Source organism: Curcuma longa, unplaced genomic scaffold (genome assembly GCF_044706935.1).
Source record: "Curcuma longa cultivar G26 ecotype Majalengka, Jawa Barat unplaced genomic scaffold, ITB_CL_G26_1.1 utg18532_np1212_1030455_RagTag, whole genome shotgun sequence".
NCBI classification, from domain to species: Eukaryota; Viridiplantae; Streptophyta; class Magnoliopsida; order Zingiberales; family Zingiberaceae; genus Curcuma; species Curcuma longa.
In genome coordinates, this window is record NW_027435598.1 from 607,833 (window position 1) to 892,402 (window position 284,570).

The 284,570-nt window shown below is 36.0% G+C and overlaps 31 protein-coding genes, 1 non-coding gene and 2 pseudogenes across 41 annotated transcripts in view; 13 read left to right on the forward strand and 21 right to left on the reverse strand.

The window, feature by feature from the left end:
- The window catches only part of LOC141819827 (callose synthase 3-like), a 68,593-nt gene extending 60,951 nt beyond the window's left edge, over positions 1-7,642 (reverse strand). Inside the window, exons 1-5 of the mRNA XM_074707085.1 lie at positions 7,555-7,642; positions 7,276-7,402; positions 3,236-3,373; positions 3,085-3,161; positions 2,913-3,006 (exon numbers count right to left, since the gene is read on the reverse strand). Of these exons, the coding sequence (XP_074563186.1) occupies positions 2,913-3,006; positions 3,085-3,161; positions 3,236-3,373; positions 7,276-7,402; positions 7,555-7,619 (501 nt within the window). The 5' untranslated portion in view covers positions 7,620-7,642. The remainder of the gene's footprint in view (positions 1-2,912; positions 3,007-3,084; positions 3,162-3,235; positions 3,374-7,275; positions 7,403-7,554) is intronic.
- A 14,795-nt stretch (positions 7,643-22,437) lies between these two features.
- LOC141819832 (ribosome production factor 2 homolog) lies at positions 22,438-24,928 on the forward strand. Its single transcript, XM_074707089.1, has 7 exons — positions 22,438-22,519; positions 22,691-22,770; positions 22,850-23,053; positions 23,608-23,853; positions 23,936-24,178; positions 24,390-24,455; positions 24,541-24,928. Exons 2-7 carry the CDS (start codon positions 22,696-22,698, stop codon positions 24,658-24,660), a joined length of 954 nt encoding a protein of 317 aa, XP_074563190.1. The 5' UTR covers positions 22,438-22,519; positions 22,691-22,695; the 3' UTR covers positions 24,661-24,928.
- A 692-nt stretch (positions 24,929-25,620) lies between these two features.
- Positions 25,621-29,205, forward strand: LOC141819829 (Golgi apparatus membrane protein TVP38-like). Its single transcript, XM_074707087.1, has 4 exons — positions 25,621-26,097; positions 27,780-28,016; positions 28,102-28,319; positions 28,813-29,205. The coding sequence occupies exons 1-4, from the start codon at positions 25,870-25,872 to the stop codon at positions 28,982-28,984; spliced, it is 855 nt and encodes a 284-aa protein (XP_074563188.1). The 5' UTR covers positions 25,621-25,869; the 3' UTR covers positions 28,985-29,205.
- An 882-nt stretch (positions 29,206-30,087) lies between these two features.
- LOC141819830 (growth-regulating factor 12-like) lies at positions 30,088-30,945 on the reverse strand. The gene is made up of 3 exons (XM_074707088.1): positions 30,837-30,945; positions 30,506-30,769; positions 30,088-30,365 (listed from the first exon to the last, which is right to left on the reverse strand). Exons 1-3 carry the CDS (start codon positions 30,943-30,945, stop codon positions 30,088-30,090), a joined length of 651 nt encoding a protein of 216 aa, XP_074563189.1.
- A 3,815-nt stretch (positions 30,946-34,760) lies between these two features.
- Positions 34,761-36,437, forward strand: LOC141819828 (protein IQ-DOMAIN 22-like). The gene is made up of 3 exons (XM_074707086.1): positions 34,761-35,123; positions 35,461-35,748; positions 35,817-36,437. The coding sequence occupies exons 1-3, from the start codon at positions 34,761-34,763 to the stop codon at positions 36,435-36,437; spliced, it is 1,272 nt and encodes a 423-aa protein (XP_074563187.1).
- Positions 36,438-38,055: 1,618 nt separating this feature from the next.
- On the reverse strand, positions 38,056-47,098 carry LOC141819717 (callose synthase 3-like). Its single transcript, XM_074706966.1, has 7 exons — positions 46,985-47,098; positions 46,671-46,890; positions 41,596-41,696; positions 38,700-38,824; positions 38,529-38,622; positions 38,324-38,434; positions 38,056-38,229 (listed from the first exon to the last, which is right to left on the reverse strand). The coding sequence occupies exons 2-7, from the start codon at positions 46,858-46,860 to the stop codon at positions 38,056-38,058; spliced, it is 795 nt and encodes a 264-aa protein (XP_074563067.1). The 5' UTR covers positions 46,861-46,890; positions 46,985-47,098.
- A 335-nt stretch (positions 47,099-47,433) lies between these two features.
- LOC141819780 (peroxidase 64-like) lies at positions 47,434-48,810 on the reverse strand. Its single transcript, XM_074707032.1, has 4 exons — positions 48,592-48,810; positions 48,326-48,514; positions 48,072-48,234; positions 47,434-47,976 (listed from the first exon to the last, which is right to left on the reverse strand). Exons 1-4 carry the CDS (start codon positions 48,808-48,810, stop codon positions 47,582-47,584), a joined length of 966 nt encoding a protein of 321 aa, XP_074563133.1. The 3' UTR covers positions 47,434-47,581.
- Positions 48,811-53,004: 4,194 nt separating this feature from the next.
- Positions 53,005-54,328, forward strand: LOC141819781 (GATA transcription factor 15-like). Of its 2 annotated transcripts, none has more exons than XM_074707033.1 (4): positions 53,005-53,191; positions 53,352-53,481; positions 53,588-53,695; positions 53,775-54,328. In XM_074707033.1, the coding sequence occupies exons 2-4, from the start codon at positions 53,446-53,448 to the stop codon at positions 54,006-54,008; spliced, it is 378 nt and encodes a 125-aa protein (XP_074563134.1). In that variant the 5' UTR covers positions 53,005-53,191; positions 53,352-53,445; the 3' UTR covers positions 54,009-54,328. The 2 variants fall into 2 exon arrangements, with proteins under 2 accessions (XP_074563134.1, XP_074563135.1); XM_074707034.1 differs by having other exon boundaries at positions 53,366-53,481.
- Positions 54,329-57,066: 2,738 nt separating this feature from the next.
- LOC141819810 (large ribosomal subunit protein eL19y-like) lies at positions 57,067-61,110 on the forward strand (annotated as a pseudogene).
- Positions 61,111-62,381: 1,271 nt separating this feature from the next.
- LOC141819790 (translationally-controlled tumor protein homolog) lies at positions 62,382-65,981 on the forward strand. Its single transcript, XM_074707045.1, has 5 exons — positions 62,382-62,489; positions 64,751-64,824; positions 65,086-65,211; positions 65,312-65,469; positions 65,659-65,981. Exons 1-5 carry the CDS (start codon positions 62,462-62,464, stop codon positions 65,774-65,776), a joined length of 504 nt encoding a protein of 167 aa, XP_074563146.1. The 5' UTR covers positions 62,382-62,461; the 3' UTR covers positions 65,777-65,981.
- A 1,679-nt stretch (positions 65,982-67,660) lies between these two features.
- LOC141819822 (uncharacterized) lies at positions 67,661-73,578 on the reverse strand. Its single transcript, XM_074707080.1, has 3 exons — positions 73,278-73,578; positions 71,804-71,931; positions 67,661-68,282 (listed from the first exon to the last, which is right to left on the reverse strand). The coding sequence occupies exons 1-3, from the start codon at positions 73,441-73,443 to the stop codon at positions 67,998-68,000; spliced, it is 579 nt and encodes a 192-aa protein (XP_074563181.1). The 5' UTR covers positions 73,444-73,578; the 3' UTR covers positions 67,661-67,997.
- A 10,602-nt stretch (positions 73,579-84,180) lies between these two features.
- On the reverse strand, positions 84,181-141,648 carry LOC141819766 (piezo-type mechanosensitive ion channel homolog). Of its 3 annotated transcripts, XM_074707018.1 has the most exons (21): positions 141,356-141,648; positions 137,049-137,129; positions 133,664-133,823; positions 125,335-125,480; positions 122,431-122,587; positions 122,114-122,300; positions 120,019-120,134; positions 116,424-116,508; positions 115,379-115,594; positions 115,126-115,303; positions 114,426-114,554; positions 111,556-111,729; positions 104,301-104,534; positions 102,191-103,714; positions 99,485-102,033; positions 98,958-99,353; positions 95,886-96,044; positions 90,158-90,661; positions 89,925-90,063; positions 88,595-88,739; positions 84,181-85,580 (listed from the first exon to the last, which is right to left on the reverse strand). In XM_074707018.1, the coding sequence occupies exons 1-21, from the start codon at positions 141,450-141,452 to the stop codon at positions 85,445-85,447; spliced, it is 7,512 nt and encodes a 2,503-aa protein (XP_074563119.1). In that variant the 5' UTR covers positions 141,453-141,648; the 3' UTR covers positions 84,181-85,444. The 3 variants fall into 3 exon arrangements, 2 of the variants coding, with proteins under 2 accessions (XP_074563119.1, XP_074563118.1); XR_012601101.1 differs by lacking the exons at positions 133,664-133,823; positions 137,049-137,129; positions 141,356-141,648 and having other exon boundaries at positions 84,181-84,520; positions 84,719-85,580; positions 115,117-115,303; positions 125,335-125,438; XM_074707017.1 differs by lacking the exons at positions 133,664-133,823; positions 137,049-137,129; positions 141,356-141,648 and having other exon boundaries at positions 115,117-115,303; positions 125,335-125,438.
- A 693-nt stretch (positions 141,649-142,341) lies between these two features.
- LOC141819794 (uncharacterized) lies at positions 142,342-145,762 on the reverse strand. The gene is made up of 4 exons (XM_074707048.1): positions 145,509-145,762; positions 143,636-144,010; positions 143,031-143,237; positions 142,342-142,931 (listed from the first exon to the last, which is right to left on the reverse strand). The coding sequence occupies exons 2-4, from the start codon at positions 143,891-143,893 to the stop codon at positions 142,620-142,622; spliced, it is 777 nt and encodes a 258-aa protein (XP_074563149.1). The 5' UTR covers positions 143,894-144,010; positions 145,509-145,762; the 3' UTR covers positions 142,342-142,619.
- A 1,539-nt stretch (positions 145,763-147,301) lies between these two features.
- LOC141819758 (8-hydroxygeraniol dehydrogenase-like) lies at positions 147,302-149,708 on the reverse strand. The gene is made up of 4 exons (XM_074707004.1): positions 149,556-149,708; positions 148,471-148,584; positions 147,713-148,380; positions 147,302-147,569 (listed from the first exon to the last, which is right to left on the reverse strand). The coding sequence occupies exons 1-4, from the start codon at positions 149,669-149,671 to the stop codon at positions 147,367-147,369; spliced, it is 1,101 nt and encodes a 366-aa protein (XP_074563105.1). The 5' UTR covers positions 149,672-149,708; the 3' UTR covers positions 147,302-147,366.
- Positions 149,709-153,041: 3,333 nt separating this feature from the next.
- On the reverse strand, positions 153,042-154,569 carry LOC141819730 (8-hydroxygeraniol dehydrogenase-like). Its single transcript, XM_074706976.1, has 4 exons — positions 154,436-154,569; positions 154,236-154,349; positions 153,482-154,149; positions 153,042-153,377 (listed from the first exon to the last, which is right to left on the reverse strand). The coding sequence occupies exons 1-4, from the start codon at positions 154,549-154,551 to the stop codon at positions 153,175-153,177; spliced, it is 1,101 nt and encodes a 366-aa protein (XP_074563077.1). The 5' UTR covers positions 154,552-154,569; the 3' UTR covers positions 153,042-153,174.
- Positions 154,570-156,106: 1,537 nt separating this feature from the next.
- LOC141819731 (8-hydroxygeraniol dehydrogenase-like) lies at positions 156,107-157,659 on the reverse strand. The gene is made up of 4 exons (XM_074706977.1): positions 157,514-157,659; positions 157,315-157,428; positions 156,546-157,213; positions 156,107-156,454 (listed from the first exon to the last, which is right to left on the reverse strand). The coding sequence occupies exons 1-4, from the start codon at positions 157,627-157,629 to the stop codon at positions 156,252-156,254; spliced, it is 1,101 nt and encodes a 366-aa protein (XP_074563078.1). The 5' UTR covers positions 157,630-157,659; the 3' UTR covers positions 156,107-156,251.
- Positions 157,660-162,080: 4,421 nt separating this feature from the next.
- On the forward strand, positions 162,081-163,911 carry LOC141819739 (putative mannitol dehydrogenase). The gene is made up of 5 exons (XM_074706985.1): positions 162,081-162,307; positions 162,393-162,506; positions 162,594-163,107; positions 163,273-163,426; positions 163,542-163,911. The coding sequence occupies exons 1-5, from the start codon at positions 162,192-162,194 to the stop codon at positions 163,742-163,744; spliced, it is 1,101 nt and encodes a 366-aa protein (XP_074563086.1). The 5' UTR covers positions 162,081-162,191; the 3' UTR covers positions 163,745-163,911.
- Positions 163,912-164,104: 193 nt separating this feature from the next.
- Positions 164,105-165,584, reverse strand: LOC141819718 (protein RGF1 INDUCIBLE TRANSCRIPTION FACTOR 1-like). Its single transcript, XM_074706967.1, has 3 exons — positions 165,381-165,584; positions 164,589-164,663; positions 164,105-164,509 (listed from the first exon to the last, which is right to left on the reverse strand). Exons 1-3 carry the CDS (start codon positions 165,582-165,584, stop codon positions 164,105-164,107), a joined length of 684 nt encoding a protein of 227 aa, XP_074563068.1.
- Positions 165,585-166,986: 1,402 nt separating this feature from the next.
- Positions 166,987-170,590, reverse strand: LOC141819728 (uncharacterized). The gene is made up of 5 exons (XM_074706974.1): positions 170,414-170,590; positions 168,177-168,406; positions 167,261-168,074; positions 167,115-167,197; positions 166,987-167,041 (listed from the first exon to the last, which is right to left on the reverse strand). The coding sequence occupies exons 1-5, from the start codon at positions 170,561-170,563 to the stop codon at positions 166,987-166,989; spliced, it is 1,332 nt and encodes a 443-aa protein (XP_074563075.1). The 5' UTR covers positions 170,564-170,590.
- Positions 170,591-172,070: 1,480 nt separating this feature from the next.
- Positions 172,071-172,814, reverse strand: LOC141819732 (uncharacterized; annotated as a pseudogene).
- A 1,366-nt stretch (positions 172,815-174,180) lies between these two features.
- LOC141819795 (peroxisome biogenesis protein 22-like) lies at positions 174,181-189,221 on the forward strand. 3 transcript variants are annotated; one of them, XM_074707052.1, is made up of 9 exons: positions 174,181-174,395; positions 177,132-177,368; positions 177,448-177,495; positions 182,642-182,698; positions 182,780-182,881; positions 183,550-183,615; positions 185,588-185,689; positions 188,087-188,235; positions 188,976-189,221. In XM_074707052.1, the coding sequence occupies exons 1-8, from the start codon at positions 174,219-174,221 to the stop codon at positions 188,198-188,200; spliced, it is 903 nt and encodes a 300-aa protein (XP_074563153.1). In that variant the 5' UTR covers positions 174,181-174,218; the 3' UTR covers positions 188,201-188,235; positions 188,976-189,221. The 3 variants fall into 3 exon arrangements, with proteins under 3 accessions (XP_074563153.1, XP_074563152.1, XP_074563151.1); XM_074707051.1 differs by having other exon boundaries at positions 188,979-189,220; XM_074707050.1 differs by lacking the exon at positions 188,976-189,221 and having other exon boundaries at positions 188,087-188,427.
- Positions 189,222-191,829: 2,608 nt separating this feature from the next.
- LOC141819839 (SKP1-interacting partner 15-like) lies at positions 191,830-194,890 on the reverse strand. 3 transcript variants are annotated; one of them, XM_074707098.1, is made up of 2 exons: positions 193,573-194,890; positions 191,830-192,026 (listed from the first exon to the last, which is right to left on the reverse strand). In XM_074707098.1, exon 1 carries the CDS (start codon positions 194,811-194,813, stop codon positions 193,593-193,595), a length of 1,221 nt encoding a protein of 406 aa, XP_074563199.1. In that variant the 5' UTR covers positions 194,814-194,890; the 3' UTR covers positions 191,830-192,026; positions 193,573-193,592. The 3 variants fall into 3 exon arrangements, with proteins under 3 accessions (XP_074563199.1, XP_074563198.1, XP_074563197.1); XM_074707097.1 differs by having other exon boundaries at positions 191,830-192,031; XM_074707096.1 differs by having other exon boundaries at positions 191,830-192,040.
- Positions 194,891-196,796: 1,906 nt separating this feature from the next.
- Positions 196,797-203,411, reverse strand: LOC141819754 (soluble inorganic pyrophosphatase-like). The gene is made up of 9 exons (XM_074706999.1): positions 203,319-203,411; positions 198,376-198,504; positions 198,266-198,294; positions 197,985-198,050; positions 197,756-197,863; positions 197,526-197,591; positions 197,330-197,450; positions 197,131-197,212; positions 196,797-197,047 (listed from the first exon to the last, which is right to left on the reverse strand). The coding sequence occupies exons 2-9, from the start codon at positions 198,497-198,499 to the stop codon at positions 197,005-197,007; spliced, it is 639 nt and encodes a 212-aa protein (XP_074563100.1). The 5' UTR covers positions 198,500-198,504; positions 203,319-203,411; the 3' UTR covers positions 196,797-197,004.
- A 3,865-nt stretch (positions 203,412-207,276) lies between these two features.
- LOC141819757 (sterol 3-beta-glucosyltransferase UGT80B1-like) lies at positions 207,277-229,177 on the forward strand. Of its 2 annotated transcripts, XM_074707001.1 has the most exons (15): positions 207,277-207,450; positions 207,529-207,719; positions 208,973-209,124; positions 210,530-210,772; positions 212,351-212,462; positions 213,964-214,131; positions 219,286-219,349; positions 219,834-219,891; positions 220,028-220,205; positions 222,032-222,162; positions 225,043-225,145; positions 227,093-227,169; positions 227,789-227,836; positions 228,504-228,653; positions 228,839-229,177. In XM_074707001.1, the coding sequence occupies exons 2-15, from the start codon at positions 207,590-207,592 to the stop codon at positions 229,034-229,036; spliced, it is 1,812 nt and encodes a 603-aa protein (XP_074563102.1). In that variant the 5' UTR covers positions 207,277-207,450; positions 207,529-207,589; the 3' UTR covers positions 229,037-229,177. The 2 variants fall into 2 exon arrangements, with proteins under 2 accessions (XP_074563102.1, XP_074563103.1); XM_074707002.1 differs by lacking the exon at positions 207,277-207,450 and having other exon boundaries at positions 207,506-207,719.
- Positions 229,178-233,176: 3,999 nt separating this feature from the next.
- On the forward strand, positions 233,177-236,510 carry LOC141819767 (uncharacterized). Its single transcript, XM_074707019.1, has 5 exons — positions 233,177-233,933; positions 234,575-234,611; positions 234,906-235,142; positions 235,229-235,276; positions 235,688-236,510. The coding sequence occupies exons 1-5, from the start codon at positions 233,620-233,622 to the stop codon at positions 235,940-235,942; spliced, it is 891 nt and encodes a 296-aa protein (XP_074563120.1). The 5' UTR covers positions 233,177-233,619; the 3' UTR covers positions 235,943-236,510.
- Positions 236,511-237,508: 998 nt separating this feature from the next.
- Positions 237,509-240,649, forward strand: LOC141819768 (ras-related protein Rab11D). The gene is made up of 2 exons (XM_074707020.1): positions 237,509-237,842; positions 240,007-240,649. The coding sequence occupies exons 1-2, from the start codon at positions 237,622-237,624 to the stop codon at positions 240,437-240,439; spliced, it is 654 nt and encodes a 217-aa protein (XP_074563121.1). The 5' UTR covers positions 237,509-237,621; the 3' UTR covers positions 240,440-240,649.
- A 1,986-nt stretch (positions 240,650-242,635) lies between these two features.
- Positions 242,636-242,708, reverse strand: TRNAR-UCU (transfer RNA arginine (anticodon UCU)). The gene has a single exon. It is a non-coding gene; the product is annotated as a tRNA-Arg (tRNA).
- A 9,509-nt stretch (positions 242,709-252,217) lies between these two features.
- LOC141819833 (uncharacterized) lies at positions 252,218-254,694 on the forward strand. Its single transcript, XM_074707090.1, has 5 exons — positions 252,218-252,569; positions 252,925-253,007; positions 253,671-253,782; positions 254,109-254,183; positions 254,264-254,694. The coding sequence occupies exons 1-5, from the start codon at positions 252,342-252,344 to the stop codon at positions 254,447-254,449; spliced, it is 684 nt and encodes a 227-aa protein (XP_074563191.1). The 5' UTR covers positions 252,218-252,341; the 3' UTR covers positions 254,450-254,694.
- A 432-nt stretch (positions 254,695-255,126) lies between these two features.
- LOC141819838 (embryogenesis-like protein) lies at positions 255,127-255,935 on the forward strand. Of its 2 annotated transcripts, none has more exons than XM_074707094.1 (2): positions 255,127-255,596; positions 255,666-255,935. In XM_074707094.1, exon 1 carries the CDS (start codon positions 255,151-255,153, stop codon positions 255,586-255,588), a length of 438 nt encoding a protein of 145 aa, XP_074563195.1. In that variant the 5' UTR covers positions 255,127-255,150; the 3' UTR covers positions 255,589-255,596; positions 255,666-255,935. The 2 variants fall into 2 exon arrangements, with proteins under 2 accessions (XP_074563195.1, XP_074563196.1); XM_074707095.1 differs by having other exon boundaries at positions 255,753-255,935.
- Positions 255,936-257,962: 2,027 nt separating this feature from the next.
- On the reverse strand, positions 257,963-259,788 carry LOC141819716 (acyl transferase 9-like). Its single transcript, XM_074706965.1, has 2 exons — positions 259,315-259,788; positions 257,963-259,055 (listed from the first exon to the last, which is right to left on the reverse strand). Exons 1-2 carry the CDS (start codon positions 259,720-259,722, stop codon positions 258,228-258,230), a joined length of 1,236 nt encoding a protein of 411 aa, XP_074563066.1. The 5' UTR covers positions 259,723-259,788; the 3' UTR covers positions 257,963-258,227.
- A 3,957-nt stretch (positions 259,789-263,745) lies between these two features.
- Positions 263,746-264,252, reverse strand: LOC141819719 (umecyanin-like). Its single transcript, XM_074706968.1, has 2 exons — positions 264,072-264,252; positions 263,746-263,996 (listed from the first exon to the last, which is right to left on the reverse strand). The coding sequence occupies exons 1-2, from the start codon at positions 264,250-264,252 to the stop codon at positions 263,746-263,748; spliced, it is 432 nt and encodes a 143-aa protein (XP_074563069.1).
- Positions 264,253-268,127: 3,875 nt separating this feature from the next.
- Positions 268,128-268,808, reverse strand: LOC141819720 (uncharacterized). The gene has a single exon (XM_074706969.1). It carries the CDS (start codon positions 268,806-268,808, stop codon positions 268,287-268,289), a length of 522 nt encoding a protein of 173 aa, XP_074563070.1. The 3' UTR covers positions 268,128-268,286.
- Positions 268,809-269,448: 640 nt separating this feature from the next.
- LOC141819721 (umecyanin-like) lies at positions 269,449-269,959 on the reverse strand. Its single transcript, XM_074706970.1, has 2 exons — positions 269,791-269,959; positions 269,449-269,693 (listed from the first exon to the last, which is right to left on the reverse strand). The coding sequence occupies exons 1-2, from the start codon at positions 269,957-269,959 to the stop codon at positions 269,449-269,451; spliced, it is 414 nt and encodes a 137-aa protein (XP_074563071.1).
- Positions 269,960-270,068: 109 nt separating this feature from the next.
- LOC141819825 (tRNA nucleotidyltransferase cca2) overlaps positions 270,069-284,570 on the reverse strand; it is a 16,862-nt gene continuing 2,360 nt past the window's right edge. Inside the window, exons 4-18 of the mRNA XM_074707083.1 lie at positions 284,158-284,288; positions 282,927-283,044; positions 281,728-281,780; positions 281,333-281,382; positions 281,140-281,238; positions 278,463-278,572; positions 278,006-278,133; positions 277,308-277,374; positions 274,357-274,440; positions 272,688-272,750; positions 272,420-272,561; positions 270,889-271,053; positions 270,672-270,769; positions 270,397-270,586; positions 270,069-270,332 (exon numbers count right to left, since the gene is read on the reverse strand). Coding sequence (XP_074563184.1) covers positions 270,458-270,586; positions 270,672-270,769; positions 270,889-271,053; positions 272,420-272,561; positions 272,688-272,750; positions 274,357-274,440; positions 277,308-277,374; positions 278,006-278,133; positions 278,463-278,572; positions 281,140-281,238; positions 281,333-281,382; positions 281,728-281,780; positions 282,927-283,044; positions 284,158-284,288 — 1,437 coding nt within the window. The 3' untranslated portion in view covers positions 270,069-270,332; positions 270,397-270,457. The remainder of the gene's footprint in view (positions 270,333-270,396; positions 270,587-270,671; positions 270,770-270,888; positions 271,054-272,419; positions 272,562-272,687; positions 272,751-274,356; positions 274,441-277,307; positions 277,375-278,005; positions 278,134-278,462; positions 278,573-281,139; positions 281,239-281,332; positions 281,383-281,727; positions 281,781-282,926; positions 283,045-284,157; positions 284,289-284,570) is intronic.

The following is a 284,570-nucleotide window of genomic DNA, read 5'->3' on the forward strand; positions in this document are numbered from 1 at the left end:
TTACCTCAGCTCATTCACAGGCGACTTCATCATGTGGTTCCCCGGCAAGCATTTCACGATGATAGAGGTGGTGGTGTCTGCAAGATCTCCTTCACAGCCTTAGCTCATTCAGGTGTCTATAGTCAGAGTGGGCCTCCAATCGAGAGAGGAAAGATCATGGAGCTGTGTAATGAATTACTAGGAGAGCAGGTGCCAGGGCAGAGGAGATAGGCAATGTGCAAAGGGATAAGGCTGTGAAGGATCAGATTGGGGTGAGCAGAGACATGATGAAAAATGCCATCCCTTTGCCACCTCAATGTCCTATTTTTTCATCCTTCTGTTCACACATGTTTCTGATTTTGACGGAGCAGATCAACGTAGCAGACAATACAATGTAAGCAACCAATGAAATGCAGCCCATAGAAAGCTCCTTCTGGCAGCACATCCCAATTCACCAAAACATGCCCTTCAATATATAGATATAATTCTGCACTCTCATTTAAAAGTGCATAGGATGATTTAGAATTTGATTTGTTTTTACAAAGTTACTTTAACTTGAACCCCAGATAACTAGATAGAAGTTTCTTCTAACATACAATTCAGATAACAAGGTAGATGGTGTCCAGGTTCAATAGCAAAGCTTAATTGTTCCGATAAGACAAATTAGTGGATAAATTGTCATGGTTTGAATTCATGGACAGAAAGCAAGAGACATGAAAAAAGCAGGTAGACAAAAGATTGTCACTTTGACCCTACCAATATGCAGCACAAGGTCCTATTTGTTTTCTAACAAAAAGCACACCAAATAGAAACCAGTTATCAATCAATAAAAGAATTAACGAGCCACACATATATAACCAACATAAATTTCATGAGCATGACCTGAAAGGAAACCATTACACAATTATCAGTTTACCATATAAACCAAATAGCAATTCCCAACTAAAGTTATTTCTCCATAATGATGATGCAATTAAAAAAAGCTGGTAGAATTTTTTTTGACAAATCATACCAATAATTAAAGATCATCTAGCATCCTACAATACAGCTCCCAATTAAAATTATTTCATCATAATGATAATGCAATTAAAAGAAGCTGGAAGAATTATTGATAAATGAACCATACCAATAATTAAACATCTAGATGCACCAAGCACCCAACAATGCATCATCTTATAATAAATTGTATATCTATTCTGTTAAATATTGGTCCCAGGAAGCAAAATATAGTATTTTTCAACCAATTGGAGGAGATCACAAAATATCAAATAGCAAAAAATCAGAGAGATCAAACTAGGCCATAGTATGTGAGTGGTCTATTAATCTCGAATGACATAGGATTAATACCACCAAACTGATGCCCATTGACTCGTTTACTGTTAACAAAAGTCATTTACTAAATCAAACTTTCTGATGCTGTGAAATCATATTTCAGAATACAGAGCTCAAAGCCATTGTTAGCACAAGCCTGTTAACTCTGTAAACTTTTTACAGACTCCCTGGTTACTGATTCAGTTGGGCATACAATAGAAGGAAATTGTTTCCACATTCTCAATGTTGTCAAATATGTAGGATCATTAGAGCAACAATTTACTTAAATAATCTTAAGTTCAGCTTGCAGTCTTCCACACAATTATCTAATAGAGAAAAATAAGCAATAGGGCTCAATGCATGTGCCCGAGAACATCATCCTTGTTGTTTGTTAAAATTTCTGGACAGTAATTTCACAATAAATGTTTGCTGAGATTTCAATCATCCTCAAGCGGAGGTTACTGTCTGAACAAAGAATATTGAATGGATAAAACCACCTCATAAACAATCCATAAGTAATAAATTGGAGTGAAAACAATCTTAGTTTAGGTCACCACTCTGTTTTGTATGACACACCAAACAAAGGAATACTAAAGCATCCCTTGTTTTGTATGTCAAGATAACAATAACTCGGTAGCTCTGCAAACCTTTTATAGGCAATCACTGATTATTATTTCAACTGAGCATACCAGAGGTAAACTGTTTCACATTCTCAATATCACTTAATAAGTAGGAACTTTAGAGCAACAATTAAATAATATTTAGTTGAGTCTGCAGTCTTCCTTTATTCAACAGCTAGGGCTATACGCATGTGCCCAAGTACATCATTTTGTTGTATGTTAACATTTTTTTCAGTAATTTAGATGCTCACAAACACTTAAATCACCCTCCAAGGTAGGGTACTGTCTCAACAAAGAATATTGAATGGATAGAGATAGAACTACCTCATAGATTATCTGTATGCAATAAATTGTAACCAATGTAATCTTAGTGTCAGTCACCACTTATGCTGTATGGCATACTAAACAAGTGAATACTAAACCTCCCTTCATTAAATCATATATACCAAAACATCACCAGGGCACCATCATTCATAAGATAGTTTGCTATGAAACTATTCAAGTTGTGACACTAAAAATCAAAATTTCTATAGGGAATCAAATAGTTTGATCCTCTTATTGTAGCTATACATTCATCTCATCCACACAAAAATGCATTAGTCATAGAATAAAGAGGAAAGGGAATACAATTCTCAAAAACACAAATTAACAATTAGCAACAATATTACAATACCAAAGTATGTTTTAGTGATTCAACGTGTTCTCAATGTCATATCTAACTATGTTGCAGTACTCTAATACCTGGCAAGCCACCCAAACACAATCATATCTAACTCTGACTAAATCAGATTATAGATATCTAAAAATATTTCCCAGTAGCAAAAGATTAAAAGTTATGAAATAAGCGTATAGAAATTGTTCAAGTAAATTAAACTAAAAATGACAAAAATAAAACATAATAGACAAATGACAACCAACAAAGTCTTCCAAAAAGAAAAAGGTAAAAAGTTGTATACACATCTAACAAGATTTACTAACTGCAAAAGACACTTTAGGATTTACTTCATCCTTTTTGTACACGGAAGGTTGTGGCGGCTGACAAAAAAAATCAGCTTCAGCTTTCATAGGCCATCCTAATCGAAAACAGTCTATAGACCTACAATATAAATTATAAAAAATTAAAAATGTTAATAAAGTGTATATTACATTTCCTGCATTTGCATTTTAGAATTACCAAAAATATTCATTTAAATCATCATAATTCCGCCAGTGTGAATGTTTCGATTTGTCTCTCTTGCTTTTCTCAGCCTCCTGTACTATAACAATCAAAAATCAAGATCAACCAAATAGGAAAGAGATTTAACTGATGAAGCTGAAATTAGTACCTTTGCTATTGTTTGATAAATTGGAGTTACAACTTTTTTCAAAAATGCTTCTTTATCACCACCATATGCTGGCTTTTCATTTTCACCAGTCACTGGGCTTGCATTCCGAAGTAACATGCCATATAGCTCAAAGGCCATCTGACAAAAACCATAAAAAAGAAAGATTTAAAGTTGCAGCTCATAAAGTACAGGGATACCATGCTAAGATATAAACTAGAGTCCAAAGTTCAAACCCTACTGTCTACTGATAGTCCTTTCTCATTCTACCCAAGGCAATGCTGTTGTCGCCCTTTTCAGGCAATACAAGCACATGTATTTGTAAGATCATTAAGGGGAACTGAATAGCATTTTAAAAAAATTATACAATTTGAAAATAACTTGCTAATTCAAATTTGCAGCGAAAGCTTAATTGTTGATTTTAATTAATCTAATTTATAAAAATGAGTTTGAACATGAAGAATAATAGCAAAAATGAAAAAACTAAATGACACAGTGAATTTTATGTAGTTCAGTAACTACCAGATTCCTACTCAATGGCCTAATGATTCATTTGGTGAATCAACCTTCGTCAAAACACTATATTTTCTCCTTTTTGAAAAATATTTCAAAGGAGGAGAACCCTTTTTACAAAAGACAATCTGGCTAACAAATAATTAAGAAGCAATTTGCACAAGTCAAAAAAAGGCAGGCTAATAATGATATGAGCAGCTTATGGAAATAATAAACAATACTGAAATACGGAGTTGTCACCGCATTGTGCTACCAGTAGAGATCTTCTAAACGAATGAAGAGAGCTTTAGCAAGGCTTAGAGGATATTGAAAGCCGCGTTGAGTTGCCTATACAAACCTTCTAGAAGAACAAAGAGAGCTTTAGCATAGCTTGGAGAGTATTGAATCATTATTGTTGTTGTTTTAGATGTCTCCGTCAAAGCCCTTCATATAGGTGTTTTTCAGATGACCCAACTGATCGAAATACCTATTTGATCGCCTAAATGAATTGTTATGCGAACAACCGTTATTCATCTATTATCCATTATCCAGTGGCCCGTATCATACTTCGATGGCCTGTATCATACTTCTAGTTGTGCTAAAGCATTCTGGTCACCTAAAATGACTTCTTCATCCAAATAAGAGGTGTTTTCCATGCTATGTCTATCAAGTTGCCTAGATATTCTTCGCAGTCACTTAGATATTCTTTGCGGTCAAACATCTATTGGACCGAAATCTATGCTAACTAAATTATTCAGTCACTCAGGATCTATATTGTGGTCACCCGAAACTGCGATCGATCGAAAACTCTTCTAGTCGCCCAAAAAATGAAAGTTTCATGAATTAAGCCAAAAAAGCATAAAAAATATTGTGAGGGATCTGAATAAACGCATCCTCAAGGAATCCTATGGAACAACAGTACCTTTTGAAATTACTATTGGTTTCTAGGTTAAGTCAGGACCTAGTTCCACAAGAGCTACTCTCATCCCAATGTTATAGTCATTGCCTTACAACTGTCAACTTCTATTCAAAAAAAAAACCTTGTTCTGGATTTTATTTAAGTTCTGCTGAGTATCCAATTTGTTTGACCTATCGGTACTTCTTATCTGCCAAATGTCTAGTCATGTTTACTCGTTTGGACTTCGCTTGCCAAATGTGTGGTATTATTAATCCATCTGAACTTCTCCTACCAAATGTCTATCCCACTAACCCATCTGCACTTGTCTATCAAATGTCTAGCCGCATTGACCAATCTAGATTTCGTCTACCAAATGTTTGGTCCTACTAACCCATCTGAACTTCGTCTACCAAATGTTTGGCCCCATTGACCCATCTGAACTTCATCTGTCAAATGTCTAGTCCCACTAATCCATTTGGCTTTGTTTGCCTTGTCAAGCCTTCCTACACCTACAAACTTGAAATGCACATTAGATTACATAATAACTAACTTTAAACTCTTTGTCATACATCAAAACCTTAAGTCAATTAATTAGGGCCGGTTTGCACTAACAATATTTTTCTATATCAATTACGAGTTACAATAGTTACAAGTTGTCACTATTTTTTCCCTTTCTCCATTAAATCACATTAGCCCTTTCCAACTCCGAAGCACTATTTACTTCTCATTATTGATCTTTAATTCACTTAATTTTATAAATTATCTATAACTCTATTACACTTTCAACAAAAATATCGAATCATATAGAGTTCCATCATACATCCGTATAAACCTACAAGATAGAAAACTTGATATTTTTTATTACGTTCTAAAATGGAATATTGAATCATATAGAATTCCATCTTCTACATCAGTATAAATCTATAAGAAAGAAAACTTGATAAATTTTATTATTTTCTAAATGGGATAATAATCCATCTATTTATAAACTCAAACAATAACAAACCAGAAGATGAGGAAACTAAACTCAAATATAAGAGTAGGCTATTTGTATGTATTCTTTCTTTGGGAAGCATAGCATGCTAATATTCTTAGACATGTTCACATCATGATTAAAGTGATATTCCAATCCAATATGTTTTGTGCATTTGTGGAACAATAGACTGTTTGCAAAGTAGACTGTTGAGATTATCATAATACATCTCCACTAGTCTTTAATGTTAATGTTAAGGATGCCAAGAAAGAATTTTATATACATCATCTCACAAATGGTGTCAGTTATAACCTTATGTTTTGCCTAGTTTTTGGTTTTCCATATAATAAGGTTGATATAAATAGAAACATGTGGTGGATCTTTTATCGACATACGAAGGATAAGACTCTGAGGGTGTGTTTACTATGATGGAATCCATAACGAAGGAAAGGAGAGTTTTTATTTTTGAGAGGCTCTCCCTTGTTTACTAATAACACAATGAAAGGCCTTGACGGAGCTCCCTACAGAGTGATTTCCCACCTGAAACTCATCCACCCAAAAGTAGAGCAAACGAACTACAATATCAATTAATCAAGACGTAAACACGGTTCAAAATTTCAAGTCATGCTAAAGTTTAAGCCTTCAATTGGAATGATATTATTTCAATATCATGCCGCGGTTCTAAAATGCAATACCTATGGCGAATTAGAAGTGGAAGGAGGAAAAAAATTAAGACTACAGAGAAACTTTGTTTTCCATCCAAAATGATACAATTTTAATATTGCATTGTATAGACACAAGCTATAAAAAAATAACAACATTAACTCAATTTATCTTAACCAACATTGTAGCTTGCTAAGGAGTGTCAAATGTTGGCATGACAGAATATTCATTGACATAAAAGGCATTGTCTATGCGAAATAGTATCGAGTTTGAATAATTTGTCAAAATAAAACATTTTGACATTGCTCGGCGTGGTATGAAATTTTAAACCGTATAGATAAATATATGATCTACTCCTGTCGATGCAATGTAAGAAGTACAAACATCAAGTGAGGGCACACAATGCAAGTCAAAAGGTCATGTGGCACGAGCAAGCTTCTAGGGAGGGTGTTCGGCTTCAGCGAGAGTCCAAAGATGTACAAATCACTCCGATAGAAGCACCAAATAAACAAAACAATGTGTCCTCTTCCACAGGTTCCTAATGATATTCTAACTCTTCTCCACACTAGACATAGTGCCTTAAAAGCATAGCAGAGGTGGGATTAGAATAGATACGCGAAGGAAATCCTTGGCAGCTACAGACAACCAGCAGTAGGTGACAGCCACGGACACAGCAGTCGACAGCCATCCTTTGTGACAGAGTCAGGAAATAGATATCGGGCAGAGGGCACAGCTGCAGATTTGCAGCAGCAAATTGGAGAGGATGGCAGGCAGATGTTGCTGGAGCTAAGTGACAGAAAGGCTGCTCCTATACCTACTTGGACAATAGGGTTTACGATCAAGATTCTCCTTTTTTTCTCTTCTCGCTAAACTTTTATTAGAGTGATGTATGTTTGTCAGATTACAAATTAACCCGACTTGCGTGGTTTGTTGTGCAAGAGAATCCATTTTGCAGTGAACAGAAAAGTGAAACAAACAGCTGGCATTAGACAAAAATAATGATTTTGGACAGCGTACATGATGATAGATGTAGCAAAGACATTCTGGCATAAATCTCAAGTTTGCAGCTTCACCCCATATAAGGAGATACAAGCCCATATATAATAGCTTCCGTTGTTGCACTTCCTGTTGTATAGTTGGCAACCTGCAATATTTACCATTTAAAAATATTATATAGATAAGGAATAGTCAAATGGTATTGGAGTGAAAAAGTTTATATTAATGAGTTCTATTCTGTATGCATACAGACTGGGAAAAGAAAATTGATCCAAAACACAATGGTTAAGATATCCTCACCATAGACTACTCTTACGATTCAAGAACTTGCACCACTTTTTATAGTTCTTAAACAATTTCTTCATGACTTCAGTTAAGGCACATTCATCCAACTAAACAAGCAACCCACAATAATAATGTGAGAAGAAAAATCAGAGACAAAATATAATTATATCACTATGTCTTGCTTCGAACTCTTTCAGCTCACAGTGCCACCATTCAAGCAAAATATATACCCTGACTGTGATCTGAATCATCCTTATCAGTTTGGAAGCTTGCATTACTGTAATCCTTTACAGTTAACTCCTCATCGCCTCCAAATATTAATAAATATTATTTTATTCTTTATAAGTAATTAAGAATATTCTTGACAGCTGTCAAGTAACTTTTACTTGGATTTGACTGGTATCTTCTTGTCATGCTCAATACATACGAGATATCAGGGCGAGTGCATAGTATGGCATACATGATAGACCCTATAGCAGATGCATAAGAGATCTGATCCATGTGGTCTCTCTCCTCCTTAGAAGAGGGACATTGAGTCTTCGAAAGAATCACACCATGTGACATCGATAGAAAACTTTTCTTGTAATTTTGCATGGCAAAATGATGTAATACCTTATCAATGTATGTACTCTGACTTAGGATAAGCAATCCTTGAGATTTATTTCTATAGATCTTGATGCCTAGAATTTAGGCTGCTTCATCTAAGTCCTTCATTGAGAAATAATTCTCCAACCATGTCTTCACAGACTGTAGTGAAGGGATATTATTTCCAATGATGAGTATGTCATCTACAAACAAGATCATGAAGATAACTATGCTCCCACTAACTTTCTTATAGATACAAGGTTCATCTTCATTCTTGATGAAATCCAATTCTTTGATCGCATCATCGAATCGAAGATTCCAACTTCAAAAAGCTTGCTTTAGCTCATAAATGGACCTTTGCAACTTACATACCTTTTCAACATTCTTTTGATCTACAAAAATCTCAGGTTGTGTAAACATCTTCGAGTAAGTTTCCATTAAAAAACGTGGTTTTGATATCCATCTGCCAGATTTCATAATCATGATAAGCTGTAATCGCAAACATGATCCGAATAGACATAAACATCGCAACTGGTGAAAATATTTCATCATAGTCAATACTATGAATTTGCTTGAAGCCTTTAGCTATTAGTCACCTTTTATAGGAATGCATAAGACCATCCATGTTAGTCTTTCTCTTAAAGACTCACTTACACCCTATGAGTTTGATCCACTCAGGTGGATCAACCAAAGTCCGTTAGTGTATATGGATTCTATTTTAGACCTCATTGCCTCTAGTTATTTCTCAGAATCTGAGCTTATCACTGAAGGGAGTCGTTTGAAAATCGTTCCGTTGATTTCCCTTGTACAAAAATTTTTGTACAAAGATGAAACTTTCCAAGTGGCCCCGCGGATCGCTGGCCACTTGTGTTTGTTTTCAGGTTCCATACGAAGCAAAAAAATCGACTTATAAATTAGCAGCGGAAAGACTAAGTCGTACCGTTCACCTTTGGATTCTGTGATGAGATCCTTTGCCTGAAGACCCCTTGATCTTCTGTCGTATTCCTCTTGCCTTCTTGGACGTCGTGTGGGCGACGATCTACTAAGATGTGCTTCACCCTTGCAAAGCTTCTTCTCTTCCTCTTGATATCCTTCTCTTCGTCTTCCTCTTCTTCCTTTTCTTCTTCTTCTTGTTCTCTTGGCCGCCGGCCCTAGCACCAAGGGGATGAGTTGGAGGGGCGCCGGCCCTAGGACTTGAGAGGAAGTAGAGGGGGGGCGCCGGCCCTAGAACTTGAGAGAAAAGAACAAGGTGGCGCCGGCCTTAGGAGAAGAATAAGAGAGGTGGTGGCGTTGGCTTTTGGAGAAGGAGGCTAGGGTTTTCCTATTTCAATAATGAATGCCTTCCTCTTTGCAAAAGCCCTCCTTTTATAGCCTAGCCACCTTAAGAAAATTGAGAAAGATTCCAATAATTTTTTCTTATCTAGATTTCCATAGAAAAAATCCAATAGAATCTGTAAGAAAATTTTATTATAAACAATTCAATAAACTTATCTTATCTAGATTTATAAGGAATAAATCTCTTGATAAGATTTTATTAGTTTCTTTATAAATGTTCTCTTTAAGAAAAATTTATTAGAAACTATCTAATAAACTTATCTTATCTAGATTTATAAGAAACAATCCTCTAATCAATCCATGTCTTGAACTCCAAGTGACTCACTCTAATCAAATGAGCTCAATATCTCATATTGACTCATTTGGGCATGACTATGCACTTAGTGGTCTCACTTTATCAAGAACTATGATATCACTCCCGTTATATAGGAGGGATAGATCCCATCTACATCACTCACATCCCTCCACATAATTTGTTACATATCCAGTAATCGCCTTTATAGTCCACCCAGTTATGGGTGACGTTTGACGAAGTCAAAGTATGCAACCTCTTATGTTGGGAACCATGGTGATTTCAGGTCCAAGGACTAATAGTTATACTAATAGTCACATGAGAAAGTATACGACACTCATATAACGATCCATGATACTTTCTCATGGCGGGTCATTCAGTATACATTCTCCAATGCATACCCATGTGTCAACTTGATATCTCTATATCCACGACTTGTGAGATCAAGTCATCGAGTTGACCTACATGCTAGTCTTATCGCTGTTGGTGCAAGAAGCACTGCATCTTGCCTTGGGTTTCGATGTTTGACAATACACCTAAAGGTCTGGTCAGTTTGACCAAGGGTTGACCCAAACAGGATCTGATGTTTGGGTGTGTGTGAGCAAGTCTAGTCAGTTGACTAGCGAGAAGTCCTAGTTGATCAAACTAAGCAGAGGGAAGTCCTAGTTGAGGCTAGGCAAGGGAAAGTCTTAGCAAGGTCGAGTGCACCAAGTGAAGTCTGGGCTGGTCGGGAAGGACCGAGTCGCAGCAAGAAGTCTGGGCTAGTCAGAGAGGACTGAGTCGCAGCAGAAGTCCGGGCAGGTCGGGAAGGATCGTGTCGCAGTAGAAATCTGGGCTGGTCGGGAAGGACCGAGTCGCAACAAAAAGTCCTAGGGGCCAGGGACCTTGGCTAAGCATGAAGTCCACAAGTCTAGGTGACTTGGTGGCAAAACGTCTCCCGAGGGGAGTGGGTTAGACTAACCCAGGATTTCGGTAGAAATCTGAAGTTAGACCCACATATAAGGTTTAGGCTGTCTTGTTTGTTTGTATACTTATCTTGCAGGAATCAGGGACTGAAAGCAAGAAAGAATAGCAAAGGAGAAACAAACAAAGTCAGCTGAACCGAGTTGAGTTGACTCAAATGGAACTTGAGTCGACCGAAGCCTTGAGTCGACTGGAGTTGTTATAAGTCGACAGGATACTGGAGTCGACCTGAAGAGGATCAGAGTCGACTCAGCCAGGGAAAAGGCAATCGCGGAGCAAAGAAGTCAAGAGATCTGCCACGTCGGACTGGAATCGACCCAAAGGGACTTGAGTCGACTTGAAGCGGCGCAGACTTGGCAAGAGACTGTGGATATGGAAGCTGACAGCGCATTGAGTTGACTCAATGAACAGTTGAATCGACTCAGACATCCTATATAAGCAGCCTTCGACCAGCAGCCAAATAACAATAATTCCACGCCTTCTATTCTACAAGTGCTGCTCCAGAACGCAAACGGGACCAGACGGTTGCGGCCGGGGGAGATCCAAGACACGCGGGGGAGATTCCAGATCGGCTTCGACTTGTGTGGTTATTTTTATTACTGTCTTATTTATTGCATTACCTTAATTGTGCTTGTTATTGACTGTAAGATGGGTTCCTCCACCTCCGAACGAAGTTCGGAAAGGAGACCACTATTGGACGGGCGCCTTCTCGTACTTAGGCCTTGGATGTACCAACCCTAGGGGGTTGGGAACCAAGTAAAATCTCGCGTGTCCTTTCTGATTGTTTTAATATTCCGCTGTCAAGTGTTTTTAGAAACGAACGAATTTCGAAGCGATTGCCAATGCACTATTCACCCCCCCTCTAGCGCAACTCGATCCTACAATTGGTATCAGAGCCGGTGCGCTCTCGATCGGACTAACCGCCAAGGGAGCAAGACGGCGAAGATGGAGGGGAAAAAGGTAAGTTTTTAAATAATAAATTTAAATTTCATATAATATGTTTTAAGTGCAGGGGGAGAGGATACTACAAAAATCAGTGTCCTACTCGTAAGATACGGATGGCACCACCAGTGGCAAAGAAGCAACCGATGCCAGGAGTTCGAAGAAATAAAGATCATATCCAATGTTTCAAGTGCCAAAAATTCGGTCATTACAAGAATCGATGCCCGGCGAAGAAGACGGCGAAAAAGCCTTCTGAATTGGGGAAGCGATTTTACCGGTAAGTTCGCATATTTATAAAAATACCCCTAGGATGCATGATCATGATAGTTTTAATCTTTATGCAAAATTAAATCTTTTAGATAATTTTTCTGATAATTTAGAAAAATTAGAAGAAAATAAGAAAATTCTAAAAAATTTAGAAAATTTAAAAAATTCTAATTCAAATCCTAAAAATAAGGAAATTCTAGAAAATTTAGGAAATTTAAAAAATTCTAATTCAAATCCTGTAAATAAGAAAAATTTAAATATTTTAGAAAATTTGAAAAATTTAAATCTTAAAATTAAGGAAAGATTATCTAACTTAGAAAATTTAAAAAATTTGACTAAATCAAATCCTAATTTAACTAAATTAAAAGATTCTAATCTTGATCTTAAAAATAAGGAAATTTTAAATAATTTAGAAAATTTGAAAGATTTTAATCTTGAAAATAAGGAAACCTTAAATCTAAAAATTAATAAAAATCTAAGCAAACAAGATAAAAATATTAAAAAAATAAGATAATCATCCTAATAATAAAAATTCAAAATTAACAAATCAAATTAATTATAATAATGTACCCTTTAATTATGAAAACTTGATTAATTCTAATAACTTAAATAATAAAAATTCGAAATTAAATAATAGAATTAATAATAGAATTAAAAACAACAATGTACCTTTTAATTATCAAACATTAAATAATTCAGGGAGAACACAGGAAACCCAAGCCCATCAGAAGGTCATAACTAATTCCTCCTCGTGGTTCCTGTTGTAGCCTCTAGATAAAGTCTCATATCCACCTATAAGAATTCTGTTAAGAATTCTGTCAAGAATTTTGTTAAAGAAAATTTTGAAATTCCTAAATAAATTTTATTATGATTTTTCGTGGGAAATAAAATTTTAATGTAGGAATTTTGTTAATAAAATTCGGTTAATTCTCTCCTAAATTTTAGAAAAATTTTATTAAGAAATTTTGTTAATAAAATTCGGTTAATTCTCTCCTAAATTTTAGGAAAATTTTATTGAGAAATTTTATTAATAGAATTCGGTTAATTCTCTCCTAGTTTTTAGGAGAGTTTTATTAAGAAATTTATTAACAAGATTTGGTTAAAATTTCTCCTAACTTCTAGGAAAGTTTTATTAAGAAATTTATTAACAAGATTTGGTTAAAACTTTTCCTAACTTTTAGAAAATTTTTATTAAGAAATTTATTAACAAGACTTGGTTAATTCTCTCTTATATTTTAGGGGCTCTTAAGGCTATAAAAGAAGAAGGAGAGGAGGTGTTAAATCATATCAAAAACAAAGAGATTAAGAGGTTGGCTTGCTCCTATTAGGGCCGGTGCCATACCCTCTTTATCTTAGGTTTTTGTTTCTTCTTTCCCACCTAGGGCCAGCGGCATCATCATTTCCTTTTCTCCCCTAGGGCCGGCGCCACCACCTAGTTTTCTCCTCTTGAGCCGGTGGCTAGAAAGAGAGGAAGGAGAAGGAGGAGGCGGCCTTTGAAGGAGAGGAAGAGGAAGGAAGAAGAGCCCTTGGTTCTTCTTAAGGGCGGCTTGGAAGGTGAAGGGAAGTAGGTGGATTCATCTTGGTAGATCGTCGCCCACACGACGTCCAAGAAGGCTAGAGGAATACAACGGAAGATCAAGAGGTCTTTGAGTATGTACAATCATCTACACAACTTACAAAGAAGAAAGGTACAACTACTTCATTCCGCTGCATAGTTGTTTATATTTTTCTTTGTATGGATCCTGAATACTAAACACAAGAGCTCAATGATCTTAATGCATCGATCAAGCACCTAGTTGAACGAATATGAGGGCTACTTAATTCCGTCTCCGGAAAAATTTTTGTCCTGCAACAATTCAACGGAACAGAATTCCAAGGTTCCCATCACTCCCTACTTCGACGACAATGATTTTGCCTATTGGAAAAGTAGAATAGAATGCTATTTAATGAACGATATTGAAAATTGATTTAGTGTTATAGATGGCTTCGAAAAATCGAAAGATGCTTTTAGAGCTCCTCTCTCTACCAAGGAATGGTCAAAGGGCATATGCAAGAAGGCACAAGCGAATGCAAAAGCTATAACCACCTTGCAGTGCAGACTCTCCAAAGAACAATTGAGCAAAGTTGGATCATTCGACTTAGCCAAAGAACTTTGGGAAAAGCTCATCGATCTAAACGAAGGTTCAAGTGAATCAAGACGAGCTAAAAGGGATCTCTTGGTAGGACAACTTCAAACCTTCACCATGAAGCCCAACGAGATGGTAAGTCAAATGCACAGGCGATTCAAGGAGATCGTGAATGGTCTTCATGTAATAGGGGAGAAAATCGATAATCGGGACTTGGTAAGGTACGTACTTCAAGCGTTTCCCAGAACTACTCTATGGGCATCGATTGTCGATGCGTATAAAGTGTCAAGGGATCTTTCCATTGTTAAGTTAGACGAACTATTTTATGAATTTGAGTTGCATGAACAAGCTAATGGGTCTTCTAAAGAGAAAGGTATATCTTTGGTTGCAGAAAAGAAGAAGAAGAAGAAGGATAAGAAAAAGAAGAAGAGCATGGTGGCCCAAGCCACATGGGATGCATCAAGCAGTGATTCATCGGATAATGATGAGTTATGCAACATCACTAAAAACATGGCACTTATGGCCCATGAAAGTGACCAAGAGATTTCAAGTGAGAAGGAGACATCAAGTAGCAATAAATCTTCATCAAGTGAAGATGAGGTAATGGATTCTACTAAAGGAAAATTTTTATATAAAGTTATTGCATATCTTAAAAATACTTTGGTTAAGTCAAAATCCATGGTTAAGGCATTAAAGAAGGAACTAAGGACCATTAGAAACAATGCATGTGAGTCTAATGACTCAAGTATAATTAATGAGGAAAATGCAAAGTTGAAGGATGAAGTCATTGACCTTAGGAAATGCCTAGAAAAATTTTCAAATGGATCTAAAACCCTTGACATGATCCTTAATAGTTAAAGAGTGATTTACAATAAGGCCAGAATAGGATATAAACCTAAAGAGGTTGCCTACATTTCTTTAGTAGGAAAACAAGGATCACCTAGCAAACAAGTTGTTGGTGCAAGGTGCACTCAATGATCGAACCTTGATTTTGATAATGGCACTAGATTCAAGTTAAGTGTATTGTTGGACTAATATTGCTAATCCAAGTGTGCAGGAAGCACAGGTTTGACCTAAGACCTAGTTAAGCTAGGCATTGAGTAGAAGTCTTGGCAGAGTCAGAGCTCCAGGTGAAATCTGGGCTAGTCAGGAGCACCGAGCCGCAGCAGAAGTCTGGACTGGTCAGGAGGACCAGGTTGCAGCAGAAGTCTGGGTCAGTCTGGAGGGCTGGACCGCAACAGAAGTCTGGGCTGGTCAAGAGGACCGAGCCGCAGCACAAATCCTGGAAGTCGAGGACAGAGCTGAGCAAAAGTCCAACGAGTCTAGAGGACTCGGTTGGCATCAGGTAAATTCTCCCGAGAGGAGTGGGTGAGGACGCGTTCCTAAGTGGAACAGTAGGCGTCGGTCTAACCCAGGGTTTCACTGGAAACCCGAAGTTAAGACCCAGAGTTAGTTTAACTCTGCACTTTTTACTTTACATATTATTGCCTAACTCCTTTACAGGACGGAAATTCTGATCATTAGCAGACTCCGGGCAAAAAGTTAAGTTTTTGCACTTGGAGTTGACTCGGGTGAAGCTTGAGTCGACTCAAGCTGAGTCAGTAAAATCCCGGAAGTCCGCTGGTCAGAATTCCAACACATCAGACTGGAGTCGACTAGAATGGCTTCTGAGTCGACCAGAGACTGGAGTCGACCCAAGATGATCAGAGTCGAATCAGCCAGGGAAAAGGCAACCGCGGAGAAAAGAAGTCAAGAAATCTGCCACGTCGGACTGGAGTCGACCAAGATGGACTTGAGTCGACTCGAAGCTGCGTAGACTTGGCAAGGAGCTGCGGATTTGGAATATGATAGAGGATCGGAGTCGACTCAATAAACAGTTGAGTCGACTCAAGCATGTTATATAAGCAGCATTCAACCAACAGTTCAAATCATCTCATACGCTCAATTCCCATCCACTTCTCTACTAATACGACGGCTCTGAAATCGTCCAACTTCATCCTTGAGTCGCCAAACCACCAAAATGCCGAGCCTGCAACTACCACGACATCAAAAAGCTCCGGCCTACCTCGATTTTGGTAACTGTACTTATTTCACATACATTTTGTTACCATTCATGTTGATCTTTGTACTCGCCAAACTTGAGTCAGGAAGGCTCAAGTTTTTTAGTGGATTGCCCAAAGTAAATGGTTGAGGACCGTGGGCCTTGGAGTAGCAGCTTCGCGCTGTGAACCAAGTAAATATTTGTGTACTTGTGTTATTACTTTTTTGTCTTTACTTTCCGCTGTGCACTCGAATTCGAAAATGGTCGAAAAGGCGAACGCACTATGCACCCCCCTCTAGCGCAACTCGATCCTACAATTGGTATCAGAGCGCGGGGATCTCGAATTTAGTGCAACCACTGATCGAGAAATTTTTCGACTAAATTTTCGAATTCTATTTCTTTTTCCGTTTCTTTTCTTCCCGCATTACTAAATCCAAGACCAAGTCTTGGAAACTTGTATTGCTTTTCTTTTTTGGTGTGCTAGACAAATGTCCCATCAGGAAGGATTCAGCACCGCAAGACCTCTCTTGTTTTCAGGTGAGGACTTTCCATACTGGAAAACCAGGATGGAATGCCACCTGAAAACACAGGTCGAGATGTGGATCATCATCTAGATGGGATTTTCAATCCCATCTGAAAGTGATAGTTCTCCACAATCTTGCGAGAACTGGGACACCTCCACACGCAAAAAGATCGAAGTCGATGCTAAGGCCACACAAACCCTCCAGTGCGGCCTAACCAAGGAAGGGTTCAACCGGGTGGGTCCATTCAGCAGCGCCAAGGAACTCTGGACCAAACTAATCGAACTTCACGAGGGAACTAACGACACAACAGTAAGTAAACGCGACCTACTTGTCAATAAGTTATATAACATAAAAATGCATGAAGGGGAGACTGCGAGTGGGCTACACGCAAGAATCCAGGACATCCTCAACGGTCTCTACGCAATCGGACACGAAATTGAAAACCGAGACATTATAAGGTATGCTCTTAAGGCATTCCCAAGAAATAATTTGTGGGCATCCATGGTGGATGTTTACAAAGTTTCTAGGGATCTTAGCAAAATTAAATTAGATGATCTTTTTTTTTGAATTTGAATTACATGAGCAATCTAATACGGAAGTGCAGTAGAAAGGTATAGCTTTGCTTGCAAGCACCAAGAAACGAGAACTGAAACCTGCAGAATCTTCCGACTCCGAAATCAACGACGAGTTAACGACGGAGTTAGTAAACCTCGTCCGAAAAATGTTCCGGAACAAAAGAGGAGTCCGACGATCGGAGATAAAAAAGGTAGTCAACCAATCAAATTCCGAGAAGTTTGAGTCCAAGTGCTACGGATGCAGAAGAAAGGGCTACTTCATCGCCGATTGTCCGAAGCAACGAAAAGGCGACTGAAAATTCAAGAAGAAGGCGTTGAAAGCGACCTGGGACGAATCATCCTTCGAGGAATCAGACGAGGAACCGAAGACGAGCTTCCTGACACTTCCGGCCCAAGACGAACCGAACGAAAACGACTACGACTCCGACTCCAACTCAAGCCACGGATCTGTATCCGATTCAAAAGGCCCGACCCCCAATGTAAGTTCCAAAAAATTATTTTCCATAATAATGAGTCTTAGTAAAAAATTAGCTAAGTTCGAGTCCCTGATTGAATCACTCTAAGAGGAGTTAGTACTCCTTAAGGAGAAAGTCAATACTGAGCCACCGACTCAGAATGAATCGGTTGAGGATTCAACTCGAGTCCAATTCGAGGAAGAAAATTCTCAACTGAAGACGCAAATCGGTGATCTCAAAAGATCGCTTGAAAAATTCACCGCTTGATCCAAGTATCTAGATATGATGCTCGGATCTCAGAAGGCTGGATACAATCGATCGGGAATCGGGTATGCGGCTAAAAATAGATCATTCATCGCACTCACACGTAGAACTAGACCTAGAGTCCAGGCTTGGGTACCCCAAGTCACAACTGGTTAAACCAGTTGGACCAAATCAAATTTGGGTCCCCAAGGATCAGGTTCATTTGACTCGACCAGTCAAGGGGCACGATCCCGGGGGAACTAAATCACATTGTTTGATTGCTTGTATAACGTAGCTTTTCCTGTAATAGAAAATTAAGATAGTTTAAGGATCAACTACTTAATTAACCCTTGCCAACCTAGTACCAGGGTGGGGCGAGATGATAGTACGTTGGGGAGTTTAGGTTAAGTGGTCAAGAAGGGTAAGGAGTACCTGACTTGATTCACTTAGTCTAACTGAACTGACCGAAGCTACCTCGCCACATCCTAGACTAGTTAGACCAAGGTTTAACAACTAAACTGGTTAAGTTTACAATTTCTTAAATTAGTTTTGTCTTAGAAAGTGATCGTTGTTCCGATAAGCAAGAAAGCTCCTGTGCCTCGTCACTGCCTGGAAACCAATCTTTGAAATATAAACTTAGTCAATTAACGGTTAAATCTGCATCTAACTCAAGATTAATTAAGTATAGATACCTTTTCACAATAAACAAAGCTAAAATTAGAAATCGTCTCACATATACCCATAGGATCACTGCTTGATCACTTAGAATTGAGTGAGATGAACTAGGTAATAAATTTATAAAGTTAACCCAACCAACCAAATTAATTTTACTTAATTAATCACTTTAATAAACTTAAAATAAATTTAAAATACTTATATCGTCTTCCCAATGTTTTAAAATTATTAAACCTTAAAACTTTAATGATCAATTTTAATCAAATCTGAAAACTTTAATTTAAATCTTAATTTTAAATTTTAAACCCTAACATTAAATAATTATTTGAAATTTTAATTGATCATTTTAAACTCGAAAATCTAATCATTTTCAAAACTTTTAATTAAATTAACTTAAACGTTAATTTGACCTTTAAAATTTAATCATTTTAAAACTTTAATTATTAACTTTGAAAATTTAACACTAATTATTTAATTAACATTAATCTAATTAAATTTAAATTTTAATCTTTAATTAAAATCGAAAATCTTAATTTTACATTTTAAATTCAAAAACCGTAATTAATCAATCTAACTTTAAACTTTAACTAAGTTAAGCTAATTAACCTTTAATAAAATGCAAAAACCTTAATAAAGTTAATCTAAACGATAATTAATATCAAACCTTAATTATTTCAAACTTTAATTATTTTCAAAAAAAACAAAAAAAATCTTAATTATTTCGAAAGTTTAATTACTTTAAAACATTAAATCCACTCTCAAAACCTAGGTTCTTTAATACTTAACCAACTTCAATTAAAACGCTAAAACCGTAAAACTGCATTCTCAAGTCGACTCAAATAAAACTGAGTCGACCTGAGCTAAAGTGAGTCGACTCCAACCGACATTTGAGTCGACCTTAAAAGAATTGAGTCGACTCCCACCACCACTCGAGTCAACTTGACTCCATTGGAGTCAACTCGAGCGAATCAATAAATAACCCGCGGACCCCACCGCGTGAACAAAATTTGAAATTCACCGTTTTATCCACGTTTTTCACTTTTCGCGCCGTAAAAGCCCTGTATTCGTTAGGAAGCTTCCCAAAAATGTCAACATGCCCAAGTAACCTTTTAAACTTATTTCTTTAATTTTCACTTTAATTTTTTATGTTTAATTAATCTCTTTATTAATACTTGCATTATAGACGACCTAGGAGAGCTAGAGAGGTTGCCCCCATTAGGACCCCCTCGACAGACCCTAGGTTTCCTATTGAGGAGCATAGGACTAGATTTGCTGACAGTACCTATGTGATACTATCTTGTAGTTTGATAGATAGAGAGTTTTTCTTACGTTCCTGTCCACTCACCATAGAGACCATTACCCACTACCATCTTGATAGGTTAGTCTATTGTACCACTCCTGTGAACACCACTCTCTGTTCAGAATTTTATAACAACCTGGAATATTTAGATAACAAGACTTTCACCGCCCGTGTTGGTCAGAGAGATCTGACCATCACACCAGCCATGATTAGTACATTTTTAGGCTTCCGTCCATCCCAATCGACCTTCCTTATATATCCACACACCAGTTTACCTTTTGTCGAGCCTTATGATCACATCACTCTTGATGTGATGCACACCTACTTTTTCCAGGAGGATCGAGATCCTACCGTTGAGAACTTGTCCTCCACCAGGCTTAGAGTACTGGATTATGTTCTGTATAGAGTGATAGTAAACTGCATTTTACCCCTCACCACCAGGAGTCTCACACTGACGAGACCCTATCACACCTTTCTGCTTTATGTCTTTATCCATAGATTAGATTTAGATTTAGGTCTTTTGATTTTCCACACTATAGTCTATGCCTCTTCCATAATGACTAGTAGGCGTGTACATATGCCCTACTGTCACATTTTGACTGGCCTACTTAGTTTCCTAGGAGTAGACACCACTGTTGGTGAGATTCTACCCCCGGGTGATTTTGACTGTATAGGTTATAGACAGATCTCCTTAGGTGGTATAGTTATAGATGTCGAGGGGAGAGTTTCCTGGAGGCAGCCTCAGCCTCAGCCACAGGAGCAGCCACCAGCTGATGATGCAGCTGATGCAGCTGATGACATAGGTATTGGGGCTGCTGATCTAGAGGAGCTTTTAGGACTTCCTCCAGCCCTGACTTCTAAGGAGAGACTCACTAGGATGGAGGCGCAGCTAGACACTCAGGGGGCGAGCATTGCTAGGTTAGAACAGGGGATGGCTGAGATACTGCAGATCCTTAGAGCCATGCAGCCACCACCTCAGCAGCCACCACCTCACCAGTCACCACCTCAGCAGCCACCGCCATCACCACCAGCACCTTAGTTATATTTTCAGTATCTCTTATGTATATCAAATCCATGTGATTAAAATTTTGATATATAAAATTAGATCTTATTTCTATATGTGTTTGGTAGAGTAGTGAAAATGTTTTCAAAAATTCACATATTTCACATTTCTTTCAATCTATTATAAAATAGTTTTCAAATGGATTTTCAAATTTTTTTTATAATTTTGAAAACCTATTTTCTTTTCAAACATGGCTTTTCAAATCTAACGAAAAGAATGTTTTAAGCCTTAGCCTAGATTTGAAATCCCTAGAAAGCATGATCCTATAGATCTAGGTGGACATCTCACAAAGCACCTAGTTACCTTGTTTGTATAGGGATGTATACTGTAAGCCTGAGCTTTTGTAAAAACATCTGTAATTTTATTCATTCTAATGAGAATCACATTTAGTCAAGTGTCTGTGTTTTAGTTAAATACAGCTGTCCATTTAATTTATACTGTAGATAACATGGTGTGTGGTGTCACACAGAAGATCATGTTATCAGTTCCTTATAAGTTATAAAAAGGTGCTCACAACCGTAATGGATAGGGACAAACCATTGAAACGATTGTAGTGTAATTTGGTATTAGTTTGTCTTAACTATAAAATTACACTAGTACACTTTGTGTGTATTGAGTAGGACCAATTGAGGCCGTTCGATTTATACTGACTATATAATCGAACTAGACCTCGGTTATCATGGAAGTGCAACCACTTAATCCAGATATAATAACAAGCACATATACTTAGCATATATTTCTTTGATTCATCAAAGGGTGAGATTTATCTCGTTAAATCAAAAGGCGAGCGATGAACTATTTATATGATTAAATTGCAGCGGTTGCCAAGACAGCTCACATTTAAATATAAATAATATCTAATATGTTTTTATATAAAAATATCTTTTATTTTAATATCATTATAATAAAATTAGACGCATTTGTTACAACATATTAATTATTACATATAAAATATTAATATATCAAAATATTATTTATTAATTTTATCAAAATTATTTAAATTTAATCAAAATAATAATAATATTATCATAGTAGTTATTATGATTTTAATTAAGTTAAAATAATTTTGATAAAATTTAATAATTTTTAATTAAAATAATAAATATAATATTATTTTATGCATTGTGATGAGAAAGTAAACAATTTTTTTTAAAAATAATCCATGGATGAATTTGTTTAATTGCGATTGTAATTCATCTTTTTAATTTTTGCTTATTAATCTTTTTATATATTGCCTCCCACAGAAAATTAGCAAAAATAGTGACGGGCTTCGAATAGAGATTCGGCTAATTAGGGTTTTGTAGTTCCTTGATCGAGGCCGTTCATTTTTATCGAAGAAGCAGTGTGAAGCGTTCGATAGATCGGATCAGATCATTAAAGACCTGTCCGGATCGGGCTTAAACGTCAAACTTGGTCAATCCGATCGCACCTTCTCTAATATCCACCGTCGGATCAGCATTTTCGGTGCTACGAAAACCCTTGGGTGCGGTCTCCCAATCGGGAATACCGAACCGGCCTTCCTCTTCCTCGATCCCTCCTCGCGCCGGCGCCGCCTCCGCCTCCTCCTCCTCCTCCGCCGCCTCTCGCCTCCTCGGTAAAACCCTCTCATGCTTTCCGTCTATCTGTCTCTCGATCGATGAGCAGCCTCCTCCTAACGATTTTAGGACTATAAATCACCTATTAACAAGGGAAAATCTTTGCTTTTCCTCCTAATGAGTTTGTGCCTTCTTCGATTTATTGGGGAAAATTTTGATCTCTGCCGCAGCTATAATGTTGAAGATAAAGACCCCCAAGACCCAACGAGCAAAACGTGCGCTCGATGATCGTGCTCTAAAATCTAAAATCGTAAGGCAATTTCTAATCCGATGTGAGACGAAAGTTGATGCTAGATTTGTAGAGTTTTTAACATGCTATGCTTTTGCAGGTCGAGAATGCTAAGAAGACACTCATACTTCATGGTACGAAAACAAGTGGCGTGGTGAACGCGGTCCAAATGCAAATTTATCATATGAAGAGAGATAATGCGGTGAAGTACACTAAAAAGAATGAAAATATTAGACCTTTTGAGAGTGGCGGAGAGACTTCTCTGGAATTTTTCTCTCTTAAAACTGATTGCAGTCTTTTTGTGGTTAGTGAAGGCTTCCGTCTATGTTGTTTCCGTTTACATTTTGTTAATTTTTGGACTCCAAATTAATTGGTCTTCTTATGCTTAAGATTCAGTAAGTTTGTTGGTTCTAGTTCTTATTTCCATTTTCTTCTCCTTTTTTGCATTGATTGTTGCATTAGTTAAATACACTATTAATTTCGTATCAATTTTGTTTGATGAAATTCTTCAAAAATGTTCTTGTTTTATGAATATTGGACTTGGTATCTAATCTAGCATTCATTTATCATCCTTTTACTACTAATTTCCTGACTAAAATCAAAAGATTTACTTCAAAAAATTAAGGAGCCTATAGGTACAATATTATACTGAGAGAAAATTCGTATGTCTGATGCTCCTTTATATCTAACATGTGCATCTTTTGTGTTGTTTAATGTGAAATAGTTTAAAGTTTAAAGTATCAAATTTTAGCCCTGGAAAGTGTATACAAAGCACTATGCGTTTGCATTCTCTTAGACTTTAGATGGTTGAAGTTTTATTACATTACTTTAATCAACTTTCATAATTCGGTTTTGCAGTTTGGTTCTCATTCTAAGAAAAGACCAAACAATCTAGTTTTGGGGCGAATGTTTGATCATCATATTTATGACCTTGTTGAAGTTGGAGTGGATAACTTCAAATCAACAGAAACCTTTGAGTATGACAAGAAATTAACTCCTCGAATCGGTTCAAAGCCATTCTTTGCTTTCATAGGGGAAGGATTCGAAAGTGTTGAAGAGTTGAAACACTTGAAGGAAGTCTTGCTTGACCTCTTCAGAGGCGAGGTTGTTTTCCTTATCACACTATTTTACATACATGTCATTGCATTTCTTCGGGATAAATAACCTTTCATACCGGATAGTGCAGGTTGTGGAAAACCTAAATCTTGCAGGCATAGATCATGTGTTTGTATGCACAGCTGTTTCTCCAACTACAGTTTTTTTCACCCACTGCGCTCTTCGGCTAAAAAAATCTGGCACTCTGGTTCCTAGGATGGAACTAGTTGAGGTTGGACCATCCATGGATTTGGTGATTCGGCGGCACCGACTTCCTAATGACAGCGTAAAGAAAGAGGCAATGAAGACCATTTCTGATCAGCCGAAAAAGAAGGTTAGTACTGCCTTGGTCCCAAGATTTTTATATGTTCTGATTGTATTTTTGCAGAATGTAATCTTTCTATCGTCTGAATGACACTTGATAGCTGTTGTTAAGTTTTTGAGAAGCACCTTTTCATGATCATAATAGTCTTCACCGTAGAGTGTGCTCCTGGATCATTGCTTTATATTAAATATCTGATTATTGCGGCTATTTCTTCTTGCAGATCAAAAATGTAAGTAGTGATATAGTCCAGGGTAAGATTGGCAGAATCTACATTCCAGACCAAAAGGTTGGTATCTTCGTTGTCTCTGTTCGTTCGGGCTTCAAGTTAGTGATTGTCATCAATAATGGATTGAATCTTTTTCGCGTTAAAGGCTGGTAGCATTCCACTATCAAATGACATTAAGGGCTTGAAGAGGGAACGACGTGAGGCTAAGAAATCAAAACGCGCTGGAGAAAATGAAGCAAAGAAACAAAAGACAAGTTCAGAATGATCAGAAGTTGACTGGCAACCATAGATGCTTGTTGAAGGATAACAACTATCTTTAGAATTGTGTTGAAAAAGTATTACTTCGGTCCAAATCATACTGGTATCTTTGATTGCTATATAGACGAATGGCATTTACAACCAAAGTCTGATCTCTGTGGAGCGATGTAGTGCGTAGAGATTTGAGCATTTTATCTATGATGAATTTTATGTTGTACGACAAGAACAATCCGCAAGTTTGAATTTTGGATAAATTGTTTTTGTTTGTGTTTTAATCATCTCTTTGGATCTTGTCACACCATTCCAAATTTGAAAGATTGAACTTTGATGAAATGGAAGGGAATGAGATCAATGGATTCAGAATAAGATAGTGCGAAACATAAAGTGTAAGGTATGATCCATTTTTCCAATATCAAAAGACCGACCACTATCTCTCTTTCATTAAAAACAAAATGAAAGGTTTGCTAATTTTGTAAAATAAATATTTGATTTTATTTTATTTTTTGAAATAGAATCGTTTTAAAAATGGTCATTTTAAATGATCTTGAAAATGAAAACACAACGGCAAGCAATATCCTTTGATATGAGCCCATGCCCAAAAGCTAATTCGGGTCCCACCTCTTCCCGTCGTCTCGCCGGTCCTCCTATCTGGTATCTATGAAACCGTAATTTTGCGGGCTCCAAGTTATCTCACCAATGATCTTGAGGGTAATTTTTTGGGTAGATTCGTCAGCCTCAGATACTACTTCCATATCAGCCAATCCAATGTCCAATACGGCACCTACGTGAACCCGATTTTCATACCCTGACATATCTTTAGCCGTACAGTTTGGGCGATACTGAATTTTAAGGCGGGGTATACTAATGGGTCATTATGTTCGTGCAGAATTATGTAATGGGAAAGGCACTAAATTGTGCTTCAAGGCAGCAGTTTAGTTTGATAGTCAGTGACTTCGTGCGCTGTTCCTCGCTTCCACCATCGTTGATAGTGTGTTCTCCTTCCTCGCCCAAATTGTTAGGGTTACGATCCGAAGTCGAAGCATTCACGCTTCCGTGAGTGGAATCCAGGGGCCGGCAGCCGTTTTCTCTGCCTTTCCAATCTGTCACCGTCGCCGCCTTCCTGTGCTTTCTTTGTTGGGAAATCTGCAGACTGATGCCGCTGGTTCATTGTTCCTTGCAGTCTTTGATGTTTTTTTGATCGGTTCGTTGTGGCTTGATGACCTATCAGGCGCAGGACGCTGAGGGCATCGTCGTCCTGGTGACGAGGCTGGGGACGGAGGATGCGAATAGGGATTACGTCGCATTGGGTGACGGTGAGGCCTATTGCCGTCGAAGGAAGTGGAGTTTAATATGGTGGTGGCTGATGGTGGTTCTCTTGTGTGTTTTTTTGTGTGCCGCCGCCGCGCCTCTCGTCATCTTCGTCGGCCCCTTGATCATCCGAAAGGTTTCCTCTTCTTCTTTTTGGGATGCTGATTATCCAATTTTCTGATTTTTAGAGCTTATCCTAGTGAATAAAAGAATACATGAATGTTTAAAAGGGGAAAATTTTACTACAGCATCTTCCCCATCTCATACGATTTCAAATTCTTTTATCTTTGCCTAAGCAATCTGTATGTGTTTTGATGAGATCGTTGTTGCTATATTCTGATTAAAGAAACTGAAGCGCAATGTTCGTTAGCTGGATTATTAAGGTAGTCATATTCAATCTTCAATTAGATTTCTGTCGACTGAAAATGATCATCACAGTTAATTTGTCTTCTCGTAGTTGAACAAATTCTTTTAGGATGCAATTATCTTCTGATTGGACATAATTCTTGACCAATATGTATCCATTTAACTATTGCAAGTTGTTAATTGTTTTTGATGTAATTTAGGTCACAGCTGACTTACATATTCTCTAATAGAATTTTCGTTCTTGTACCATTGATCCTGTTCAGCTCTTTCTTGACTGCCTGAGTACCAAACAATATTAACATCCCATCACTAGTTTTTCCCTCCTTTAGAGATTTAAAAATGCCATAATGAAATTAAAAATTTATGAGATTAACCTTGCATAGAGTTTATGCATAGCTAGGTAAGCATATGAAAGGCAGGACTAATAGATTAAATACGGTGCACTGTAACAAGCTTATTTTTCTCTGATGTTTGGCACAGTATTTATGGTGATTGTCCTGTCTATGCTAGCTTTTCTAGTCACATATGCTTCTCATCTGGTGTAATGTGGGCATGCTGATGGGTGCTGAATTGCCCCATGTTTGCTGAAAGATAGCCAACATCATCAGCTATCAATCAGGAGAGATTGCTAATGAATATTTAGTGACAATATTTGCACTCTGTAACTTTCAGGGATTCCTGTAAAACATTACTGACTCAAGAAGCTTGATTGGCTTCACTTTAGTTGAAGAAATTTTATATAAAATATATTTCATCTTCTAATTTGCCAAAAGCATCTTGTTCTTATGTCCTATGAGGAATGTTTTTGTTGGTCTGGGTTAGTTAGATACTTGGATGTGTAAAAAGGGAATCAAACGTATTAAGCTTGGTAGTCTTTTCTTTTGATTCATGCTTGTGTTGATTTGTTAGTAAGTTAATGATCAAGAGTTTTGGTAGTTCAAAATTGTTATTTAATTCGCATTAGCTACATGTGCTACTTTTGTGAGATGTACTTACATCCATCATTGGTATATATCTGCATTGTTTTTGGGAATTTAAAAATGTCTTCATTGTGATTGCTGTGTAACATTGTGAGAGAACTAGGGATCTATAGTTTTCACATCCATCATGGTATATTGAGATTTAATATTCAGTTTAATTGATTCTTTAGGATAATTTCTAAGCTAGCCATCAAACTGTTTACCCTCTAAGTGGGTGTCTGGTTTCTTGCCAAGGACAAACATAGCTGACAGGAGATGTCATCTTGCTTTTATTTGATCTCTAAATTACTGAGTGCACTTGTAGCTAACTGCAAAATCTATTCCATTTTAATACATGCTGAGAGTTGTTTTTTTTTTGCCCAACTACAGTAGAAGAAAATATCTCTGAGCTATTTTCTGTAAGCCTCTATTTTGAGCCCTTTTCCACCCAATTCTTCCTATCATAGAGTGGTAGATGGTTTTCATTTTGCAGGTAGTTGTACCTGTATTGAACTGGGAAACAAGAACATTCAGTAGACCTATCCTTGTGCTGTTACTTTTTGCTTCTATCGCCATGTTTCCAACCATCTTGTTGCCTTCATCACCTTGCATGTGGATAGCTGGGATGACTTTTGGCTATGGTTATGGCTTTCTGCTAATTATGGCTGGGAGCCTTATAGGCATGTCACTGCCTTTTTTTGTCGGATCATTTTTTCGCCGTGATCTACATGTTAGTCCCTATTTCTTCTCATTCCTTTTTCCCATGCTTAATTTTCAGACTATTTTTTTGGTAAATCTGATCCTTGATTCCGCAGAGATGGTTGGAGAAATGGCCCAAGAAATCAGCCATTGTAAGATTAGCCTGTGAAGGAGATTGGTTTCATCAATTTCGAGCTGTTGTTTTGCTCAGGATTTCACCGTTCCCATATCTTATATTTAATTATGCAGCTGTTGCTGCAAATATTAAGTATGGCCCATATATATCTGGTTCAGCTGTAGGAACTGTGCACGAGATCTTCATAACAATTTACAGGTTGTTAAACTCTTCATGCTTCGAAGTTCTGAATAAGTTGCTCTAGTTGAACTGCCTGTCTATCTGAGATATATCATCCATTTTACCCCCATTGCTGCTCTGTTCTTTCCAATGCATAATCATTTTCTGTTGGTATATTATGTGGTTTCATATTTACAAGAATCAGTTACCCTGCAACACATGCTTCATGATCTAGACTTGAATTCTTCATTCCACCATTCTTTATGTTTGCTAATGCCGTGCCACTACAAAATTATTATCATCGTATCACATCAGTTAGAATTCGGATTGTCCTTCATTAATATCTTGAAGAAAAATGTGTCCTTTATTATTCATTACAATGAAGGCTAACAGTCCTAAGTTATCCCCAGAACAATGTTTCAAACAAAATATCCTCGTGCACGATTCTTATACAGTAATGTTTTCATCAAAACATTCAAATGGACTACATTAACAGTTTTCTTTCTCATTGTTAAATGACATATGAGATCAGCGGTAGACTGATTGGAAGCTTAGCGGATGCTACAAGCACTGGAGTCTTCCTTTCAATGCAGCAGATCATCTATGATGTGATTGGGTTTTGTGTTGCAGCAGCGGCTACCACAGCTATTACTATCCATGCCAAGAGAACTCTTCAGACTCTTCAGGCTGAAGACGAACTCTGAAGACGAACTCGGTTAGTCAGTGAAACACAAACCTCTTCCTTCCGTGTTGCCGTTACATATTGTCTTCCAAGGGCATTGATTTCATTCATCTGAACAATGTCTCGTCCGGGCTAACTACAAAGAAATCAAATAGGGTCGTTTTACATTGCATTTCCATTACTACTGCTCAAACTATTGCAGAATTTACAGATCCATACTTGATTTGTTGTATCTCTTGAGAACCATTGCCATTTGCTAATTGTACACCTCTTTGTTAAGACGTATTCATTAATTGTAACTATGATTAATAGGATGTTTTGGAAAATGATGTTGCTAAGTGTGCGAAATATTTTTTCTTTTTAGAGAAAATATATTATTTTTTGTTATTTATTAAATATTGATTATGGGTGACCCGACATCATGGACACCTCAATTCATGTTAGGGAAGAAAGATTCCATTGTTTCTGGTGATCTGATATCGTTCGGATTCAGCAGTGCAGGAGTTGTCTCCACTCCCACATACATCCAACGCCCACCCCGCAATAACCCAACAATTTACAAGTCCGGGCATTCGATACCTCCATCCCGCAATGTAGTTTACAAGTGTAGTTCACAGTAATAATTTGATAACTTAAACCTTCTTCTCTCCACTGAGCGTATCCGTGTCCATGGTCTTTGATAACAAACCACCAGGAACACCAGCACATGAAACTTGACTTCCTTCTAAAACAACATCTCCTAATCTCTTCCATTAACTTCAACTTTTTTTTTTCTTCTAAAACAGAGAAACATGAAGAAGCACAGCGATGGGAGGGAGCTCAGTTCTCATGTCCAGTCTACACCCACAGACTACAAATAACGAAAGCAAACCAAAAAGCTGCCACCAGCAGCACCGTCCTCTGACGATGTCAGAGCCGCGAATTGATTTGCCATCGCAGAGACGCACAACTCTGAGCTGTCCCTCACTCCATCTTACTCACTCACTCACTCACTCACTCTCCATTGCAGCTACAGCAGCAGCGGTGGTGGTCCTGCACCTGGTCCAGTCCGTTTCCATCTCTCTCGTTACCTTGAGAGAAGCAAAAAAGATGACCTCTAACTGACCTCCCTGCTTCCAATGAAGTTCACAGACAGTTGCTAATGGTGGAGTTGGGGGATGAGAAAGTGGATGGAATGGAAATGGAAAGCTGCGTGGATGTGGCGGCGGCGGCGGCGGCACCGGCGGTTTCCACGGGCTTTCTTGAACGGTTGCGGCCGCGGTGCATGTGTCGTTCGCAGTACTTCTGGTCGGGGACGACGTCTCTGGAGCACCGCCACTTCTTGCCGTCCGTCCGCCTGCACCGCCCCGGCTCCGGCTCCATGTTGTTCCGGTAGTCCAAGAAGAAGCTCCCGTACCCCATCACTGCCACACAAGTCCACAACCGAACGAATTAATCCAAAACAATTTGATTTTTTTTCTTAACAAAAAAAAAAAACAAGTGATCGATCGAAACAGGGGGCATTGTTAATTGCATTATTCTTTTCTTAAACAAAGAACGAAACAGAGGATTGATGGGAACAAACGAGAGGGGTAATGGCAGTGGACGAAAGATGAGGCGGCGACGCTCTTCCAAATGGGTAGGACGAGATGGAGGGGGACAGGGAGGCCGGCGGCCATGTACTTGAAGATGAGTGCCTGGTGCTCCAGCTCTTGCAACTGCATGAAGGTGAAGGCCGGCGGCTTCGACGCGTCGGTGGGGCCTCCTCGACCGAGCTCGAGGCCTAAACCCAGCACCAAGGGCGACGGCGCCGCCATCGTCACCAGTCCTGAAGCAGACAGGAATACCAATTACGTCACCCAACTCCGGTCGAACACGTGGCGGGCGAGGAGTACCTGCTTCGTCGGAGGCGAAGCGGGGGAGCTTGCGCGGCGGCGAGAGGAGGCTCTGATTTTGATACGGCGGCCTCGCGGAGGAGTCAGCTTCGTCCCGCTCCGGCGCCATGATTGCCTCCGCTCGGTCTCGTCGACAGCGTTGGGGATTGAAAATGGAGGAGCGTGACGGCGTGCGGTGTTATTAAAGTGTGGCGCCGGCGAGGAGACAGAGGAGTCGTCTGACAAATGTCAGCGGGTGCGAAGGCCGATGCATGACATGTCACGCGTGTACGTTGCAGGGGAGAGGGCGGATGAGAACTACGCGTCGGCCGACGGGTGGGAGCATTGCCAATTTATTATTATTCCCTTCGAATTAGTTTGCGCGATCTAATTAGGATCCATTTTCGACCGTTTATTCGCACGTTTCGGATCCGGATTTGTTTTCGAACTGTTTGGCACAGTAGAAAATTATTAATTTATTTTACAGAATTTTAACGTTAAGCAACATGTTCAAATGTTCTTATTATACATGGACGCGGCCGCAGAGAAGGCGGCGCGGTGGCGCTCATCCCGAAACCGATCACTGACGTCGCCAGGTTCAATCCCGATCCTCACATCTACCACTTCTGCTTCTCCGCCACCAGCGGCGCAGGCCGAAATTCCTGTAACAACCGTTCTGGTTGTATGTCGTGTGGACGGTTAAATCATCGGTCAAAAATTTACCATCTCACGCGTGATCACTCTCGCTAATGAAGGGACCTAAAGAGGGAGTTGAATGAATGAATTAACAAGGTGTCAAAAATTTCCAGCAGACTACTCCAATATTCGAAGAACTGTGTATGAAGTAGTTGAGAATTCGAGAGAAAATTTTCATACATGCGAAAGAGATTATATACTTACAAAAAAAAAATCTCCATATTGGCATGAGGCAGATCCTTGTCGTGATAGAGGGGACAGATTTTGACAACCACTATCAAATGACCCAAATATATATGGTATCCAGGAGATCAATTCTGACAACCTTGTAATTGTCGTATGACTCGACAGTGCTAATTATTCTTACCTTCCGATTATAAGTGCGGACGCAAGGGGATCTAGGGGACTAGGACTGACAACCTCGTAACTGTCCTGATCCTTTGGCAGAGCTAACCCGTTTGAGAGTTTTTGTTGCCTTCTAAACTTGGAATGTCCGAGAAGGAATGAAACCAAGTCAAAGTCGGGGCGAGAACCAAGTGACCAAGCTTGTCACGGTTAGGAGGCCCGAGAGGTAGGCTGAATGATCAAATTTGTCGAGGTCGGAATGGCCGAGAGAGCGACCTAGCTTGGCGAGGTCAGATTGGCCGAGAGATGAGCCGAGTGATCAAGCTTGTCAAGATCGGGCTGACTTAGAGACGAATCGAGTGATCGATCTTGTCGAGGTTGCACTGGCTCAGAAAATGGACCGAGTGACCGAGTTTGTCGAGGTCGGACTGATCAAGAAATGGGCAGGGTGACTGACCTTATCGAGGTCGGACTAGCCAAGAAATGGACGGGGTGACCGAGTTTGTCGAGGTCAGATTGACCGAGAAATAGGCGGGGTGACTGACCTTGTCGAGGTCGGACTAGCCATGAAACGGACCAAGTGATCGAGTTTGTCGAGGTCAGACTGGCCGAGAGATAGACCGAGTGACCAAGATAGTGAGGAAGATCGAGACGTGGGTTAAGTGATCGAACTTATTAAGATCGGACTGATCGAGTAACCGAGATGGTGAAAATGGCCAAGATGTGGGTCGAGTGACCAAAATGATCTAAGCCAGAAGGGTTGAGATAAGAATATCAAGATGATCGAGATCGGTACAATCGAACTAATTCACTTAAGATTTATTATTGACTCTCTAATTTACCACGTCGATCGATTTTCTGAAATACAGAGACAGAAATACAGAAATACAAAGACAGTAGAGATAGGGACGCATTTACAATGGTCTCTGTATCGTGTTTGATTTTGGTAATACAGAGACAGTGGCTGAGGCGCGCAGGGCTCTGTTTTTGGTTGGATTCCGGTCGGATTTCCGCCACAATCCGGTCGGAATCCGGCACCGACCGGAGCGCCGGCGAACTGCGTGTCCAACGCGCCCGGCCCGACGGCCGGCGGTAACCGGACGGCGGCGTGACGGTGCCGGAAGCGGAGATGAGTAGAAATTCTGTCTCCGTCTCCATTTCAGTGTCCCCAGTTTGATAGTGGACAGAAATTCTATCTGAGACGGAGACAAAAATCCTATTTCTGTCTCTGTATCTCAAAATCAAACGGGGGCGGAGACAGAAATCCTATTTCTGTCTCTGTATTTGCATCCCTGTCTTTGAAACCAAACGCAGTCTTACTGTCACATAGGACTACTTAGGATCCACCCTATTACACCTTTCACGGCGTTAACTAACACGCTGGCTTTTCCTGCTGCTCTCCTCCTCCACCGCCGTCAAACCAAAAGACTGCTATTCTTGTAATTAAAGCCGAAAACGTCAACTGACAAACAGTTCGTCGGTCTCTTCGTCCGTCCGCCGTGTCTGCCGCCGCCGTGAGGGCTTGAGGTGCAATGGATTGTGGCGGCCAGAAAATTCAAACTTCCTGAAATACTCCATTCTTTTAACAAGTTATTTTTCTTCATTACAGGAACTCATTCTATGTCAACCCTTGTTTAGACAAAGTCAAGGATGATTCAAGGGGAATTGAAAGAGTCAAAAGATGATTACAAAATATCTGAATACCTTGACGAGATGTTACAAATATCCTTGTGTATTTTGACTTCAGTCGCGTATAGAAACTTGTCTGCAACTGCCTTAATCCAGGTTCTATCTATCCTTTCTGGAACACCAGCCACTCTCATTACTGGCTGCACTAGCATCGAAATAGCCCCTTCAGCCAGTAGAAGCCCCAACTCAGTTCCTGCATCCATCAGAAGATATGAAACTAAAACCTGTAAGTGAAAGAAAAGAGCAGACAGGGTCATTCCTGCAAGATGAAAAAGAAAGTTTTGGAGAAATAAGACCAAGCTCTTGGCAGCTAGAAATCTCCCATTTTATGGAAAGTCACAGAAACTGAATTATAGAAATCTATCCATCTTATACTGCATGATGAAGTTTGAATTGAACATAGACTGATCGACATTTATCATTTACCTTGGCTTTCAGAAAAGCATTAGCTATCTGTTTTGCTATATTTGTCAGCTCTTGGAGATTGAGCCTGGACTAGATAACAAGAATACTCAAAGTCATAGCACCACGAGAGGTTGCTGAATATGTTTTAGTCATCTGTTGCATTGAATCTTCCAAATCCATGGTTACTTCTTTGGACTTGAAATTTTCATAATTTCTTTTCTCGAAGTTTCAAAATAACAGCTTGTTTTGCATTTTTGGTGGCATGGAGTCAGCGAACCAGTTCTTATGGACACAAGACATCAGAGAGAGAGAGAGAAAAAGCTCAACAAGCGGTTCAGGCGAACGAACCACGGTTTGATCCATCCGGCCGGCCGGCTGGCCAGCCGACCCGAAGGTGAATCCAACAGCGCAGCTGCGCTCCATCTGCCATCTGCATCTGTCATCTGTCATCTGCCATCTCCATCTCCTACTCGACGACAAAACACGCACCGTCTGTGACGGCGCCGTTCTCTCCGTCAGCGGTGGGAGTCCATCGTAGGCCACGATTGCAGATCCAACGGTCCACAACCGCCTGTCACTGCCATCCCGCAGCAGCGTCAGCTTCATGCGTGGTAGTAGTACGGAGGACGCACCGAATGAAATTACGCAGACTCTTTAGGGGCATTTATGTACTTCCACATCTTCGCGCCGGCCCCCCACTTCGTGTCCTATGTACAATCACAACGCCACGGCTTAAGTCACGACCAAATCAGATGTGCTATATAAACTGCCACCGCTCCGGTGGATTGCGAAATCGTCGGAAGAATGGTGATGGGCCGCGCGGCGAGGTGGATCCGGGGGCTTCTGCTGGGTGGCAAGAAGGCGGGTGACCCACCGTCGGTGAAGAAGCTGTTGGGCTCCGGGAAGTCGTACCGGGAGAAGCACCACCACCAGCAACAGCTTCACCGCGACGAGCTCCGGCTTCCCCTGTCGTCAGAGGACGAGAAGGAGCGCAGCAAGCGTGCGATCGCCGTGGCGGCGGCTACTGCGGCGGCGGCGGAGGCCGCGGTCGCCGCTGCACAGGCGGCCGCGGTGGTGGTCAGGCTGACGGCGAGTGGCGGGAGGACTGAGCGGAACCTGGAGGAGGAATGGGCGGCGGCAGTGAAGATCCAGTCCACATTCCGGGGTTACTTGGTTAGCCTTCTGCCCTAATTCCCATAACAAGCTTCAATTTTGCACCTTCCATTGACTTCCTTCCGCCGGGGAAATTAGGGTAAAAGTTTTTGAAACAAAAATTGCATCTTTTCTCGATTCCCTTAATTGGATCTTGGATTTCGAAGCGACAGAGGACTCACTGGGAATGCAGAGCTTGCAGTAGAACCTGTCACTTCAAAGTTTCCATCTTTTCTCCGACCACAAAAAGACGTTTTCCCAGTTTCCACCTTGCCTTTAATTGCTTTCTTCCATGCACTACGTTCCATTGTCTCTCACTTTCAGTTCATTGATTCGTTGCTAGTTTTGTGAATTGCAGGCGAGGCGAGCTCTCAAGGCGTTGAGGGGACTGGTGAAGCTCCAGGCTTTGGTCCGCGGCAACTTCGTCAGGAAGCGGGCCGCGGAGACTCTCAGGTGCATGCAGGCGCTCTTGCGCGTCCAGGCGCGCGCCCGGGCGTGTCGAATTCTAAGCTCGGCGAGGAGCCGACTGCCGGCGAAAGCTTTCCTTCCTCGCGCCGCCCTCTGTTCTCCAAATCCTGCAACTAATGAAAATTATGAACGAGCTATTCGACCGATCGCCTCCTCCAATAGATATTTCACTCTCAAGGTGAGTAAATCTCGGCTATGATTCCTCAAAGATCAAATTTTTAGGTAAATTCACTCCGATCTCTGTAGATGAATTCGTCGAGAATGGAAGTGGACAGAGCATCTTGGTGGGACGACGACCACGCCGCCGCTAGAAAGGCCACAAATTTCTCTCCGGCCGACGACGACAAGGACTCCAAGATACTGGAAGTCGACCTAGGGAGCTTCGCCCGCAGCCGCGAGATGAGCAACCACCACCGCTACTATCACTCCTCCTCCTGCAATACCCGGAGCTTCCCCGCCGTCCTCGCCTCGCCGTCGAAGGACTCCTCGGGCGAGAGCTCGTTCTTGTATTACGGAGCGTCGTCTCTCTATGGGAGCGGCGGGAAGAAGGTCGATGACGAAGGCGACGCTCAGAGCTTGTGGAGCGGCTGCGTGGACTACCGCCCGAACTACATGGCGAAGACGGAGTCGTCAAGGGCGAAACTGCGGTCGCAGAGCGCGCCGAGGCAGAGGCTGGACGCCGAGAAGCAGGGGCTGGTGGGGAAGAGGTCGTCGGCTCATGTAGGAGGGCAGTTTCCGCCATTGTTGGTTCAGCAGCGAAGTGGTCCTCCTCCTCCTCCTCCTCCTTCGTTGCATGCTAAATTTACCAACAGGGCATATCCAGGATCAGGAAGATTGGATAGATTAGGGATGCCACTAAGAATTTGATGAAGCTGAAACTGAAACTAACATCGTATCGATGATCTCATAGATCACGATCGAGTTAGTGTAGTATCTGATAGATTATGATCCACCATTTCTATTTGGTTTCTCACAATTCACTTCCAATCATGGATTCATGCAAGCGTGGAATGCTAAAGAGATTTTCATATACTCGATAAATAAATTTAAAAAAAAACACGCATGATCAAATTTGCTCTCCAAATGGAATCCGCCATCCAACGGATTCATGAATCATAGCATAAATGTGGTGGGGGACTGAGTATATAGAAACAATTAATTGGGTGGCAAAGTAATGATTGAAATTTGGTGATGCATTTTACTAGATTTTGGCCCGTTGGTGCATTGCATTTTGATTTTGGAAGCTAGTTTATAATTTCTGTCTATAATAAATATATTAAATGATCACATACACCACTCTATCTAATTCATATTTATTTATTTATTTATTTAACTGATCGAAAAACTCTGAGTTCGTTCGATCTGTTAGAAAAAGACACGTCGTAGCCAAGGGAAGCGAGCCACCCTCATCTAGTGGGCTTTTATTGGGCGGCCCATGGGCCCAACAATTTATACCATATTTATAATTAACCACCTACATTTACTGTTCCTTTCGTTTCCTGTCAATTTGCTATTTTACCAGACCCACTTCCCATTTCCCCCCTTCCACTCAAACACAGTGAGAGAGTGAGTGAGATCTCACTGTAACCACTCACTCCAGGAGGGAGGGCGAAAGAGAAAGATCGGATCTTGGCCGGCGATCTTGACATGGGCCATCTCAGCCTCCCGCCGGGCAGGCGCTCGCCGATGTCGCGCCAGTGGACGCTTCTCGACCTCGCTGCCGCTGCCTTCTTCTCCGCTGTCCTCGTGTTTTTCCTCCTCCTTTTCACCTCCCTCGGCGACTCGCTCGCCGCCACCGGGCGCCGCGCCGTCGCCCAGTCCTCCAACTCCGATCCCCGCGAGCGCCAGCGCGTCCTCTCCATCCTTGACCCGCCTTCTTCTTCTTCGTCTTCTTCTTCCTCCTCTTCCTCCGCTGGCGGTCGAGTCGTCGTCATCGAAACCTGCTCGGCGGACGAGGTGGACAATATGCCCTGCGAGGACCCTCGTCTGAACAGCCAGCTGAGTCGGGAGATGAACTTCTACCGCGAGCGCCACTGCCCGCTGCCGGAGGATACGCCACTCTGCCTTGTCCCGCCGCCGAAAGGATACCGGACTCCGGTCCCCTGGCCTGAAAGCCTCCACAAAGTAAACTTTTTCCACCTGTATTTTTTTCCCCCTGAAACTACAGTGACTCCGGATCTGGGAACTCAGATTTCTGTAGAAAATTCGTGCTGTTGAACTCTTCTTGGCGTTTGTTAGTAGGTTGCAAGAAATAATGGGACCTATACTCATATCAACCTATACATGAACCGGTCGATCTATCCTTTGCATACAAAATGTAAATACATTCTGTGATTTTCCTTTTTCTGAAAGCTTCAAGATTTTTTAATAATGTTGTGGTAAACAGGGTTTGATGTTCATATGCTCCATTCTATACTTGTTATCAACAACTTGTTCACTTGCTTGCCTTTGCACTTACTGACAAATTTAGGTGAATATGGACTATCTAATTCTTTATGTTTGTTTCTGATAGAGAGAAAAGTAACCAAAGGTGCATCCTTACCTGAAATCCAAACATAATCTGAAGCCAATCTAATAGGTCTGCATTAGATTTCTTCTTGTAATCCTTCGGCCATGGAAGACCCCTTATGTTTCGAAGGGCAAATACAGCTGCTTGAATCTAAATTTAAAAAAGAACATGGATATGCCAAATCAGATTTACAAAACCGTACAGATAATCCATTTGAATAAAACTAAGAAAGTAAGGATAATACCTCTGGATAGCACATAATAGCTTCATTTGCACTATCTGGGTCAAAAGGAAGAATATTGTATGGGCCGAGAGTTTTGGTCTTTTCCTCTATTTTATTGTGAGTTTCCAATATCTGTATTGCTTGCAAACATTATTGGAGATGTCCACATCATATCAATTTTTAGGTTAGTAATATGACATGATAACCAAAATTTAGGCTTTTTTACCTCAGGTTCCACTTCAAGAGATTTCGTCTGATTAACAGCTTTTAAAACTTCAAATAATACAGCAGCAGTTTGATATGCTTTAGTAAGTTGAGCACTAATTAAAACAAACTAACACGTCAAAACAATTGCATAATAGACAGCAAAATAAAGCAAATTTTACATCTTATTTACCGATCAGCTTTATCCACTGCACTTTGGAGTGCTTGGATATACTTCTTATGGTAGTCTCGGTAAAAGCTTTGCATTTCTCGTGGATCACTTCTTTGGACTCTTCCCTTTAGTGTAGGATCATTTTCCTGATAATATGAGACAATAATCTAACAAATATTCTCAAACACATTATCGCAGTTAGGATTTAAAATCCTATTTTAAATTATTAAGTTGTTTAAATCATTATAATAATACTTCAGGATATTGTTTTAGAATGAAAATCTTTAAGAGATTGTTTATATTTTTTTTCTTAGAAAAGCGTGTGTGAGTTTTTTTCTTTGGGAATGAAAAGTTGCTATTTTACAAAGAATTGGTCTAGTTGTCAATCTATAAAACAGGTTAGGATCACATATTGAAATCGTCTAGTTTATAAAATTATCCTCTTTGGTGAGTTTGAGTTTTTTTCCGCAGTTTGATTTTTCAAGATGCATCAATTGGTATCACAGTTAAATTCCTGATTTGTTCTTGATGTTAATTCCCTAATCATGTTCATGTTTCAGTATCACAATCTGCACAACCCTTCCCACTTCACAAGAATCTCTTGACCAGATGAGACTCCATCCACACAGTGAAGCCTTACGTCCCATTTTGCAAACAGCTCTGCCTTCTAAAATCGTTAGCTCCACCATCAGCAGAGCTCTGCAAGCCCTTCACTGGGTTTTGTAGTCGCATCGCCCCACTAGCGACAACCCTAGTTCCTCCCTAGCTTTTCCAAATGATAAGACCAGGTCTTCTTCATCAACGCTAGCTCCTCTGGCTCCCCAAACACATAAGGAATATGCATGCAATTTAATTAGGCAATGCCAATATAACACCATTGAAACATCGTCATTCACATCATTTGTGCCTCACGCACAATTCTCTGTAAAGCCTTGCCGCTAGCCTATTTAGCCTCAAGGGATTCATCATCATCACCTCCACTATCGAGCATTGTCACCGGCCACCCGCTTCCACCATTCCCATGACATCCCCAACGAAGGAGGTGATATGAACAGATATCTACGTGATCAAAACTTTTCTTCTCAAAATATCTTTTATTGTACCATTTATTTATTTATTTATAAAAAATGATGTTACCCTACAGTAAGCAGACAAAAATTTTATTTGTAGTGACGGAATTTGTATATGCTTAAAGAATACATGATCCCACATCATTCAGACACTTGCACAACAAACTTCAATATCATCCTACATCATTAAAGCCAAAAATTTCTATGTAGACACTTGCACAACAAACTTTGACATCATCCCCAGATCATCAAAGTTGCAATTCTTCACATAATCTTTTACTTCGCACAATATCTCCCTGTACTATCTTATTTCCACCATTGAGCTCTTCATGGTTTCCACTCATGATAATTTCCTGGTTCGCGACACCTGACTCTCGTGTTCCATATTGCATCTCTTCTGCAGGCGCCACATACCAACTGCATCTGCTCCTGGTTTCAATTAGGACTCCCACACACAAGCTCAGGTCTCTTTCGTACGAGCTGCACATCAGCACGTCACTTCCAGGTTCGCAACATTGCTCACATATCTTCCGTAGGCTACCTAGTACTGGCCAGCATAGGTGAGTCACCGCAGGTGACACGCTAAAAACTCTCCCAGAGCCCTAGCTCAACATTTTGCTTATCCACTTGTCTCATCCCTTCTCACATTACAAATAAAAGAACTAAATTTTTTTCCTATCTCCACTTGGTCCATGCACAAAATTTCAAGTCTGGAACCCTACCTCAATATCAACAATGCATTGTCTCTGTCACATTAATCAGCACAAACTTCAAGGCAGCCCCCAATGTCAACCTCATTCTCATCCACATCCAATGCCTCTAGTTTTAGACTCCTCTGCCCTCTTAAGATCCATGATGATTACCATTGAGAAGTTGAATGGAAAGAGCCATCCTTCATAATTCGCAGAAGATTTATGGGTCTAGGGAAGTTGGATCATCTCAGTACACAAGCAACTAATACTCCAGAACCTACCTGAGTTATGTGGGGAAAAATTAATGAGCAGCTTCTTATCCTCTTGTAAGCCAACCCCACCTAGTGGGATAAGGCTTGGTTGTTGGTTGTTGATCGGTTCTTATCCTCTTCTAGTACAAGTTTGTATCAGATATGCTCAAGAAGGCTGGCATGTTAAGGATTTTGTCATATATCTTTATAACTTAATATCCTTCAGTGGCCCTTAGTCATAGTATAAGTTAAATATTACCATGGAATTCATGTTAAGATATGTGGCCCTTTTCCCATATGCAAACAGTGGAGAATGTCCCAATAAATCAATGCATAAAATAATGGCAAGCAATTCAAACAGGAATTATGCACTGAAATCAGAATATTATGATGAATTGGCAATTGTCATTGGTTTTGCCACTTTTACTGATTTCTAACATCATAGTTGTCATCAAACAATATTCTTTCCGACTACTAGGAGTTGCATAAATCTTATCCCACCCTTGAGCTTGCAAAGTTATATAAATAATAAATTCAAATTTATTTAACCATTTTTCATCACATTGACTTCAGTCGACATTTTTTTACCCACTCTCTATTCTTTCCATCTACCACTCTAATAAATTCAACTCTCAGCCAATTTTGACATATGTTTGATAAATTTAAAAACTATACTGTTTGATGGTTGATCCAGACATGAATCCAACAATCTGCCAAGTTAAACTTATATAAATAAACTATATTAAATTCAACTTTGCACAAATGAGTTAAACAAATAGACATAAATATTTGCAAGATTAAATATGTTCAACAGTAAGAACTTATGAAATGGAGAAAAAAAAACATAATTCATTAAGATACTCAAAATTTAGCTTAACATGAATGCTAGTATAGAAATACATACCCTTTCTAACCTCTGTAAAAGTGCAGTCTTAAATTGACGAACACCTCGTCCACTCGAAATCGGATCCAAACGATGAGCTTTCTCAAAAGCAAAAAAACGACCTAGTTCGGCAGAGAAAATATCAATCACGTATCTTATTACAGTTATCGGTATCGATAAGTATATTGACAAGGTGCACAAAGTAAAATAAACAACACTACATAACATTCAGAAATTTAAGAATCAATATATGTAAACTAAGTAAATAAGGAAAGGAATTGACAAGGGGAGAGTACTCCCTGCATGCATTGAGCATTGTTTAATTACAGTCCTGTGGATATGTTGCACCAACAGATTTTCTTCCAAACAACCATCTTACAAACTGAAGTAAAGTGCTTAGCTGTTTAGCGCATTCAACAAAGCAATTTTTCTTACTTGTTCCATGTTCAACATCTAATTGATAGCTTTCAACATGAGAACCACAAGTACAAAAATTTCAATCTAAGCTTCACTCATTGAACAATGAGTTTTAATGCAACCTATAGTGATAGATATGAAAATGCACTGCAATCTGGAAGGGAAGAATAATCACTACATGCAACAATAACAATCAAACCTTTATCCCATTAAGTGGGGTCAATTATATGGATCCTCATATGCTATTGGGCTTAATCCCTTATTACATCATCATTTATCTGTTATATTTGTCATAACCTTACATCGCCTAACTAGGACATTTATTGGATGCCTAAGTACATACTCATACCATCTTAAATGTGTCTCTTCAAGTTCCAAGTGCTCCACCCACAGCAAGATCCTACTACACTTCATTGAAGTTCTTTCATCTTTTGCGATGTTTTGATTTATTATTTTAGTTACTTTTCTTGTTCTGGTTTTGAGCTTAAAATTTTCATCTTCTTTCCTTTATATATTCATTCTGTTGTAATCGGTTTTTGCAAAAGGCTTTTTCATCTTCAAAAGATTTTTATTTGAAAAAAATAACAGATTTTCAAAGAGCGACTCACCTTCAGAGTCCATTGGCTATGTTGTACAAACCACATAAATGCTTATGTTTATTTTCATTTTCTTATTGCACTAGATTTTTATTCTTTGCACAAATCTTTTAATTTAGTACTTCCATTGTCTGAAATTTTGTTAATCATTTTGGCTATATATTCTTCTCAAACATATCCTTTACATTTTGAAATCATCTTATTTCCGTTGGGTTTATCAAACATCTTAAAAATTTATTTCTGTTGCATTTTTAAAAGTGCCCAAAAGCAAATTTCAACTTCACTGCATTTAGATACATCTAATAAAAATTTTGAAATAATTTTGATTGGGCTATCCCCCTCTAACATCTCTCTCAATCTAACAAGTTCCGCCTAAGATTTATATTTTAGCGACACTCATAACCTACAAGTATCCAAAAAATATACTTTTGCCTAAACATGTGGCTGATTTGATTGAAGAGTTAAATTTTAAATGGAAGGGTATGGTGCGAGAAAAAAATACAGGTATACATTTTTATTAAAAGTGAACTTATATAAGTACTTCAACACGTCAATTGAAACTACATGAGTATCTAACCAACATCCATAGCACTTCATGGCCTACTAATCTCAAAGAGTCTCGTTCCTAAAATCTATCAGTGGCCAAGGCATATATCAGATATCTTGTTGGCATCTTCAAATTTATTTTAAGCATAGAACAAGTTGTAAGTATTAGGAAACTAACCCATGAACTCCTATCTACTGACCTAACAGCCCATGGTATATTGTAGTGTGTAAAATTTAGATGTTTACTTGCATATAATTTCAATAATGGAAGAAATGGACAACTTTGAACAAAACATTTTTAGTTGAAGGAAGTGGAATATATTAAATTAAACTACAGTTAAATCCTTGTATATATAGACTCTTATTGGTATCAATGATGACAAGCAAATGAGTTATTTTTACAATGAACACAATCTCATGTGATTGTTGTAGACTAAGAGAACAAAATATATTCTAATCCTCCTCCCTCTCTTTACTGTCGTGCTTATTGTCATGCTGATTGCTTATGTCAAAACCATAAACTTCAAAATAAGAAACCTGTCTAGTTTATAATCGTAGCTAGTGCCAATATAAGTTGTTACTATCAGGTTGCATATTTGAAAATCATAAACTTTAAATAACAAACTTGTCTGGTTTACAATCATGAACAATGCCAATGTAAGCTGTTATTATCAGGTTTTTTATTTGAAAACCATAAATTTCAGATAACAAACCTATCTGATTTACAATGGCCAGTGCCAATCTAAGCTGTTATTATGAGGTTTCGTATTTGAAAACCATAAACTTCAAATAACAAACGTGTCTAATTTACGATCATGGCCAGTGCCAATTTAAGCTGTTATTATCAAGTTTCTTATTTGAAAACCATAAACTTCAAATAACAAACGTTTCTGGTTTACGATCATGACCAGTGACAATCTAAGTTGTTACTAACAACTTCAAATAACAAACATGTTTGGTTTAGGACCATGGTCAGTGCTTATCTAAGCTCTTACTATCACATTTTTTATTTGAAAACTATAAATTTCAAATAAAAAGCCTGTCTAGTTTACAATCATGGCACAGTGTAATCTAAGTTGTTACTATCAGGTTTCTTATTTGAAAACCATAAACTTCAAATAAAAAAACCTATCTGGTTTACGATCATGGCCACTGTCAATCTAAACAGATTTCTTATTTGAAAACCATAAACTTCAAATAAGAATCCAACAATCTGCAAAAGTTAAAATTCTTATATAAATAAACTAAATTAAATTCAACTACATACAAATGATTAAACAAATAAACATAAATATTTGCAAGGTTAAATATTTTCAAAAGTAATAATTTATGAAATGAAAAAAATCATACTTCATTAAGATGCTCAAAATTTAGCTTAAAATGAATTCTAATGTTGAAATGCACACCCTTTCTAACCTCGGTAAAAGTACAATCTTAAATTGACGAACACCTCGTCCATTCGAAGATGGATCCCAACAATGAGCTTTCTCAAAAGCAAAAAACCAACCTAGTTCGTAGAGAAAATATTATAGACCTTGCTCTATGTTCAACATCTATTTTCTTCCGTTATTGATATTTTCACTACTGAACTAAGTAATTTTTTGCTTTTAAAAAAGCTCACCGTTTAGATCCAACTTCAAGTGGACGAGATGTACGTCAATTTAAAATTGCACTTTTACAAAAGTTAGAAAGGGTATGTATTTTTACATTAGAATTTATTTTAAACTAAATTTTGAGCATCTTAATGAACTATGTTTTTTTTCATTTCATAAGTTATTACTTCTGAACATATTTAACCTTGCAAAATATTTATGTCTATTTGTTTGAGTTATTTGCGTGAAGTTGAATTTAATATGGTTTATTTATATAAGAATTTTAACTTTGCATATTGTTGGATTCTTATTTGAAGTTTATAGTTTTCAAATAAGAAACCTGATAGCAATAGCTTGGATTGGCACTTGCCATCATCGTAAACAAGACAGATTTCTTATTTGAAATTTATGGTTTTCAAATAAAAAAATCAATAGTAACAACTAACAACTTAGATTGGCACTAGCCATGATCGTAAACCAGACATGTTTCTTATTTGAAGTTTATAGTTGTCAAATAAAAAACCTGGCCATGATCATAACCCTATTTGCAATTTATAGTTTTCAAATAAGAAACCTGATAATAACATCTTAGATTGGAACTGGCCATGATGGTAAACCGGACAGGTTTCTTATATGAAGTTTATGGTTTTCAAATAAGAAACGTGCTAGTAACAGCTTAGATTGACACTAGCCATGAATGTAAACCAGATAGGTTTGTTATTTGAAATTTATGATTTTCAAATAAGAAACATGATGGTAACAACTTAGATTAGCACTGGCCATGATCATAAACTAGACAAGTTTCTTATTTTGAAGTTTATGGTTTTGACATAAGCAACAAGCACGACAAACAAGCACGATAGTAAAAAAGGGAGGATTGGAATATATTTTGATCTCTTAGCCTACAACAATTACATGAGATTGAATTCCTTGTAAAAATAGCACATTTGCCTATCATCAATGACACTAATAACAATTTATATATACAAGGATTTAACCGTATATATTGGTTTAATTTAATATATTCCACTTCCTCCAACTCAAAAATCTTTTATTCAAAGGAGTCCATTTCTTGCATTATTGAAATTACATGCAAGTAAATATCCAAATTTAACACACTACAATGTACCATGGGCCATTAGGTCAATAGATAAGAGCTCATGGGTTAATTTCCTATTACTTGCAACTTATACTATGTTAAAATAAATTTGAAGATGTCAACAAGATAACTAATATATGCCTTGGCTACTGATAGATTTTAGCAACAAAACTCTCTGAGATTAGTAGGACATAAAGCGCTACAGAATGCTGGTTAGATACTCATGTAGCTTCAATTGTCATGTTGAAATACTTATATAAATTCACTTTAAACAAAAAAATGTGTACTTATGTTTTTTCCTGCACCATAGTCTTCCATTTCAAATTTCCTTTCAATCAAGTCACATGTTTAGGCAAAAGTGTATTTTTTTGTCATACTTGTAGGTGATGAGTGTCCCTAAAATATAAATCTTAGGTGGAACTTGTTAGATTGAGAGAGATATTAGCGGGGGATAATCCAATCAAAATTATTTCAAAATTTTTATCAGAGTTATCTAAATGCAGTGGATCAGAAATTTGTTTTTAAGCACTTTGAAAAATGTAAGTAAAAAATAGCTTAGATTGGCACTGGCAGTGATCCTAAGATTGGTACTGGCCATGATCCTAACGAGACAATAGCAACTCAAGCAAAACAAAGAGATAGAAAAAGGCAAAGTTCAACCGCCCATAAAGGCAAACAAACATACAAATGATTAGCTGCGCTGCGAGAATCAACCCAATATCAAGACTCGGGGCCTAGCAGCCAAGAAGCGAGCAAGAAAACAACTCAGAGATTAAGAGATAAGCAACACGCGGGTTCTGTAACTCGAATTCGTTGAGCCAAGAGGCGAGCAAGAAAATAACTCACAGAGATAAGCAACACGCGGGTTCTGTAACTCGACTTCATTGGCGACTCGAAGAATGGGTGTAATCTCGGCAAGGGACGAAGGCACGGCCTCGCTGTCGAAGTTGGACTCCCCAAGACTACCCATCGTCTGCGCCCGAAGAATCCGTCTGGGCACCGGCTGATCCTCCATCGCCCTTTTCGACGAAGACATCTCCCCTCGGCGTCCTCCAAGCACACTCAGCTAACAGCAACCCAAAGACCAAAAAATGAGGAAACAAACAGCAACGAGAGCACAAAGCAAGCGAGCTGCGCTCCGAATGGGGCTAAGACTTTACCGGAGGCTGAAGCGGGAGCTCGGCATGGGAGGAGCGGCGAGATCTCGAGGGGAGTGGAGACGGGAGAGGAGTAGAATGGAACCCTAGGAGAAGAGAAGCGAAAGAAGGGTAAAGTCGTAGAGCACAGTGAGAGGGAGTGTCGTTGTCTATTTACTACGCGCGGTTTTATGGCATCAATCGGAAAGGGGAAAGGAAAAAAAGAGAGTGACGGAGTGCGACCGACACGTGGTGGACTATGAGAAGACGAGTGGGCTAGACAACTGGGCCCCGCGTTTTGTTGCTGGCTAAAAATGCTAGTATTAATTGTGTTGGATTAATTGTTTATATTTATGTTAAACAATCTTTACTGTAAGCTTACTTGCATTTTTAAGTTACATATCGTGGATGGGCTCTTACCATATACATTATTATATATGACAAACAAACTTTCAATAATCTTACATAATCAAAGTCCCGAGGAAAGATCAAAGATCAACAATTTTATCGTTGTGCTTTTCATTTCATTCGATTCTCCCACTCAAATATAAACAAACATATTATATAAATTAAAGTTCGAGTAGCAGTACTTCACCACAACCGAAATCCAATCACTTTCAATTAATTAATCACCCTGCAATTCTGCCTCACTTCCTCTCCACCTTCTAAACTTCCCATCCTGACGATAGACTTCACGAAGGCCTCAAAGAATTCTTCCTGTGAGCTTGCGAACTGGGACACAAACCCTGCGGTTTTAGGGTGGGTCAGAAGGGCCTCGTCCGAAGAGAACAAGCCCTGCCCTTGCAGCAGCAGCTTGTAGTAGGTGTTGTCGAACGCCGTGGAGGTGGTGTCCATGGCTGACCCCGCGCTCTTCACTCTGTTCTGGGCAGGGCAGATCTCCTGCAGACGCGCCGCGAAGCTCGGGTCCAGCGTGGGGTCCACGTCGCTGGCCGTGTCGAAGTCGTGGATCCTGTTCTGGAAGGAGGAGCAGTGAGCGAAGCCCAAGGTGTGCCCTCCTTCGACAAGGCAATGGAAAAGGCTTCAATGATTGACCTCTCTCATGTATATACTTTGCAGCTGACTAGGAAAGTTCACCAAAATTCTTCTTTACCTGAGAGCACTACTAAGTCTTTGGTGGAGAGTCCTCTCTGTGAGAAGCTCTGCTTCAGCTGTGTGAAGTTGAAGGTCGGAGCTGGGAGCTGATTTGTTTCGTTGGCTCTGGAAACCCTTCCATCTCTTCTTCCCTTTGGAACCTCCCACGTTGGTCCACCTGACTACACTCCAATTAAAGCATAAAGTATTGTGCATGGAGTGAACGATCGAACAAGAACAAGGTGACCAAACTGTTGGTTTGAGTTGACTTACCAATGCAACTGAATCTCTAGCAGCCAATGCTAAAATGTCAGCGCAAGAAACGACGCCAGGGCACATCTTCTCCACTGCCTTCTTGGCATGGTCTATGACGTAGAACGCGTGGAGTGATTCGTTAGGCGGGCCGTCTTTCTCTGCCTTGTCTCTTCCCCTCGATTTCAGTAACACAGAAGCATCGCAGCCCTGCGACAATAAGAACGAAAGCTTAACACCCTTCAGCCGACCCAATCGCACTGAGCGAGAGAGAAAGGAGAGGGCACCCTGATGAAGCAGTCATGGAAATGCAGGCGAAGTAAAGCTGCAGGAACTGTGTCGTCGTTGGCGATGGCCTCCTTCACGACCTCAGTCACTGCCAATTCGGCATCCGGGCAGGTCTCGGCATAGTAGTCTATGCTCAATGCACTGCCCGAGACAACGAGAGAGATGGTGAAGAAGATGAGAAGAGGAGCGACTAAGGAAGTACTCATTGCTGCTTTCATTTGATGAGAAAGGCCAAGGTGGAATGCAGCATATATATACTCAAGGTGGATTGAATTAAGGATATATGCTTGTCTTTTCTTCTTTAACAGTTTCAGGAACAACTAAGCGTAGATTATTTGTTTTGGATAATTAACTACTTGAAAGACTCATGATTGCACCTTCGCAAGCAGAGATTGTGACTCACTAACAAACTGTAAGCACTCACTCACTGATGAATGGTGATAAGGTTCTTCATTATGCATTCAACTACTAGTCGATCGAGTCTTGCAACGACAAAGGCTACTAGTACAATGATCTGATAATTAGTCAACCACTGGGTGTCCAAATGGTGGTTGGAGTTGAACTATCAACGAGGCATTAATTAGAACATATAATGCTTTATCGGCAAGCTTCATCTCCCAGCATATATAAAGCGATGATGTGATGCAGTAACAGGCATGGAGCTCCAAAGTGGGAGTAGGAAAGGCATACTGCATTATGTAAGTTGTCGTAGCCTGAGTCAGAAAGAATCGATGAAATTCGTGATAGTTAAAATATTGTTTTGTTTGATGAATGATTGCAGGTCCTGTTTTCTTTTCTTTTTTTGTCGTGGAATGTGTCGCCTTTGAGCATTTCTGCAGTGGAGTGGAGTACGTGCATGGTTTGCAAGGGGGAGAGGGTGGGAGTGGTCGGCTAGGACCACGATGACGATGCCTGACGACGACCACGATACTGAATAATTCATAATTTCTTTTAATGAATATTAATGAGTTTATGTATATATATTTAAATTTATTTAATTAATTTAATAAGTTGTATACTCACTAAATCGAACCTGTATATATTGTTGTAAAAAAATGATAAGGTCATCTGAAACAAAAATAAATCATTATATCAAACTGCCTCCTAAATAGCATAAATTAACTCCCCAAGGATACGCATTCCTCTATTATTATAAATTTATCATTCTAATATCAACTCGATAGTGTCTGTAAAAGTCGAGCTTACATATATTGAATGATATAAACAAATTCTTACTGAAGTATAAACACTCAATTTACTCGTAAATATTTGATTTGTTTACGAGAAAAAGAGGGGAAGGATTATAAAGTTAATTATATATTGACATGTACGTGATTGTTCTTGTTGATCAATGTTAGGTTAGGTTAGATTGGACATCGGACCGGCCGGGCTATGAGAATTTGGTGGCGTCGGAGTGGCATGTGCTTGCTTGTTTAGTAAGACAAGCCGCTATCAATGCACAGCATTAATTTAATGACTTATTTACTTTTCTTATTATGATCAGTGGGAAGATAATTGCCAAAGTTATGGATCAGTTAGAAAATGGAAAACATGGATATCACACAGAAAATATGCAAGGCAAACATTTCATAGAAGAAGATAATCGAGTTTCACAAAGTAATCTCAGATTCAAAAAGTATCGAGAGAGATCTTTTGATGAACCAACTCTGTGGTTTAAAGATGATACATGGTGCCGCAGGACTACTATCTTTTGATTACGAGATAGTTTTGTTGTTAATCAAATATTTATGGATCTATTCTTAATTATGATGTATTACGGATTATTTTTTTTTGTAGGAAGAATTTTATAATATTGATTGCGAAGTAACGCACCATTTATATTTTCTGATTTGTTACTATTGATCAATTAAAAACTTTTGTAGGTTGAATCAGTCATTTATAGAATTAGCCAGTTCAAAAGTTCAATACGAATCTAAAAACTCATAGACAATGGAACCAATTCCATCAACCTTTTTCCATTCACATATTTTTTTTCATCATATCACTAGTAAATGTAAAGTATTTTATAAAATTGGATAATTGGTTTAACTTCACTAACTATAGATTTCATCAAATATTTTTCAACACGTCCTTACTGTCTTTTTTTTTTTTATTTCATTTTGTGTCATCTATAGAAGCTCAGTGAGTACATAATAATTACTAAATCTTTGTATTTGTATTTTGTTATTTTCCTAGTGATTCGGTATGTTCATCTAACAATACTATCTTGTGCCATATATTTTGATATTTTCTCTATAGCTTTTTTGTAGGCTCTAGTTCCTGAAATATAGATAGATTATATTACAAAAACTTACAATGCAAATATTTAGGATATTTGTTGCATTTTTCTGAATATATACCTTTTCATGGACGTCCATCTTAAGAAAATAATCTAATTTCCTGTCTCTCACTTACCTCTTTCTTTGTTTAAAGATTGATTGGTTAGATAATTTTATAAATAATTAAATTTCAATTATATTTAATTTTTGTTTCTATGAATTCAGTACTCTTCAATTTTTCATTCTGAAAACACATCTCTCTCCGATTATTCCTGGAATGAAAGTTTACATGACAAAAGAGAGAGCTTATATATTACGAAGCCATCACTAAAAGGTCGATATTTTCTTCTTGGTATCGAAGAGGGGAAAAACAAGACCGAAAAGAAAGGACCAAATGTTGTTTACTTGAATAGAATATTTGGATGTAGGAGAAGAGGGTGAATGCCTTTCCTTGCGAATTACCTATTATATTTAAGATGTCCTTTGTGATACTTTTAGGATTATCTCGTATATTGGTATAAAGCATGATTATTGTAGGGTTATTGTGTTGTTAAATTGGTCCTCCTCCTTTCTTCGCTTGGTGATGCCTATCATTAGGAGACCCAATTAACTTTCGATTAATCTCTCCTTGGTGAACCAGATTAGCCTGTCCTCCTGCTCCTCCATCGCCATCAAATGTCTCCTCTTTCATCTTTATTTCCTTCTCAACAATTGTAGTTGTTGTAATCTCCACCATGCACCTCCTCATTTGCTATTTTAGTCCGGTGACAATCGACCTCCTCCGTCCTTACCGGATGTTGCTACTCATTGCTTGATACCCTTGTTTGCCCTCCACTCAATGCCTGAAAAATATTGTTTGCAAGTTGTTTGTCCTTAGTGTCCACTTCTAAACTCTTGGGATCCTACTAATTTTAAAGGTAGATAGTTCGATCTCACATACCGTCCGCCAAGCAAATTTGAAAGTAAATGCAGTTCCTCGTCTAATAATCAATGCCATGTATTTTTTATTCCACTGAAGGAAAATACCTTATAATGTGCTGTAACTGCGACACTTTATCCCTACATCATTGTCCGAGAGCATAGGACTACCATATTTGCAACATAAGTTTCTAAAATTTCGTGATACTCTCATTTGATCACACTTGATTGACTTGCTTATTTTATGATTTTATAATAGCAATACTTTGATGGTTCTTAGAGCATCTGCAACGTTACTATGTTATAACATATGTTTTTAAAATTTAGTGATACTCCCATTTGGTCACACTTGATTGCCACTTGCTTATTTTATGATTTTCAAAATATCAATACTTTGAAGGTTCTTGTCGGGTCAAAAAGAGAGAGAAGGACCACTAAACTAAGCAACATGATTGTGACATCTAACCCAAATTCTACCTCGTATAACTTATTTAGAAACTCTAAAATATTTGTAAAAATCATAATATTAAGGAATCATGCCCTTGACCTAGGAGATACATTGACAACCCAAGATGTATTATACAGTAGATTCATCAAATATCCCTACATCTAAAATAATATCTATCTATATTTTTTCTCGTTCATTTGATTTGTTTAGGATTATTAGTGTATTAAAAAAATAGATTGATGTTTTATATAAGTTGAATTAGGAAAATAAATCATCTGTGCTTTAGACTCAATTGATTTTAGAGATGGATGATTTTCTCTTTGATTCGATCATTGGATAAATTTAAAAATACAAGTAGCTTGTGGTCCAATTGACTTTATAGATGTACTTGATTAATCTGTTGTTGAATGCCCTAGCGTTTTATTATCCCGGGACCTCAATGTTATATTCATGCATCTATCTATCTTAATGGTTTCAGGCGTGTTAAATAATGAGAAACCATCGTATCACTTTCCACGTGAGATTCATACAACTAAAAATGGTGAATAATTAATTAAATTTAAACCTTTTTATTACAAAAAAGAGAATTAAATAACGAATTTAATAGAAAGAAGGTGCCGAAGCTTAATACCATATCTCACCATGCAATTTGGCATGTTCTCAGCAGCTCCTTCTCTGACCGTTCGATCTCGAACGAACGCCGAGCGATCTTAAGAATGAGAAGGTCAGTTTAGTCATTTCCTTTTTCTGTCTAGGTCGAAGCCGAATCCACCGCTAGGGTTATCGCAAGATTCCGCCGTCATCGCTGCTCTCGCTTCCCGCCACTTTCACGGGTCGACTGTCACAAAGAGGACAGCGGACACTTACTTCTCCGGCATGCCGTTTCTCGTGTGATGTGTCCAACTCGAGGTCGCAACCCTATCCCTTCAAAGAGCGACGCATGACGTAGGTCAGGTACGTCTCTGTTGGAGGAAGAACAGCGGATCCAGATCCACGCCAGCTCTAGTAGTTTTCAATTATTAATTCGCGCCGCAACGCCGATTAAAACCCGCATCCATCCCGCCATCTTTTTGTTTTATTACTCTTACCGAAATATAATTTATTCAAAAAAAAGTTGAATAAATGCAGTAAAGAGCGAGGAGGAGATCGAACTCTGTCGTCGTCGCAGGCTTGCAGCCACTCGCGGAGGAGGATTGTGCTCTGGTTTGATGGATCAGCGCGCAGTGGATTCGGATCGTAGAACGGTAAGTGAGCCTTCGAGATTCCGCTGCTTCTTCACCTTTTTCCATATGGATCTCGATTGCAATAGCGGTCGCATCGCCAATTTATTGTTGATTGTTCGATCTGCAGTCGCCGGAGTGTGGAAATCCCAGTAGCAGCGATTGCGATATCAAGAGCTGCGAGGCATGCCGCACCACCGAGACGCCCCTCTGGCGATCCGGCCCCGCCGGCCCCAAGGTAACACCTTTCCCCCAATTTGGCTTTCTTCGCGCTTGAAAGCTTCGATCTTTACGGTCTTTTGTTTTCTGCTCTTTAGACGCTCTGCAACGCGTGTGGGATCCGGTACCGGAAGAACAAAACGGAGCTGGGAACGAAGACGAGGAAGGAGAAGAAAGAATTGGTCCTCGAGGTTCAGATGACGGGATTGGGACTGAGAAAGAAGCGATCTGTGATTCAGAAGCATTGGAGGAGGTGGTGGAGGAGGAGCGTAATTGGGGAAGAGGAGCAGGCTGCTGTCCTCCTCATGACCCTCTCCTACGGCTTTCTTTAGGACTTGAGTTGAGTGCATCACCACCTTTTGTCATCTCTATTATCTATTTCCTTCAATCTTGTAGATTCATCCATGCAATATCCAACTTCATTGTTATTCTCCATGGAGATTATTTCTCAAGTGGAATCTGAATGAAAAAGACAACAATTTCGTCCTTGCAAAAAAGAATGCTGTGCACTATGCTTCAGATTGCCTCAAGCAGTCAATGCCTAAATGCTGCTATTAGGTTGCATTTGGCAGACACAAATGGAATGTACTAGAGTATGTAATGGAATCGAAGTTAGTTTAGAAATGGAGTGAAATAAAATGAGAAAGGGAATCATTCATTTTATTTTGCGTGTGGTTTTAGTGATACTAGTAGAATGTTTCAATCTATGTTTGATCTTTGTTTGACTATTTTTTTGTCAATATGACTTACATGGTGCTTTTGGTTTGTTTTGAAGTGTTCAATCTGCACTCCTACACATGCTCAGCTTAGTTGGTATAGAAACACATTCAACTTGTTTGATTTACTTGGTCTTTTGACATGATCAATACAATCATTTGATATGCCTGACTAATTGTGCACCTTGATCAATTTGATTAGGACAGTTAGTCCACTTGGCTTGCTCTACCTACTTAACAAAATTTGTCCGCTTAGCTCAACCACTTTAAATTGTCATTATTTTACTCCACTTGATTGGTCTTCTCGGGTTGCCTATCACGATCTATTGGAATGGCTCGATCCATCTAGCACGACCAACCAATTAACTTGATTGGCCTGTTTGGTCCATTCAGTTTATCCAAGTATTACAATAGAACCATAGAAAAAATAAACTTTCCTTTCTTTTCTATTCATGTGCACCAATTAAATGCCACTGTAACAAACAAAAATATGGGAAGAAGATTCAGAGCAAAGCAGGGTAAATCATGCACAGGTTCTAACTGTTTTACACTGTTTTAAAATCAAATTGAATTGGTTGGTTCAGCGGGTAAAATTTGGACTCAGAGGCCAACCAGTTAGCTTAAAAAAGTGAAACTTTCCTGGTTCCACTCAATGGTTTCATAAGGTATGGCACTTCAGTTTGGAAGAAGCAATGCTCTCTTGTGCCTTTTAAAAGGTCAGTTATCAAGCTAATAGTGACACTTTTGTGCCCCAGCATTAGTTTTACTGTTTTCAAATAATTCTTAATGCTCAAGTGTGGTAAACTTCCCTGGTTCAACTCATGGTTTCATAAGGTATGGCACTTCAGTTTGGCAGAAACAATGCTCTCTTTTCCCTTCCAAAAGGTCAGTTATCAAACTAATTGTGACAGTGTTGTACCCCAGAAGTATGATTGTTTCAGCTGAGCAAATAATTCATTATGCTCAAGTAGCAGTAATAAACTTCCCTGGTTCAACTAATGGTTTCATAAGGTATGGTACTTCAGTTTGGCAGAAGCAATGCTCTCTTTTCCCTTCCAAAAGGTCAGTTATCAAACTAATAGTGACAGTTTTGTGCCCCAGTAGTAGTTTGTCTCTTTCAGCTGATCAAATAATTCTTAATGCTCAAGTGATGATAGATGCTTGCTAAAAATGACTTATATCTTGCTTGCCTTGGTGCATTAAGCAGCTTATTAAAGGTATGAAATTTTGTATGTATCTGTCAAATTGCTTAAACATAGTCAAATCTCCTTGCCTGCTAAGCTCCCTCACTTGTCTTGTGCTATGGCATTTTCCCTGCTTCACTGTCCCTGCGTTCAGATTTGTCACCTAATGAGCAAGGCATCATTTTGCAGGCCTCATGAAACATTCCTTTTTTTTTTTTTTTTTTTACAGAAAGTACCATGTACACTGAAGAGTAGTAGTTAAGAATAAAACACAAATCATATGAAACATTAGAATTGTATCTTTTCCGTTTCTTTTATGAATTGCCCTCCAAGGCTTTTCTTTTAAAAATATGAGCATTTTAGGCCTCTAAAATCTAAAATATTCTTTAAATATGTATTTATTTTCTTAGTGATCAAGGGTTATTGGAGCACAGTGGAGCTCCATTAGTCGAATGGATAAAACATAAAAGTTGGTAGAATCACTTTGTTGGAGCACTTTTACTCTATATATATATATTTAATTTTAAAATTCTATTAATCTATATATTTAATTTAAAAATTTTAAAAATACCAAGATTGGGATTTTAATCCAGGACCCTTTAATTAACCAAATAATGAATAAACAAATCAACATATATAATCTAAAAAATAAAAATGGTTGAGTGCCCATCTATTTTGATTATTTTTTCATTATTATTATTTTTCAATCAAATGAATTTTTATCGTAAGTTTAATATGTAGATGAAACTATAAAAGTAAAAGTAAAAAAAAAAAAAATACAATCCTTCCTAAACTTTGAAAGCTAATATTTTTAACATATGAAGAAACATAAATAAACGATCTCTCTCCTTAGTTTTCAAAGATAAAGGTATATGAAGAACCATGTGATCTCATCAAAATCTGTATTGAAACTCTTACAAACTAATGGGTGCAAATAAAATAAATAGCCTTCCTTCTACTTAAAAAAAAAAATGATAAATCCCAGTCAGTCTCATGGATTCAATCCCTGGGGTGGTCGGTTCGGTTCACGGAAATTTTCCACTGGTCACCAGGGTAAATCGGAAAGCGCATACGATGGCCAATCCAGATGCCCAGCATCCTTTGATTGCATTCTCCATTTGGAAGAAAATTCTGGTAAATATGCCGTAGCTGGGGATCGAACTGCGCGTCCTGGGTCACAACTCGGATATCCTACCGTTGCACCATTACCCCCGGGACGCCTTCCTTCCACTAAAATCGATGGGTGGGTGCTATTCCGAAAAAAAGATTATTGATGATATTTTAAAAAAAATATATTTAAAATAATTATTCTCACAAATTTAATGATAATTTATGTTTTATTATTAATGAAATGATTCAGCAGGCCGCAGCCCAATCTTGTATGGCCCAACCTGGTAATGGAAGGATTATTACAATTTTGCCATTGAATGAAAACCCTAGATTGATTGAATGATAGGGAACGGACCAGCATTTCGTTTACAAATAGCCTCCGCCGCCGCCTTGTTCACGTCCTGACTCTGTGCGCGAGGAAAGCAAGGGGAGAGGATTCATGGTGTCGCTCAAGCTTCAGAAGCGGCTCTCCGCTAGTGTTCTCAAGTGCGGCAGGGGGAAGGTCTGGCTCGATCCCAATGAGGTCAACGAGATCTCCATGGCCAATTCCCGTAAGGACCACAACTCCTTTTCGCTTAGGTTCCATCTTCACCTTGAACTTGATCGATACGAGAGGAAGGTGCCGGCTTTTAGATTTTAATTCAGTTTGCTTGGCCTTGGCTGTAGTTATTGGTTTGCTTGTGGCTGATTCGTTCTTGGTTTTGTTTTCGCCTGAGATCGCCTCATTTCACTTCATTGGTTCATTTATTCGTCGTATACTTGAAACCTGAAGACCTTTTCTTGCGTTGGTTTAGCGGCATATGCCAATATCTTGACATTCTTCAAATATGTTTTAACTTTGTTAAAGATTATTGGTTTTTGGATGGTGAAAAAGTTTTGCGCCTAAATTTTTTGCCTTTAAAATCATGACTATCTGGTATGTTTCTTATATTGCTGTTTTTTTTTTGCTTTCCCGTGAACTTTGACTTGTTTCTAGATCTATGGCTAGTGTATTGTTGTATTTATTATTTTTTATCTGTAATTGAGGCTGGTCTCCATTCAAAAAAATGGAGAGAAAATGAAGGAGAAGAAATGAAGTGAGAGGAATGAGATTATATCACTTCAGAGGATCAAATTAAACGAATGGCAGGGAGCTTCTTCCCTGCCTAATGCAACGGAGGTCAATGCATTAGCACATTAGCCTTTTTGGTTGCTTAGTGACCAGAGCATTAATTATGGAGAATACAAGTGTTCTTTCTTTTAACCCCTTTTAATTCTATGAAATGTTATATGTTTCCCAGCCTTCGTTTTCACATTCTTTCACCCATGCATCGTTAGTTTATGTTAGACCTACATGGACACCAAGCAACATTGAGCAAATTTTCTTGTAATATTAATGATTAATTTCATGGGATATTCAAATGGATTGGTAGGTGGCTTGAATATGTGCGCTGGATTAATAATATTTTCTGGCATCTTACATGATCTCGTAACAATTTGGAAATGCAGGGGAGGAAAATATAGAAAACTTTAGTTATGAGCCAGAACTTTTCATTTTTCTGTAGGAGCGTTGGGACTTAAGTATTTCCTGATGAATTATCATCATAATAAATTTAAATGACAAGCCTTTCAAGGCTAGTTTCTTGTATATCCACTATCACCAAACCCCTTTTTTTCATGCTGCATTATCTATTACGGCAGCTGTAAAAATTGTTTCCAACTTCTATCCCATATCCTTTATCCAACTTTGTCAAATTCATGAGCCAACTTGTTACATGTCCGGGTTTATGAACTGGCACTTTGACCTAGTCAGAAAGGACCTAGACATGGAACTGACCCCTGGCTCTTGTAGACTCGTGATCCAATTCATGCCCTTGTGATTTGTGAATTCTAAGTGGTTTCATGAGTCCATTCAACTCTAGTTGACTTATGTGGCTGTTGAGCCTACTGAAGCTTGTTAAACATTATCTGTCTAGTTTTGTATATTCTGTCTGGCCATGTTGAATAGGCATAACCTCTCACTCAACTTTATTTTTCTTGTTTGCTGTCTTCATCTCACCTTGTTCTACAACAATCCTTTTCTTCTCTTGTTTCGTAATCCTTCAACTTTTCACCATGTTGGCATCTTCTCATCAGCTGCCTCTCTCCTAGTTTGTCCTGTTTTGTCAGTCGCCTAGTATAGTTTTAGCTTCTATTGTATTTCTAAATTTGAAATGGCAGATGCATTGCAGAAATTTTCTTTCTTGCACTATGGTAAGCCTGTGGCATCCGTCTTACTTTCTTCTATACTTAATTGTGATTAACTGCTTCCTCGTCTTTTAGTTGTTTATCACACTGTCTCTTAAGAGTTTTAATTGTTTCTCTGCCTAAATTTTTTAAGCTTACAGTATACATAGTCACATTAAACTCCAGCATGCATCTGTTTTGCACTTTGACTGAAATAATTCTATAAATTACTATGGTTCTATTACTTTTGCACTTTGTAATAATTCTGTAGACAATTATGATTCTATTACTCGAGTTTATCATCTGGTCAAAAAATATTTATACTAGTTTATGTGGGAAACGTGAGACTGACAACCTTGCCTTTATCCATGGCTTACATTTAATTCTTTTGATTTTACTATACCTGTTTGCTTTGACATCACATTCCTTATGGACTATCATCAATTTTCATGTTTAAAACAGTTGAAAATGATGATGGTCCATCAACATAAGGATTTACTTGAGTTTTCAAAGAACCTTTCTGAATTTTCTACATTGGCAAAATGACTTCTAGAGTTTGTCAGGTCGTCATTTAATCTCTACATACTAACACTGTTGAGAAATTTGAAGAGTAGGTAAAATTTTCAGGTGGAAATGAATTTTCCTGCGTGAACATGGTAGAGATTCTCTTATTTTTTATTTTGGTGCTACTAGGACCGGCCAATGCTGATTCAGTTTAGCCTTCATAGCAATTGTCTCTGTTATTTCCAACACATGCTTATTATGGCCACCATCACTATGAAAGAATTTCTGCAAGTAATCTGAAATATGGAAAATCTCAATGGGATTTAATATGAATCCCATCCCATGCGTGTATTGGTTGCACTATGAGAGTTATTGCCAATCAAAGATAATGAAGCTGTGCGAGTGAATACCCATTTGGAATGAGAGATACTCTTTGCATCATTATTTATTATCAAATCATATTATGTCCCAGCTTTTAGGGTCCTGTTTTAGGTCCTTTTTCACCTGGGTTTGGGATTGTCATTATGGTTTTGGAGTCGTTGTTTGCATTAGTGGACAGAATCTGGTTATTTATGATTGAAACATTCACTTTTGAAGTTGTTCAAAATTTATATATTCGCTAAACCAAAGATTTTCAACTGCAGGCCAAAATATTAGGAAGCTTGTGAAAGATGGTTTTATCATAAGGAAGCCAACCAAAATTCATTCACGTTCTCGTGCAAGGAGGGCCTTAGAGGCAAAGAGGAAAGGCCGACACTCTGGATACGGTAATTATCTATATTCTAAAAAATCTCTACTTAACATTCATTTAATGTTTTTTCCCATATTGCAGGTAAGCGCAGGGGTACAAGGGAAGCAAGGCTTCCCACAAAGGTACTTTGGATGCGCAGGATGCGAGTCTTGAGGCGTTTGTTGAAAAAGTACCGTGAATCCAAGAAGATCGACAAGCACATGTACCATGATATGTACATGAAAGTCAAGGGTAATGTATTTAAGAACAAGCGGGTCCTCATGGAAACTATCCACAAATCTAAAGCCGAAAAGGCCAGAGAAGACTTTGGCAGATCAATTTGAAGCTAAGCGGGCCAAGAGCAAGGCTAGCAGAGAAAGGAAGATTGCGAGGAGGGAGGAACGCCTTGCTCAGGTACAATATGATTTCTTTAGGTTTTCTTTCATTACAATTGGTCATGGTCTATTAATTCGTCCATCGTTAAGTTTGATTAAAAAAAAAAGAAGAATGATAAAACTTAACAATTTTTTACTATGTTCTCAGTCCCTTGTATGAAAAACTGCTCCATCTCCCTTGTTTTGCTTACATTTCTGTGTTGATTTTGCGGAAAATAGGGTCCTGCAGATCGCCTCACCGTTGCACCACCTGTTGCCCAAACAGAGTAAGGATACTGTTCTTTGCCTAATTACGTCGAAAACCTACATATTTTATTCATACACTGATGGTGGTTTGCTTTCCATGCAGAGCTCCCAAGAAAGCTAAGAAGTAGAGTATCAGTTTGCAGATTAGGTTCACGGGGACGCTGTAGTTCCTTACCTGCTCTTCAAGCAGTAACATGTCGGGAACAAATTGTTAGAACTTTTTTTTATTTGCTTCGAAAATCCATGTTTTGCTTCGGTGGACTTGAAAACCAATATCTGTTTTGTTTTCTAATGCTGGGATTGAATTTTGGTTGATTGACAGTTTCCTGTGGTTACAGCCTTAATATTTGTACTTCATTTAGAACAAATGCTCCACCTGTTTGTATGTGTGCTGCCTTTTCGATATTTGGAAGGTAAGGCTGGTAGATTTTTGCGGATTTTTTGGAAAATATATATGTATATTTTATTATTTTTAATATTTGGTATAATATAAAATTGTAGTTTAGTAATTTTTGCAGGATTTTAAGTCATTTATCTTAATTCTAGTGGGCTAGGGAGGCTTGGTGTGTTCGGTAGGTTAACTTGAGAAACCCTCTTTTCTTTTTATTGAATTATTAAATGAATATGTATTTTTTAAATTATCATTAAACAGGATATCCTCGCCGTTGTTGTTGATGATCTTACACAATCGTTAGACTATCATATTAATGATATGAATGATATAAAATTAATGTTCTTCCTCTCAACTGTTTATTTGGTAAAAAAAAAGATGATTTAGTTTCCTTTCTTTGTTTATCATGTCTTTTCCTTCGATGATTTTTTTTTTCGTTTTGTAAATTCTTTTTTCTTCCTGTTTTATCTTTCGGAGTAAACAAACTTAGAGTTCACAAAGATTTATCCACATATATTTTAATTTTTAATAATCTTAAATTATTTATAGACGATTACATTTTTTTGTATTTAACTTTTACGGTAAAAAAATAATGAATAATTATATTGGAGAATAATAAACACACTAAATATCATTGCATCTCTATAATCTCTATAGATGATTATAGAGATGCAATGATACACATTTAGGATCATTAAATATTTTTTAATAAAAAATAAATGACAATTTGGCTTTGTATTTTTAAATTACGCATTATACTCTGTATTTTATGATGTTTTTTTTAAAATGTTTTTTTTACCCATTGCAGTTCTAGATCAAAATAATAATAAAAGTTATTATTTTTATTTAAATCGAATCAAAGTGAGTAAAGAAAAAAAATAAAAATTTAATTATTTTATGAAGCACTTTTTGGATACGTTTTATGATATTAAAAATTTTAATTTACGTTAAATTAGCAGCGAGTTAAGTTAAAGCAGACACCGTTTTCAAAATTTTAACCGTTTTTAATTTATTTATTAAATAAAATAATAAATGAAACTTGGAATATATTCTACAAGACCACTTCCAGTTAGGGTTGCATATCCACGGGTGCTGAGATCACAATTAGAGCCGTTGGTTCAGCATCCTGCGGTCAAGATGAAAGAGTAGAGAAGAGACGTGACGACTGGGCACGCTGCGGCGTGAGCCCTAAACATCCACTATAAGTTCAGTTGGCCTCCCAAGATCGCCTTCTCTCTCTTCCTCACGCCGCCACTTCCCTCCTATTCTTTGCGTGAGGTCTCGATCGACTCATCTTTGGCATCATGTTGGTTTATCAGGATCTCCTTTCTGGTATGAGTAAAAATCCACTTTTATTGTCTTTTTTTCCTTTCTTTGGATGCTTCTTTTTCGTTTGATCGTGGTTTTCGTCGAATGGAAGTATGGATCTGGCATAAAAATTGGATCGTTGGGGTTATGCTTCCATAGCTGATGTTTCTTCATTTTTTCCCTTCTTTACCTGCCAATTTTATGTTGCTGCGCCTCTTTCTTATGCTCGTCGAACCATGAATAAGATATTTTTAAATTTCTTTTTTGAGATTAAGGTTCGTTCTGAAGAATTGTGCCTGAATAGCTAATTAGATTGTAAGCAGTGTGGCTGTGGTTGCCGCGTCTTGCAAAATGGTGTAATTCATTGTGACAATAAATTTCTGGAGATTTTTACACCGCTTTGTTTTTGAAACTTATGTTCTGATGCTAAAATCTTACAAAATTGTACTTGGCATAAGGGAATATCTCCATAGATTCTTATTTGACGCCGATCTTAGAGTTTTAACCATACTATAAAATACACTATTTCTTTAATTACAAAAATTTGTTTTTTTATCTTTAGAATGGCTTAAATTTTATTTAAGATTTATTGCAGAACTTGTATTTTTTTTTGTGCTTTATCATGCTTCAACTTGGGGTTGGAGTGACTTCTTTTGAGGAGTAGATCTCCTTCAATACCGCTGCCAATTTTTTTTAAACAATAAATTGCTCTTAGTGTGACAGAGGCTGTAGATAGGGCGTGTCTAATTTCGCCATCATCAATGAAATAACTAAGCTCTCTTGTGTTTTAGGATGTAGGGCAGAACTGAATACATGCATAAGTCCATGTCTTGTATGAGGGTTGATACCTGTGTGCAAAAAAGTTCTATTAATTAATAATGGTATGCAAAAATATGTTTTTTCTTTTTCTAACCTAGGTTTCTAAAGAATCTACTTATACTTGAATGACAAAATTGCAAATAAACATATTATTTTGCATACTTATAATTTCAATTTTCTAAATAGGCAGTTACAAATCAGGAAATCATGCATAGATCAATTGGATTTTTTAATTTTTTAAAAAATAGTAATAAAGTTTTTTTGATTGATAATGTTGCCCTTAACTTGTTATAAAGTTTTGTTAATTTGTTATATTATTTTTGACATTTTGTGATGATAAGAATGGCACTTGAATGTGAAAAAATAGTTAAAATTAGAAAATGTAAAGTGAAGGAGAAAAATTAAATTAAATAATTTTAAAATTACAATAAGACATTTTGGGTATTTAATTTTAACTAAACATCATTGATCTAAGTTTAGTTCAAACTAATGGTTTTTGATGGAATTTTGTAGGTTTAGGGACACGTGCAATATTAAATTTTTTAAAAGTAAATATTCTATTCATTGTTTTAAAAGGTTAAGTATGTATAATGCAACATTGATGTGGTACAGGATACACAAGAGTATAATGCAACATTTCCTTGAGATTTCTACTCCTTGACATCAATAGATATACAGCATTGATGTCGAAGTAGCTGTGGATAGACAATGGAGCATAAGTCAACTTTTCTTCTTTATTGAGGCCTCTTTATGTATATGGTCATCAAAAATGATTGTCATTAGTGCGTTTGTTATCAGAAATATAGGCAACTGCCAAAAGTGGTCATCTATAGGTGCATAATCAATTGCCTAAGTTTGAGCTTGGATAAACATTTTGAATGTGCTGCACGTTGAATGTTTCTTAAGTGTATTAGTCATTAGTTGCAATTTGAGCGGAAGATATAATGATTCTCTTTCCTCTCTATTCTTGTGCGACAATGAACGAACTCATGGGTATGCATGATGTATTCACTCTAAGATTACAAACAATTTATATATTTTCTCCATTGCTTAGCCTATTGAGAGTTCCCCTTGCAATATTCAATTGTTTTTTCATCCATGCACTGATTTCACTAAGAATTAATTTGTTTCTAATGCAGAATCTTATTTTGGGTAGTCAAACCTCTTTGTTTTAGTGTGAATAATTAAGAGAGACAAGTGTATTTATTATTCATCCTCTTGTGCACATCTTATTCTATTTCCTTAAATTGCTGTTTTGTCCCTCTTTCTCAATAATTCTTTGTAATTTTTAATGTTGTCCGATTTCATATCAATTTGCCCCATTTCTCTTTTCGTTGCCTTTAGATATCCTGATTAATTGTCTAAGGATGTTTTTGAATGCTGTTGGTGTCAAATAATGTCTTCTTCATGTTCTTTCACATATGTTTGATATTTGTATAATCAAATGTAATTGTCTTATTTTCTAGGTGATGAGCTTTTGTCTGACTCATTTCCATACAAGGAAATTGAAAATGGGATGCTCTGGGAGGTTGAAGGGAAGGTAATTTATTTCATTCTTATTTGATTTCAATTTTTCTATCATTTGATTTTAAATTAAGTTGATCAATATTTGCACTTAATTTCTATGTTTGTTTTAAATGTTTCCTGTTGTGAACTAGCTTTAATCTTCTACCAATAGTTATTTTACTTTATTTTGCTTGCAATACTGCAATTAGTCTTCTAGTGTTCTTGGAAGATAAGAGTGCAAATATTATTTTCACATGTGCTATTCAGTTTTGAAAATTTTGGATCTATTTGGCAGTGGGTAATCAAAGGAGCCGTTGATGTAGACATTGGTGCAAACCCTTCAGCCGAAGGGGGAGAAGATGAAGGCGTTGATGATAGTGCTGTTAAGGTTGTCGACATAGTCGACACTTTTAGACTTCAGGTCAATGTTTTTTCTCTTTTCCTTCTTAAATAAGCATAAACTATGATCCTTTCCTTTCAAGATTTCAACTATAAATTTCTGTTTCTATCACTTTAAACAGGAACAACCTGCATTTGATAAAAAACAGTTTGTGACCTTCATTAAGCGGTACATCAAGCTGTTAACGCCTAAGCTAGATGGGGAAAAGCAAGAACTGTTCAAGAAACATATTGAAGGAGCCACAAAGTTTCTACTTTCAAAGCTCAAAGATCTGCAATTGTAAGAATTAAATTTTCTTCTATACTCCATTTAGCTGGTAATATTAGTTTTTAATCAAACATATCATTTAGCATAAAGGGCAGTCCAGCACACTAAATTTTTTCAATATGGGATTCCGCAGAAGGATCGATCATATGATCACACTACAAAAAGTGTTTCTGACTACTTTTTTTTTATCCTTTTTGATAGTTTTGTTGGGGAGGGCATGCACGATGATGCGAGTGTTGTTCTTGCATACTACAAGGATGGCGCAGTGGATCCAACCTTCCTATATTTTGCTTATGGATTGAAAGAGATCAAGTGTTAGAAGATGATGCAAGCACCAATGAAATAAGTTTTACTTATTTTTGCTATGAAGAATATTTAAGGTTAAGTATTTGTACTTGTTTGGAGTGGTTCAAGTGCTGCTATGTAAGAGGGTTTTTGCCTAATTATCAAATTTATGAACAAACTGCTCATGTTTCTTTTCTCTGCTTCTTTTAATTGAAAAAACAATGTGACTTGTTATGTCAGCAGAGATTTGGACTCTTTTTTTTTTTTAATGAAACTTGCTCTTAATTTTACATAGCCACCCTCTATTTCTTTGGGAGGATGAAAAAAAAATTACAGCAAGACTTTCATTGTGGATTTTTTTTAAAATTATTTCATAAAAAAGATGAATTATATTTCTTTCTCTTATTTATTTTCCAATTAGTTGTAAATTATTTTAAAATATGTTTTTCATGGACGGAAGATAACTTTCCCTCTTCCTTTATTTTTCTCCTAACGTGCTCGTAATTGCGTCGCCTTGCGCGGGCTCTATGTGCAGCTGTTGTTGAGGTAATGTCTTTACTGTAATTTTTTATTGTAATTTTTTAATTTACCTCCTCGTATGATCGTAAGAGGGGCTGTTGAGGTAGTGAATTTCATCTTTTAACTGAAGTAATAAACTGAGCAAATAGTAAGTGGTTTGGGCTTGACTCTGTTGATTTTTTCTTAGGTTTCATATGGGTTGATGATAATGAAATTAAATAATTCTAAATGATTCAAATTGAGTTTGAAAATAGTTCATTTAAAGATTAAATGAGTTTAGTCTGAAATTCAACTTGTTAATATATAATTAGATAAATAAGTGAACATGATCGTGAGCCTTTAAATGAACATGTTCATGAACTCACTAATCAAATACTGTTAAGTTTGACTTTGATTTGATAATATTTTTGAGTTTGAAATCAAGATTGAGTTCGACTCGCTAAGTCCACGAGTTTATTAAAATATTCACTTTCGTTTTAAATTTTAGAAGGTAAAAAAACTTTTTAAATCTGCGGATCAATCCAAGTCCACTGCGAGTTGACTTACACAAGTCGCGGACTCAAACAAGTAAATTTATTTTAAAATGAGATGATAAAATATTAATTTAATTTATTTAAATTATTTGATGGGGCGAACTTATCTAACTGCCTAATCTAAATTGATTGCTGTAAAAGTGGAGGAAGAGGTGCACAACTAAAAAATAAAGTGTACGAATCTTTATTTTTAGTCGCTCATTGAGGAGGCAGGTGAAGCTTCTCAAGCTTCTGGAGAAACATAGAGAGGAAGATAGAGCTTCTCATAGACATCTTACCATGTTTAGAAGAAAAAAGACAAATCTTCCATTGCTATAACAAAGGATCGCGGTGATTCAAAGGAGTTACAATTTTATCATTTTTGCCAAATTTTATGAAGACATATCTATAGATTTTTTTTTTAATTAAAATGAATGAATTTGATCCATATATTAATTTCGAGTAAAACTACTAAGTGGGTATTTTTGGAGTTTATATATTCATAAAAAATTTGAGAAAATTGATTAGGGTATTTTGGAAATGAGGGATATGAAAAAAAAAGAAATATAAAATCCATGAAAAACTTTTGAGAATTTTATCCAAAAATCCACAACACAACTGACGAGATTTTCTCCAGTTACAACACAAGTATATCTATATCTTGCTTATTACATAAAACAAAGAAAGACTCTTAAATAAATAAATAAATATATATAAAAAGCAAAACAAAAAACATGATGAAGTTGAAAATACTTGTGATCGCACTCAATTGAAAGTTAATCATAGGTCAAATGAAAGTTTAATCATAGGTCAAATGCTTGATCTTTGGCAATTCTGATCCACATTCAAGTCCTAACTTGAACAACTAATTCTATTGCTGTTTAACATACTTATTCGATAACATTATCGATGCAAAATTAGTATTAGCCCGTAAGATCAAAACAAAGTTTCAGTCTGAGTGTCAAGGACAAAGTATACATTCGATCGATATCTTATTGCAGAAGGCTCATCTACTCACTGTAAATGCTGTCTGGAGCCTCAGCTTCTACTGGCACGAAAAAACACATACAGAAAATATGATAGGTCACACCGAGATAGCGAGGCATTGTTCTTCAAGACCATTGCAGCCAAAAGATAACTTGTTCATGAAGATCTGGGTCGAATTTATCGAATCTTATGTTAAGCATGCGAAGAGATTCAAAAAAAAGTTGGCAGTTCTAGCCGCTAACTATTGCTGTGGTTTTTCTTTCCGTCTTCTGGAGGCAGTGACATAAATTGTATAATTTGCTGAACATGTTCAACGTCAACTCCATATCGTTTGGCGATGTCCTGGACATCCATTTTACCTGGGTGGTCCTCAGATTTACCCTGATGCAAAAGGATCATTTGACGAACATGCTCGATAGAGAGTGTCCCAGGGGGTAATGGTTTCTGTTCACTGGCACCTGGCTCTGCTCTTGAACTCCGAAGCTTTGGCAATGATCTAGTATATCTTTCACGCACGATAGCCTACGATCAATGATTGAATTAGAGGAACAATTTAACCAAATCAAAGGATGCATACTAATTAGTATCGCATCACAATTATAGTCTCATGCAGAAATTTTGTTAGTGATTATGACATTGGTTAACACACCAATTTGTGGGGGTGGGGGTGGGGTGGGGAACTGATGGATGAGATGCTCAGTGAAATAAAACAGGAAATTGAACCGAAATGGTTACATTCTGCTCAAATGTTTACAGGAATTGGTCTTGGAACTACTACAGCTCAATTGTGAGATTGAACCTGTGACATGGCACAAGGGTTTGATTTCCTCCACTGGGGACGGGAAAAAACCGAGATACCTTAGTCCTAAAAGGGATCTTCCTCATGTAGCTGGATTAGAGATTTTGATATGGAAACTAAAAATCATAGTAATAAAATAAAATAAAAAACAAACAAACTGTGAGTAGAACTACTCACCATTAAACTGCCTTAATTATTAGATACAACGATCTTTTTAGGTGATAAACAGTAGAACTACTCACCAAAAATAGAACAACCCACTACATTCAGACTATCATGTATGATTATAGCAAAATTAACATGTTGTCTTAGGCTTATTATTTAGGATCCAACTATACTCTTAATCATTCTCTCTAAAGACTAAAATTCTCTTTAAACCTTCCCTATGTTCCTAAGATATTTTCTTAGTCATTCAAACATTAATCAATAATTTAATTAATGAAATTATATCTATATCAACTCTTTTAAAAAGCAATATCATCCAAACTAAAATTTTCCATGACATTTTCTTAAAAGCTTCTTTAACCTCTTTGTAATATTACTAAATCTAACATTAGGAAAAGTGTACATTGATTCTCAAACTTACCATATTTTCAATATTTAAACATAAATGAAAAATGATAGTGGTGAAATATCTCATAATGACTAGAGTTTACTTAGTTAATGATGAAGCCACTAGCTGCACCCTGATGTTGGCAGAGGTATGAAGAGAAAGATGTCACAGAATTGGCAAGGGATTACCAAGTAGGATGCAGTGGTTATGAAGAAGAAGAGGAATTGGGATAAAAGATGGAGTAAAAACTAAAAAGTAAGAGGATAAGAACAGGACACTTGGAGAATGGGATGTGATGTAAAAAGGGAGACTTGAATGATGGAGAGAGGAACAGATCACAAAAATGATAGGAGAGAAGAAGGATAAGAGAGCAGAGAAGATGAAGGGGAAAGAATACAAGTAGAAGTCTAAGTAGGAGACAAGGGAAAGAGATAGTTAAGTGAAACGGAGTGCAGAAGAATAATACGAGGGAGAGGGACAGGAGTAGGAATAGAAGAAGAGGGAGAAAAGTGAAGAAGCAAAAGTTTGATTCTAATACCAAACAGATGCAGGTATGAGAGAGGCAGAGTGGAAGGTCTTCAAATTATGACCACAATTAGTTAACTAAAAAATTAGATAGGAGGCTTCTTAAAGACAGTAAAAAATGGAAATTATCCACTAAAATGGGAACTAGCTTGAGTACAAAAATGCAAAAACATTCCTAAAATCCCCCCTGCATCATTTCCAAAAGGAAGGAATAAATCCACAATCAAACTGGAAGATGATGCTTGGCTTTGTTTCGAAAATGATAAAGAAATGATGATATATAATCCAGGAGAATAGGAGAGAAGGGCAAGGAGGTTTTCCTTATTCCTTCTTTCCCTTGAAAATGACTGCAACTAAAACGAGGTGCAAAATAGAGGAAACAAAAAATGGTCAACTCATAGTGGAGTTTATCAACTTTTGCTTCGTGATAAACAATGAAAAGTAAAGGGCGAACAGCCAATTCATCATTTTTCTTAACTTTTCCCCACCACATTTCTTATCCTTTCAACTTCCAAGTAAATAGTATTACGAACAGTCTACTATTGCTAAGCCTTTTCCATGATATAGAAGATTTTGGATTATAGAATACTAAAATTAGCTGTAGAACCATGCCAGACTAATAAAATACTCCAAGAGCCCAATGAAAACGTTCCACAGAATTTTGTATGAAGAAAATGACAAGGAGTTTACAAGAGTTCATACCTTTGAATAAGTTCATACAATCTCAACCAATTTTATCTTAATTGATCATCAAATAACTGCACCTAACTACCCTTAGACACCAATATTTTTTATTTTTTCCGTTATAGTAATGCTACACGTCCAACAATTATAGGGAAATTATTTGTTACTTCCCTAAAGATTATCATAAACTTTTTTAAGTCAATAAAAATCTTATAAAATCCTTTACCTCAATAATTTCCATTAATTGTCAACACTTTTGGTACTTCACAATTCAAAAATTCATTGAACATTGCCTGAAAGTCCACGATGGCTGGCAACCAACGTGCAACCCTCGCCTTTTTCAATCCGACTTGGGACCAGCTTTGATGGGTTTTTACTTCACAATTCAAAAATAACAATTAAAAACTACACATGCTAAAATGGACGTTGACTATAAATTTATAACTATGATTTAGCATATATGATGGAATTAAAAAGGTAGGCATAGTAATGCAAAAAAGCATGCATAGGAGTCTTGAAAGCGAGCCAATCCATGTACTGGTAAATTAAAACTTAATAAAAGAAAACTCATATCAACCAGTACTAGAGAAATGATCAGGCATTGATCAACAAATAAATGTTGAAAAAAAAATGAAAACCTTTGTTAATGAAGAAACAGATATACTAAAATTCTTTAGAAAATTTCCTTAACAAATCAGTTAGATGCATCAGAAACAAAATGGAGTATAGTTGTTATTAGTAACTCAAAACACATTGTTCTTTCCTTCAATCAAAGTGACAGTTAAATGCAATAAGTAATATATTCTTGAAGATTCATAAGTATCTATGCCTCAGGGATTAGACAAGAATATAAAATTTTCTCACTGCAATATGACAGCATGGAATACTACATAATTGACAAATAAGAAACTAATATTTGGGAAATATCATAAGCTACATGTCATATAATATTTACCAAAAGTACATCGTGTAGAAAGAACTCCTATTCCTAAACAATTGAAGATACTAATTATTGTCAGTGAGGTGCTCATGACTGGAATTTTCTCTCAACAAGGAATACAAAAAAGACAACTATATATCATTCTATATAGTTACAACTTTTTGTACACACCAAAATGTAACATTTTTTTTTTAAAAATCATGCATTGAATATTACATTACTAACAGATAGATCCTAAATATTTTGATTTGATGTTCATTGTTGCAATATTATGAGGTGTAGATTTAAGTTTTATTCAGATGCACACCACAGTTACAACGATCAAACATTTCAACAATCATGCATTATGGTTCCATCTAAGCACTAAGAACACTGCATATGGCTATGAGAAGGTCCTGATTTGTGGGCACAACACAAAATGAGAGCAACATGACAAAAGCAACGTTAGATAGCCATATTCAATTGGTACAAGCCCCAGGTATGCATGCATATACAACAGAAATATATATATTTAAAACACATGAACATATTTAATTTCTCACCTCGCCCATTACCAGTTTCCCTACTGGCCTAGACCTTATCCTTCCCGCCATTTGTTTAAGCATATCATCATAATTTGGATCCCTTTCTTCGAGGACATTACTCTCATGTTTCACTGTGGCAGTGAACTCTGTGAAAACAAAGGTACATGGCAATTAAAATGGTTTGATTGCATATATTAATTTAGCAAACAAGAAAATTGGTTTTAGAAACAATAGTAATTCACAAGACAACTCTACATAGTACTAGGAACATTCAACACGGGATAATATAACACCTCTGAGTTCCAAAAGAATCATAAAGTTAAGTTTTCAGTACAAGGATAAAGTTCAAGTAAATCAAACAAGCACAAATACAATGTCAAAGGAATTTAAACAGACAAGACTAGTGTTCCTATACTTGCAATAACGACATGATTGATAAGACTCCAATTCTCAAGCATGCTTCATAACTGCCATGGCAGGGTTTCAGTGAAATCAGAAGTGAGCATCAGGGAATCAAAGTTCTTTGTCAGTACTGAAAACAAAATATAAGAGAGAAAATTTAAAAGTAAAGCATGGAATGACAATTAGGCATCTATAATGCATCCTCTCGTAAGGGCAGCCATTAACTAGGTAAAGGAAGTATACATCTGATTTCACAAGAAAACAAAGGAATAAAATACAGGCACACATGCACTAGAATCCAGGCTGCAATCCTACATTTCATTTTGTCAATTTCCTTTAGTTTCTCAAGGATGCTAGATGAAAAGCATCACATATGGAGGGCAAAAATTTACTGATCATGAAATCTAGTATAACTCTATTTCAGTTTTCTCAAATTATTAAAAGTAACTTACGGAGAAAAAGATTTCAGGGCCTTCGCCAATTTTGGTGAGAATGGTGCAGCACAACCATGAGGGCCCATAGTTGTATATGAGAAAACTAGAGATTCCTATTCAGTGGAATATATAACAGATTTGCCCTCCTAATTCATTTTCTTAATATGTTCATTTTGAAAAAAAAAAAAGGAAAAAGAACTTTAAAAAAAACCATGTTCATTATAATGATTATTTGTGAGTTCGCTATTGTAGTAACCAACAATATAGACTTCCTCTGAAAATTAAAAGAGATTGTAGAAATGGAATTGAAGCACAATAAAGATGCAAAGAGGAATTAACAACAAAATTGATATTTCATACTAAGTAGAATGAAAGCCACCGAGCCCTTCCTAGTTAGTTCATAGATCTTGAATGGAAAATGTATGCTATCAATCACTATCAGGGCAATTCTTTTTGAGCTTCCGTATGAAAATAAAAAGAAAACCCAAGTTTCGTTCGTTTTCCTACGAGAAGAAAAGTTAATGGATAACAAGGTCATAGGACAAACGATAACAGGAAAGCTACTTCATTTCTGCATCTAAAAAATAAGGGGAAAAGAAACAAAAACACAAGTCGATAAATATCATATGTATGAGGGAGAAATGGGCACCGGATACCTGCATCAGGAACTCCGAGGTGATCTGGGGCATCTGTGGACGAGGTAGCAGGCGGAGGCGGTTCAGCAGCGGCGGAAGGACGCGCAGGTCTCTGCGTCGGAGGCAGCGGCGGGTCGACCCGGCTGGGCCGCACCCTTCCGGTAGCACGCCGCAGGGCCTGCCCCATTCCACCTTATCCTCGTTTCTTCTTCTTCTTCTTCTTCCGATCTCTCTAGTGACACCAACAGAAGAGGCTGCAGCACCAGCGCCGTTGCAGTTGCAGGCGCCTTCACAAGCGGTGAGGATTCGGGAACCGAAGGACCTCCCCTCCGACAGATTGTGAGAAGAAAATTGACCCAAATTGAATCGAATAGGTCGGGTTAGGTTTAGCGAATTATTCGATTTGCTCCCTGTACATTTTCATTTGTTTTTTCACATTATCCCCTACAGTTTAGAAAATTTATAAAAACTTGAATTTGTGTTATCTTTAACATTTCATTTCGTTGCATTTCATTTCACTCATGTTAATTTGGGCTCAACATGCATATGATGATTTACGTTTAATTTCATTCTTAATTTTAAATGAAATTTTTTGTTTAAGTAGTAGAATCTTTTTTGCAAAAGAGAGAGAGAGGTTGATAGAGATTTTTTATATAAAATGCAAGTAAATAGATTGAAATGAAAGAAAATGTCAGCTGTTCTTTGTGATATCTATAAAATTTAATTGAAAATTTATAAAATAACGGTTAGACTTTTAAACATGCTATATTATTTATATAGAGTTGAATATTAGATTATGAATCAAGTACACAAGTAAAATATGAGAGCAATAGAGATGATGATATTTAGGTGGATGTATGGATATCTGATGATGGACAAGATAATAAATGAAAATATTAGAGAGAAAATTATGATTTTATGTATTGAGAAAAAACTTCGATAGATATGTTTAAGATGATACGAATATATAATTAGATAATTGATATATGCCCCAATTAAATGATATGAGCTCGATAAATATATACTTTAACAAGGAAGAGGGAGATCAAAGAAGACTTGATTAGTAATTGATAAATTAAAAAAATTAATTTAAATATAGATAAGTATATATATAATAGAGGATTGAGTCCAGGACATAAAAAAATTTATATAACCAACTAATCTAATGAGATAAAGATTTGATTATTATATCGTTATATGTATAGTGAGAAGTCATATTCGAAGGCCTAGATCGCTTGTCCCACTTGACTAAGTACAATCATCTTGTAGTATTTGAATGCCCCCATAAGAAAAATGGATTGAGCTTATCTAGTTCCTTGTATGTGGAGCCCAAAAGGAGAAAAAAAAATCATAATGTAAATGTAATACTTAGGACCTACTTACCTATACTTAGGACCTACTTACCTATATGAATGTGGCATTCACAAGATGGATGATAGATTGTATATGAGTTAGGCTTATGATGTGCTGCACCATAGGGTGATAACGAAATTTTCTTCTTGTAATGTGACCGATTCTATAAAAAATAATACGCATAAGATGATTCATCAAGAATTACTTCGACAAAACTCCTCCGATGTTTAAATTAGACTCCAAAAACAGATAATAATAAAATAAATAAGATAGCAAAAAAATATCATACCCCTTGACATTGGTATCATTATTTTATAAGGGTAGAAGAGAGGTGAAAAGTCTTTTTTCAAAAGACGCACCTCTTCCATCCCTTTATAATTGTCACTATCGTAAGTCTTCGGCTCCAGGTGTACTTGGACTCTCGAGTACTCAAGCAGTCGGGGATTTGGTCACTCGAATGCTAGGGCGATCAACGCTCGACTGCACCTAGACGTTCAAGAGCGTAATCCATTCGGGCTCAGGATTAAGCCATGCAAGCGTGTCTTGCTTACTTGATATAGGTTGGATACAAATGGTGTCGGCCTACTTATCACTATTTAGATGGACCGAGCTTATCTAATCCTTCTATGAGTTGCACAAGGAGGCCTGCTAACATGGAGAGATTTCGACTTCTTACGCCCCGATAGTTGTAGCCAGACATGTGATGGTGTTGTAGAGGACCCACTACATGCTCTTAGGGATTGTATGGTGGCTTCAAATTAAATACCTGCATAGATCCTCCAATATGCATATATAGGATCATAAATATTAGCGACTAAATAGCTGAGACAATCTCTCCATCTATATTTATGCTCTGTTTATTTGGAGGCGTCGATCAAGAAGAGAAAGAAATTCATGAGTTAAATTTGATCAGCGGATGAATTAAAATCCATCTGTTCATACTTTTTTCAAGAGTAAATAGAAGAAAGTGGATTGATTCATGTGGAATCCATCCTTTATAGGATCCGCGTTCTGAAGTAAACAAGGCCTTAGTATCGTAAACGAATCTATCATTGCCATATGGTTTACTTATATACTTGTAATCGCCATTAGTAAATTGAGTAAAGACTTTCAAACTAACTCCTATTCTAATAATTATATTTTCGAGACTAAATCTGCTTTTGTATTATTCGAGTTCTTTTGATAATTTTTATAAGTTAGTAGGTTTTTTTATAATTATTTTTATTCTAGTAAAATATAATTCCAAGTAAATGTAAATCTCATTTATGATTTTAGAAAGTATCGGTTAAATCGAATAAATCGATCAAATTTAAAAATTTAATTTAATTATTTTAAATTTTAATTTTTTTTTAAAAATCAATTAATTTGATTCTATTTTGATTTTAAAATTTCTTATTAAGTTACATTGAATAAATCGAATAAACTTAATTAATGAAAATAAAAAAATTTATAAATTTTTAAATAAGTTAACTTATAAATACCTAACTAATTGATAAATTTTTTATAATAATTAAAAATTTTAATTATTTTAATTTTTTATCGAATTAATCGATATTTTATCAATTTAATTACGATCTGATTTTTTTATAATTGTTCAAATGACAAGTAAAATTAAATGAATATTTTTTCTTTTTTTATATTCTTTTCACCTTTCTTTTTATATAATAAAATAAATTACTACTACCACTTGCCAATTCTCGCATTGACGTTACTGGCGTAAACACTCGAAACGCTTCTTCGAGTTATTTATCTCCATGAATATTTAACGATGCCGTCTGCTCATTAACGTCTCGATTACTAATATACCCTCACAGTCGATCGTATAATTACAATTATAATTTATATGAAATAAAAAAAAAACAGTGTACTCAAGTCTCAACTCAGGTGAGTGGCATTTTGGTAAATTATGGAAACTTAGAGGGTCCTTTTCATACCCATAGATTCTAATGGCAGTTTACCGTTTGAGAACGTTAAGTTTTCTGGCGGGCACTAAACCAGCAGCTTCCTATGGAAAGCAGCAGACTATAAATCCCTCACCTCCCTCCTCCTTCCTCCTCATCTCTTCTTCATCTCGTCGATGGCAGAGAAACGCGACGACGATCTGCCGAGCGACTTAGAAGGTGCTCTGCTCGACAAGTTCCATTCTTGCTGAGGCTTGCGCTCCTCATTGATCTCGTCCTTCTTCTTTTGTTTTGGTTGTGCTCAGATGAGATACGGAAGCTGTATTTGGATGAGAGAGGATCGCAGCTGCCGCCGCCACCGCCCCCGGCGCTGGAGCCGACGGAGGAGGCCGCCTACCCTGAGAGTGGGCCGGCGAACTGCGGCTTCTACATGCGCACCGGAACCTGCCGCTACGGCTCCTCCTGCCGCTACCATCATCCTCCCGATCGCTTCGCGGTAAGTTTCCTCTTCTTTGTGCTTCCTTTTGTGGAATCCGACTGATCATCAATCTTGAAGCTTTATCAGGCGATAGCAGCAAGAAGAGGCCCCGTGGCACGCAAAATCCGACCTCCATGCAGGGTATTTCAGCAGCAGATTGAAAACTTTAAGCCTCTTTTTCTTTTCTTTTTTCTTTTATTGTATCGATCGACAGATACCAGTTTTCCTTGTTCTTTCCAGTTCTTTGCCACTGCCAAGACTTGTAAACATGGCGACGCATGCACATTTGAACACACAGGGCAACACAGACTTGAACGTTCGACACCTACTAACAAATATGGATTCCCTCTGCGTGTTGTCAGTCTTCTCTTCCCTTATTTTCTTTCAGAATTAATCCAAATCATGAACAAGCTGAAATTACTCTCTCTTCTTGAATATTTTCAGGGCAAAAAAGAGTGTTCCTTCTATATGAGGACAGGGCAGTGTAAGTTTGGAAGAGCCTGTAAATTCAACCACCCAGAAGAGTATGCTTCTAGATTCGCATCACCATTCTCCTCCAGCTCGTCTTCTTCTTCTTCCAGAATTCTTCAGTCCTCTCTACTGCCTCAGGCATTCATGCAGACCTCTTTTCCCGCCATGCAAAATCTTGGACTGAACAGTTTTATGGTCTGTAGTAGTGCTTCCTATTAATTATTTCCTTGATTCCATGTTTGTTCATGATGTGACGATGCTTTCATGTTCAGGCCAGCAACTTAAATGCTTCGGTATCGATTCGATCCTCGCTCCCTCCTCCTCCTCCTCCACAGCACATTGCTCTTCAGGCACATTCACAATTTGGTTCAGGGCTGCCCTTCGCTACCTATACTGTTCCTACACTAAATTTCGGTGTATTTGCTGCTGCTGCTGCTGACGACGATGACGATGACGACGACGACGACGATGATGATGATGATGATGATGAGGAGGAGGAGGAGGAGATCGAACACATGCTCCCAGACAAACTTGATCTCGATTACCAGGAATTGTTTTCAGAGGAGACTGATTTTCACAAATAAATTGTAGTCAAGTCTCTTTTATCTTGTGATACTAAAGCTTTTGAATTACTTTCAAAAGAGATTGAAGTTTTCTTCTGTTTCTAATTGAATTGTCGTATTTCTGTGTTCAGAAATTGTTGGAATTCTATTAGTGTCAAGTTGTGGGGGAATACTGATGCATTTCATGGTTATGTGTATCCGAAAGTGATTTAGGATATTGATCGGTTAGTATTATGCGAAGACGGTGCGGCGGTAAACCTACACTTTCATTGTTGTGTTGTCTATTAGGAATTGATATTGTAGCTTAGGCATAAAATTGTCATCGTGGAAGGAGTGGACTAAGTAAGAAGTGAACTTTAATGGTCATTATTGTCCTCGGATATGATTGAGTTGGTTATTATGGAATATCGTAGTGGTCAATTATAATTTTTTAATTTACATTCTCAAATAATTATGGGACCGATAGTATAGAATCATTGAGATCTCAATGATGAATTTCACCTGACTTGCTGAAGTGTATTATTAAAGAGGTATAATTGAGCATGAGTTGGACTAAGTCCGCCCTTGTTCATAGACTTTTAAAATACTCTCGATATTGATTAATATTAACGCACCAATTAAAGCTCCCTATTTATACTTAATATCTTTTTTTTAATATCTCTTTTTTTTAATAGAAAATTACCTAAAAAGGTCAATAAATGGAAAAAAGAGCGAGTTCCGCAGGCGCCGCGCCCTGTTCGGTGCTCTTTGCGTACGGCGACCAGCAAGAACTCGCCGAGCTGGGCAATCGGTGCGGCGGAGACAACGTACATTGGCGCCAGCGACGAAAAAGGCGGCGCAGGACACGATCCGGCGCTGGCCTCGGCTCTGATGCTCTCATGGGTCCGTTTTTCCCTCCGTTTCTATTTCGTTTCTTTAATTCCTGTTGGAAGGGGATAGAAAACCCCAACACACACACAAAATACTACAATTTCTGTGCAAATAGGTCTAGAATTTTGAACTTACATTGGAGCTCTCATTCTACAAAGTCGACGCACAAATCAGGACAACCTCAATAATTGAGTAAATGCTGTCAAACATTTACAGTGACTAATGGATTTTGCCATCTCATGGAATCTGGGCAGTTGCTGTGGTCCTGTGATATAAACTTAGGTAAACGATGATCAAAAGATAATTTAATTTTCATTATTCATGGGAAACATATTTCCCTTTTAGAAGTAGGCTTGGTGGACATTTAGTTGAAATGTTGGATGAGTTTTTGGTTAATATTCGATCAAAAATAAGACATGCTAGTCTAAATTTGATGATTACTTTTTCTTTTAGTTGCTTTGATCAATTTTGCTTTCATGTCCAAGCATCACCAATCAATGAGTTTTTCAGGTTTCTTTGGTCCTTAAGCTTACTGGTTTTATGCAATATTGTATTCTGGCCTGTGTTCTTCACTGGGTCACCATGCAAGACATACATTTGATGCTTGACTCAATGTATCTATAAAAGCAAATGGGTCAAGCATAATTCAGCATGTTCAATGGAATAAAACAGAGTTCAAAAGGCATAATACAAGTAGTACCAAGCAATTGTGTAAAAATACCTATATCTGATTCAATGAGAGTGAGGAAAAAGAAACTTGTGATTGCAGTCAACACCCCAAACCCCCAAACTGAAACTAAAGTTGTAGCATTAGGATTTCACAAATTGATTTCTCGCAACATTTCATTTCTTATACTAATTTCTTACCTTTTCTTTAAACCCGCAAAGTGGCCATATAGTGGAAATGCTGCTTGCAGTGTATTTTCAGAATTGTATGTTGTGATAAAAATTGCTACCCTTCTCTTAAAACATATTGGCACTAAGGAATTTGCTTAGTGAATTGTCTGCTATTTCTATGCTCCTTTCTACATCTATGATCAGCAAAATTATTATTATTATTATATTCTTTCCTATCATTATCAAATCAGAATTACATGTTAATAAACAAAGCATGCACACTTTCCAGAGTGGACCAGTTCCAACAATAATTTGCTTTCGAGAATCTTTTTGGTCTCACTTTGCCATTATTCTCTTATCCTTGATTGAATGCATAACGTATTGAGAACTCCAATCAGCATCTAATCAACTTATTGCTTTCTACCTTGATTATGATGCCTCCATAAAAGCTCATATCTTTAACAATATATTCATACTGATAATTGACAACATTAGCCAATTAATTTGCTCTATAATTTATTTTCACACCCCGCAACAGCATCATTGTCTCTCCATCTATGTTTATGGTCAGAGCCATAGAGCACCTGCTTCCCTTAGCAGGGGCACAAGATTGCCTCCGAGATGCAGCGACATGACTCTGTCCGTCGAGCCAATAAGCCGACCACCAATAAAGACGGCCGGCACTGGCGGCCTTCTCCCCAACAATTTGATCAATGCCTTCTCCATCTCTGCTCCTCGCAGTTCCTGGTCAAGCTCGTAGACTACAGCACTAACTCCTAGCTCATGGAACAGGCTCTTCACGCTGTAGGTCATGTAGCATGAGCTCAAGCTAAAGATGACCACGGCTCGTTGCGAGGCTAAGTTCATCACCTTATCCATATAATTGTTGGGCAGTGGCTTAGTTGTAGTTAGCTATGGGATGCTTGAATTGTGTATATATATATAGGTGTGCAAAAGTTGCACTAGGACTTGGAATATCAACTATACATCAAGAAATAGGAGCTTTGACATCAGAGATAAAGTTGGTAGCAGGGAGATAATGTGTCCTTTTTTTTTTCTTCAGTGTTTTTAGGTTTCAGGTGCATATATAGATGTGGCCAACACAACACTTGCAGGAATACTTTGGGGGTGGGGAACATGCAGCTGGATTTTGATAAGGATTGAAATTCCCTCTATATGGCATAGGAAAATGCATGTACAAGGGAATAAAATGTGCTACTTGGCAGCATATAGGCGGATGGCAAACAAGATCACGTGGAGATTGATCGTGAAGATCGATAGCCATTTGCAATCGGGAGTACGATAGCGTTGACATCTTAAGATACCCTGCTTTGCTCATCCTCAAGTGATGGATTGGTAGCATTTGAATGGAAGGAGAAGAATAGAGGAGGGAATAAGAATAAGATGCATTGACTTTTAGTTATATTGCAACTTGAAGTGTTTAGCATTTTTATCGATGTTGAAGATGTGACAAGTAATCCTTGAACTTAAGATGGTGCAGGGATGGCTGCGATTAAGTAATGTACCTCGAGAGCATATGATTAATTAGATGAAGGACCTTCTTTTAGTTGTCTGAGAGCAATCTTTATCAATTAGCTGTCGAACAATTAGTTTAAATTGCAGTCAAACTCGACGGCTAAAAGGGTGCAACTCGCCATACACTGAAAAATCTTATGGATGGTCCCGCCATAAAATTTGTGTTCTATTTTCTCTGCCATTTAGGATATTAAATACCTGTTTTTTCCCCCAGAATATATTCTTCATCTTCCTGTAGCATTATCCTTGCTCAAAACATGAATCTTTCATGTGTGAGTACGTGCACATGCATATATGAATAAAATCCTGCACCATTATGCTTTTTGATGATCTTTTTTGATTGAAGGATCAGGTCTCAACCTTTGAGCAAATTAAATAAATTCATGTAGCTCAAAGCTGAAGTTTCTTGAGCTAAAGTTCAGTTGCAGGACTCATCTTCTTCAAGTGGATCAGGTCATAACATATGTCTGGGAGCAAGATCATCACTTTGTCAAAGAGATTTTGAATATCTTCTTCCAAAGAGATTTAGTCATTTTTTCCCCTTTCTTTTATGGAGAAATATTGTAGATAATATCATGTTTTGTGTTTGTTTTTTGTTTTTAAAAAAGCTTAGAACCCTTGATGTGACTTTTGTGGTCAAAGTAATGGCTTTAAGAAATGAAACATTTTTATTATTGCAGGGAGAAAAATGGTTTTATAATTTTTATCCTTCAATAATAATGATTTTTTTTCTTTTCTTGATTGAACACGCGATGTCTCATAAGGTATGGTAGATATATCATTATTGTTTGTTGGAGCTACATATATTGCTTTTGAAAATAGCACAACTTTTAGTTTTATCAATTTTTTTGATAGCCCTAGACAATTTTCGATGTGTTATTTTCTAGCAAGTAAACATTTTTATCACAATGTTATAATTCTTTACTTTTAGCTAAGAAGAAATACAATAACCACGCATAGAAATTTACTTTTAGTTAAATAGTTTTTATCATACAAGTTATTTATAATTTTTATAGATTCAATATTAAATGAATAAAATAAGACTATCATAAAAGTTTCACTTACCTCATTCAATTACCCAAAGCTATCCACTTCTACAATGCTTTTAACTTCTTTGTCAAGGATTTAAAGATGAAATCAACACCTAACCAGATGCCTCAGAAGAACACAAAAGAGTGCCGCTTGTGATAATGTTGGATAAATTTACCCAACCGTATCTTTTGCTTCTGCATGTTGGAGCTTGCACTACTTCAACATTGATGCAAGAAGAGGACGGGGAAGTGAAAGAAAAATCTTAAACACAGTTGTTTTTCTCAGAGACAATCGGTCAAAATGACTTAACCCTAACAAGAAATTTGAGAGATCAGCTACCAGTCAACTCCTCTGTACAAAACTGAAACTACAATAGGGATGGAAGGTGCTGTTTCAGACAAACAAGCTACTGGATAGTCAACATGGGCCTAGCAAGTAAATTTACAACAAAAGTGCAATAGAAAAGTTGATGGAAGATTATTTTGTCAAGTAAATTGTCAAAAGAAGAGTTAAGCTTTTCGAGTATTGTTTTTGGGTTAAGCTTGTCATGAAGCATAAGTTGGGAGCATGTGAGTAGCACACCTGGTTGCACCATGGATCATCCAAAACTTGCCAAATGATATAGTGTAAGACGAACTTAGAATAGTCACTTGAGGTTCCATCTCCAATTGTAGTCTTGTGAAGGTCTTTCTTCGGGAAACTTGAGTGTTAGAGAGAACAAGGAGGGGAGCTTACCAAATTGAGGATGACCCTTTGATTGCCATTGGTATAAAGCACCATGTAGAGAAACAAAAAAGAACATGAAGAGGAGTAACTTGCATTGGATGAAATCTAGTCATAAATGTTTTGAGCCTTCAATATGCTCCTCCAAGTATATGATCATCTTCAATCTAGATTTACTACCTCCCATGAATTGTTGTAAAATTCTGCTCGGTGAACAAGATGACACTAAGGCATTGTTGGCTGAGTGAGGAGGCCCCACCATCAATACAAAGCAAAGCTAGAGTAATAACTGTATATATTTTTGAGTTGTGGTGTTGAAATAGACAAGAACAAAGAATTAGTAATGGCGGTGGAACAAAATCAGTGAAGAATTGGAGATGACAATAGATGAGCAAAGGAGGTAGTGAACAAAGCCATAGGTGAAAATAAGGAGAGAAGAAAATCACAACGTAGAATGAGAACCAAATTAATTTGCAAAGTGCGAATGAATTGTGGACGAGAGTTCATTGTTCCTCAAGATGATGTTGCTGGGTGTTGGAGGCAAAAGAATCAGATCAAACTGTGAAAACGTGTTTAGGCTGCCAGGTTTGCACTGGCTTCACTGATAGTTTGGATTGAAGGACATACAATTCCAAGATTTGATCTCGCTTGCATAGGAAAGTTCGTGCAAGGCCCACCTCATCTCCGATTAACTGTGCCAGTAGCTGCAGCAGCAAGCAAGAGGGCTTGTTTAGCATTGTCCTGTTTCTTGGCTCCTCATCACAATCTGTGGAAGATGCATGGAAGGTTAAATAGCAGTAGATAATAAATGACAGGGAAGGGAACAAATAAAAGAAGGAAACCACAAATGAGAAACAATAAATGAGAGGGCATGGAAAAAATGGGGGAAAAAAATCAGGAAACCTGGAGAAGCAGAGTTTCTCATCTGTTATAGTATTATTATAGATTAGCAAAGCTATGAGAAAAAGAATGAACAAATCTGGTACTACTAGTGTATCAAGTCGGCTAGATGATGAAATCTTCAAGAAGCTAGAAACATAATTAATGATTGTAGTTTTATTTCGTCGGCAAAACATATGAACACCCATACCATGGAAATATAGATGAGAACCAAAACCAATATGGATTCATGTCTATAATTCAAAGAAGACAAACAGTAGTAGTATTTGAATCTCCTAGTGAAGGAACTTTTTTTAAAGTATGTTACAACTATGACTTCTATGCAAATACAGAGAAGTGTATTTGATATGATATTCCCTCAATAAAACTCTATAAATATGAACCTTCAAATCTTAGACATAGATATATTCCCTCAATCAGTTGGAGAGATGAAACTTCCTCAAGCTGGCAAACCCAAAAACTTGGTCAACTTATGACTGTTGGCACGACAAACAAATGCTTCTTATGTGGTTGTTTTCTTCTTTGTCTGTCACTGGCATGCAGTCTTCCTGAATTCATTTCTCTCCTATCCTTGTATGAATTAAAAGAACCTGGTGGATCCTGTTACATAAGGAATATGTAAAAATATTAGATGCCAATTCTATGACTTAGAGGAACCGACAATATATTGTATCTTTATCAACTTCGTGAACTAGCAGAGAAATGGACATGTAATTTTACTCAGAACTTGTAGGTGGTTAAAATTGTTGAGGAGATGACATGGACAAAATAGTGTTGCAGCACTCCTGTTTGTCTCACCTTTGTGGAATCCATGGTTGATTAATACATTCATTCAAAATGAACCTGTAATAAGAGATTGCTACCAAAACTAATATGTTTTATGTGAGATAAAGAGAAGCTTAAGTCATGAAACAAGAAATACACTGACCAACTTGAAGGGCCTTTCGACTTTGTAGCTTCTTTTGTTCAACAATTGATGAAAAAATGACTTCAAGCTGTTCAACTCTGAAAAATCAGAAATCAACTAAAATACAAGATCAGTCACATGAGCTGAAAGCAAATAAATATCACCACCTGAATGTACACTTTTAGCATGAGTTCCAAGAACAAGAAACATTTAGCCTATAGAGTTCAACAATAAAAAAAAGGCTTGCATGTAAGTTTGCAAAGTTGCACAACTTGATATAAGACAAATGGTGTGTAAATACAAGAAAAATTAAGCTTTGTAAGTAACATCTATTTACATATATTGTTACACCTAAGATTAACGAGGTTATCATGGCATTTGGATGTTGCCAAAAATGGCAATCCAATGTTACCTATTTCAGACAAACTCATCTGCAAACAAATAAATAATTAATTTGATAAGTCTAAGAAGAGCTAAATTCAAAACTTCTCAAGTACATTTTGATGCCAAATGAAATAAACAAACTTTTGATTTTGATGTCAACTGCTGTAATGTTCTTCACGTCTGTAATCTTCTTTGCATGCCCAATCAATCTTTAGTGATGTGGATGCCTAGTTTCAATCTGACTTGGTGTACTCGAGAAGCATGTGTGGAGATCTGTAGATCTTTACTAGGGTCCAATAGAGAACCTCCTCCACTTCTAACTCGCCTTCTGCTCGAGCAGCATATATGTTCTCACATATTGCTATCAGTCTACACCCAAAGATGTGAAATACTATTATGATATAATAAAAAGAATGCAAGAAATGATGAAATACATATGATTTTTTATGGATGATTAGTTTTCCGATGTCGTAAAATAAAGATCAAGAGTTTGAGAAGAAAGAACAAAACTTCTGCAAACAAACTAGCTTTGCTGTTGTACATTTTATCAGCTATGTGTTTTATACCGTAGAACAATTAACAACAATAACCAAAAAATTGAGTCTCATACAACACCTCTATGAATCTTTTTTAATCATTGAGCTATATGCAAGGTCATATGAAATATTAGTAATCTGATTTTACAGAGCACTCCTATGTCCTAATCAACATGATAATTTTATAGAGCACTAATGCAATACTACTGAAGCATAAAAAGCTTGCTTGCAGAAGGAAGCTGACCAAACCTGTAATTATATAGATAAAAATATCAACTTGTGACTAATTTTCATTTTGCAAGACTCTCTTCCTAAGGAAGCCTATTCATGTAAAATGTATTGATAAAAGAATATTTTTAATTTCCATCAATATCAAACAGCTATCAACATTGGAATCATCATTGAAAATATTACAACTTAATAATCAAATGCATTAGTTTATGAAATAAATAGATCAATTAATTGATCGATTCATATAATGTGCATGCATGACGCTCAAGTCATGTACCACACATGCAATTTGCAAGTCATCTATGCCACTTTTGAAAATTTATGTTCTAAAATATAAAAAGTACAATATTCTCAGATCCATTCTTCCAATTATACAAAATGGAATAGTTTGTTAAATGAAATATTAAAAAAATAATAAATTGCACCCTGAATTCATTGATTACTGCATAACATGAGATTTAAATCCTAAAAAACACGTGTAATGCCTATGAAACTTTTTTTTAAAAAAAATTTTAATATAAAAATTTAATTGCAATTTCACCAAAAATTAAATTATTTGAAAATTTATATAAAGTTTAGTGTGTGATTGTTAAGTCAAATAAAGATTTACTTCAAAAATATATTAATTGCCCAAAACAATAAGGTATTTCATTTTGGACTTCTTGAACTCGACTTCTTATTTGATCAATTAAGGTAAACTAAAGTATAGGAGTATTGATGACAAATTTTAGATATTTATTTTGAAATAGTAAATAATGGATCATCTATAAACAAATATTACATACTTAGGTTTTATTAGGTATTTAGGTGTAGTGGATTTAGTCCCACATTAGTACTTTTAGGTGCAGGTTTTATTGCTCCCTATAAAACATGATTTAAAATTTAGTACCGTACCAAATAAAACTACTGAAATATACCATTCTAGTAAATTACCGGAACTCGATATTAGTTGGCAAAGGTATTAATCTAAATGTTCCTTGGCATAGGTAATGTCTCAATGTATCATTGTGTCAATCATATTAATGAGTATTTTATTATGCCAACACTTAACACCTCTTACATATATAAGTCAAGATAATGTCCATATCGTACCATTTTAGGTGGAAAACAAATTTATATTTAAGTATATAGTTGTATTATCCTTTTTCCTTTTTCCACCTCCAATTTGCCACTGACAGCATACATTAGAACATTAGCATGATACTGAAACGTCAAAGATCAAAACTCTAGCATAACTCAAGATTTTGAACCTTGCTATAAAATATCATGTAATAATTCTCATCAACTAATACAAAATTTACATGGTGCTAGAGCTAGTTTTCAATTCTAGGACCTATGGGTTATGGGCCCATAAACGTTTACATTGCACCACCCTAATCGAGTCTTCTCTACATCATTTTCCTGCTCCTTGACTTCTCTTGCATGTGGGTAGCTACCACTCACACCACATATGGCAATCCCTTGATGACTTATCCATGAGCCAACTCCACATGAGCATCTCCACATGAACATCACCAACTCAGTGAGTTCCTTGAGTTTTTCTTCATCAATAGATTCAAACATCACATCTCTAGATTAGAGGCTTTTCTTTACTGGGTCATGTCTAGAGCCTACACTAGTTAAAGCAATAAGAGGCATTTGGTTTATTAGTAAGGTATAGCAGGATAATAATGTATTGGCACTTACAGGTCTTTGGAAGCACCAATACATTAGAAAAATAGTCTACAGTTCTAGGGAAAGAAGTGTGGTAGGGAAAAAGTTTGTAGGGAAAGGATAAGAAAGATTTTCCATCGTTGATGTTTTTGGAAGGAAACTATTAGAAAAATATTTTCCACTAATTTACTTTTAAAATTGATTTTTCTAAATACATTAAAATAACTAAATAATACACAAGATTTTGCAAAACATAATAATTATAATTCTATTTTGGGCTTAAAATCAGCATTTGGGTGGATTTTGGTGTTTCCACTCGATTGGAGCATAAGCCAAAATAGCATGAGGAAAGGGCACCAAGGAATTTCTTTCCCACTACTTGTTTCCTTCATTGGTTTTTTAACCCTAAGGTTTATAACAGATATACATCTACTTTTAGAAATGTAGCAATTATAGGAATTAGTTGGTAGAGTTGTAAACGAGCCAACTATGATTTTATTTGAGCTTATTCTTTAGAAAAATAATTGATCTAGAACCAAATTCAATATAGATCAATTTGAAAATTTCATTTTCAAGATTATTTATTAAAATAACCTAGCTTGAGCTTTTACTGACCTCAACTATAGGAATAGTAGTCCTCATAAGTTTATAGTCAAGTTCATTTATCTTGTTGAACTTTATGTTCAATTATTTTCCATTCTTTTTCTTATTGAAAAAACAAATCTGTTTGTTCAAGAACATTTGGTTCATTCACAGCCATGATCTTTATGTTCAAGAACAAATTTGTCTGCCTAAAATAATTGTTAACCAGTATGTGACTCTAATTTATGATTAGATGAAATGTAAGACTATGAATTAATATTTAAAATGATCTATGAATACAATCATAGTTTTACATGCTATCTTCATCTACTATTTTTTGTCCATATTAACAGAGAGGAGTCTGAAAAAAAAATTCGTTACCTGTCACATGAGGGAAGATTCTCATAGGGTATTCTCATTCTCAAGTCAGAACACTGAAGTCTAATAAATCGTCCAACAGCCAGAACAAAAGTAAGATAGAGACTCCAAATGCTGAACTTGCTAATAGTTTCACCAAGGATACCTTCTGGAAGAAGAAAGAAGAACACTCATGAAGATATACTAAAACAATAAATAACATATTAGGTTAATCCCTGTAAAAAAGTTGCTATATGGATCTCAGCAATAATGGTCACTAGTAATAAGGTCACATGGACACATTTTTTTCTATCATAGATTCCATACTAAAAACAGAAACTTTACAAATGCAACCCTTAGGCTTTGGTACAAGCGAGAAAAAAACTTTATTCATAGACTCTTAAGAAGTTTCATCAAAATGAAAAAACACAAAAAACTTCACTAGATTTTCAAGATCACAAAATATAATAATTTGAATATCATCTATTATCATATGAAAAATATTCTCATTACGTTAAAGGAGAAACAATTTTATAACAAAAGCAATGAACATAACTAGATTTCTTTCTTCATATACAATGTTAAGAACCAGAACATACACTACTCTTTGGGGATAAATGCACCATTGTCAATCTACTTAAATTTTCTTTCTGCCCTTCCTTTCTATGTTATCTATTTTCTTTTCATGTTTTTACTTAAATTTTCTTTCTGCCCTTCCTTTCTATGTTATCTATTTTCTTTTCTTATTGTGTTTTCCTTCATCTCCTTTTTACGCAATCTTCATCTTTGCCATCCATTCAACCTCCTCTTTGTCTCTTCAACTGCATACTTCATTCACATGAAAGCGCTCACATATTCTTTTACTAAATGTAACAATGGTTTTTTCCCCTCTTATAAGTTACAACATGTTCACTAGTTTTCATTCTTTTCCTCTTCTTGTTTTCACTGAAAATATTGGATGAGAATTAAAAAGAAAACATTTTACCAACTCTGTCATTAAATTGTTGGGGGTGTTACAAAGTAGATAAATAACTTGAATTAAATTGGATATTGAGAATATATGTGAGAGTTAAGATAAGCTTTCGAATGGGGTTATCTTTTGAGAAAACACCAAAATGCCACCTGGGCAAGAGAATTTTCTGCTTTTTATGTAGAGGCCACCTTGCCAAACTTAGTAAAGGCATCCTTTCTTAATAAAATATGTTGCGGAATTGACAACTAGAGATGACTAAATTATAGCTGGGTCCAAATGTTAAGAACCTGTTTAAATCCATAGAATTTATCCAGTAGATGCTTGTAGCATGCTGATGTATTTTACCCAAAACAAGCATGCAAGAAAAAAAGTTGTACGTACGTGGTGTCTCTTCAGACACGACAACAACACTTGGTCCAATCAGTCCATTGCATTCTTGGGAATCTGTAACATTAATATTGAAGGACCACCATGGAGGGTTCCCATTATTTATGAAAAGATCACCACTTACAGATTTTACCTGCATTTTAAAGGACTACGATCATTTGTTGTTTTGCAAAATTAAGCCATTGCCTTGTGGGAAAATAGTAGGCAGAGTCACAAGAGTTACATACAAGTGCTTCAAGAGGCCTTACTTCACCAGAGCTAGTTACCCGGAAGAATTGAGGATAAGCATCAGGTATATTAAATCCATCTAGTGTCCCAGTGCCACTTAGCACTTGTTTGACATTATCTAAGCAGGGACAATTTTCAACATTTGATTCATATTTCACAGCTTCCTTCCCCTTTGGCCTCTCCCTTGTGAAGATCCAAGTGAAAATAATAGTGGTATTTTGATCAATGGATCTGGCATATCTGCTCTGAACTATAGAGGGGACCATAAAAATGGTGCTTGAATCAGCTTCACAGCAGATCAGTTGAATGTCGTCGATATTGTATGTATCCAGATAATTATGAAGGTTAAGTATGTCATAGTTACCCAGACTGCTCCCTGGAAATTTTTCACATATAGTTGACTGATATAGGGTGAGCCTCCCACCCAACGATTTGATATCAATTTGAATGCTAACATCAATGACAGGATTAGCTATGTTGGTTGGATTACCACTGCTGTATATCTGTAAGGAAAGATAAGGCATCATCTTAGGCGATAGTAGCAGACTGTAACCTCATGAAAGCAAACAAGATCTACAACATCAAGAACTGGTAAAAATTAACACCATCTGTGTATGGATTTTGCCAATAGACATCTGAACTACTTATCACAATTTATGACAAACTACACATCACTCGGATTGATGAATTATATAGAAACTTTCAGGCATGGTGCGATGAGCACAGGAGTAGACTAATCTTGTGTTTAAGCTGAAGAAGTCTTTATATGGGTTAAAGCAATTAACTAGCGCATGATTTGCTAAATTCAACAATACTTTTCTTTAGTTTGGGATAATTAGAAGCACATAAGATCTATCAGCATTTATACTCTTTCTTAATTTAGAGCATATATTCTTCTTATCAAAGTTCAAAATCTCAAGTTGTATTGAAATTTCAGTCTTTGGGTAAAACACCACTATTTCAATACCGCATCAATGTTCCAACATATATGTCACTAGCGAATTAGTGGTGAAAGGAAATGAAGAAAAAGGAAAAAAGAGAAGACTTTGCATCCCATGTGAAATGATACAATTTTAACATTGTATATTATACAGATATAAATTACAAAAAATTATAATAGTTTGATCTTAACGCATGTTGTAGAATGCCAAAGTTTGTCAAATGTCAACACAACATAATACTCATTGACATAATTGACAGAACGATACACGAATTATTATATGTGGCAAATAGTAACAAGCTTTGGTAATTTATTTAAACGATAGGTTTCGACCATACTACCCAACACCAACACACTATGAGATTTCAAGCGATGATTCTTATTGTTATGTTCATGGCATTCTTATTGCCTATAATGGTGCTATAAGAATCACAGAGTTTGAAAAATATCTTTATCAACACCTTTCAAACCAAGCACTTAGGTATTCTAAAGTATTTTCTCTATATCCATAGAGGTTAGTTGCTATAGGAGAGACATCTTAATTTCACAAAGGAATTATATAGTGATATGCATAAAGAAGAACGCATACAAGGAGATAAACTAGTTAACATATTAAAGTATGCTAAGATCTAAACTAATTAAAGCACTAGAGGAACTATTATCTAACTCATACAATAATAGGAGATAATTAGTTGAAAGTCTTGAGCAGTGTAAGAGTTTTGGCCATACAAGGTTATGGTGCTGAAGTATGCTAGTGGCAAATTGGAGATAGAGGGAGCAACGAAATGAAGGGGAAAAGAAAGATAAGAATATTCCTAGGAGTAAGATTTAAAGAATATATTGTTTAAATTTTCAAGGACGTAGTTGTAAATTCTAAAACTTTCTAGTTAAAGTGCAATTAAAAGAAAAACCCAACCCAATTCTTCCTCCCTCATGAACCCTTATCCATATATTTCTCCCTTAACCCTAACCCATAATCGCCTCCTCCTAACCTCTCGTAAAAACCCTAAATTCCTTTTCTCAAGCTGCCGCCGCTACCATCATCATTGCTACTGATGCTGCACGTTGACACCAGAATTGTTGCAGCAACGTCGTTCGCATGGTTGTCACCCCTCCCAACCGCTAACGCCCATCATAGTAGTGCCACTTGTTGTTGGTCTCATACTAGCGCCGTGTCTTCACAACTTCATCAACAAGGTAGCAACAACAATACCCATTATCTATTCCGTCACAGTAGAGAAGTTTCTCCTATTTTTACTTCTAAGAGTAGCAACCCTAAAGTCACGTGTTGGCTTCGATAGCTGACCCACAACACATTGATAAACTCGTGAAAGGAGTGTAGCATTTCTTAAGGCGAACCAGTGTGATTTGAGTTAGTATCAGTGGAGGTCTTCCAATTTGTTCCATTATAATCATCTTATATATGATTAAATATAGAACATTAGTGATATTAGATTACCATGATAATACCTTCAAAAAGGAAATCATCAACAAATTTGCTTGATTATGAAATGAGAAATAAATAAATAAATTGTAGTGAATTTTCTTACTTGGTTCCGTTAGCAAAATTCTCTTGTGCGTGGTTAATTAGATAAAATAGATGCTATAAATTCTCTTGCTACTTGACGAATTTCTGTTAGGTTGCTTGTTATCTTCATATTCTAGTTATTTAGCTATTTTACCTATTCTTTGTTGAGGCTCATCTCTTAGATTACCAAAAGGTAACTCTGAATTAAAATAAAACTTTGCAAACCTAGGATAGTTTCATGGTTGAAAATCTCATATCGTATCGGACGGCATGGGCGAAACATTTTGTTTCATCCGCCGACTAATATGGCACATAGACCTACAGGCCCTGCAGAGGCGTCACGCGACCTCCGCGGCCACGCCAAAGGGATCACGCGACCTCAGTGGCCGCGCCTAAGGGGTCGTGTGACCCTCGCAACTACGTCGGAGGGGTCGCACGACTAGTTGGGTTGGCTAGGTTGCGACCAAGGTTAATTTTTAATTAAAACTTAGTCTAATAATTTAAATTAACTCCTGGCTATAGTAGGTAATAAGCTTAATTAAACCCTAATAGAATTATCCCATTAGTTTAATATATATATATATATTATTTATTATATTAAAGGATTGGTTGTTGTTGTATTATATCAAAGATCTCATATTATTTTTAATTTTTTAATTTTTAATTTTTCATAATTTTTTATTTTTTAAATATTTAAGTTACATTTTATTTTTTATATTAAAAAAATACGGAAACCATATCGGCACTACACAATACTGTATCAAAACCGTATCGTTCCGGTCATAGATCGAAACTCTGATACGGTTTGAAATTTTATACCATGGATTGTTCTCTTAAAGAATTGTAATTGTCATGTGAACTATGATAAATTAAATTATAAAATCAATTATGTAGACTAGGCAGATAATAAATAAATCATACGATAGAGCTTCGGTTTTGTACACTGAATGAGTTAGATGATGTATAAGACTTAAGTTAACTACGAAATAAATGCAACTCAAGTATCAATAAACTTTGGCTCTATACTTTAGAAGTCTGTAACTACTTACGCCAAAATAAGAATAAAAATTTAATATATTCTTATAATTATATAGCATTGACTCCACGCTTAAAATGGACTCTCGAGTCTTCTCGCGCATTCATAGGCTTTAACCATATTGCATGAAATGTTTTACTCATTAGGTGGATTGCAGATCATTCACTTTATTCTTATACGATGCATCTTTTGATAAATAGATTGTGATCGTTCACCCATTTAATAAATTATGTTGATTGTAGGATAAAATAAGATTATAATTTGTGTAATGTTGAAAATGAGAACAAGGAGAATTGATGAAATAAATCAAGAAGCGGATGAAATAAGAATAACAAGAAACGAGTAATAATTAAATGATGCTCAAGAATATGAAAACAAAAGATACAAATTATATTGTTGTCTTCTATGATTTTATTTTCATGCACTTCTTTTTTCTCTCCGCTTTCACTATGTGCTCACTCCTTTTCTTTTGACCTCCAGATTCACAGACTTGAGATGATCTCTGAGGTTGGATAGTATTACGGGATGATCTTGCTCAACGATAGTATTGGAGATGATTTCTATTAGAGTCCATTTAATTTATTTTCTTTTATGTTTCTTGCAGGGATTGTTTATGCATTTTAGTATTTTGGTACTTTAGTGTATTTGTTTCATTCTCAGTTTAGTTTTCTCAGTCATGTCATGAGTATACTAGAGTCATTATTTTGAGTTGAATATTGTGTTAACATTTTTCTATTAAATAAATTGTTAAGTATTCAACCTGATGCACACTTAAGGGTATTATGGTTTTGATACGGTGATGGATATTTGTCCGAGTAGAGAGACTATCTCTTATGTATAGAGATGGAAACATTTGGGTCATGATAATATGTTGTAGTTTTGGTCTCTAGCTAGAATGGTGCGGTTTTGACACCGTATTATATGCAAACACACTTTCATATGTATTGGAAGTATTTACGTGTTATAGCATAATTTAAGTTCATCTTGACAATTGTTAGCATGACACACACTAAAGATTATGTGTCAATTAATATCAAGTTTTTATGATTTACAAGAATAATACATATATCAAATATACCACCTGATATGGAATGAGACTTTAAACCATGGTTTTTTCTCACTCAAATCAATAAATTCCTTGAGTCTCCATGTCATTATCATTCGTAAGCAACTCTAAAGATCTTATCTTAAGAATTCTCCAAGAAGGGATCTCCTATATCATGATCATGGCCTTTACAAATGTAAATTGGGGATACTCTTTCAAAGATAAGAGATTTATCCATATCTGGATTTTGTGATCTTCTACAAGGTAATCTAGTATCTTGAAAGATCAAGAAGCAAACCCTTTATTGCCAAATCAAATATAAAGGTTGAGTACAAAACTATAACTCTTGCTACATGTGAGTTTGCATGGCTCGAACAATTAAATGATTGAGTAGGGTAATGCTCCTAGCTTTAGCCAATGAAGTTAACTTGTAATAATTAAGTCATATCTTCCAATCTTGACTTTTCATGTAGGCCCCGAAAATGTGCAATCCAATGTTAGTTCTGATGATCAATTAGTAGATCATCTAAGTGTTTCAGAAGGTCCTAGATTGCTAGATTGAGTATATTTGTAAAAAGCTAACACTCTTGCAGTATTTTTGAACCAAGTTGGAAGAATTGAGGGGACTACCTATATTAATGTAGAAGGGGACTCCCTTAGGAGAATACCCTAAAAGTTTCCCATCAACAGTTAGGGTGGTTGTCAGCCAATAACCTGGTCTCACGACAGTAGAGAAGTGAGGATTGGAGCAGCAGGTTGGGGAACCCTTATGGGGCGCAAGTTTGTCACATTCTGGCAAAGCACATGAACTTGCATAGGCCATGGCAAAGACATCATAGAAAATGTCTGTGACGACCAAGAAAGTTGTTTAAAATGGAGGAAAAGAAAGTTATGTCTTCCGAATTTTAGAAAGAAATCTGGGTGTTTTGATCTTCTTGTGCTTCTTTGCTCTCACTTTCTTTCAGAGTAACCAATATTTTTAAAATCTATTTTCACTCAAGCCTTCCCTAATTTCCCCTCCTTAAGTTCTCTATTAGTAAAGAGGGGTTAAAGAATCCTGTGGCACACAACTAGCTGGTTATCTGCTTCTATCAGCGAATCCAGAGTACCCTTGCCAAGTCTATCAAATATCACAAACTCAAGAAATTCTCAAGAATAGAATTAGTGTAGCACATTACCAGCATAGGGGCCCAGATTACACATATTAAAATGAAGAATAAACAAATGCCACTGCAGAATTTGGTCATTTTACTTTGTCTTTGGCCTTGTCTGTGTCTTGCTCTGTTTAGATCAGCATCACATTTGACAAGAAATAAACTTGCATAGATGTCCTCCAACTATCAAGAAAAAAATGCTATTTAGAAAGAAAAGTAACTTAGAGCAGAAGCAACATAAACTATTATATCAACAACCGCATGATCATTAACCAAGCTAAACAAAGATAAGTGATATTTGCAAACAGTACAAATGATATAAGCATCATAACCTGATTATTTAAAAAACAAAGCATTTTCTCATGGATAATAAACATAGTTTTTCATGTTGTGGACCATGGTCAGATCAGTGAAAGTTTTCACTGATCAATATTTCTGAAAGATTAGTTCAACAATTTGGCAGTTTTGTCCATAGTTTGCAGTTGATTCTTTTAGTCTGTATGCAGTATTAGTCTACTCAGGTTCCCCAAGACACAATATAGAGAAATGAGGTTAAATCATGGTTTGAAATATCGTACCGTGCTGAGCGAAATGGTCGAAACTTATCGTTCTGGTAAATCACTGAAACTCGATACCACTCGGCACCAATGTTTAAAATCTCAAGTCATGCTATAGTTTCGATTTTTGACCAAAAAGATATAATCCCAGTATTATATTGATGCTTCGATGCATGGTGTAAGTGACAAATTGGAAGTTAAAAGAGGAAAGAGATGAAGCAAAAGAATGTGTTGAGTGATATCGAATTTCGATAATTTATCGGAATGATATGTTTCGACTGTTTCGTCTAGCATGGTACAAGATTTAAAATCTGCTCAACATAGACTTCTTGCTATGTTTCATCTCCTACCTTCTTTAACTCCAATCCATTACCGACAATCTGACATCAAGCATCGAAACATCGACACAATACCAAAATAATATCATTTTAGTCAAAGACCGAAGCTTTGACATAGTTTGAGATTTTGAACCTTGGGTTAAATGATCTCAACTTGCTATTGCCCAGTAGCTAATTGGTTACTTGTCTGTCATCTATTGGCAGAGGTACCAAAACACTTATCAAGATTTGATTGGGTGACTGCTTGTCCCATAAGATTGCATGCCCATAACATGGAAAAGCCCATTGCCAGTACCAACAAACAATAGCATATGTAGCAACCAGACACGATTCAAACTGATGAGCAAGGGTCTTAAGATATGATTGTGTGATCATTTCTCCAACACGTTAATGCCCTATTTACTTAAAGCATGGATTAAGAAATAACAGACTGCACAAGAATCGAAACACTCTCGTCTATTTGCATAACAAAAAATTAATCGATGGATGGATCTCAAATCCAGCCATGGATAAATTTTTATGCTTTTTTTTTGTCCTCCCAACATTGGACGGAACAACCTTTCCATCCCTTCTCCCTGCTGGCTTATCCCAAACAAAAAACAGGGACCTCCACAGGTTTGCTGTGAGCTCAGTGACCGTTGAGAGGCAAGGTCATGATTGGCCTCTCCGCAACCGTCATGAGAGGTGAGGCTATGATTGACCTCTCTATGGCTATCACAAGAAGAGCCGTTGCAACCATCCTCCTTGCGAACTCCCGACCAGGCTGCAATTGTCGTCTCCACGGCTAACGTGAGAGGCGAGGCCACGATCGACATCTCCGCAGTTGTCACGAGGTCACGACACAACCTCGACTTCCAACAAGTCAACGATGTCAACTACATCAACTCCAATAGCATCGTGATCACCGTTGGCGAGCGGTTGGGCAAGGGCGACAACGGCATGGGTGTTTTCTCAGCTTCCAAAGACAAGCTCCGCCACTATTTCTGCATCACCCACTTCACCGCTAGTGCCCATCGCAGCCTTGCTGTAAACTCGCGATGAGGCCAAGATCGGCCTCTCTCTGAACATGATGACCGACAAGCCCACATAAGTTTGTTGTTGCCGCGAGCTCATGGTGAATCACAACCTCCATGACCGTTGTGAGTTCACGGTGTCACGACCGCGAGCTCGAGCTACAAGTCATGAACCACCGAAGGAATCCTTTCCCTCCCATTTTGTTGTTTCTTCCTTTTCCTTCACCTTTCTCTTCCCTTTCCTTGAGAATAGTTTTCCACCATTGATTCCTTTCCATTCTTCGTCTGTGCTTGGGAGTAAACAAAGCATAAAGGTATCAAAAAATAACCCAATTTATAGAATTATAATTTATGTTACCATGCCAACTCATTGCCTAACTATGTCGGCAAGTAATAAAAGGGAAGGCAAGTAAAAGACACAATGATGATAGTTATTGAGCAAATGGTTAGATTATTTTTATGCTTGAGAAAATTTGATTTTCAACATGAACACACACACACACACACACACATTCAGCGAGTATTAGACTTGGTCAAATTCAGTCGAATCTGACAAGTTCCCTTCTAATAGCTTGAGCTTAATGGGTAATTATTGTGTCTTGACTCAAGGGATTCAACCTCTTCATCCTTAGCCTGTTCTTTTATGTTGAATGGGCTGTTGGTGCATGTGCCATTACCTGCTTGACTGCTCTTACTACTGGATATGCCTCCTCGGGCAAAAGCAGAAGCCATATTTGTATCAGTTTGCAAAGACCAGGATCGGAATAATCAGATGTATCGAGCAAATCTGTCAAGGCAAGAGCCAATTCCATGGCTACAAGCTTCATCATGAGAGTCAAATGCCTTTCTTTCGGCTCTTTGGATTAATGGTTGACTAAAGGGGTGCTACTGCCAACCAGCAAAACTTCAATATCGTTACAGTTTGACATATTTTCAAATAAATGAATAGTGTCAATTCCAGAATAAATGGATTAACATATTACTAATGTTTCTTACAAAAACTAACAACTTGATGAAAGGGAAAATTTTCACGCGTATTAGTAAACTTATGTCCCAATAGCAAATATTCAAGTAAAAGACAGAGAATAGATAACATCATAAAAAGAAGGTATATATACTTTATTCTTTTTTACACATAGTAATAGCTGGAATCAGTAAAATGAAATTCTTAGATGAAACATATATTACCTTCAACCAATCATAAATTGTCAGAGATGTATATGTGCACGACCAATCAAGCACACATCGGAGTTCGTATAAGAATGGTATAACACGGTATAGTCTAAAACCCAAATAATGTATTTGTGTAACTTTGCTTGTCAAAAATTGACAATATAAGGTGCTTTTGTTTGGAATCCCATAGCGGATTTGTAATGCCTGTAATACTAAGGAAATAGATTTTGTTACAAATATAGCTCGAAGAGCAAGTTCTCCAATATGATTGCTTGATATTCTCATAGACCAAGCATAATCTGTGATTGAGTATGTGAAGAGGATGAGATTGAAAAGGTAAAAAATAACTTTGGTGATGCCGAAAGAACATAAGTATATAATGCGGTCAAGAACAATTAAGAAAAAGAGTACCTGTAAAGAAAGATAAAAGAAATAACATTAGAAACCATAACAGTATTTAAAGATTGAGACACAACAACATTTACTTAATAGCAAGATTCAAACATGTAGAGAGGAGAAATAGCATATATGAATGCACTAACCATCAGTATGAAAACAAATTCTTTAGGAAATTGATCTTCGAGCCGATAAACATCTATAAGCTTGCTATTGTTCTTGATAACTGATTGATAGAACATAGCAACTAGAAAGAAAACTGCCAAATCAGCACCAAATACATATGCATACAAGTCGATTTCTCTTTTGCCTCCTCCAATCACAGAAATTATAGGGTATGGGAATTGAATATTTTTGAGAATTCCAAACTCAAGAGAGTTCTGAATCTCTGCTGCTACGTCTGCAGCTGGAGTTAATGATCTGTACCATTCTACTGGGACACATCCAACTGGAGGACAAGCATACACAACTTCAAGAACAGCAAGAATGATATTGTTATTTTCTTGACTTCTGTCAATGCTTTGAATTCGAACTCTACTAGCAGAATGGCATGGCAATTCATCTTCTGCATCACATTTTTTTTCATGAGATTTAATAAGCAACTCATTTATTTTTGATTCGATACTCTCTGGTTGGATTCCACCATCTGGCCATGGATTAACTTCCATCGACAGTTGTACAAAGTATGGGGGTGCCTCTGATCCTCGAGTAATTGACCTCCAGTACCTAGTGAAGCTTCTCGATACCATCCACAATGGATTCATTAGCGATGAAATTAGCCTTTGTATCTTATCCTTCCAACCAGTAACTGACCTAAAGCCTTCGTCAAAATGATGTTGGCCAAATGAAATTTTCAAATCTGCTACTGGTGCCCACTCACCGTCTTTGGCTGTTATTGAACTTTGCAGAAGAGTTGATATATACACAAGAAACAAAGGTAATGTGCTTACAACAAAGGATGCCTTTATTTTATGTTCAGGGAACCCCAATTTTTGCAATAGAGGTAGCTCCATGGTCAGTCCACAGTGCTGGATAATAATCTGATACAAGTATTGCACCAAAATATTGAACTCAGTGTAGATCAGCATTATAATCCAGAACATGAAAGTAGGGCCAGAATTTACACAAAGGGCATAAAGGAAAAGGGCAGCAAGGTAAAACATTGATAGCAAACTAAAATTCCAGAGAAACACAAGTATGAAGCAACAGTAGCAAACAACATCATTATTTGAGCGCATTTGTGACCATATAAACTGAAAGATCCTTCCTATTTGCAAACTAGCTGATGGTGTTGTTGTGCCTGTACTAGAATTAACAGAGGATATTTCATCCGAATAAGCATATTCTGCATTCCATTGCCTCTCTAGTCCCTTATCTACTGCAGCATCTGTATTGGAATGCCCAGTTGAATCAGGGTCTTCAGGCTCAATGTTTAAGAAACTCACAATGTTAGTAACTGCCTGATTTCCAAGAGACTGAACTTGTGAAACACCATCACCAATTAGCTGCACAGCAGATGACAAAGGATTCTCTTTATTCTTGATCTTGTCTTTCTCTCTTCTATGTGTATTCCACGATGTTAATTCATCTATATCACCAACTTCGCTTATCTCACAAATATTATCTGAGTTATGCTTCATATCTACAGAAATTGAGCTTCCACTTTTTGCACTAGTTGGTGAGCTTTGGAAATCATATATTAACTGCGATGTGACATTTGTGTGTATTTCAGGTACTGCAAAGTCAAAGGAATGGTAGATTTCTTTATTGTCATCCTCATCCTTCTTAGAAGGTGATCTAAATTTGTTATCTGGCATCCAACCTACTTTTTCAGTACTGATGGATGAGCTCCTTCTGTGTCGAAGACCTGTTTGCAGTGTGTCATTGTCAAGAGGCTGAACAGAGTTAATGCTATTGAGCTGAACTTGTAGATTAAGCATCTCAGATTTTATCTTTTCGACTTGCATATTCCGTTGACTTTTTTGTTCTTCCGTTTCACGAGTATGCTGCAATTCTGCAATTTTCCAAGAAGCCATTTTTTCTTGCTCTTGAACCATAGCACCAATATGTTCTGCTTCCAGATATCTTGCTACATAATCAAACTCTCCAGGGTAGAAGATATATGATTGCACAGAAACTAGTAGAAAAATTATTATCTCAACCAACGCAGACCTTGATGTTATTCTGAATCCATAATCATATTTATAAAAACCAATAATCTCATATATGTAGTCAATCTGTTCACACTTGCCAGCACTAAAGACACCAAGATAGGGAGATTGATAGGCAAGAGAAAGTACAATGACTGTAAAATTATATATTCGCAAAAATTTGAAGATTTTGTTCTTCTTTTTAAGTATTTCTAGTCTCATCCGGAAGAACACAAGGGCAAAGCCAAGGTATCCAAGATGCAAAACATCATATTCCAGAGTTCCAGTAATCAAAATTAAGGCCAGTACAATATCTAATAAATGGCAATAAGAGTACAGCCTCAGATAGTCAAGAAATGTCCAGAAGCTTTTTGTTTCAAATGAGAGATCTTTCCATACAGATGCCCTTATCCTTTGGGACATCATCTGAAAGTAGGTATGTGATTCTGAGAAGCCTAAATAATGATCAGCACGGAGTTTGAAAGAAGAAAAGATAAAAACCAAATAGTAGCTCACAAGCATTCGTGAATCATCAACAATCATCCCTGCGTTACAGAAAAAAAAAGTTGTTTCTTTTAGTTCAGAAATGATAAATAAAATCCTACGAATACATGATTGTATAAATGGATGAAATAGATGTGCACATCTGCAAGCATGTTCATTGATATGGAAATCAATTTATACATAGTCACAGAAGTGTACCTAGCCAACATTGCTTGCAAAATCTGAAGTAGCAGTCTGACTTACTCCAACAATCATGGCAGTGAATTTCAACCCCGCTATTTTCACCAGTCCATGGAACTAGATCTTTCCAGGTGACAAAGTATTCAACAATCAAGACAGAGGCAAATATGAAAACAAATACAGGCCACAACTTACGAATAACTTCTCGTTTTAAAAGAATGCACGTGACAAGGCATAATATGTAAAACATGGATATAGCATTCAACACTGCAAAACTTGCCAATAATAATACAATCATGTTAATCTCAAGTCCCCGGAGTTTGAATAAATTTTCTAACCAAAATTTTGTAAAGCTTATCAAAGTAGTCTTCTGCATTTCGAGCCTCTCTTTTCTTAAAGCAAGGATACGTTTTTTGTTCCACTTGTGGCTTTCTTTGGAACTCCCCCATATGTGTGAAAACAAGTATCTCTTATTGTTGTTCTCTGAACCTCCCGTGGCATTAACAAACTCTGGTGTTTTGTTGAGGTTGGAGTTAAAGGATGGAGAAAAGGTTCTTTCACTTGAAGTAATCGAGTCTAACATTCCCTCATTTTCTTCAGCATACACTATAGCATGTCTTGATGAATGTTCTGTTGAAATAAACAACTGACATGGTTCCTCCCACTTACCCTTATGTACTAGAGAAGACGGCATCATGTTTAACCAGTGAAATACATTGTACTGTAGTGTACATGCGACAATTACCAAAATTTTTCCTCTTAAACCAGACTCAAGGCCCCAAAATCCTGGTTCATAATATCTGAAACCAAGAAAGAGAGCTAGATGATAGAGTCGCTGATCAGGGCACATGTCAGCAAGCTTGCACCACATTTGGAATAAATATTCGGACACAACAAGTAATCCTGTATAAACAAGGAATACTTTGGATGGAATCCTTGCAACTTTTGGTAGAAAAGAACAGAGAGTAAGCCCAAGAAGATAAACAAGACCAAATACACTTATTGAAGACAAAGAAGCATAAAAGAGAGCAATTGACAAGAGCTTTTCACTATGCCATATCAGGAACCTTCTGACAAAACCAAGAAATCCAAATTCTGACACTGCAGATGAATCAACTGTCTTATGTTTGCTCTGTCTCCTTTCGTAGCTGTAGAGTTGCATAACAATTAGAACAGCTACAGATTGCCAGACATTCTCCAACAAAGAAGCTTCAGGATTAAAACCCAAATCAGTATATAGGTTCACCAACTTAGACACCCATGATGCCAAGACAGTAGAAGTGCTCAAGCTATAGGTGAAAATAAAAACTACTGTTGAATAGACCTTTAAGGGAAACCAAAGTCTAGTTTTTGTCTGCTCCACAAGTTGCCTTCCAATTATCCAAACCAAGAGGAAGAAAAGATATCCAAATGATACATAATTTGGTGTGACAAGGTAGAGTGTGAAAAGGATTGTTAAAAATGCAACATATGCTCCAAAAGAGTGGTAGGTGGACAAGAATATTTCACTCACTTTGCTGAGATACGCTGCTATCTGTTGCTCTACACAATCCAATGAATATTGTTAAAGAAAGTATGAAACATATATCAATACTTCAACTAGATCTGACTGAATTAAAAAAAGTATGAAATATAAATCAGCAATCAACTACCTCAAACCGACCAACAAACTAGCAAGGGAAGGTGAAGATGGAGAAAGTGAAGATAGGGAAAATAAGAAAGTAGGATACAAATATGTTTTTTTACTTGTTACTGATGGCTACATTTATGTGTATTTAGGTGAGGAAAAAAAAAAGGAGAAACAAATTTACAGATAACATGCATGCCTAGTCTGAGCAGTGTGTAAAACAAGTATTTTGCAAATTCTATGTTATACAATTTAACTCTTCATGACAGAATACCAAAAGCAATTCAGGTATTTTAATGGCTATCTTTTTAACAAGATATGTGATGCACATGTTAGATCTAACACTGCTTAATACCCAACAGCTAGTCAGGTAAGCATCACGTCACACAGCTCTACTGACTGTGACAAGTTTAAAATGGTGATGGAAAGAAGGAAAAAAGGGAAAAAAGGTTTGTAATCCACATGATTTGCTGGTGCATAATGTCAACTAAAGGCATTTACCATGTGAAGAGCGTTGGTGTCTGCCTCTGGAGCTTGTTGAGTTGTACACAGATAGCAGAACTGATTTCTTAAGACCAGCTTTTAAGACACTAAATCCAAGTGGAGGGCGTGGTGTATGTTGGAGAACAGCAGAAAATGAACAGAGGATGTCAAATCCATGATTTTGCAAAGCAGAAAAACACGCCAGTACTCCTATCTTCACAAAATCCATGTAGCCAGCATGCTGCTGCAGACCTGCAAGCCAAAAAGCACATACTTTCACTCCAATTCAGTAAGAAAATGGAAAGAACTAAAAGTATCAAGTGATGACAATGGCATTTGATAATGAGCTAAAAGTTGATAGCATAACTAGTGTAATAATCATGAGACTGCGTTCAAGGGTTGGATTCACATGTTCCAACACAAGGACTTACTAGTCAGACCAAGTGGCAGCACACAAGATTAGTGCTTGTATAGCTCTTTCAATAATGTTTACTTTTACCAAGGTTTGTAATTTCAATACCAATTTGATTTCAATATCAGCCAAGAATGGTGCTGGCTTAGTGTCTAGATGTGCTAACAAGAGTTGGGCTGTGGCAACTAAGTTTTGGGACTAATTAATTGAATCCGTGGTTAAATTTAGCCTAAATAACTTCAAAATAAAGCCTAAAGATCCTAGTGGATACAATTATGGAATGTGGTGTATAGGCTCAAAGTGATTTTGAACTAGTGATAAATTGATTTAGCATGGTTCAGTCGAGTGAGTTAGGGTTTTATGTATTATTAAATATCCATATTCCTACTCTCCCATTTTATTCTTGAGCCAACCCTCTTCCTCTCTTGCGATTGCGCCTAGCAGTCGTCACTGCCGCCTCTTGCTGAAAACCCCATTGCTGCCTCAGCCCCAAGCAACCATGGGTGTCTCCTCTGCCGGCAGCTGTCACCAATCTATATGCTCTTTGCAACCTTCTGTTCCCTTTCTCATTGGGAACACTAGATTCAGTCAAGAAGGGTACTTCTCTATCTTCTAGCTGATTCCGCTGCAATCTCATTGCAGACAGTTGCCCTCACTTCCTACCATGGTTTCTCAAGATGACTTTGAAGCAAGATGTTGCTTGTCTGCTGGTGATTAAGTCGACTAGATAATCGACTCAAGCTAATCAACTAGCGGCTAACTCGACAAGGCAGTCGATTGATGACATGATGTAGTTGACTAATGACTCTAAGTTGAAGGTAATTATTGATCAAACAAAGCTAAACAACAACAGTTGGATGACCTAAGGGTTATTGGCATCAAGAAAATAGACAATTGATGCTGGATCTAGTAGATTTTCGATGGTAGAACGGCAAAGTAAAAAACATTTGAAGATTATAAAAGGACTGCAGGAAGTGTACGAAGGCTGGCATTTAAGCTTATTATTCTTATTCTTCTGAGCTCCCTTTGTGTACCCATAATATTCCCAACTCCAATTGTCTCTCATCTTGTAAAGAAGATTATAAGACGTTTATCACCTCTCGTATAAGTCCAAGAAAGAGAAAAGTTAGTGAACTTTCAAGAGTGACTCGTGAAATAATCATAGACTGTGAAGTAGGAACGCAAGATTCGAACCGCATTACATCGGAGTGTTAGCATTTGTATTCTTACTTGTTTTATTTCCATTGCACTAATTTTTTTGTAATTAACCTTGATAAGTCATTAACAAAAGTAAGAGTACATTTGGAGGTTAAACACTATTCACCTATATCCCTCACGGTTTGAAATCTCATACCATGTTGGGCAAAACATATTATTTTGATAAATTATCAAAATCGAATATTACTCAGTGTTGTTGTGTCAATCGTGTCGATGAGTATCGACACCCCTTGGCATGCTAAAATTGAGAAAATGTTATTATTATTTTTTTATAGTTTGATTCCATACAAGATAATGTCCAAATCGTAGGATTCTAGATGGAAAGTATACATTGAGCTTGACTAAATAGTTGTCTTATTTTTTTGTTTCTTCATCTCTTTAACTCCGCCAATGCGAATTAACCTCGTCATGCGTTGCAAGGAGGGTTGCGTTAGCGCTAGCCAGCGTTAAGCTAAGTCAATGAGTAGATCCATTAATGTATTGGCAAGAACGTGTTGCTACATCTCCAAGGAGAACTTGGGTGTAATATTAAATAGACAAAAGTTCTCATAGACAAAATCATAGGTTGCATAAGAATAAATATTATAGGAAAACTAATAGTCTAAAATTTGGAACATGGAACATAGGAACTCACGCTGGTAAAGCAATAGAGGTAGTAGATACGATGATTCAAAGAAGAATTAGTATTTTGTATTTACAAGAGACAAAATGGGTAGGTGAGAAGGCAAAGATGATAGAGAACTCGGATTTTAACTTATGGTACATAGGAAAGAGTAAAACAAGAAATTGAGTAGATATTGTTGTAGATAGTTCATTAAAGGATAAGGTTGTAAAAGTAGTTTAAAAAGAGAATGAAATTATAGCTCTCAAGATAATAGTGAAGAAAAAAAACTATGAACGTAATTAGTGTATATGCATGCACCCCAAGTAGGATTAGATGAAGATACCAAATCAAAATTTTGAGACGACGTTAATGAAGTATTACAAAATATTCTGTCAAATGAAATAATTTTATTAGGAAGCGATCTAAATGGGAATGTCGAAGTGAAAAAGAAGAAATATGAGAGGGTGCATGGGAGTTATGAGTTTGGAACAAGAAATGAAGAAGGGAAAACTATATTGGATTCTGCGATAACATATGACTTTATATTAGCTAATACATTCTTTAAGAAAAGAGAAGAACACTTGGACACATTTAGAATAATAAATCGCAAATTGACTTTCTTATGGTTAGGAAGAGAGATAAAAAGATTTGTAAAGATTGCAAGGTCATCCATGAAGAAAGCTTAACTACCCAACATAGGTTAGTAGTGTTGAATATACATCTCAAACATAGTATTAATAAAAGAAAAATATACACAATTCTTAGAATTAAGTGGTGGAAGTTAAAGGATAGCAAGCAAAACATATTTAAGAAGAAGGTAAGAGTATAAGAATTAGGTGAAATATACAATGATTCTAATATGACATGGGATAAGATGATATCAAAATTGAAAATAATAACAAAGAGTGTATTCGATGAATCAAAAGGGCATACACCACCAAGTAAGGAGTCTTGATGGTGGAATGCGAAAGCACAGGAGAAAGTGAAGGGAAAACGAACAACCCATAAGGAATTATATATTTGTAAGAACGAGAAAAAATTAAAAAAATATACAATAGCCAAGCAAGAGGCTAAGAAAACAGTAAATGAAACTAAGAATGAAACTTTTAAATGGTTATATCGAAAATTGCATACAAAAAAGGGGAAAGAGACATTTATACAATAGCTAAAGTGAGAGAGAGAAAAACAAAATATCTTAACTCAAATAAGATGTATTAAAGAAGAATGCAATAGGGTACTAGGAAATGATGGAGAAATAAAAGAGCGGTGGAAGAGATATTTTCATCAACTTTTTAATAAAGGTTTAGGCGATCAACTTAGGTAATTTAAGAAGCTCAAATGAATATAGAAACTTAAATTTTTATCGTAGAATTCAATCTTCAAAAGTAAAACAAATTTTAAATAGGATGCAAAATGGGAAAGTCGTTAGACCAGATGATATTCCCATAGAAATATGGAAGTGTCTAGGGAAACAAGGTATTGATCAATGGAGGGTAAATACTCTAGTTATCTTATATAAGAATAAGAAAGACGTATAAAATTGTGCAAACTATAAGGGCATTAAACTAATGAGTCATACCATGAAACTTTGGGAAGGAATAATAGAAAAGAGATTAAGGAAAAAGACTACGGTGATCGAAAATTAATTTAGATTCATACCTCGAAGGTCGACAATAGAAGTTATACATCTTCTCAGACAACTAATTAAAAATATCGAGAGCAAAAGCAAGATCTACACATGGTATTCATTGACTTAGAAAAATCTTATGATAAAATTCCAAGATAAATTATATGGAGAATTCTAAAAAAGAGAGGTGTTAGCATAGCATATATTGAACTAATTAACAATATGTATGAGGATATAACGACTAGAGTGAAGACTTCAGATGGATTAACTGAAGCATTTCCAATAAAGATAGGGTTACATGAAAGATCAGTTTTAAGTATCTATCTTTTTACACTAATTATAGACGAATTCACTAGACACATTCAAGACAGTACCGTGGTGCATGTTATTTGATATTGTATTGATAGATGAGACACATGAAGGAGTAAATGTTAAACTATAATTTTAGCCGGAAACACTAAAAGTGAAAGGTTTTAGGCTTAGTAAAGTAAAGACAGAATATATGGAATATAAGCTTAGCAATATTAGGCGTAACGAGATAATAATTAAGATAAGAGATGAAGAGTTGTCTAAAATTGAAAGTTTTAAGTATTTTGGATCATTTTTGCAAGACGAAGGAGGGATTGAGAGAAATGTTTTACATAGAATACAAGCAGGATGGTTGAAATGGAGGAAAGCATCGAGTGTTTTATGTGATCATAAAGTATCTCTAAAATTTAAAGGGAAGTTCTACAAAACGGCGGTTAGACCTGCTGTGTCATATAACGTTGAATGTTGGATTATGACTCGAACACATGAATAGAAGATGAGAACATTAAGATGGATATGTGGTCATACGAGGATGGACAGAATAAGAAATGAGAACATTAGAGAGAAAGTCGGAGTTGCATGGGAAAACTCCGAAAGACACATTTAAGATGATACAGACATGTACTTAGACGACTAATAAATGCTCCAGTTAGGCGATGTGAAACTATAACAAATACGTCCATCAAACGAGAAAGACGAAGACAAAAAAAACTTAGTTAACAGCAATAAAACAAGATAAAATTTATTTAAATATAAATGATGATATAGTATGGGATAGAGCCCAATCACGTAAAAGAATCCTTATAACCGACCTCACCTAGTGGGATAAGGCTTGGTTGTTGTTGTTGTCGTCATCTCTTTCCTTCTTCGACCTCCAATTTATCATTTACCACCATATGTTAAAACGTCGACATGATACCAAAATAATATTGTCCTAATCAAAGACTAAAATACTGACACGACTCAAGATTTCAAACCATGTGAGCTCACAGTTCTTATAAGTGGTATCTGAGTGAGGTAGCTATTGAAGGACTAATCGCTAACAAACCAAAGGATAAGATCGAGCATCTATCCACTAAAATTTGAGAGAATCTTAAATGTGGAAACAGTGGATGGGGGTATGCTTTAGAATTGAATTTGATATAACTTTAATAATGTAAAATGGATTTTAAAAACTTAGGGAAGTTGATGGGAATATTATGGATATAAACAAAAAAACTAAGAGGAGAATATGGAAAATGGAAAAGTTAAATAGCTAAATGTCCTTTCCGTAGATGAGATCAAGCTTTGGAAAAATAGTTAGTTCTATTAACATGTGATAATTAGTCTAATAGTTATTAATGATCAAATAACTCTAACCAAAGTTTAAAAACTTGAGCCATGCGGAGTTTCAATTTTGATCAATAATTTATCATGTCAAGTTGATATTGTTTTGAATCCTATCTAGTAGCAATTAATGATCAAATAACTCCAATTGAGGTTTAAATACTCGAGTTATGCTAAAGTTTCAAATTTTTTTGGATAAATAAAAAATATTAATTCCAAAGAAAAAGGTGTATAATCAAGATTGGGTAAGCCCAATCACCATAATCAACCATCCCACATCCCTAGGGCTACTTATGCCTGACACAATGTCAAATTAGAATACACCCTAGTGATCGGTATACATGCGTTTGCACACTCCTAAATATCCATTCAATATCTATTTATCCCTCTCCAAAGAAGCTACTATTCCTCGCTCGCCAAACATAGTGAATCATAGAAGACAAAGCTTGTAACGGGCCTTTGTCAACAACCAACTCCCTCAGTAGCATATACCAAATACACGCAGCATCCTCCTGTATGTGAACAGCTCCTGTCGCATATGTAGCCAATCTGTGATCCTCCTTCAGAGCTCCGCAATGGGAGGGCATCTAAAGAACAGATGCTCCTGTGACTCCAGCACCTGACAACAGAAGGTGCATTGTCGATCCTCCAGGTACTCCTATCTGTCTCCAGGTACTCTTGCCTATCACTAAAGTTTCAATTTTGATAGGTACTATATGTGTCATGTCATGTCATGTCATGTCCATATTGAGTCTTATTTCCTTCTACGTATAAATCTATATGAATAGATATAAAATCAATTAACTATATAAATTAGTACATACAATTAATTATTTGTATAATTATATGTAATTAATTAATTTGTTATTAATACGGATTATATATAATTAAATCAATTGAGTTATTATAAATAGTTATATATATGTTAATTAATATAGCTAAATGTTATATATATTAGTTAATTAATACAACTATACATATAAGTTAATATGTTATACATATCTATTAATATAACTATATAGCATATATTATATATGCAAGTTATATGTATGTTAATTAATATAACTAAATGTTAGTTAATTAATACAACTATGTATATATATATATATATATATATAAGATACTAGTATTATGTTGATTACTAATACCTAAATGGGAGAGGGCTACTGAAAAAAGGCAAAGTTGCAATCATAACTCTGACACACAATGTGAACCATGACTCTGAATTCAGTGAGTTTGTCACCTCTACTAACTGTCATTGGAACTTTTCCCTCCGCTACTTTCCCTCCTCTATAGCTCCAGCTCCCTCGACCAAGTATGTCTTCTCATCTATTTTTGTCTTCATCATCTCTAATTCTCATCTTTGATTTCTCGATCACAACTTGTTTGGACAAAACAACTTTATGGAGGAAGAGGAGAAAGAAGAACAGGATCATAGCTGTCTGAGTTGGTATCAACACCATTCCATGTCTAAATGCAGGAGCAGAACAGAAAGCATCAGCCATGTGGGGCAGCATGGCTTGATATGTAAACCTTGATTTTTAACATTGTGCAAAAGGAATGGATGAATTGAAGAAATAAGAATCCTTAAATGAGTGAAGTTATTGGGATAAATCAATTTTATATGTTTAAAGCATTATAATCAGATGATTAAAACAGATATAATAAATACCTTACGAATAATTAGAAATTATGCTCATTAATCTAGATGATACAAAATAGCAAGATGATTATTTCTCAAGTAAACTATCAGTAAATATATTGATATAAATTGTACCTAATTGGGAAAGAATTAGATGAGTCAAGGAACCACTACGCTCCAAGGCTTTTGATATAAGATCAAGCTGCAAGATATATGACAGTGCAAAATGTGCTTCACAAAAGATAACTAAAGCTTGCCGCAGCTTTTTGTTGATAGAGTGGCTCAACAGAAATACCAAGAAGAAACACACTGAAAGAAAATATTGAAATTCTCAGTAAGTTACCATAGCATATCATGCAGAAAAGAAGACAACTAGAATTATAAGGAAACCCTTCATTTATCACCAACACAATAGAATTATCAATTCGTATGTCCAGAAGATAGGAGAGCAGAGCATTTCAGGTAAATTAGGATGTACAGAAGCCGTGCAGAGTAGCTGTACTCCATGTGAACTTATATTATCTATTGAAAATTTTACAATTGCATAATAACTAAAGAGCACAGTAAAACATTTCCAATGCTAAAGTATCTCATTTATTCTATCCTAGGATTGCATTTTAGTAACTCCTTCACACTAGGACACTTGAGAAAGTATTCATACCCACACCATACATGAATCTCTTATTTTAAAAATGGAGGCATCAAAACTCATTTAAAACTATCTAAATTTAAAATATGAGTATGGGCACCTCAATCCATGATTTTAGTTTGTATAAGTTGTAACTTTTAATTAAATTTATATTATAATTAATTAGATTGTTACATCATCTTTTTTTCTATTTATATTTGTGATTAATTTCATGACCTCAATTTTTAGAGTTAAAAATGCTTGCAAAGTTTTTTTTATCTTTAGTTACTTATCATAAGTTCGAGTTGCTAAAATAACTTTTTGTAATGCAGGGTACGACTGCATACAATAGACCCAATGTGGTCCAGACCTTGCATTGGCAGGAGTTTCGTGCACCGAACTGCCCTTTTTAGTTACTTATCAATTGTATACTATTTTTCTTTTATAATGATTCACACTTATAATCTATTGCATTTATAGATAGAATGCTAGAATAAGCAATGAAAAAAAGGAAATTAAGTTGAGAGGCATGTTTTGCTTTTGAGTTTTGTAACATTCAAGTAGATAAAGATTTGAAGGCCTGACCCTCTTTCATTGTTAAGGATGTAATTTTGTTTGAAATGGACATATTTTTATGGTTTTAAGTAATTGTGTTTGAAATTTATTCATGAGCATTTGTTAAGAAAGAATGTGAGTATTAAATATTATTTTTTATTTGAGTTGATAAACCTAAATAAAACTTTTGAATGCAGTGAAATAATTCAAAATTCTTCCATTTGGTATTAATTTTGCTTTGTTTCTTCCACATAACTACAATTATTAAAATGGACAAGAAATTGAGAGATTTAAGATTTTTCAAATTTTAAGATGTAAAATATTATGTTTTAGATTTAAATTAGATTTTAAATTTTATAATTACATTTATTTAATTAAGTATGAATTGAATTGAATAGAGTTTATATATATATATATATATATATATATATATTATATTATGATCCAGTCATTGCTCTATCATGTATCTTCAATAATATTTCAATAAAATGAATTAAAGTAATGCAATAAAAAATAAATTCTTTTCTTATCTTAATCAAATGAATTTTAATTTAAACAAAGTGTCTTATCTAACTAAAGTTAAAAGACGAACCTCTACAAAATCTCATCAAACCCTTATAAATTTTCCATAATATTTCGACATCGAAAAATCCAAAACAAAAAAATCTTTGTTGATGTTTTTAAAATTTCATCAATACCAAGTTTATCCTGTATGTATTTCTAAATTTTAAATTATTTTTTAAAAAACATTGATAGCTAATTAAGCTAAGTTAAACTAATATTTACAATTTTAGGCTCAATTAAAATTCACTTTGATTAGATAGAATCATTGAGTACACGGAGATTAAGATCAAGTGAGTTCAAATTGGACTCAAATTGGATTTATTTTGGCAAGTTTAAAAGTTAACCAAGTTTATATATAGGATAGCCTAATTCAATCATATTTAATTACATTAGTAATATTTTTAAAAGGTTGTGAATTATTTAATTCCCTTTCTCCTTTCTCTCACCACACAGTTCTCTCCCTGTCCATCAATTCCTCTCTCCTATTGCCTGCTATCCACCCACAGCGTCACTCATCGCCCACCCATTGCAACCAACTGCTAGTTGTCTGTCGCTCATCCCTCTCTAAAAGGTACTCCTCTCCTTCGTATCTTCTCCTTTCTCTCCCTCTTTGTTTCCGTAGCATGTGCTGCTTCGATGTCAAATTTATTTTTTGTTATGTGTTGCTACTTCGAAGCTGAAATCATCCCGTGTATCGATCAATGGGAATGGTAAATTCTACCTATGTCAATCGGTACATTTCAAAACTTCAATTCTTGATGAAGGTACAATTATCCTTGCTCATGGTTTTGAAATAAAGTCTTATAACCAAAAAGACTAAAAATGATATGACAACATTTATATTCATGAAAGAGCATGCTAAAATTTGTTGCGAGTTTAAACTACTTGGGGCGACTACATTAAAGTTATCTCTTAATTGAAGCCTATGTAAGGTAAGGATATATCATCAATATTTTGATCAATAAAATAACTTTATATTAGATTAATTACAACTTTGTTTTGGCCTCTCTAATCCTTGGCCATTTAATTCTAATCAAATCAACATATTTAACTATAGAACCCCATAGATGAATTTGGATTTTGTATGTTTGTTATAGGTTGTAGTAAAAAAATTCTTTTATGAATAACCCGGATAGTAAAAGTATTTTATTTTCATTGAAAAATATTAGAACTGAATCAAACTAGTTAACAACATATAACAATTTATAAAAATTTAAAGCAAAATAAGGAACATAAATAAGAATGTTGTTCACCGTACTATAAGCAGCATGAACAAGGCCAGGTTTCATGACAAGAAGAAACACCAACACAAGGGTAATTGGACGAGAAATTTTGCGTAGCCCCCAAGCTATAGTAGCTACAATTAGAACTTTCGTGTCCTCTTTTTCTGCAACAAAGATTGGAATTTAACACGATAGTATCATATACTGCTTATATTTTCTAATGCAACAATAGAGTAGTTAAGGCCATACATAAAAATGATACGTTGACAAATAATCCAGGAGCATTATCAACCTCTGATTTTGAATAGAAAGTATGATCGTAGAAATTCATTCTAAACTAATTGTTATTTCAAAATTTAACTAAAAAGTAATAAATTTTGGTGAAGGACCAATGCAAATTAGTATATATAGCATTTCAGTATCAAGCCGACACTTCCATTGGTAAAAGGTTGGTCAAAATAAGTTGCTGATCGGTAATACAGATTTTAGGACTGATCGAAGTTGATGAAACTAGAAGATACCAGTCATTATCAAAAATGTATCAGAAATAATTTCCAAGAAAACCATGTTTCTCTCAATTTCCTTATGCAAACTTCATAAAGATAGAGGACACTAGTTTAGAAGATAAAATTCATTGTATTTAACATCTAGCACATAGTTACAAGAAACAGCAAAAACAAGTTAAAAGACAAGTACAATGAGAATCAAATGCAAATGTAGCATCACCACAAATACCTTCGACTATATTATCTGTATTAGATAATTGCCCACCCTCATCATACAAGTACTGAAAAACAGAATTGTTTGCAAGATTAACCAATGCCACAAGCCCTCCCAGACCAAATTGTGCAAGTAGGAAAAATCCCGGAATAGGATAATGCCATAGTCCAATAGTTTCCCAAATCACCATGTCCTAGATAAGCATAAAAAAAGTAAATTTAGGTTATATGAGTGCCACAAGAAACAAATGTGTGGAAAAATCAACTACCTTCTGGATTTTTTTGTTAAGGAATGTGAACGCCACATTGAATACGTATGTGCTAGTAGCCCACAGCAGAATGAATATTAGAAGCATCCCATTTAACCGGTGTAGTTCAACTATAGAAGGAAAGGCAAATAACACATATCCAACATATGCAAGCAATCCAAAAGCACATATACTGGTGAAACTGAAGCTCCAAAAAGAAAGTGAAAATAACAACACCTGTGTCATGGTCACATGAGACGTTCATCAATGTGGAACAAGCAAAAGAATCAAACAATAATGAAGTTGATATAGACACATTTTTTGAGCTTATTAATTGTCCTCCAATGTTAATTAGTAAAAGGTGATAAAGTGTATGTAGATATAGACCCTTCATATACCCACAATTATTCCAGATCCTCATGCACACTATAAAGCTAACATGAGAGTGAAGGACTCTGGTGGAAGAATTGATGAAGCTACCTTTAGGAGTTAACTACTTTCAAAACCCACCTTTATAAAAAAAAATAATACAAAATAAAAGTATAAAAAAAATTGGGGCACAAGTGCTTCCACTATCTAATATCTTTAAAAATAATAATAATAATAGCTCCAACATAAGAAGTGAGTATAGAGTAGCAGGTTATGTATGTACATCTGATTTCCTCATCTTTTCAGGTTAATGACATAATGATTTTCTATATATGTTTAATATGGTATAGATTTATCAGTATTAAGTAATCTCATTTTCTCTCGGACAAAGATTTTCAGAGTTCTCTTTGGGTTTTCTTTGTCAATTCCCAAGTTTCTTGAATAATTAACTTCAAACTCCATGCCCTTGTTATTGAGTCAATTTAAATTAAATGCAACTCACTCACTGCTTTGCTGAAGTTGTCTGCAGTTAATTAGTTGTTGTTTTATCATTATCATGAATCTACTTGCATCATCTAATTTTCAGTCTTCACTTGAAATTTAAGAACAATTAAAGTCTCAAATTGACAAAGGCACAAAACAAAAGCTAGAAAAAACATATAACATGAGGAAGCACAAAATGTAGGAAACACCATACCGGAAAACCATAAATGAAGAAGTTAACACTGAAATTCCGGAAAACAGATCCTCTCAACATAAAATTAGTATGCCTCATACCCGACCTGCAAATGATAAATTGTAAGAAAATTTCCCTCAAGTGACAAAACCATTAAAAATCCAACAGAAGTTACCAGATTAAATACAAGATTAGTGTCAAAAAATTATAATGATCAAAAAGGCTTGTGAAAATTCAGGAATGAGAATGTCATTTCAAAAACTTGGAATACATATCAAGTTAGGCAATAAAAAATAATTATTTGATTGACGTAGTCAACTCAAATTATGTATATTATCTTATTTATTCAACATTACAACCCTATGTTTTGTGGACTGGCAACTAGACCGTCATCTATTTGTAATTAGGTCCTGAAAAGTCCCTCAAGTAGTTCAAATATATTATAAAACCTTATCTTGCTACAAATTTACCAATTCTAAAATCTCGCAAAGACAGCAAATCTACTAATGGATTAATGGAGCTATTAATGAAATGATAATCAACTTACTTTAGATTTTTTTTAAGGGACGGAATGGCAATCAATCTTTATATATTTCACCACATCTTGAATAGAGGATATGCATGGTCACTTGATTGTCAAAATATAGCATATTAGTTCAGTTAGAGCATTTTCCAATTGAATCATCAACTATTTGAGACAAATGAGCTCACATATGACCAGCCACTACAATCTGTCAATCTGTTCCTTGCTATTCGGAGATATCAGATTCCCTCCCAAGGGAATACAATAGCCCTAAGTGAAATGCATAGCTATAGGAAATTAGAGCCTGAAAATGATCACCTACACCATATAGAATATTTTTTGTTGGAGCACTCTAAATATATCGTAAGATTCTTACAGGTGCCTCCTGATGATCATGCACAACATCACAAGAAATTGCTAATCACAATGACAACAAATGAGATGTCTGCTCTGATTTAACAAAGCAACACTAACTTTATGATCCATAGGAGAGTCAACAAGCTAACACTCAAAATGCCAACTTCCTTCAACAAATGACGCACATAATTTCATTAATAGATATGAATACCTCCCCTGAATGAGCAATCACTGTGCCAAGTACCTTAGATCATCTAGATCCATAGTGTGGAAGTGAAGATGAACATACAATTTTAGATTTGTGATTTCTAAAATCATCACCAGATATCATCTATATAAGCAATAAGAAGAATGTGATTTTTAAACTAAGAGGTGAGGTGAAATTCTGAGAAACCTAAAAAACTTCTGCTCATCCAAAATTGGAGAGACAGTAACTAAAGTTATCAAACTATCTATAAGGGATTGTTTCAGCAACCTAAGAGATTGCTCAATTTATACTTGTCCACTGAGATGACAATGAGGACAGAGATTCTTGATATCCATCTGATAAAATGATCACTGGAGCACTGTTGCAAAAGTAGGAAAAAGCTGAAGTAAAGCAATGCTAGCCACCATAGGAAAAGTGTTGAGACAATGAATACCAAATACTTAAGTGTATCACTTGCCCACAAACCTTGCATTTAACAATCCACTATGCGCATTCAGATGATATCTTGAAAGAAAACATACACAATCATCAACCATGAATTTGCTAAGAGGAAGAGGGAGAAGCTCCCAAGTTTCGTTACGGTGCAACACTATTATCTCATCTTTTCTGCTTGTTTTATCCCTGAATCACCTTAAATAAAAAATGCCTACAGAATAGTCAAAGGAATGGAAGCTAAATCTAAAGAAGAAATAAAGGCTAAATATCCAAGTGACAGGCATAAAAGATGCAACAAGGAAAAAGATTTGAAGTACTGCATTTGCAGAGGGCAATAGCAAAGCCTGTCAAAGACTGAATGATTGTGGATGGTGCATCAAGAACAACAGTTTCTCAAGTGTTTGACATGGTTCACTTATGGCCTTCTGTTGTCCATTCATAATGGATGAGGATATGGAGCTATTATCTCTACAGGAGGAGATGGTGAGATAGAAAATGGGATACAAATAGAAAGCACCGCCACAAAAAAAATTAACATAGATGATTTGGTTCAAAAGACAGGAGTGAACACAAAAAATTTTATATGCAAATATAAAGGGACATTGTAACTCAGGAGAGTAACAATGATACTTAGTTTATGTGTTACTAGCCAAGAAAGACCTTCAGGACCAATTTGTCTTTACCTAAAGACTTGGCATAGATAAAACAAGTACAATGAAATTCCCATGGTGGAACATAGTATATTAGCATCGCATGAGAAAAGAATGGAAAAGGGAATCTGATGGTTCTCTCTACCAGGTACTTAATTGTCCTTTGAGAAATAATATTTTGTTGGAGTGTATGAGAACAAGATGTCTAGTGAAGAATAATTGGTTAGAAACAAAAAAAATAAAAGAAGAGAGAACAATACACCTTAAAATTGTCAATCTTTAAAATTATATTAAACACACCAATCTGAGTCCTTATATCTACATAAAACAGTAAAAAAGTGGAATAGACGTGAGAATGATCTTTCATTAAGAGAAGTCATGATATTCTACAATAGTCATCAAAGAAGAATAAAATATTTAAAATAAAAATTTTAAGCAGACATGACAAGGAACCTAAATATCATAATGCACTATTGAAAAGGATACAAAAACACATTTTTGGAAACTATTAGGGGACAAAGACCAAACATGCTTGTGCTTCTCTAATTGACATCACATAACAGTGGGAAACAATGATTAACAAGCATTGTTCCAATTTTGTTCCTTCTATCAGTTCTTCCACCATAGGAAACACACCATTACAAGATAGGTCATTCACTGTTCTTCCAGTACTTTTTGACTCTACCAGAATTCCTTATCATAAGAATACATATTGGAACACTAATGCATCTCCTTTTTGTAACCTTTTGTGATTTGAGGGAAGTTGAGGAAGAATATTTTGACTATTTTGAAGATCAGATCTAGTCAAAATATCTTTAAAGGATTGATCCCAATTTGAATGCAGAACAAAAAAATTGTCATCTTTAAAATACTGCACCAAGTTTGTGTCTTCATAGTTTTCATTAAATATCTTTTCTATTTATTGTTCTGTTTGTGAAATTTTTTCTATTTTCTGTAATAAATTAGAAATTGATTAATATCAACACTTCAACTTGGAAGTGTGGAAGTTTGGTATTGTATCATAATATAGGTGTAGTCCCGCGTGCGTAATCATTTCGTCATTAGGTTTTATACTTCTCTTTGAATCAATTCAACATAACTTTATCAATGTCAATTAGAAAAAAGAAGATAAAACAAATTCAAAGGACTAGCAACAAGGGTTACTGTCAGTGATATGATGGGGTGAAACGAATGTTAGTCTTTAATACCGAACTATAAGCTACTATAAGGAACCACAGAAAAGAAAAAAGGGGGAAAATAGGAAATCTTTTGCCCCATGTGAATAGCAAACATATTTTTCATATTATTTATTGTCCTTTTTAGACTTGAAGGGAAATGAACTCCATCTGAATTATATGGTGGTGACCTGCAATACATATTAGTCACTAGATGTATTAACTACCTTCTTAATCATATTTATCTGAATTGTAAAATTCAACATACCGAGATTCACGAATGAAAAATGAATGCCTTGACGGAAGAAGTTGCTCAACCAAACTGCTATTCTTCATAGACATTATAAAGTCCATTTCTTGCAGATCGCACTTGACAGAGGATAACTACCACAAAATGCAGGAAGCAAGAATAAGTTGATACAGAAATTGTTTTATATAAATATATATGGATCACAATACAAGACCTAACAAGAGGATGATCTAACAGATGGACCACTCAAATTCACGTCAATTTCCTAAACATGAGGTATTCAAACAACAATCTAAAATTTGATATTTATGCAATGTCCATGTAGGTTTGCTCGAGATGACAAAGCTATCTATAATGTCTACAGAAGGATGAAATTCGTTTCAAAATATTTCGTACCATATTCTGCATATGTCTGTTTGATTTTCAAAAAGCCACTTAAATAAAGTTCTTGAAAATTTGAGGAATTATATCTGGGTGAAGAACAACTACCTACAGTCGTCATTGTCAGAATAGGTTGCTCAAGATGGAAAGGGTATTTATAATCTCAACAAAAGGAAGAAATTGTTTCAAAATATTTCATACCAAATTGTGCAAGAGATTCATATGTTTGGCTGATGTTCAGGAAGCCACTTATATGAAAATTGGGGGAGTATATGCATGTGTAAAGGACTGCATATATGGCTGTTAAGTGTCTATTTATGATTATGTAAATGTACTAGTGCCTCAAAGTAAATGTTACCAATTTAATACATAGGCATAGGTAGAGGCGGGGAAATCTAGGAAAAAGATCCTAATTCTTCCACCAATAATTCTCATATTATCAGAACCCTAATTCCCAGACCTATTATTTTTTCTCATTGTAAAGAGGCTCAAGGACTAGTTACCCTCTCATTTCCCTACAAGAAAAGACCAAACTCTACTTCTCATCTAGTGAACTTTGTGAAATTATATCTACATCTGCTCATCATCTACTGTTCAAGCACAACTAGAGCCTGCTTCTCCCCTAGAGGACCTTGCACAACAAGCGCAATCTTCTGATACATCTACACCATTTGTATTCATGTCGAAACCCAACACCCAAACACTAACTATTTGAGTGGAAATACAATATCCCTAATTTCACCTGAGCCATGTTTCAGTCAATGGCCAGTTCAAGAGGGTGTTGTTGCTCTCGGTAATGATATTGAAGATGTGTCGGAGGAGAATGTGGTGCTGGTGTTGGAGGAAGAGGAAGAAGATGAGTAGGAGCCGGAGGTGTGCCAAAGAAGGAGAACAATACTTGGTCTTGATTTGTTAATGCTTCGTAGAATTTCAATGGCATCACAAGTAGGCCCTTCTATTCTGGATAATTAGTTGAGATGCAACTCCTTCCGTCACTGAAAACAGTCAAACACCAGATTGGGCAATGGTTGGTAACTATTAAAGAAAATGCATATACAGACTGGGCAATACAACCAGTTTAGGTCCATCAAGCAACTATTGATCAAAACTTCTTGATGGCCTTCTAAAACTCAAAAAATCAAAAGTGAACTGAAGCAAGATCTGGACTCAGGCTCCCAAAAACACAAATCATGTCTTGGATCAAAAATGTGAACGATGTGGATCCAAACTGCTTAACAACCTTCCAAAATTGCACAGGCTTGAAGGCTGCCTGGTCATCTGGAGGCATGACAGAACAGAAAAAGGTAAGAATGTGGTTGTGCGACAAACTGATTACTGATATACACAAATGGCAATAATGCAAAATAGTCCCTAAAAGGTAGCAGGTAATGATCAGAAGAAGAAGAATATGGATCATAAAAGCCAGTAGTTATACATAAGAGGCATACTGAAGACTAGCAAAAGATGAGACATGAAAGGCACCTTTTTCGCACACATATCGAATCAAAGAATTTATTAACTTGTAGACACGTTTATTAAAAAATATTTAAAATGTACAACTAATACAACGATTCTATCATCTGAAAACCTAGTTTAAACTTGAACCATATTTTAGATAAGAGCCTAGGAACTCTTAGTGCAAGATGTAATTGGTCATCAAATTTGAATTCAGTTAAGCTTTTCTTTCTGATGAATAATGAAAATAATTGAGAAAAAATAGCCCAATGCTTACCATGTAGTAAAATAAAAGAAGAGATGCCCCAGAACAGAGTTCGGGAAAGTCTGATCTTCTTGTTATTTTGTACAGGCCGACGAAATCAGCAAATGTAAGGAACATGTTAGGAAAATTCACAGGAAGCTGGTAGGTGTAAATGAGAAGAATACTGAAGCAAGTATATATCAGGAGAGGCCTCCACCACCTAAAAATATCATAATTGATCAAAATTATCATAGGAAAAAAGGTCAAAAAAGCTAAGAATCTACCATTGCCCAGTTAAAATTGCCCAAACAGTGTGATAATGTGAAACATGTGCCTTTTGAAATGCTTACCGAAAAAGGCCAAGAAAGTTGCTAGTTAGAGACCAATCAACAAGGCCAATACAGCTACAAATAAAGAAGGGTAGAGATATCCAAGATGGATGACTAATTCCCACAACCAGCTGAATAGCTGGAAGGATTAAACAGCAAACAACTCTCAGGTGATAACCTAGAAAATAAAATCAAACATGGCTATTAGCAATATAATTATTACAAATTAACATGTGCATCCAAGTAGATATATGCAAATTAATTGATAAAAACAGATAAAAGCTCGGCAGCAAGTTACAATAAGTTGTCAACCATATTGAAATACTTATTTTAAAGCCTCTATATGTAGATCAAGGAGACATTTTTAAAATCTCGAGCCGTGCTGCTGGAGTATAGGTCTCTAAAAATGATTCCAATAAATTAAATTTTTAATATTAGTGACTTGTTAACTGCATACTTTTTTCCTATATATCAATATGACTTACACTTCAAATTTACTCAATGTTTGGCAATGAGAAAATAAAACTTTCCCTAGCCATCTATAAATTAGAGAATACTTGCTTTTAAATTTTGCAACATTGGAGCAATTCCAAATTCGGAGACTCAAAAGGTATTTATTACTGAGTATGTTAATTAATTATGTTTTTGACTTGTAAGTCAAGTATTTTTTTAAGATTTCAGTAAAATCTTGCATTCATCATAATTTTTTATAATTTGACCTTCAAAGTTATTGTAGATTGTAAAGTGTGATTTTTATGGATCTATGTAATCACGTTTGAAATTTGTTTATGAACATTTAAAAATTTTAAGCATAAAATATCACTTTGTTCTTTGTATATCAAATTTCACTTTATTTTGTTTGATAAATCCTAAATAAAACTCATGGATATAGTGAAACAATTCAAAATTCTATCATTTGATTTTAATTTGGTTATGTTCCTTCCATGTAACTACACTTATTAAAGTGGAGGAAAATAAGAGAAAATCTCAAAAGTTTTAAAACAAATTTTATTTGATTTTATAGTATAGAATCTATAAAAAATATGGATGGGACTCGACTAAATCAAACATGAAGATTTTTAAGTCAAGATTTTTTCTGTAAAATCAAATTTGAATTTGAAAATTTGTTATGCATTCAAATTGAACAGGATAATATTATATTATATTTTCAATGATATTCCAATAAAATGAATTAAAAATAGTAAAAGAAAATTAAATGAATTATTTTCTCAACTTAATCAAATATATTTTCATTTAAATAATGTGTCATGCCAAACTCTAGTTACTACATAGGACCAAAAGCAAACTCGAGGGAATATGCGGTGAAGCAGAAGCTAAATACTTTGAGCCTAATTTTTTCGTCGTTTGCTGGCACAATCTCTCTGTCTCTCCTTACGTCACAGAAGTCAAAACACAAAGATCAAGCCAAATGTATCCTATTTAAATTTTAACATCTTAAATTATCTTTTTTTTATGTTAAGCAATTAACTAAGCTTAACTGAATTAATATTTTGGAGTTTAGATAGTTTAGGGTTTTAGGGTTGAGTGCAACCCATCTAGTAGACAAAGTTTGGTGAATTTAAATCGGGCTCTATTTGGATTTATTTTTTCACTTTAGATCTAAACTAACCAAGCTTATATATAGATAGTCTGATTCAATTATGTTTAATTAGGTCAGTTAAATTTTTAAATAGTTAGGAATTATTATTTCTCCTCTCCCTCTACATACTCTCCTCTCCCCTCTCTTCCCCCATCATTCCATTTCTTGCTCTACCTTGCTTGCCACCGCCTGCTTGCACTATTCGCCAACAAGGAGATCCCATTCTCCCCTCTCCAAAGCCTTTATCTCTCTTTCAATCTTTCTCGTGGTCTCTCTCCTTGTCTCTCTATTACTATCACGTAAGTTGCCACAGTAAAGGATAGAGTTTTGAAGCAAGGAGATCTAGTTGATTTGCTTCAGTTGCAATATAAAAGTCATCTCGCATGCTAGTCAGCACAAGATCCACCTATGCCGACTAGCATGGCTCGTCACTTTAATCCATGGTTATCATGATATCTTGGTCTTTAATTAACCCAAATTGTAGAATTAATAAGTAATTATTTGGAATTAGATCTTAGTTAAATTTGGTTTTAAAGGATTTGAGTTGGATTTCATAGGATTTAAGATTGTCCAGCCAATAAAGGTTCATATAGTGACACCACTCATGCATCCTGGCTTACTTTTGGTACACTAGCAAAACAATGTCAGTATGTATTGCTCATGTCAACCGAAGTGAATGAATTTTACTGAACACTTGGGATTCCAAGTTCATTAGCTAACCTCAAACTTTAAGTTCATTATGAACTGGCAGTCTCAAAGTAGCCAAGTGGCCAGAGAGTGCTCTGATTTCTCTAGTTGAATAGACTCTCCACAACATCTTGCATGAAAAACAGTTGAAATCCACTACCTCTAACATTAAGTAGGAGTTGAAGTTGAACACTCTTCATTAGTTTTTACTATTGTCCATATAAGGAAATAAAATCCATTTGACCGGCGACCCCAAAGGTTGCACGTGGTAAGAACAAGTTAAACTATGTTTATTACAAAGACTAGAAAATGTTTAAGTAAGAAATAGTAACTAGACATTCACTGCTAAAATTTAAACTCAGCATTATTACCAAGAAGAGTAACCAAACATTATATTTGTTAAGTACACTAATTATACAGTAATAATAATTATTTTCATAAAGAACCAATGCAAAATCATCATTTTTCAAATAAGTTAGCAAAGGAAGAATGTTAAGTGTATAGAACTCTCAAAATCCCAGCACATGGGATATTAAAGAAGCCCAGCTTTGTGGCTTCTGTATCCTCACATCATGGAAATAAAAATCCCCAAATCAAATATTACCTAATAGAAAAGAAGAAAAAGACAAATGGCCAACCTATATCATTTGTAGACATTGAAAAGTTTAGCAAGAAAGAGCCTTGGTGAAATCTATTACTGAGAACTTCAACTAAAGCAACAAGAGCAGCTGATAGCTGTACAATAACAAAATAAATAGCTGATGTTGGTCCCCAGGGCTGGTCTCTGCAATAGAAGCGCAATTTGTCAGATAGAGCAACCCCAGACAAGTTAAACTAATAAAAACTTGTCCAAAAAGACTAACAGAGATGGCTAAGGTAAGATGCTTTGATTACCTACATAAATTGCAAAAACAAGGAAAAGAACTAAGACTAAAATGAAATGTTCACCTTATGTGTAGGTTTCAGGAATTACAAAATTTATTAAAAGAAAAGGAAATATAGAACTAACAAAATTTACAGGAAGATAAATTGGTCATAATACCCATCCCATTATTGCAGGAAGGAACTGAGGGTGGTTATTAGATCTATCAACGTTTTAAGATTTTGAAAAACCAAGTGGGTTACCAATAGTCACTCTTGTTAGTGTGACGAAACAGGATTGTTTAGTACTATTGACCATAACATTGAATAACTTTAGCCTGCAAGTTGCTTACTGTCCCTACCAATTCTCACTCAATTTTTGGAAGATTTGTTAATGGACTTTATTGGCGACTTGTCGAAGTCAAGGGGTCCACAACTCGTTTAGCAGTAGTCAATAGATTTCTCAAATATGCTCACTTCTTGCCATTTTCTCACCCGTGACCTCTATACGAAAGCTCCATCAGTTGCCATTCATTTGCGACTGTGTCCTGACATTTACTATCTCTTTTTGAAAAGAGTGATTTTGTTTCATTGGTACATCTCTGAAGTTCAGTTTGGCAAATCAACTGAAACAGATAGTCAAACCTATGTCATCAGCTGCTGCATTGAAATATATTTATATGTTCTACTGGTGACAAATCATTAAAGTTGGTAAACTGGATTCCTTGATCTGTTTTATTGCAACGCTAACGTCTATTGCACCAGTTTGAAGCTCACCCCTTTGAAGTTGTTTACGGTCATCTTCCCTATTTTGAAACTAATTAGTTGGCACCTCACAACTAGAAATTGTCGACATGCTCTTCTTCGACGAGATGATTTCTTATAATTATCACAAGAGATTCCAATAGACACAACAGACTATTAAACATTTTGAATTTTGTGATCAAAGTCATTGGGACTTGGAGTTTGCAGATGGTAATTTGTTTCTCTTGAAGCTACAAACATACAGCTAGATATTTCTACCCTAGTGCAGCAATAAGAAACTTTCTTCTTACTACTTTTGGGCCCTTTTACATCAAAAGACATATTGGTAAAGTTGCTCTTGAGTTGGCTTGCCGTCCTATGCGGACGCAACTGGACCTACGCTGCCTACTTTCAAAGATGGTATTGCCAACATTGTATATTGTTTTGGACTCTCAGATTCAAGGAAAAGGGAATTTTTGTTCTGTCAACAAGGTTTGTGATCAACAGAGGCTTCATGTGAATCAGAGTAGAAGTTACGCCTGCACTAAGATAGCATATTGCTTAAGAGCAAGCACATTATAGCTTGCAGGAGGTATTTCCATGGAAGGTGGCATATCCAAGAGAAAGCGAACCTAGTCAATTGATTTTTTCAATCAATCACTACTTGAGAAGCTTTCAACACCAATACAAACATACCAAGCATCTCATTCATGATCTTGTCCAGCACAACTGCATAACGAGATAAGGATAAAATTGAAACTTGCAACACACAACACCATCAACATCCATGCATGATCACTTCCATCCCAGATAAGGATAACTTAACATAGAGGCAATTTTGTTTTTGCATTATTCAATGTATTCATTACATAATCATTACAGCATGTAGAAAAGGTATAATCTTTGCATGTAAGACATTGCATCATCAATCAATTAAATTTTTTAATTTTTCATTGAAATTGGGTTTCCCTCATTCTTCCTTCCAGCTCCTTCCTGTCCCTCTTGTTTCTGCATCCACAGCCACCAGTCAGCCGTTTCAGCAGTGGTTCTAGTATTAATTTTAGCTATTCCTGCAACCATTCTAGCAATCACAGCATACCTGCTACTGCCAGCAATTCCAGCCTCCATAGCACACAGAAAGCTCTGTCTGGACTTGATATTCACAGCAACATGGGAAGAAAGGAGAGAAGGGAAACAAGTTTCCTAGCTCCTGGTGGCTCAGAGGTGTCCCCCTCTTTGGATTCTCTTCCCTTCGTGCATCACCGTGAACTTGATCTCTTGTTGTATAATTAGTGTACAATTATATGCTTAACACAGCCCTGCTAATCTCCCTAATATTTCTGATATAGTACCAAAGGTGACTGGGAAGCATACCTATTAGCTATTGCTGATTCCTCCATTCCGAATTGCTCCTCTTTAGCTGCTACTTCATGTCTTTATGCAAACATGCCTGCCCACAAGCCTCCTTTTCATGAGCATTGTAAAAAAAAAAAAAGAAAAGAATATCAGCTCTTCTCCTCCAGGATCTATTGTCACACACTGTTTCATCCATGACACCTATTTGACACCAAGCAACAAGCAACCCATGCACGATACTTTTCGTGTGATATTGACTCTTCTCTGGACATCACCTCTGCTAGCTGTCTCCTCTGCATGACAACCACTCCTCATTGGCCAAACAATAATTGGTGTGCCAAAATCCTTCCTCTTTGCATTGCATCTCCAATATTATGCAATGCCTACTGGTTATCCCTCCAACACAACAATAGCTTTGTAGTCCATAGCCCATTTACTAGAATCTTTCTCATCCTCTGTTCCTCTTATTTGGAGAGCACCTCATCTTCTTATCAATGTAGAAAGCAGATATTTTTCATTTCCTCTTTGCCAGTGAGTAGCTCCTACTTCAGACAATAACAACACCCTCACTGTGTTTGCCTTATTCCTTGGAAGCTCCCTTCAATTCAAAATGTTATATTTCTTGACTACTTTCTCGATGCCTCCTAGCACTAGTTTCTTAGGACTTTTGAGCTCCATTATGTTTATCATAGAAAAGTTGAACAATACAAGATCTACGCACATTTATGGTAACTTCTCTTTCTTTGTTCCTACGCCAGTAACATGTCCTACCAATACCACTAGCCAAGAGGTCTCATAACAGTAGCTAAGTGTGTTTCTCTTTGACCATTGCTATCCCTATGTTTGTATTTCAAATACTTAAGTCATTGAGCTTATTACCCATGAATACTTTAGTAAGTCCAAAAAATATTTTGTAACATTTAATTATACTTTTATTTTCATTGGGGGTTTGAGGATAGGCAAGATAATTGGCGTAGGACATATCTTGTGGATTATCTGATTGGTGTCAAGGCAGGGGGAGTCATTTAGAGATGCCAAATGAGACTGGCAGGTTGCCATCGTGGCCAGTCTATTTGTGGCCTAATTGTAAATAGTGAAGGTGTAAAATCTTGTGGATTTTCAAATTGTTGTTAAGACGGGAAGCCATTTAGAGATGCCAAATAGGCTGGGCAGGTTGCGGTCTGGGTCAATCTGATTGCTGCCTAAATGTAAATAGTAAAGGGTATAAAGTGTATAGCAATAATAGCGAATAGTACATGTAGAGGGAATCATCTAGGGTAAGAAACACAAATAACTTCCCCATTATTCTTAAAAGAAATGAGCTAGTAGTCTCATAGATAAACAACCATGATAAGCAATAATAAAAAAAAACTTCACGTGGACTAAAAACTACTCATTCAAACTGTTAAAGCTCATATTAACCCCAGTTATCTATATATATAGTTGTATGTAACTATTGGAAACATAATTCCAAATCCTGTTTCGTCACATGGTATCAGAGCCTTTCTAAAACCCTAATTTTTTCTTTTCTCTTTTCCCATATACATATTAGGGTTAAGGCCCATATTAACCCCAGTTATCTATATATATAGTAGTTGTATATGGGCTTTAACAGTTAGAATGAGTAGTTTTTAGTCCCACGTGAAGTTTTTTTTTATTATTGCTTATCATGGTTGTTTATCTATGAGACTACTAGCTCATTTCTTTTAAGAATAATGGGGAAGTTATTTGTGTTTCTTACCCTAGATGATTCCCTCTACATGTACTATTCGCTATTATTGCTATACACTTTATACCCTTTAATATTTACATTTAGGCAGCAATCAGATTGACCCAGACCGCAACCTGCCCAGCCTATTTGGCATCTCTAAATGGCTTCCGTCTTAACAACAATTTGAAAATCCACAAGATTTTACACCTTCACTATTTACAATTAGGCCACAAATAGACTGGCCACGATGGCAACCTGCCAGTCTCATTTGGCATCTCTAAATGACTCCCCCTGCCTTGACACCAATCAGATAATCCACAAAAGATATGTCCTACGCCAATTATCTTGCCTATCCTCAAACCCCCAATGAAAATAAAAGTATAATTAAATGTTACAAAATATTTTTTGGACTTACTAAACCTATTCATGGGTAATAAGCTCAATGACTTAAGTATTTGAAATACAAACATAGGGATAGCAATGGTCAAAGAGAAACACACTTAGCTACTGTTATGAGACCTCTTGGCTAGTGGTATTGGTAGGACATGTTACTGGCGTAGGAACAAAGAAAGAGAAGTTACCATAAATGTGCGTAGATCTTGTATTGTTCAACTTTTCTATGATAAACATAATGGAGCTCAAAAGTCCTAAGAAACTAGTGCTAGGAGGCATCGAGAAAGTAGTCAAGAAATATAACATTTTGAATTGAAGGGAGCTTCCAAGGAATAAGGCAAACACAGTGAGGGTGTTGTTATTGTCTGAAGTAGGAGCTACTCACTGGCAAAGAGGAAATGAAAAATATCTGCTTTCTACATTGATAAGAAGATGAGGTGCTCTCCAAATAAGAGGAACAGAGGATGAGAAAGATTCTAGTAAATGGGCTATGGACTACAAAGCTATTGTTGTGTTGGAGGGATAACCAGTAGGCATTGCATAATGTTGGAGATGCAATGCAAAGAGGAAGGATTTTGGCACACCAATTATTGTTTGGCCAATGAGGAGTGGTTGTCATGCAGAGGAGACAGCTAGCAGAGGTGATGTCCAGAGAAGAGTCAATATCACACGAAAAGTATCGTGCATGGGTTGCTTGTTGCTTGGTGTCAAATAGGTGTCATGGATGAAACAGTGTGTGACAATGGATCCTGGAGGAGAAGAGCTGATATTCTTTTCTTTTTTTTTTTTTTTTTACAATGCTCATGAAAAGGAGGCTTGTGGGCAGGCATGTTTGCATAAAGACATGAAGTAGCAGCTAAAGAGGAGCAATTCGGAATGGAGGAATCAGCAATAGCTAATAGGTATGCTTCCCAGTCACCTTTGGTACTATATCAGAAATATTAGGGAGATTAGCAGGGTTGTGTTAAGCATATAATTGTACACTAATTATACAACAAGAGATCAAGTTCACGGTGATGCACGAAGGGAAGAGAATCCAAAGAGGGGGACACCTCTGAGCCACCAGGAGCTAGGAAACTTGTTTCCCTTCTCTCCTTTCTTCCCATGTTGCTGTGAATATCAAGTCCAGACAGAGCTTTCTGTGTGCTATGGAGGCTGGAATTGCTGGCAGTAGCAGGTATGCTGTGATTGCTAGAATGGTTGCAGGAATAGCTAAAATTAATACTAGAATCACTGCTGAAACGGCTGACTGGTGGCTGTGGATGCAGAAACAAGAGGGACAGGAAGGAGCTGGAAGGAAGAATGAGGGAAGCCCAATTTCAATGAAAAATTAAAAAATTTAATTGATTGATGATGCAATGTCTTACATGCAAAGATTATACCCTTTCTACATGCTGTAATGATTATGTAATGAATACATTGAATAATGCAAAAACAAAATTGCCTCTATGTTAAGTTATCCTTATCTGGGATGGAAGTGATCATGCATGGATGTTGATGGCGTTGTGTGTTGCAAGTTTCAATTTTATCCTTATCTCGTTATGCAGTTGTGCTGGACAAGATCATGAATGAGATGCTTGGTATGTTTGTATTGGTGTTGAAAGCTTCTCAAGTAGTGATTGATTGAAAAAATCAATTGACTAGGTTCGCTTTCTCTTGGATATGCCACCTTCCATGGAAATACCTCCTGCAAGCTACAATGTGCTTGCTCTTAAGCAATATGCTATCTTAGTGCAGGCGTAACTTCTACTCTGATTCACATGAAGCCTCTGCTGATCACAAACCTTGTTGACAGAACAAAAATTCCCTTTTCCTTGAATCTGAGAGTCCAAAACAATATACAATGTTGGCAATACCATCTTTGAAAGTAGGCAGCATAGGTCTAGTTGCGTCCGCATATCTACTAGGACGGCAAGCCAACTCAAGAGCAACTTTACCAATATGTCTTTTGATGTAAAAGGGCCCAAAAGTAGTAAGAAGAAAGTTTCTTATTGCTGCACTAGGGTAGAAATATCTAGCTGTATGTTTGTAGCTTCAAGAGAAACAAATTACCATCTGCAAACTCCAAGTCCCAATGACTTTGATCACAAAATGTTTAATAGTCTGTTGTGTCTATTGGAATCTCTTGTGATAATTATAAGAAATCATCTCGTCGAAGAAGAGCATGTCGACCATTTCTAGTTGTGAGGTGCCAACTAATTAGTTTCAAAATAGGGAAGATGACCGTAAACAACTTCAAAGGGGTGAGCTTCAAACTGGTGCAATAGACGTTAGCGTTGCAATAAAACAGATCAAGGAATCCAGTTTACCAACTTTAATGATTTGTCACCAGTAGAACATATAAATATATTTCAATGCAGCAGCTGATGACCTAGGTTTGACTATCTGTTTCAGTTGATTTGCCAAACTGAACTTCAGAGATGTACCAATGAAACAAAATCACTCTTTTCAAAAAGAGATAGTAAATGTCAGGACACAGTCGTAAATGAATGGCAACTGATGGAGCTTTCGTATAGAGGTCACGGAGTAGGGTGAGAAAATGGCAAGAAGTGAGCATATTTGAGAAATCTATTGACTACTGCTAAACGAGTTGTGGACCCCTTGACTTCGACAAGTCGCCAATAAAGTCCATTAACAAATCTTCTAAAAATTGAGTGAGAATTGGTAGGGACAGTAAGCAACTTGCAGGCTAAAGTTATTCAATGTTGTGTTTTGACATGTAATATAGGTTTGAACATGTTTTTGCACATCAGTGTGCATGCCTTCCCATACAAGTTGGCTCCTACACAGTGAAGAGTCTTTTGATACTCTTCATGAGTGTGGTCATCAATCTCTTTAAGGATTTCCTTTAACAATGGTAAATTCGCTGGTAGAAAGAGTATTTTTAAAAGAAACCAAGTCATCTTATATCCTCCAATGCTCAAATTCTTTCAACTTAGTACTAAAACAAGACTCCTAGGGTCTGGGTTCCTAAACATTCTTGCTCGCTTGAAGGGAAGCCATGGTTTGATATAGCTGTAAGAAATAGGATTCATTTTAGTACTTCAATTGATATTTTATTCAGGAATTTAAGTTCATTTGTTATTTCAATTTATGCATATGTCCTATGGGTAAGTGTAATATTAGAATTAACCTTTTCTAATGGATATTTAATAGGGAAGTTTTAGAAAAGGAGGCCTTGTTTGGGTGTTTTTGGAGAATGGACTCCTAATTTGAGCTTTTCCCCTTTCATAACAACTATTTTGATTCAAGAGACAAGCTCCATTGAGATCACATGCACAAATTCATGGATATAAAGAGATGGCATGCCCCATTTAGGTGATGAGATTAATAACTTCCCCATGGAAAAATTAACGAATTACAAAGTTAGAAATTAATATAGAAATAGTTTCTCAATTTCTTAACAATATTCTAAGCTAATAAGTTTTTTTCAAACATGATTTCTGAAAGACCATGAGGCTTATCTTTCCTAATAATTAACTTTCTACGAATCTTTCCTAAAACAAAAGGTTCTCAAGATTTTAAACCTGGACACTTAATGAAACCTAAAATCCTAGACCCTACATCCTCAATCTAGATGGCAATCCAATTCTCATATTTAATATGAAAGTGTTTCACACGGCAATTCCAAATGCTTGGGAATGTCAGAAAGTAATTGAAACAAACATGGTAGATAACATTCCCTTATTACATTATTAGGATTTGTTCGCATGAATTAAATACACCCAAAAGGTTATGCAATGGTTGTATAGATTAGGGCTATGAGGTTTCTATAAAAAAAAATTAATGTTTTTCAAAACAATTGAGACACCATTGAAAAATGGCTTTGAGAAACAAGTAGAAAGTACGTTCATCTGAGAGTAAAATATAAAATCAGGGAAGAAAAACAAGATTCATGTCACCTAACAAATCCAATTAGCTTGACCCATCCAGCATCAGCAACGATCCATTTGTCCCCTTTAATATACCAAAGAATATGAAATATTGTTTCTGCTATAAGCACAAGCACTGAAAAGATGACTGTACAACAAGCTATAGTATACACTCTCCAAGAACTGAATCCTGCCAAAATGAAATAGCATATCATGAAAAAAAATTAATTGGCAGAAACCAAAGAGAATTATTCCAAAACAATCTAGTAGCTAATCTGAATCATCGCATTAAGACTAAATATTCTGCTTGTCAGCTTATCGGAAGAAACCAAAAAGAATTATTCCAAAACAATCTAGTAGCTAATCTGAATCATTTACACTGAGACTAAATGTTCCACTTCCTCGCTTAGATTTCTGGAAAAACAATATGACAGCAATAAAAATCAAAAAGAACAGAATTAGAAAAACTTAAACGAGAAGCATAAATATAATAATAATTACATCATGAAACAATGGCTAGCAAATCAGGTCAAAATTTACTGAGATTAAATTAAATTAGATTTTCCATTTAGAAACTTACATTGTTTAGCAAATTTCAAAGCAAAGCATATTAAATTAGCAGTTCCAAACTTCCAATATTCTCCAAGAATATAATTGTGAATTAGAGTATTTATGTGTACTTATTAGACTTCCCTATATAAAACCATGTTGGGATGAAGAGGAAAATTTTATTATATGCAAACTTCCAAGGCAATGAAAATTAGGGTGAGTATTCGGTTAAAACCGAACCGAACCGAACCGAATAAACCGAAAACCGAATAAACCGATTTTTTTCGAACCAACCGAACCGACCGAATTTCCCAATAAAAACCGGACAAACCGAACCGATATTTTATCGGTTAATTCAGTTTTCGACCGAATTAACCGAATTAACCGAATTTTTTTAAATATTATAAAAATTTTACTAATAAATTAGAGATTTATATATTTATTTAATTAAAATTTATAAACTATTTTTTTAATTTAATTAATTCGGTTTGTTCGGTTTAACCGAATAAGAAAATTTAAAACCGAAACCGAACCAAATTAACCGATTTTTTTAAAAAAAATAACCGAACTTCCGAAATAACCGAACCGAATTAAAAATTCGGTTCGGTTTGATCGGTTTATTCGGTTTAACCGAATTTTTGCTCACCCCTAAATATAGCGGTATAAATGGAAAAGTTGTGGAAGAACCAAGTGATGGTTGTCCCCAAATGAAAAACATGGATCTGCAAGAAGTGTTGGCTTGCAAGTAGTAAGGAGGCCGAAAGTTGTCTACGATGCTCCTGCAGTGCAGGACTCCTATTCAATTGGTGTTGAGGTGGGAAGCTTCACAAGGCACTAGGTTGAGGAGATAATGTGCAAGAGGAGATAGCTTCACAAATGAGATGTCAAAGAGATGATGTGCGTGAAGATAGTATCACTAATGAGATGCACAAGCAAAAAAAATGAGGACCATATAAGTCACATCATTCTCAAAGAAGTATCCAAAAGAACCCAATGAGATGAACACCAACCAGACGGAGGAAAAAGGAAGGAGTTAGAAACTTTACCTCTTTGCCTATCAACCTTTAATTGAACTACAAGATTTGATTTTTAAGGAGTACTGTGATGCCAACTTGGAAGAGCCCTTAGATAACACTCTAGATGAACCATTTGACGATAAGAACTTACATGATCCTCCTATTGACTTGACCCTTTTGAAGACTGATAGACTGCATCTATCTGACTAAAAATACAATTCATTCTGCTACCCTCACATGCATTCACTGATTGCAGGATACCGATTTGATGTTTAACAAATCAATTAAGACTTATACTGTCATGTGTCCATTTGTGGATATTCATGACTTTAAATCTTGTTAGCCTAATGAGTTCGTTTCCTTATCTACCATCATCATACTAATGGGTTCTTTTGGATACTTCTTTGAGAATGATGTGACTTATATGGTCCTCATTTTTTTTGCTTGTGCATCTCATTAGTGATACTATCTTCACGCACATCATCTCTTTGACATCTCATTTGTGAAGCTATCTCCTCTTGCACATTATCTCCTCAACCTAGTGCCTTGTGAAGCTTCCCACCTCAACACCAATTGAATAGGAGTCCTGCACTGCAGGAGCATCGTAGACAACTTTCGGCCTCCTTACTACTTGCAAGCCAACACTTCTTGCAGATCCATGTTTTTCATTTGGGGACAACCATCACTTGGTTCTTCCACAACTTTTCCATTTATACCGCTATATTTTCATTGCCTTGGAAGTTTGCATATAATAAAATTTTCCTCTTCATCCCAACATGGTTTTATATAGGGAAGTCTAATAAGCAAGGATTGAAATTTCGTGCCGTATCGCCCGATACGCACGAAAAATCTCGTTCCGCTGCGGCACCGGCACCGGCACAGCCGTTTTTATCAAGTGAGCAATAATTATTACAAAATTCTTAGTGATATGGTAGATTATGATCTTGCATTCATAAATTTAAATTGTCTCATAATTACTTCTCCACAAACATTCATTTCTTTATTTCTTATTGTGAGGAAAATTAATACTCACGCTTATTTAATTTATCATATTCTTTAAACCAAAATTTTAAATTTTAAATTAGAGAATATGTAAATTACTAGCAATATTCAAGCCTTTATATTTCCATATTAACTTTCTCAAAGGCGCTTCCAAACACCAAGACTATAGTGGAGCTACAAAGAGCATTCCTTCTTTATAATTAGCCATTAGAAGAGACGGCTCAAAAGCAAAAAAGTGTCAATGAAGTCCATGCTTAGTCCCTCAAGAATGGGAAAAAAAATAAAACAATTCTTAACTAATTTGAAAGAGTGTCCAACAAAGAAGACAATAAACTAATGTGATTTCTCAAGAAAGAAAGTGAAGATAGAGGTAAAGTAGTTTCTCATTTTTTGATGAAATAATGCTTAACAAAATTGATGAAACAATTGCTCCTACCCTTGGAGTCAAGTTCACTTTAGCAGAGAAGAATAATTCAGATAAAATTTTAGGGTTTAAATTATCTTTAAATTACAAAAGTAATCAAGAAGTGTTCAAATTATTTTATGAATTTCAAAAAGCTGACAAAAGTCATTATTGTAAACTTTGGAAAATTTAAGCAAGTGTATCCGTGTTTACTTTAAGAGAAAAAATAGGTTAACAACAATAAAAGAATTGTTTTATCATTTGGCTAAGAATTTTTTTAGCAAAGATCATCGTCAACTTATAAAGAAGATATTTTGAGTTACTTAAAATGAAATAACAACTAATTTCCCAACATTCTAAAGGAGTTGGAAAATTGGATCCTAATGAACTCCACCAGAACAAGAATCCAAAGTATGTAATAATGCATGTAAGGGAAAAATCTTACCGACTCTTGGAGTAGCAAATTGAATGGCAAAAAACAAGAGCATATTGACCAGAGAAATCAAATTCCAACCAACCAAAGAAGCTGCCAAATAATAAGAAAGATTATTCACAGAGGAAATGATAGGCATAGTCCAGTTTATTATGAATTTCCCATTAAAATAAATAAGTACAAGTGAGCAATTTCAGCACATATGTGCCACAAAAGAAATATGACAACAAGCATGGTAAGAGCTTTTTAGTTATTCTGCCAAAGAAAAATAAAATTCCAGATTTCAGCTACATTGAACCACAACATAATGCATTCAAACACATTCTTGAGCAAAGTACATGGTTAAATGAAGTAATATTTCTAAACAAAAAGTAAATCAGTAGAAAATTTAGATCAGCAATTCAAAAGGCTGTAATCACTATTACACACAGTTCAAGAAAACAAGTAAACCATAATTTGTGGCCAAAAACAACTTTCCAGGCAATAAACAGCAACAGCTCCAATGCCTTCCAAGCATCTCAAATAAAGAGAACTGGATCGAGAAGAGAAATAGACTAATATGGTAACTCCATGCAATAGTGTGAAACTCCTTAAAGCAAATGGGATGAATCCAGAGGAATACACTGTTGAATTAAACAATTTGTCAATGAGACCAATTGTTTAATCCAATACAGCCACTAGGGATGAGATGAGGGTGAGCGCATTTAACCTAGAAGATACTTATCTGTGAGCGAGTATAGTACTACAGATCTAGGAGGCCTTTATTGATGAGAAATGTTCCGCGGATCTGAAGAGAAAAAAAAAACTTCCAGCAGCGTATGGTGGAATAACATTGAGACCAAGCCACAGCAGCAGATGAGAAAACCAGATACCAGCAAGTTGAAAGAGTATAGAGGGTGAAATGGCAAAAACATAGTAAACAATTGAGCAAAACAACACAATCTCCACAGGGCCACTAGGGATGAGATGAGGGCGAGTGTGTTCAACCTAGAAGATGCCTAACTTGAGTGAGTATAGTAACACGGATCTAGAAGGCATTTATCAAGGAGAAATGCTCCACAGATCTGAACAGAAAAAAAAAAAAACTATATTCCAGCAGTGTATGATAGAATAACATTGAGACCAATCCACGAAGTCAAATGAGAATGCTAGATACCAGCAAGTTGCAAGTAGTATAGAGGGTGAAAAGGCCAAACCATAGTAAACAATTGAGCAAAACAGCACAATCTTCACTAATTAGTGGCGATAAGTCAAACTGAGTGTGACTGGTATAGTGGAACCTATGACCAACCCATGCCCAAAATGGAGGGTGACAAATTTAGTGATCAATACAGTTTGGCACATACCATTATATGGCCCATTGTGTTACATGCATATTAGTGTACATATGACATTAAAATTAGGATCAATAAAAAGATAAATTACAAGCAAACATATTGGGTAATGCCTTTGGCACACTAGCCTGAAGAAAAAGATACGTTACCAACCCAAATCAATAGTTTGGATTAATTGTGATGATTAATAGTTTGCACACTATTACTGGATAAATTGTGATGATTAATGATTAGTTAGTCATTTAATTTTAAGACTAATATGCTATATTTTTATGGAAAGGGGATTAAAATGATGTTTCAAGGATTAACATACGGGTAAATCTTGGATTAGAGAGAAGCAGGGGATGGGATGGTATTTTAAATATGATATTATATCCCCAATCCATTGACACTTTTTTTTATTTGCTTTACGTTCATATGTTGCATCTAGGATGGCAATCTCTATAGACCCTCATTTAGATACGAAATATGGGATTTTCATCTATATTTTATAATTAGGGATGTAAATGAACCGAACATTCGTGAACAAGCTTGATGTTCGGCTTGGTAAGAGCTTGTTTATGTTCGTTCAATACACACAAAATCAATTAAATAAACAAGCTTGAACAACTCGTTAAACTAAACAAACAAGCTTGAACACATATGTGTTCAGCTCGTTAATGTTTGTGAACAACGTTCGTAAATAATATTTGTGATCCATGTTCATCAATAAAACTCTTATCAACATGCTAAATAAAAAAAAAGTTTCAAAATGAACAAATAAATTTGTATTATCAAGCTCAATAACCAATCAAACAAGCTTAAAATGTAAAAGTTTCAAACAATCAAACAAATTGAAATTGAGAGCTCGATAACATCTAAATGAATCAAATTCAAGTCAATCTTGAACCAAGCTCAAGCTCATAAAAAAGAAACCAAGTCAAGCTTGAACAATGATTTCAAAAGCTTGGTTCATTTTAAGTTTAGCTTGACTTGGCTGGTTGCCTTATCAAACAAGCTTGAACGCCATAATGTTTGGCTCGGCTCGACTTGTTTATAGCCCTATTATAATGCATTGATTAACTTTGATGGAACAAAAATAACGGTAAACTTAGGTTAATCCTAATGTTGAAATGAATTATGGAACGATGATAACTGGAGCATAACGTGATAGAGCCTAAAGTGAAATATAAAGTAACCAAATGATGATTGAAACATGAGATTTATCAAGAGAAAATAAAGTGGAAATGGTGAAAAAAATAATAGCCAGGCCATATGATCTTATTAGGACTTTGGTCACTTTCACTCTTTCAGTGGGGGCTTCAACTCATTTTTGTATTTTTTTTTATTACAGCTTCAGTCCTCATGCTTGAGTTGTGGATTAGGCCCATTAGTGTGTTGGCTAAGGGCTTCAGCCTATGTATATGTGTTTTAGTTGTGCAACATCAGCAAAAGCTTCTGTGGATAAATATGGTCAGTGGATATGGCTATTGGACGTCACTCTAATTAAGAGGTGAATTGGAAATGAAGCTTATTAAAATGATGATAACTCTAAGCTCAATAAATTGAGATACCTTAAGTTGGTTAATAAAAATTACAAAAAAAATGTAACAATTAAAGAGGTAACATAGGAGACAAAAATTAACGTGTTTGTATTTCTTGAACTTTCTAAGAGATACAATGCTTGCATATCCATTCCGAACCCCATTTGCACATTTGGGCTCACTTTCACAAGCAGGGATATAAGTTGTTGAGTTGTGATTTTTCTATTTGACAATTTCTAGAGTTGTTTAGAGATAATCGAAGATCTTGTTAAAAATTAGTTTTATTCTAAAACTGTCATTTATATTTCACTTCTTTACATATATTTTTCTTCATACTATATAACAAGTTTTGTTAACATTACGAAAGTTATTCTTCCCTGTTTGAGTTTTACATGGAAACTAATGCAAAATTGAGTAGATTTAGTGGATTGATTGCCCTTGATGAATGGTCCATCCTTGTTTGTAGACAGAGCCTCTGGGTCATGACAGTTGGTGGAAATTTAAAAGTTGAAGTTATGTGAGATATGAGGGATATGAATGTCTGACATATACTATTAGGGATACGGTGGTTGTATGATAGAGACATCTTCCAAAACCAAAAACTTAGTCCTTCAAAATGGACAAGAAGAATCTCGCATCCTCTAAAGAAGAGGCATCTAATTTCCTTTTGTGAAAAAGATAGATACTACTTCCACAGTTAAGAAATTTGATTAGAAAGGAAAAACAAAGAACTAGTAATTGCCTATGCCATGACAGACCAAGTTATTGATAGTGGAAGAGCACTGAGGTTCTTTTTGAAGGAATTGGACTTGTTACAACTTCGTGACAGGTGATTTGCACATACTCTCGATGTGGATGACAGATATGTTCAAGAGACAAGTGTTTGCCTCTAAAAATGAGTTGAAGAAGGTGGATCCTGAGATATATGGCAAGATGATCAAAGCTAATCTAATCCCAGGGGAATGGTTCAGTAACATTCTCGAATAAATTTTCCAATTCAGTTAGCATTGCTCTTGTAGCAGCACAGACTGAAATTTGCCTAAACCTCACTTTTCTTAACATGTGTAAGAACATGTTTTTATCATTTTGGCCATTGAATAAGGAATTATGTCACACGCAAGAGCAGATTCTGAAAGTTAACTCAATGAACTTGCAAAGAACAAAATCAAGAAATCTATCGGAGAATTCATTTCCCTTAACGAAAGTAACTAGAAATTGATTTTGTTGAAAATCACTTTTTTATTGAAAATGAGAAGAAAAATATCCCCACTTTAATTCTCAACCAATTGTACGCATTGAACCTAGGTAAAGACATACACATGAAACCTACTCCCCCCAGTCTCTATTTGACAAACCAAATCAAATATATACTTCAACCAGTCACCAGATAAAAAAAAGGAAAAAATTCATGAAGGCAGATAGCAGCTCTATCAAACGAGGAGAGAAGGGCCGGTTGACGGACCTGCCAAAAGCAGCAGAGGCAGCAGGAAACTACCAAGAAATCCCGTCATCGGTCTTGTCCGGGTACGAGCGGCCAGATCATCAGTCCAGGGAGGCATAAACTCTATCTCAAATTCCCCCTCTGCCGCCGCCTCGATACATCGGCGACTTCCGGCGAACGCAATCGCGCACGGGGATCAGGAGCAGGCGGGGATGAGGACGAACCACCTATTCGCCGGTGAGAATGTGCTCGTCACGGGACAGATCGGACTCTTGCGGCCAGATTTGGGATCTGGCTAAGCGCTTGGGCGGCACGATACGGGATTCCCCATTCGCGGTCGGCCGAGGCACCACGCTTCCCAAATTAGACTCCGCGGGGAGCGCTGCTCCGTCAGTAAATAAACAATTGCAAGCTTTTCACACTCGATTACGCCCACCCATCGACACACCCGGGAATGACTAGACTCTTCCATCATATTCCTAGACGGGTTTAATTGGAGCGGCCGGAGTTCCAGTACGAATACTAATCGCTCGAAAAAGACTGCAACGGTCGGCAAAAGGTAACATCCTTGATGCGGTCGTCCGTTTCGGGCGTCCCGGTGGGGATAGCGAGATCGGCCGTCCGTTGCGCTGGACTGGAAGGTGAGATAGCGTGAGCACGTGGCGCGTGGGACCCAGCTGTTGCTAAAATTTCGATGGGCACTTGAAATATGCGGACGCGTACGTATTTTACTTCTGCCTGGCAAATGGGAATTCGCTTACGTGCAAACTGTTTGGGTGGTCTAGAATTTTAATCCTTTTTTCCTGAATGTGTCCCTACGGACCTTTTTGATTTATTTATTTTTTATAATTGAGGTGTCTAACTAAAATAGATTTTTTAAAAAAATATTATTCCTCTAAATATTTATCCAGCTTATTGATAAAAAGATGAAAATTAAAAAAAAAATCTCCAGAAAAAAATAATAATGCAATTCCCTGTCTAACCGTGAATTGCAAATCTTCCAAGACTGAAATTATTCCTTCCGAATCGGCAGAACGTATGAAATTATTCCTAATGCATAGACTGAAAGAGAAATCACCAAGGCAAAGATGGCCTACAAGATCAAGCGTTTCCTATCAATGATAGAAACTCATCCCAGCCTATTACAATCACAGTAAAGTTTCAAGAATCTCATCCAGTAAGAAACACGATTAATAGCCAAATGAAGGGAACTTCTTTCTTCTTCTCTTTGTTTTTGTGTGTTTTTTGTTTCTGAAGACACATCTGCCACTTGTGACTGCAGAATCTAGGCTTCTTGTGCTGCAGTAGCAGTTTTTTCCTTGGTGAGCAATTCTTGAACAGCAACCAGATCAGGAAGCACAATTGCACCAGATTGCCTCCAGCTCTCAGCATCTGATGTCTTAAATCTGTCCAATAGCATAGCAGCCATACCGACACTTCTAGCAGGGATGTAATCCTTGTGCATGCTGTCGCCGATGTGCAGTGCTTCCTCTGGGACAATGTTTCCTGCCATCTCAAGTGCAACCTCATAGATCCTTGGGTCTGGTTTCTCAACACCCACTATGCCTGAGAATACACCAAAGTCCCACTCTGACCCCTGGTAATGCAACTTTGTTAATCTAATGACATAATGCACCCTCATTTGGAGATAATAACATGTGGACTATTAAGGGTGCACAAGGAGAGAATCTGATACCTGATTGAGTCCCAAGGCAGGAAGAATTACATCTTGATATCGATATTCTGCATTGCTGACAATTCCGACTTTGAGGCCCTTTCGTCGTGCCCATCTAAGGAAGGGTTGAGAATCAGGAAATACAGAATAAGGTGCAGAAGATCCAAAGGTTGAATATATTCGCTTGAACACCTTTTCAAATGTCTCATTGTCATATTCATAACCAGCCTGCAACAGCCAATGGAAAACTATCCAATAAACACATGAAACAAGCTATTTTGACACATGAGTACACATTTACTGAATAGGATCACATTAATCATTTGAGAATACTGTCAATCTTTGACAATTAACAGTCAAGTACCATTATCAGCAAGCCAACAACAAATCTTATAAGGGTGAACTAGCGTACCATAGCTAAAGAGTGAAAACCACAACAAGGTCAACAAAGGGCAAAATAGCGGATGAAATAGCAAATTTAAAAAAAAAATCAACCTGCCTGGATATTGCATTCACTTGTGTGTATATTCCAAATACTAACTTTACACCAAAAAGCTAACAGAAAAACCTAAATACCAAGGAATATATTTAAAAAGTTTGTTTCACATAAACTATGTTCTACTTACCCTGATAAATGAATCTTTAACACATGATCTCCACCAATCAATATTTGGCATTTTGGCTGCGTGTCCAAAACATGGATACTCTTTTGCCATGTCTGTATATGCAGCCTTGAAGCCTTCGTGCATGCGCTTGTAATCAGGACAAGGCAACCCTACTGCTTTAGCTGCCATGCAGTAGTAATCCCCAAGTTCTCCTTTGTAAGCTATTAGAGTGCCGGTAACATCTACAGTTAGACAGCGCAGCTTGGACAATATTGACATTACAGTGGTAGTTGAGTGTTCCTTCAAATGTACACCTCACTTCTGTTCACTCAAGAGATGCTGAAACAATAATTTGATCAACTGGCAGTCAAACAGCTTGAAACAACGTAATCCACCCTGTGCAAAAATGATCCACATGCGATATTTATTACAAGTATGATTATACAACTTAACAGTTGAAATTTCAGAATTGCAAACTTTTAGTTGCAAAAATGTAAACCAAAAGGAATAAGTGCTACAAGGAGATTCAATGATACAAAAATGTTGCTGAACTTTAAAGTTAAACATAACCAGAGTCACCAATTGAAATCACAAAATAGAACTAGTTAGAGATCATTAAAGAAAACCTGACAGAATTTATTAACTCGTCTTCAGTTGATTGGTGACTTTCAAGAACTTGTTTGAGAATGAGAAACCCAATGACACATTAATAGAATAACACGATATATAACAAAAAATAAAGGAGAAAAAAATTGGGCATCAAGATGGTTTGTCCATCTCTTATTTTTCTGTAGCATTTAGAAAAGTATGACTAGAATCAAAACGATTAATCGAGGAGATGGAAGAATTTAGCAACCTTAAATTAGTGATGCATGGAATCATGACATATAAATTAGTGCGTCCCTAAAGGGAAATTGCTTTCAAATTCCATTCTAGCTACCATTTTTTATTTTTCAAGTCTTGACAATGGGGTATTCCTACACGTTGGATGTGAGACAATTCCCCCTTCAGGATGGAAGTGACAAGGCTAGACCACTCCCAAAAGTGTCATTCGCAACAATGTTATTATCCATATTCAAGCCCCCCGTACTTTGACAGAAAGTCGTCCTGATCTAGCAACTAATTTTGCTGTGCAAGAAAAGTAGAAAGATAAGATTAACTTTAATCCTGATTGGAGTATTCAAACAGAAATATTTCAGTTTAATCCTGATTTTTCTTATTAATCCAATAAACCGGGCTATAACCATCCCTATTAAATCTTGTCAAGGGAAAAGAGATGTCATATGATATGACCACATTAGAGAAACAACAACAGATGAACCAACCTTCGTAATGAGCCAAAACAGTAGAATCACACGAGCACTTGATGACTCCTACGCAGAGGAACTATGATCCGGAAGTTCCTCAGCAGCAATATAGATGAATAACATCGATTCATTTATGTGATTTCCAATGATACAATAACATCGAAACAATTTTTCATTACAAGGGGAAAAATAGCGAAAATGCAAACTAGTCAACACAAATTTAAGACGAGAGCTAAACCTAAGGCTGAGAAGAGGAAGGCGGACCCAAACTTTATGAAATCATTTCTAAGAACAAACTAGACGAATTCAAGATTGTTCTTTCGACCAGACAGAAACTTGGAAGAAGTAGAGGAAATCAACTGAAAGATCAGATCTTAAACCCCAAGCGCAACAACCAGATCAACAAATATCTAAAAGGGATCTATCTACTTGTTCAGCTCACAGAGGAGAAGTCCAAAGACTACCTAGAAACACATCAAACACCAAGGGAAAGCAAAGCAGCTGCAAGATCTGATTTTCTCCATACAAAAGAAAGCCCAAGAACAAACAAAAACATATGCAGATCTTCGAATGGAAAAGGAACTAACCAAGTCCGGAGGAGAAGACAAGAACGCGAGACTTTTGGTACAAAAACAAAGGCAAAGAGAGGTCCGCGGAGATCCAATAGCGAGGCAGCGAGTATTAATCGCGGAGCTTACCGCCGATCTCGAGATGAAGGTTTTCCGAAAGATCGATGACTTCGTCGAAACCGAAGTGGTTTTGTCGGCATCGGAAGAAACCAGCGGAGCTCAGACGCTGGTTTTGGGCGCCGCTCCGCTCCGCTCCCTCTCCTTTGGGCGGTTCTGATTCGAGCAAAAAAATCACATTGCAAAAACATTTTTAGGAAGTGAAAGTGAATAAAGATAAAAGTCAACCAAATTTGAAATATGCCAAAAATGGATAGATCAAATTCGAATGTGATCCGGACTTAGTTAGCTTATTTTTAATGTGTCAGGTCAGATTGAGGCTGAATCAAATTGTCACTTGCTATTCAAATAACAAAATTTCCAATTTGATGGTTCTCCTCGATGAATATCGGGAAAAAGAGACTTTAATTTTACTGAACAAATCACAAAAAAATTACAAAAAATAAAAATAAAGAAAGAAGCATCTTAGAGCTAAAGAAGGTGGTCTACCACTTAAAACAAGCATCTAGAATAGGGAATTGAATGGGTTCATGCAATGCCCATATGAGCATGCATGCATGTTTTCCATGTGAAAGAAAAGGAAGAAAATATGCCCCTTTTTTTTTCTTGCTTATGCAGTCAAAATCCCTAAGAGGCTTAGTTTGAGAGAGAGATTGTTGATGAAATTGTAGTTAAATCTCAGATTGGTTTTGATGTGTGGTAAAATTATTGAAACATTTAAGTTAGACTTAACATACATCTTGACTTAATGAAATCTTATTACTAAGCAAATTTTACCTCGTTAGTAAAAGTCAAGAGGTAAATTAATATTTTATGGTGAGTTTGTATACATGTTTAATTTGTCATAGTTCAATCAATATGACATATTAACTAGTCCAGATGCGTGGACTGAGGATCCAAACATCCTGACACGAGATGCCACAGCGCTCGAAGATCCCTAGTTTCTTTGACTCAAGATATATATGATTCCATATTCAAGAAGAAATTTTTTAAAAATCTACTTACAAACTTCATGTACTTTGGTGGTTTAAACATCAGATGGGGGCCATGGGCTTTGTCAAGCACCTCCGACGCTCTTTAACAATATTGATCTCAACAAAAACTACGAGAGCCGTCAAGATATGTGATGTCAGATAGAATAGTAATTATCTTATATGTTCGTTTTCACAGTAAAAATTCAAAAAATACATTAAAAATAACCAAAACACAGAGAAATTGTATTTAAATTTAACCAAATAAAATTGATTTAAAATAAAAAATAATAATCTAACAGCAACTAAATAAAAATTTAAATAGTCTCAAAATCTCAAAGATATAAAAATAAAAATAATTACAATATAATGATAACAAATTATTCAAAATTTTTAAAAATATTTTAATAATATTTTTTGAATTTTAAATATTGATTTCTGAATAAATTAAATTTTGATTTGATATATTTAAGATCTCTCGTAATTTAACTTAAATCAAAAGTTATTATCTTTTAAAATTTGGATGCCTGGCGTAAATATGACACTTCGAGAAGAGAAGACAGATTCAATGTGGACCTTCTAGAGGGAAGTTGCCGATTTTAACAGCAACAAAATCTTATTTCAGTTTTACAAGATATGTAGTATTCCAATACAAATCCAAATTGCGTAATATATATATATATATAGATAGATAGATAAATAAATAGATAGATAGATAGGTAAAGAACTATATATATATGGTAAACTCATGGTTGCTCCCTCATGCAACTATAAACTTCGTAGCCTCTTCAAGCAGCGTGCAAGGTGTTGCCGATATCGATAACAAATCGATAGCGGACATCAGTCTTTGCGAGCCTCTCTAAGGCTTTGTTCACATAATCCATGCTGACAAGCTCGATATCTGCGGTCACGTTGTGCTCTGTCGCAAAATCTATCATCTCCTGAGTCTCCTTCATCCCACCAATTATACTCCCGACGATAGATTTCCCACCTGAACTCGATCGAACACCAAAGCATGCACAAATTATATTAATTAAGCACAAGAGATAGAGCTAGTTAGTCAGAAATGAACATCGCTGTTTGAAATTATGGAGAAAGATGAAGGGCAATGCGATGGCATTTGTGATTACGTACCTAGAAGTAAGGGGAAAGCATAGATCTCTAATGGCTTCAATGGTGCACCAACCATGATCATTTGTCCAGAACTTTTGAGAAGAAACAGCAATGGAGATACGTCATGAGCTTCTGAGACAGTGTTGATTATGCCGTCCATGGTTCCCCAAGCGGCCTTCATCTGATCTGGGTCTTTGCTGACCAGGAAAGCGTCGGCGCCCAGTCGCTCGATGGCCTCCTGCCTTTTGCTCGGCGACGTGCTGATCACCGTCACCCTGGCGCCGAAGGCCTTGCCGAACTTGACGGCGACGTGGCCGAGCCCGCCGAGGCCCACCACTCCGATGTGCTTCCCGGGGACGTCCAACCCGAAGCGCTTCATGGGGCTGTAGACCGTGATGCCGGCGCAGAGCAGCGGCGCGCCGCGGTCGAGCGGCATGCCCGCCGGGAACAGCACCGCAAAGTGCTCATCGACCACGACGGAGTCCGAGTAGCCGCCGTAGGTGGTCGTGCCGTCGACGTCGGTGCCGTTGCAGGCCACGATCATGCCGGGGCAGTAGTTCTCGTGGTGCTGCGCGCACTCGTGGCAGCTGCGGCAGGAGTTGACCATGCAGCCCACGCCGGCGTGGTCGCCCACCTTGAACCTGCCCACCTTGCCGCCCACCTCGGTGACAACGCCGACGATCTCGTGACTGCAATGCCAACAAATTCCGCCAAACGTTAATCAAAACGAAAACAGATCTATCAAGTCCAAGATATTGATGCATGCATAATTAAATTACCCAGGCACGAGCGGGTAGACGGAGTTTTGCCACCCGTTCTTGACGGAGTGGACGTCGGAGTGGCAGATGCCGCAGTACAAGATCTTGATGGTCACATCGTTCTCCCCGTTTTTCCTGTGAAGCATTTCAACGACCACTTCTCAGGCAATCGTCCGATCATCTTTCAGGAGAATATGCACGCACAATTAACAGCACGAGTGCCGGCTCAAGTACCAACTTTTTATATTTTAATATTATTTATATTTAATTTATATATATATATATATCAATTATAATTTTAGAGTATTAAAAAACATTCATTTTTAATTTTAAATTATTTCAATTTTATTTATCATTGATTTTTGTAATTATATAGGTTCCTTTTTAAAATTTAATCATCCTTTTTTTCTTACTTAATCTTCAAAAATATACTGCCTCTCAATTGCTCTTATTCTTTTCCTCTTTATTTTTGTGTCTTTTTCTCTTTCATTTAAGGATCTCGTATCTTTTTATTTCTTTACATTCATATCATTTTTTTCATTTAAAAATATATTTAAATAGTTATATAAAGATAATTTTTATTTTTTTATATAACCTAGAGAAGTTAAAATTCTTTTATGATAATTTTTTTAAACAAAATATTTAAATCTTAAAAATATTTTAAAACATGACGTGTTATGATGAATTTTTAAAAGAAACAATAAATCCAGATTTAAAAACAATACTTACTAAATCTTATAAAAAAATTAATTTTTTTTCTCTAGATGGAATTCGCATCCCAATTATCTCATATGGTCAGTCCTACGACTATCTGTGACAAAGTAAATCGAGAAGTTACAATTGACCACGACGGATGAGAGCATTGCCTTAGCTTTGCCGAGATTCAATCTTTGTCAACTTTAATAACTCTACTCCGTCGTAATAAATTAAATGATGCCCCCGGGGGCAAAATTCTTTTCTAAATATATTGTATGAATAACTTATAGAATTTAATTATTTTTTAAAAAATAAATTTTATATAAAAATACATTTCTAAAAAAAAATAAAATCTTAAAAAAATGTATCGAAGATGATTTCGAAAATAATTGAGACGGCCTTCACGATACCTCCGAGAGAAGGTGAAGGGTGAAAGGATGCCGGAGGGGTCTCTAGCAGCCCATCCGAACGCAGGGCGGCGGTGGCCCTCCTCCGGCGATGAGGCGGAGACGTTCCCGTTCTCCATGTATCCTTCCTCGACGGACTATTGCTCCGGTGGATGAAGTGGCTGGCAAATCGGTGAATGAATTGGCGAAGCATGCATTTGAGAGGCTTAAATAGGAAGGTGGCGTGAAAAAAAAGAGACAATAGAATAATAAAGTTTACTGATTCTCCAGTCCACGAGGAATATAATATTCCATCGATGGTCCACGACGGATTAAATAATATTGCGTCAATGGTCAATGGTCCATTGACAGATTAAACAATACTCGATAAATTCACATATTAATATTATTTTAATAATTACAATTTATAATCTGGTTTGAAACGGTCCGTGCACTGGCGTAACCGATGACGTTTTCGCCACTTGCTACATAGTCCAACCGTATTTAGTCCAATTTGTGGAACACCGTGACAGGACCGTCATAATTATCAATGATATATTTGGTCCTTTAATATTTTTTAAACAAATTTAAATAGTCAGCCACTCCCTTTTCGTTCAGACTCGGATTGGATTTATAATTTTTTAATTAAAAAAAATAAATATTAATTTTTAAAAATAGTTCGAATTTTATTTTAATTTTTTTAAAAAATATGAAGGATACGAAGATGATCAACTTAAAAAAAAAAGATATATAATTAAAAAATCTATAATAAATAAAATTAAAAAATTTAAAAATAAACATTTTCTTATAAAAATGAATAAAAATATTAAAAAATAAAAAAAGTATGGACCCAATAAAATTTCTTAAACTGCCTGCATATCAATTAATGTTGCTTTTAGATTTATGCCTTTTATGGCAAAGAACTAACATTTTCGATGATGCATGGTTTCAATAGTGACCTTTGTCGTTACATATTTATATGAAATATATTTGAAACTTTAATAATACAATTTTTTTCAATTATTAAATTACTAATTATTATCTTTCAAGAGCATCATCACACGAAGCAAAAAAAATATAATTATTGACGAGAAAGAAAAAGAGTTTGAAGCACATATGAAAACAGAGATCATCGATGATGTTAATAGTAAGACGGGATAGATTTATTAGTGTATATTTTTTAAAGAATAATATGAAAAAAAATGAATTGATTAGATTTTACAAAATAAAATATATATAATAAAAAATATAATACAAATAAAATTAAAATAATTTGAACATTTTCTTTAAAGAATGTATAAAAATAAAATTAAAAATAAAATTTATGGACCCAATAAAATTAGGCACAGATAAACACGTTTGACTTCCGAGATGTAACGTTTTCATGTAATGGTCAATTCGCTGAGAAATTGTCAACTAAAATTTGACGTACGTATATTTTTATTTTATATTAATATATAATGTCCATCATTTTTTTAAGTAAAAAAATTGATTCCATCATCCCAAATAAACTAAAAAGTTAATAGTTGATTAGTAGATGATAATTTTTTGACTTCATCAAAATTCAATTTTTATTTATTATAATAATATTTATCCTGCAGTAGTTCGCTCCTGAAGTCTATCAGTCTTATCCTCGATAAAAGTCTCCACCTTATCCTATACATCCATAATAAATTTTATTAGATCTAATGAATATAAATTTAATAAATTATATATATTTAATGGAGATAAAATTATATTAATCAAAGAATTCATAGTTAATGAAAGGTCGAGATATCTGGCCTAACACGTTGTTCATAATGAGCTAGTTTATTTTTCAAAGATAATAAATAAATTAATGATGATTAATATTTATTTTATTTAATAGATTATAACTCAATTAAATAGAAAATATATTTTTTTAATGGATGACGATTAAATTAAAAGGAAAATATTTTTTTCATGAAATGTTGCCTAAAATAAATCGAAAAACATGATGATATTTAATTTGGTTTTAAGAATAAGTACTAATATGCATGAATTTATGAGAATAACATTAATTAAATAGAAGCAATTTAAAATTATTAACTAAATAAATAAAATTTAATTTTAAGAAGAGGATTTGGGATTATATCTCGAGTCTTGAATTGAACCAATGGATAGATCGATACTTACCATGCTCTTCGTTGAATCTAGAAAAAATAATCATTTTCTTACAAATAAAAATGCGACAACATAATTAAATCTTTTCAGAAATCACGTGCTCTTGATTTTGTGTGGATGTATTGTTTGTGATTGAAATTTATATTAATTCAAAAATAATTAAAATATATGACTCATAACTTTATATATATATATATAAACATGACTCAATAATAAATCTTTGAAAATATTAATTATCAAATAATAAAAATTAAATATCTGATCGATTACAGATACCAGATACGTCGATCTTCAATTTTTTTTCGTGATATTTCTTTTTTCCTCGTTTGCATTAATTTATTAATATATTTATTTTAAAAATTAAATCCTTTGAGTTTGGGCCTCAACTAGTATGGGCCAATCGGGCTCAGCTCAGACCAAGATGTGTAGGTGAGGACTTTCTTTACATGATTTCTTCTTTCGTATAGATAGATATAAGATATATGGGGTAATTACTTAGAAATATATTTTGTGTAACAACTCTTCCTATTTGATAGAAAAGGATCGTATGATCCTAAACCGATATTACCTGGGACCACAAATCCCAAGTTTATCTATGAAAAGCTGATCTAATTGTATTAATTTATATAATTGATTTCTTCTGTGTAATAATAATGGACAGGACTTCATTGATAAGTAATGTAAGATCTCATGCATTGGAATGCATGGTTATGGACCCGAATCCGTTAGTATAGAACATTTTCTTTTCCAAATGAAACCCTTTAGTATATGAAATAAAGAAAAAATATTTTCGTTGTTGTTGAACAAAAAGCCTTCGTATCTTAACACACGTATTTAATCTATTTGGAGCCATTAGAGCGGGATCCACTTTTTTAGGAATGTGAGTTGAACTAATATCAATAATATTTATAGTGGAATATCTTTCATAATATTTGGAGAGATAGTCTTGTAATAAACAGAAGCTTAGTTACTATACAAATATTTAAAAAAGTATGATATTTTTATTTTGTTGTGATTTGAGTCCTTCAAAAAACACAAGTGGATGCTGATAGCCAGTCCAACATCATCAATAGTTGGAATTCCATGGTCATTCAAAAATCCCCAATATGGACTAGCAACTTGAGATAAACAAACCTAAGCGGTGGACTATGAATTAGAGAGTTGTCAAACTAAGTTAAATCATCTGCAGGGTCCAATTTGGTTATTGTATGTTATTTCTTTCTTTATTATTTCCATTGCATATATTCCTTTATAAGGCTAATATTGGAGGAAGTGATATAAATAATAAATCATGTAAAGAACAATCAAATCAACATGATTTAGGATTTGCACAAAGCAATTAAACAAAATTTTATTTCGATTCCCCTAGAAGAATCCCATTACAAACTCAAATCGAGTAAAGAAAAATACATATGAGAAGGTCATTAATTAAGCACAAGAAGTATGGCAAACTCGATCAAATTGCTCCCTCATGCAACTATAAACTTCCTCACACTCGATCTTAAGCAGCATTCAAAGTGTTGCCGATATCGATAACAAATCGATAGCGGACATCAGTCTTTGCGAGCCTCTCCATGGCTTTGTTCACATAATCCATGCCGATAAGCTCGATATCTGCTGTCACATTGTGCTCCGCCGCAAAATCTATCATCTCCTGGGTCTCCTTCATCCCACCAATTCCACTCCCGACGATAGATTTCCCACCTGAACTCGATCAAACACCAATGCATATATGCACAAATTAATTAATTAAGCACAAGAGATAGATAGATAGATAGCTAGTTAATTAGGCATTTGTGATTGATTACCTATCATTAAGGGGAAAGCGTAGATCTCTAATGGCTTCTCTGGTGCACCAACCATGACAAGTTGTCCAAAAGTTTTGAGAAGAGACAGCAATGGAGTTACATCATGAACAGCTGAGACGGTGTCGATTATGCCGTCCATGGTTCCCCAAGCGGCCTTCATCTGATCTGGGTCTTTGCTGACCAGGAAAGCGTCGGCGCCCAGTCGATCGATGGCCTCCTTCTTTTTGCTCGGCGACGTGCTGATAACAGTCACCTTGGCGCCGAAGGCCTTGCCGAACTTGACGGCGACGTGGCCGAGCCCGCCGAGGCCCACCACTCCGATGTGCTTCCCGGGGACGTCGAACCCCAACCGCTTCATGGGGCTGTAAACCGTGATGCCGGCGCAGAGCAGCGGCGCGCCGCGGTCGAGCGGCATGCCCGCCGGGAACAGCACCACGAAGTGCTCATCAACCACGACGGAGTCGGAGTAACCGCCGTAAGTGGCGGTGCCGTCGACGTCGGTGCCGTTGTAGGTCACGATTATGCCGGGGCAGTAGTTCTCGAGGTGCTGCTCGCACTCGTGGCAGCTGCGGCAGGAGTTGACCATGCAGCCCACGCCGGCGTGGTCGCCCACCTTGAACCTGCCCACCTTGCCGCCCACCTCTGTGACGACGCCGACGATCTCGTGACTGCAACACCAACAAATTAAATTCCGCCAATATAATTTCGAAAACAGAGCAAGTCCAAGATCTCGATATATGCATAATTAAATTACCCAGGCACGATCGGGTAGACGGCGTTTTGCCACTCGTTCTTGATGCAGTGAAGGTCGGAGTGGCAGATGCCGCAGTACAAGATCTTGATGGTCACATCGTTCTCACCATTTTTCCTGTCAAGCATTTCGACGACCACTTCTCAGGCAATCGTCCGATCATCTTTCGGAAGAATATGCACGCACAATTAATTAAGCAGTACCTCCGGGAGAATTTGAAGGGCGAGAGGACGCCGGAGGTGTCTCTGGCGGCCCATCCGAACGCAGGGCGGCGGTGGCCCTCCTGCAGCGATGCGGCGGCGGTGTTCCCGTTCTCCATGTATCGTTCCTTGACGGACTAGTGCTTCGGTCGATGAAGTGGCTGTTAAATTGGCGAAGCATTTGAGGGGCTTAAGTAGCAAGGTGGGCCGTCGATCAGTGACGTAATCAATGACCTGTGTTCTGCGGTTGCGTAACTGGTGACGTCATTTTTTAATACCTATTTTGTTTGTTTGTTTTTCATTGTCACCGTAAAGTCTTCCTTTAGTTGACCTTTATTCAGATTTATTGTTTAACAAAAATAATCTTAAGTCTTCGTTTGAATCACATGGCACGAAATCAATGATGATGATGATTCTGTAAAATCTAGAACAAAATCGAGTTTTTCCGAGCAAATTAATTTATCCTCCAATTTAAAAATTAAATTTATATTTAAATAAAATTGAAATTTAAATAAATAAGTAGATATTTTTAATATGCACAATGGAGTTCTGGGTTTGGTTTATAGAAGATAACAAGACATTTAGTTCAATTGGTTGATAACGCATAAAAATATATATATAAGTAAATATGAAACAGATCATTAAGTGATTTGTAAATTTTTACATTGTCATCCTGCCAACGGCATAATCAGAATTTTCAATTGCCCTAAATTAGTTAGGATTGAACTAGACTATTTTATTTTTTTAAATTTTGATTCAATATATTGAATTAAAAATTACTAAATCGGGATGCATATTAAGTTCTTTTGGCTTCTCTAGATGACATGAATGCATTACATTATGTTACTCAGATCACGGAATCAACTCAATGAGACACTAAAAAAATTAAGTAGAATGAGGTTACAATATATTATTGAATCTGTTTCTCATTGATATCATCACCTTATACAGAGTAGAAAAAGAAAAAAATGTGTAAGAATCTTAATGAGCGTCTTTGTGCAACAACCACATCTCTTTTTCTTACAACTATCATGCTTTATTATTGCTAACGGCGGTGTTATTATATGCTCCTATAACTAATGTGCATCTCCTTTGCGGTGTCATTATTGTTGATGATGCAATAGACATATCTCTTGTCAACGAGTAAATAGGTCAATTAGGCACGAGCCTAATGCAATAGACCTCTTTTGACCATATTGCATGTAGATGTGGTGCAATGATAAAATACATAAGAGAATATATAAGAGGATCAGACTTCTAATTAATCCTACTACAAATGAATATTCTAGAAGTCAACAATAGATTGTGCATCAAAGTTATCTGATAGATAAATCAGGAGAAAGATCGTTTATCTCCGAGATTAATTGGGCGAAGCTTAGTTACTATAAATATAAAAAAAATTATGAAATTTCATTTTATCATGATTATCAAGTCCACGACTAATGTATATAATCAAAATACACTTATTTGTGTTGCACGTATAGTCTCATTTGAGCTCTATGTGCGACCTCACTGACCACCAAATAAATCTAAAAAATACAAATAGATGTTGATAGACAGTCCAACATCATCAATCATTCGAATTCCATGGGCATTCAAAAATCCCCAATATGGACATGCAACTTGAAATAAACAAACCTCGAGGTTTGGAGAAATTTTATTTCAATTCCCCTTACAAACTCAAATTAAGTAAAGAAAAATACAAACTCAAATTAAGTAAAGAAAAATACATATGAGAAGGTAATTAATTAAGCAAGAAGTATGGCAAACTCGATCGAATTGCTCCCTCATGCAACAATAAACTTCCTCACACTCGATCTTAAGCAGAATTCAAAGTGTTCCCGATATCGATAACAAATCGATAGCGGACATCAGCCTTTGCGAGCCTCTCCATGGCTTTGTTCACATAATCCATGCCTATAAGCTCGATATCTGCCGTCACATTGTGCTCCGCTGCAAAATCTATCATCTCCTGAGTCTCCTTCATCCCACCAATTCCACTCCCTACGATCGATTTCCCACCTGAACTCGATCAAACACCAATGCATGCACAATTAATTAATTAAGCACAAGAGATAGATAGCTAGTTAATTAGGCATTTGTGATTGATTACCTAGAATTAAGGGGAAAGCGTAGATCTCTAATGGCTTCTCTGGTGCACCGACCATGACAATTTGCCCAAAAGTTTTGAGAAGAGACAGCAATGGAGTTACATCATGAACAGCTGAGACAGTGTTGATTATGCCGTCCATGGTTCCACAAGCGGCCTTCATCTGATCTGAGTCTTTGCTGACCAGGAAAGCGTCGGCGCCCAGTCGATCGATGGCCTCCTTCTTTTTGCTCGGCGACGTGCTGATCACAGTCACCTTGGCGCCGAAGGCCTTGCCGAACTTGACGGCGACGTGGCCGAGCCCGCCGAGGCCCACCACTCCGATGTGCTTCCCGGGGACGTCGAACCCGTACCGCTTCATGGGGCTGTAAACCGTGATGCCGGCGCAGAGCAGCGGCGCGCCGCGGTCGAGCGGCATGCCCGCCGGGAACAGCACCACGAAATGCTCATCAACCACGACGGAGTCGGAGTAACCGCCGTAAGTGGCGGTGCCGTCGACGTCGGTGCCGTTGTAGGTCAAGATCATGCCGGGGCAGTAGTTCTCGAGGTGCTGCCCGCACTCGTGGCAGCTGCGGCAGGAGTTAACCATGCAGCCCACGCCGGCGTGGTCGCCCACCTTGAACCTGCCCACCTTGCCGCCCACCTCTGTGATAACGCCGACGATCTCGTGACTGCAACACCAACAAATTAAATTCCGCCAATATAATCTCGAAAACGATCGATCAAATCGAAAACAGAGCAAGTCCAAGATCTCGATGCATAATTAAATTACCCAGGCACGATCGGGTAGACGGCGTTTTGCCACTCGTTCTTGATGCAGTGAAGGTCGGAGTGGCAGATGCCGCAGTACAAGATCTTAATGGTCACATCGTTCTCACCATTTTTCCTGTCGAGCATTTCGACGAGCACTTCTCAGGCAATCGTCCGATCATCTTTCGGAAGAATATGCACATACAATTAATTAGCAGTACCTCCGGGAGAATGTGAAGGGCGAGAGGACGCCGGAGGTGTCTCTGGCGGCCCATCCGAACGCAGGGCGGCGGTGGCCCTCCTGCAGCGATGCGGCGGCGGCGTTCCCGTTCTCCATGTATCGTTCCTTGACGGACTAGTGCTTCGGTCGATGAAATGGCTGTTAAATAGGCGAAGCATTTGAGGGGCTTAAGTAGGAAGTTGGGCCGTCGATCAGTGACGTAATCAATGACCTGGTGTTCTGCGGTTGCGTAACTGGTGACGTCATTTTTTAATACCTACTTTGTTTGTTTATTTTTCATTTTCGTTGTAAAGTCCTCCTTTTAGGACTACAAAAAAAATATTTAAATTTATTGTTTAACAAAAATAATATTAATTCTTCGTTTGAATCACATGGCACGAAATCAATGACGACGATGATTCTGTAAAATCTATAACAAAATCGAGTCAAATTAATTTATCCTCCAATTTAAAAATTAAACTTACATTTAAACAAATTTAAAAGTTAAATAAATAAGTAGATATTTCTAATATGCAAGATGGAGTTCTGGGGTTTGGTTTATCGAAGATAACAAGACATTTAGTTAAATTGGTTGACAAACATTAAAAAAAAAAAAAGTAAATATGAAACGGATCATTAAGTGATTTGTAAATTTTTACACTGTCATTAAAAGGCTTGTTCAAAATATATTGTAGGACTCTTGTAAAATATTTTTAGAGAATTTCTCTAAGGGTGGATACGAAGATATTTATTTGAACACATTTCTTTTATTTTAGTGATAAGCTCTAGAGGACTAATATTTTTAGGTAATGGTTTTAAAAATAAATTTCTCGTGGTTAGACACTTGTTGGTCAATTGTCCTATTAAAATAAATCATTTGACGGGTTGGCTTGCCACGTCTTTCATTGAGAGAGATTAACAAGAGATTAAAAGGGGATCAGTGTGTACATTGACGTGACTCCTTCGATGCTCAAATCAGTTTCAGAGTAGATAATAAAGAAGAAAGTAAAAGAATGATAGAATATATTATTGAACCTGCTTTCTCTCATTGATATCATTACCTTATATAGAGTAGAAAAAGAGAAAATGAGTGAGAATCTTAATGGGCGCCTTTGTGCAACAACCACACCTCTCTTTTTTGCAACTATCACGCCTTATTAATATTATTGCTAACGATGGTGTCATTACCTGCTCCTGTAACTGATGTGCCTCTTCTTTGCAATGTCATTATTGTTGATGAGACAGTGGACATATCTCTTGTCAACTATGTAATTGGTGCCTTTCTTGCAACTAACGTCTTCCCCAATTTGTAACTTTTCGATTGTATCCGAGCTTGGCTTTGTCAAGTTCACTCAGTGACTCGAAGAAACTAATAAGGACTCGACTATTTATCGAGCATTCCCCAAAAGAGACCAATTGAGCTATTTGAATTCAGTACAAGCTCAATCGATTTAGATTGAACTCCTTGCTAGGATGACCTCGATCGAGTTGATCTGATTGGACTTGACCAATCAAATCATCTTAAATCATGTTCAGGCCGATCCTTGACTTATATTCCACTCAGCGTCTATGTTAATCAAGTCTTCGGCATACCACATGGAGTCCATACTTCCTAAGTTGACCGAGTCTTAGCCATGGCACGTGGAACCCATATTTTCTCCCACATCAGATACAAAGTAATCGCGCTTATCAATCTTTTTGATCGATTAATGGATCGAAAGTTACTAGCTAATTGTTCTCTTTTCAATCAACTACTAGAGATGCAAAAATCTCTTAGGATCAAAAGGAATACAAAGATCAAAAGAAATGAAAATTCTATGAATATTCTAATAGAATTTAATCAAGGCTATTCCATAGAAGTCTCCATCACTCTTTCTTTTAATTTTGTCCCTCTTGCTATTAAAAAAATTGGCTCCTATAACAAAATCTTAAAGAATATGTAATTATTAATGGATTTCTGATAGACAAACTGTTGATAGATAATAACATTATTTTTTTTCCAAATAAAATTAAAAATTATCATCGTCCAACTCAACAAGTTAATTAAATCTCATTTTCAGTTAGTCCACTTGTGTTTGTTAGCTTGTCACGATCCATAGACGTAATAAAATCATTTACACTCTTCGCGGAAGCTTTCCTGTTAATATAAATTTTTAATTTTTCAAATTAATTAATATTGAAGGTGAGATGATAATTTAATATATCCCGGCAATCATATTTAATACAATTATATATTGAACGCCACCCGATCTACCGTCCATCACATGATCACATACAAATCTAACCATCCAAATGTGGGAATGCACAATTTCGCCCCCGATCGACCCGTTGCCGCCGTGCTGTCAGACCACCGTCGGTCGCTGGCCCGAGCACGATTGACGCGCCGCTCAGAGGCGCGTTGGCCGACGTCGGATTTCGGCTGAATTGTTGCCAGAATTCAATCTGGTGTAATTTGGTCGGAAACGCGGCCCGCAGTGGCGCGCGCTGGTTTCCGGCCAAATCGAACCGTTAACGAGGCCAACGGAGATCTTCATGTCATGCAATTGGACCGAGTAGAAAAGTTTTAATTAATTTTTTTAATCTCTATTAATTGTACGTCATGCTTAAGGAATTCAAGGGGTAGCCTCAATTAGTTTACTTAGATGTCTTCGATTATTTTATCACCTATTTTCATTTAGTTTACTAATTTTTAATCAAAGTACAAATATTTTAGGTCAAGTAAAAATTTTAAGTGCTTTATTTATTTTTATTAATTCAGGTATTAAGCTTCGACACAATTAATTTCAGAGGTGGACGACATTCCCTCTAATTTTCTCAAACTTGCTCCAATATTAATTAAAATTGATACAACATGCTTATAACTTTAACACTAAAATTGCTCTAATATTAATTAATTAAAATTGCTCTAATGTTAGTCAAATTGCTCCAACATAAATATAATTAAAATTAGAAAATTGATCAAAATTACTTCAACTTAATTAAAATTAAGTCAACTTAATCAAATCAATCTAACACTATTATAATAATTTTGATTAAAATTACTACACAAGTAATAATTTTAACCAATTTGGAAAAAATAAATGGTTACAATCTTAAATCCTAAAACTGATCCAATATTAGTCGAAATTACTCCAATACTAATTAAGACTATTCCAAATTTATCAAAAGTGTTCAAAGGTAATTAAAATTACTCTAATTATCTTAGATGATATTATAGTACAGTGATTTTGATAAAATCCATATTGAAATAATTTCATCAATTTAGAATTATATATCTTCAAATTTTTATAGGTCTCCTTAATGTATATATATTTTTATATTTGAATTTGACAACGAAAATTGAGAGTGATAAATTTTTGAAATAATATAATAAAAATTTAAACGTGGAAAGATGAGAGGAGAATAACGGGAATACATACGATACGTGTAGAATTATGAAAGTTAGATAAGTAAAATGGATATGATTTAATAAAACAACATCCTTTTGATTATTATATTATATTATATATATAATACGCGTCTCAAGGAATAGTGCGATAGTAAGAGATAAGATGAACTCTCATACAATGAGAGTTTGATTCCCACATAAGACACCTTATACGTGATACACCCATGCCATCCGAATCACTCATGATTCTAGACCGTTCTTCATGACTCGGTTGCACTTCTTTATTATGGTTAAAGCTGTCAAACCGATCAATCCACGGCGGGGCGGGCCAATCCATAGCAGACCCATCATATGACGGGGCGGGACGGACCGATCCATCAATTTGGGCAGGTTGCGAAATCTCCAATTCAACCCAACTCAAGGCGGGCGGCGGGTTAGGCGGGCCAATCCACAGGCCTGTTAAAATATTAAAAATATTAAATTTTAATTATAATTTAAATGGATTAAGTTGAAAATTTTAAGTTTGAATTATAATTTTTAAACTTAAATTGTAATTTAAATGGATCAAACCCACTCATTTATTGAGTTTTCTATTTTAATTTTAAATTTTAAAATAAATAAATAAATTTTCTCAATCCGCGGGTCAACCCAAATCCGTCGTGGGCCCATCCACGTGGATCGCGGGCCTAGGCAGGTCAATCCATTTGAACTCATTTTAAAATAGATTGATAAAATTTTAATTCAATCTGTCTAAATTACTTAATGGGACGGACCAATACGATGAATCTAATACAAATTGATGAATATAATTATGGTGGTCGTCTGACCGATGAGAAATTCCGAGTTCTAAGAGCTGGACTAGTAATCTTTCTTTTATTAATTTATTATTATTATATAGATACCTACGAAATTGATATGTTGTGCCCTTTTTTTTTTTGCTCGCAGCATCTGCGATTAAGTGTTCAAGCATCGCACCCACTCACTTGTGGACGAATAATTAAAACTTTTAGTTTTTTAATTTTTATTTTTTAAAGTAGCAATGGATTAGATGGTTGCATGACAAAGACCTGCTACAGACCGGCAACGAACGACGACCACAAAACAGCTAAATTTAGCGTCATCCATTACGCAACCTGATCGACAAAACGCCACCGCCCATTGGACGCATCTTCTGCCATGGTCGGCCATCAACGATTGCTACCGGCTACATTAAATCGATTCCAAGAAGCACGGAAACCACCACCTCGGCCCTCTCTCTATCTCTAGAACAATCCGTAACGGATAAGGAACAATGGAGAACGGGAATAACGCCAACACCTCGCCGGAGGAGGCCCACCGCCGCCCGGCGTTCGGATGGGCCGCCAGAGACACCTCCGGCGTCCTCTCGCCCTTCGACTTCTCCCGGAGGTACTGCTAGCTAATTAATTGTGTGTGCATATTCTTCCGACAGACCATCGCCTGAGAAGTGGTCGTTAATTGAAACGCTTGACAGGAAAAATGGGGAGAACGATGTGACCATCAAGATCTTGTACTGCGGCATCTGCCACTCCGACCTCCACTGCATCAAGAACGAGTGGCACAACGCCATCTACCCGATCGTGCCTGGGTAATTTAATTTAATCATGCATCAAGATCTTGGACTTGCTCTGTTTTCGAAATTATGTTGGCGGAATTTAATTTGTCGGTGTTGCAGTCACGAGATCGTCGGCGTTGTCACCGAGGTGGGCGGCAAGGTGGGAGGGTTCAAGGTGGGCGACCACGCCGGCGTGGGCTGCATGGTCAACTCCTGCCGCAGCTGCCACGAGTGCGAGCGGCACCTCGAGAACAGCTGCCCCGGGATGGTCTTGACCTACAACGCCACCGACGTCGACGGCACGATCACCTACGGCGGCTACTCGGACTCCGTCGTGGTCGACGAGCACTTCGTGGTGCGGTTCCCGGCGGGCATGCCGCTCGACCGCGGCGCGCCGCTGCTCTGCGCCGGCATCACGGTCTACAGCCCCATGAAGCGGTTCGGGTTCGACGTCCCCGGGAAGCACCTCGGAGTGGTGGGCCTCGGCGGGCTCGGCCACGTCGCCGTCAAGTTCGGCAAGGCCTTCGGCGCCAAGGTGACGGTGATCAGCACGTCGCCGAGCAAAAAGGAGGAGGCCATCGAGCGACTGGGCGCCGACGCTTTCCTGGTCAGCAAAGACCCAGATCAGATGAAGGTAACGCGCTTAATCAGGGCCATTCATTTTTTCAGAACAATTTTAATTAAAAATTACACCATTTTAAAATAATTTGAGCGAAATAATGGGGGTTAATTTTATAAGCATTAGATCGAGGTTTATTATTTTTTAACGATAATTATGGTTGGTGTTAATTTATTTAAGGCTGCAATGGGGAGCATGGATGGCATAATCAACACTGTTTCAGCATTTCACGATATCGTTCCTCTGCTGTCTCTTCTGAAAACTCATGGAACAATGGTCATGGTGGGCGCCCCTGAGAAGCCACTGCAGGTTCCTATCTTCTGCTTGATCGGGGGTAATCATCTTCCCTCACATATCGCTGCTTCTCCGGTGATCTTTAACTTTTACGATCACAATTCTAACTTTTGTTACTTGCTTGCTTTGATGATCGATCGATCGATCGAGTTTAGGCGGAAGGTGTCTAGCAGGGAGCAACATTGGCGGAATTAAGGAGACTCAGGAGATGATAGACTTTGCAGCGGAGCACAATGTGGCCGCAGATATCGAACTCATCAGCATGGATTATGTGAACAAAGCCATAGAGAGGCTCGCAAAAACGGATGTCCGCTATCGATTTGTTATCGATATCGGGAACACCTTGCACGCTGCTTAAGGAAATGAGAAGGATTGTGGCTAAATAGTTTGGTTCTACCTTCTATTTTCACTATTAAGAACTTGAAATAAACTTGCCATGTAACATATATGTTTGCCTATGGAGACATGAGGTGGGAGTGTATGTTGTGCAAAATGTTTTAAGTATATTTTCGAGAATTCAAACTAGGTCCATCGAGTGGGTTGTGTTGGGCTTAAATATTAATTAAATTTTATTAAAATTATTTTAAAATAATTATAGCAATTTTAACCTTGTATTAGCTGTTAAAGTATTAAAATATTTTTGAAATAAATAATATAATGAGGTATCTTTTTAATTATTTTTTTTAAAAAAATTTATTTCGATAGTTAGGGCAGCGCATCAGCAGAGAGGGGACCTCTGAGGAGCTCCCTTCCGCCTGCTGCTCAACGGCGCGAGGACTATTTGCGGGAAGAAGCCACCGTTGTGCCTCTTCTCGCCGGTGCTCGGGCCGCCATCGAAACTGTCCGTGCCGTCGTCGACGCCCCCGGCGAGTTCTGCTCCGCCCTCGCGAAGGTTCTTAAAGCGAGTGACGGCGAAATCCAACTCATTCAACCTGAACAACATCCTGGGCAAGTCCTCCCCTTTCAGCATCGCATGGTCCACCTTGCACGAGAGGGAGCAGAAGTGGAAGGGTTCTTGGAGGATTCTGTCGCACATTAAGCAGAGGTTTCCGGAGCCCTTGAATGGCCTCGATTGCGGCCTTGGCTTGAGGAAAATTACTTTGGCACTGTTGATAGTGTAAGGCTGCAGTCGTCACAAATCTTAATTAGAACAAGGATTTCGTTTCTAAAATGATTTAAACTTGATTCACAAGATTAATTACCTGAACGTAGGAGCAATCTATGAGCCTCTCCAGATCCTCCAGGCGAACGACGTCGTTGTACACATATCGCCTCACCTAATTTATTGAAAGTTAGTTTTATATGCTTTTAAGATTTTTCTTGTTGAATGAACCAAAATTCAATTTAATCTGAAGTTTCAATCGACTCAATGTCAAAAGACAGATTGGATGATTAAGTTTTGGTTTTAGGTATCAAAAATCATTGACCAAGGATTATAATGGGGCGTGAGGTATCAAGCCTAGGAGAGAAGGCCAGTCGGCCGAGGGCACTACTGCTACACGGGAAAAGTCATTCTGCAATTCGAGGGCAAAACGATGAACTCAATGTTCCAATTGAGGGATTGGAGAAAACAGTAATTGAAGAAAGGAAACAGTAGACAGAATGATATGAATCCAAAATTTCGGCGTAGAGTAGCAAGGAAAACTAAGAACTAGTGGTATAATTTGAAAGAACATGGAGCAAAAATAGCAAAGACTATCTCAAAATAGCTAAAAAGGTAAATGTATGGTAAAAATTGGGGGGAAATCAGAGATGGGATGAATCTGGATGTGGATTGATTGAAATACAAAGAAAAGGGGAGGGGAAAGAGCAAGACGACAAGAAGACAAGAACAAAATCTTTGAGAACGGGACAAAAGTTCACAGGAGAACCTGCTTCCGAATCAGGAACCTGAGCCAATATCGCAAATCAACCGCCGTTAACTAATTCAATAAAAAAAAATGTCGAGAAAAGGTAGAACTCATGGAAATCGACAGGCGATTAGGGTTCGGAACCTGGAGGAGCGAGTGCGAAGGATGGGAAGGGGCGCAATGGGGGCAGATGCTGGTGCGACAATCGAGGCAGAAGATGTTCTTCTCGTTCTTCCTGCGGCTTCCATGGGCGCCGCATCCCACGAAGAAGCTCTCCTCCATCAACCTCCCCAGCCATCCCGGCATTGCCGCCGCCGGCGATCCGCACTCGCCTCCTATTCTCCGCATCCGATCGAAATCACGCAGCTGTCCTGGACGACGGAGCAGAGACTGAATCAATGGGGATGTGGATCTGGCGGTCGCTCGAGGTCCTCCGATGGAGTGAAGGTGGGAGGGAGTATCCAAGCTCTTGCTCTATTTATAGGAAGCAGAGAGAGAAAAAAACAAGATAATTATTTTTTTCTTTTTATTATTTTATTAAAAAGGTTAATAAAAAAAGGAAAAAGAATAATATGAATGCAGACAAAGTTACGAGGGCCAGAATAAGGGGAAAGGAATTAATAAAAAATGGAGAATGTTGGGGTGTTTTTATTAAAAAAAGACCCACATTTAGGTTTTTTTTTTTTTTTTTTTAATGATTGCTAACGAGAAAAACATGGAATAGTGGATTTGGTGGTAGTGTCAATAGCGGTAAGTGAGGAGTCCATTTCCCTTTTTTTTTTTCGAATTAAAAAATAGCATTTTTTGCTTTAACTCATTTTTATTTTTAAAATATTTTAGTAAAAAATATGTACATTTCAACTTTATCGATACTAATAATATTATATTATAATAATTATAAAATAGACAATTCATTTAAATTAATATTATATTATAATAAATACAAAATTACGAAAATTATATAATTATAGTTGCAATAATTTCATAGTTATTATAATATCATCAAAAATAAAAAAATACTAAAATTGAATCATGTTATTTTAATAATAAATAAAAATAGACATCTTGTACTTTTGATTTTTGTCCATTTTTCTTATTTTTAGTTATTGAGATGATTTAATTTCAATTACTTTGATGGACTTAAATAAGTAGAAATGTTAAGGAATAGTATAATTAAAATAAATATCTTGATAGGAATACAAATATTCTATTAAATATTACACACAAAAAATATTAAATTAATTTAATATAAATTTTTTAATAGATTCAGATGACTCATTTTAATTTATCAATAATAGAATTTCAAACACAACAGTAAAATATTTCTTATCTTATGATTTGATGGTCACAAATTTAAATTGCAAACATAATATTTTACAATGTAGGATAAAATTTTATATAATAAATCCCATGTAGTTCAATCTTTCTCCAAAATTTCATATTGATAGAAGCTTCATACATCAAGTTGCCCTTAATAGTGGAATTTCAAGTGGATACGCACACAATGTTGGATCAACGACTAAAGACAAACCACTAAAACAGAGAGAACACCTTCATCTCATAATTGAAATGAGAAATCAAAAATGCCAAATCCTTGATGACATTCATAATTGGCATAAGAAAATAAGATGATTCAATCTTCTGCTCATTTATTCAATGCGCAGTCATGACATGTCAATGTACAAGAAGCTCAGATGCAAGAATACGCACGGACATTTTCCAATTATAATTCTATGTATAGTTTAGACTCCTAAGTTTCCATGCTTTCTTCCTCTATCTCTTTTGATTCTCTGTACAAAAGTTTCCTGAAATCATGCATGCATTTAGAATATCAAAATGATAGAATCAAATGGATTGAAGTAGACATGGCAAATGTACCTTTGAGGCAAATGCTTGTCAGCAGATAATACCTTCTCTAACCTCTCTTCAAATGGAGTTGCATGCCAACTCACTTTTTGATCCTAACATGCATTGAACATTAGTTCTCTGATATGAGATTAGCTAACTGTATGCAAAATATTTACCTCCTTATATTTAGTGGTAGTGTTTGGGATTCCATTGCCATCCCATTCTTTGTGGAAGTCCAAAAGGACCTCAGGATCATTCCAGTATGCAGCAGCAGTGCCAATTATAGGTCTATCAGCATTATTGTTCATCTCATGACATTGTTCATTAGAAATAGGTGCAATTGATCCTTTCTCATTATTCAAAGTTGGACGTTTCAACCTCTTCGACAAACTTGAGAAGATGAGATTTGGAGTTTCAGGCTCAATGTCTCCTGTGCTACCTGAAATATGAGCTGATTCACCCAATGATTCATTGTACCCAGATTTGTGGAATGAGAATAGATTTTCTTCTTGGCTCCCATTTCTACATGGCGATTGCATGCTAAAATTATGACCGTCATACAATGTGTCAGGTAAAACCTGGTTGCTTCTTTTTCGACTATCTGTTGCAGGAATCTTCGATTGTGGCTCAAAAGATTCATCTGATTTAACATTCAATAAAGATTGTTGTCGCAGTGCAATCCATTGAGGTAGGTTTTCTACTGGTTTTAGAACTGGATATATGTACTGAGTGCGAATCCTTGCGTGCTTTCCAATCTTACGGTTATCCAAGTTAACTTGAAAGAATGTTCCAGGGGTCTGCAATTCTTCATTTATATTTAATGGAGTTGGAAAAGGTGAATCACTATCAAGGTTTACGGTCTTGCTGTCACCGTGTGATGGAGAAATGTCTAAACTAACTAATTCTTGCTGGCAATCAAGTTGAGATGCACAAGCATTCACATCAAACTGCAGAATGTTCGACACAGTCTGAAGCTGCTCTATCATGCAACTGCAAAATCATTAGAATTAGAAGCCAATGTTATAGTGACTTATAATAGTCATTGTGGATGTTCAACTTTGAATCTGCATGAGAGGAGCAAGAATTTTTTACCTCTCAATATTGTCGTGTTGACTTGAAGTATCTTCAGGCTTTGCCAGGCCTTCCTGTAAATGGTCATTTTGCCCATTCAAATCATTAATCAAGCCACTCAACATGGGTTGAGATGGAAAATTTGAAGACAAGTCATCTTCCCCAGGAGTCTGGACAAATTCTCCGTTAAATATTTTCCCTGTCCCTTCAGGAACTTTTGATAGTGAAGGACAATTTTTGAGAAAATTAGCCTGATAATAATTGAAAGTTGATCAGTTTGACCATCTATCTTCAATTAATTGAACAAAAAAGTAGCGATCACACAAGGGTACTAGCTCAAAAATGAGCAAAGGAAAGTTGAGGATGCGAGTGTTTGAATGTTAACAAAGGTATGCATAAGTGAAAAATCGCGTGGAACAAAAAGGATGGAAAAACTTTTGAATACAAGAAGTCGCATGTGTACGTGATGGGATCCCTACAGCCTATGTTGCAACACAAAGACTAATTATATGACTACTATGCAGACCCCACAAATAAAGCGCGTGTAGTGACCTATATCAATATTGGCAGCGATCACCAAGAGGAATTAATGCCCCTTGTCATTGGTGATTGCAGCACAACATCAAAAATTGTTGAAGGCAAAAATGATTTAATTTTTAAATTTGGAATGTGTGCACAGTACCATAGAGAAAGTTGTCTAATCTTGTTTTGCAACCCATCAAATTCAATTTTGAATTTAAGAGGCACACCCCCATGATGGGTCTCTTTGAAGTGTCCTTCCATCCCTAAATAAAGAAAAATATTTCTCCATTCCATGACGCTATAAAGTTAAGTAGCATTCTCTTCTCTTGAGTTCACTTCTCTTCTATAATTCTCTAAAGAGTTCCAAGGTGTTGAAGTTTCACAAAGTCCTAGAATTTGGAGAACTTCTATCTTGAGATGAATGTTGTCACAGCTTAGGATGCAATCGCCATTAATTTGTAAGCATCTCACCTCGACCCTACGACTACTTCAGATGATATTGCCATGTCATCAGCCTGAGTCGAAGACAACTACTCGAAAGGTATCTTGAACATTCAAATGTTACATTGACCATCCAAAGAGTCATGCCCCAACTCATCAATCTATCAACCTACCATGCCAAGCTACCGCCGAGTCAAAACCATATTCTCCAACAAAATTATGTACAGTATCTAATTAACAACCTACGATGTTAAGGTAAAATATTCAAAGCATAGAAACAAAAATAATAAATAAAATAATATATAGAATATGATATTAAATAACCATTGGTTTATCCAAATACAAGGTAGTTTATAAAACAAAGATGGCATGCCATGTTGTTTAAACTATAAGCAAATTAATTGATAAGCCATGCCATGATTCAGAAATAGGTCACTATGATGAGAGTAAGAGAGCAAACAAACATTTTCAAGAATCAATTTGGTTTAATGTCCAAAAGACAATACCAAATACTATTATCAAATAGCAAAATATATATCAAGAAACAAACAAAATAAGTAATAACCCTTCTTAAGGTTTAAGAGTCTTACAGATACCCCATCAACTCAAATCTCCACTATGATAAATTTTTAATCATGTATTATATTTAACAATATTACTAAAAAGTTACATGTTTCCATTGGCGAATCATGAATTGTTTTTGTGAATCATGAAAACTTTTACTTCATCCAATTTTGCTAACTAAATTTACATGTAATTGAGATAGGATTAAAATGGAGAACTTGGAATTAAATGGATATGTGAATCTCAAAACTCGTGTAGGTGCAGAGCCAATTCACATATTAGATAAAGAACTGATCTGCTAAATCAATCTTAAATGCAGGTATACTAGTTGCACGGAAGCTGGGAAGCATATTGATCATATTGAGCACGCATATACAGTCGTTGCATAATTTATTTTAGCCCACTAAAACAACACATATTGCCCACATTGTATAATCATCCTCTATATAAGCAAGTGCAATCGTGTATCCAGTTGAAGAATACATTTTTAAACCATGTTGCTTTGAGAGTCAACGCCTATGTATTTCTTAAATCTTTGCCAATGCTGTAATCCTTTTTTCCTAAACCTAATGCAAGTTTCCTTTACATCCTGTAGCCCAATCGAAGATTTTCTACAGTTGTATGATCTTATGAGCCCCAAATCCTCATTCGATACGAAGGAAACCTAGTACACGATACGAAATTTAGCAGAACATGATCCTCGAAGGATTAGAGTATGAAAACACTCATACCTGTTTCTCGGGGCTGCTTGTCTTGGGGCTCGAGTTGGTCTTCCTCCGTGCATCATCCTTGATCCGGAAGCAGCCGAAGAAACAACCCACTAGCACGGATTCGAAAAACCCTAAGACTTCTTTGATCAGGCGAAACCTGGATCCCGCCATGGAGCTACGGATCGAGGAGAGCGGCGAGGCGATCGCTTCAAGTTCCGTCGCTGGGTGGTTTCCGCCTGGACGGAAAGGCAAAGGGAAAGGGAAAGGGAAAGGCTGAAGACTGAGAAGACTGGCGTTTTGAAATTTGAATCGGTAATTTAAGAGGGAAAGCCCTGACCCGTGAGCAAACGACTAATTTATAAAATGAAGATTATTATGGAAAATTAATTTTATGTTTTACACGTGGCGGCTCCTCATTGGAAGTCCATCTAATTCGTGTTATAACACTTATGAGGTACCAGCCAACGTGAGCTGTTGAACGATTGATAACAAGTGTAGTCGGTGGCTAGGCTACACCTTAGATTAAGCCTGAGTTTGCATCGATGGATCACGACTCTATTAGCTCAACTCAAACGTCTCAAATCAGATACCAAGCAGAGCCCTAGGAGGTATTTTGCGGCTGTCAATCTTACGATTTAACCCGTATCCAAGAAAATAAATCTGTCATATGTGAATCAACTTCGTTACATCGGATTGATCCATTTCGTCAAATAATTTAAATGAGTTGGATTGAAATTTTATCAATCTATTTAAAAGTAAAGATAAACGAGCCAACGTATGTGGATTGTAGGTCCAGGCGAATTAGGTCATGGCGAGTTCGGGTTATCTCACAAGTTGAGAAAGATTTTTTTTAAAAAAAATTATATTATGGATCATAGATTTATGATAATATATATATTTTTAGTGAAAATTATGATTTTTTATATTAATCACTTTGGTTTTTATTAATATGTATTAGTATGAAATGAAGAATTATAAATTTTATTAGAGATTTTTTTATAAATATTTATTTATAAAATCATCAAATTTAATCCATTGTAAGCATTTTTTAATATTTTTTGATGGATCACCTTGTTTAATTCGCAATCCACATCAAGTTAGCCTGGATTAAGAATTTTCCAACTCATCAAGATGGCTTATCGGCATGTTTTGCTTGACCCCATCTCGCCCTACAAATGATAAAATTTTGACAGATTGACTTATTTCACCACGGATCGACTAGTCTGACAACTCTATTCATTATCGCTTTACATAAAATTCTCTAAAATTTAAAAAAAAATATGAACTTGCACCAAGCAAGAACAAGAGATCGCATAGACATAAATAGATGAATTAGGAATTCATTTTTTAAAAAGAAAGTACATTAAGTAAAGTAAATAAAGATGCTATTTTTTTACGTGCGAATAACCAGTTTTTAGACGATAATTTTCAAGTAACAAGGGTGTTTTTAGGTAAATTACCCAAATTAAAAACAAGAACGACTATTCTTTTAACAAGTCAAAATTGATTTATCATGTAATTCATGAGCACTACTTTGTCACAACCTTGTCTTTCACCAACTTCTTACATAAACCCCCGAAACTTTCACATAATTCACAAAAAAGAAGAAAAAGAGAGAACACTCACAACTAAAGAATGCACACTAATCTTCTACTCTACCAATTAATCCCCACCCCCCCTAATTTACATATATTCTGAAAGAGCCCCTGGGTTGGTCACCAACATCCTCCATCGCAGTGGAGTATGAATCAGTTGATGCTGCAGAAGATCTTGTTGAGGAAGGGGACTTTGCCTTCTTCTTCTTTCCTTTGGAACTTTTAGGGGCTTTTGGTAAGTCTGGACATGGATGCTCTGTCAAAATCTCAAGATCTGTTGCAGATTGAAGCCCTCTTTGTTCAAAATCTATGTCAGGTAAAAAGTATGTAAAACAAACAAGTTTAAACACTAATGAACTTAGTTCATTAACGTTCTTAGAGTGTCTCTCAAAGTCTAAACAAATTACTGATACATACCTAAAGAAGCCCAAGAGTTCTCTGTGAAATCGAAGTTACTGAGCGAGCCCGAGGAGAAATCTCTTGAAGTCTTGTAACTGTTCATCTGAAAAACCACATGAACACAAGATTTGATCAAGCCAAAACCAACTTTCTAAGACTTTTGTTTTGTTCTTATTCCTTTTAGATATTCGATCGAACGTCGATACCCAAGACGGCGAGGTTCCATGAGCATTGTCGAATCCGACATGAGCAATGAGCTTCACATCTGTTGGATGTCCTATTTCCATCTCATGCTCCTTCTGAACTGAGCCTGAAAAACTCCAAACTGTTCAGAGGCTTGTGCTACCAAAGACACAGAGAATGAACAAGAGAGTCCTACCAAAGATGTATCTGATTCCTTTAAAGATCCCCTTCATCTTGATTGCCATTGCAGCGGAGGGCAGTTCAAGAGAGAAATCTGAAAACAGAAAAAGCTGCAATCTGAACATAAACATTACTGACAGAGCCATGAAACTTGAACGCAAACCTGTGTCTTTGTTTTCCACCCCAAATGCTGCATGCAAACCACCCCTTTCTTAGCTCTGAATTGTTCCAAGAGATGAAGAGAACAGAGTTGGCATTGTACTTGGAAAAAGAGGAGAGATCTAAATGTGCAAGTGCATGTATTGTCAAGGAGGAGGGCACTAAGTGCATTAAAGAAATGGTTGTCAAGCTGGTTTATAACAAGCTCATCAAAAGGGCACAAGATCTTATCTTCCCCTTTACAGTAAGATAGGGGATTGACAATCCATGAGAGATCAAAAAATTACAAACTAAACTTGCTGACATTCATAAGGATCTTTGACAATTATTGTGTAACATGCCCTGTTGATTCACTGCTTGATCTGTCAAGAACAACATGCTGAATGATATTTGTTTTCTCTGATTCAAACAGCATAAACAATGAAGTATAATAATGTTGTTGCAACAACTAAGCAGACATCTGTATGTCTTTGACTTAAACAAAGAGAGTATTGTACACAAAACAAAAGAAAGATGTATATATGTTTTTGTCTCACATGAGAAGAAACATCTTCTTGTTAACTGTTTCCATTAAGTAATCATATATGAGCTCATAGAGATTGATGGTTGGAGCCACGTTGGTGCTGATTCCTATCCTCATCATCACTGTCATCGTTCAGCATCATGATCTTCGTCATCAACATTAACTTCGAACTAATTTTGTACAGCTACATTTTTTGAAATTCAGAAGAAGAAAAAATAATTTTTTTTTGGCATTTTATCTTTGGCATTTTATCGACGTTAATAACACTCTTTTGACATTCATAAATTGTAGTGAGTAAACTCTAACACGGGCATGTTTACCTTTCACAATTGTTTTTCAATAAAATATTAAAATATTTATAATCATTCAAAATCTAATTAACCTTATTAATTTACTTAGTGACTATAAAAGTGTAAAATAATAAGAATTTTATGTCATTTTGATAATTTAAAAATTTTAAAAGTATTAATTTAAAGAATAAGGGTAATTAATTTTACTTTTATAAATCTACTCAAAGTTTCACTGGATTTTTCATTTGAATAATAATTGCAAAGTTTAAAAAAAAAGTTCTCATTTATTTTTTCTAAATATTTATTTTTCAAAGATTTATTTTATCTTTTTGGAAAAAGTTTGCACGGGTGTCTATTAAAATATCCATTGACAATGGATGAATTTGAAAAAGTCTTAATTTGTTTATGATATTTTCATTAATCCATAAAAGGAAAAAAAAAAGACGGGGTAAGCAGCGAGATGCGAAGAAGTCCCCTTCTGAAAGGGGAAATGGCTAATGCGAGGATTCTCATCTGAGAACCAGGAGGAGATGGTCGCGCCTCAATCCATGATGGGATCAGTCTCCCAGTCTCCCGACCCAGATAAGGGGGACGAGCTGCGCGATCTGATGCAACGGTTTATGGCGTCGCTTGCGGAGTTCTCCCAACGCTTGCCCTTTGATGTAGACTTCCAGGTTCGGATCTTCTTACGTCCTTCAATTTTTGACTCTATTTGGCGTGGTTCAGAGTTTCACTTGCATTATTTGATTCTAATTGGAATTTTTTTGCGAGTAACCATTTAATATTTTGCTACCGCGGTGAGGCTCCTGATGAATTTGTGGGGTGTGGGGGTGGGGGTGGGGGGCGAGATTGAATACAAAAAAGTGGGAAAAAGTTGGCTTTTGGATTTCGAGTTGAACGGAACTGAGTTTGTCTCTTAAAAGGGATGACCTGAACTTACCAAGCCTCCAATCTTAAGAAAGATAGTTAGCATGTTAGCTAGTCTGAGTGCCTGAAATAAGAATATAGGGAAATTACTTGATCAAATAAAAATTTGGATTTTATTTAAGCTATATGTGAATCAAATTATGCAGTTTAGTTTCTTGTATCACTGTGCTTGATGATGCATAGTCTCAAAGAATTTGTGCTGTGTTTAACATAACAAAGATGAGAATGCTAAGATGTATATATGTAGTTTCTAGATATGATGAGGAAAAGTTGCTTATATCTGAGTTGTAGCTCCAATAGATTATAAGATGCAAGAAAATATTTTAAGATTGTTATGATCTTAATAATTATGCCGGAGTGTTAAGGGGGGTTGAATATCTAAACTTGCCAATAAAATTATTGACTTCTCTTGCACTTATAAAAGGACAAATTAATTGTTAGTTTCTTCTGACTGCTTGTGGGTGTTCGTTTATATCACAGTATATGTGTTGTGAAAATAGAAAATAAATCAATACAAGAATGAGCAATGCTTAAGGGTGGTGGGCCGGTTGAATATCTTCTAAATGTATAAATAAAAAATAAAATGTTTGACTTCTCTTGCACTTATAAAAGGACAAATTAATTGTTAGTTTCTTGTGAGTGCTTGCAGACGTTCATTCGTGTTAGAGTGCATGTGTTATGAAAATAAATCAATACAAGAATTGACAATGCTAACATAGTAGTTTACATGATTTGGACTCCAGTTCTACTCTATGGCCTATTAATCCATTAGGTGGATCATGCTTGGAAAAAACTCCTTCAAATGAGGCATAGAAATCTTGTATGAGAGTATATTCTTTTATAAGATATAGAAATGAGGCACAATAAGAAGATATTACCAGAACTCGTAGAAGAAGGCTTTCAACAACCCTCAGTCGCGTTTTTCTTGGCCACACAATGTTGGAAATTTAGGGTCAATTTTGCACACAATTCTCAAGAGAAAACATGCCCATTGCTTACATAGGGAAGCCTCCAACGACTAAGTTTCAAATAGATTCAAACTACTGAAATCCCACATCACTGAAATTCAAAAACTATTCATTGCATGCCAACAATCAACAGTTCAGTTAACTCAACAAAGGTTGATTCAATCTTCTCAAGGATCTTGACTTTGTTCAACTTATGCCTCGTAAGTCCATGTAAAACTCTAGGATCAAGCTTGACTAGAAACTACAACTGGGAATTTGTTGTTCCTTAGTCGACTGCTCTCTACAAGCTAAACTAGATAGCCCTTACCTAGTTTACCCATATCATCCTTGATATATTGTCCAAAAGCGTGAATCTAAGTTTACACTTTACACATAATCTCTCAGCTCACTATTTTTCAAGTCGTCAAGTTGTGGTAGCTTTACACCCAAGAGTCTACCTCCCCTTAGGGCCTTAGTTCTTCAATTTCATCAAACTCTCCAAGCTTCACATGTCATCTTCACTAGATCACCTATATAGTCCACTTGTTGGGTGGTCCTAGAGTTCGTCTCCTGGTAGATCGTTAGGCCTTTGAATGCATCAAGCTCTCTGAATTTGCTTCACATGCCATCCTTCACTATGTTTCCTATGGAGTTCTTTTCGTTCAAGGTCATCAAAACTCAGAACTTATTAACTGTTCAATGCTCCTCGTTATAGAGTCCACCTCGCTAGTATTTTCTAGTCTCATGGATGTCCCGTATCATCCTTCCCCGGTCACCTCCAAGTCTACCTTGTATCATTCCTTCAAGCCAAACTAAACCAACTTGGCTACTTCAAGTCAACCATCAACTTGACCTTGTTGAGTCACAAACTCCATGTGCAACTTGTAGGATACTTGTGAACTTAATGCACACAAATAACACAGGCAGCCCTAATTTAAACCCTTTGCCAAATACATAAACATCTTAGTTGAACCTTGGGGCATAATTGTACAAACAAGATGGCATGAGCATGTCTAGAGGCAGTTAATAAATGCTATAGTTGGAGGAGTTGAATCAACTAGAATGAAAAGTGTAAGGGGTAGAGAGATATGAGAAAAAATAGTAAATATAATAAAAAATATTTCGTTGATTTAAAATTCATGTAGTTGACCCCCCAAGCCTACTGATGATGATGAAGTTGAAGCTGAAATGAACTGTGAAATTTCTATCATGTATTAATACTTGTGGAAGTAAGATTATATATGGACCAGGTGTATATTGAGTGGTGATCCAATTTCTTGTGATTGTTCTCTGACCCACATTTTAGGTTGTGGGTAGCATTGGAGGAAAACAAAAGCAACATTGTACCTTACATCTATATCAGTAAATAACTGCATATCCATGCCATATAATGTTCTTTTCTATGCATAGAATATTGTAAATATTGTACCTTCTTTATGCATGACATGTAATTTTTTTCACCATCTTTTTATATGATTTCTTGGTGAGAAACCATTGTCATAGAGACTCAAGTGTGTATTTTTTTGTTGGCTTCAGAAACTTCGTTCTATCACAACTCTTGCTACTCTTGCGGTTACACTAATTTTTGCATGGAAGCTTTGGAGAACAATTCCAGACCAACAATTAAGGCAGCGTAGACGACCTGCCACATCACCTATCTTTTCTACTAACAACTTACATCCAGATACAAGCCTCCGAGCATCTGACATTCGCTCATACTCTGGAGATTCAAGAGCACAAAGATCTGTTAATGAATTCATTCAGCCATTAGAGGTATTTTAATGCTTTCATCTGAAGTATCTAAGCTTACCTACTGTTGGCTAAGGCTTACCCTGGTAATTATATTTTGCAGCTTTCTTTGGAGCAACTAGTGAGACATAGGTTGAATGATGGCCGTAAGGTGATTGTTAAATTTTGCATTTTACCTATTTGATGGTGTTTCTTATCTATCTTATTATTCGGTTGCTTGTTGTTTATTAATCCTGTAACCTAGTTTGCTTAAATCTGAGGGAGGTCTGTTGTCAGAATGCATTGTGAAAATGATATTGCAAACAATCTAAGAATATTTAAAAATACTGTGGACCAAATTATTATTATTATTATTTACATCCTTTTAGTCTAAGAGTGTTTGACTGCACAGTTTGTACTCTCATCCAAATTATTATTTTATCCACAGCCACCACCATACAAATGCTCTTGGTATTTATCATTTCAACTAAGAACTAGTATTTGACTAAGAAATTAGATCTGCTTCTATATGGCTCGTCTTTTTTTCTTCACTCATGCCAGGCAATATGACTTGATTTACCATTTGATGCTTCAGTGGTTGGACTGAGTATACACTGGATTGCAATTTTAGGCAGTAGGTGGTATGCATTTTTTTAATTATCATGAAGTTAACAAAAAATATCAAGGATGATTCAATATAGGTTTTAGTTTCATTGACATAGGGTTGCAAAACCCTCTAAGAATTGGCTTTCCTAAGAACACTACAAAACAACAATAGAACTTCTGCTACGGCAAAAACTGTCATAGATGTCCTTCAACCGCAAAACTCCATTGTGGTTGGTAATGTCACACACATTGCGACTGAGCCATTGAAAAAACTGGGATCAAAATCTGTCACAAATTGAATCGTGATGGAATTTACAATGTAGTTTCTGTCGTGAACAATTTCACTATTGTCGTCATAGATTGAATTCTGCGACAACTACTACCGTTGCAAGTTATTGTAATTCATAATGCCTGCTGTAGATTGTGTTTTGTGCTAGATATTGCAGTTGCAAATAATTAAAAAATTGTTTAAAAAAACTAAATTTCACTGAATACAATTATAATTTTTAATGATGAGATACACAACCTCATGTACAACTATAACAATAGCATATATATTATCAACAACATATACAATAACAACACAACAAATATAACATCATCATAATGCATAAAATCACACATGAAAAAATGACCACATCCACACATGACACACACTCATCACAACAACATATAAATAATCAAAATAACTAGAAGTCATATTAACAAAATTCAATTCAAAGTGCAAGTGTCATCAGTACAAAGAAAACAATAATGAATGGAAACTAAGGAGAATGCTAGAGGCTGTCCTCAGCTGACAACCACAAGGAAGGGGTGCTATTGTCAGGCTAGGCATCAGGAGGAGTAGCAATATAAGTAGGGCAGAATCAAGGGCATCTGTAGCAGGAGAATTCAAAGAAGCAAGCTCAGGCATCAAAGGTGGTCATAGAGGCATCGATAATTGATTGTGGTATTGCAAAGAGCATTCATGAAGGCCATATTCTTGCTTGGCTTTTGAGTTCTCCATGTATGTCTGCATAACCACCATCAGTGAATGCAGTGGTGAGGCACTCAAGGCTGGTGCGATGCCTGTTGCAGTCTGTAACATATTGGTGCTACCCTGAGATATGCTAATACCATAAATGCTAGCGTTGAGATACTGCCTATCCTAGATACCCACCTGTGCCGCTGCCATCAGATGCTTGACTCCATAAATCAGTGTTAAACTCCACAGTGTTGGCCCGCAGGCCATACCTCTGGACCATCAATCAACTGTAGCTCTGCTAGTTCAATAAACATTATGAATCATCAATCAAAAGTTGAGTTATATATTAGGTCAAATATACATCTAGACCCAATAGATGCTCTAAATACTTTACAGAAATAAAATCACTTACCATGATTTGCTCTAGTTGATGTCTTGCCCATGTGCCCAAGCCATGGCCACGCTAGTGGGTTTGCTTGCAACAAGTCTTCCCCAGCTGCTTCCTCTCTCTATATAAGAAATGCCTATATAATGGCTTGTTATTTAAGATGAATAAATTATGTAACATTAGGGTGAAACTTACTAGTCTCTTGTGGTGATGCTCGATGGAGATTGCCTTCCCTCACCTCCACAATGTAGTAGCCATGCGTTGGTGTGCTGGTCTAGAGCAATATGGTTTTGATGCCCCGATAAAGTGCTACTCCAACTTGATGAGTCACTTCAGCCATCTCTGTTACCGCTCTCTAGCCTAATAAAGTGTCGGCTAAATCGGCTTCAAATAGTATCGTCCCTTGTTCTTCAAATGACCACAACAGAGGTGGGTCCCTTGTAAAATGTATCATGGAGATAGTTGTTTATCAATTAATAGTTGGACATTTGATTACTACAATAACTAACAATTATAAAATCAATGATTTACTTATGAAAAAAATTCTACCACCACATCTTCATGTACAAGGGTGGCATGTCACTCCAATGCATCCATTCACCAGACAAGTGCTACATGATCTGGATAGTGATGGCATGAGTGATAGAACTATAAGATAACCTATATAGTATGGCTTGTCCTTTACATTGGACTAGTGGATGTGTGGAAAACCTAACTACTACACCACGGTTAGGTCCTCATGGCGTAGCATGGTTGGAAATAATAGTATCACTTTAGGGATAGAACAATAAGTAAACCTATACGGTATAACTTGTTATGATACAAATTTAATTGTAAGTATAGACATTTGAATATTTAAGCAAATTAAAAACAAAATAACTTTCGCCCTTACACTGCATTGGTGGATGCGTGGATGACCCGACCGCTACGCCATGGTTAGGGCCTCATGGCCTAGCTTGGCTAGAGCTTAGGTCAGGCGCTTACTAAGGTGGAGGAGTTTGTGGCTGGTGGGGGGGGGGGTCATGCTCCCCAAATTGCTCTAAGCTTTCGCATAGTTCATCTAACTACACAAAGCATACATATAACATTATTATTTACATATTTCCCTCAACAAATGAAGAATCTCCCAAAGAAAAAAAATGATGCATTTATTTATTTATAACTACCTTTAGTTAAATTTGTAGTACTTTTGGTAGCGGCTAGAGGAGGGTGGGGGTGAATAGATGTTCGTGCATTTTGCATTTGTGTTCTTATCTAAAAGAATTAGTACATAGTGGAAAAGATAAAACAAACTTAAATACAAGAATGAGGAAGAAGCCAAACTGATATAATGCGGTTCAGAACCCTCGTTCCTACTCCACAACCTACGATCCGTAAGGTGGATCATTCCTCACAATCACTATTATTATTTTTCCTTCTCAGATGCCCTCTGAAGATAGAGCAACCTCTTGCAATCTTATAATCCAGTTCTTACAAGCAAAACAGGATACAAACATACAAGCAAGCAAGAAATAAAATGAACTTTATAACAATCAAGATCTTGCTTTGGTTTGCTTTACTTTGTCTTTGATAACTTTGGATTACTTTCTGGAAGCCTTAGAATGTAACAACACTCACCCAACGGAGCTTCAAGAATGTTGTTGTGAAAGCCTTCATAAAACCAACCTTTGTAAGCCTCCTCACAAATCAAAAAATCATTGCCTAGTCGACTGTTGAAACACCTCTGGTCGAATGCTTCACCGTTCCATGTCAAAATTCAAATGTTTAGCTATAGCTTTATCCCAATAACAACTCTTTTATGGGTTCTCGACTTGGTAGCAATCAACTGCTATTACCATCCCAATCAATTGCTCTTCACTAGTCGATTGACCCAGTTGACTCTTCAAACAAAAATATTTTATTCGTTTTGATTTCTGCCTGCGTTGACTACTCAATTGACTAACTTATTAGTCAACTGCTAAACAACAACAATTGACTTTGTTCAAATCCTAAATTCATTCAAATCATAACTTTGTGGTTTTAGATTTTGTAGTCGATTAATACTACTTCACTAGTTGACTGATACTTTGATTCCAACCTTAACAATGCTAAATCCGTACTATGCCAAAGACCTCACATCTCCAACACTTCCTCATCTACCTAGTGTACGTCGACCTCAATTTACTAAGACTTCACTTGCTTAGATACTCTCGTTTTTGGAACTTCACCCATTACCTACTATCCGACCAACTTCGACCTTCTAGGACTTTACCTTGCTCAACTTTAGGTGAACCTTGACCTACCAAGATTTCCACTATCTGAAACCTATCCTCCAGGACTTCCTTGCTTGATATCCAGTCAACCTTAACCTGTTGGGACTTTGCTTGCCTAGAATTCACTCTTTTAGGATTTCAAATTTGTTTGACGTCCAGACAAACTTGACTTGTCGGGACTCCTATCGCTTGCTTAACATCCAGTCCTCCATGACCAGATAGGATTTTCTCTGCCTAACATGTCATTCTTGACCTATCTAGACTTCCCACCAATTGCTAAACATCTAGTCCTCGTCGACCTTCATAGACTTCCATTGTCAACACCTATTGGACTTTTTGATTATCAAGTGTTTAGTCGACCTCGATCCACTTGACCACATTCATAAACCTTGACCTACTTAACATAATCAACAAACATATTGCTTAAAGATCAAAACACAAATCTTGGTCAATCTGATCATAGGCTGATTTCACCAACAAAATTAGTTCATGTATCGAGTAATATTATTATTATATATTGTATGTTCTTACAATAATTGTTTACTTAGAATGCCAAAGTCATTACCTTGTGATCTTGTAGCATGTACATGTATTATATCAAACTATACTATTGAATTGAGATCAACTTGCCTTGTGATCTTGATGCAATATAGTCTAATGCAAGATATTAGGTATTAGGCGCAGCAGGTTTAGTTCCATGTTTGGTACCCCTAAATTAAGATTTTATGACAAGTCTATATATACTTGTGTAAATTCTATAGCTTATTCTATTGCAAGATACTTTGGTAAATACTGCAAAAGACTTATAAATATGTTATGCTTGCTGTGTATTGCAATTTTTGATAATGAAAAGAAATTATTATAAATTTTCTAGCAGTGAGTTGAACTTTGGTCATACAAGATAATCCACACTTTGCTTTTACTGTTGACATTTAGATCATAAATGTACATATATGATGTAAATGTGTTTGTATCTGTCGTATTAAGGAATGCACAATCTTCACAATTGGTATCGTATTTATGAATCAGAGTAGTCACTTAAAATGTGGACTATTTTAGTTCATGTTCTGTTAGTATGTTCTTTACGTCATGTCCTGTTCTCTTATAGGTAACATGTCAGTTACTGGGTGTAGTTCTTGATGAAACAACTCCAGAGGAGCTTCAGGTCAGTGACCATCCCATCTTGCCTTGTCATCTAAGATGACCATCTACTTAATGAAGTAACACTCCTAGTAGTTTCTAGCAGACACGTGCAACAGTCAGGTCGTCTGTGCTGGAAGTCCTTTTGCAGATCAATAAATTCTGTGACGTTTATCTCATGGAAAGAATCCTTGATGATGAAAGTGGGGTTAGTGTACCTTTTCTGAAACTAAGAATTTGTTAGATTCATTTCTGGCATAGTTTTTGGGTCTTGCATGATTATTATACTAAATGCAACTAGTTAAATAATGACTTTTTTCATCAATCATAACTTGAACACAAGATTCACATATATGTATATGTATGTATGTGTGTGTATACATATTTCTCATGTCTATAGCTGTACATGGTTTTTCCATATTATTTAGTATCCCCTGTCAAATCAATTAATTATGCCTTCTATTGCAATTTGTTTGCCCTACAATTTTGATGTGTATAACACAGAAAAAAGAATGAAGAGAAAAGAACATAAATGTTTGTCATGCTGTATATCCTTCACTGTATTACCAGCTTTGCTGACTATGTTTATCCATCCACTTCTTGGTATTAATGCAGTTAACAGATAACTTTTTCCACATAAAAGATTATTTTTGCTGTCATTCCATTATAATGCCAAGATCCTTACTGCATTTAGTTGAGCTAATTTAAATCTTTAGGGATAATTTCGGCACCTAGGTGTTCTATATGATATTGGATCATAATTGCTTATCAGTGTTAATAATATTTCTGCAGGATTTCTTACTGTTGTTAGTAACTTTATCCTTTAAGGCTGTTAATGTAAAGAAAATTTGGTTCATGAAGAACTGTGTGATGCAGGAAAGGGTTCTTTCAGCGTTGGAGGATTCTGGAGTCTTTACTTCTGGTGGTTTGGTAAGAGATAAGGTGGGTGATCTTGTTTCAAGTATTCTATCTTGTCTCCATCCTTATAAAGGTGGAGAAGCTGGTTTATCGTCTCTTGGTTGATTTGTTTAGCTTTGGCATCTTTCATTTGCTCGCCAGGAAGTTGTCTTATGTACAATGAGTAGACTAAATACACATTCTCCAGACTTCTTCAAGAAATGTTACACTGTTGAGTAGTATTATAACTGTTTCAGTAGCATTATGCACAGACTAAAATTTGTTATCCATTTTGATTACTACTTTCCAAGGTTTACAGATTCTGACGTGGCATAATTTTGTGTGTTTCCAATGAGTTATTCATGAATTAGAGTCCACTTTTTGAAATGTGAAGGTTCAATACCAGTCTGATGCAATAGTTAATTTTTTCAAGAAGGTTATGACACACTTCACCAGTGGTATGTTTGGTTCATAGGAATAGCTATTCTATTTCATATGAATTCTCATAGAATATCTATTGCCATGTTACATTTGGTTTATCCATATTTATTTTAAATTCGTAAGTAATAAATAATAGTTATTCCTGGAATAACTACTCTTTGTCTATTTCATCCTTTAAATAACACATTTGATGGCTCAACCAGGCAGGCCAGAAAGGTCGATTGGGTTGGGTAGGCTGCTAGACAAGCCAGGTAAGCCAAGCAGTCTGGTCAGTCTAGGCCGGTTGGGTTAATTCAGATCGGGTTTGGACAGGCTGGATGGACTAGTTGAGTTGGTTAAGTCAGGTGGGTTGGTCGAGCTAGGTGGGAAAGGCCAACCAAATTAGCTTGGCGGGTTGGGCAGTTGTGATATGTTGGGAAGTCCAGTGTGCCAAGCGGACTATGGTCAAGTAAATCATGCAAATGAGACGAGTCATATATATTATTTTTATAGGGATTTTATTGTGAATGTTATTCCATGTATATCCTTTATGACATTCCTACCAGCCAACTACAAAGATAATTATTTCGTGACTACTCTAGTTGATGAACTAAGTTAAGGAATACTTATTCTTTGTCTATTCCTTGTTCTTGTTCATTATATTACCTAGGAATCAGTATTCTATTCCTTATCTATTCCAGTCTAATACTTTTGTAGGATTTGATTAATACCCTTATACTAGGCAGTATGCTGATCAGAAAGATAAATATCTACACTATTAAATTTTTTTTTGTACAACTAGTAATTGGTCAGGCAGTTAAAAATTTTGGAGTTGACCTGAAGACACTGATATTGGATGGAAATCCTAGCTTTTCAATGCCAGTGATCTGATGTTTCACCAAGAGATGTCATTATGTCAGGTTTTCCAAGTGAAACTAGCTCAGTGCCTTCATCATTCATACTTGTAAACCTGTGTCTTTTATTATGTGTTTCTGAAGTATATCTGGGACTTGTAAGAGATCCCTCAAGCATTTGCTGCTGCTCCTTTTCAGCATTTCAGTTTGGCTTGCAGATGCAGTTTGTTTATAGCTTAACTAGCAAAATTAGTCTGGAAGCACAATAAGTTTCTTCTATTTTTAGAAGATAACTTACAGTTTGTTTATCTTCTATTAGAGAGATAATCAGCTTAACTAGCAAAATTAATCTGGAAGCACAATAATTTTCTTCTATTTTTAGAAGATAACTTGGATTCATGATGCTCATGTTCATACAGATCCATTTTTCCAAAAGTTCTCTAGGTTACTAAAGTTTTTACTGCCAAGAGAAGTAAACTTATTTACCTCACGAAAATTGAATTAAAGTTCTTAATTAAATTGCCAGTTCGTGTTTAATATTCACATTTTGATATGTTTTTATGGAACCCAGTGGTTCATGTTTTCTCTCTTTAGTGCCGATATGTTCAAAAATAGCTTATTTATCTGTGAATCATGGAACTTGTGTTTCATTTTCTGCATCCTTTGTAACATTAAGCATAGCACAAATAAAACCTTTTCTGTCATTCTGATCATTCCAATCTTTATTTTTCTCTGATTTGTAGGTTCTTTTCTGTAGTACAGAGAATGGGCGCATATCATTTGTTCGACAATTGGAACCTGATTGGCATATTGATGCAAATTCTGAAATTGTACACCAGTTGACTGTAAGTAGAAGTATTATGCTATTTCACATTATTTTCTACACAAACTGTCCGCATGATTTCTGGAAAGTTTCAATCTAATTCTGTATGTGGCTATTTGTTTTTCTGTATATGATTGTGATATGTTAAACACTTCGTCTGTTATCTGACGATATCATCCTAAGCTTAAACTTGGGTCGGGACAAACAATTGTATGATTACTGCATGGTCCAAACCCTAGAATAATTGTATGATTACTACACAGTCCAAACCCTAGATTGTTCTTTTGATCCATTCTGGACCATTTATCTGATAGGTTTGTTCATGACTACTGTTAGCATGATTTCTGGGAAGTTTCAATCGAACCGTGATTTGATTTCTGCATACGAATGTTCTTCTGGGGAGAATTGTATGGTTGATACCAGCCTTGTCTTGTTTGGTGTTTGTGACAAAAGGCCCTGAGATTTGAAAGCAGAGGTGAAGCAGGAAGCTTCAGCTTCCGAACCCAATAAGCTTTGGCACCTGGAATGATGGGTGTGAGAGGAGGAAGGGCTTAGGGAATACATGAGGTATCAGCAGTGGTCTTTTCTCCTGCTTAGGCTTCCTAAGCACCTCACATCATGAAGGGATGGCATCGCAAGGCCGCAAGGAAACAAGCACAGGGATCCATTCACTTCAAATGATTCTAGTTTGATTCTTACCAGGTTTGGCTTTATGATGGTGGAGAACAAAGGGTATATGGCTTGTGAACTTGAGATGGATGTGGAATTATATTGAATGAAGTAGTTGTTCAGATTTGGAAGTGAAATCTGTCACGTTTTATGCAATTTTCAATCAGCTTTGACCAAATTCAACAAGATTTTCAAAATAGATGGATTAACTAAATAGATATTCCATAAGTTTTTTATTTATTAAACAGATTAATACCAATATAATAAGTTATTGGAATCATCCTAACATGCTTTGATGCGTTCCAAAGTATCCCAAGTGTGGCGACAATGTTATATTGAAATCTTATCATTAAACTTTGTTATAAAACAATACTTTAAATAAAGTACTATTATATAATTCATCTTAAATTATATAGTAAGCAATTACTACAATAACAACAACTAAGCCTTTATCTCACTGAATAAGGTTAGCTATACGGATCCTCCTATGCCATTGGGCTTTATCTCCTACTATATCCTCATCTATATTTAAATGAATTTATCCCTGTTTTATCATTGCTAAGTCTTCTTTAGTTTGCCTCTTGCTCGATTAATGTACATGTTTTTCATGGTCTCAGATTGCTTAACCAAGTATTTATTGGTCGCTTAAGTACATGTCCATATTATCTTAAATGTGTCTCTCGGAGTTTTCTCTTAATAAGGACTATCCTAACTTTCTTTCTAATGTTCTCATTTCTTATACTATTCATCCTTATACGTCATCCAGTTTAACGTTCTTATTTTTGCGATTCTTATCTTCTACTCATGTGCTCGATTTATAGCCAACATTTTGTCTCTATATAATATAACAAGTCTAATTGTTGTTTTGTAAAGCTTTCTTTTAAGCTTTAGAGGTACCTTACAATTACAATGAATAACTGACGTTCTCCATTTCAACCATCCTACTTTTATTTTATGTAAAATATCTTTATCACCCCTCCATCATTTTACAAAAATGATCTTAGTTACTTAGAGCTTTCAGTAAGCAGTTACTACTCAATCAAAAAGAATAGTAGATGAGGTGGTTTTAATTTTGTTTCTTAGCAGTATCAGGAAATATATGCCTCTGAGACTTACACAGCTCTTTTCAAGACATTTCCTAACCACTTGATTGAGTTTCAATGTTTTCCATTATGTCTCTTCACCTTTTGATGTCTATCATTGATCTCTCACAGGGTCAAGTGGCAACTATTCTTTGCAAATGTGATTGTTACTGGGTCAAATTTGATTGAAATCCTGTATTTGATATTGCTATAATTGGGTTTATGAAGTCAAAGAAAGATATATGTGATTCGTTGACAGCATTCTTTCCATCTTTCCAAGGTTTTACATGAACCACTTGATTGAGCCTCATGTTTACAAATGCCTTCTTCGCATCAAGTTGTCTTTGTTGATCTTTCACAGAACTAAGTCACTTCTGTCCTTTAGGATGTAATCATCTATTGAGCATGGTAACTATTATTCTTTGCAACTGTAATGGCGAGTATATCTGATCGAACCCATCACTTGTACTCTTGACTTGGCCATTGAGAATGGAATGTCTCTTTGACCAACCTGTTATATTAGTATACCTTCCTCTCTATTTTTTCTTGGATCAATATGATTGAGGTTAAATCTTTGAAATTCTGTCTTCATGTTCCATAAAATGCACTGTCTTTCATTAAATTTCAGTTTGAAAGTCAGCTGATATGTTCTCTTTTCATGGCTGCAGAGATTCATCAAATATTTACTCCATGTGACACCAGACCGACCTCAACAAACGGCTCCTAACGTGTTCATTTCAACTAGTTTGGAACAGTTCTTTGGTGATCAAGGTCGAAAATAAGTTGCATATTTCCTACCTAATCTACTGAGGATCATGTAAGCCCATCATAATCATGTTACATTTTATTTAGCAGACAACTATTTGCATTTTGCACTTGAAATGGGTTGACACTTAAAATATAACTGTGATATGATAGTTTATGAAACATTCGTGTATCAGTGTATGAGCAACAAAATGGGACCAGAATTTGAACAACTATAGTAACAAATTGTAACTTCTCTCAATCATTTCCTGATTGCGTTTTGCATACACACCGTGTTGGGGCTCTAGCTAATTAGCTGTTGCATACTTTCCTGTGTATTATTTTGGATTAAAATCAAGCATTTTACTGGAATATTTACAAGTGTAGAATACCCAATTTTCAGTAGTTACATACATGTTAGAATGGATTCCATCAAAATGGCAAGTGTGTTACTACCACACGGAAGCTCTCGAGCTTTCGTCTCTACGCCTGCTCTTTGTTGCGTAGATTAAGGATGATGGGCTAGTTTAGTGCTAGCATATGTTAGATCTGCCCAGTCATTTGGTGGATCCAGTGGTTGCATAACCAAATACCGCCCGAGACTATCTTTCTTCTCCACTAGATCTAGGGTGGTGTACTAATTTTTCAGTTTCCAGTATCAGTAAATTGGCATTTGTGTAGGCTAAAATTCTGTGTTATCAGCCAAGTTTCGCATCCTACAACTGACTGTTTGTGGTTCTACTGCATTGCGATTTCCCTCTGCTACATAAACAAATTTTCGGTTTCTCATCAGTTTTTTTTTTCTGTTCATAGCAGATGAAAGCTTATCACGTACACTCCCTGATTGGAGCTATTGGAATTTTGTTCATAGTTGTCCATTGATGAATGGCCAATTTTTATTGCCTTTATTTGCTAACTTTATAGCCACATTGTGTGTATGTATAGCACACAAAACTTTATGGCCATGATACCGGCACGACATCGTTTTGTTCCGATTTTTTCCCGTATGTTTGAACTCAGATTTCGCTGCTGTCGTCGTCACATTTTGATCGAATATGTTCTTGTAAATTTTTCTGCCGTATTGTGTGGAACATGATTTATGTGATCTCTGCTTTGGATTTCTTGCGAGTGCAATTAGAAAGTTGGGTTTATGTGATACTTTCTGATAGATAGAGGGTAGGAAGAGCATTTGCACAGTTGAAGCAGTTTAGAGATCCTGAAACTGGATCCAAACTGGTATCGTATCTATCTTCATCATATATAAAATGTTTACTTGTTTAGACACCTCGATCCAATAGACATCGCCGATGATCCTCGTGCGCGTGCAGTCATACGTGTGTGGTCTGCGGAGCCACGAGCAGGCAACCGTTGTGTAGGCATGACACCTTATGCTAGTCAGGGGGTGGGTTCTAAGGGTCCAAAATGGGTGTTCAAAAATCTTATGGGCACACATTGTCACATTTGCGCGATGAGTAGTGACCCGAGAAGACAGCCATGGCGGCACACCATACTCAATGACACGAGCACACGATCGAGCGAGCGGTAAATGTAAGGTTGTATTATTTTAGGATTTCTTTTGATTTTTTTTTTTTTGGATTTTCTAGTGGTTTTTATGGGTTGTGATCGATTGGAATTCCCTCACATGGCGAGGCACGATTGAACATTCAACATAAAAATTGTATCGTCGCATTCAAATATTACAATATGTTCTTGGAGGTCTTAGGTCTTCTTATTTGATAATGGACTTTCACATGTTATAAACATTCCTAATTGACTATTAAATGGTATGACTATTTTAAATATAAGGCAGGCTGATATTTAATTATTTTATATTTATCGTCATTCTTATAGCTACATTTCATATCGAAACAATGATAAAACTGAAGATGCTTGCAGTCATTCTTATTGAGATCATTTTCATAATTCAATCTCATTAACGGTCTATTAATATTAATGAGGATTTTATATATGTAATTTATATTCGATAATTTAAATCTCTTTCATATAATATGTATTAAATTATTTAATGAGATTTAATTCTTAATGGTAATTATGTGCCGTGTTAATTCATGTATTAGTCTGAGATTTAATCTTTCATTCACATGTTATAAACATTCCTAATTGACTATTAAATGATATGACTATTTTAAATATAAAGCGGTTGACATTTAATTATTTTATATTTTTTTTAAAAAATTGTGTCATAAAAAGTGATAGCTAGACAAACCTACGATGTTTTTGTAAATTATTTTAATTTCTTCTTGTATAGGTTTAAGACTTGGTATCATGGTAACATTAAAATTCTTTTAAGTTAGTTATTGTAAAATAATTATTTGATACATTATAATTTTTTAAACAACATGAGAAAATTCTTTTAAGTTAGTTACTGTAAAATGATTATTTGATGCATCATTTTTTTTTAAAAAAAATATGCCATATCAATAAACAACATGAGAAATTTATCTGATAAAAGGTGAAAATTTTAAACTTTTTAAATTAATTATTTATTTTTGAATAGATCAATTGTTGTCTATCCTATATTTATAATTAATTATTTATTACCGTTTTCGCTCTAAACATAAAATTTAATGTTATTGTATATATGTAATATAAAAATATCAATTAAAATTTATTTTTCTTTGAATAATATTTTTATTGATTTTTTTTTTCTAAAATGAGGGTGAAGATAAATCCTTAAAACATATCGGAAGTCACTTGAATTGACCAATATAATGACTTTTATTTTATAATAAATTTTAAAGATTTTTTTCCCTCGAATGAAAAAATAACTTTAAGCTTGCCACCATAGGGTGCTCTGGGCAATTGCTATTTCAATGTGGTGAGATTTTTACATACCGAGTTAGTCGACTAATTTCTATAAATAAGAATGTTTTTGCTACTTTCATCATTTCTTTCTACGGTAATTTACTAAATCAGCATACTTAGAAAATTCGTAATACTCAAAATGCATAATCCACTTTCATATTTATCAAAATACGTAACTATTTCTCATTGTGTCCCTCCTTTATCAACAATCGTAAACTCTTAAACTTTTTGTGTTTATTTGTGAATGTCAATCAACTAACTGACACAAACCTAGAGCATCAATTAACTTATCTTAACACTTCAATTTTAATCTCTTCAATAAAAAATAAAATCCACCATCCCAACGGTAACCTCATACGATCGACTCCACAATCATATATGAAAAGGTAAATCAACTTCAAAATTATAATTGACCATAAAAAATTAATATCTCAATCCATACTAGAGGGTATAAGACAAAGACTACAATGAGCTTGATAATGATTCTGATTGTACTCAAGCCCATTAGTAAATTTTGACTCTACAATATCAAAATCTCGACATGGTTTAAATCAAGAGAATCCTAACCCTCTGATAATATTAGTGAGTGATTATGACAACCCTAACTCCTAATCAACATCGAAACATTTTATCACGAACTCATTAGAATACATAGACCCGTCCTCTAATGAAACGACACAAATGTCTTTGTTTCTCTTGTGCCAAAGTTTAGGTTAAAACAGCTCTCAAAGTTCTCATCACTCCAATACCCTTCTTCTATCGTTGCCCTCCCTCAGTATCTATAATTTTTAACAAGAAAGAAAGAAAGAAGATACCCAGACATTAGAAATTTGCATTACACTAATCCAAAAAAGAACTTCAGAGTTTTTTTTTTCATTATATTTAAAGTCTGATCGAACAATAGTGAAAATGATAAGCATCCCCTTGGTCGCTGCTGCAGTATACAAGTCCAAGGGAAACAAAACTAATTCCTGAAACTGCTTCAGGATTTTGTTTTCGCTGAGTTGGTTCTAATGCCACCGAGGGAGACGAGAAGGACTGCGCTGCATAAACTACAAAGGAATGAGTGATTTAACATAAGAATTAAGATGAGTGCCAGTTTGGACCGATAAGGAGCTATGTACCAAATGAGGCTTCAGTTGTGAAATAAAACACTCTCAAAGAATAGGCTCACTGAAAATTTAGATGAGAATTTAGTCTCTAGAGGAACATTTGGTGTATAAACTAGTTTAATTGGGGAGAACATGAGATTAGGTTTACAAATACCTAGTGTGGTTTTCACTTTCTACACTGAAATAACAATGCAAAGACATCCAGATTATTTATGGATTAGGTTGTCTTCATGTGAATAGGATAAATGCTAGCAAACTCAAAATAAATGTTCTAGATGATATTTAAAATATGACCAAAAGCAAAATTTTATTTACTACTAACAGGAACTTTCAAGAACAATTGATAAGAGTAATCTGAATTTGATTCTCTCATGTCTTCTTAAGCTTGTTATGTTGTCAGCCATAACACAGAAATGAGCCTGGCCAGCCAAAGTTAAGATTATATATCTAGTTGTTTAACACAAAAGGATAATGATAGTTCCAAAAACCATAACTATGAATTAATTCATGTCTAATGACATTTATAATCTACAATCTATAAACGCTCGTGAAGAGCCTAAACCATGTGATTGAGAAGTCGCCCATGTTATGTAAGACAACTTAAACACATGGTATACATAAAGAGCACTTCCCTGTAATATAACAACTCTTTCAATCAGTAGTTAAATTGATTTGAAAAGTCTGAAGAATCATCTGATGATAACAAGATATTAAATCATATGGATTCTACTTTGCCAAGTTTTCCAAGTAGGTTTCTGAAAAATCAATCAGACATTTGCCGAAACAGCATCTAGCATATGGATGTAGATTTGGCCTCCACTAGTTTCAGAGTTTTACAACATCCACTTTACAAGCTAATCCTTCGCCTGATCTTAGGATAATAATTGGATAAAGTGAATCCATTTGTATAACAATAATCGGCATATTAATCTAGTTGAGCTAAGATCTATCATTCATTCCAAATTTACACCCATCGAGGATAACAAGAAGACGAGACCAGGATTTTGCACTGTGCTAAGAGAAGACAGCACAATATGATTTCAGCTGCTACGGTTTCAGTATAATCTATTTGAAAATAACAAAGGCACATACATCTCCTCAGTTCAATTAATTTCAATAGATCTTACTCTACTAATCTGCACCATTTCAATTGGAAGAACTTGTAGATCATAATTAAAAAGAAGCGACAAGTTTTCAGAAGAATTACAGTATCAAATTTACATATGTGGATTAACATCTTGGCTTTTTGAGCAAATGAAGAGATTAGTATGACGTTCACACGTGTTTGAAGTGTTCCTATGGAGATTAGAGTCCAACTCCTCTACTAAATAGACTTTGCATTTTGAACACGCAAAGATAACGACGACTAGTTAGTTCAAAAGCATCATAACTTATGCATGATAATTGTTCAGAAGGGAAAAAGAAAACTCAATAGAAAAGCACAAATTTCTCAAAAAGAAGTATGTTGTTACCTCATCAAATTGGCTGCTAGTCAAGCAGTGGCACCATATCCAGCATGAAAAACAAAACCCCTGTAAACCCCTTCATTCGATCCTGGAAGGCCATCAACCCAGGTCCATACTCCGCACCCACCCTTCTCATCTTCCTCCCACATTACCAGCTTTCCTCTTACTCTCCTCCCAGAGAACCAAACCCTACCATCGCCGCCGAACACCTTCACCTTATTATTAGCCCCAGCTGCAGCTGCTGCCATGGAACCCACTGCACCACCACTGAAGCAGCGATACATCTCCGGTGGCATCCTTCCTGCCTCGTCCCACTCCATTGTTTCAAGATCAAGCCTCAAGATAAGCACCGTAGAGCAAGGCGCATCTGCAGCAAGCGATGACCGTAGCCCTCCAATCATCAAAATTCGTCCCCCGCCGGCCCCAGCAAGCAACCGCGGCCGCTTGAGGATGTTGAACACGTCCCCCCACTCGGGCCGCTCCAGCGCGGCCCACTTTCCGAGGTCAAGGAGGCGGCAGGAGAAGAGCCGCCACAGGCTACGCCAAGGTGTGCCCACATCGCAGAGAGCAAAGATCGCTCCGGTCATCAGGACAGGGCTCCGGGGCTTGGAAGGGAGGTTGAGGGAGAATTTAAGCCAGCGGTCTGTACCCTGTCCACAGGAAAGAGCGGCGAGTTGTGTGAGGACGAGGGCTGTGCCATCGGGACAGGCAAGGACCGTGCCGTGACGGGACCAGGCGGAGCCCAGTGGGGGGAGGACACGATGAGACCCAGAAAGGGGGTTGCAAACGACAAGGGATCTCGAGCTCCTCTCGTCGCTGGCGGCGTCTACCCAGAGGAAAAGGAGGGAGGGCGAGGCAGTGACGGGGGAGGAGGAAGAAAAGGGAAGGGGAAGGCGGAACCATCGCCGTAGGCCGGGATCAAGAGCAAGGAAGCAGGGGCGTGGATCGTCAGCCGAAGCGGCGGAGCAACGAGGGTGGCGGAGGGCGAGGAGGCGAAGCGGGGGGAGGGAGGAGAGGAAGGGAAGCGATGAGAGCGCATCGCGGAAGATCCGGCAGACGGAGCGGCAAGCCACGGCCTCGGGGAGGGAGAGGCGACCGAAGACGTTGTGGAGGGCATCCTGGGGGAGGAGCTGGATCGGGATCGCCGGCGGAGGAGGAGCACCCGGCTCGATCTCCGACGATTCTGCGACTGTGGAAGAATCCAGTGAGGCGAACATCATGCTATAGTTCCCTTCCTTCGAAGGCATATCGTCCTCGCCGCCGTCTCCGTCGCCTCCGCCGTCGCAATCCACCGGTGGGCGGCTGTAGAAACAGCTGGCGGCGGAGGAATAGGGGAGGGGCGGAGGGGAGGGGTGGGGAGTCATATGGCGACGAAGCCTGATCTGGTCACGAATCGAGGAGCGACTTAAGCGCCGACATGGTTAAATGCCGACGTGGCAGCGGCGGTCGGTGTGACTCATCGGACGGTCGGAGCGGTGTCGCGAGTTAAATCGGGTTCTGAAGGGGAAGTGGCTCATTCGCGACTCGAATCAGTGGGGGGCGACATGGACATTGTAAAGTGATAAATAAATACTTTTTAGTAATTAACTTAACTTTTTAAAAATAACTAATATAATCAAACGATGTCAATTAGAATTTTGATTTGTTGGATTGTCTAAATTTTCTTCTTCTTTATCAATTAAACTTTTGATCTGTTGGATTGTCTAAATTGTCTTCTTCGTAGATGTATATTACACGTTCAGGATCAAAGTTTGAAAAACTCTTGACACTTGTTCTTTTGTCAGGATCGTGCTCCCCAATTTATTTTAATAGTCAATAAAAAATTTTGTAAGATCTAATATGATTAATCAAATCAACTCATGATAAAATAAGATCCATCAAAAATCTATTATATGATAAGGCGGATGGATAAACACATCTTTCTAATAAGTTGAAAAACTTAACTCAAAACGGATTACAAATTAGATGAATCAATCCACGAACATATAAAAAAATAAAAATATATTAAAAAAATTTAAATTTGGGTTGCAATTTAAACAGGTTAAACCACTAATAATGTTGTCGAACGAGTCAAATCACGGCGGGACGGATCGATCGGTCAAAAACTCATGATAGGGCGGCATGAGCCAATCCACTATCTTGACAGATTAAAAAATTCTCAATCTAATCCAAAGCGAATTGCGGGTTAGACAACTCAGTCCACGAGCCCGTTAAAAAATAAAAAATATATAAAAAATATTGAAAATTTTAATTTTGGATTGTAGATTAGGTGGGTAAACCCACAACCTATTAAAATTTTCATTTTAATTTTAAATTTTTATAAAATTTTTTTCTCTACCCCTTGGCCAATATAAACTCACAAGTCCATTAAATTTTTTATTTTAATTTTAAATTTTGAAAGAAATTTTTTTCTCAACTTGCGGACTAACCCAAGTAGGTCGCGGGCCTAGATGGGTTGACTCACTTGAATCCGTCTTAAAATGAGTTGTTAAAATTTAAACCCAACGTGCTTAAATTATTTGGGGATGAGTCAACCTGACGAACTTAACCCAAATTGATGGCTCTACCAATAGTCTATTGAGTTTTCCATTTTAATTTTATTTTTTTAAAAAAAATCTCAATTGAGCCCGTCACATACCAACCCGTACAAATCGTGGGCCTAGATAAGTCGACCTATTTGGATTCACCTTAAAATTAGTTAATAAAAGTTCAATTTAATCCGTTTAAATTATTTAATCGGACAGACTAACCTGATGGGTTCCATGTAAATTGATGACTCTGATGGGATCAGATCGATTACCTGTCGAATTATAAAAAAAAACTATAATATAACGTAGAAGATCATTGGATATCATGACAAAAATCTCTTTGAAAAAATGATCATTCTAGTAAGATTATCCTAAAAGTATTTTGTTTGACTTGATACTTTAACATTATTTAAGAGAAGATATCGAATATCTCAGAATATATTATCTTCGTACTTATCAAAAACACAAAGGTAAAAGAATAAATAATAATTAAAATATTAACTATTATCACGATCAAATCAAAATTTTATAATTATTTTTTCAAATCGATTTTCCTCACAAACTCTTTTTTACCAACTATATTCCATCACTCATTCGACGACCACGCAAATACGATCAAATTACTCCAATCATTAGCATTATTATTTCAAACAAGGATATAACAAAAGAGCGACCCAATATATGAAATTCCTATCATTGCAAAAAATCCATTGAGTTTTATTATACGCAATATTACTCTGTATTGTAAGAGATTGTTTCTGTGATTCAATCCTTTAACCAGAAAGTCACACGACAACAATTTTATATGGAAAAACTGAACAAATTTAAGAATTGCCACATAAACTTGTTTTATCATAACCTTCCAATAGGCTTGGATGAAATTATTAGTAATTGCAGAAACCACTAAGAATCACTGCCTCAAGCTTTGCAATATGTATTGAGCATACAGATCCCTACAATAAGCCGGACGGCAAAAATAAAGTTAACAAAATATCCATCAATAGGCAGTTAACTGGTTGATTGTTAAGAAACTTACATGGAGTATTGGATGGCTTCACGGGCAGTATTTGCAGGTAGGAACTCATTCACCGCGACTTCTTTGTTCTCATTTTTCTTATCTGAAAAACTCGTCAAGGGTTTACTCACCTATTATAAATAAGGGTATGATTCATTGAAAGCACAAGATCATAGGAAAGATAAGCTCGCTCCTCAAGAGGACAGTTTTAATTGGATACAATCTTCAAAAAAGCGGCGAATCTCAGCAAGACGATGAGGAGATAACTCATTAAGGTCATTGTAGTGACGGTATTCTGGATCATCAGCACAAACAGCAATGATCTTATCATCTTTCTCCCCCTGTTACCACAACCATCAATCTTAGCACAGGTAGGGATGTAAATCTGAATGGTTTTGTATCGGGTTAATACCTACCTGATCAATCATAGGCATAAGACCAATGGCCCTGGCTCGTAGGAAGCTACCAGGAAGAACTGGTTCCTGCTTAATACAGTAGGGATTTGTATTAGGAATCACTGCAACAAAATGTGGTTATTAACTGAGCCACAATATTTGTTACAAGTAACCAAAGGACATGCAGCAGTCTTTGGATAAATGTAGTTCCAAGAAACAAATTTTGTTACGGTTACAAAGTTCTTACTGACCTGCATGAGGACCAAAACATCGATGGGGTCACTGTCTTCACAAATAGTCCGAGGAATGAAACCATAGTTATGAGGATAGACCACTGAGGAGTATAAGACTCGATCAACCTAGGAAAATGTCAGGCAAGTAAGAAAGGGTTAACTGAAGAAACTAGCTAAAGCTGCCCAAATATTTGCATGATTTCCAATTCTCAATTTTCACTATTTCTACAGGATAATTTTGGCGGACCTTAATTAGCCCTGACTTCTTGTCAAGTTCGTATTTGACTTTACTTCCTTTTGTTATCTCCACCACCTACATCAAAATGTAAAAAGAATATTAATGGGGAGAATCAGCAAAGGCAACCATTTTAAATGCCATCATTTGTTTGGCTATATGCCAAAGAAAATAATGTATTTTTTAGAACCAGTAAACTTGGTGTTTGTAACATACTACTGAAAACACTTTGACATGTGGGCCGGTTTTGCATCAGCTAATATAACTTTGATGAGTTAAGAAGGGAGACTTACGACATTGAAGACAGCAGGGGCCTCAGGACCTGCAAATAAGGTTTCATTTCAATTTAGTTTTATATGTAAAGCAATTATGAATACGTTGCTACAGTAATTTAACTTTGTACCTATTTCAAGATCATGCCATGGATGAGCAGCAACTGTTCTCCTTGACATTGATGACAGAATCCTCTCATTTAGTCGTGGAGCTTGGTGTGTCACTGTTGAAGAGTCACCATTTTCCATACTCATAATTCCTAAAAAGAAAGCAAAAGAATGTAAATGCACTGCAAAGGAGTTTGGCATGGAACACATGACCACTACAACTACAACTCCAACTCCAACTATGATCCAGAAAAATACCAATAAAACAGTTCCTTATACAATTATTAATTGTAGCCAAAATGTTCATGTAGACACAAATTTTGAATGACATATGACCCTTTTAGGTGCAATGAACTTTTCCAATTTGAGAAGGAAAACAAACTTCCCTTAAAAAAGAAATAGGGTGTAGCTAAAGAAAGCTTTCAATGTAGAAAATGAAAGTATGTCATACTTATGCAACATTAATCAATTTTAACTTACACATAATCTTATCAAGCATCAAATGTTAAAAATATAAAGCATAGAAAAGCTTCATTAGTAGCTCAAGAGTATGGGGATATGTCACTTTAATCAAACTTAACATGGTACAAGGGCAAGGAGCTTCTATGTTTGAATCATGCCCTTATCATCTCCAACTACCTCAAATAAATTTAATTATAGTGCTTTATCAATCTAATTCAATCTTACATAGAATAAAAACAGGTTGGTTGAAATAGAGAAGAGTGTAAGGCGTTCTTTGTGTTAGTGCAATCGACCTCGGATCAAGGTTGACCAAACTCGAATTGGATTTTGATGTTTGATGATTGAGCGAGTCATCAAGCAAAAGGGTAGATTATTGATGCAATCAACTTCAAGTCAAGATTGGCCAAGCTCGGTTTGGTATGATTGATAGTTAAGTGAAAAGTTATAAAGTTCAAGTGGATCATGGTTGATTGGACACTTGGCAGTTGAAAGTCCAATAGGGAGTTGACACGGGAGAAGTCCAAGTAGATTACGGTTAACTGGATACTTGACAATGTTGGGTGAAGTCCTAATAGGTCATGAAGAACCGGATATTAAACATGTTGGTGAAGTCCTAACAAGTCATGGAGGACTTGATGTTAGACAATTGGATGAAAGTCCTAATAGACCATGGAAAATCGGATGTTAGACATGTTGAAGTGAAGTCCTGACATGTTATGAAGGACCAGATGTTAGGCACAAGAAGTGAAGTCCTGAATCGTCATGGAGGACTGGATGTTAGGCAAGAAAAGGGAAAAGCAAACAGGTCAAGGAGGTCAAAGAGGACTTAATATTTGGCCATGGTGAAGTCCTTGACCGGATGCTAGGCGATAAAGTCTTAGTAGGTTGAAATCAACCGAATACTAAACAAGATGAGAGTTCAATCTTAGGGAAGGTTGAAACAACCATATCAATTGACTGCTATGGGAATGACAGTCGACTAATGAGCCTGAAACCACGAGTTCAATATTTGAAGGAGTTTGTGGTGTGAGCAATTAACTGTTGGGTGTTAGCAGTCGACTACTGAATTAGTCGAGTGAAGGACTTAACTGATGACATTCCAGAGCAAATAAAAAGTTTTGCAGTCAGTCCAGGAACTAAATTGATGATGTAGCAGTCAACTGTTATGGTATATGCAGTTGACTAATGAACCCGATGCTGAGTTGAAAGGAATAGTTCTACGAGCAGAGCCAGAGCAATGTTCGAATTCGGGCATAACAATTGATTGTTAAGGAACAAAGGGTCGACTTTTAGGCGGATTTCAATCACAATCTGAAGCCTATAAAAGAGGATTTTATGGAGATTTCAATCAGCCGGTTCTTAGAGGTTTTAAGGGGAAGTTCTGCTACATTCTAGACCTTCAAAAAGCAATCTAAAACAACCATAGCACGATCAGAGCCAAGTTCTTTTGTGTAAACTTCATTATATTTCTATTTTAGTGATATTTTAGTGTTTGTGTGGGTGTATGTTGAATTAGGATGGGAAATAAGTTTAATGGTAGTGAATGTTTTGTTTGTAACTTGGGTTGTATCAAGGTAACTAGACAAAAATAAGTTATTTCTATTGTATTTGTGCATATGCATTCTAGTGGAGCATACCGGACTTATTGTATATTTAAGTTCAGTAAATATATCCTTTGACTAGTTTACATGTTCCTTGTGCATGAATTATTGTATAAAAATAGATTATCTATATCATGCTATAACTATTTTCAAAAAAGAATTTAAATGATATTAAAATAGAGGTTTTAAATGATTAGCCTATAAATGTAAACCAATAAAAATAAATTATCTACAACTTTTATTTAAAAAATTGATTTAGGTTAATCCTTAAGATTAATCGATAAGATATAAATCCAAATGTATAAGATTATAGTGTGAATATTTAAAATGAAATAATGATCATTTTAAATGGACAAAATAAATACTATAAAGTAAAAACCTTAGGCTAGCCTTCTACCCACATGAGGTTGTGGTAGCAAAGGGTCACTTATGGTTAATATTTATTTGTGCGAGGGTGTTATATCATTGTTTATCATCGATATGAGTTTTAGCTATATGTCAAATGACATTATTTACACTTTGAGGACCTAACTCCAATTATTCACTTTTTATTAGATTTATTGGTGATAGGTTTATCATTGACAAACTTGTTAGTGGTGATTAAAAGCATGGGAAATGATACTTAGCATGAAAAATCCAACATGAATGGAGCATGACACTCACAACTGCATGCAGTGGGTCCCACTGCATGCCATATATATACCCACTGCCAATGTGAGTGTCATGCTCCATTCATGTTGGGATTTTTCATGCTAAGTATCATTTCCCTAAAAGTATATTAAATTGTGATAAAATATGATGATGATTAGAAAATAAGTTTGGTGACTTTAATTGGCGATAAATTAGTAAAATAATAGTTGGTTATGTATATATATATATATATAACTTTAAAGATGTGTGATATAATTTGTGACTCATCTAATTCTTTTGACCTCTTAATCAAAAGTAAGCTGATGCACAATTTTGCTTGGATTCCAATTTTGCAAGCAAAGGTGATTTTTAGAGTTATAATTGATAGAGTTGCATGTACGGTACTGATTTTGGGTTTAACTTTATTCCTTGTACTTTTGTTTTGTTCTGTTATGGTATTGTATATCTTGTTTGTATCTTTTGTAGAAAAAAATGAAGATATAAATTGTTTGTTGAAAACTCCTTGATTACCTTGAGTAAGTGATTGTTTACATGACTCTTGGTTTCCTATCATTACATCATCAGGTAGGGTACCTCCTACTAAGTATAAATTATACCCTGAGGTGTGAGTAATAGTTATTAAAGGCGCTCGCCTAGCTGCATCTAGGTGCAGCCAGGCGAGCCTCTTGCGTCTGTACACCTTAAGCGTGTGCCTTTGAGAGGAGGAAGAAGAAGAAATCAATCTTGATGAAGATTCAACCATACAGATCTGAAACATCTAATGATGATGATGATGATAATGATATGATTGAGGAAGATGATGAAGATTTTGATGATTTAGATATTTTTTAATTTGAATTATGCACATAATGTATTTATTTGTTAGTGAATTTTATATTTACATTATTGTTTAATATTTTATGGACTATAATTTGTTAATAAAATATTTTGGTATAAATTCTCTATATATGTTTGAATTGTAAAAATTCATACCCAAAGCGCCTTACTTCGGTAAGGCATACGTCTCACCTTACATCGTGCTCCTCAAGCCTCATAGCACCCTATAAGCTTTTGGACACCTCACGCCTTAAACTATGGGTGTGACAATAAGCATCTCACCAACTATACTTGGTAAAGCAAGGATTCGAGAGCCTTCATTGCAAGACCTAATGAAAAAATTTTCTTGACCTATATTGAAGCATATTAACTCCTATATACCAAATAGGTTAGAAAAAATGTCAAATACTATAGGAAATTAGTAGGAAACTAAGGTAAAATCAGTGAAAGCCATAGGAAAGAGAGGTTCTCAGTCTACTTTCATTTTGATTTTGAACTTATTGGAATATAAAGTGCAATAAAATCATACTTCTAGTAGGGGTGGTAACACATGTTATGTTGTGTTAATCATGTCATAACGGATCATGGCATTCATGCCGATTAAAAAAACTATATTATATAATATAAATAGTTATATGTTTATTCAAAAAACAATTCTATAAGGTGTAAAATTAATCAAACACTTAAAAGAATTAAATTATATGGTATTCTTGCCACTTGACTAGTGTATTGTAAGTCAAGTCATGTCAACTCATTTATATATTCAAATTGTGTTGTCACTTATAAATTTTGCCGATGCTAATGTATTTTGCTTTCTGAGCATATGACTGTTAGCTGTAACTCTACTTAAAATGGTAAGATCATATAGAACTTAGCAGTAGGACAATAAAAAAAATCATTTGAGCAAAACCAAAAGGCAACTAACGATTTGTCTCATGAAAGAGGAATCAACTTGAATAACAAGTCGACGGCACTAGGAACTTCTTCGGATGAAAGAAATGAGCAAGAAATTTAGAAAAGAAGTGCGTGAACCAAAAAGGTGAAGAGGTGAAGACGTGCACAAAACACACACAAAGAGCAGGCCTTCTTATCGTTGTGAAATCATCGTTTCGAAAGAAAAAAACTGAGTCCAGTCTGTCGTAACTGGGATCGAAATGGAAATCGATCCCAAACACGATGGATCCAACAAGAGAGGCAGCCTACACCTCAATTACTATAGAAACATCTTAAATCCGGATCCTCTTTAAAGCATCTTCTCTACCAACCAATCCACTGTGCATATCGAATCCCAGAAAGCAACCCAGTTGATCAGGGATCAATTATCGCAGACATACAAAAAATCGATCATTAGAAAGCCCGCAAAAAAAAACACGAAGGAAAAATAAGGCGGCTCAACAGTGGGGAACAGTAGTTGATCAGTGGAGAAGAATCTTAACCTTCGTCGGGAAGCAGCCGAGGCGCTTCGGGCTCAGCAAAGCGGCACCGAGAGGAGCGAAGAGCGAGAGCAGCGACGGAGGCGGAAAATACGATGGGCGCCTGGGGCGGTGTTGAGCAGAGACAAGATGCCCACGTGCTGTGCACGTGGTGCTGTGACGGACGGCTTGGCCGGACCGTGTCGCTACGGGCCGGGCCCAGGGGAAAAACAGAGATATCGAATTAAATAAATAATTCAAAACTAATATTTTAATTGTGATGAAAAATCAGGAGGAAAAAAATAAGTGAAGAATAAAAAGGAAATGAATACTCTTCTTCTGCATCTTTAAAAGTGGAATCGAAAAATTGCAGTTGATCTGGATAAAGAATGATATTACTTAATTTCATTGAAATTCAAATTTTTATCCTCTTCTATAAGTCTGTTCCATCGTAATCAACTCAGTTATGCTTCGATGACAGATAGAGCTATCAAATGGATCAATCCATAGCGGCCTCATCATATGGCGGGGGAGGGGGGGGACGGGCCAACCCACCAACTTAGCGGGTTGGAAAATCTGAATCCAACCCAATTCAAGGCGGATCATGTATTATACGGGCCAATCCACGGGTCTATTAAAAAAATAAAAATATATTAAAAATATTAAAAAATTTAAGTTTGAATTATAATTTAAATTGATTAAGTTGAAAATTTTAAGTTTTAATTATAATTTTTAAATTTAATTATAATTTAAATGGATGAAATACTAATTCATTGAATTTTTTATTTTAATTTTAAAATTTAAAATAAATAAATAAACTTTCTCAATCCGCGGGTATCCAAGCCTGCCGCGGGTCAACCCACGTGGATCGTGGGCCTAGGCGGGTAAACCTATTTGAACTCATTAAAATGGATTGATAAAATTTCAATACAAGTTTAAATTACTTGGCGAGGCAAACCAACTCGGTGGGCCTAATCCAATTTGACAGGATAGGAAATGAATACTCTATTCCATACAATGTCAATGTAATGAGAGAAATTATGGTGCAATTTAACCGAGCTCTTGACAAGTAAAGTCTATAAATAAAAGATGACCGAATGCTTAATAAAAAATCTTAAAAGGTAAAATTTCTTGGTAAATAAAAATTAAGAGATGAATCCTAATAAGCCGGGATGGAATTGAGGAGGCACCTCCCTTCTCTCTCAATTTTTTAATGAGAGAGATATATGAGCATATGAATAGGGGACAAATGAGGAAGGGAGCAATGATATGGCCACCACCTCCACTATGAAATTCTTGGCTCTGTTCTATTTGTGCTGGAAGCATCAGGCACATATTTTAATATATGACTAAGTTTAAAGTTAGTATTGTATTTATTTAATGGATTGTATCAAGTGTGCAAGTACAGATTACTTGATAATAGTTGAAGTCTTAGTTTGGAATCAAACAATTAGCTAAGTCCTAGTGGGACTAGGCAATTGAAGTCTTAGTTGGAAATCAAGAAGAGATAAAGCTTTAATGGAACTAGGCAAGGAAGATCTGAAGAAGGTAGTGAAAGGCCTAATGGGGGCAAGCGGTGGAAGATCTAGTTGGGAACCATACAAGAATGTCATAGTTGGAAACTAGATGAATCAAGTCCAAGGGGAATCAGCTGGGAGCTGAGGTCTTTGCAACAAGTTCAAGCAAGTCAACTACGAGTTGAATCTTAGCAACTAAGTCTAGATGGATCAGTTAGGAGTTAAACATTAGCTAAGGTACGTAGTGAGTAATGTAATATATTTATTATATTCATTATGTATAATACTTATTGTACAGGGAAATATTTTTTGACTGTTCCAAGCTACCAGAAGGGAGCCTGGACGATTGATTGGAGATAAATCTCGACTGACGGAGTTGGAAGGTTCTAGAAGATCATAGCGAGGAGTAGGGGGTGATCTCGATGTCCGAGCAATCAGAGATAGCTTCCAGGCAATCGAATATAATGAAATCCAATGATTCGAAGGAGCCAACTAAAATTAGGATTTGACCAAGTTTCAAGTGACCAGAAGGATTACAGTCAATCGGAGACCATGAAAAAGTTATCGATAACGATCGAGTTTGTAGCCAAGTCAGCAATGTTCAGTCGATCAGAGCAGTTCTAATCGACTGGATCAGTAGTGTTGTGACAACATCGATATGACTCTATAAAAGGAGGCTTGAGGCACCTAGTTTAAGTATTTAAATTCTCATCTACTCTGTTCATGTTCTATTGTATTGACGTTATGCTCGTGAGCATCAAATTCGATCGACAACATGAGAATACATCATACCTCCTACCACCGCATCAAATTTTAAGGGCATGACTCTTTGCTTATAGAAAAGAATTGTGGTTGCTAATCAAAACAATTCTCCTTAGCAACAAACAATGTCTTACGCTAATTAAGCAAGCAAGCAAGAAAGAATGATTAATTTTTCTTGGAAGTTAATTTTATTTTAAGAATCATGTTATACAAACACAATCTTTTACGCAAAGCAAATGGAATACGCTTCCTTGTGTGATGCAAAACAAGAAAGTATAATTAATTTTCCTTAAAAATAATTTTTAAGAAATTAACATTTATTACAAACACAATCTCTCACGCAAAACAAACAAACAAACTACCCAATTATTATGCATTTCTTGTATTTTCTTGGATTCATTTTCAGATTTTCTACTCCAAAATTAATATAAAATGCATTATTAAATAGAATATTAATTATATTTAAGAAGAAATAAAGGTTTTTGGAATTAATATTACAACATGGGATAACATTTAAAATTGTTCTTTTACAAATCTAACATATTTTTATTTTTCTTTAATTTATTGCAATATTTATATTTGATAAAATTAAAAGGGCGCCATGTTGAAAAATAATTAAAAAGACTCATTGTTATCGTTTTAACATCCCATGTTCAATAATAAAAAAGATGCTCTATTATATTTTTATTTCAAAAATATTTTTTTAATAATTTTGGTTAACATTGCTACAAATATATAGTAATTTTAGTCAAAAATATCATAAACAATTATGATCGAATGACATCAAAATTGCTATAACGACTAAGTGGAGCAACTGTGATTGAGTTAAAATAATTTTGATCAAATTAAAATAAATAGATTTTGATATAATAATATTAAATATGTATTGATGATGAAGGAGGAGGAGGTGGTGGTGGTGACTCTTTTAATTTTTACCATTTAAAATTTTATATTAAATCTAATATCCATCATTAATGTCCCAGAAATTTCTTAAGTTGTCATTGATGTTATTTAAGTTGATTTTTAGTAACCTGTACAAACTTTGTTCAATTAATTTTGAAAATTAACATCATAATGATTTATGGTGATGTTAATTTCTTTTGTAGGGCATAGTTGAGTTGATTATGATGAGACAGATTTACTGAAGTGGATAAGGATCGAATTTCGATGAAATTAATATCTTCTTCATTGTTGTCAATTATAATTTTTTGATTTATTTTATACAGATGATTATAGGATATAATCGATCGCTATGGGATCACTGGGATGATATATTTTATTTTATTTTTACTGAAATGGTAATGTTAATTTTAAAAATTATGATATCAAATTTTAGTGAGAAAGATAAAAGGAAAAATAAATTCATTCTTAGGGGGTATCTTATGAGAAAACCGAAAAAAAGGCAAACGATTATTTTAAATTAATTAAATACATTATTAGTATTTGTTCACCATGCAACTCTTTGCTTGTACGGTCGCTGACACGTTTGACAAAAATGGCAATTGTCTCGTTCAGTGACAGCTTGACAGCGCTTCATGAATCCCTTCTAATTCTCCATTGGCCTTTCATGAACTCGCCAGCAGTGGACGCAAGACCAGATCCGAGCGGTTTCCGCACGGCCGCTACGTCGCGCGAACGGAATATTCTTACAACCGCTTCGCGTCTCGCCGATTCCTCCGTCACTCTCCGTTGCCAAGCCCCCGCCTTCTTCTTCTTCCTCCTCCTCTATATATGGACGCCTCGCCCTTCTCGAACTCTCCCCTCCTTCTCGAACCCTCCCCTCGGATCGTCTTCTAGTGCACGGAGGAACGGAGATCTTCCCAGTTTTTGTTTTTCCCTTAGGGCGCTCTGGTGGTCTGACCGTACAGTTCGGACTGGTAGTTGAAGCGGAATCTTCGTGCTAGGGTAGGTGAGAGAGCTGCTCGGCGATTTATAAATTGGCTCTGTTCTTGTAGGAATTTTTGGAGTTGGAATCGCCTGGTGATCTGCGGCGTTGATGCTACCGCTGCGGGTGGAATGGCGAAAAACGAAGTCTCCCAGAGGGAGGCGGAGTTGAATAGCGGGGAGAGGCCCGGCCTTGGAGGATTTGCTTTGGAAGGGGTTGGCAATCCTTCAGACTGCCCTTTAGAACTTTCTTCTGAATCACGTGAGACTTTCCCTCCACCTCCTCCTCCTCCTCCTCCTCGAATTTATATTTAATTCGTATTCAGATTCTTGAATATTAAATTTAGGTTATTGATTATCACTTGTCTTTTAGTTCCTTTGCATCTTTGAGATAATAACCTATCGTATTTGAAAAAGTAGCCGTATTTCTCTTCGATTGAACTGTTCTACTAATGAAAAATCTGTGAGGCAAGATTCTGGGCAAATGAAAAATATGGTTTGATTTAAGTATCCATCTATACCCTCATGGATCTTTTGTCTTGTTAGCTTAACCCCATATTTTGATGAAATTGAGCTTTGGAAGATTGATATCTGATGCTAAAAATCTCATATTTGTTTATATCAATTACAATTTACTTAAATAACGGCTGAAAATATTCTATTTGATAATGTTGTTGAGATCAATAATCTTGGCCATAAAACTTGTCAAGCATTATCCTAATTGTTTATATCTAACTTTAACCTTCACTCTTCAGTTATCTGTTGAACTTAAAACTTTGCAAAGTTAATGTTATCATTTTTGGCCTGTATTGATATCTGAGCTCTCAGTTACTTGATGGGAAATTCCTTTTCTATAGAGCTTAGATATGTTTGATCTGATTGGCCCTATCCTGATTCCTGAAGGAGGGCTACAACTGAGTGCCATTTTGTTCAATTTTCCATGTCGTTGCATTTGGTTCATGTAAATGCAACCACTGTGCTTATAGATCTTCTATGTTTAATGAATAAACTGATGTAGGTTATTTCCCAATCTAAAATGACTCAAGCATCAATTACTCTTAGAATAGGTTTGTATTGCCAGCCCAAGACACTTGAGACCTCATGACTTATGTTATAGGTTGCCTTAATGCTTCCCAAACTCTTATTAGTCCAATTGTATTCCTTCAACTGAGTCAACAAAAATTCACTTTCAATGAAACAATTGGATCAGTTTGAACTTGTTCATCCTGTTTCAGTTAGTATTATTAATCAAATGTGATGAGTAAAATTAGCAGTTGAATATTTTCTGTGCTATTTTACATTTCAAGTGAATACTGGGTATACTGGTGCTTCCATATGTAGTTGCTGTTATAACCAGATAGGGTGATTTGCTTTCTTTATTGTTTGATCTGATCAAAATTATATTGATTCCTGTTTAAACATCTCTTATGAAAATAATAAAAGGATGATTTTTTTTTTTTTGCATATAGTACTACTCTGTTTAAACTTGAAAGCTTATGGTTGCTTATTTTTAAGGACTGGAGCATTGCAATACAGCACCAGTGCAAGGCAATAATAGTAGCGGTCTGCTGTACAAAACCCCTGACTTTACTTTATCAAGATCAAAGACAGAAAAAAAAGTAACAAAGTATGACTTACAATTGGACAGATTGCCAGAAAGCGAAAAGGTAAAGTGCCAGGCTATCAGCAATATCATATTTGCGTTTTTTGATTTATTTTGAGGAAATACCTGTGTCCAGTACCTCATTGCGGATACCAGATTCCCTCATATAACTTATTTAAAGCCTTAAACATTCAACTATTGCGCTATCGCCACACCAAGTATGGATGTACTTGCATGTGCCCTATCTTTTTTTTTTTTTTGGTTCTCAACTACTAAAAATACCATGAAACAAGAAAGCCTTGTTGACTTATTCATAAGTTCTTTTTTTTTGGCAATGGATTGTGTTTGAGCCGAGCATGACTAAGAGCCCACTACTCTTATACTAGGACATCTCTAAAACCCAACCAAATGTCTCTGCTTTGATCAATATATATTTCTTTGTGCTCCTCATCTCTATCTCTATGAGTCTTGATGAGAACTTTCAAAATTTGACCAAGTTAACTTTGACCATGTCAAGTTACTCTCCCAAATCATATCAATGCCAACTCCAGTTTTTTTCAAATACAATCCGAGCAACTTCAAATCATTTTTTAAAACTATGTAATAGCTTTCAAACTTTAAATTTCTCTAAATCAAATCCAATTAAATCTAATTTTTTCGTGAATTAGATTCAAACAATTTCAAATCAAATTCCTAGGCTATTCAGTGGTTTTCAAATTTCTTAACCGGATCAAATTCAAATTCAAACTTGCTTTTGTTCCCCTAAAATAAATTTCTTCTTGCTTTTGTTCAACTTGACCCCCTCAAGCACTTGGTTGTTGAATGGTTAAAGGCCCAACATTGATAAGAATATGATGTTTATACGTCTGAAGGCCTGCACGTTTTTGCCAACTTAGCTCACCCAATCACCTTGTTGGCAAATATGGCCAGACCCCTAAATGAATCTTTTCAAGCCATCCATTTAGACAAAATAAAACCCCTCCTAAGTTCAAAACTTAAAAACTCTAAGCCTAAGAAAATAATGTATTAGTTTAGACATCCTTTAACAATTGTCAAGGTTCTTTGCAAGTAAAATTGGAATAATATAAGACGGTTTTATTTTCATTTCAAACCATATGTAGATTCAATCTTATGTGTTCATTATGTGTCATAATTTTATTTTTGTATGTGATGGATTTTGTAACATAAGTTTATTTCTCCATGAAATCAGTATTATAAACAATTTTATTAATACAAATATTTAACAAATTTGGTACTACTTTTGGCTCCATAATCAAAGGTTCTTTAGTCATTTGAAGTTAATTAACGTGAGGGCTTGTGCTAGTCAACATATCTCTGGATCCCACATAAAATAAAATAATATTTGTGATATTCAAAATCACATGATTTTTCTGGAAGTGGAGGGTGGATTTTCTTTTGATACTATTCCTTTTCACTTTCCCCTGATAAATTTTACTGCAACCTTTCAGAAAAAGTTGATTGAGAATTTGGTAAAGATCCAGAATGATGGTACTGTGAAGGTGGATGTTGCATGTACTACTCCTGTAGCATCACAACTGTTGGAGCTTGTTGCTATTGATTCTACACCTGTAGATATAAATGAGTCTTCATTTGACCTTGGCAAATCAATTCCACGACTAAACATTGCAATACTTGTTGTTGGAACAAGAGGAGATGTTCAACCTTTTATAGCATTTGCAAAGAAACTTCAGGCAAGTATACTTTCACAACAATATGGTGCAGCAGTAGTTTTTAATGGTCTAGTTTGTGATTGTTGTCAGGATTACTTTCATACTGGTTGTTAGTTGCATTCCCTGTGGTGGTTTTTAATTACATTCAATTGGTTTGACTAGCTAAGCTAGATGTTCTTTTTTGCTATGAATTCTTGTTGAACTTGAATAGTCTGAGAAGAATATGTAGAGCGATGTGTTAGGCACACAACAGACTATATACATAGATTTGCATATTGCTTTATTTTATTTCACTCTTCTTTAAGAGTCCAAACCTTTAATTTTTATTTCGGATTTTACTTAAGTTGTTATTCAGTTACTATGGTTCTTTTGCCATGTGATTGACACTACATGTGATTTGCATAAAACATGCTCTCACCAAATTACACACAAACATATATTACTAAATCAGATATATAGGATCATTAGCACTATCACTTGTAAGTCAGAGATCAACTGGAAATGATTATTCCCTTGTTATTCACTAGTGATATAGTGGCAACTAAGAAGATATTTATAAACTAACAAACCAGAAAGTTCCTCTTTTTTGTTAACAAAATTCAGCATATGATTTATTCACCTAAAACCTGTACTATTTCATAAATGTTTTTGTTTATCTTTCTCATCCTTGTCCAAGATTAACACTCTGAATTCCAATACATTCATGCTCCCATTATCTCAAAGGGTGGATAGAGAAGAGAAAAAGATCAAGGGTGGAAAAGGATCACTACTAGAAAAGGAAAGGAGGGAAAGGGAAAAAAAGAGAGGAGAGGAGGAACTAGCTGTCGGGTTGGCTGTGCCGTGAGCTCGTGGCTAGGCTGCGGCCATGAGCTCGCTAGCTTGTTGGGCTGTTGGCTTGCCAAATTTTGCATGGGAAGAAGGAAAGAAAGGGGTTGTTGGCTCACTGGATTTGACATGAGAGGAAGGAAAGATCTTTCCGTCAATTTCAAGCAGATGGAAAAGATAAATTAAAAGTGATTTGCAAACGGATTTGGAATCCGTCCTTCCCAAATTTTACACCAAGGAAATGAAAAAAAATCATCTCGACTCTCGTGCAGTGCAGCTGTTCCTTTGTTCATCCTCCATGATAAACAGGCCATCAAGCTGAAAATTCTATCTATCCTAGATAGGAAAAATTGTGTTAGAGACTCAACTATGTTTATTTTGTTACCATAAATTTGATTTTTGAGCATGGTTCCCTTGGTGTAAAAGGATATGAGGATTGTCTAGAGATTGATGTCATCAATGGTTAGTCTAATTGATCATGTCATATTTGAGCTGTGTACAAAACATACTGTTTTTTTTTTATGATTCTGTCAAACTGAAATGTAAACCCTCTAGTAAAATTTTCACTTTAGCATTAATGAGCTTACTAAAAGCATGAAATGGACATAACTGTACTGTCACTGCATTTCATTTCTTCAAACCATTTTAGTTGTCTCTTCAGCTCAAAAGATTTTTTCTCTCATGGATAGTTTCATTTGTAGTCTATGATGTTGCTTTTATTTTTCTGGCAATCTTATCTGACAAAAAAAATCTTCATGTTTCTTTTTTCTTTAGGAGTTTGGTCATCATGTTAGATTGGCAACTCATGTTAATTTCAGCTCTTTTGTAAAGTCATGTGGTTTGGAATTTTATCCTTTAGGTGGCGATCCTCGAATACTGGCTGGATGTAAGTAGTTACTCTCCAATTTTTAAAAAAAAGTACATTTTCTTGTTCAAAATCATTTGCCATCCAATTACACTGCATGATCTTTTCAGATTAGTTTCTTTGTACAACATAAAATTTTGAACTTTGAGCTCTCAGGGATTATTCTTTCACAGGAAAATTTTCCATGTAAAACTAACATTCATTAGTCTTTAGTTCTATGTTTGATTACCTGTACTTTCTACCCTTCATTTGTTTGGTTGAGAATAAGATGTATAGTAAAAGTATGTATTTAATTACATAATTTAGTATCGATTACTTTGATCAACCTAAAGGGCAATGAGCGGAGAAGGATTTTCTCTCCTCAGTATATCCTTACAGTATCAGAACACTAGGAAGATAGAAATAAATGCGTAGGTACCACCGGAATAATAGGAAGATTGAAATACATGCATAGATATCCTCTTCGCTGGCATTTCATTTTTACTCTTCAGTTTTCTTCAGTGGATGTATTCATAGAGGGTCTAGAGGGCTGCTTTTTCTTGGATGGCATGTTCTGTGTGTTGGTTCACTTCCATTCCAATGTGCTAGCGATCCTGTTGAAGTGGTCTTCTCTCCATATCTTTACTTGTGAATACCACTACACACACTTGCATTCCTTCATGTTGACTTCAGCCACAGTGTGCATTGTCTTCTCCACCATATGTAGCATCGCCCACTGCAGTAGAGGTGTCAAAATGGGCTGATTGACATCGCTCGCCCGCTGCACTAGAGGTGTCAAAATGGGCTGATTGACATTGCTATAATGTAGGCAGTGGCATCACGCCATCACGTATGTCAAATTATGTCTGCCTTGATTTCTCTAACACAGAGTTGTCTTCTCCATCTTTCATGTTTTGTCATGCAAGACTAAATCAAGGCTGAGTGAGGATAGAACCTAGGCTTTTCATCATCCTCTGTCAGTAACTTTCCTTTTCTACCTATCTTTTATGCTCGTCTCCATGTCAACTCATTGAAAGGTGCCACAATCCCAACTGTCAGCGAGTCACTAAATAATGACATTTTGGGTTTTCAACTCCGGTCGAATAATGTCATGTTTTCCCTTGTTATTTGTCAACTTGAAGTAATTATGTTTGGTTGAAGGATAAAAGTTGAAAACTCTATTAGCATTTTGATGATTTGTAACTTGGGAGGGAATTTTGTAATAATGGATAAACATTCTAAGATGAAATGATATTTTCCCTTGGTTTTAAGTTTTAACTTAAAGAGTTCTTATAGGGAGTCTACCATGAACCAAGGTACAAGGAATGAGGAATGAGTTTTTTTTAAGTTATAGGAACTTTGAAAGAATTGTAAAGTGTAAAGCACATATATGTATATATTTAGGTGTATCTATGTTTTTATAATAATAACATCAAGTCATAGCCAACCAGTTAACTTTGAATTGTGTTCTTACATAACTTGTATTCCAAGGGTCATTCCCACTCTGTTAAATTGATCACAATTTCAACATTTGCAATTACAGATATGGCTAGAAACAAGGGTTTATTAGCAGGTCCTACAGAGATTAATGTACAACGGAAGCAACTGAAGGAAATAATTGATTCTCTACTTCCAGCATGCACGGAACCTGATTTGATTTCTGGGATGCCTTTCTTAGCTCAGGCAATCATAGCAAACCCACCTGCTTATGGTGAGTTGTGCAACTGAATGCATGTGTTATTTTAATTTATCTAATATTTTGGTTGCCCTTATTAGAATAATTCATATGAGAATGTGCTTTAGCATTTTCTATATAATAATTCACATTGTTCATTGTGATCAACAAATAAATACTATATATATATATATATATATATATACAATATGTTATATCATTCTTTGATATTGTAAAATTCACGTTTCAGCCATGAGGTGATCCAGTTTATACTTTGGAAATTAAACTTATAAGTACAAGTTGGATTGTTGGGTGAGTTGGAGGTTCAAGTTAAACTAATTCAATCATTAAAATCTTGAACCTCAACCAACTCCAATCTAACTTATTATAAGCTGGACCAAGCTTTGTCATGCTTGATCACATCATCATTTCTTCAAGAAAATTCTGTTTGCCCTCTAAAGTCTGGTTGCCTCTTAATTTAGTCATTTTACTTTTCACTTACGGATGTTTCTTTTTGTGCAAAAGTGACCATGGAAATAATTTCTCAAAAGGTTGAAATAATACAGTAGAAAGATAGACATGGCAAAGCCTCTCTCAAAAACGAGATATTGATCTAATAGGGACATTTTGAATGTCTTGACACGGTAAAATGCAGCATTGTTAGTGTTAAAACTGATCAACCTAGGATCTGTTGTTTTGATACCATGTTAGGCAGCCAAAGAACTTTATCATGCTATTTAGAGCAAGAGGGCCTTAGGTTCAAATCTTACCAATAATATTATCTCATCAATTTATACATTAGATTAGGCTATTCAAATCAAGTATACTCGCACATTAAGGGGTAGTATTAAGAATATAAATAAAAAGATTGATTCGTTTCCTAACAGCTCTTGCTTTGAAGATAAGTGGTTAGCCAATCAACTTTGATAGCTTGAAACCTTGTTTAGAGTTATGTAAATGCACCAACGAAATAAAGATAAATATTCATTGCAATTCACCACATTTCATTTAATTTCACTAATTAATAGTTGCTTGAGACTCGAGTAACTATTTAGGATATATGGTTTAATTTCAACATGATCTATTTCATGTTGGTTGTCACAGTCAAAACATATTGTTATTTTGGTGATTGACACTTGCAGAATGACTCTAGATATGGTCTTGTGCAAGGATTCCAAGGAATCACTTCTCAAAGTGAGGTTTCCTCTAGCTATAGTAAATGCAAGGTGAGGTGAACCTTCGTCTAACTCAATGAAGCTCCTCCATGTATATTGTTGTCTCCTCTTTTTGATCCATCCTGCCTAATCTATTCCACTAACACCACATGCCAGGCACCTTTTTCTTCTTGTTTCTGCCCTCCTCTTAATTTGTGCCACCTATATCACATTTGGTATACCGTATGCCAACATTTCACCAACACAATATCATCTTGGCTGAGGACTGATAGTTTGAATGGCACTTCACCAATACAATATCTCTGTTAGATACTTTTTTGTTTCCTATGTCTAATTTTGAATAACACTGCATCACTTTCCACATTTGATGAAAGCAATTTTCTTGTAAGTCTAAGGATCACTTCTTTTGAATTCCCTTGTGGGGATACTGCTTGTTCGATGTAGTGGTACCACACTACCTATTTTGTGTTTCTTTTTTTATCCTCCCTATAATCATGATCTATCTTGTGAAGCTATACAACTCTTCATGATCAATAGTAGAACCCCCTCAAGATTTGTCTTGTTGTTGCACCTTAGTTAGGGTAGTTGCTTGTCTATGGAAACATGATCACATTGTCATTTACTCTACTTGTTCAAAATGAAATACAAAATCACACATCCAGCATTGCCTTCTCATTAAATGTAACCTCCCACACCATCACTTCTTTTCTTTAAGAAACCTGAAACAACCTAACCTAGCAGCTTTCTCCCTTGGTTACAATGCTACTACCACATCCTCATTTGTTCAACTACTAGTATCTTGTAACTTTGTCTGCTGCAACTCATCAAGCATGAGCCCACGCCTTGTGTTGTAGAAAGCTCAATCGCCACCCTTGATTGATGTTGTGATCATCCCTTTTCCTTTTCTCTCTACAGGTTCTGAAATGACACCACTCATTTTGCTTTCTCGACAATGCAACAATGTCTTCCAAACACGATACGATACCTCGTTTGACTTTTACTGCACAGATCGTAGGCCCAACTTCATAAACTTTTCCTTGGTTTTGTTTAATGCCGACAGAAATGGAAGACTCTTATGTTATCAAATGACTAAATTACCCCTTTGGGGAAAATTAAACTACATATATATCAAATTCTTATAAACTTTCTTTTTTCACTTTAGCTGCTAACTCACTTTGTCAACGACCGCACTAACCTTTCTTCTCCAGCAACATTCAATTATTGTTGTCTCCAGCAGTACCACACTCAACATATTGTTCACAGTGCACCATTTTAAGGGGATTGAGGGCATTTTATTGTAGTTAAAAATTTTATCCCTCTAGCTTTTATTGCAAAGAAGCAAAGGAACACTCCCAAATAATCGTTCATCCTTCCAGGTAAATGGCATTGTGAAAAAATAAAACCTTATCCATCTTAATACATTACATCCTTTCTATATTTTATATCCAGTCTCTTTTCTATCCTCAAGGTACATAAATTCTTAGGGTCAGCTACTAAGGTCCAAACTGGGCCTTTGGACCAAGTTCTAGGGAAACACTGAAATAAAGGGGGAAAAATCCCAAAAAAGAGAGAGCAAAAATTTTGGAAGTAGGGTGAGAAAAGGTAGAAACTTTTAAAAAGAAACGAGGCAGGTTTCTGGAAAAAAAACAGTATTGGAAAAAATGATAGGGTGGGGGTGGGGGGCAATTTTAAAATATTATACATGTAAAGCAATTTTAAACATGAAAATGGCAGAATAAAAACAAAAAGTGGGGATGGTAAATAGAAATTTGCATATTTTGATGAATGCAACTTTACCTCCAGGCTCCTATTCCATCAATTTTTTTAGTTATTGACTGTATTCTATTGATTGATTGACTTCAGGGATTTTAGTTATTCTCTTTCGCTTCTATTATCTCTCCTCTCAAACTGATGTTAGATTTTCACTCTTTCCTGACATCTTCTCCCACTCAGTAAAATTTGCAAAATTTTATTTTCTTTCAGTGTTGTTCTCTTCTCATAGAGTGGATGTTAGAACTCCAATTTCCTTATTAGTAGCTGATCAATTTACTCTGTTTCTTGCAATTTTAAATGATAGATTAATCATTTTTTTTCTTTTTGTGTCCTTTTCTATCTTCTTTTAAGAAAATGTCAAAAGTTTGCTCATTCTCCTTTCTGAGATCTTTTCCTCTTTGGAGTAATATTGAACTTTACTCATTCTCTCTTTTTATATGTTCTCGTCTTTTATATGGCTATATCATAGGAATAGAAACAGTAAATATGCAATCATAATCTCTCTTGTTTTCAACCCTTTCAAATTTTCTCTTCCCTTTCGCAAATTTCTGATCCTTGCAATATCTTCACTTTGAGAGAAGTTAGACTGTATTCTTTTGAAGCAATGTTGATGCATAGATGACTATCATTTTCAACATCACACCTAAAAAGTTCTCAACAGTTTGTGTCAGGTATATAACCTTCTCCTAGCTTGGCATCTTAGTGGAACTTATTTTCTAATTTGTGGGGATAATTTTTATTTCATTTAATAAGCTAGAGATAGATGAGTCATGCTTCAAGTGTCAATTGGTGTGATGGAAATGTGTCATTCCAGTTGCTGACTGATATCAAATATTGTGTTCGCACGGGTAAAAATCATTATGTTGCCTCTGCCAACACAATGTTGGTGGAATTAATGGACAGGCAATGTATCATCCTCTATTGTCTAAAATCAATTGAAACAGAAGATTTTCTCTTTCAATTCTGTTTGCTGATCATGGGGAGATGAAATATGAGTGGATAAGAGGAGCAGAAGCACTAATTGGAGCACCAACAATAACAAAAAGGATTAACACTGGTTTTAGAGAGATCAAGATGCATCCATATCATGTACCTGTGCATGTTCCAGTGGTTGACCAAAATATATTCATAGACATGTGAGAAACCTGTTCCAATACTAGATATCCTGGGGTTGGAGCATTATTTAATCTGGGTTGGGAAAATTATAAGGATGATTTTACTAGCATGCTACAAGAATCAATCACAATAGTCATTTTGGTACCCGTGAGGTATAACCATTAATTGAGATGCTTGTATTTTTTTTGTAACTTGTTGCTCAAATTTTTTTAATCGTTTAGGGTTTAATTGCTATTGACTTATATTTGGAGGTAAACAAATTTAAGCACAAAGGGACTATAGGATTAAAAGAGCACTCGAGTTGATGACATGGTCGATAGGAACTCTAGCAAGGAATGATACTTTAAACCTTGAGATTGATAACTGTACTCTGACTTGAGGGGGAAGTGAATATATGGTTTGGGTATTCCTTTAAGTTATGTTTTGGCCCCATATTGGGTGCAATTTGCGTTTTTTTCTCATTATATAATACTACTATAACTTTAGCAATTGCCAAGGAAATTGAACCAAAGAGACCAATGAAAACACCTGTGGTGCCATTTGCATTGATGTTCAATTCCATAAGTTATGGTCAACTTCTTCAGTGGCAAAACTATGGAGACCATAGTTTTAAGCCAAATATACACCATGAGATGGATTCTCTGATAGGAATTTGTAATGGCATGGCAGTCGGTAAAAGATGCAAATTTTGAACTGTATCTTAATCCTCCACACAGATTCAACCCATTTTTCATTTGCGCCATTGTTAGTTTGAATGTTATAAGTCGATCTTACAGACTGACTACCAAATTTTTCCTCTAATGTTATTAGGTTAGGTTCCACCTGTATGTGCTATAATGCCTAGCATCAAATCCATTTTTCATTTTTGTGTAATGCTATAATTGAAATTGAAAAGTTTATTTGCAATGATACTGGTTGCAGTTTCAGGTTTCATCAATTTTTTATATGGTTTGTCTGCATCAACTCTTCTGGGGTCTTTATTATGACTTGAGGTTAAAGAGGGGTTTGATTGTTCGAATTGTTTTTTGGGTTGCAATGGAGCCTTTTTTGGAAATAAAAAAATTAGTAAAAAAACATTGATTTGGCATTCTCGTTTTATTTTTCTGATACCAGATTATGCCCACAGGACATTTACATGTTGCTGAAGCTCTCGGAGTGCCTCTTCACATTTTCTTCACAATGCCATGGACGTGAGTTATATCTATAACCAGATTATCACCAACTTCTCATAGTTTACTTTACATTTATTCGAAAGCTGATATGCAAGTCATATAGTCTAGAATCTACACTGCCTTAAACTCTTCTGATCCACCCAACTTAGACTTAATCACTAACTCACAATGTTCATGTATGACTTGTTTCTTATTTCAAGAACATGTTGATACAAAATCTATCCCTGACGTGGTTATAGACTGAGCTAAAGAGCATGTTGCTTCTAGAGAAGACTGTGATTTGTCTTACATTCCATTTGCAAATTATAATGTTATATGGTTGGACATCCTTGATAAGTTAGTCCTGAAGATGCATGATAGCTTTTGTTGAAAGTGATTTTCCTTGGGTCCAAGGTGGATAATTAAGCTCTTTAATCAATCCACGCTTTCATTTGAAGAAGTACAGTTGTGTGATTTGACTGTTAACACTATCAAATAGCCTTACTTTCGCTATTTTAGGCAGGCCAACTAATGAATTTCCACATCCTCTGGCACGTGTGCCACAGAGTGCAGCATATAGGGTATGCATTTTTTTCACTATTCAAATTTTCTTATTTACGTAATTTAACATGTTTTCCACTATTCTCTTGAGCTATCATATAGTGGATTTGATTGTCTTTTTTTCTTTTTCTGATTTGTTTCCCGTTTTTACTTCAGCTATCATATCTAATTGTGGAGTTAATGATCTGGTGGGGCATAAGGGGGTTCATTAACGATTTCAGAAAAAAGAAGTTAAAATTGCCTCCAATTGCTTACTTCAGTACATACCATGATTCTATATCACATTTGCCAACAGGATACATGTGGAGTCCCCACCTTGTTCCAAAACCAAGTGGTAATAAATCCTTCATTTTGATGATTTGAACATCCTATTACCTTCTGCTGAACTATATATTGCCAAATGTTCCATTTATCTGACAATTGTCTCTTATCATTCCTTTTCAGGTCAACATATTCACTTGTGTAAATTTGCTTGTTAATTTGTACAACCATTTATAGCATGCCAAGTTGAAATTAACATAAGAGACAGGAGCTACAAATTTGTAATTTCACTTTCCATGGGCAAAGACCAAAAATATATGTTTCTTTAGAGTAACCATGTGTAGTGCAATCTACATTTTTGGATAACTATAGAGGACCACCATCTATTTGTCACTCATCCTAAAGTGACTATATTCTATTATCTTGGTAGACTTAACCACGTCCAAAAGAGACATCCCAAACCTATGCAAAGAGATTATATTCCTATATCTTTTTAACTATAGAGGACCACTATCTATTTGCCACAACTCACAACCCAAACCTATATAAAGAGACTATATTCAATTATCTTGATAGATTTAACCACGTCCAAAAGGCTTAATGATTAAGTCCATGTTAATGGTTCACCTCCATGCCTCATTGTTGCTAATGTGCCTGTCTTGTGTCATGGTAGGGAGGTGCTAACGTGCCCCTGACATCACCTCTCTCCTTTTACTAGTGATTGTCATCTAGCACATGCATCAACACAATTATCAATATAATAGCAATTCAACGAAATCAAGTCATATTAAAATAATAAATTATTAATTTAATATAATTTAAATATAAAATATAGCTTGTTATGTGATTGCATAATTAGTTTTGGAAACAGAAATATTGGGAAATATGTTATTATTCATTATTTGGAGTTGTTTGACACTAGTGGTCTACCAAGACAGTACTCATGATGATTGAAATGCTTTATTTTTCTAAACTTGTTTATCCAAATTTGAGTTTAACTAAATAATTGCAGCATCATTATTTTTGGAAGTAAGCAAGCCAAGTGGAAGGAAATTGAACTAGGCAAATCCATCTGGAACAATTTGAGCATGCTACAACAAGTGCTAAAGTATGCTAAATGTTGGCACAGTATGATTAGGTAGCACTAGCACAATCATATCATACCCAACGACAGAATGATACTTTAAACATCAAATTACAATCAAATCACTACTCAATGAAAATAATGACCTTCTCTTCCACTTTGCATGCATCCACCAGCTATAGATTAATGTTTTTGTTACACATCATTGCATAGTTGAGAGGTGGACATGACATGAACTGTGTAATCTAGGGTATACTTAGTCTTATGCTTAAGTTTTATATAGAATTAGTTATGTTTAAGAGCTATAAATACATGATTTGTAACTCTACGTTCATACAACAATATAATATTCCAATATTCCATCCCTCTTGACTCATAGTATGCATAGCATCAACTTAAATCCTAAACCTAAAATTTCTAATGTGGGACTAACCCCATTATTCATAATGCAACACCTTTAACAACTATGAAGAATGCTTTTTAGGATTCTGTTTACTTGCCAAAATACCAATACCAAAATCTTAAATTTGAATTCTTTGTAAATAGTTTGAATCAGATCTTTCCAAAATTAAACAAAGGCTATATATTTCATTTTAGTGCTTTTGGTTAGATTGCATCATTAAGAGCATATCCAAAAATTGTACTATCACATTATCACTAAATAGAATGCAGTTTATCCTGTTTCTAAGGTAACTTTCTTACATAGGTTAAATTTTTTGTTCAAATATTATTTGTCTTTCTGTTGCAAAATAGTCGGTATATCCTTTTAGTTAATCCTACTAAAACTAAGACTCAGCTTTTACTGACTATAACAGATTGGGGTGCGTTGGTTGATGTTGTTGGTTTCTGTTTCTTGGACCTTGGGACAAAATATAAACCAGAAAAGGACTTCGTGGAGTGGATTCAACAGGGACCAAAACCTATATACATTGGATTTGGTAGCATGGTATGCATCTTATGAGCTTAGTTCCTTAATTGGTTAGTATTGATGGGGTGAGCTCTCTATCATTAATATGAACCTAATGTTGTAGTGAAATATTAGTAGAATAGTTGAGTGTCATGAACAAATAATTTGCTATTGCAACTTTTCCATGCTAGTTCCTAGTATATGAATATGGCACTAGTATATTCTATTTGAAGGAGATTGGTAAAATAAGAAAGAACGTGCTATCTGCTGTGAAAATTATGTCTATCAATCAGTTGAAGCTTATAGATAAGTCAGCAACAGTCGAGATTTTCATACCTGCCATATGAATATGGCAGTAGTTTGTATAATATTCATATAACTGAGTGATGTTGTCCCTTTGTAGTGGTCATCAGACATCATGGATGCCTATTTGACATGTTAAAATACTCCATTTGATAGGGAGTGATGACAAACTTTTGCATATTGCATGTTTGATATATGTAGTGGTGTTTCCATCACAAGTGATGAAAATAAATTCGTCTGTTAAGTGGTATATTATTGAGCTGGATTTTATTGTTGCCTTATCCATGGGAGTATTTATCCTATTTTGATCGGGTGCAAGCTTCTCTTAGCTAGAAGTTTTTAGTTGAATGCCTTTTTCCATGATCCTTTATCAACTATATGTTGTAGTTGTAGACTTGTAGTTCAACCAGTATTAGCAAGAGAATTTCTCTTGATTGTGGCACAAAATACTGCTGGGCATCACCAGCATCTTTATGTGTGCAATCAAGCACACACCACCACCAATTTATTTTGTCCTACCATTATCCCTCCAAACCTAGTAAAGAGTAATGTCTCATACTTGTTAACAAATAAAAGACTTCACTACATGAGCACCTTAACTTCCATGACAAGTCCTAATATGGATGGTGAGATCAAAAAGACATGATCTGCCTTCTGCTGGAATTGTGAAGAATCTATCTGAGCATTCAATGTAAGACATTTACTGTGCCAAAGAAGGAGGATAGTTTAGGAATCATCAATCTTAGGGTCCAAAATGTGGCACTCATCTCTAAATTGTGGTGAAGGTAGTTAGTGTCATGGTTTAAAATTTTGAGCCGTATCGGAATTTTGGTTTACGACCAAAACGATACGGTTTCGATACCATATCATGTTGATATAGTTTCGATATTTTTTAAATATAAAATATATTGATTATTCTTTTTTAAATTAAAAATGTTAACCTCAATATTAAAAAAATAAAAATACAAAAATAAATAATAATTTTTTAAAAAAATTGTTGGATCATTGCACCCTCTCAAGCTGATGGGATCATAGCGCCCCCGCAACGGCGGAGGTCGCCGCGGGATCGCGATAGCCCATGGTGCCTGTGCCAGGTGGCAAGCATGCCACTCGGCATAGGACGAAATTTTAAACCATGGCTAGTGTAGATATTCACTTGTTCCAACTCCAATACTTTTGCCTTAAATTCTTGCATTGGTTTAAACTAATTCCAATATCATGGGCTGTGGTTATTGAAGAACATCCTCCTTGCACGTTTTAGGGTTAGAGCCTATGTTAAGTCCTACATATACATTGTAATGGTTATCTCATATGGAATGCAATTGAATATTCCCCTTTCCAAACTTAACAATTGCAAAGCAACATCAACTCACTCCATTATTAATATTATGATATCAAATAAATTATTATTTTCTTTATGCTATTTTAGACTTTAAAAAGTGTTCCATTTAATTTATTTTATAGTTCATCATAAAAAATACAGCTTTGTGAGCTCTTCTGATTGTCTGTTCCACTGCTCCCATTGAGAAACAATCACATAGATCAACGATGGGGTCTTAGTTTAGCTCCAACTCTTTTTAGACCTCAGTCGATTGATATGCTGAATGTACCTTACCCTTGAGGGAGTAGGAGCATGTATTTGCTAAGACAAGAACAAGAACAACAACAAAAAAGCTAGTTGAGAAATAAGAATCTCACAGATTAAGCACTTCAAAGTTTCTTTTGTTTCACTTCATCCAATTATTAAAAGTCAGCACTGTGACATTGTGTTGAAGATCATTGAAGTATTCTTTTGGAGGCTTCTACTTTTTGTCTGCTGAAGGCCATATCAAAGCATTTGTTAACAACTAAGATCTGCCACCTTTGACTGCAGTATTGCAAAACTAGAACTGTTGTTCAAAGGTTTCCAACTAAAGGTGAAGTTCATTGACATGTCATAATGCCTACTAGTGTCTTTTTTAAGATTTTGAGTGTTCTCCATGTTCATCACAGAGGTTTGTCTACTATGTCATGGTCTCATATAACCAAGTACAGACATCCAGAGTACATATATTAAGGGGCATTCCTTTCCAACTGACTAATCATTGAGTGGAATGGTTCCGCCTTGCATCATCTTGGTACCAATTATCAAAGACAAAACCCATGTCTCTTAAAGCCTTGGTGATGCACCATGAGAAACTCAAATGATAAGCATCTCGGTTTCAAGTTTCATAATATAACTTGCCTTTATGTAGCTTAAGGCAGATGCAATTCCTTGCCTGCATAGGATCCTTGGGTCAGTCCTGGTGCTTTTACCAAGGATGGCGTGTGTTGTGTGTACATTGTCAAGTTTTCTTTCATCATACTTGATATGCGAAGATTTGTGGTGCCAAAAATAATGATTTGCTGATTTGGTTGTTGTAGTCCCAACCTAACCATACTCTCAGGATTCAAACAAACCACTTGTATTCTGTTGGTTGCTAAACTTGATGCTTACCTCAGTTTTTTTTTTCATTTAGAATAATACTACTTGTCTTTGCAAGATAAAATATTGATGTCAACCAATTCCATTTGGCATGCTATGCTTTAATGCACGTTAGCAGATCTTAAATCATTCTGATTTTTTTTTTGTTCAAGCCCCTTGAAGATGAAAAGAAAACTACATCTATCATTTTGGAGGCACTAAAAGATACACAGCAGAGGGGAATCATCAGTCGTGGCTGGGGCGATCTCGGAAGCTGTATGGTTTTCCATTTCCCCTTGCATTTATTCTATGTCTTAAAATGTCATTAGCTTTTTTCAGAAGATGACTGATTTCTTGTAATGAATCATTAAGTTTGATATCCAACATAACTCAATGAGATCCATGCAGCTCATCCCAACAATTGGGGGTGGGGGGGGGGGGGGGGGGGGGGGGTGGTCTTATTTCTGCTGTCCATGTGTCTCGTGTACTGGTTTTTCTTTCTCTTGGTATTTTATTGTAGTGAACTTTAGTTCTTTTTCTGACTGTTTTTTCCACACGCAACCTGCATTACACTTACTACCTATCTCAGTTGTTTGTGGCCTACAGTTTCTATTTTGTCTCTTTGCTTGCTTAAACAAACTTCTCTTAATAGAGGTAGCAAATTGATGAGTCACACTATAAAACTTTGGGAAAAGAGTCATTTAAAGTTGAATAAGATATGAGACACCCATTTCTGAAAATCAATTTAGTTATGACGCCTATAAGATCAACTATAGTTATTTAATTTAATGATAGATAATATATATAAAAAGTGGTAGAGATATTGTTAGTGTGACAAATCACTTTTCTATAACTATAGGTTTATGTCAATAGTCAATTCTAAGTCTCTATCTTTTCACATTAGTACTAGACAAACTAACCAATATTGAAGATATATGTTATTTGATGACGATATTGTGTGAATTGATGAGAGTGTAACTAGATTAAATTCAAAGCTTATATTGTGGAAAAAGGATTTTTTGTAACTAATGGAAAATATAGAATAATATTTGAATATTTAAAATGCAGTTTTAGCGCAAGAAAAGAATTGTTGGAATAGTTAAAATGGCATGAAATCCTTCTAAGAGCTTTAGGTAATTTGGGTCCATTATTAGATATTGATTAAGATATAATTAATAGTGTAAAGAATTGAAATGGCAAGAGCTTCTGGAATTTTATGTTAGGGTTGTGTCCCCTTTGGTTGAAAGGAAATTTTAATAGAATTGTAAGGTTTATGTTAAATTTAACAAATATGTCGAATTCTACTATTTTTTGAAATAATTTTGATGTCTAAAATTATGTTAAATAATGCAACATTTGATTTAATAAAATAATATATATGGAGTATGATGATGTTGATTTGTAACAAAATTTTTAGCACTCATATAATGATAAATTCATTCTTCTTTCTTCTTTTATTATTTGATTTAATTCCAATATATTAGGTTTAATTTATTTCTCATTCGTTTAACATGCTTTTAAGGTTGTGTTATATTCTAAATTGTATAAATTTGTGTTGATCAAATTGTGTCATCTATTATTCTTTTTATTTTGATTCATGTGTAAGAATTATATCATTTTACATGTGAATCATAATGTTTCTTGTGATTCAAATATGGAATCATATGATTTTGACTACTATGCTTGTCATACTTTATGGATTAGAGTTTTGGGCTATTTAGAAACATGCACAAACATTTATATAGAAGAAATCAGAGTATTAAGGTGGAGCTACCAAGAAGGATAAAATAAAAACTACTAATATTCAGGAGCAATTTGGCGTAGCTTCAATAGATGATAAACTACGAAAACACATATTGAGATGCTATTGATATATTAAAAAACAGTTGTTACATTGTATAGCTAGAAGAGTTGACTCTATCAAAGTCAAATGTGTAAGAGGTAGAGAGAGATCAAACAAAACATTAGCCAATGTAATTAAAAACACTATAATAATTTGAATATTAGTAGTGATACTGCCTTACATAGAGCTCATGGATAAGATTCATATATGTGTACCCTTTTAGTTGGGGCAAATGCAGGACAAAAGCAGCTTGATGATGATTATTATGATGATGACAATGACGATGATAATGAACTTGATTTTTTAAAATCACATGAATTACTACAGTTGCAATTTGTTTTTGTGTTAAATAGTCTCAGTTCTGTTTCTTTGTAATGCAGTGTCTGAAGTTCCTGTGGATGTCTATCTTCTTGAGGACTGCCCTCATGATTGGCTGTTCCCTCATTGTGCTGCAGTGGTGAGCATAAGTTTGTTTGGTTGTTTCATTTGATAGATCTCAATATATTTCCTACATGGCACACTCAGACTACTTCTAGTATTCAGTATAGAAATAAATATTTACTTTTTATTTTAAAGGGATTATTCGTTTTTTTTTAATTATCACAACAGGTTAAGCTTATTGATGCTTGTCATAGAAGCATTGTTTATTTGTTTAAGCTTGTAATATGCTTGAAAATATGGCAATCGTCTAGGTTATTTCTTTTTTTAGGGATAGACTGATTTGTTTGTAGCCTGTGTTACTTGAAGAGATATTTATATGATAAAAAGCCAATGAATACTTAATGCTTTGAATTGCTTTCCTTTTTAATAAAATTTCCACATTAGGCATAGAATTGTAGGATCAAACCATTAACATTAGCTCATGAAGTCTAATGCCTCAACTACCAAGTTGCAAGTGTATTGCAAAAGTCTGAATAACTGAAGGAGCACATCCTGTTATGTTGCTTCTACAATTATTTTGGCCAGTTGCCTTTCAAAAGTAATTTTGTTTATTGCAGGATCACCTTGTCGCTAGTTGTTTGTCATTTATTGAAATTGTAGTTGAATGCTAACTTATTCTGAAAATCTATACTCAGGTACACCATGGTGGAGCTGGAACAACAGCTGCAGGATTAAGAGCTGGGGTGATTATTTTACGAATTTAACTTTCTAGAATTTTTAAAATTTACAAATGTATCTACTAATGAAGGGAAGTCTTAGTTCAATGGTAAAGTTGTTGTCATACGACTTGATGGTCACGAGTTCGAGTCGTGAAAATGGCCTCTTGCAATGTAGGGTAAGGCTTTGTACGATAGATCCAATGTGGTCCAACTTTTCCCTGGGATCCCGCATTGGCGGGAGTTTCGTGCACCGGGCTGCCTTTACAAATATGTCTAATAATCTAGATTCTGTCATATGTAGAAGCCCTTTATTTATTTCTAAAGGTTATAACAGCGTTAACACATGAGAAAAGAAACTAGAGAACAAAACAAAGATGGCTGTTGTGTGATGTATTTTGAACTGATATAACCCAGCAATTATTATTTTTCATATGCTACAAAAACTAGCAGTGTCTCATTTTGTGCAATTGGTGACCAGATTGGTCTTTTTATCTGATTTAGTGCATTGTAATGGGGTATGGATTATCGTACTTATCTGGTTGATATGAAAAAAAAGTTAGCATACCAAACAGTAGTGGTGAACTAACTTGACCTGTTTTATTATGCTAATTCTTGATTTACTGGCGAAACACCTGCTAAATCATTATGAGTTTGAACTATGATCACTACAATAATATTTTCTCTCATGCAGTGCCCTACGACAATTGTACCTTTCTTTGGCGACCAATTTTTCTGGGCTGAGAGAATCCATGCGCAAGGAGTGGGACCTGCACCAATTCCCATTTCTGAACTAAATGTTGAACGCCTTACAAATGCTATAAAGTTTATGCTTGATCCTGAGGTAACTGGAATTCTTGATTCACTTTATATGCACTTGACCTAACAACATATGAGAAGTATTTCAACAAATTCAACCTCAAACTAAATCCTCCAAGAATCGCACTGCTTTTGGGACTTGTAAATTCTTGTCTTTTTTCATCTGAAAATTATTGATGCTTTTAGAAATATGGTGTTTCCATAATGTAGGTGAAGTTGCATGCCATGCAACTAGGAAAGCAAATAGAGGATGAAGATGGTGCTGGTGCTGCTGTAAATGCATTCCATAAGCATTTGCCATCTGAATTTCCAATTCCTGCTGCCACTTCTTATGATGAACCACTGAATCCAGTTCAGTGGCTCCTTCAATTCTTTGAGAAATGGTGCTGTCTTCCGTGCAGTCCCTAATCATCTCTGTGTCGCGTGTGTACAGAATAGCAGTTGTTCATCTTTGGTTCTTTGGTAATTACTATTGTATCTTATTCATTTGGATGTGAATATGGACTAATAATGAGGGATCAAGTAGCTTTTTCAGTCTCTGGATTTAAACATAGACTAGTGACTCGCTGAAACATAATCAGGTTTGTTTCTTGTTGACAAGTGAATTAGAGGAAATTTTGAGATTGATTGTAGTTGATGTTGAGATCAGGTGAATCAATGTATCGTAGAAAAAATAACATGTGTTTGAACTTGTTTAATCTGTGACATAACCCTCTTATCAAATGAGCATGTTGTTGCAGATTGATAGACCAAAACACCTAAAGGTACCTAGTTTGTCGGAGAGAATTGGGAAACAATCTACTTAGTCAGTTTTATGCTTTCACATCATTAGAATGTCCAGCCCTTACCTGCAGCTGTGGCCCTTGCTTACTGAACTTTCAGAAAGCATGAAAACGATCACTTACAAAAACTAAGCAACATATGAGCTCACGAAAAATGTTTGTTCCTTAAAATTAGTTTTGATTTCAAATGAAATCCACCATATTTTAAAGGTTAATTTTTGCAAACCTGAATAAGTTGTATTGCAGATACATTTGGTAGGCAAACAAAGAGAAGATCGTCTATCGTCAATATTAATTGAACAAAGTTTGGATACAGGATTTATATAAAAGGACATTTTGTATTACTTTGGATTTATTTAAAGTAGACGAATTAAAAGGGAAGATCATCTACCTCTTCTCGGATTAGTTAAATAAAGTTCATACACCTAAAATATTTTTTAAAAAGGCAAAAATTAAAAGGAGGTTTTAAATTATGCCAAAAGGATATTTTTTACAAAAAAGTTGAACAAATGCTCTAAGTTATTTTATTTTTAAAATATCTCTTATTCTATTATTGTTAGAGTAATTATTCGATAATTACTATAATATAAAAAATTAATTATTTTATTTTAATTAATATTATTATATATAAAATATTATTATATTAAAATATTTTTTACAAATATAATCAAAATTATTTAAATTTTATAAAAATTATTTTAAATTAATTAAAATCATTTTCAACTGTACACATAATAATTATAATAGTTATTTAGTATGTACTATAAGTTTTAGTTAAATCTTAAATTTTAAATTCTAAAAGTTTGAACTCTAACTCTTAAATCTTGAACACTACTCTATCAAAATATTTTTTTTAATTTAATTAAAATTATTTTTTTAATTAATTAAAATTATTTTAAAATAATTATAAAAGTTAATAAATAATTGCTAAAATTGCATAGTTAATCATAATTGTTACATATTATAGTAGTTAGTGGTAATAAAATTAAAATAAAAATATTTTTGGAATAAAACATCTGATTTATTATTCTTTTAAAAAATAAAAGAGTATTTTTTTTTTGACGAGTTATATAATATGAGTCGTCCTATTGAATTTTATCAAATAAATAAGTAAATAAAATCACCTTGTACTCCAAAGCACAGTGGGTACCTACTCATCTCTGTGTTTCTGAGATGGCAGCAGAGGAAGAGCTGCTTGGCCTACAATACAACACAACACAATGAAATGAAATGATTCCATGAGTACGTTACGTTGTGAGATGGCACATCACACTGCTCCCTCCTTCCTTTTCTTATTCATGCACAAACTTCCACATGCATCAAATTATAGGTCTGGTCTGGTCCTTCTCTTTTATCTTCTTTCTTTGACTCACTTAATTAGTGTTCCCTCCTCCACCAAAAGCCATGCGATGCCATCGAAAGGACGGCAACAACGGGGACGCATCAACCCATTATTTTTGTTTTTAATCCATATATCAATTCGTACTATTAAGATCCCATCAAAATTTTATCCCATCAATTATTAAAATAAATTTTAAAATAACATTCAATGTTTTAATTTTTCATTTTTATATTTAAAAAAATTATTAATGTTTAAAAGAAAATTTTTAAATGACTTACTGTTATAAAAAAGGTATCATGATACTAATTTTATTTTGGCATTAGATATGAATAATTATTTTTTATTCAAAAAAATTGTTTTTAAAAAATTTAATTATTCATATAAAAAGGTGTATCAAATATTACTACATGAGATATTTTATGCGATCATGTATGCACACCCCGTGAATAATTAATTTTTTTATTTTAAAATTTTTTTATATTTAATAATATAATCCAACTCCTAAATCCTAAAGAGAAAATTTTAAATGACTTAACCATAAATCAAAAAAATAAATAAATAAAAATAAAAAATATAAAATGATATTATTTACTGTTCCAAGTGCTTGGAATTCGTCCGGGTGTCCTGATTCTGATGTCGTCCACGATCATGTGTTTTAAGGCACACAGGATATTACTTCTCATATGTAGAGGTGATATCCTACACGTCTTAAAATACACGACTGTGCTCGACATTAGAATTGGGGCACCCAAAAAAATTTTAAGCATCTGGAATAGTAAATAGTATCATTTTATATTTATTTTTTTGACTTACTGTTAAGCCATTTAAGATTTTTCCTTTAGGGTTTAGGAGTTGGGTTATAGTATTAAATAAAAAAAATTAAAACGAAAAAAATTTAATTCCTCATAGGGTATGTCAGATAAGAAGTGTGGGATAACAACCCGACACACCCCGTGAATAATTAATTTTTTATTTAAATTTTTTTATGTATTTAATACTATATAACCTAATCCTTAAATCCTAAAGGAAAATTTTTAAATAGTTTAACCACAAGTTAAAAAAGTAATATAATAAATATAAAATGATACTATTTATTATTTTAGATGTCTAAAATTCTTTCTGGACACTCCGATTTTGATGTCGTGCACGATTGCGTATTTTAAGATGCATAAGATATCACTCTTCATATTATATATCTTGTATAATAAACGTAATGCACGAAAGTCAAACGCCTCCAATAATAACTAGTATTATTTTATATCTATTTATTATTTATTTATTTTACTCAATTAAATCATTTAAGAATTGGGGTTTATTAAATTAAGTAAACAAATTTAAAATAAAAAAAAACTTTAGTATACTCATGAGATTGTAATTATTTTTTTTATTTTAAATTTTTTTATGGATTTAAGAAGTTAAATTAAAAAATTAAATTAAAAAAATTTAAAATAAAAATATTTTAGATGCTCACAAGATGCGTAAGATAAAAAATGACAAATAATATTCTTACATATATATATATACTGTTTCTATAAAAAAATATTTATATGTTCAATACATGTAAAATTAATTAAATAAAAAAGATTGAACAATTCATTAAATTATATTAGTTCAAATCCTTAATATTAATGAATAAAGATGGTGAATTATATTCATCACTAAATTTTTAATATGATAAATAAATAAATAAATAAACTTTTATTATAAACTCAATTAAATAAATTTTAAAATATAAAATTTTTAAATAATCAAATAAATTTTAATTAAAAATTCACCTAAACAAATCAAATTTCAATTTCAATTTCAATTTCATATGAAACTTAACTAAATCAAATTTTAAATAACTATTTTAATAAATTAATTTATTTTAAAAAATAAATATGATAATCTCAGTTAGTCGCATGTTGAACACGTTCGTGAGCCTTTAAATGAGCATGTTCGCGAGCTCACGAACCAAATACTGTTAAGCTCGAGCTCGGCTCGATAATATTTTCGAGCTCGAAATCGGGAGCTCGGCTCGTTAACTTAATCGAACGAACTCAAAGACTTTTTTTCGAGCCAGACTCGAATAGCTCATGAGCAGCTTCCTCATTTACATGAAAATTCTTATCATTTTTTTCATAAATCAAATTTAAATAACTATTTTAATAAATTAATTTATTTTAAATTCAACGGGACTTAATTCGATTATCTTATCAAATAATCAATTTAATTGGTTGACACCCCTATTTGCACCTTGGAATTTATCAATGGGACAACTACACCTTCCACACAAAACGCCATCATTTCCTTCCTTCTTCCCTTCCATCCAAGTAAACATCATGTTAACTCTTGATCTCATCAAAACCACCATGAAGAACACGAGAACAAGACTGTCTTGTCCTTCTTCCTCCTCCTCCTCCTCCTCCTCCTCCTCCACCATCACCACCGCCACCCTTTAAACTCCCTGCAATCACTGACACATCTCCTACCTCGCTTTGACTCAATCCCGACCTTCCACATCGCTGTCACTCACCTCAAGATCCGTGCAAATTCCCACTTTGATAAAGGAGAGATCATCATGTAAACGTATGAACGTGCAATTTGATCCATAACGAACCTCCATCACCCACCTGCTTCCATTTCCTTCATCGTCATCATCTTCTTCTTCTTCTCTCTCCTTTTTTTTTTCTCTTTCTGAATTTGCAGCGAGAGCAGCACCAAAAGAAGAGAAAGAAAAAGCAGGCGGAGGAGGCGAAGGAGAAAGAGTGATTATGAGAGATCGTGCCGCTAATTTGACCAAAGGTGAGATTTTTGGCCGTCAATTTGACCGAAGGTGGGATTTTTAGGAGGAAGAAGACAGGAGAGGAGGTGAGGTTGAGGGGGAGATGGGGAACGTGACGTCGTCGGTGGCGGCGCGGTTTGCGTTCTTCCCGCCGGAGCCGGCCACTTACGAGGTGTTCCGGGAGGGGGGCGGTGCCGGCGGGGAGGGGAGGCTGCGCCTGTCGGGGCTGTCGCCGGAGAAGAACGTGGAGGTGCACGTGGTGGAGACCAAGGCCGGGAACCGGGTGGTGGCCACCTTCTGGCGCCACCCCGCCGCCCGCTTCACGCTCCTCTACTCCCACGGCAACGCCGCCGACCTCGGCCAGATGCTCGACCTCTTCCACGAGCTCCGTGCCCACCTCCGCGTCAACATCATGAGGTAGCTAGGGCAAAGCCAGTTTCTTCTCCTCCTCCTCCTCTCTAATCGGTCTCCGCAATTTGTCCCCAAGATTGCATTTTTAGCCAAAAGATTGTTTCTTCCAGGGAAGTATTACATGATTTGACCACTGATTAAGGATTTTTCTATGAAAAAGGTTGAATTTTGATGTTGCAAACCCTAGATTCTTCCATTTCCCTGTTCTGTGATCACCTTATTGTGTCCCCAAGCTCACATTCTCAAGCAAAACATTGTTTCTTCTAGTGATGTAGCCATCGATTAGGATTTTTTTTTCCTACCAAATTGAGCTGAAAAGATTGAATTTTGATGTCGCAAACCCTAGGTTCCTTCTTTATTTTTGCCTCCAAGATTGCATTTTTAAGCCAAGAATTGTTTCTTTTAGGCAAATGCCACATGATTTGACCATTGATTAGGAAATTTTCTAAGAGATTGAACTGAAAAAGGCTGAATGCTGATGCTGCAAACCCTAGGTTTCTCAGATAGTTTCCTGAAGTAAAACAATTCCAGTCTACTATCTTCCTTTGATGAATCTGAAATATAATTCGTGCTTGCATAAGTTCTAAACTTGCATTTCGACTACAAAGTCTCGCAATCTGATCTATTCTATGATCTTCATTTTGCAGTTACGATTACTCGGGTTATGGAGCATCTACAGGGAAGGTAAGCATTGGAAAGTTCATAAGAAGCACAATTATCCCCTTTTATGTGCTACCTTTAGTTAACTTCTACCTTTTGTGCAAAACAAAATTGGCAAAATGAAACTTAAGTGCTCTATTGTTTTAACTATCCAATGCGAATTAGAATCTCTATTTCGATGTTTGAGAATAAATCTGTCATAAATATGGACAGATTTAGCGACTATTCGATATAGTTCTTGGAAAATATAAGCGATATACCAAAATATAGTATCATGAGTCTAACTTTCTTTCTTGTTGCTTGTCATCCTTGCAAAAGCCATCCGAGTTCAATACATATAACGACATAGAAGCCGTGTTTGATTGCTTGAAAGAAGAGTACGGTATAAAACAAGAGGAGCTCATTTTGTATGGTCAGTCCGTTGGCAGCGGGCCGACATTGCACCTGGCTGCGCAATTACAGAAACTGCGAGGTGTTGTCCTCCATAGCGCAATCCTCTCGGGCATACGAGTGTTGTATCCTGTAAAAGTGACATTCTGGTTTGATATCTTTAAAGTAAGGAGTTGGACATTTCCCCCCTAAATTTTTTAGTAATCGATATATTTTGTTGTCAATGTAATATCTTCTTTGTTTTTTTGCAGAATATTGACAAGATTCGACTTGTGAACTGCCCGACTTTTGTCATCCATGTAAGTTTTCTTCTTCTTCTTCTTTTGTCATCAGATATTCTACTATTCTTGTATCTGGTTGCATATGAGCATCAAGAAAACATTTTGATGTTATTGGTTTCTTTTCTGCAAGTAATTGTTTTACGCAGCCATCGAAAGCGATCAAGTTTAACTCCGCTAGACGGTAAATTGAGAGAAAATAAGTTGAGTGGGTACGGGGCAACCGATAGCTTCTATAACTAGTGATCTATTGTTTTTGAAATTGTCAGATATGATGCATGATCTTGTACCCAGTTGTTTGATTCACTTCATTTTCTTGATCGACTCGCGTGTGATCTTGTGTTCTCGATCTGTTCGAAGGCGCAATCGTTCACTCATTCATTCAAGAACACTTGATATACAAATTCCTTATCGTATGTTGTTTCTATGCAGGGAACTGCAGACGATATCGTCGACTGGACTCATGGTAAACGCTTGTGGGAATTATCGAAAGAAAAGTATGATCCCCTGTGGATCAAGGGTGGTGGTCACTGCAACTTAGAGACTTACCCCGAATACATCAAGCACCTAAAAAAGTTCATCGGCGCGATGGAGAAGCTTTCCGCGAAACAAACCAAACAAAACAGTCAACCACCATCGTCTATTCGAGAAGTGAAACACAACAAGTGTTTGCGATTCGGGAAGTGACTGTGTTATTAACAACTCGGAAGGGAGGTTCATCTCCAGCCATGCCTTAATTCTTTGAACAATTCTTGCGGATACAACAGGTTTCTCTTGATCAGTTGAAGATCGATAACAAAATATCCACACGGAAGGCTTCACGATTCATCGGAGAGGACTCTCATGTAGCAATCGATCGCTCTCTGAAATCAAGCATGTTCCCAAGAATTGAATTCTTTGTATGATTTGCCAAGTTGATGGTCCTCACAAAAGACTCACTCTTAACACTAGTTCTCGTGTGTAAGATGCGAGCGAACCAAGTTCGACATAGATGAGATTGTGTTCTTTTTCGCGGCCAGCAAACAAGAGATGACATGAAGGATGAGAACCCGGCGATCATCGTATTAGTCGAAAATTGTTGTCGCTTGTAAATTGAAGTCGAAAGATATGTATCTGATGCAGAAGAATGATGCTATCGATCATTTCTTCGATGTTATCCTTCTTCCTACCTCTAACCAAAGCTCGTAGGTTTAAGGTCATTTATGCACTCCACATTCCTTCTCGGTCGATAAACCAAGTTATCTTCTTTGCTTCGACACCCTCCTTTGTCGACTACGGTCTATCAAGAGTAGGAACTACTTATAGTTCTTTCCTCTTTTGATCGCGATGCTTGATGCTCTCCTTCATTTCTAGTTTAGTAAGTTTAACAAGTATAGATTTGTTTAGTTAAGAAGGATAAAACATTTTAGGTAGAAATATTTATCTAAATTCAACATTTGTGCCAACTAATTGTTAAATTAATTAACAAAATTAAGAAGAAAAAAATAAAAAATCGACTTTATTGGCTTATTCAAAGAATCCAATGGTATTTTAGATTTTAAATATTTGTTATTCAAGGTTGAAAAATCACTTTTCCCTTTATTTTAATGTTTTCTAGATTATTAAAAATATTTTTAGTTTTAAGATTTTTAAAAATGTTTTTAATGTTTTTTGAATCTAATGGCTTTAATGGTTCTATAAAACATGAGGGTTTTTTTTTACCTAAATAATGTTTCTGAGTTTTAAAAGAGTTTTTGGGTGTTCTTTTGATTTTCTTTTTGCTAACTTTGAAATAATAATCAATTTTTTATACTTTGAAAATTATCAAAATAAAATTTTCAAAATGATAGAAACTTATTATTATTATTTTTTTAAAAATACTTTACTTTTTAAAAAAAATAGGATTGTTAGTATGATGAACACCTCATTAAAATTAAATAAATTAAACATAAATAAATTCTCATCAAATTAAATATTTATAAACGTTTAGTTTATTTATAATCTAAATGAAAATGTATATTAGCACCGATAATTATGATTGATGTCTAATTCTATATGCAAATCAAGGTTAAAATAATTAAATTAATCAAAAATATTATGCAAATCTAGGTTAAAATAGTCAAAAACATTATGCATTCCTGTAGGCACACGTTGACATGTAGTTCATTTGTCGAGGTCAAATTAGTCAACTCAGTCAAATCCTCGGGTACGCGTTTACTTGGCAGGATAGGGAAGGGAAGTGCCTCGTGCATTTTGATTAGCCGTCGCCCCTTCCTCCTCCGTTTCTCTTTCTCTCTCTCCGTGCCCCTTTCTCCTCCTCGTCGAATCCGCCGTAACCTCGCCTAAGCGAGAGCGAGCGTCGATTGGGAGGAGGAAGGAGGGTGGAAATGGCGGGGTATCGCGCGGAGGACGACTACGACTACTTGTTCAAGCTGGTGCTCATCGGCGACTCCGGAGTCGGCAAGTCCAACCTCCTCTCCCGCTTCTCCCGCAACGAGTTCAACCTCGAGTCCAAGTCCACCATCGGCGTCGAGTTCGCCACCCGCAGCGTCACCGTCGACGGCAAGGTCCTAAAGGCCCAGATTTGGGACACCGCCGGCCAGGAAAGGTACTGCTTTTCACTCTTCTCCTTTCCCCCCTTTTTTAGAGAGTTAGGGTTTCCTTTCAGGAAGCTGATTTCAATGGGATGCCGATCTGTTTCTTGGGTTGTCCGTTCATGCCCCCTGGGGATCTAGGAATTCTGGAGTAGGCTCTGCATGTACCTTAGCCAGTAGTTGTTGATTTCATCTGATTCTTATTAGATTTACCTACTGGTTGGAATAGAATAAGCGAAACTATCTCAACAGTTTTCCTGTTAGATTTAACCTTCCTCTTTTCTGAGAAAAAAATGTTGTCCTATATCTCGAGGTTGCATCTAACTATCTAAGAATTAGATAACTAAGCATAACATTCAACTTCAGTTTATGTCTGAGTCTTGATCCATGTAGTACTCTATTACAATTATTATTATTATTATTAATTGGCGGCAGCATTTTGTTACTTATTAAACATTTGAAAGCAATGTAGTGAAACCTTCGAACATGCTGTTCAACTTATTAATTGCTTAAATCTTAGAACTAACTTGATATACATAATAATTTGCATTAAGTTGATGAAAATCCAAGCATCCAAGTTAACCAATATTGCTATTGAATCAATAAAATGGCAGCTCAAACTATAAGGCTTTCATCAACAGGAGATTGAGGATCATCAACCTTGCACTCTGAAGCAAAGTATGGCATCACAACACTTACTATTATTCCTATATATATATATATATATATATATATATATACATGTGCATTGTGCTATTAGGGACAGAAAATGTACATATCTGTGCAATATTGAGGGTCAAACCTTAGAATTGTGACAAACATAGCAAAGCTTCTACCACCAAGATGTCATGACCCTCATTGGATCACCACACTTGTTATTTGCTTTGCTTGATAATAGGATGTTTCCACTAATCTACTGGATTCATGGTAAGATTGGGTTTTACACTAAGACAAATATTTACTTAATAGACACCCTTTTGTGATGCAACCTTCATATCCTCAAGTTATAATCAGCATCAGTTGTGCCTAGCTGATTGAGATTGCTTTAGCTGTGGCCTACGTATTGGAATTGGCTTTGCCATGATTTTACTGACAAGAAAGAGGGACTTAGGAGTTTCCCTGGATCAATTGATGTTTAATTCTGCTTCTCACAACTCTTAGTATAAAGAAAGCAAAAATGAATTGTAAAAAGTACGGGAGGCCTTTATATTTCCTAGATCACCTTTAACACGTGTCACCATTTGGGAAACTTGAGGTCAATCTGGATTGTTTCCTATTGTGTTATACACGGCCCTTGGTTGAGGTTAAATTGTGGGGATAATTCCGTCTACTAGGTTACAAAAGAAGCAGTCTTTTATAATGTTGAAATCCTACTAGCAGTTGATGAGCCAGAAGAGAAGTCTGATTGCCATACACTTGGAGTGACCATTCTCGAAGATAGTCTTATTCTCATTGAGGCTAGTTTACCATTCTTTGATCTTTCAATGTGAAACTATCATGTACTGGAATCAAAGGAATATTTATTTATTATTTGAAACATAACCCAATTTTTTCTTCTATCGTAGGTCAATGCACTAGTTTGTTTTAACCAAATCACCATAAGAGAGACAAATGGTAAGGTGTTGGTTAAAAATTTCCATGCTAATACTATGAGGGAGATATTGTATTCACATATTTGAACTATGATCAACCATCATGCGCATATACATGTTAAAACACAACTCTTGTATGTGATTTTAGTACATTTAAGTTCGGCTTAGTAACCTCTATATCAAAAATGGAAAAAAGAGGGAAAATGAAGAAAAACTGAAACAGGAAAACAAGTCAAAAGAGAAACATGTTCTTTTGATTTTCATACTTAGTGTGCAAATGATCTTGATTGTCATACTTAGTGTGCAATGATATTTGAGATAATTTTCGTTGTCTGAATAATAAGAATAGTTTAAGGACAAAAGGGGAAAGGGTAGTCCTTAAACATCTACCAGTAGTAAGCATTTGACAATTAAATTACTCTTGTGGAGAATTAGCAGTCATTAGCATCTTCAACCTTCAATTCCTTTGTGTAGTCTCGTTGAAAAGAACGGAATGTGGAGATCCATGAATGATATATCACATCAATTGGTTTGTCTCTGAATTGGAGATTGTTCTTTTGTTACCTAATATGATCAACAATCGTAGGTATCGTGCAATAACAAGTGCTTATTATCGAGGAGCAGTTGGCGCGTTGCTTGTGTACGACGTCACTAGACGTGCTACATTTGATAGTGTTACCCGCTGGCTCCGGGAGCTGAGGGATCACACTGATCCTAACATAGTGGTGATGCTGATTGGGAATAAGTCGGACCTCCGTCATCTCGTTGCTGTTCCGACTGAAGACAGCAAAGCTTACGCGGAGAACGAATCATTGTATTTCATGGAAACCTCTGCGCTAGACGCAACGAACGTCGAGTTAGCATTTCAAGAGGTCTTGACTCAGATTTATCGCATCGTCAGCAAGAAGGCAGTCGAGGCAGGTGATGATGCAGCCTCTTCTGTACCAAGTAAAGGCGAAACAATAAATGTGAAGGATGATTCTTCTGCATTGAAGAAATTTGGTTGCTGTTCTAGTTAAGCTAGCTGCTTTCTCTTTGTGATGCATTATTTTAGTTTTTTATGTGTAATATTTGAATTCATTATTTCTTCCCTAAATTAGTCGTCTTGCAGCTGAACATGGATAAACTGAGGTCTTGTTATCTTAATGCTTGTTACTGCAAATTTGCCTGTATTCTGATCACAATTGGAACTCTATTATGTTTTGAATGAGAATGGACTTTTTAATTTATCCGTGTCTATTTTATTACAGTTTAGATTTTTTTTTTTTTTGTTTTGAAATATTATATTAAAGGTTATTTTATATTGACTACTCATACTGTTTATTTCATTTCAGGGAGAAAAATAGTTTGTCATCATAAAACTATTGTAATAATGATTAATTAGCTATTATAATGTTATAACAGTCATTAATTGATTGCTACAATAATGTAGCAGTCAATTAATGGTTGTTACAAAAATTTTACAATCAATTTTACCATGTTAAAATGATTTTGATTAAGTTTGAACAATTTTGATCAAGTGGATAAATTTTTTTATATAAAAGTATTATATATATATATATAATATAAAAATTTAAAAAGCATCTCAAATTATGTAAATCGTTAAAAAAGTATTCTTTTTAAAAAATTAAAAGGATATTCCACTGAATATTTTAATAAAAATATTTTTTATTTTAGCACTAAGGAGTGTAATAGTGATTATTCATGCAACAATAAAAAAAATTAACAATTTCATTTTAATCAAACTTACAATACATAAAATACTATTATATTAAAATATTCTTTATTAACTTAGTCAAAATTATTTAAATTTTATCAAAATCACTTTTAAATAATTATAACAACTACTTAATTAGCTTACACAATTATAGCTAAACTTTTAAATTTTGAAGTCTAAATTTTAAATTTTAATGTTGTTGTAGCAGCTACTAAGTCATTGTTATAATAATATTGTATTAGTTATTATACGTTATAGCAGTTAGTCATAATTACTATAATAGCACAGAAATTAAGAGTTGTTACATCATTATAGTATTTATTCTATAGCTAGCTACAACAGCGTTGGAAGTAAAAGTATTTTCAAGATAAAACATATGATGGGGTGCTCATTTGATATTTTTATAAAAAAAAGGGTCAAATTTCAATGAAACTGAGATAATACTCTCTTCCAAAGTAGCTAACTGTAAGCTTTTCGATTTACCTATTCACAAATGATCGTGGGATCGATTGCGTGAAACGTTGGGATGACAGATTGCTAAAATAATGTCTTTTTTATTTTTGGCCAAGCAGATTTTGAATGAAATATAGCGACTTGGATCATTTGTAAGGATTTCAAAGATAGAGTGCATAAGGTGGTGAATGAACCCATAAGCTCTAGAGAATTTATGGATTGTTTAGATTCTTTATCATATATTTTTATAGTAATAAAAATACATGATAAATAATAAAAATAACTATTGGAATTTAATGATAATATATTTTAAAATATTTCTAATTTGTATGAATATAATGAATACAGATTATACTCGAAAATAAAAAAAATGTTGGAAAAAATGGTTTATTATAATCTAATTAGATGATTTCACACATAATTTTAATTTAGATGGTGTTCTCTATATTATTATAATTACGCTACATCACAACACTTGTCTAACTAAATAATTAAATCCATTTACAATATCAATTAACTATATTAGGCATATTACTCTAAGGATGATTTAATTAAAACTTAATTGATTATTAAAATAGAGCTAATACGTAGTAGTTAGATGACTAATGATTTTTTATTACTAAGTCAAATCATAATGATGGATGATTGTAAACATTCAACTATATTATATTTTAGTACTAAATTTTGGTTAAAATTCACTATGTGTAATTTTTTGATGCATAATAATATGTGATATTAGAGATATAATTATAATATTTAATATTTGTGGTTCTTTACTGAAAATTTGCATTTAGAATATATTATAATATATTTTTTTAATTTATGAAAAGATAGCATTTGGGGATAAAAATTGAAATAGAGGGATTTTTACTGCAATTTTTTCTTAAATAATTTATAGAATTCTAAATTCATTATCCTAATTTCATTTTCAAATAAATTTTTTTACTTAGTTCTGATTTATTCGTATCTTAATTATATAATTAATTCTCTCGGAAATATTTGGCAGTAATTTAAAACGACTAAAAATAATAAATGAAAAAACATTCACGCCCGGTGGGACTCGAACCCACAATCGCCTGATTAGAAGTCAGACGCCTTATCCATTAGGCCACGGGCGCTCTTTGATGAAGTAAGACAATTTATATTTTAAAACAATGACAACACAAGTTAACATCAGAGAAAAAGTTGGCATTATTATTATTTTTTGATAATACAAATAAGTTTATCCAGGCCAATATATTTTTAAAAACTCTCCTACGTATAACTATGTCTTTCAACTTACAACTCGGCTCGGCCATTCTGCAACTCTGCAACTCGGCTCGGCCATTCTGCAACTCTGCCTGGCAGTTGACCACTCAGCCATTCAGCTCTCTCTGGCAAAGCATAGTTTGTAACAGTCCCCCCAGTCATAATTTTGCTGTAGATTATGTTCTTTCTTCATTTGTTGTAGTCTTTGGTTTCAACCCTAGCTACTAGAGTAGTTGTCCTTAGTCACTTTTCTCTTCTAGTCTTTGGTTTCTCTTGTTAATGTAAGGACCTTGTGAGCTAGAAGGGAGGGGGGTTGAATAGCTCCACTCGATCAAGTTTGAACCTTTGTCGCTGAAGAAACTCCTCTTTACACACCCTCACAACTCAAACAATGCAAACACAAGAGAATTTTACTTGGTATCCGCCTCCTTGAGGCGACTAATCCAAGGGTCTTCACTCGGCTCACTCTTCCACTATAACTTCTCCTTCTCGGACAAACACCGAAGGCGGAGAAACATTCTTACAACAGATTACAACAAGTGTACAAGTAATCAAGCGCAATGAAGAAGAAGAGAAAAAAGATTACATAATGGAGATGCTTCTTCTTCTTCAAGAATTTGCTCCAAGCTTAGAGGGAGAACACAAGCTGGTCTCTTGATCAATAGAGCACACAAACTTAGAGCTTCAATAGTAGTGGTTTTAGTGAGATCTTACTGAGTTCTTTCCTCGCTTGATCAAGTGTTTGATCGTCGACCTTCTTGATCTTCATTCGCCTTACATTGTAAGGACTTTCCGCGCCAAGAGTCCGCTCCTCGACCCTTTTGGACTTTCCTTTTGTCTTACGTCGATCTTCTCACCCGCAAGGACTTTCCACGCTTTGCCTTACCCCGTAAGGATTTCCTCATGCCAAGAGCTCAGTCCTCGACCCTCTTGGTCTTCCCTTCACTTGTCTTACCCTGTAAGGATTTCCCTGCACACTTAACACATAAGTTAGATATCTCATCTTGTGTTCTAAAGTTTATTGATGTCAAACATTAAAATATAACTCAAGGGCATAATTGCAACAATAATCTCCCCCTTTTTGATGTTTGACAACCAAACAACTTTAGAGCACTATTTATTCTCTCCCTTTGACAAAATTAAAAAAAAACCACAAAGAAGTACATGTATAGAGAGAAATAAGGAAAGAGAGAGGCAAAACCTCCCCCTTAACCCATGCATCCATCTGGACAATCGTATAACATACACATAGATAGAGATGCAGCGGAAAATAAAGAAGACACAAACCATCATCCAAAGAAAAAGATATATCAAAGCACATGAAAACATAACATCAAACTACTTTAACAATAACATGCATATCACTACAGCAATTTGACATACATCAACCCAGAGTGCAAAAAGAAGTGTTAAGTACATCATCCAGAAAAGAAAGACAGACAAACAGCAGAGTCAAGTGCATACAACAAAATGAAAGAAATACAGAGTAGAGAAATGTCAATCGAGATCCATAGGAGGAGGATCATCACTAGGGGCCAAGTGATGCTTGATCATGCGGTGGCGATTTTACAATAGCTTAGTTGTGATTTTGTACTGGCCTGACCATGATTTTACAATGTTGCATAGAGCTACAACAACAATAATTATTAAGTTTTATCTTATTAAGTAGGGTCGACTATATAGATCTTTCTACGTCATTGGATTCTATCTTTATTATATCAGTATTTATATTTAAATAAATTTTATCTTATTTTATTATTATTAATTAAATTATTTTTGTCTTCTTCTTTCTCGTATGATGTGCTTATTTGTTATAGTTTCACATCACCTGATTGAAATATTTATTAATCATCTAAGTACATATCTGTATCATTTTAAATGTATCTCTCAGAGTTTTTTTATGATAGATACAACTCTAATATTCTTATTTCTTATTTTATCTATCATATATGCCCACATATTTATTTTAACATCTTCATTTCTACACCTCTCATATTTCAATATCAATAATATTTTTTAAACGATCAATTTGTATGAAAATTATATTGTTTCCTTGAAGAGAAAATTCATGGGACTTCTTTTTGTCTAATTAATCTATTCTCTTTGTTTTTTCTGGTTGCTTTTGCCCGGAAGGCAGGGTCTGGTCCCACCCACAGGCTGCAAATGAGAAATTGCCACATAAACACTCCAAGTGAATTAAATATTACAAGAGGCCTATCCACACTGTTCTCGGCACACTGATTGCTAGAACGAGTTAGTGGCTTAGTTGCTTTCACTGCTTTTGCTTAGCAAAGTTGGCAAGAGGACGTGCCACATAGCAAGTGGTGTATGACTACGAGCATCCAAGGTTGACTTGACTAGTACTAGTTGACCTTATTCCTTAGGTCAATTATAATATAGGGCACACGGTTAGTTGCACAATTTTGCTCGTACTAACTTTGTTTCGAATTAATCGTCAATCATTCACCCAAAAAAGACAAAAATTACATAAAATTGTGTGTGTACAAAAAGACTCATCCGCTATAGAATATTCAAGGTGTCCGAAAGGATTTCGAGGGCTAAGAACAGTAATAATATTTTTTATTTTTATTTATTTTTTTAGCTTATACTTAAATCATTTAAGATTTTTTTTTCTTTTGGATTTAGGGATTGAGTAATAATATTAAGCATTAAAAAATTTTAAAATAAAAAAATTTAGTTGCTCACAGGATGTACCAGGTTATTATCATGCACTTCTTATCCGACACATCCATGAGCAATTAAATTTTTTTATCCTTAATATTATAACTCAACTTTAAAATCCTAAAAGAAAATCTTAAATAGTTTAACCATAAACTAAAAAAAATAAAAAAAAAAAAGCATTGTTACTATTTCGAACACCCTGAATATGGACAAATCATATATATATATATTATATATATATATATATATATATATATATATATATATATATATATATATATATATATATATACTCTACTCATTCATATCTATGGACACATGCTATTAAAATTATTATTTTTTAATTCTCACTTCTCTTACATGAAAATTAAAAATCATATTTGAATAAAATTTCATCTCTAATCCTAAAACCTTGAATCTTAACATAGATTTTTTTTTAATGTTAAGTCAATTTACACATCAGCAGGTGCCCATGGGTTATATATATAATTTTGATAAGCCTTAGAAAATGGAGAGAATTCAAACTATAAGTTTAAAGAAAGGAATTCAGTTCAAAATGAACCTAGGGTTAGAAGCTTTATCCCTAGATTTACTCTTCCTTAATGTTCTAGAAGAGCTAGACTCTTCACTTCCCAATTTATCCTGGTGGTCAGTGGGAAACTTTCGTAGGGCCTGACTGATCATCCCCAGAGATATTCAATGGGACTAACTGGGATTTATCAATTTTTTTAGAAGAGCTAGACTCTTAGAATTTCTTGGTTCTCAACCTAGATATCAATAATAAAAACTATAGTCCTCTTTGATCATGTGCATATTTTAATTTCAATACTCGAATATACTCTTATAGGATGTTTAGTGCCTTCCTTTGTCAACTATTTATACAACCCTAATAGGGGTGATCCGCTAATGGTTTTTGACGCCAGATGGGATGACGATTATCCTGCGGGTAATATTGAATCGGTTGGTTCAATTGTTGGTTCAATTGTGAATGCTGAAAATAATCTTCTAAAATTTATTGATTCGAAAGAATAACAAGAAATAAGGAAATAAACAGCACTATCTTCTCCCTAAACATCAACTCATAAAATGTTTATATAGATCCAAAATCCTAACTTGTAAAATAACAAAATCCTAATAGAAAGAAAATTTTCTTAATGGATTCGAAATTCTAAAATTCTAAATAGACTTAAAAATCTTAAAATAAAATTTTTTTAAAACTAATAGAAATTTTTAAAACTACTTTAAATATCAAAAATTCTAAAAATTATATAAAAAATAGTAATAAAATCTTTGAATCATCTTGCTGCATCAGTTCTCCATACATCATACTCCCTTTAGGATGCAGCTTTGGGGATCTTAGATAAGACTTTGAAGTACATTCTATGGCAACCATTGGGTAACCTAAGACATTGATATCTTGATGAGCTTGAAGTCGAAAGATTATGAGCTCAACTCCAAGTTCACCACCATATTTACTAAGTTGAATGCCCATATAATTCTCTGTTTACTTACATAAAATACTATCGAGAAATTGGGGAGATGATTGATCGATGATGTACACTATGATAGTGAAGTTGGATGAAACAAATTAAATTCAGCAAAGTTGAGAAACTAAGGAAGCAAAGATTTTAGGAGTAAAGTCGAGGGACTCTGAAGTGCACCCACCAGTCATGAGGAGATCACCTATGAACTCCTTGAGACAAAGAGTTTGAACCTTGCCTTATAGAAGCCTATTTGCGTTTAATCCCACATCCGCAAGAAGGATCAGTACTACATGTTTGATGTGTGGATCGAAAACATGAAACTAATGAGTGCATATTATTGCATAAAGGTGATAATGTTCACCCCATACGCTCCTCCACTCCACCTCATCTCTTCTACAAAGGAGGTAAATCACGGGATAATGACATGATAATTGTCTTGAAACATTGATTCCTCACTTAGGGTTAGGTCTAATGATAGTATTTTGACCTACGTGTGCTCATGAGTTATACTTTTGCCAACAACTCAAGTTATCCCAAACCAAGGGGCTTATAGGCTTGTAAGCTAACCGAAGGAAGCTGCCTAGACTAGACAAAAGTATCGTTGGCTGGTCTAGTTATTCTATTAGAGCAGTTCCAATCAATTGGAAACCAATTATGCTTTTATTTGACATCAATATAGACACATAATTTAGTCTTATAATAAAACAAAGCACAACTATTAAGCAGTCAAAAGCATTATTTTCTATTATTCTAGTGTCAAATATTATATGTAACTAAATAAAGATATGTTTTGATCAGAACAAAAACATAATTGTACACTTCCAGAGCATAATAAAATATATTAAAGTATCTTTATTAAGGTGTAATTATGCTTACATCAAAAACTAAAGTTGATGCCGTGAAAAATCTACCATCGCATTGTAGATTAGTGACGAAATTTTCTGGATTAATACATGTCAAAGGGTGCCCAGAGTCGCCGTGCTTAAGTCACCATGGATGTCATGAAAGGAATAAAATAATAAAAAATTAAGAAAAAAAAGTTAGGATTAAGGTTAGATATATATTACCAAAGATCCCCTTTCATACCACTATTAATTGTGTCATTTATAAAGAATCATGCTCCGAACTTGCGCTAGAGAGGCATTATTACCTCGAGTATCACTAATCTCCTCTATCAAGTCAGAGCCAAAATATTATAGCTGAAATCTATCACGACACCAAAGATCAGTAACAAAGTTTCCTCTCGTGACGTGGTTAGACTTACATGGATTAACACGTGTTAGAGGACGCCAAGAGTCCCAACTAGGCCCCTACAATATTTATGTCACCATGGATGTCATGGAAAGAATAGAATAGTGAAAATATAGAAGTAGAAAAGCTAGTGTTAAGGTTAGATAGATTACCAAAGATCTTTCATATTGCTGTTAACTGTGTCATTTATAAAGAATAATGCTTTGAAACCCTAACGGGTTATTGGATTTCAGATTTGCAAGTTGTGCATTAGAGGGGTCTTATTACTCGAAGAATCATTAGTCTCCCTTGAAATTGAGGCCAAAATAATATGGTAGAAATCTACCATCTCATTTGAAATCAAACTTTCTCTCGTGACGTGTGTGGACATACATGGATTAACATGAGTCAAAGGGCATCAATAGTTATCTTGTTAGGACTCATGTGAGCTAGAGAGGGTGAATAACTCTAATCGCTTCTAGTCTTAATTTTGTGTTCGTCGTTTGAATGCGTAATGAAAACTTGAATCAAAATCGACATCACATGCACAATACTTTGATTTTACCTAGTATCCGTCTCCTTGAGATAATTAATCTAGGACCCTATTCCTAGAGATTTCCCTCCACTATGAACTTCTCATTTTCAGATACCTTCTGAAGGCAAAGAAGCCTCTTACAAGCTTGTTCTTACAAGAATACAACAAGAAAGACAAATACAAAAGCAAATGCAATCAAAGTAAACTACTTTATATGAATCTTTGCTTTGGAAGCTTACTTGTTGCTTTAGATAGCCTCTTGATGGTTGAAAATGGAGCAACATTTCACCTCTAACCCATCAAAATCCGATGCCTTCTCCAAATGAAATCCTACTTATACGGTTGTTGTTTGGGTTGTTTTTGCTTACCAATTGATTAGTCTTATTCACCAATCGATTGTCATGTTGGATTCGATCATTAACATGTAGAATAGATATTTTACTTGACCAATCAATTGCACCAATCGATTAGAAGCTCCCAATCGAACTGGCCAATCGATCATGAAGCCTTCTATTTGTTGGTCATAATCGATTGCACAAATTGATTATTTAACACCAATCGATTGATAGCCAACCCAAACCCTAAATATCGAGTTTAGGATTTACCAATCAAGTGGTAAACCTCACCAATCGATTAGTCATGCAGCAAACTCGAAATTTCGAGTTTAGGGTTTACCAATCAATTGGTGAACCTCATCAATCGATTACTAACCCTAATTTCAGCCTTTTCATGGTTGAATTTGAGTCTTGCCCATATCTGATTGACTTCAACCAACCCAGACTTTCTTTGCTCAATATCTAGTCATCGGTGCCCTGTTGAGAATTCTCGTTGCCCAACATTCGATCAACCTTGACCTATCAAGACTTTCTCTGTCCAACATCTAACCATCCGTGACCTGTTAGGACATCCCGTTGCCCAGTATTCGATCAACTTTGACTTACCGAACTTTCATAATCACTAAGTGTCTGGTCTTCCATGACCCACTTAGATTTTTCATCTCGTGCCAAGTGTCTGATCAACCGTGATCCACTTGGATTTTTTTCTGTGCCAAGTATCCGATCCTTCATGACCCACTTGGGCTTTTTCGATCACCAAGTGTCCGATCAACTGTGACCCACTTGGATTTCTTTTAGCAACTCTCTATTGGACTTTTGGTCACCAAGTGTTTGATCAACTGTAATCCACTTAAACTTTCCTCTTTGTGCCAAGTGTTCGGTTCTCCATGACCCACTTTGACTTTTTATCTCATGTCAAGTGTCTGGTCAACTGTGACCCATGCACTTGAAATTTTCTACCATCAAGTATCTAGTCAACCTTGACCTACTTGACATCTAACTAATGTATTATCAAACCTCGATATCCAAACTCGAGTCACCTCAAGCTTGGTCAAACTGATTAACCTTAACTTGAGATCGATTGCACCAGTAATCTCCTCCTTTTATGTTTGACATGTTAGTAGTAGCCCTAGAGCCAATTATGTGATGATTGACTAGGGACTTTTATATTATATTCTATTACTAATAAAGGCAAAGTTTTTTTGTTATTATACTTATTTTGTATTTGTACTAAATAACTAAGTATAATAATGTCCTTGGGTAGCTAGTTCTAATCTACATCATATCGATTGTTTGAATTGATAGTGAGATGATGTAGAGAACACTACTTTTAATCATTCCTAGTCAAGCATTAATATTTAGGGGCGATGTTAATGCGTCAAGACTAGCATGTGGGTCAACTGGATGACTTGATCTTACAAGTCATGGATATAAGATATCGAGTTGACACATGGGTATACATTAGAGAATGCATACTGAATTGATCCATCATGAAAAAGTTTCATGGATCGTTATATGAGTGTTATAAACTTTCTCATGTGACTATTGATATGAATAGTCCTTGGACCTGAAGCCACTATGAGTCCCTACATAAGAAGTTATGTACTTTGGTATCGTCAAACGTCACCCGTAACAAGGTGGACTATAAAGGCAATCACTAAGTATGTAACAAATTATGCGGAGGGATGTGAGTGATGTAGATGGGATCTATCCCTCCCATATAATGGGAGTGATATCTTGCGGCCTCTTAGTAGAGTAGGACCACGAAATACATGGTCATGCTCAAATGAGTCAATATGAGATATTGAACTCATTTGCTTGAGTGAGTCTACTTGGGGATCAAGAAAAATAAAAATTGATAAGAGGATGACACGATCTATACCTCATTGATCAATCTAGATATTGAGGATAGAATGATATGATCATACAATATCATAGTTACGAAGGTTATGTCGGATCTCGACATTCTTGTCACTTGGGTAGCAATGATGCATTGCTATCATTGCTTATGTTTCTAAAATGGATTTTTAAGACATTGCCAACGTTAAGAGAACCTATTGGGTCACACACAAATAACACTCTATTTGAAGATGAGTTCATTTTAGTTTGACTAAAGGAACAATTAAGCTCATTGGATGACATAAACTTGAGTTAGACTCAAGTTGGTTGAATTTGAGTTAGATTCAAATTAAACTAAGTTGGATTTTGATTCATCATACATGGTTAATGTGGATTAATCATACAATAAAGAAGAGGAAGTTACATTCATAAAAGTTATCATATATGATTAATAGAATTAATCATACATTTATGAAAGAATACCAAAAGTCTAAAAACCTTTGGTATTCATGGCATGAGTATAAAAGAGTTTTTCTTGCAAAAACTCTTGAATGGTTCATTTTTCTTGCCTTCCTCTTCCTGCTTGGCCGAGACTCTCAAGTTGGTTGCTAGCACAACCACAATTTTCTCCAAAATGTGAAAGAGTGTTAGTGTGGATACGCATAGAGACACGTACACTTGAACGTGCAAGAGATCCGACATACCTTGGACGAGCAGGATAAGTGAAGGGCACGCAACAAAAGTAAATCCTATTAGATAGGATTTTATAGATCTAAATTTGTACGGATTTTTCTCATGGATCACTCGAGGGATCCTATTTTTCGTTGCAAATTTTTATTTTGTCGCATAGGATTTCCAACATGGCAATATATTAAAATTAGGTCAACTCATTAGCCCAACTTCCTACTTAATCCTTCTTTAATTTCACACTCAACTTAACTTGTCTAAAATTTTCCAATCTTCTTTTGAAGGACATAAATAATAGTTATAAAACCGTCATGAAGATCATATCAATATTTGAGATTTCAAATATGCTTTGGTGTTAGAATGAGTCTGACGAGAGGGTCCTATATATTAGCATGAATAAATGGAGGGGTATTTTAAAAAAGAGGTATATAATTTAGTAAATTTTAAAAAGTGTAGTACGTGATTTAAATATTTATAAAATTTAAGTGTGTGGTTTAATAAAATATTAATAATAAAGTTTTAACTATAAGCCTAACCCGCTCCCTTGGCCCTAACCCTAAACCCTCTCGCCGCCGTGCCCTTCTCTACCGCTCTCTCTCTCGTCCCTCCCTCGCCGCACGCTGCACGCCGCACGCCGCACGCCGCCGTGCCCTCCTCTCCCTCTGTCTCTCTCGTTCATCTCTCGCCAGACGCCGCCTTCAGATAGAAGAAATGCCAAAAAAGGGTAGAGCAGTAGGTATGGATGAGCCTACTATTGCCGAGAAGCTTTCAAGCCTAGAGATGGTTAATGAAGAGAAATTAGAGAACAAAACCATCTCCGAACCAGCTGCGACCGTGGATCCCCCAAGGGCAGACTCCTTGCATGTTTTGTTAAGGCAAGCACTACGTGCCGATGATCGTTCATTGTTATTGGAGTGCCTACGCGAAAAAGATGAGAAGGTACAATTTATTTTGTCTGTATTCTCCTGATCTTTGACGCTGCTACTCTATTTTTGACTGTTTAATTAGGAAGTGATTTATTATATACTCCTGAATTGAGGCAGTCGTCGCTAATTCTCAGATTTAGCCGCTCTTGCCTAAAAGACATAATTCCAAACTGAATCCAGAAGCTAAAAGCTCTTGACTTAGTTAATTTCAAAAATATAACTTTAAGCTTGTATAATCATTATATATGCTACTAGGCGTTCTTGTGATTCAGATCGTTTAGACCAGCTTGTTTTATTATCATTAGTTTATGGAACATATGATGATTTAGTTCGTTCATATGCGTTTCTGGAATATCTAATTCTTGCAGGTTATTGCCAAATCGATATCACATCTAAATCCTGCCAGTGTTGCCAAACTTTTGGAGCACCTCTCATTGATGGCAGATTCAAGGTAGTTTTCTTATCATTCTTTATTTTGTTGGATGATATAAAAGTCGCATGAGAAATCTGTTAGATTTAACGTAAACAAATGGCCTCATTCATTTTTCTCTAGTATAATCCTCCAAGATGAATTCTGTGATTCTCATTAGAGAATAGGACATTGAAAAGTTATCTTTGTAAAAGGCTAAAAACACCGCTTTATTTATCTTATTTTTCATTTGTGTATGCACTTAGCCTGATGCATTAGCTTATCGAAAAAATTACTTAGTTGATGAGCTTACCCATTAAGGCATTACTCTAAACATAATATATTAAAAATTAAAGCAAAAAACATTATAAAAAAAAATTGATTAAAAAATTCATCAAAAAAAGATTCACAATCTGAACTTTGATTTGACAATCTTGATTGTGGTCACTGCTCCATTGCAACATGGGAAACATATCTTCAAAGAAGTCACAACTTTAGTATATGCAAAGCTAAAACATTTTTTGGCAATCCCAAAATCCCACATTTGTGGGAGCTTTGTCTGCTCAAATTATTGTTTCTTAAAATAAATTGAAATATTTACCTTGAATATTGTGGACAATTCGATCAAAAGACATCATATATACTCACATTAACAACCACATCATCTTTCATTCTTCCACCTCAGTTGACTTCTTATGATTGCAGGGGTGCAGTAATGTTCTGTGTACTTGTATGGATTAGAACTTTGCTTTGTCATCAAACAAGCAGCATAATGCTACAAGAATCATCTCTTCGCACCCTCAATTCTTTGTACCTGGTAATGTTGACGTATTTACTGTTTTATAGGGATATCACTCATATCAATTCTTAGTTTTCTGAATTTTAGTATTTTGTCATGTGTTACTTGCATTTTTTTTCTTTGAAGAGGTCTTTCTTAGAGGTGAAATACACATAAATTCCATCTGAAATATGTTAGTTTCTGTAGGAAAAATATAACAAAATAGCACCTGCTATTTATTCACTTCTTTATTTGATTTTAAGAATTCTTAGTATCTTGCACATTGCATCTTGCTATGGTTGGATTTTCTTTTCACTTTTAGACATGCACCTCAATCTTGTTTTATGGTCAAATTATTCTTGCAGCTACTTGAATCAAGGACCTCAACATATGGGTCAGCTGTCCAATTATCATCTTCTTTGGATCGCGTGTTTTTTAATGTGAGTTGAGTTCATATAGTTATTCTTCAGTGAACGCTACTCTACTTATCCTGGTCTCCAATCATGCTTTCCGACTGCAGAATGCCGATGATGAAACTGATGATGAAGGCGCCGAGCAACCTGAACCTATTATATATGAGAACAGTGATGACGAAGAATCAGAAGATGCAATTGACGCTGAGGAGGAAGAAGGTTCTGATTCTGAAGGCTTAGGAGATGTCACTGATGCTCATGAGTCTGATGAGAGCGATGTCATGCAAGAATGATATAGAAATTGCTTTTTATACACTTAAGCTCCTCAACCTTGAACCATGGTGCAACTTTAGATAGATGGTAGGCTGAAGCTATAGCATCAAATCCAGGTGAAATTCAATCTTATTTGTTTTGTTATCGATCTCGGTGGTCAAATTTGTACCTCGAACATTGTTTCTACGCTGTATGCATTGTCTAAACAGAAAGGAGAGCAGTGCATTCCTCCCCAAGAAAGATAAGCTATGACTCACTGTCTTGTTGCTGGACAATTGTATTATTTCTTCATGTTTAAATAGGTTTAGATTTTAGTTAGAACGTATTGTTACTTGTTGATTTGCAAAAAATTTAATTGAAAATAATATGATATAATATTTTAGATAAATTTGTACTAGCTCTATGTTCAAAAATAATTAAAGTTTAAAATTCATTTTGATTTTTTATATTTATTTGATGGACAGAATAGAAATTTGATCGTCCATCTTAAAATTAAAACTAATCCGTGTAAATTAGATATCTAATATTAAAAAAAAACCACCGAAGGCTATTCATTTTAATAACAAAAAATATGGGGGATAATTGTAATTTTAGAAATTGGAATATTGGAAAAATCTGTGAAACTTCTGGGGTAAAACGAAAATTTTCCCAAGCCTAGAAAACCCTTCGCCGCTTCTCCCACCGACTTGGAGTTGGATTCCGTTGGAAGCCCTCGATCAGCATGCGGCGGACCGCTTCATCTCTCCTTCTCAAATCCCTCGCCGCCTTCTCCACCGAAACCCTCAACCGCCGACCGATTCCCCTCCCGCTCCCTTTCCCTTCGGCCGTCCCAGCTAGATGGCGCCCGCTTCTCTCGAATCACGGTCGTCTCGGCTTCTCCACCGGCGGAGCGGCGGTCGATTACCTCAAGGAAGTGGACGAGATAAACTTAAAGTTTGCGGAGGCCAGGGAGGAGATCGAAGCCGCTATGGAGTCGAAGGAGACGATTTACTTCGACGAGGAGGCGGAGTGCGCCCGCGAGGCGGTAAAGACGGTGCTGGACCAGTTCGAGGGGCTTCTGGGTAGGCTTCCGGAGAAAGACCAGACGGCGCTGAAAAGGTCTATGGGCCTTAAGATCGAGCAGCTGAAGGCGGAGCTCAAACAGCTGGATGATGAGTGATTCTAGAGGTGAGTCTTCTTCTTCTTCTTCTTCACTTTGTCAGATCTGTCTTTGTTTGAAATCTACTTTTTCATCAGTTAAATTCTGTTCTCGCATTCACTGCGTTAAACATTCAATTCCATCGGATTAAATTGCAATAATATATGGATCCTTCCCAGACCCAGTGGATCAGGTTTGTGTTGTCGTTGTTGTACTCTTGTGCCTTACTGAGGGGGATGGTGGTTTTGAAAGGATAAATGTGTAAACCTTTGTATGCTCTAGCTGAATTCTGAACAATTTGCATTTGTAGAAAAGGAAGTAGAGATTGGAGTTGAATGATAAAAATATCCCTAGAGATTAAACTAGAATACTTTGACTCTGTCATGTCAAGTTTTTTCTCATCAAGTTATTTTCTCTACATTCATCTTGGAGTGTTATTGATATCTATGACATTCCTATTCTCTTTGATCACTGTAGTTGCTTTGGTTCTTAGACCTTATTGTAAATAATATCTGATACAATGAAAGTTAATATACTCTGAAGGCAATTTGTGATATCCTCACGCTTGTCAATATTTGCATTTTTCACATAGTTATGCATGTAGCCATGTACATATATACTTAATATCTTGCTATTGGTTTAAGTTAATAGTCTAGGTTTGTTTCAAGTAAAGACTTTTCGAGAATCGATGATTTGTTGAAGAAATTAACTAATCACTTCAGTTGATGTGAGTGGCAATCATCGATTGGACAAAAACAATTGTATACTTCTATGGTGCTTATAAAAAGACTAGATTTGGCACAGTATATGTAACAGAGCTACATTAGTTCACAAATAGCCACACTCATTTTGATGGGATTGGATTAGTTTTGATACCAGGGCTTAGTGAAGTGACTATTGGCAATAAACTTGTATCATCATAGCAAACACACACTAAACATGAGAATGCAAAGAGATTTACTTGGAAATGTTTACCATTGATGTATCAAGGAGAAAAAACATGGGAGAGAAGGAACCGCTATTTGAATTTGAAAAATTTCATATTAATTTTCTCCATAATCATCTTGGATGAAATATGAATTATCAGATAAGCTATTAGATTAGAACCAAACAACAATACATAAATCTAGAGCCCATTGTTGTTGTGAATATTGGTAGCACAACCAGATTAGGTTAACAATGTTAAAATTTTCCTCTTTGTGAATATGTCACAAAACTCTTATCCTTGCTCGAGGACCACTACAAGCACTCTGATGTCCTCTTTTCAATTTCTAGGTGGCTTCAAGGTTCTAGATTGTTGTGCAGACATATCTTCATCATAGAACTCTTTAAAACTTTTAATGCATTCTTGTTTTAGTGTACACTTCTAATGCTCTAGTCAACCTCTACAAGCCTCTAACTTATATTATCTGGTCGTCTTTCCCAAAAGTTTGGTGAATCATCTTCATACATTTAGCACTAACTATTGCATATGTTTTGTACAGGGTGCATCATAGTTTTCCTTTTGCTACCACTATTGATGATTTTCTCAGTTTCTGTTCTTTGCGATCTTAAAAAACTCTATTAGTCCGAAGAAATGTAATACACCTTGTATTTGTCTGAATTTGCATATCATTATTTCCAATAATCTTGGAGAGAGATTCATTTGTCCAAAGCCTCTAGGGTCTAGGTGCATGCTCAGTGAAATGCTTCTTTTTCGTGTCTTTGATCTTTTGCTTATCATTTGAAGCTTACTATTTTTTCTTTGGTTTAGCTTCACTTCATGCTCTTTATGACAAGCTTGCTCATCAAATTCACCTCCAATCGACTAGAATCAACATCCAATCATTACATTTAGTTGACTCCTCAATCGATTGACATATTTTAGTCGATTGGTTTTAGTGGGTGCTCCCCCCTCCACTTGAAGTCCCAAGACTGAGTTAAGTCAGTAAACTATGACTTGAGACAAGTTGTACTCTGGTCAAAAGCTTCATATCAAACCACTAGATAGCCTACCCCATACCTAATTAAACACTTTATTTATTTACAATGATGTTGCTCAATCACCTAATGTTTGGCACTCTAGTTCACCTTTTGTTAGGTTTTTGGTCCATCAATTGCATCAAGCTCCTTGAGCTCGAGTCCACCTCTTTTGAGATCACCAAACCATCGAGCACACGAACTATGCAATCACAATTGCAACCACTCATTGCTTCATGACATACAGTCTACCTCATGTTAGGCCTTTGGTTCTTCAAATGCACCAAAATCTTCTAGTTTGCTCTATGCTATCCGATCCAACTCGACCACATTGAGTCAACTAACTCCGACGAGGTCCACATGCATTATTTTAAGTCATTGCACACTTGATGCACATATTAATAACACATACAAAGTTTAACTTCTTATTGCCAAATATATCAAAATAACTTAGTCGAATTGGCTGCATTCAAACATTATTTTCCCAACAACAATAACTTGCAAACTATTTAATATGATGGACTTGTTCAACGGAAGTAATAGAGTACAACAACAACGGAAGTAAAAGAAAAGTCACCAATTTTGTATGAAGAATTAAATGTAGTGACGAAATAAAACATTCCACAACCAATAAGCTCAAATAAGAAGTACAAGACCAGAATCATATAAGTTTGTAACACTTAAAAACTATTGAATCTTGTTTAGTCGAACCGATTTACTCGCTCGTTGAATGCATCAATGTGCTCTTTGGAGACGCACCTGGCTATCAGTCGGGCACCTTCAAAAGGCGCCGGTGCCTTGAGAAGAATGCAGGAAGCAATGTAGTCATTGTTGGTAAACGGACCACAATACATCGGAGCCCCCCATCCGTAGTCAACTTCGGAGAATCCCAGTTTAGTCCAATCTGAGACGTAAATGGTTTCGTAGTTGAATGTCATGCTGAAGGGATCGACTTCGAACTCATCATTAGCCCACTTCTGGACGTCGACTGCCATCTGGTCCTTGGCTTTCTTGATCAAGTCCACAATCTCGACGACCGACAAGGTATTAATCTTCCCACTCGTCGCTAAGACTTTCACCGGGAAGATTGAATTGCCATAGTAGCCTTTGTCGATCTTCAGAATATGGCGAGTGCTGGCGAAGAAACACATGCGGATATTGACATCAGGATCTGAGTAAATAGCCCTAGTGCGGCATTGCCAAACTTTGGCAATTATGATGTCAAAGGTCGAACACCATTTGCCATTGCTGTGCTCCATGTACTGTTTCTTTAGTTGGTTGATATAGTGCGTGGGGAAGTCGACTGCAGAGTACTCCAAGGCCAGCTTGGGCAAGTCAGGGAGAGGAGCAGGTTTGATCTTTGGATTGGGATAGCTATCCCTGTTCCACACAGGCTTGACGGTCGGCTCTGGTAGGCCTCGAGCAAGGTCACCAATGGCAGAAATGACCTGTGCTGATCCTAAGCCATCAGCAGATGCATGGTTGAACCTTAGACCGATGACGAACCCACCACATGTGAACTCAGTGACCTGTTGTTTAGATCTAACCTTATTCTTTCTTTTCAAAAGGAAAATCGAACAGAAAAGAGAGAACTTATTCAGCTAAATCTAGATGATACATTGAGACTCCAAGGTTGAACTTGGATGGACTTTGATTTAATTGAATTTCTACTTGCTTCCAGATCTAGAACGCACAGATCCGGATCTAGCAATAGATCAATTTGAGCAACAAAGAAGAAGCAGATCTATAGATCTAACAAGATTCAGGTCATACTGAGTCGAGGCTTACCTGAATCATCATCAAGGTGTTGGCGGGGCTCGTCTCCAGCTCGGTGTAGGGCAGGATGTCGTTCTGCCCGAGCATCATGGGGCGCTCCAGGTAATTGACGTCGGCGAGGCTGCAGTCGGCGGAGGCGGCCACGAACCAGACGCCCTCGCCAGTGCACTCGATCCGGGGCTCGCAGCCCTCGGGCTGCACGATCCTGCCGGCGATCGGGTAGTAGGGCACCAGCGCCCGGGCCAGCGCCTCGCGGATGACCCCAGCGGGGTCCTCGCCGTACTTGAAGATGTGGAGGGAGTCGACGAGGCCGCGGTGGGTCGGGTAGCGGCCGATCCAGTCGAGGGTCAGGGATCCCGGAGGCGTCGGCTCCGCAGGCCGGACGTAGCCCTCGGAGATCTTGGTGACGGTGAAGCCCATGGAGCAGCCGGAGGTTGGTGGCGGCCTTGACTTTCTTCTCGCTTCGCTTCGCGTGCGTCGCGTCTTACTTCGTTCTCATTATATAACGACTCGTATCGTATAATGCGATTAATTCAAATCGCCGAATTTTCCAACTAATTAATTAATGAATTCAATAAAATTTTGATTAAAAAATTGGAGAATTTTTATTTTGCATCCTATTTTGTTAATTTTCGTTAGATATTTTATTTTCATTTTATAAATTAGTAAATTAAAATGTAAATATAAAATATTATTTTAAAAAAATTTAAAAAATAATTTTTTATAATTCAAGTAGGATTATTTTTTTATCGAAGAAAATTAATTTATAATGTGCGTAGTAAGTTGAGAATCAAGTCACGTGGGACAAGGATGGTTGGAAAAAGAGAATCGAGCTCAATATTGTAAAAAAATTAATATTTAAATTTAAAAAATATGCCATATATGATATTCAAATTCCACTCAAATTTTAAAAACATAAATAATTTTAATTTGAACTCGATTTAAAATAAAATTAAAATTCAGTTTAAATTGTCTAAATTTTAATTCGAGCAAACTAAAATTATAACTCAAAATAATTCAAATTTGAATTATTTAAAATGAAATTAGTTGTTTATCTCGTAAATGACTTTTGAACTATTAAATAAAATATTATAAATTTAATTTAAATTTAAAAATTTTAAATATGAAATAAATATTTTTCAAACAGGTCTCAAAAGCTCACAAACTGCTTGATTCGTTTGCCCCTAGTTGAGTAATGACTTTGGATGGAAGAAATTGACAACGACGGAGAGGACTTATCGCCTTATCGGCCTGCCCTAAACCTAGATCGACTCCATATCCCTAAAGCAGTTTAATAAGATATGCCCTAACTCACTGTACGTTCGATCCCTTTATCTTTCTCATAATTTGAAGTGCTGTGTTGTTGGCTTTAAATATTTTAAAAACCAATTTTTAAATATATATAAATTCTATTCCATATTTATCTGATAGATAAATCAAATTATATACCACCTACTAGTTGCTTCTTCATCAACTAGATATATAATAAGACAAATAAAAAAAGCACCCTAATTATGATAACTGTGAGAGCACTCCTGCTTTTAAAAATATTAAAATAGCGCTCATATTTTGAAAGTATCTTTATTTCAACATTCTTATAACGAGCAAAACAACTGCTACAACATATAACATTAAATTATTTTTTAATTTGATTTCATAAAAATATTATATATAGAACACTTTTATATCAAATTTTTTTTACTAACTCATTCAATATTAAATTTTTTTACTAATTCAATCATTATTAGGATTAGAATTCAAATCTTAATAGGATGAATATTATGTAAAGTCAATTTTTAAATAGGTATAAGTTGTATTTTAAATTAGAGAAATGATACACTATATGAAAACGCAGCATGATACACTACACTACATGGATGTGGGATGCAGCATGATGCACTATACTACATCGATGTGGGACGCAGCATGATGCACTACACTACATGGATGTGGGACCCAGATCTATAGTGTATTATGTTGTATTTTTCTATAGTATATCATTTCTCTTTAAATTAATCGGATAAAATCTAGATGTCTGAATTATAAATAAAAAAATAGTCATTTACGTCATGGCAGCCCTACCTGCTACTGACACATCTACCACCACTCTCTCCTTTCCATGCCACTCTTCAACACCTAAATCAAAGTCCAACCTATGCCTGCCTTGTACTGTAGTGAGCGAAGTGTAAGCTAGGGCTGGGTCAGGTGCCATTGTTAATAGTTGAGAGTAACAGTGACAGTGGCTCAAAGATAGAACCTGTCTCTTTGCAGGCCAACCTCTTGCCATAATTTAAGGGCAAACCCCCAAGTTAGGGTATCTCTATGTTGAAATATTATGCACTGAAGTTGACTTCCAGGGTGCTTAGCACATGAGCCTACATGAATTGAATGGACAGGCCAACAACAAGAGATGTGGGTAGCATCCACTCTAAGGAAAGCTAAGACCTTGTCATAACCTTGTGATCCTTATTCTGCCTAGCTACACATGATTGCTGACAGTCTTCTGATGAATTGTGGCATAAAAGACATGTAAAAAGAAAGACCTAATGACAATTGACAGAAACCAAGGGGAAAAAAATGTAATTAATAGTAGCTCAGCAGGTAAAAGACAACAGTGTCATGAGTCAATGACAGATATGCGCATCTACTTGTTGTTTGTATCAATGATCAAGATCATGATTCTTGCTTCACTTTAATTCTAGACAATAATCTAACAGGATGCTTGCAGCAGTTAAGATTGCAAAACCACTTCACAATTGATAGCAGTAAGAGAAAGCTGGTAGATCCCAAAAGTTGTATGCTTGGCCAAATGCAAAAAAGAACCACTGAGATTGATGGCAGTGCTCAATTGTGGTGTGCAGTGTGTTCGAGGCACTGAAGAAATAGATGTGAGTCCTACTACCACTTCCTAGTTCTATAGAACAACCAAAGAGACCTTTGTTTTTCTCTCTAGAACTTAATACTCCAATTGCTTCCTCACTCTGTATGTTCAATCCTCCTCTCTGAACTAAACACTAGCACATCATTCATCCATGGTTCCCATCAATTGTGCTTCACATTATTCTACCACTTGTGATTTCAATTTTCATACATGTGAGTTGGATTCAAAAGCATGAACAAATGCATTGCTTTTTCAACCTTCATTGTGAGTTATGACTACAACAGCCCTAAATCGATACAATCGAACGAGCAACATACGACAAGGTAATGAAGATCACAATTTAACAGGAAATTAGGGAATAATTTATGCACTTATCTTCGATCAAGGCCGACGGCTGAGCGAGGCCAAGGATCCGGGCCGAGGGAGGCAGACCGTCGCGTCCGCTACGGCGCACGTCGCCTTGCAGGATCCGTAGAAACCGAAGATCCGGAAGCGATCGGCGACGGGTGCGGCCGATCGCCGCGGGACGGAAAGGTGATCGTCATCCATGAGGCCCTTGGCACAAAGCGCGAGGGCGGCCGCAAAGGGATCGAAGGGGGCTTCCGCGCCCCGCGAGGAACAGGCGGCGGCGGAGCGCTTCTTGCGAAGCGTTGGGAGGTCGGAATGGGAGCGGATCAGGGGCGGGAGTGGGAGGAGTGGATTGGCGACGGAAGACTCCGGGGATGATGTGTCCTTGGGGATGCCGGGGCTCTGCTCCCAGGAGAATGGGACGGCGGAGGACGGAGGCGCCGGAGACGCTGAGCTGGGGAATCGCCGGGAGCGGGGGCGGGGAAGGGAGGAAATGTGCGAGGAAAGGGAATCGTCCTTCGATCTTCCGTCGGTGGTCTTCGGCGAGGCCGGCGGCGCTCCCTCCATCGCCATCGTCATTTTTGTGGCGGAGAGATCGCTATTTATAGGACTTCCACCGACAAATTCGAAATTTAATTTCGATTGAGAAGTAACAGGACGAAATTATTGACTTCAATAAAATAAAATAATTTATTAAAATATTATTCTATCTTAAATTTTATATTTAAATTATTTATTTTGATTAAAACTATTATAATTAGAACAGATAAAAATACTACAATGTGAAAGTCACTTTAATTAATTTTAAAATAATTTTATTTAATATTAAATTAGTTTTAGCTAATGTTGAACTATTGTTTAGTTTTAGTCAAAACTATAACTATTATAATAATATTGAAATAAGGATATTTATTATCTTTACTTTAGTGTTAAAACTAATTTAAATTAACTATTTTTTTATAAAAAAACTAAGCTTATTTTCTTAATTCAATAAATCTATGGCACTCGCATTATGCATATAAGACTATTACATGTAAAAACCAAAATAACAATTAAAATAATTTTTATTCACATAATAACCAAATATCTTTTAAATTTATTTTTTAAAAAATTTGCATTAAAAAAAAAAAAGAAGAAGAAGAAGAATATTACTATCACAGCACACGAATTAACAACGTCAAGTGAGTTTTTCTTTTACTGTCCTCGCATCGATCTCAAGGAGGAGGAGGAGGAGGTGCAGAAGCGGCGGGGTGTGGAAGCTTCCGTCGAACGGAGACGGCGACCTTTTGGCCGAGACGGCAGTAATTCCCGAAGCTGCACACGAAGTAATGCACGCCTTCTTCGTTTAATCTCGCCGTCGCAGGACCCTCCGGGAAAGACCGGAAGGGATTCTCCGCGGTGCAGTCGTCGAACTCCCGCCTGGAGACCTGGACGACGTCGTAAAACCCCACCTCGAATCTGAACGCTGGCCGGGAAATTAAATCAAAGACAGGTTCAGAGAAAAGAGAGATGGAGAGAGCCAGAGAGAGAGATGAGTTACTCAAGGAATCGCCGACGGCGAAGGACCGGTTCTCGGCCCAGCGGATGTAGAAATCGTCGCTCGTGGGAATCGACCAAATGGAGTCGCCGACGAGATGAGGAACGGCGGCAGCGGCGAAGAAGCAGCGGCCGGCGAGGAGAAGGCCCAGCGCTCGGACGATCGAGTGGGGTGCCGCCCACATCGTGCGCGTGGCGATGGCTTGTGTGTTCATGGGGCTGAAACTCAACGAAAAGTTTAGGGTTTCTTTCCCTCTTAAAACCAACTTTTCAACTGCTCGTAACTACTCGAGTAACACATGCACATCTTTTCTGAGGAGAGCATTGAAAGATAGAAGCACTGCAGATTTGTCTGTAAATTAAGTGTGTAGAAGAAGATTACAAGTTGATTCAGGAAATTAAATCTGGACGTAACATCAAAGCCCATCTATAATTAACTCTTTATGGCTGCTTCCACAAGGCCACTATACAATTGAATGAAGAATTAAGCATAGATGTAAGATACTGATATAGTCCAACACCAGCACAAATTCAAAGAAGAAATTACCTATATATATATCTTTGTGAGCTGAAGCCAAATTTGCATAGTTGATATGATATTCACAGCTCGTAGGTAATCCTGAATATAATTGCTTCAGTAACTCTACCAATCTCCTTAAATGGGTGGATTCCTGTTGTAACTGACAAAGTTATTGCCTTATAGAATGATGAAGCAACACTAGCTCGATCGTCATGTTGCTGCATGATTGTATGAAGGGAAGTTTCATTAAGGAACAAAAATAAAAACTATCCACACAATTTATGTGAAAAGTATGACATACTCGTTGATTTATGAATTTTTGATATTAACATTAATTCTATCGGTTGTGATTGACTAAAGATAGACGGTGTAAAACGACTATAATGATTAAATGAATGATGAAGACTATCAAGAAGAACTATTATAAAATAATGATCTTATAATGTTTTATGATTATAAAATTTTATATTTTATTTTATTTTATTAATTATATTATATTATTATTATATTGAATTAGAATCTTAATTTCACCGTAGAGAATAAAGTAATTAATGCGGTAAAAAGTCATATATTGACTCTGAACGTTCCACATGATTGGCCCCACAATCATATATAGAGAGAGATAATAAAGAAACTGAAACAGATCCTATGTGGGAAGATATGATCACACGATTTTATTATGATTCAACCCTTGTCTATTATTGGTAATTTTATCATGTGATGGCGGACTCCATCAACTATGCAAGGCGAGAATAAAATAGTTAATGAATATTGTGGGTCATTGGTAATGATTGTTGGAATTGAGGAGAGAATGGAGCTCAAAATATAAAAATATTAATATTCAAACTTGAAAAATATATATTATATGTAATAATTCAAATTTCGATCCAAGTTTAAAAATCTAAATAATTTTGACTTGAATTCAGTTTAAAATAAAATTAAAATTCGGTTACGTTGTTTGAACTGTAATTCAAGTAAAATAGAATTATAATTCAAAATAGCTTAAATTTGAGTTTAATTTGAATTATTCAAAATGTAATTAGAATATGATTCTTAAATAATCGAATTAAATATTATAGATTTAAATTTAATTTAAATTAAAGAATTTTAAATATGAAATATATATTTTTCAAATGGGCCTCGAAAGCTCACGAGCCTGCTTGATTTGTTTGTCCCTAGTTGATTGGTGACTTTGGACGAAAGAAATTGAGGATTATGGAGGGGAATCGATGGGCCTTATTGATCTGTCCTAGATCTAGATCAACTTTCCAGATAGATAGCCCATTTTCTCAAAACGGTTTAATGAGATCTGATAACTCATTCAACTTGATTAATGATATTTGCTAGTTGCATAATTACAGCTGTGATTGATACGTGGGGGACGGTCGATCTGTCAAAAACTATCATTGGGTAAGTATACATAAGTTGTGTTCTATATTTATTCAATTTATTCAATTGACGAATTAATGAAGAAGAGGATCGTCTATATATTATTAAAATAAAATATTTTTTATTTATAACTTAAATGCACCTATATTTTTTTCCCCACATCTTAAGTCTATTTTTTTCAATAGTACCTCTCACTCAAAATTTACAAATCAATTTATGATGATATTTTCAAAATATTATATTATTACCACCTACACTGCTGCTTCTTCATCAACTACATTAAAATTAAAAGATGGATTATCAGAATTGTCAATAGCGCTCCTCCTTTTTAAAACATTAAAATAGCGCTTTTATTCTGAAAATATATTTATTCCAACACTCTTCTTTACGTGTAAAATTAAATTATTTTTTATTTAATTTATTCAAAAATATTATATATAGAATTTCTTATATTATTTTTTAAATATAATTAATCAATATTGTTTAATCTTGTCAAAATCATTTTAAAATATCAAAATCACTATAAAAGAGATACATCACCTAACTGTTACAATAATTAAATTATAGTTAGTTAATTAATTAATAATATATATCTTCTAATTATTTTTTCATTTTTTTTCTCCTAAATAATATGCACCTCACAAAGTTGAGCTTGGTTTCCATAGCATTGGCAAAGAGCACATGAAGTTGTCCCATTTAGTATAGTGATAAAATATTTTTAGAGAAATAAATAAGAGGATCAGAATTTAGAAGACTTCAATCTATAATTTTTTTATTTACTTTTTTATAAATAGTTATAGTTAAGACGATGGAATTTACTTGATAGATAAATCAAAGAGAAAGCAACCACTTTCTAGGATTAATCATCAGACAAAACTTCGGATTATAAAAAAAATAAAAGCATTATCATTTATCACATGGTAGCCCTACCTGCTATGACACATCTCAATTGCGTTTGTATTGTCACTGTCACTGTCACTGCCACTGGAGATCCCTATGACAGAATGCTACTACTCTCTTCTTACCACTCTTCAACACCTAGATCAAAGCCGACTGTGAACCATATGTCTTCCTTTTACTTCGGTGAGATCTGATGGGTAATTATTCAAGAAGAGGGAAGTGTGAGCTAAGGCTGGCTCAGGTTCTTGTGGAATTGGTGCCGTTGTTAATAGTAGAGAGTAATAGTGATAGTGGCTAAGGATAGAACCAGTCTCTTTGCAGGCTAACCTCTTGCCATAGTTTTCAGGGCAAACCCTAGTTCGAAGGAAATTATCTCTCTATGTTGAAATATTACAGATTCCACCTTAGTACAGTAATGTTGAAACATTATGTACTGAAGTTGACTTCTAGGATGCATGTTTAGCACATGAGCCTACATGAATTGAATGGACAGGCCAACAACTCAAGATGTGGGTAGCATCCAATCCAAGGAAAGCTAAGACCTTGTCATAACCTTGTGATCCTTATTCTGCCAAGCTATATATGATTGCTGACAGTCTTCTAATGAATTATGGCATACAAGAGATGTACAGAGAAAGACCTAATGACAATTGACAGAAACCAAGAAAAAAATAATAATAGTAACTCAACAATTAAAAGACAATCATGCTGAAGTCAAGAAGAACAACAGTGTTCAATTAGTCATTGACAGCTGTGCATCTACTTGTTGATTGTATCAATGATGAAGATCATGATTCTTGCTTCACTTTAATTCTAGACAATAATCTAACAGGATGCTTGCAGCGGTTAAGATTGCAAAATAATTAACTTCACAATTGATAGCAGTAAGAGAAAGGTGTAAAGAAGAGACCAAAAGGATTTAATTAGAGATAGATCCCAAAAGTTGTATGCTTGGCCAGTTGCAAAAAAGAACCACTGAGATTGATGGCAGTGCTCAATTGTGATGTGCAGTATGTTAGTGGCACTGAAGAAATAGATTTGAGTCCTACTGCCACTTCCTAGTTCTATAGAACAACCAAAGAGACCTTTGTTTCTCTCTAGAACAGAATACTCCAATTGCTTCCTCACTCTGTATGTTCAATCCTCCTCTCTGAACTAAACACTAGCACATCATTTATCCATGGTTCCCATCGATTGTGCTTCACATTATTCTACCACTTGTGATTTCAAATTTCATACATGTGACTTGGATTCAAAAGCATGAACAAATGCATTACTTTTTCAACCTTCATTGTGAGTTATGACTACAGCAGCCCTAAATCGATACAATCGAACAATCAACAGACGACAAGGTAATGAAGATCACAATTTAACAGGAAATTAGGGAATAGTTTATGCACTTATCTTAGATCAAGGCCGACGGCTGAGCAAGGCCAAGGATCCGGGACGAGGGAAGCAGACGCACGTCGCATTGCAGGATCCGTAGAAATCGAAGATCTTGAAGCGATCGGCGACGCTTGCGGCCGATCGCCGCGGGACGGAAAGGTGATCGTCATCCATGAGGCCCTCGGCGCAAAGCGCGAGGGCGGCCTCAAAGGGATCAGAGGGCGCTTCCGCGCCCCGCGAGGAACAGGCGCCGGCGGAGCGCTTCTTGCGGGCCGTGGGGAGGTCGGAGTGGGAGCGGATCAGAGGCGGGAGGGGGAGGAGTGGATTGGAGGCGGAAGACTCCGGGGATGATGTGTCCTTGGGGATGCCAGGGCTCTGCTCCCAGGAGAATGGGACGGCGGAGGAGGGAGGCGCCGGAGACACAGAGCTGGGGAATCGCCGGGAGCGGGGGCGGTAGGAAATGTGCGAGGAGAGGGAATTGTCCTTCGATCCTCTGTCGGTGGTCTTCGGCGAGTCCGGCGGCGCCCCCTCCATCGCCGTCGTCATCGCACATTATTGTTGCGGAGAGATATTTATTTATAGGGCTGGCCTTCCACCGACAAATTCGAAATTTAATTTCGATTGAGAAGTAACAAGACGAAATTATTGACTTAAATAAAATAAAATAATGTATTCAATTACATTAAAATTATTTATTTTGATTAAAACTATTATAATAAGAACAGATAAAAATACTACAATGTGAAAGTCACTTTAATTAATTTTAAAATAATTTTATTTAATATTAAATTAGTTTCAGCTAATGTTGAACTATTTTTTATTTTTAGTCAAAACTATAACTATTATAATAATATTGGAAAAATAACAATACAAACTTAAATTATAATATTATAATAACTATTACATGTAAAAAACAAAAATAACAATTAAAACAATTTTATTAACATTTTGTAATTAAAAAAAATAAATTACGGTAAAACTATACAAACTTATGCCAAGCAAAAGTATAATAGCCAAATATCTTTCTAAATTATATATTTTGGATAAATTGAAAGAAGAAGAATTTTGGATAAACACAAAATACATTTTAAAAGAAGAAGAAGAAGGAGAAGAAGAAGAATATTACTATCACAGCACATGAATTAAACGTCAAGGGAGATTTTTCTCTTCTGTCCTCGCATCGATCTCAAGGAGGAGGAGCAGCAGAAGCGGCGGGGCGTGGAAGCTTCCGTCGAACGGAGACGGCGACCTTTTGGCCGAGACGGCAGTAATTCCCAAAGCTGCACACGAAGTAATGCACGCCTTCTTCGTTTAATCTCGCCGTCGCAGGACCCTCCGGGAAGGACCGGAAGGGATTCTCCGCAGTGCACTCGTCGAACTCCCGCCTGGAGACCTGGACGGCGTCGTAAAACCCCACCTCGAATCTGAACGCTGGCCGGTAAATTAAATCGAAGACAGTTTCGTCACCGACGACGCGGCGAAAGAGAAAAAGAGAGATGGAGAGAGGTTTGAGAGAGAGATGAGTTACTCAAGGAATCGCCGACGGCGAAGGACCGGTTCTCGGCCCAGCGGATGTAGAAATCGTCGCTCGTGGGAATCGACCAAATGGAGTCGCCGACGAGATGAGGAACGGCGGCAGCGGCGAAGAAGCAACGGCCGGCGAGGAGAAGGCCCAGCGCTCGGACGACTGCCAGCATCGTGGCGTTGGATTTTGGGTGAAATTCAACGAAAGGTTAGGGTTTTTTCCCTCTTAAAACCAACTTTTCAACTGCTCGTAACTACCACATCTTTTCTCAGGCACCATCAGAATAAATCTAGTGTTAGAATTAATACACTCATATGTTAAAATTTAGAGAAACAAAGAAAAAGACATAATTTCAATAGGAATGAGGAAGACTTCTACTTACAAAATTAATAGAATTAAACCTAAACTCATACACTCACAAGATTATTTTGATATGTTTAAACTTAGCTCTCAGTTCCAAGCTTATATTACACAAGGTGCAAGCTCGATGGAACTACCTCCTGCCCTCCTTTCTCCCCGACTTCCTTGACTCTGAGCAGAATGGCCTAAGAAAAATGTTGAAGAACAAATTATTACTAATCTACGAGCAGAGGTATATACACCGAGTACCTTCTAGTTGAATCAGGATTCCCTCTGAACCAAACAAAAAGATGCAATTTGTCTTCGAGCTTTATTTGCAACGGCAGTCTGGGCAGTCTAATAGCTTTGCACGTTTTGTCTGAGACTGCTTCATCCAATCAAGACATTCGTCGGCAGTGCCTTGAGGATGAGCAAGCTGCCATTTCAGTACCCTATTTTGCTGCCAAACGGTAGTAATTCGTTTATCAGCAACAAGACGCGGTTAGGTAGTGCAATGGAGCTGCAACTGCAGGCGTGTTTCTTACCCATTCCTTCACCACTGGGCCTCCCGTTTTAAGTTGTAGAAAATTCATTATCGCCTTTCCGTCGAGCAATGGTTTGGCATCCCACACCTGATCCAGACCTGCAATGTAAGACACTTTTTATCTTTTATCTTTACTAAACTATAAAATCATACGATCGCGTTCTGGAAACCAAAGTTAACGATTATGAATTAAATTTATCGACGAGCAGAAATCTTACCGAGTTGACTAATAGTGCTTTGAACTCTTTGAAAAATTTCCTTCGCTGTATCCAGTTCAAATTGTATGCTTGAAGCATCATCACTGGAATCAACTCTGCTGTATAACAGCGTTGATGCTAACAAAGAAACACGCCAGAAATCCTTGATTTGTCGCAGAAGAAGACCTGGAAATGTAAATATATATATGTATATTGTCAAGAATCGACATTGTCAGATCAAAGGACTGCAATTCTCAGGAATTTAAGGCCCAAAGCGAAGCGACTAGTAATGAATGAACAAAAGCAAATTTCAAAATATATCTTAACTTGCAGTAGCTAAGATAACTAAGCAACTGCTGCACGGCTAAACATTGTTTTAGATCAACTCGATATCTTATCTATGAGCTTGAATCAAGCACTTACACGGTTTATCAAAAACTGAAGGAGAAGAAGCATCAAATGTGCTAGAAAAAACCTAGGATAACTACTGAAAACCAGTAGCACATAGAAGCTAAAATAAGGTTCTCGGGATCAAAATCCTAGCTAGGAATGGAAAGTGGTTAATAGGTTCAAATTACAGGATCCAAAAGTAGGACCTTGAGATCCTATAATTTAATAAAGTATTTTAAAACTATATTTGACATTTATAAATTTATCACACGTATTGACTTTCTATTTAGTACGAAGATTTTAACCACTATCACTCCAATATCATAACACACAAATAAAACTATTGATATACTAAATATGTTAAAATATAATGAATTTTTTAGAATATTCTATCTTTATATATCATGTAGCAACTTTTACTTTTATAATAACATGAATTGTAATTATAAGATGATGAAATTAACAATAGTTAGAGATAGATGATAATAATGATACCAAAAAAGAAACTTTTACGGTTACACTTAAAAAGTCAAAAAATATTATATAATTGAAAATTTTTAAAATGATATGGCAAGAAAAAAAATATTTGTAATAGTAAATGTTGACCGTAATTGAATGTATATATATATTGTAATCATAGTTGTTGGACAAGTATCCTACATACAAACTTAAATAGGTATATGATCAGATTGTAGGACCATAAGATCCTAGTTAAATTAATTCAATTTGGGGGTTTGATCTTATTGGTCAATTTGAACTGTGGATCGTAAGATCCAAAGGTCTCATGTCACAATTTTGACTACAATGAAAATAAAGTGATCAAAGTTGTAAGAAGCCTATTTCGTTTAGGATACCCAAATGATACATGTTTAATCCATGTAACAGAATTGCCACTGCATATTTATCAAACTATCTAATCATGTGAACTATTCAGACCATAGCAACCACCAATTAGGTTGAATAATTATTGAATTAGTAGTAAATCTGCATGCAAGGTCGACATAACTCATGGCTTTCTATATCCAAAATAGTTTTTTACGTTTTTATAGCTATAGCTTATGTAGATTAGTCAACTAAAACACTATAATCAGAACACAAAAAAAGACATGTTTGTTTTAGATGAAAAGCAATCACTTGGTAATACAATGCAGCATTTTCTTACCTGCCAAAATCCTTTTTGAAGCCATTGGCATGTCAAGAAATTCACCATCAAGTTCAGACTCAATAAATTCTGAATCGTTATTTGGATCCAATAGAGGAATCAAGGATAGGAATCTCTCAGATGCAAAATGCAAACTCATCACCTACAAATAGTATTATATGATGAAGAATGACAAATGGAAATAACTCATCCTATGTAAACATATACATAAATCAAAGAGAAATGTGCACATGAGAGTATAGCAAGTTGGTTAGATAAGAATACTGACCATATCAGCATCACTAGCCTTCAACTTAAGGGACTCCCGAATGATGAAGTTTGTAACAGGAATCTAATAAAGAAGACATTCAGATAAAGCTAAAAGAAAGAACTTGAGGGGAAAAAACCTAGAGAAAACAGTTAGCTAACTATTGGTTTTATATAACGAACTTTTGTATAACTTAAAGCTGTAAAGTGACACTAGAACTTCAAAAATAAAAAATGAACTTGTAAAAAAGCAAAATCAATTTTGCTATGCAAGTAGGCAGTATGCCTAGAAGCCTTAATTTATTGTTTCGGTTTCTGCAAAATCAAGCTAGATATGCCCTAGGTAATCACCTCTACCTATACTTATATTATGTCTCATGACTTTATACTTTACACCTTAAAAATGTGATATACACAAGTATACACTATCTGATTTAAGAATATTAATAAATCCAACGTGTTACTTATATGGTCAAGCCTAGGACCTTTCAAAAACTTAGCGAACCAATTTGCTAGCTCTGATTGGAATTGACATAAGAGATATGATCTCCTTGGATTGCACAATCAATAACTAATTACAAATTTTTTTTTTTAATAATCCAAGTATCTAGTTCTTGTGATCCTACTAGTCCTGAAGGTGACCAACTGGCCCCATGAAAGTTTTCTACCGGCCACTAAGATAAATTGAGAAGTGCTCGCAGCGGTCCATCCAAGCAGCCATCATTCTTACGTCTGTCATCCCACTGGTGGGAAAATTTCCTACAGTGCGCAGCAGTTGGAACTCGAACCTTAGATATCTGATTAACCGCTAAAGAGTCTAACCGCTACACCATAGCCCCGAGGGCAACTGATTACAATATTAATCAATAGTAAGATATCAATCAATAACTAATTGGTAATAATTAATCATCTAACCTTTACTATTACAAACATTTACTAAATGAACAAAAAAATCAATAGTTCATTAATTAGTGCAAGCGTTGATAAAAATTTAGGAAACCAAACTCATCAATTAATTACTGCAAATTTGATTGTTAATCAATTAAGTTCTAAAATAAATAAATAAAATTAACAGATTTTAGTTAAAATTTGAAACATTAATTTATATGTAAAATCTAAGTAATTATTCGGTTAACATCCAGATCCTTCCTCCCACTTTTGCTAGTTAATAAAATTCAAATTCTATAAGTAATTATTTGATTAACCCCACTCACACCCTGCCCACTCTACCTCCACATTCTTCCCCTGCTCAACCTAAACATTAATTAAAATTTAAATACCCATCCCAGATCCCAACCATCAAACTTAATTAAAACCATGACTAGCTACTACCACCTGTCAATCCTCTCAGCCTTGCACTCCTCTTTATCTAATTGAATCATTTGGCACCTACTCTTATCTGAACCTTTTACTCGCTTCATTTAGTCTGATACAAGGTACATGCAGAAGGTCAAATTGTATATATGGTAAGATAACAAGAGATGTTTAATGAGGTTGCTTAGGCTAGGTCTTGAACTGCCACTATTTCAAGTGCATTTGTAAAATTCAGAGTTGTATAGCTGTCAAATAGTTAAATTGAGATTGAAAAGAAAATTTCAGCACAAACTATGAGTGAGTCAAACCAGAACTTAACCTTCGTTAACTAGTCAAATCTTAGACGCATAAAATGAAACTCAGCTAAACCAATTTACCTTTTTAGACTTCTTATCCATGTACACTATGTTTCTGAAGGGAAGGAACAAAGCCTCATATAAGTAAAGTCTTCGCTGGTCATCCTGTCATTTTTGGGGGGGCATTGTTACTTGCAACAAATAAACCAGCAAATAAATAAAGAAGAATGTTTTAAAAAATAATTTTTGGAAAAAAAATGTAGTGCAATTTCAGCAAATATATGATTTCACAATATAATTGCATCAAAATAAAGCAGAGCATTCTTCTGTGCTAATTCAGACAACAATTAGGTGTAAACTTATTTGGGGCATACCTACTGGGACAAATTGTAATATTGTAAAATAAAAAAGAATTCTTTTGAAAATTTGCACACAATATAATTGATATATTGGTAGAGGGAGGCAACCTAGGATATTTTATCAAATCTTCTCTCATAACATAAAATATCATAGATGAACTCTGGAACCCGTTCTCTCTCGCTCTGGTTTTATCTCTTACTCCTAAAAAGACAATGTGTCACCTTCACTAGTGTAGTGTCTTCTTAATAGTCGACCAATTGTCCATGATTGAATTGCAATCATAGCTCGCAATATATCACCCATTCTGCACATGAAAATCAACATTCCAGAGTCAAGCCTCAATGTGTCAAATCCCTCCTTAAGGATAGCTCCATCACAGTCCCCCAACATTGTCCCTTCACACAAGACAAGTTTCTTCTCTAAATCTCTGATATAGACTCAACTGATCCTCTGCCATCCATGCAATGCCAGGTGAGATATCGACAACCCATGGGTAGCAAGTAGCAAAGTTCTCCCTACTTCATCGCTTGCAAGTCTATTCTGTCTTCTCATTCCCTCAAAGCAAAGAAATTTGTGAAGAAGGCAACATAAGATTTGCCTATATGTTCTTCGTGCGAGCTGGCTGCGATTGGAATACGGTGTAACCGTGTGGCATTGGTGAGAGGTTTTGCATGGATGCATGGAAATTGCAACTTGATTTTACATGCCCCTACTGAGTCCCTTTTCAGTGAAGAAGAAAAGAAAGAAATTGATCCTTGGCAAAGATAGGCCTTCTCGAGCGAGGAGTCTCTCTCTTTCCTAACCCATGGTGAAAGTTCATCTCCCAGAACTAAACAAAATGTTTTGCACATAAATCAAAAAAGGAAGAATATGCTCTTGTTGCAATTTAATCCATAACTGCTACTATTGAGTCTATTGTGGGACACGCCTAGAAAAGAGCTTAAACTAGCTTGGTAATGCCCAGCTGTTCTTTCACAAAACCAACCACGAGGATGCTTGCAAAATCCTTGGACCAATGTTTTCTTGCCGTCTTCCACCTCAAACCTACACTTTCTCCTCTTTGTAGAAGGGTAATTGTGAGAACATCTCCTAAAGTCATCGTTTTCATTGTGAGATCTTGACACGAGAATCTTGGTTTTATGGAAGAATTACTTAGTCAAGTAAATTTCTTAGGATGCTTTCTTAGCAGTAAGGCCTTAACTATCATTATCCTATTTGACAAGCATTTACATTTACTTTAGTGTACCTTCCTAGTTCATGACATCTAACTATTAGTGTTATGAGTCATCAGCTATGAATAGGGCCATAGTGCCACATGTAGTGCCTTTAAGTGTAAAATTATGTGTCGAGTCATATATATACCGTACCAAAGTCCTCTTACAATAAGATCAAGACAACATTATTTCCACTGAGATATTACTCGAGCAAGCCTAACCATAATAAAGGGCTATAATACTATGTTAATTTAGGAGAAATGAGATATTCCATTGACTTCAACATGATATAGTGGCTACAAGGTACATATAGGACTCAACTTGAATTCTGAGCCTAAAATATCTAATGTGGACTAAACCCACATGACTTACAATCCTAATACTCTTAACATACTTGATATACTTGAAGAAACTGGTATATTATGTGAAATATGGCATATTGGCTAGTAATTATCTTAAAGTTCCTAGAGTTGATATCTCATTTATTATGAGTACGGTTAGTCAATTTCATGAGTCTCCATATCAAGGTCATTATGAGGCAACTTCAAAGCTTATTTGGCATCTCATGGCTGTCTCAGGCAAAGGTCTGTTGTATCATAATTGAGGACATTTTCAGATTACAAATTATGTGGCAACAAATTTAGTTGCTCATCGACATATAGATGACCCACATCAACTTATTGTGTTCTAATGGAATCCAATACCCTGGAAAAGCAGAATTTAGTGGCTAAATTAAGTTCACAGGCAGAGTAGAAAGAATGACACTCACCACATGTGAGCTTTTATACTGGAACAACTGATCACAACCCTAAATTTTGGTCCTTCTGAATTAATGAATCAATATTGTGATAGTTAAGTTTACATGCACATTATTATTTCATGAGAGGAAAAGATAGAGGTAGATTGTTGATTTTACAGAGAGAGCAGATACAATCTGAGAATAGTACATCTTTGTTAGTTCTAACAACCAAACTTGTGAACTAAGCCTTGAGGACCCTAAAATTGGATATGTTAGTAATAAGTTAGGGCTCTGTTATATCTTTTAACCAATTTGAAGGTGAGTGTTGAGGACTAATTGTAAATACAAGGACCCTTTTAAGTATAGAATTGATACAGTACCTAATCTGAGGTTCTCTATCAGTTCTTAGCCCTCCCTGACACACTTTTTCATGAGCCTCACTGTCTACTTCTTAAACATACATGCTTCACTCATGATCTCTCGCATATGGAACTATAAGGTAATAAATCAAATTCCCAAATCTGATATTTTGTGTTAAGGAATTCAAATAAAGTAGTAAAAGAAGGAAGCAAAGCAAGTTTTTTTATTTAAAAAAAAAATCATCCTCTCAAAGAGATCGATGGCTAGCTAATGAAGTTGCCTAGGTTAAATGTTACAAATAATCTGCATGTTGAATGAAAAATAAAGTTACTTCTGGAAAGTCAAGATAATTAACTCACACTAAATATCGAGCAGCCAATAGACTGCAGAAGATTCCATGCTGCACCCAAATAAGAAACTGCAACCCTGCAATGTAAGAATACCAGCAAGAATTAACTTGTTTGCTTGAAAAAAATTTATAAAGAACATGGTCACAATTTCACTGAAAGTATGAGTTTTCTTGAATGATACAGTAGACAAGATAAAATAGAAATGGTGATTATTTTATGACTGAAATTGATTAAGGAACAAAAGGAAAACAGATTTTAGAGTTGTAGAACCACTGAATTCTTGGCAAGATAAAACAGCTTCTCAAAACCTACAAATATACTAATTGTAGGATTACAATTGCTTTTTAATCAGTCCAGATCTCCATCCCCAACTAACCCTCAGTAGCAGTCCTCCAAACTTAGTGAACGCATTAAAGCTAAGAAAAGTAGGGCAAGCAAACCAAAACACTTCAAATGAAAAAGAGAATTCACAACAAAGATTCAATAGCCAACTTATGAAAGAGAACCAGAAAGGAAAACATCTTTTCAAACTATCTATCAGACTTACTAAGAACCCAGGTTTTAGGGGGGAAAGCAATTAGGATTTTCTTACACATTGGCATCAAGTGGGAATCTCTCAAAGGAATGCTAAATGAATGAAATATAAGTGGTTATGCTGCAAGCTTAGATTAATCCAGGAGTAATGTAAAGCATCATCCAGCAGAGACCTAACAATTTCTTCATTTACTGCTGGATTCACGTTTGCAGGTAAAGTGAAGACAACGAAAAATAGTTGTAGGTCAACTATGTTCGTAATTGCTGTCACTGGTTGCTTGTCAGACATCATCAGATCAATCTGTGGAGAAAAAAGGAAAATAAGCAGTCAAAATGAATTCAAGGGCGAGTTGAAATCAAAGTTACTTCAAATATATTAGATTGTGCAAGGATAAGCCAACATATGAAAACTGGGAATAAATACAACCTTTGCTGAACATCAAAACAACCATGAAATGGAATCAGTATCATCCAACCAAAAAAAACAATGAGAAATTAGAAAACAGCTAGAGCTGAACAGACTGAATCTGACTAAATAGCATAAATTTCTAATGCAAGGAAAAGTGAAATCTTGATTACTGAGGGTCATCCCTGGAAATAAAGCAACCCTTAACATAATCAAAGAAATACCTCGTGACCAATACGTTCTCTGCTAATTTTCTCTGCAATTGCAGCTTTCACTTCACTATCCATAGCAGCTTTCTTTAAGTCTTCATCCAATGAAAATTCAAATCTGGCCCCTGGTGCGTTGAGAAGAAAGCTAACTAATCAGAAAACTTGCAATAGCATCTACTACAAAATATTAATGCTTTGCATTTCATATTCTATCCCAAGAATATATATCCAGTGCAATCACCTTAAATTCATCATAGCATGGAATAAGAAAATTATACCAGCTTTCCTCTTCCCCAAAAGTTCAAGCAACCAACAAGCCCTAGTCACAGTTGATGGCCCTTTTCCTTCAAATTGCAGCAATTCATGGTTTGTCATCTCCCTATCAATAGTGAGATGGCTCATTGACAGCGAGGCAAAAACCCACTGCCCCCTCCCCCCTTCCTTGTGTACACATAATCAACTAAAAGAATGCCCTATCTAGAGAACTCATGTCATGGCTACACTTCTCTTGTCTTTGTCCGAGCATTGCTCAGCAATCATTGAGAGGATTCCAGTTTCTAAGAAGCACACAAAAGTGAGTTTGAAGTAGATGTACGTTATGGATTTCTAAATTATTTTCATTATTTGACGTACTTTTGGGCAGTGAACTTTGGAGCATCGCAGCAGGAATCATCGAGCACCAAATTGGTTTTGCTTATGGTCTTTGTTGAGGTAGGATATTATCTTTGTTGTGTAGAATTGTCTATATAAAATTAGAGGGATCACCAAGGTGTCTTAAGGAGCAACTAGCTTTATAGCTTATTATACTTTTAAGATTTTAGGGGAGACTAAGATAAAAATTAGTAAATATTCAATTGTGTATTGGTGTGTAGTCAAGTGAATGCTTTTGGGGATAAATCAAGTCTATCTTCACAAGGCAAGAGTGGTCTCCCTTAATCTTTGGTTTGTACAAATGAAAAGGGATCTTCATCCCTTTAAACCCATTTTTTCATATAAATGTCTTTCAATGTTGTCATTCATGATTCATGGTGAGTTGGTTTAGGAAAATTTTATGGCTAAATTTTAATGTGTAAAAAAGAGATTTTAAAATATTATCTTGTTATGCTTTATGAAGGGAAGTCTTGGCGTATTAGTAAAATTGCTACTGTGTGACTTGTGGGCACGGGTTTGAGTCGCAAAAACAACTTCTCCGGGACCCTACATTCAGGAAGATTCGTGCACCAAGCTACCCTTTATCTTATCATGCTTTATCTTGAATAATTGAGATCCAGAATGGACAATTAAGCTAGATGTCTATATAATTATTGGTAGCTATTGTGATCTCGGTTAAGACATTATGACCTCATACCACTAAAGCTACATCAACTGATTGACTTAGCTTTCGATTGTGTCCCTTTATCAGTTAAAGGGTAGATTGGCTTGTTGATATCAAGATAGAACTAGAGATGCTAATAAACCTCAGATAGGGGCCCTAATTAATGGAGAAAATACCTTCTTGATCTTATTTCAATTGATCATAGCTTTACTCATTTCTCAATTATTACTTGCTTTAAAATGCTTATTGTTTCTATCATGCACTGCATGCTTAGCTTACTTAGATTCATTATCATGCTCATGATATGGCATTGCTTTTACCGCTATGCATGCTAACTAAAACTAAAAATATCAAATGCTACTTATTATTGGCCTGTCACTAACTTGTAACTTAGAGTACTTGCTTTTACAGATATGTCATACTTAACTAATCATTAGTATGTGGGTGGTCCAACAAGACAATTACACCTTTAGTGAGTGTAGACAGAGTTCTTCTCCTTCAGATAGCAAGGGGAAACTCCAAAAATTACACTCAATCATGCTATAAAACATTAGACCTTCCATAGAAATGTTTCTTGTTGATATTAGCTTCACATGATACTTTGTACTTTGGTAGCTATTTCATGCATGTTCAACTTTTTCATCCTCCTACTATTACACACGACATGTTCAACTTTTTACGACTAGTTCTCGACCTAACATCCTTCATTGTCTTGCCTCTAGATTTATCCAAGGCAAGCATTGAAGGTGTTGAACCAGGACATTAGATTACTCTACGACATGTTATAATGGGCTCTTTTGAAGATTCATTTGCAACTCAAGGGTTTGTCATTTATTATTATTTTTCTGCTTCAAATATTTCTGAATTATGTTATTTACAACTTTCTATTATTTCTAGAACATATTCATTTGTAAAACATGTTTATTATACTTATGTTTACATGCTAAAAAGGAACAAAAATGATGCTTAGCTTTGGAAAGTATCGTGTGAATGCATCCTATAGTGTTTTGTCACACGAAACGACAATTGGCACAAAGGATGCTGATAGAATCATCTTTGACAAAAATGAATTTCACCTCACACATTAAGGTCAAGAGCCATTTGGGTCATGAAGAAATTTGCAAATGGAAAATATATGGTTAAATTGCAAGGAAGCTAAAGTGGCACTCTTAAAATGTCCATTTAGGGTCATTGCTGTTGTTCATTTCTAGCAAAATCTCTCTTTCTATATTAGAACAATCTCTCTAATATGTTCTCTAACCAAAATGTACATATAAAAAATTAAAAATTCTTTCTAACAAGACATGTTTGCCATCAGGAGTATAATTTTCTTAAGAAAGAAATAAAAAAGTTGTCAGGTTCTCATAAAGTTGTTACCAAAACGAATTGCTCGAAGAACTCGAAGAGGATCATCGAGAAAAGTAGCCTTTGGAGGCAATGGAGTCACAACATATCCATTCCTCAAGTCTTGAACACCTGAAGAAAGTATCCTTGTTAGTCAGGCTTGGAAAGATTTTCAGATGAACAATAAAAATTATTGTATAAATTCTAAGGAAAAAGTAAGAAGGACCTCTTCCAGTCAAATCTTCTACAGAACTGGTGTTGATATTGTAGAATAAGCTGCCAAAGAGAAACAAATAAACTTTATAATGTAGTAAAAACAAAAAAAAAGAAATATTTTGCAAAAGTGGTAACCATTTTGTGCATGTTATTATCCTTTTGTATACAATTCATTTGCATAGTCAAGCTAATAGTTCCACGAACATTCTACATGGAGCTTCAGACACAAGGAGAAAAGAGTGCAACATTGGTCCATTGAGTAAAAATATACAGGGATTTCATTCTCTACGAGTTCTAAGAAAACAAGATAAATAAATAAGATAATAGACATTGGTATTGGGGTATTGTGATACATTGCAAAATGTGTTGATATGATTAAAAAGCATGAGAAATATTTGACAATACCTGTTTATTGTCAGATCCCTCCTATAGGCATCTTCTTTAGCAGTACCAAATTTCTGTAAAAAGTTAATAATTAAGAATGATGTAACAGTTTATCAAACATAATACCAAAATGCTTAATCATGACTTAAATTCACATGATGAATATTCTCAAAGATTAGCTAATAGTAGAAAATAGGCTTTTGGGATCAGGTGGAGATGTGAATGGCCTCTAAACTCTTTAGTTTACTAGACATTCTGCCCACCTAAAAGATTGGCAATGAAGTAGTTGCATTCAACCCAACCAAAAAGATTACCTATCTTCCATGATTCATTAACACCCAACCTACCATAGTAATTTAAAGTTTGAACCTACTATTGCCACTGTTACTTCCGCATCACCTACCTTGAGGTGCCATTCTGCAGTTATATTCAATCTGAAATTAGCTGAGCTGAACATGACCATAAGGATTCTATTACTAACACCAACCTCGTGATATGAAAAAATCAAAGTGCAGTTAGTTGGAGCTTCTGGGCAAAAGATTGGTTGGATTGGATTGTGTAAGAGGCATTTTTGGTCAGACTCACTTTAAGATAGTTGGTCAAAGAACCATTTAGCTGGATGATGGTGTTCGAATACCAAAAGACTAATTTCATCTGAGATCGGAGCCGCCATGGCTTAAACCAGCATGCAGAGGAGTAATCAGTAGACATGCCAGCTGATGTCAAGGAGTAATCAGGTGATGTAGTTTACACCATGCTAAGAATGGGATAGAAATATCCGCCATTAGTAGGTTAGGAACTTTGGAATCACTAAGAAGAGACATTATAATACAGCCTCATAAATAAATAAAAAAGAAAAAGAAAAAAAATATTGCTTTCAGTAGAAAAAAGGCAATGTAAATTTGATCAGCAAAACCAATCCGAACCATAAGGTGAAAGAAAAGTTATATTTCCAGCAGAGCATCAATACAGTAAATTTTCATAATGAATCTAAGTACCTCCAATGAAATTATAGGGCATTTTGATATGACCCAGAATCAAAATCAACTCTTCCCATTAACAAAATAAGAGAGTCAAAAAATATTTTACCATCCATCTGGACTTAAAATAGATAAAATACTTATGTGATTTGAATGGTAAGTTCTTACAAAACTACAGGAGATATAGCAAGCAGTAGATACTATACAATAAAAAAAATAGTATGAAGGAACAAAAAGTACCATGGTAGGGATTCGGCTGTTCTCGACGTAGGTTTCAGATCGCAAGTTAACAAAGTCAATCCAAGTATCGTAAATTCTCATCCTTGCGGTTTCTAGATGTTTAGATTGATCAGGATTGCTGCATAAACATGCATTTCATCAGTACACAAACAAAATGAATCATTTAAACTGAAGGAAGTATCCATCGTAAAGCATCATCAAGCCATATTTTTCTTGAGGATGGCTATATGAACTTCATCCCTATAAAGCTATATCATTAATCATATTCAAATAAATTAAATTATTTTTTATCACGTTGAATTGTTGACTAATATGTTCTTCAACTCTCTCGTGCCCCTTACACCTTCCACTCTAATAGATACAACTCTTCGCACTATATAATATATTTCTCGCCTTTAAATATATTCATACCATTACAACATATTTTACCGCATTTTCTCATTTACCAGAGCTACACCTAATAGTTCCAAATAATTTTTTTTTATTTTATCTTTTCTAATAGCTTCGCATACATCCACCTTGGCATTCTCATCTCTACTTTATTAACTTTTCATACATGCTCCTAACATTTCAACACTATACATAAAGTATGGCAAGCAATACCATAGTTTTATACAATTACCCTTTTATTCTAAGTGGGACAAGATGATCACAAAAGACTCCTAACTTTTATTCTTGTTGAATAGCTAATCCTTGCATCTAAACCTCCCTTACAGTATTTCATGTCCATCGATCATAACAAGTGATTATTTTTTTGTTACTAAAATTATATATCATATGCCAAATTGTACTTCCACTTGTCTTAAAATTACAATAATCCCTCCTACTGTTCCTTCAAATTCAAATGTAGTTAAGGACTCAACTAAACCTTATAAGTTATTAAATTGAATATTAAATAATAACACAGTTAATTAAAATATATATTAACCATCTAATAGTTAGAAAGTAATTTTATTAAAATATGATTATTTATTAATTCTATATTAATTTGATATGACAATATTTGTATATTGCATTATTAACAATTGCACACATAATGATAAAAAATATTCTTCTTAAGATTTTAGAAAATCCATTGTAATCTCATATATTAAATAACTTACTATAACTTTCTTTCTCATTTTTTTACCAGCAAATTCCAACTTCACTGATCAACCGATATTTGGATTTGACGATCGGATCCAATTTTGACAACTATGCTATAATCTAAAACCAAAGAAAGAAAATGTACCACTGGATAACACCTATGCCTTGTTGTTCTTCGCCAGTTAACTGAAGAAATTCATTGACCTTCTCACAGAACTCACGACCCAACATGTTGTCCAGAGCAATATCGATGTCATAACAATCTTTGCCTAACAACTGTTAAGTAAAACATGGAGAAAAAAAATCATTTTTCAGAAAGTTTCCAAGAACCATAGACAGAGATTAGTAAAGTACTATAAACTTTCCCAAAGATATAAAATTGTATACGGCATCAGCTCATGCCTTAACATATATATTTCGTCTACTTCAGAAAACGAACGCTTTAGAAGTAAAAGTCGGGATAAGAAACCAAGTGAAGATCAAACATAAGAAAAACCAAAAGATTAGTGTGGAGATTTCCAAATGCATGCAAGAATTAACACCAAAATATTCTCTTTC

Coding starts and splice junctions, on each gene's coding strand:
- LOC141819795 (XM_074707052.1), top strand. CDS start 174,219: ATGCGAGGATTCTCATCTGAGAACCAGGAGGAGATGGTCGCGCCTCAA. Junction 182,882..183,549: donor TCCTTGATGATGAAAGTGGG/GTTAGTGTACCT, acceptor TGTGTGATGCAG/GAAAGGGTTCTTTCAGCGTT. Junction 185,690..188,086: donor AAATTGTACACCAGTTGACT/GTAAGTAGAAGT, acceptor TCATGGCTGCAG/AGATTCATCAAATATTTACT.
- LOC141819718 (XM_074706967.1), bottom strand. CDS start 165,584: ATGCGGAGAATAGGAGGCGAGTGCGGATCGCCGGCGGCGGCAATGCCG. Junction 164,664..165,380: donor CTTCGCACTCGCTCCTCCAG/GTTCCGAACCCT, acceptor TCAATAAATTAG/GTGAGGCGATATGTGTACAA. Junction 164,510..164,588: donor TAGATTGCTCCTACGTTCAG/GTAATTAATCTT, acceptor TGACGACTGCAG/CCTTACACTATCAACAGTGC.
- LOC141819717 (XM_074706966.1), bottom strand. CDS start 46,860: ATGTCTTCGTCGAAAAGGGCGATGGAGGATCAGCCGGTGCCCAGACGG. Junction 38,623..38,699: donor GCAGTGGATAAAGCTGATCG/GTAAATAAGATG, acceptor TGTTTTAATTAG/TGCTCAACTTACTAAAGCAT. Junction 38,435..38,528: donor CTCTTGAAGTGGAACCTGAG/GTAAAAAAGCCT, acceptor CAAGCAATACAG/ATATTGGAAACTCACAATAA.
- LOC141819780 (XM_074707032.1), bottom strand. CDS start 48,810: ATGAAAGCAGCAATGAGTACTTCCTTAGTCGCTCCTCTTCTCATCTTC. Junction 48,235..48,325: donor CTAGAGATTCAGTTGCATTG/GTAAGTCAACTC, acceptor ATTGGAGTGTAG/TCAGGTGGACCAACGTGGGA. Junction 47,977..48,071: donor AGACTTAGTAGTGCTCTCAG/GTAAAGAAGAAT, acceptor GCCTTGTCGAAG/GAGGGCACACCTTGGGCTTC.
- LOC141819767 (XM_074707019.1), top strand. CDS start 233,620: ATGGGGAACGTGACGTCGTCGGTGGCGGCGCGGTTTGCGTTCTTCCCG. Junction 233,934..234,574: donor CTCCGCGTCAACATCATGAG/GTAGCTAGGGCA, acceptor TTCATTTTGCAG/TTACGATTACTCGGGTTATG. Junction 234,612..234,905: donor ATGGAGCATCTACAGGGAAG/GTAAGCATTGGA, acceptor TCCTTGCAAAAG/CCATCCGAGTTCAATACATA.
- LOC141819719 (XM_074706968.1), bottom strand. CDS start 264,252: ATGTGGGCGGCACCCCACTCGATCGTCCGAGCGCTGGGCCTTCTCCTC. Junction 263,997..264,071: donor CGCCGTCGGCGATTCCTTGA/GTAACTCATCTC, acceptor TTTCCCGGCCAG/CGTTCAGATTCGAGGTGGGG.
- LOC141819830 (XM_074707088.1), bottom strand. CDS start 30,945: ATGGCGCCGGAGCGGGACGAAGCTGACTCCTCCGCGAGGCCGCCGTAT. Junction 30,770..30,836: donor CTTCGCCTCCGACGAAGCAG/GTACTCCTCGCC, acceptor TGTCTGCTTCAG/GACTGGTGACGATGGCGGCG. Junction 30,366..30,505: donor TTTGTTCCCATCAATCCTCT/GTTTCGTTCTTT, acceptor CTTGTGTGGCAG/TGATGGGGTACGGGAGCTTC.
- LOC141819839 (XM_074707098.1), bottom strand. CDS start 194,813: ATGCCTTCGAAGGAAGGGAACTATAGCATGATGTTCGCCTCACTGGAT.
- LOC141819716 (XM_074706965.1), bottom strand. CDS start 259,722: ATGGGCTTCACCGTCACCAAGATCTCCGAGGGCTACGTCCGGCCTGCG. Junction 259,056..259,314: donor ACACCTTGATGATGATTCAG/GTAAGCCTCGAC, acceptor TCTAAACAACAG/GTCACTGAGTTCACATGTGG.
- LOC141819766 (XM_074707018.1), bottom strand. CDS start 141,452: ATGCCTCCCTGGACTGATGATCTGGCCGCTCGTACCCGGACAAGACCG. Junction 137,130..141,355: donor GCCTCTGCTGCTTTTGGCAG/GTCCGTCAACCG, acceptor ATTATTTGGCAG/CTTCTTTGGTTGGTTGGAAT. Junction 122,588..125,334: donor AATGTCTACAAATGATATAG/GTTGGCCATTTG, acceptor TTTATTTTCTAG/GTTATCACCTGAGAGTTGTT.
- LOC141819768 (XM_074707020.1), top strand. CDS start 237,622: ATGGCGGGGTATCGCGCGGAGGACGACTACGACTACTTGTTCAAGCTG. Junction 237,843..240,006: donor GACACCGCCGGCCAGGAAAG/GTACTGCTTTTC, acceptor CAACAATCGTAG/GTATCGTGCAATAACAAGTG.
- LOC141819728 (XM_074706974.1), bottom strand. CDS start 170,563: ATGGCGGGATCCAGGTTTCGCCTGATCAAAGAAGTCTTAGGGTTTTTC. Junction 167,198..167,260: donor CTACCACTAAATATAAGGAG/GTAAATATTTTG, acceptor AATGCATGTTAG/GATCAAAAAGTGAGTTGGCA. Junction 167,042..167,114: donor GACAAGCATTTGCCTCAAAG/GTACATTTGCCA, acceptor GCATGATTTCAG/GAAACTTTTGTACAGAGAAT.
- LOC141819838 (XM_074707094.1), top strand. CDS start 255,151: ATGCGGCGGACCGCTTCATCTCTCCTTCTCAAATCCCTCGCCGCCTTC.
- LOC141819832 (XM_074707089.1), top strand. CDS start 22,696: ATGTTGAAGATAAAGACCCCCAAGACCCAACGAGCAAAACGTGCGCTC. Junction 23,054..23,607: donor CTGATTGCAGTCTTTTTGTG/GTTAGTGAAGGC, acceptor TCGGTTTTGCAG/TTTGGTTCTCATTCTAAGAA. Junction 23,854..23,935: donor TTGACCTCTTCAGAGGCGAG/GTTGTTTTCCTT, acceptor CGGATAGTGCAG/GTTGTGGAAAACCTAAATCT.
- LOC141819758 (XM_074707004.1), bottom strand. CDS start 149,671: ATGGAGAACGGGAACGTCTCCGCCTCATCGCCGGAGGAGGGCCACCGC. Junction 148,585..149,555: donor CCCTTCACCTTCTCTCGGAG/GTATCGTGAAGG, acceptor AATGCTTCACAG/GAAAAACGGGGAGAACGATG. Junction 147,570..147,712: donor TGCTTTCCCCTTACTTCTAG/GTACGTAATCAC, acceptor GATCGAGTTCAG/GTGGGAAATCTATCGTCGGG.
- LOC141819822 (XM_074707080.1), bottom strand. CDS start 73,443: ATGGGGCAGGCCCTGCGGCGTGCTACCGGAAGGGTGCGGCCCAGCCGG. Junction 71,932..73,277: donor CCTCGGAGTTCCTGATGCAG/GTATCCGGTGCC, acceptor TTGTTTTCACAG/AGTTCACTGCCACAGTGAAA. Junction 68,283..71,803: donor GGAAACTGGTAATGGGCGAG/GTGAGAAATTAA, acceptor CATTGATCGTAG/GCTATCGTGCGTGAAAGATA.
- LOC141819721 (XM_074706970.1), bottom strand. CDS start 269,959: ATGCTGGCAGTCGTCCGAGCGCTGGGCCTTCTCCTCGCCGGCCGTTGC. Junction 269,694..269,790: donor CGCCGTCGGCGATTCCTTGA/GTAACTCATCTC, acceptor TTTACCGGCCAG/CGTTCAGATTCGAGGTGGGG.
- LOC141819833 (XM_074707090.1), top strand. CDS start 252,342: ATGCCAAAAAAGGGTAGAGCAGTAGGTATGGATGAGCCTACTATTGCC. Junction 253,783..254,108: donor CCCTCAATTCTTTGTACCTG/GTAATGTTGACG, acceptor TTATTCTTGCAG/CTACTTGAATCAAGGACCTC. Junction 254,184..254,263: donor TGGATCGCGTGTTTTTTAAT/GTGAGTTGAGTT, acceptor TTCCGACTGCAG/AATGCCGATGATGAAACTGA.
- LOC141819720 (XM_074706969.1), bottom strand. CDS start 268,808: ATGACGACGGCGATGGAGGGGGCGCCGCCGGACTCGCCGAAGACCACC.
- LOC141819754 (XM_074706999.1), bottom strand. CDS start 198,499: ATGAGTATGGAAAATGGTGACTCTTCAACAGTGACACACCAAGCTCCA. Junction 198,295..198,375: donor ATGGCATGATCTTGAAATAG/GTACAAAGTTAA, acceptor CCTTATTTGCAG/GTCCTGAGGCCCCTGCTGTC. Junction 197,592..197,755: donor ATGTTTTGGTCCTCATGCAG/GTCAGTAAGAAC, acceptor TGTATTAAGCAG/GAACCAGTTCTTCCTGGTAG.
- LOC141819731 (XM_074706977.1), bottom strand. CDS start 157,629: ATGGAGAACGGGAACGCCGCCGCCGCATCGCTGCAGGAGGGCCACCGC. Junction 157,429..157,513: donor CCCTTCACATTCTCCCGGAG/GTACTGCTAATT, acceptor AATGCTCGACAG/GAAAAATGGTGAGAACGATG. Junction 156,455..156,545: donor CGCTTTCCCCTTAATTCTAG/GTAATCAATCAC, acceptor GATCGAGTTCAG/GTGGGAAATCGATCGTAGGG.
- LOC141819739 (XM_074706985.1), top strand. CDS start 162,192: ATGGAGAACGGGAATAACGCCAACACCTCGCCGGAGGAGGCCCACCGC. Junction 162,308..162,392: donor CCCTTCGACTTCTCCCGGAG/GTACTGCTAGCT, acceptor AACGCTTGACAG/GAAAAATGGGGAGAACGATG. Junction 163,427..163,541: donor TATCTTCTGCTTGATCGGGG/GTAATCATCTTC, acceptor GATCGAGTTTAG/GCGGAAGGTGTCTAGCAGGG.
- LOC141819828 (XM_074707086.1), top strand. CDS start 34,761: ATGGGCCGCGCGGCGAGGTGGATCCGGGGGCTTCTGCTGGGTGGCAAG. Junction 35,124..35,460: donor CCACATTCCGGGGTTACTTG/GTTAGCCTTCTG, acceptor TGTGAATTGCAG/GCGAGGCGAGCTCTCAAGGC. Junction 35,749..35,816: donor ATAGATATTTCACTCTCAAG/GTGAGTAAATCT, acceptor CGATCTCTGTAG/ATGAATTCGTCGAGAATGGA.
- LOC141819794 (XM_074707048.1), bottom strand. CDS start 143,893: ATGTCAATATTGTCCAAGCTGCGCTGTCTAACTGTAGATGTTACCGGC. Junction 143,238..143,635: donor TTAAAGATTCATTTATCAGG/GTAAGTAGAACA, acceptor TGGCTGTTGCAG/GCTGGTTATGAATATGACAA. Junction 142,932..143,030: donor CTGCCTTGGGACTCAATCAG/GTATCAGATTCT, acceptor TTGCATTACCAG/GGGTCAGAGTGGGACTTTGG.
- LOC141819781 (XM_074707033.1), top strand. CDS start 53,446: ATGGATCAGCGCGCAGTGGATTCGGATCGTAGAACG. Junction 53,482..53,587: donor TGGATTCGGATCGTAGAACG/GTAAGTGAGCCT, acceptor TTCGATCTGCAG/TCGCCGGAGTGTGGAAATCC. Junction 53,696..53,774: donor CCGGCCCCGCCGGCCCCAAG/GTAACACCTTTC, acceptor TCTGCTCTTTAG/ACGCTCTGCAACGCGTGTGG.
- LOC141819790 (XM_074707045.1), top strand. CDS start 62,462: ATGTTGGTTTATCAGGATCTCCTTTCTG. Junction 62,490..64,750: donor TTATCAGGATCTCCTTTCTG/GTATGAGTAAAA, acceptor CTTATTTTCTAG/GTGATGAGCTTTTGTCTGAC. Junction 64,825..65,085: donor TCTGGGAGGTTGAAGGGAAG/GTAATTTATTTC, acceptor TCTATTTGGCAG/TGGGTAATCAAAGGAGCCGT.
- LOC141819829 (XM_074707087.1), top strand. CDS start 25,870: ATGACCTATCAGGCGCAGGACGCTGAGGGCATCGTCGTCCTGGTGACG. Junction 26,098..27,779: donor GCCCCTTGATCATCCGAAAG/GTTTCCTCTTCT, acceptor TTCATTTTGCAG/GTAGTTGTACCTGTATTGAA. Junction 28,320..28,812: donor ATCTTCATAACAATTTACAG/GTTGTTAAACTC, acceptor ATATGAGATCAG/CGGTAGACTGATTGGAAGCT.
- LOC141819757 (XM_074707001.1), top strand. CDS start 207,590: ATGGCGAAAAACGAAGTCTCCCAGAGGGAGGCGGAGTTGAATAGCGGG. Junction 209,125..210,529: donor GATTGCCAGAAAGCGAAAAG/GTAAAGTGCCAG, acceptor GCAACCTTTCAG/AAAAAGTTGATTGAGAATTT. Junction 222,163..225,042: donor ACATTGGATTTGGTAGCATG/GTATGCATCTTA, acceptor TTTTTGTTCAAG/CCCCTTGAAGATGAAAAGAA.
- LOC141819730 (XM_074706976.1), bottom strand. CDS start 154,551: ATGGAGAACGGGAACACCGCCGCCGCATCGCTGCAGGAGGGCCACCGC. Junction 154,350..154,435: donor CCCTTCAAATTCTCCCGGAG/GTACTGCTTAAT, acceptor AATGCTTGACAG/GAAAAATGGTGAGAACGATG. Junction 154,150..154,235: donor GTCTACCCGATCGTGCCTGG/GTAATTTAATTA, acceptor TTGGTGTTGCAG/TCACGAGATCGTCGGCGTCG.